The sequence below is a fragment of the Stigmatopora argus genome, chromosome 2, assembly GCF_051989625.1.
Source record: "Stigmatopora argus isolate UIUO_Sarg chromosome 2, RoL_Sarg_1.0, whole genome shotgun sequence".
NCBI lineage: Eukaryota > Metazoa > Chordata > Actinopteri > Syngnathiformes > Syngnathidae > Stigmatopora > Stigmatopora argus.
This window is the reverse complement of record NC_135388.1, coordinates 19,001,850-19,290,207: the sequence shown is the minus strand read 5'-3', so window position 1 is coordinate 19,290,207 and position 288,358 is coordinate 19,001,850. Positions and strand designations below refer to the sequence as shown.

Sequence of the window (288,358 nt, the reverse complement as noted above, 5' to 3'; positions counted from 1 at the left end):
ACCGTGAATTAGTTGTCAGTTAAATTAAAAAAAACAATTCAAAATTTAAATTGGAAAAATAAATAAATGAGCCACCAAGAGAGCAAAAAATGGAAATGTGTTCTTGTACCGCATTGCAGCATGACTTTCCTGCTCATTGGCATTCAGTAGAGTGAGCAACTCCCCACGCACATCTGTGGGCATCCCTCAAATGTCTTCCCTCTCCCCCTACTGACCCCCACCCCCACCCCACACTCACACATTTACTTCCTCACTTTCTTTTTCTATGGAATCCCAAAATTTTCTTCTATTTGCATAATTAAAATACAATCGATCAAGACAAATAAATGCTATTTAATGTGGAACATTTTGTAATATTTCTTTGATTTAAAAAAAATAAAGAAAGAAGGAAGGAAAGAAAGAAAACGCTTGCTATCTATTACAGTGTATTAAATAAAAGGAAAGCAAGATGGGAAAAATTCTCAATCCGAAAGCCAAGCAGATGAAAAGATGCGTTCACATGCCTAAATATAGCCGAACCCTTTTTTAATTATTATTTTTTTAATCAACGTGTCTTCATTTTTTAAACCCTGGCTATGTAGTAATTTAATTTAACACAGTGGCCTTTTGTCAATGAACTGACCCCTGACCATGATATGGAAAGTACGCGCACGCGCGCACACACACACACTCGCACTGGGTTGCATAATTCTTCTGACTATAGAGGCGTGCCTCCAGATCTCTTAGTTTGAAATGACTTGTCAGTGGCCTCCAGGTGTGTAAATCTCTCAATACAGATAAAAATATGACATCAGGGAATGCCCAGCTCTCCTATCCATCAGGCTGAATTGAAGCCATCATGTTCTTCTTACCTGTGCATGTGGCCCAGGGTCTTCCCCGCCATCTCCTTCATCCCCACCGTGGCCCTGGTCTTCATCGACTCCATATCCAGCGTCTATATGCAGGCCTGTGTTGTAGTCGTTGTTCTAGTTTGCCCGTTACTGCTTGCACGTCATGTTCCTGAGCGGGAGAGCCGACTCAGGCGGCTTACACGGTTAAAAAAAACAAGCCAAGTTCTGAGAGCAAGACAGACGACGATCCAAACGATGATTCTTCCTAGACGACGAATCCTCCCCCCCAAAAACGAAAATACTTTGGTCTACTGAAAGGTTTCAGGCGACATGAGCGCCTTCATTCATCATCCAGGACCAATCTCGCTCCCTTGGTGGCGAGCTGGAGAACGGGAGGCGCAACTGGCCAGCAGCGAGCACCAAATGAGCGGAGGACGCCTCGGAGTGAACGACGAGACTCCCTCAGCCGGAGAGAGGAACGAGAAAAGAAAACGCGATAAAGTTGATTTTGTAGCTTATGGGTTGCGTTTAAAAAAAGAGAAAAAATCAAAGAGGGAGCGAGCCACTGGTGTCTCGTGTGCTGAGCGCAGGTCGATCTGACGGCGTTTCAGCACCGAGGTCAGCGACAGCCTCAACATCTGGACAAACGTGGAGCAAGACGCTCGTTCGTAATCAGCGTTTATCATCAAAACATATTGGGCACGTCTTCCCTCTATACCTTTATGTGTTAATAACAAAACAAGATGAATGATACTTTCTCAATAATTTGTCCCGTTTTTGCACTCCTTCCAGGTCACTGGATGGTTTATTGTCGTGACTTTAATTGATTTGTTTTTTATAAACGCAAAAAAATTACTAGAAACTAGCAAACGTACAAGGGTAGAAATCCCTTATTTTGATACCTGCACCCCCCAAGGGCGGTGCTATGGAAACCAAATGAGCAGGAGTGGATTTTCCCTCCAACAACCTCCTCTTCTCCGCGTAGGAATCCATCAATAATGTATGCGTCTTTCCACATGTTCCTCCCCCAGACAACGAGCACTTCCCATGGATACATGGATATCATTAGAGATCATTATGATGATTACTAGGGCATATATATGTAATATCTTATATTATGACCTGTGAATAAAGCAGCTATATAATAAGACTAATGTTTATATTTATTATAATAATCATAATATAGGTAGTAATCACACATTTGATCAATAACAATTATAGAAATTTCGTTTTACGATCCTTTTTTGTTTAAGAAGCCACACATGGCGTTGAAAATGGTCGGCTTTCATTTATGGGCAAAGACTGCCACCTGGTGTCTTTTTAAAAGTACAACCCAAGGTCTTCTGGGCTCCAAACTCCCAAAATGAAAATATTTTGGTCACTGTAATAGTGGATCTTTAGGTTAATTCATCAATTCTATAGTTGCCAAAACACCAAGAACCTACAAATAAATACATCAGATAATAAGTGCATTATATAGGTCACTTGCAAAATATTTTAACTATCAAAAATGTGTTGTATAAGAGGACTGAAAATGTATATTTTTGTATGTATCTTTTGCAAAGGGTCAGCAGAGGGTCAAGCACCATGTGACCCTGACAAGGATAATGACTGAAAGTGTTTAGGAATTACTGTGCTGACGTGGCACCCTGCACTTTGTATTTAACGGGTTATTTTCTTGAATATGTTATGGTATGCCAATAGAAGTCTTCAAACAAGTCAAATATTATTTAGACTGCTTTAAGCAGGCACTGTGAGTACATACAATTTCTTTTAGAAAACTTTTTTTTCAGTTTTATGAGGCCCGAACAGAGGTAGCTGTTGAGATGATTTTCAAATATCAAAGCTTGAGGCTTTGAGATAATTTTGATAAAATGGACTATTGGAAGACTCTTGTCTCATGAGGAAATTAACTACTATATCGGCCGTTAGATGTAAAATAATTAATGACCAAAAATGGATAAAAACGGGAAAACAGTAGACTTTTATTATATGCGCCAATAAAATAACAAATAATCTTTCATCTCTTTGCATTGTAAGAAAAAATGCATCCCATCTTATTCTCATCTATAGTCTGCAATGACAGATGATACAATTGGTCCCAAAGAGGATGAAAATACAGTTGGAGGTTTCCCCAACCTTCATCACGTTTGAATGCTGTTTGCAGGCTTTAACCCTACTGGGACAAAGATTTAAACAAAACAAAAACAAAAAGTTGATTGTTACATTACCATTAATTATTAAGGGATATTTTTACAAAATGAAGATAACAACAGCACAGAACCTTCTTTATGCCAATTCGTAATCAGTGGAACCTTTACTATCACATTTTTATTTTTCCCATACTTAACCAGTGTGTTTCTTTTCTACTGTAGTACCATGGTTAAAAGACAACAGGCAAAAATGTAACACATAATTTTACTCTGATAACACTTATTGTTTAACCACTGCTATACAAACAATGCAACATACAGCTTTTCTGACCAATTCAGTGAATGATATAGTACCTTCTTTACAAGCATCACATGCTAGCATAAATATATTATAATTAAAATTATTTAAAGGGTAATTACAATGGCATTCATTTGCACATACATAAATACATGTAGCATTCATTTTCTTAGCTGCAAGCTATGGAAAACAATAAGGCATTGCATGGAGAATTCCACAATAATTTTGCTCATTGCTTTTCTTTTTTCCACATCAACCCCTTCCTTCATTATTTGAACAGCACAAATACACAACAAGCGGCACGGTGAAAGAGTGGTTAGCACGTCTGCCTCACAGTTCTGAGATCAAGGGTTCCGTGTGGAGTTTTCATGTTTTACCCGGGCCAGCTTGGATTTTCCTCCAGGTACTCCAACTTCCTCCCACAACCCAAAAATATGCATGGTAGCCTGATTGAACTGTAGTGATCATGAACGGTATTTTCCCTCGTTGTGCCCTGCGATTGGCTGGCAACCAATTCAGGGTGTCCCCTGTCTACTGCCCATAGTTGGCTGGGATGACTAACCTCCAGCACCCCTGCGACTCTTGTGATGATAAGCAGTACAAATCCTGAATGAATGAAAAGTACATATTTGCAAAGCAGATGCAAAATATTGATTGCAAGGATGTTTTTCCTCTATTAAGTCTGCTTGGATCCTAATATAGGAATCCCTTATAGCAGGGTGTATATGCCCATTAAAAAGAATCAAGGCCAGCATTGTGTGTGCCTAAACACAGAAGCCCTTGCATATGGTAGTCATCAGCAGGTAAACACAGAAGCTTAAATCTCCATCAAATGTCCATTCTTGGCCACTAAAGGCACTCAGACAGCACTTCGTGCTTGTCCGGCACAGAGGACACTTCTGACAGGGCTTCGTTGGTGTAACTAGCACTCAGCTGGAGTTTGAGTCTCTCTACCTCGTAGTTATGCAAGTACTCTTGAATCAGGTAGCGTTCCCGTTTAAATCGCGCCTTCACATCTGAGGGCACATCCGGAATCATCCACGCCACAAAGAACTTGACCGCGAAGACCACATGCTGCAGAGTCAATGTGAACAAAAGGCAGTTCATTGAAGCTCAATCACAACTTTTTATACACTTATTTGAATGCAGGAAAAAGTCAATGGCTTACTTCCATGATGATTATGAAGGCCATTTTGGCAGCCAGGATATGCCAGAACTGCATGGTGTGAGTGTACTGCCTGTAGTGGCCTGGGGGGTAACGGTAGTCTCTGTATCTGGAAAACCAACAAGGGGAGTCCCATGATGCACATGTGGAGAAGTCATAAGTCATTACTGGCTTTTTTGATTGAAAGAGAAGTGGATAAAATACACATTTCTGATATAAAGCGCATTCAAGTGTGCACTCCACCTTACAAACAGAATGTGGCCCTGTTCAGAATAAATCAGCCACATTCAAACTTCTGTAAAGGCATCACTTAAAGTGCTTCTGGAAATTTGGGTATAAGCTTTTCCTGATATTAATTTTGGTCTTTAACAGAAACCTGACAGTTTTGTGTTACCGCTGACTTGTAAATGGTTCTTTACAGCAGTGTTTCCCAATCACTGATGTGCCATGGGAAATTATCTGCCAAGAAGTCATACATTGTAATATTCTTTAATGTGATGTAATTTTTTTAGTACATAACAGCGGAGCTTTGTTGGTGGCCTGGGAAAAAGAAGTAGATCGCAGGAGGTTTGCTCCTTGAAAAGTAGATCTTTCAGCAAAAAAGTCTGAGCATCCCTGATTTAATGATTCCAAAGGGAACCTTTTGGTGCAAATTCTGAAGGGTATGTCTAACAAAAATACAACACTGGTCATGTTAGCAAGCAGCCAATCACCCTTTCGTAATTGTGTTTTTGGCAGTAATCTGATTATACAAAGTCACATAAACCCGCTCAGACACCCAAATATGCTCACATTCCAGTTTTAAAAACTCACTCTGTGTTAATCATTTTCTAAACTGATTATATGACCTTGTAAAACTTCTAAGACTATAAGGATAGTTCATTTGAAAGGAGCCTTGTGCGCATAGTTAATTTGCAATGTGGTTGAATGCCTTTTAGAACACAATATTGATTGCTATATATTATAGGGTGGCAAAACAATACAAAACTTTTAGAGTGATAAAGAACCCCGAGGTTTCAATAGTGGAGTTAAGAATTTGCACTCAACAAGCTTGTGTTCAGCTAATTGTAACTGATTGAAAGCTCACCAATGAAAAGCAGAAATTGGTTTTGAAATCATTTCATTAAAAAAATGTATATAAACAAACAAGCTCATGAAATAAAGCCTCGACTAAAAATGTCACACAACTTTTCAGGGATGCTTTGTATTTCAGTTGTCTTGAAGATTGCTGAAAGGCTAAAGTTTCCATCACACATAAACCAAAACTCTCTTATACAGTCTCAATTTCTGTGATGACGTGACTGAGTCTTCACATTATTTTCTTAGGTTGCGTCCTTTGTCTCATGTTTCAGTTAGATAGCATTTTGATTAGGGCTCACAGTGGGCCACATCAGAATAGTTAAATGTTGTTGTTTTTTTTAGTTATGCTTGGATGTTTATACCTCTTTTATAGGTCAATATCATGGTGCATGACCTGTAATGGAGAACGGGCTTTCTGACACAGGGCATGACATTTCTTTCTAGATTAAGTTGATAGTCTCAAGGTTTCATTGTACGCAACGTAGACTCAAAACACCAAATGCGTGATGTAGCAAAGCAGCTCAGGAACACAGTAGAATCTCCCCCAGGTTTAACAACAGTTTACATTTCCATGACCACTGTACATTTTACTGGATAACTTTTCATGAACTCATTATTTCTGTATGTCTAATTAGTCTTAGGGGAAATTCAATTCATTTTCCAGGAGAACTCCATCAGCCATGAGCTTTGAATTTGTTAAATATGTATTACCTGCAAGTGGATGTTGAATTATCGAACCAGATGTCCTTTTCTTCTGGCATATTTCGGTATGGAATCTGTGAGATGTTGTATATTGACAAACTGTTGTTCACATAACCCCTCATGGAGGCCCCTCCACCATATGCATAGAGGTAGACCATGCGCGGAATCATGTCTGAGGTGAAGGCCATGATAAATGCCTGAAATCCACATGAGCACAAGAAGCTGTCGAGTAAGCTTAGTAAAAGACAATGAAAAAAAATGGTCACACACAATAATTGGATATTGTATTGATTGCACACTTGAAGAAGCACTGAGAAGTAGCACATTCTTTTTTTGGACACAAACTCACATTGGTAACGACAGACATTATAGCAACGGCGTTAAGAATCTCTTGCCAAGCTCCAATGTTTCTGGCCTTGGATGCTACAGGTCGTCTAAACTGGGTGGTGAACTTCCAGGCATCCACCCGAATTTCCAGAATGTTGTTAAATAAAGCCAAAAGAGGAGCCAAGGGAAAGGAAGCTACAAATAGAGTGATGAAACCAAACTGGACCACTGTAAGGAGTCAGAGAGGATTAGATTAGATTAAATTTAAAAAAAAAGACAACAGACAAGATATGGATGAAACAAGATCATTAATCCCCCCCAAAAATAAAATATAAATAAAACAAAACACCTGTATCACATTTATTCTGAAACGGAGTATGGCACCCCTGATATAAACAGATAAAGAAATAAGCCTAATGATCTTACCCATCTCTAGGTATTCATAGAACAATCCGAGCTGGCTGAAATTCTGCAGGACATGGTCCTGCTCCCAGCGGCTATAATGGTTCTCAGGATTGTGTCTCCCTTTTCTGCTACTCCACCAGTTACGCATCACTCTGCCAAGAAGCCAATAAAACTTTTGAGAAATTTCAAAATCAGGGGCATCCACATCTTCACAACCCTCAAACAAACACTGTCCTAGCAGACTAAATTTGACCTCAGTCCTTATTTGGGCTTTCCATTTGTTTACAACTGCACATTTGAATATTATTTATGAAAACTTAACATAAAGCCCAGTGCCCAATTTATTTGTCAATAAAGAACATTTTTGAAGATGAGATCCAGTGCGTTTCCCCCAAATACTCGGTGTGTTGTACTTGTGGGTGAACATTGAGCATCAAAGCAATTGTGTCATTTTACCCATTTCAACTCATCAATCCTAAATAACAGTGACCCCCCAAAAAATAAATTATTCATTATTTTTATTATTATTGTGTGAGTGGTGCAGGAAAAACTTGCTCCAAAGCTCTATCATGTGCATCGACTGTTTCGCTGTGACGATGCCAAAGGGGCGAAGCTGTAAGTCAGTCAATATTGACTATTTAATAGGGGCTATCAATGATACCTGGTTTGGATGACAAAAATCAGAACAGAAGGGTTCAACTAAAAAGTGCAGCATCAAACAAGCTCATCTGGTGCCCCTGAAAGTTATGGCCGAGGGATTGACTACTTTTGAAAAACAAAATATTCAGGAGTTTGATACAAAATGAACAATTAATGATTATAATCATATGCAGGGCGCAATGTGTAAAAGCGTAATGAAGAATGAAAGTTAACTTATTATTGATACAATATTAATGGTTCCACAGGTACAATCAATCTTCAGAGAGCCCCCATAACTCTGGTGGGGCACGCTCACCCTCAAGCGTAACAATCAGTCTCGACACTAAGGTGTATTCTTTTGCTTAATTAAGATTGATCAATTTTTCATGGTTTGGTTCACAATGGCTTGGGTTTTTAATATTTTATTAACCTGATAGTGGAATGAGATGGGATTTTAATCTCTGTATGTTGGGCAGCTGTCCATCAGGAAATGGCCATGAATCTAATGTTTCTTCATATTGACAAATAAACTTAAAAGTATGACAAATCTGACAAAATTGTGCTGTTTTGGTTAACAATCATAATTTTGCTGTGAAACATTTTTTCTCATGATGATGACTTGCCTGTCAATGTTATTTTAAACTGTTGGAGACTTCAATTTTTTGTCGGCTAAAGCGTTTTTACTGTGGAAGTTCTTTTAGCATTTGTTGACTAAAAGTAGAAGAGAATGTATGGAGGGTTCGTCAATGAAAACCTGATGAAGACTAAAATATTCTGAAATGACTAAGACTGATATACTAGTATTTTCATCCAGAAGATTAAGATGAAAATGAAAAGGGCTACCAACAACAAGACTGGACAACAACAGTGTACATTGAAATCTATGAATTACAATAAAATAATCATGTTAATGGCGGCTGGGCAACCGAGTGGATAGCGTGTTGGCCTTATAGTTCTGGGGTCGAGGGTTCGATCCCAGGTCATTTCTCACTGTGTGGACTTTGCATGTTCTCCCCAGACTTGGGTTTTTGTGGGGCCTCCGGTCTCCTCCCACATTCCAAAAACATGCTTGGTAGGCTGCTTGGACACGATAAATTGAATGAAGATATGAATGTGAGCGAGAATGTTTGTTCGTCTCCTGCGATTGGCTGGCCACCGATTCAGCTTATCATCCGCCTGGTGCCCGTAGTTAACTGAACACCCCCCACGACTTGATAAGCGGTTCAGAAAATGAATGAATGAATAATCATGTTAATCTTCAGTTTCTCTGCTGTCAGATAGAGGACGAGCTACAATAAATACTGTAATGCTTATAAATAATTAATTTTGTGCATTCCCTCTCATATTCAGCTTATCTCGCTTTCTGGTCAAATTGCAGGCTTGAAGCCTATTCACAAAAATAGTAAAACCTTGTCTTAAATGTGTCATGTGTGTGGACGTGTCAAGATTTATATGGCGTTGGAAAATAGGGCTAAAAAAAATTAAATGTAAAAGGCTTACGGTAGCAGGGCTTCCTGGATGTTCCCCCACAGTTGTTTTCCAGCCATGACAATCACTAGCTGTGTAGTCAGCTCTATAAGACAGCCTCCAGGGTCACACTAGACCAGTAAATGAGTGAAGAGGCATTAAAACAAAACCTTGAAGCACTTACAGTAGATAAAACCTTAAGATGCATACCTCTTCGTTCCTCAATTTGTTCCACCTCCCGAACATGTATGAATATTTACCAGGAAAACCTACAAATTTGCCCTTGAAGAAAGCCACATAGAAGCAAGAGGAGTAATAGTTGACAAATTGGAAGAGAAACATCTTCATGGTGAGCCTGTTCTCGTACTCCAGGTGGGTCTTTGGGATCTCTGTTGGAGAACATATTTTGAGTATTCCATCATGTATTGTGTTATTTATTTTGTCCATGAAGAAAGGTATAAGTTAAATGTACCCATATCAGTAATCCATATTGCCACCCGCTCGTAGAAGAAGTTTAAAATCATGATGATGACAAAATTGATGCAAGAGGCAGTAGCAGAGGTGGCCAGTTGAGGTGTAATGAACCTGCCCACTACCTGGATTTTCCTCATTGGATCCTTAATAATGCTTGCAAAGGCAGCATACACAGCCAGCCTGTATGCTATGACCCCAATAATACAGGCCAGGATGAGAGAAATCTGGAAGGAATACAAAAACAGTCTGCGATTAGCTGTGTTATGAGGCGTGGCTCATTGTTAAAAAAAATCTGTGACATAGAACATCTCCATACCCAGAAAATGACAGTAGCTCCAGAAAGGCAGTAGCGAGCACACTTGCTGCTGATAGGGAGATAGGGTTCCATTTCCTGATTGAAGGTTATTTTTTTAAAAATCTCATTACCACACAGCAAGTTTTCATAACAATTTTAAAACATTTACCATATTTTCACGACTATATCCTTTATCGTATTTTGATGAGCTTTTGCTAGTGATGAAATGATTTGACTTTCATTTGGTCATGTTTTTGAAAAAGTCTCCCCGGACTCACAATGGAATTTTCGTAAAGGCTTCCAGCGACCAGAATAATATCATAATAATATCTTTTCAATCATAAAATAACCAAAGGTTGTTTTCTCTTTAATAACCCAGGAACAAATGAAATATTTGTTAAGATAACATTGCTTACTTTGATTGCTCATTCACTTCATTGGTTACTGCACGGAATACCAGTTGTTCTGAGCCAACTAATCACTATGTAACAGCTTTAACAACACAAACCTCACCAATTTGACATGGTAGTGCATGGTTGAAAGTGGGGACAGAGGCTGAATCTCCAGAACGTGGGGAAAACTAGGATATAATATATATATTTGCCCAAATTTGCATGGCTATAAAGCAAGAATAGAAAGTGAAACTCCAGTATATTATGAAGTCAGTACAACTTATTATTGATGCATTTTCAGTCAAATTAACTTGGCTTTTGCATTGTATGTCATTGGTTGTTTCGTGTGGGCCTTTTTAAAAGCTTGTCGAAGAAGAAATTTGTTTTTTGAATTATGCCAAAACCTTCATCCAATCATGATGAAAGTCTTTGATTTTGGAATTAAAGTTCAACAAGTTATAACGCTAGGATGAACTTAGTAACACATTTTTTGGACTATAAGTCCCACTAGCCAATAAATGCACAATGAAAGGGAAAAACATGCATAATATGCATTTTGGGGTGGAATTTTACTTGATAAAAACAGAGAACAGACGTACGTATGCACGTACGCACGTCCGCCCGCCCGCGCGCGCGCGCACACGCACGCACGCACGCACGCACGCACGCACACACACATATATATATACTTTTTTTTTAAACTTTGATTTGTAGTCTGGAAAACACGGTAATTGTTTTCCAGTTTGAAATAAACAAAACAAAACGTAATAATGCACCTGAGTGATCCTGTTGAGTCTTCTATTTGTACACCTTATTTCAAACTCAGGCCGAATTTGAAGCTGTTGCTGTTCCTCTTCAAAGTCTACCAAGTCCCACTCATACTCCAATCGGGCTTGCCGCCGTTTCCAAAACTCCAAAAATAGAGTTACTGAAAGTACATTTGCAGAAAAGAAAGGCTAAATATATGTAGTAGATTTGTACAATGTGGTAGTTTATAGCCACATTGTTCCAAAAAATATCCTTAACAAGCCTTTGACCTTGACCAAAAGCTACATTGTGCTGAATTTGACCACCAATCCTTCAGTGTAACATAATCATGTTGGCAACTTAATCTGGGTGTTAGTATCATGTGGTTAGTCTGATTCTTAAGTGTGAAAGACTTGAGTGAAAATCTGCCTTCCAGGAGGCAACGGTTGTGAGAGACCTATACACAATTAGAGCAGGATTGTGCATTACTCACCCCAAATCCCCATGAATATGGCAAAGAAAACTGTTCCCTCATTGTCAAACAGATGGGATTGCTAGAAGAGAAGAAAGGGATACAATCACAATCACAACTGACATGGAGGATTGTTGCTGACTCAGTAAACTGTGTTTAAACCCTTGCAGACTGTAAATGATCACAAAAAAGTAACTGTCAGAAGAGGATTAAGTTACCCAGGATGAGAGGCAGGTAGAGTTGAGCTTCCAGAAAGAGCACTTTTTATCACACAATGGACACATCACAATTCTGCCCCCGATATCAGGATCGCAAATTTCTTTGCTAACAAAGAAGAAGACAAAAGGTTGCATAAAATCCAACAGTATCGTAATAGAATAATATCATTTAAATAGTGTTTAAACTACAGGAGCAAGGGAAGGGAAGCATTATAGTGTACTTTCTTTTTTTCTACCAACCTGGAAATGTTGTCGTCGTAACTTAGCACGCCGTAGGTGAAACATATAAAGCCCATGACAGCGGCAAAGAATAACATCTCTGTGTAGAATCCCAGCCATGCAAAATATATCCCAATCTTTTCCCCGTAGTATTTTCTGGGGGCACAGTTTCATTTCAACAACATATGTGACTTCAGGAGGAAATGCGTCATTTTGGAGGAGCTGCAAACTAAAAACATGTTTCCATTTCTCATACCTGATGAGGTTGAGTGGCTGCTCTTTGTAAAAGCAGAGAAACCGGGCCCAGTGCGAGTATAAATTATAGCGCTCACTCTCACATTCCGCATTTCTTGCTCTTTTCCAGTAACGACACTGAAATAAAAAGATATAAAGATATAAGGAAGGTTTCAAAAGGAAAATGAATCGACTTTAAGTTCAAAAGCTAAGTAGTTGTACTTTTTTTAATGAGTTTTTTTCTTAAAGTCTTTGATGTCAATTTATATATTCAAACATACATCATGAAGTGGGAAAGCAGTTGTGTATGTCCCGTTGCTGAGTAATCGCTTGATTCCTGTCTTATCTTTGTCTTCTTGTCCATTTTTGTAATACGGACATCTGGCTAAAATGTAGTAAACCTGAAAAAAGGGGGATCGATTCCAATTGTGATTTCCTAAAGTTCATCATCACTTTTATGCACAAAGAACCTTCAAAACGAACATCAAAGAGAGATACACTCACAATTCTGTTTCTTGTGGATGGTGGGAAGAAAGTATCCTTGTCGTTGATGAGGAAGAACTCAGTCTTGCCTTTATCAAAGGGATACGTAAAATAATCCGGTTGAGGGTGCATAATGTGCTCTGGCAAGCGGAAAGGATTTGACAGCCACTCCAAGGGAACATCTTGGGCATGAGGGATATCACTGGCTTTGAAGGGAACCTTTATTTTCAGGACATCTGCGTAGGTGGCCAGAATGTCCCATGGAGCGTGGATTTTCAAGAAGTATGTCTTCTTGTCTTTGGAGTCCTGATAGGAGAAACGACCAAGGAGGTAAAGTTTGCCTTTTAAACTGAAAACAATTTAGTGGCTAATCCATTAGATAGATTGTCTTGTTGTGTGTATTGTGTGGCAAGCCTCCCTTTCAAAGCTTCCTATTAATAATTGCGCCTATTCATATTGTCCTCTAGATGGTGGAAGTGCTCTGTCTTACTGCAGCTTACCGATTTGTCTTCAGTCTCCAGCTCCAAACCAACTTTCCTCAGGTTGGCCTCGAACACCCCCCTCCTCTTCTCCTAATGACAAAGGCAGTAGGAAAAAAATAATAATAACATAACAAGAATAGGGGGATGAGTGGTTAGTGCGTCGGTCTATCAGTGGGGGAACGGGGCTCAAATCCAGGTCGGTCCACCGGTGTGGAGTTTGCAAGTTCTCCCTGGGCCTGCGTGGGTTTTCTCTGGGTACTCCAATTTCCTCCCACATTACGAAGACAAATTGGACACTCTGAAATTGCCCCTAGGTATGAGTGTGGGCGTGAATGGTTGCTTGTCTCCTTGTGCCCTGGGATTGGCTGGCCGCCAATTCAGGGTGTCCCCCGCCTCTGGCCCGAAGTCAGCTGGGATAGGCTCCAGCATCCCCCGCGAACCTAGTGAGGATAAAGCGGTTCAGAAAATGAGATGAGATAACAAGACAAAAAGCAAAGAAAGCAATTTAACAAAACACATTTCCTTTCTTCTTTGTCACTCATCTACTATATTTTCCCCTTCAAGATCAGTTCCTACCAGGATTATGACTTGTGCACTTTATTTATTAACGAAATGTCAACATATCAGCCAGCCATAGTGGCTGTTATGATATAGAATGCTTCGTTATTTCTATAATTAATATTATATTCCTAATGTTGGCGTGTGTGTGTATGTATGTAAATATATATATATATATATATATATATATATATATATATATATATATATATATATATATATATATATATATGTATATATATATATATGTATATATATATATATATAAAATATAAATATATATATATATATATGTATATATACATATATATAAATATATATGTATATATGTATATATATATATATATATATATATATATATATATATATATATATATATATATATATATATATATAAAAATAAATATAAAATATATAAAAAATATCTAATCATTTCTCAAGAACAAAAGACATAAAGCCTTGGTTACGTCACCGCTAGTGATAAAAATTCACTCCACCAGGAGGCAGTACAAAGAAGTTGCGAAGTAACGTGACTAATCTTGATGACCATGCAAGCTTGCAACTTGCTTACTTTCACTTCCGGCAGTTCTAGACCAACATTATTATTCATTTGGGGTTTCGTCCACCTGGTAACGTAAAAAGAAAACTGCACGTTCACCATGATCACCCGTTTGTTAAACAGCTGCCTCTTTCTCAGTGACCACAAAAAATCATGAGGGGGACATGAAGGAGAATTGCTACGGACAAAACCGTAGCCCTTTATAGTCCAAGAATGACATTTGTTATTATATACGTTATTTACAGCTCTTACATGCTTTTAAATAACCAGACGAGGTTCGGAATGATAGAGTGCCAAAGCCTACTCCTGTAATCTACACATGACAGCACTCTGACCACAAGGTTGGGGGTGGTGCAAGTGCAAACAAAACATTTGCTGGGCACAGGCCCCGAGCAGTGACTAGTAAAGTAGAAAAGTTGCTACAATTAGTAACCCTGGCTATTCAATAGAGCCAATTCCCACTGCAATCTAAATTAGACCATGGAATAAGTCTGTCTACTAAATCTCTGCAAAAAAAATCTAAGCAAAGTTTTTTGGGGAAAACATTGTCTCCAACTTAATGTCTTGAAAAAGGTGTGAAGATAAGCCATTCATTTGTGTGTTTTATGTAAAGTGCCTACTTTTTTATTTTTTTATAATCGCTGCTTGCTGCGTTTTCATGTGACTGACTTATTCGCATGACCTTTAATATTTTTAGATGAGTACCATTTGTATCATTCACAACTGAAAGTAAAGCATTTTAGATTAATGTTTTGTGTTCATAAAAATGAGGGTACTATGATCACTTCCTATATGTGGTGTCAAACGTTCCTCCACTGGATTTTGTAATAAGGCTAAAAGTACCACACTGTCACAACAAAATGATGAGTAATCAAATACAGGCAGCTTGTCACTTTTCTATTCTTTTTTTACACACAGTAGAAAGGGGTGCAATAGAGCCCGATTGTGCAGTTTAATACACAAAATCTCTGCAAAAGCCCTTTTGCACTGAAACCTGTTGTCCACTTTACACAGATGTGGTCAAGTCTCTATTTTCAATATATCAATAGGAAAAGCAGTATAATCTGTGTGAAAATGCACATCTCATTATATCTCCAAAGTCCATAAATTCTGTGGGAAAAGCACAGGGCAAAATAGGCTCTACTGCTGTGTATTTTACGGGTTAATTTACTAGGACAGTGAAAGTGACCTCTGTTACCTGTTTCTTCTCTCCATCTTTGTCATCCACATAAGACAACACAAAGTCAATCCTTCGCACTCCATCCCTGAAGAATACTGTGTCTTTGTTTGGTTGCAGTTTCTGTGTCTATGAGATAATTAATAGGAAAAGGAAATGTTGGTCAGGGTTTCCTCTGTATGGCAAGCATTTTCCTTGACCATGTAATTAAATTTAGAAACATCAGCCATTTAGATAGCACAGTTGTCTTATTATTGCAGTCTAATATTATTGGTGGACCAACAAGGCCATCTGTCATGTGATATTAACAAAGAGTCAAATTGCTTCCATATTATCATATACAATAACACCTAGAACTCATAGGGAGCAAATTTGCACACAATTTATAAGCAGAAATATACTAACTAGAATAAAACATCAATTTGGCATTTCTCCATTTATAATTATTTTAATTCCGGCAAAATCTTAAGTACCCAAAAACTGTAATTTAATTCAAAAAATGTTTTTAAAAAAAACTTAAAGTACACTAGGGCAGCCCGGTGGGCGAGTGGTTTGCGCGTCGGCCTCATATTTGTGAGAACGAAGATTTGATCCCAGGTAGGTCTGGACCTGTGTGGAGTCTGCATGTTCTCTCATGGGATTTCTCTGGGTTCTCCTCCCACATCCCAAAATAGTGCATGATAGGCTGGTTGAAAAGTCTAAATTGCCCCTCGGTATGAGTGTGAGTGTGAATGGTTGTTCGTTTCCTCATGCCCTGCGATTGGCTAGGTACCAATCCAGGGTGTCTTCCACCTAGTGCCGATCGTAGGCTGGGATATGCTTCAGCACCCTCAGTTTTCTACATTCATTATTCATTCATTATCGCAGGGGTGCTGGAGCTCATCCCAGTCAGGTCATTCATTCATTCATTCATTCATTCATTCATTCATTCATTTTCGGAACCGCTTTATCCTCACTAGGGATAAAGCGGGGGGTGCTGGAGCCTGTCCCAGCTGACTTCAGGCCACAGGCGGGGGATACCCTGAATCGGTGGCCAGCCAATCGCAGGGCATGAGCACACGGACAACCATTCACGCCCACACTCATACCTAGGGGCAATTTTAGAAAGTCCAATCAGCCTACCATGTTTTTGGAATGTGAGAAGAAACCGGAGTACTCAGAGAACACCCATGCAGGCCTGGGGAGAACATGCCAACTCCATACAGTTGGACAGACCTGGATTTGAACCCAGGACTCCAGAGCTGTGAGACCGACGTGCTAACCATTCAAGCCGCCTCCCAGCCAGCTGTTGGAAGTAATCATGTGACAACCTGAATTGGTTGCCAGCCAATCGCAGAACAAGAAAAACTACTATTTGGATTTTAGTGTAGTGCTTAACAAATTATTGCAGCAAATGTGATATAAAATATTAAAGTGGAATGAAAATCCAGTGAGACCACATCCGCCTACACACCTTGTTGTTAAGCTACAACTAGAAGTTTCAATTTACGTAATATAGTGCCTATGCTATAGAGTATTAGAAGTGGTGACAGAATTGCACTGATTAAATCATCGATTAGTGGATAGTCGTAAAGATGAATATATACACAGTTCGCTCCCACCAGATCATAAATAGTTCCTGTGTCCTCTTGTAAGGGAATAACAAAGACTCTTTGAACAAGTGGGGTCTTGTGACTCAGCAACGAGGGCAAATAGTCAGTAAAAGGTCATCCAAGCATATGCTGCACAAGCACATTAATAGTCTGTGTATTCTCGCAATACAGTGGCACCAAATAAACTAGAACATTTGCTGTCAAAATTATGTGATAAATGATGTCACCATGTCACAATGCCTAATACTGCTCGTCAACACATTTTGGCACTTTTGACAACATTGGTTTGTGTCTGAGTTGATTCCAGATCAAGACCATGTTGGTTCAATCTGTAGATTCCTTGAAAAGCTGTAAGCAGAATGTCCTAAGAACAATCTAATCTTAAATGCTTTTCTTCTTATGCCTTATTGTGTTCAGATGCTGCCATGAAACCTAAGCAGCTAGCATTCTCCATCATCTTTAACTTATTCCCAAAAGGTAGGAATAAAATGGAGCCAATAGAAAGTAAATGTGATGTATCATACCTCAGTGTGTCCGGGGAGGGTGGCTCTCTCTGATAGTGAATTAACATCATTTCCACCATTTTCATCTGCAAGATAAATGGGTAGAGCCTTTGTAACACAAGCCAAAATGATGAATTTTACACCTTTTCTCATGACTCTAAAATCAAAACTCATGCTCTTGCTGTGGCAGAATTATGAAATTTAAAAAATGGATGCCCATTTTTACGATGCATTGTAACCACTGTAATCTATACCATCAACATGAATACTACCTTGCAAGATGTTTGTTCAGTGGAAAAACAGACAACCTTAACAAAGAGCAAGGCCCGGCGGCTGAGTGATTAGCGCGTCGGCCTCACAGTTCTGGGATCCTGGGTTCAAATCCAGGACGGTCCACCTGTGTGGATTTTGCATGTTATCCCCTGCGTGGGTTTCCTCCGGGTACTCTGGTTTCCTCCCACATTCCAAAAACATGCATGGTAGGCTGATTGGACACTCCAAATTGCCCCTAGGTAAGTATGAGTGTGAATGGTTGTCCGTCTCCTCGTGCCCTGCAATCGGTTGGCCACCGTTTCAGGGTGTGTACCCCACCAAGTATCCGAAAGTCAGCTAGGATAGGCTCCAGCATCCCCCGCAACCCTTGTGAGGATAAAGCGGTTCAAAAAAGGAATGAACACAGAGTAAAGCATATTATTATTTATATTTACTAGTTGAAATGTAAAATGAATAGCGTAATTAATATCATGATGACCTCATTATTCATTATGGCACTCCAGTCTTTTGACACATTTGTGTTTCAGCCTTCTGCCGAACAGATAGTTATTCAAAACAACACGTTTTGCAAAAATATCAATCAATATTGCAGCAATATTTATCAATATTACAATTATAAATTGTGTACATTTCCATAGATCCTAGCTACTTTTTAAATTAGGAATATAATCACCCCAAACCCTTAACTCTTCTGTCCGAAGTCTTACAAAATCTTATCAGACATTTAATCAATTCTATTTATTTTTTCAAGAACCAGCATTGGCTGGGAATTGTTGCACTGCAATTATCACTAATAATCCTAGAGCACTGCACTTTTTTTTATACAGTATCTGTCTATTTTACAAGAATACACCATGTAACTTGATTCCTTTTGAAAAACATCCATTTAAATTTGGTATGTTACATTGTCTTAGGCAATTTGAGCATTGTGGTTTTCACTGCAATTCGAATATCGTAAGTCCTGTGATCTTTGATTGCCTTTTCAGTCTATTTGAATCAACGGTTGTGTTCAATTGAGGTCAAATCTCCTTTAAGAATGACTAATATGGTTGCATGCACATTTCTGACACAAAAATATGGTCAAATAAACCTTGGACTTTCTTTGGGGAAGAAGGATTGATATAAACAAAAGCTGTGATCTATACCGCCCACATGCTCATGTCTGTCTGTAATACATCGACACTGCATTCCAGCAGGGCAGCGTGGCAGACGCTGCCTGATTCTCTTTTATCCCAGAATGGTGGGAACGTAGCACTTCCTGTGGGGGAGCTCGGAACGTGCATGAGGACAGAGAGGGGGAGGAGCTGAGCGTAGTGTGTGCATCACAGCAGTGCCAGAAGTCCCACGTGAACTCAGCCCATGAGGACAATTCTCTGCTTTCTTCAGGGAGCACCCTCTAATTGGGCGCAAAGATGTTAGACAGCATTGGGAGCCAATTAAAAAAGGCCTACAAGATCATCCTACGAGGGATCGTATGTATTATTCTATACACGTCATCAACAACAGAAGAATCCCTGAGGACAACCATTAACAAGAAAAAAAAAGAAAAAATAATTGACTGGATGTTTTTTCATCTTTCTGTTTTTTTTGTTTTTGTTCCGTTTTTTTTTAACCCACACGTGATACGTAAACAGTTACTCAAGTTGAGTAAATAGAAGCAAAGGGCCAACAGTGGGTCATAGCTACTTGCACAGACAGCTTGTGATGTCTCATGATGAAAGACCAACGTGGAGAAAAAGAGTCAATGAACCCACATTGATTCAATATGTCCAGCTACTTTTTAATCTCAATTTGAACTATGCGGCTTCTACTTTTGAATTTTGATGGGCAAACAAGCATCATGCTTCTTGACAAAATTTATATTCATCCCATTTGGTTTAGCGGCCCATAGTGTCACCACTTTTGGTGTATTCAGTGTCTACCTACAAAGAGCTGCTTCATTATACAACACTTTGAGTTAAGTGTAAGAGCGCACACTAGAGATAATGCTAGTAACAGAGCATCATGCAATATTTCTAAACAAAGTATCTCTTGAGGATGTAGTAGCCCACTATAATACAAAAACATGATTTATCATCTACTGGTTACATTAGGTTTTTCTTTTTTTTCTTGAGTAAAATAGGGATATCGGACTAGGCCATACATATCTTGAAAAGGTCGATTTAAAAAAATCTAATTTCAAAGTGTAATTTTGTGAGAATCAATGATTCCCACAGGTAGCCTGGTGGGCGAGTGGTTAGGTTGTCGGCCTCACAGTTCTGAGATCGAGACTTCAATCCCAGGTTCGAAACCTTCTGTGTGGAGTTTCCATGTATTTCGCAGGGGTACTGGAGCTTATCCAACACATGTAGTGTGATTGGAAACACTAAATTGCCCCATGGTATTGGACCCACAAATTAAGGGTGTCCCTGCCTAGTGCCTATTAGTTGGGATAGGCTTGAACAACCTCCACAACCCTTGTGAGTATAATGGGTATGGATAATGAATGAATGAATGTTGTCAAGTGAAGCCCCTTGGTGCCTCGATTGATAAGCGATTTAAGGCTAAGCAGGGTTGGTTAGGTGCATTTTACAAGAAACTATATTAACAGTTGCTACGATATAGCTCTCAATTGCGGGAACAAAACTAGACAGCTGATTTGTTGGACTTTAACAAATATATCAACGAATAAGGCTTTTTCCGGTGCTTGGTTTTACTGCGAAAAAACAATTTGAGGCTAACCGTGTGTTGAGAAAAGATGGATATCTTGCTCTGAGTTGAAGAGAATTAAAAAATGTGGATCTTTTCATCATGTTTTCTTTTCTTTTACTATGTAGTTATTTTTGCTTCAGTACAACTGGGATTAAACCATCATTAAAATGATGTTATGTTTGCTACAGTGTCTTAATGTTGAAAGCCTCACCTTGCATTAAAAGATCACTTCAAATTGACCAGGGAGCTCTGCACAGTTAAAATTAGCACTAGGCGACTGCTTTTCCCCCAATCACACATTTCTTTTTCTGACTACAGCACCCCTCCTATCAAGTGTTTTATGGCCAGTAAGATTATTTTAAAACTATTTTGAAGATGCTAATATCAATTATTCATTAGTACATGCTGATCACACAAAGTTCAAATGAAATGATCTCCCAGGCACATGATACACCCTCACACAGGTCACACGGTGTATTGCATAGTTTCTCTCTATCCGCATCTCATTCAGAAGACTAGGAGTCTACCATACACCTAAAAATAGATCTCCTCTTTGGCCTCGTAGTAAAAACGCACCATTCGTCCACAAAATTGTCACATGCACCAGCCGTGTGAGCAAGGAGTACACTGGTCGTATTTTAGGCTGAAACGCTCAGGCGCAGTGGTTTAGAATGTGGCCTGAAATACTTACTAATCATTTTTTCCTGACATGCTACCAATGTATATGTAACAGATACTGTAGAAACATGTATAATTTTACTTGTTTAATAAAAAAAATGTACTCTTTAAACTTCTGAAATATACCATTCGTCTATTATTCAATTTATTGATTTTTTAAAATATATAATTACTTTCCAGTGTACTCAGATTTTGACTGCAGAACATCTTGCATTATGGAAAATGAAACTAAATAAACTATTTCAACAGTACATGCTTCCTCTCTGAACGAATTTTGTGAAATAACATCATTAGTACATGCTCCTTAATGAATGAATTATTGCAAAAAACATCAGACATTTATAAAGACTACCTAGCTGGCGTATGACAATTTAGTTTTGTCTTTAACACACATTACGTTTTCATGTCTGTTTGAACTTTGTACTTTTGCATACCTGTCAACCTCTGCCGATAACTGCCCTTATAAATGATTATTGATTCCCCTTACAAACCCCCAAAAAACCTTACAAACACGTACGAGTCGTACGGTGTTTGTAAGGTTTTTTGGGGGTTTGTAAGGGGAATCAATAATCATTTATAAGGGCAGTTATCGGCAGATGTTGACAGGTATGCTTTTGTATTATCTGTAATTTTTGGACAATAAAGGATTCACTTTCACTGATAAATCACCACAAACTATAAATAAGCACACCCACCATTTTTACAAGAATCCATTATTTATTCAGATACACTGTAGAGTTCAGAATGGAGGGGAAAAGTACCAATTTGTAGTCCAAAAAATACAATATTTTGAGTTACAATTGTTTGACCTATAAAAGCATTTCACAGTCAAATTAAATATTATTAGTGCCCTCAAAGGTCGGCCCGGTGGCTGAGTGGTTAGGGCTTCAGCCTCACAGTGGAAGACCTGGGTTCAGATCCAGGTTGGTCCACCTATGTAGAGTTTGCATGTTCCTGAGCCTGTGTGGGTTTTCTCCGGGTACTCCGGTTTCCTCCCACGTTCCAAAGACATCCATGGTAGGCTGATTGGACACTCTAAATTGCCCTGCGGTATGAGTGTGAGCGTGAATGATTGTTTGTCTTCTTGTGCCCTGCGATTGGTTGGCCACCAATTCAGGATGTCCCCTACCTCTGGCTCAAAGTCAGCTGGGATAGGTTCCAGCGCTGCAATACAATTTATTTATTTATTATTTTTCTTCTAAAGCTCTTCTCAGAAAAAAAAAAACTTTTTTTACAGCCTGAGTGCTTACTCTCCTTCTGACTTCAAAATAAAGAATGATGTGGAGAAATAATGGAATTCCCTCAAGGTAAAACATTTATAAAGGCTGTTAGCTAGTCTGAAGTAAATTTTAAACAGAGGCAAACACACCACATATATTACTCTCCCTTAGGTGTAGTTAAAAATGCAGCACATACTTTAGCTACTGGCAACAAAACAACCTTGATTTGTCGTAAGCAAAACTAAATACCGTATTTACTCGCAAATAAGCTGCTTTTGTCGGACAAAAAAATAATGACTGAATCGAGGGTATGGCTTATATGCGCATAAAAAGTTGACATGCACGAAACTGCAAGGAAGTTATTTCTGGCGGGGGTGAAAAGAAGAAGCAGGCTCTGTTTCAAAGTATTCATAAGTCGTGCTATCGCCCAGTTTGATGGCATCCATCCTGCTCATTTTTGGAAAATTATGAAAAGTCATCAAAGGTTGGCTCGATATTTCACAAAATGTTACAAGTTTAAGTGGTTACGTTTTATGTTAACGTGGGTGAGAGTATTTATTTTCAAAGCTGCCAAACATCTACCTCCTCCTTCCTCACCAACTTTTGTCTTTGCATGTCTCATTAATTTTAATTGGTTTAATTGCTCAATAAATAATGTTTTTGTTTTCGGTTTTTCTTTGTCTGTCATACTTATTTCATACAAAATTGGTATACTTTTATCATTTGTAAAGGTTATAAGGGGTAGTATTGAGGCTCTTGGAATGGATTAGGGCATTTCTATATAAAATGAAACTCTACTTACTAAAAACCAAAATGGTTTTGTATGCTTGGTTCTGTACAGTAGGCTCTGCCTATTTGAGCGTGAAGGAGTAATATTATTTAGTGTATATATTACTTTATGGTAATAAAGATGCAACTCCTCACAATCATTGGCTTGTATCCAGATCAAGTTATCCCCCTTTCTGTGAATATGGAAAAAAATATGTTGTCCTGGACAAAAAAATGTCAATAAATGTTGGAAATGGATTAAAACAAAAACAAAAAAACATCAATGTGCATGTAACCACATTTGTTACTGTAAACACTAAGAAATCTTTTTATGTTTGAAAAACTTAGATCAGCTCATTGTTCATGTTAGCATGCCTGACTACGGTGCATGCATCAGTGCAGATCAGCCACTTTACCCATGAACACAACACACTGTACAACCTGCACTTGAGGGTCAACATGAAGGCTGAAACAGCAAACAGGCAAAGACACTCCTGGGTGCGATAGGCACACATACCAGTGGAGAATCAACAGCCAAACAGAAGCCAAGCTATGCTACACTACTTAGCGTTATGGGAGCAAGAATATGAAATGAGAAAAGAGAAGGAACTTAATGAAAGGACGGACAGACAGGCATCACATTTAGCCTCGGATCTGCCCGTACCTTTGTGCAGGTTGATCGTGAATGCAGTCAGCACGGCAGGATCATCTTCAAGGAGCAGATATAAACATTAGAATGTCTTTTTTATGTCATCAGAAAAAAGGAAACAAGATGGTTTTAAATTGCTGGTGGACATCAGTATAGCGATCTGACTTGCAATAGTGCCTCAGATACTAAATTTGGACAATTAAAAGAAACAAATTAACAATTTTAACTTCTATTGTAATTGCATCAAGACGTTTGTAGAGTTTATTTTTTCAGTAATTCATCTTCAAGAGTGCTAGCGCCCATCCCAGCGGACTAGGGGCAGCAGGCTGGGTTTTAGTTGGCCTTAACTAGTTAGAGACCAATAACATGGTATGTCCTTTGTAGACAAAGAACCTTCACAATTACACAGTTTGTAGTGTTCAATCAACCTACCATGCATGTATATGTTTTGTATGTGTAGAAGAAAAACTGTACACGGGCACAAGTAAAATGCTAATTTCACAAAATAGGGCCACAGACCAGAATATAATCCCAAATACCAAAATTATGAGGAAACATACTAACCAAGATAAACTTCATCACATAAGATTTAAATAACATTGTATGTTCTTAATTGAAAGACTGCAGTACTGTGACAGTCTTATGTTAAGCACTTTGGCCATAAAATAAAAAAATCCATAATCTTAAATTTGGCCTCCTACACCAGCCTGCAGAGAAAACATGGATGCCTTTGAACACACATTTACCAGTGCCAGGAATGTGAGTTAATACAGAATCTTAGTATCAATTCTATAGCATCTGTAAAGATAAGTACATTGTCATCAGGCCTGCAACCATATATTCCTCTATGAATTGTGTTTAACACACCAATTAATTATTTAAGGACTTTATTTTTAGACAAGAATAATGTTTGAATTTCCACAACCACTACTGGGCAGTGCGTCATAACAAAACAGAAGTAATACTGATTTGCAACAGATTTAACTTCCTCCTAAGTCAAAAGTAGAGATGACGATGTGCAGAAATTTCAAATGTTACTTTATAGAACATGTGAGAAGGTTAGTATGGAAGTTTATATGAATCAATTGTAACAGGGTAGGAGGCATATAAATCATAACATTGATCCAAATGATTAGGTTTAAAATTAAAGTGTTCAGGTCTGTGGAACCTGTTTTCAGTAATGAAAAAAGTGGCTCCCATAGATGCCAACACTATAGAAAGATTACCAAACCATTTTCATTGAAGCCTTTGACATAAAATATGGCAAAAAATATGGTTTAACCCTAAATGACCAAACGTATCATATTTGACACATACAGTTTGAGCATGGTGATATTGTTTTCTCGAGAAAAAAACCTGATGTATAATATAGATATGACAGAATTTTATGAACAATTATATTTAAAATTGTGCCTTTTCTTTTAATTTGCTGTCCATTATTTAGTGGTTTGGGATTTTAGGGGTTAATATGTTTTATCAAGCAGAGCTCCAGTAAATTACAACTTTGTTCACAGTGTTCGCATACAAGTACAACTTCCTTCATCATTCAGGTTTCCTTGACATGTGCATAAATCCCTCATCCAAGTTGTCATTTTCAAGAAAGAGAAGAAACTCCCTTATCTTTGAAAGACACAACATCCAAGAATTGAAAAGCACGTCATTAATGGTTGAGGACATGGTGTGTGAGCCCTACAACTGTTTCCAAGGAGGCCTGTCTGGTGCAGATTAGACTGTATTATAATCATATTAGAGTGTTTTTACCCAATGAAGCTGCATTCAGATAAATTTAACCCAGTTATCCATTAAACATCATCACCAAGCAGCTAAGTATTTGTTTGCTATCTCACACAAAATGTGGAATAGAAAGACCAAGGTTTCACCATGGACCAGATGACTTTTTGAGTGAGTATTTTCTTCATCACACAAAAAAATTATTCTGTTCGGATAGAGGGACTGACAAGTAAGAGATGGTATTTTCAGAGTTATTTAGTGCCGTGCCTCTACCACAGGGGTAATAAAATTACAGGCTTAGTTTCCATAGCAACTCTGTCTCTGTTTCTAAAAGGGTATTACTTCATCTGGATGTACATAGAACAGTGAGATCAGATTTGAAGCACCCGACCCCACACATATATACACACAAAATCAATACAAGGTATTGTGAACAATAAAAGGAATAACATTTCATGAGACCCAGGAATTTAGACCTATTAAAGGAAAACATTTCCCAAGAGATGCTGGGTTTTCCATTGATGAGGGTGTTTAGGCCAGCAGACAAAAAATATTAGGGCACTGCTTCAGTCTCAGTGTGTGTAAAAAAAAATCAGACAGAAATTCACCTTAAAAAGGGCCTTAAGTCGTTTTCCAATATGTTGAACTTTTTCATGCACAAGATAAGTCGAAATACCCGTTACCTTGTTGAAGTGTGTTATCTGTGTAATTTTTTATAATTGCAATTTTGTTCACGAGGTAAACTGTTTTCCAGATGGTGGGTTTTTAAGGTGTCTTAAAAAAATTGATTCTGTGATATGTCGCGATATTATGACAATGCACGATTCTCTTATCAATTTAAAATCCATCCAAATCGATCTTTACCCCGCCATCTGGTAATTATGCTTGGACTCTGTTTCCTAACTTGAGTATCATATCAAATTCCGTGGTACCTCTAATTATAAAAGATTCTGCATACAAAATTTTGAGGCTATAAAACCTTATGATGGGCAAATTACTATTCAAATATGTGAAAATAAAATCCAAGTTATGAAATCCCCAAATACATGGTAAATACATTTTCTTTATCCGTTAATTTATTTTGAAATTGTCGTGGTAGCGTTATGTTCTGCTTGACCATCCCCCTATACCAGACATGGGCAAACTACGGCTCGCGGGCCATATACGGCCCGTTAGGCTTTTTAATCCGGCCGGTCGACGTTTCCAAATTATAGTAAAAATCAATGACCTCATTCATTTCCCTTTCCCCTGCAATACCCTCGTTCCCCGATAGATGACAGACTAGTCTATACCTTTGTTGGAGTGTAGATTTAGTCAGCGAGTTAAACAAAAAGGCGGAGTCCTTTAATTTATATTCACTAGCACTGGATGAAAGCAACAACATTAAAGACACTGCTCAGCTCCTAATTTTTATCCGAGGGATAAATGACAGTTTTGAGATAACGGAGGAACTTTTGAGCATGGAATCGCTGAAGGGGAAAACGCGAGGAGAGGACTTATATGAAAAGGTGTCTGCGGTCATTGAGAGGACAGCACAGAAGATGCTGGCATTGTTTGGCTCGACTTACATGTGTGAGCAGACTTTCAGCGTCATGAACTTTAATAAAGCCAGTCACAGATCCCGTTTAACTGACCAACACCTCAGATCTATTTTGAGAATTGTCACCACGAAACTAACTCCAGATTTTGATGCACTGGCAAAAAAGGGAGAACAACAACACAGTTCCCACTGAAATGTGAGTTTCTCTACTGTGTTTAAAATAGCAATTTACACATGTAAGCACAGCAGCAGTACAGTATCTTAATTAACATGCTGGTCATCACTCTCAATTTAAAGACTGCTTTCTTTCATTGAATAATAATATGTTTTTAATGTTGAAAGTAAATTTGAAAATAAATTTTCACCTTCAATTGTGTCTTTTTTCTTACATTTCAATCCCCAGGTTTGAAAAATTCCATTGCGTGTCCAAATGCTCCTGGCCCGGCCCCTCTGTCAAATTTTAGTATCCATTCTGGCCCGCAAGTCAAAAAGTTTGCCCACCCCTGCCCTATACTCTGCTGGCCTCCCATTAACAAAACACTTACAAAAAACAACAATATTCAATTGCCGTTTGAGGACGACGACAACTCCTTATCATGGTCTCTCTGTGATTTCTAAAAAGAAGTCGTCACTGAATGACGAAATGGAGAGGCTGTTACTCTTTTAGATAGAAGAGAAAGAAATTGTAGGAGATACAGCGACAGTCGATTTTTTCAAAAAGCAGAGGAAGGGAAAGGAAGGGGAACCTAAACCCAAACAGGTAAAAAGCAGTGGCGATTAATAAAATGGGGGGAAAATTAAATGCAAAAAAAAAGTGGAGTCTGTTTGGGCAGCTGTGACCAAGGTACCATAGCCACAACAGAGACAGAAGAAAGCGACGACAGACTTCTTCCTCCCCTTTCTCACATGACAGTAGGTTTATGCTGATAAGAACCTCAGCAGTCAATGCACAACAACTTCAGTCTATCAAGGCCCAGCAGACACACTGTAGACAGACAGTTCTTTATTAAACTCTCATCAGTATATGTAATTTAGAACAGGATAACAACTAAAAGCCTATGTTTGTTGCAGTTTGATCTGAAAATTTTGCATGAGTCTGCTATTCTGGATACGTTCACTAAAAATATGAAACATATTTGCTCACGGGGTTAAAACGTTACAACTAAAATAACCTTTTGTGTTGAATAAAAGATAACAATAACAGCAAAGGCTTGCCTTGGGCAGCTCAAGTTTTTGGGTGTAAAAAAAAAATACAATTTGAATATAACAAGGTTAACATATAAGTTTCTTTTGACTTTTATTTGATGTGGTATTTATTCATTTTATATATCTAACATGCAGTAGTCTAATGCTTTGAGGTTGGGGGCTGACCTATTCTCACCAAGTGATCTGACAAAACAATTCTAAATGGACATTTGGAATAGTTTAATTGAGACATCTATCACACCAAAAAAAGACCCCATCAGCATGTAATTGTTGTAACCAGTAATTTTTTTTTTTTACTCATGTTAATGAAGTTTCATCATAAGGCAAAAAAACTTTTCTAATCATCACACACATTATCTTACATGTACTGTGGATACAATAATTTAAAATGCTGGTGAGAAGATAAACCATTCATGATCGAACAACATTTTATTTGTGCCTAATGGGTGGAGTCATTTGTTGTAAAAATATTTTAGACTTTATAAACAATATATGTTTCAGCTCTTATGGCCATACCGGTTTAATGTGTATTAGCTTAATGTATTATTTTATTTTTTTATTTGTAAATGCTGAGGCATAATGGCAGTGGTAAGACCTACAAGAAAACAACAAACTTTAAAAGTGCTGTTGGGTCACAAATAATGGCAAAGCAATTCATTTTCAGCAATGAAACATCTGACCGTGAAGATGAAATCTCTCTAATGGACTCTACTGTTTACAACCACTGAAGGTTTGAGGTTTGGTCAAGATATACTGATTCCTGGGTGGCCCTGCGGCGTGAGTGGTTAGCGCGTCACCCTCACAGTGGGGAACCTGGGCTCAAATCCAGGTTGGTCCGTCTTTGTGGATTTTCTCCGGGTACTCTAGTTTCCTCCCACATTCCAAAAACATGCATGGTGGGCTGATTGGACACGGAGCATGAATGGTCGTTTGTCTCTGTTAGGATTATTAGTTTTACATTATTATATATTTGCTTGCAATGAAGAATGCTTTGCTTTACTATTAAACTTAGTTTCATATTATTATTATATGGTTGCTTGCAACGAGGTAAATGCTTTGCTCCTGAGAACTTTAGGTAGACTAAACACCAAAATGTCTTAGACCTTGGACTACTTGGAGTGAACTAAACAAAGAGGATTCAGAACACCTTGAGCTGCAGATGACTTTCAAACCTTCATTTGTTTTGACTATACTGACGTCCCACTTCTGTTTCCCACCCCTCCCTTGAGTTGAGAGTTGAGAGGTCCATTGTAACTCGGATCCTTGAAGTTAATAAACAAGAAAAGAAGCGTGTGACGCCAGAACGAACGTCTTTTCTCTTTATTTGTGCGGGCATTTGGGAATGCCTTTTGGTGAACCTATCAGTCTCCTTGTGCCCAGCGATTGGCTGGCCACCAATTCAGGGTGTCCCCCGCCTCTGGCCCATAGTCAGCTGGGATAGGCTCAAGCACCCCCAGCAACCCGAGGATAAAGCAGTTCAGAAAATGAGATGCTGATTCCTGACATAAAATGAAGATATCGCATTAAAGATAGAATTTAATAATGCGATAATGAGCTTTTCTCTGCTTTTACCTACTTTATGATCTACAAATTTGAACTGTAATACATTGTTTTAGTTTTTTTCCCCCTTTTATTTGATTACCTCCCAGGGTGACCCCACTGCTTGTTTTGAAATGACACACACACACACACAAACAGACACACACACACACACACAAACAGACACACACACACACACACAAACAGACACACACACACACACACACAAACAGACACACACACACACACACAAACAGACACACACACACACACAAACAGACACACACACACACACAAACAGACACACACACACACACAAACAGACACACAAACAGACACACACACACACACAAACAGACACACAAACAGACACACACACACACACACACAAACAGACACACACACACACACACACACAAACAGACACACACACACACACACACACAAACAGACACACACACACACACACACACACAAACAGACACACACACACACACACACAAACACAAACAGACACACACACACACAAACACAAACAGACACACACACACACAAACACAAACAGACACACACACACACAAACACAAACAGACACACACACAAACACAAACAGACACACACACAAACACAAACAGACACACACACAAACACAAACAGACACACACACACAAATACACAAACAGACACACACACACAAATACACAAACAGACACACACACACAAATACACAAACAGACACACACACACAAATACACAAACAGACACACACAAATACACAAACAGACACACACAAATACACAAACAGACACACACACACAAACAGACACACACACACAAACAGACACACACACACACACAAACAGACACACACACACACACAAACAGACACACACACACACACACACACACACATTGAGCCAGCAATAAAAATAGAAACAGAACTAATCCAACACATTTTTTTCCGACTTAGGATAATGTAATCAAGAGTCCCCTCTGTTCAAAGAAAGCCCAAAGTACACGTGGTAAACGACACGTCTGCACAGAAACGACTACAAAATAATTGCAAGTTTAAAATCACCACGAAATGTTTTTGGACGATGGTTTTTCAAAAAGCTTACGTCGTCGACGCTGCTTTACGGTATATATAATTACTTCCATGTTAAGCAGGCAGTGACATACATCAGTAAAATACATAAATAAATAAACCCAGACGATTGAAATAAAAATCATTGATTCCCAAACAATTAGGCCTACCTTCGGTGTGCGCGTCTCCGGCGTTTTGCAGCTCTATCAAAGTTTCATCCTTGCCCTTTCCCGTTATTCTCCTCATTGCGGCCAGCCGTGTGCTCAGTCAGAAGGTCTGTGACGAGGAAAAGGCACCGACCCCTGATGCCACTGTGGCACTGTCGGCTAGACCAAACCTCCACCATGTACGCAAGTCGTCAATAAATGAAAGAAGGAAGCGTTTTCTTGGCGACTGGAAAGCAGTACAACGTGGTGTCGAGGGTTCCCTCTTCGCTCCCAGACGCTGCCTCAGTAATGCAGGTAGTCATAAAAAATGGGAGTGGCTACAGCCTTTCCATCGGCTCATGGTCGGTACCTTTATGGAAGCGCGTCTGGGCGATAGATTGGATCTGACTGTAAATCACCGATCGGAATCAGATCTTAAATATAAAATGACTGTGGTACATAATTAAATACGTGAGCAACGTCTCCTTTTTGAAAGAAACCATTTAAAGCACGAGGCGCCGTCTAAAGAACGGTGATTTGAAGACAACAGTGACATCTTGTGGTTTTCTTAGATAGTGCGTTATATTATCTTGCAGGAATGATACTCGTCCACATTATGACGTGCACTTGCCTTATAGACAACATTGACACCTTGTGGTTTTCTCAGGTAGTGCGTCATATGATTTTGCGGGAATCACTCGTCCATTTTATGACGCGCTTGCCCTTTTCATCCATTTATTTTCTGAACCACTTAATCCTCACAAGGGTGGCGGGCGGTGGAGCCTATCCCAGCTCCACACACTCGTACCTAAGGGCAATTTAGAGTGTCCAATCAGCCTACCATGCATGTCTTTGGAATGTGGGAGGAAACCAGAGTACCCGGGGAAAACCCACGCAGGCCCGGGGAGAACATGCAAACGCCACACAGGTGGACAGACCTGGATTAGACCAAAAGCTCTAACCACTCCCTCCACCGGGCCGTCCAATTTGTTTTTAAACTCAATTAAAAATAAAGAGAGTGGGAGAGAAACAGACACATAGACGGAGAGACAGAAAAACAAACCCTCACAGGATAAACAATGATGATGCACGGTTGTAGGCCAGCACGTGTAGGAAGTGTATTACATTGTGCGGCTCTGTTTTGTTACCAGCCGCTAGAGGGAGATATAGTACTGTTTCACAGGTACCGCTTTGTTCCAGCGATGGAAGAAAGCCTTGTTTTTCTGAGGTTTGCTCATGCCAAACCAACCCACTGCTATAGTCAATATTTTGTCTTTTGTTGTAGTTTCCAAATTATTTCATCTCCATCTCGGTCTAGTACTATGAGTCATCTCATACTTTAAGCTCTTATTATGAGAAACTGATTTGTTTTTATAGATTTACACGCACACAAACACACAATGTTTTTTTAATTATTCAAATTGGCCAATAATGACCGGTCCATGCGAGCCCAATGCCCAAAATACCTGCAGATATTGCGCCAAAATAGGCTTTAAATGACATCGAATCATTTGGTTTATATTAAGTTATCCAGTCTGTTTTCCATGTCTTCCTCCACCAACACACCTGAATCAAATAATCCTGATCGGTACGAAGCTTCTGGACAGCTTGCTGATGAGTTGATCATTAGATTCAGGTATGGTAGAGGAGGGGATATTGAAAATATACTGGATAGGCCACCCCTGTATTATGGTATGTTTGCGAACGAACTCAGCTCTATTGTTCCACGCGTCCACGTGCATTGGATGGGGTGTGTGTGGTGAAAGGGTTAGAGAGAGAGAGGGGGGGCATAGAGGGCGAGTGGGGGGGACAGAGACAGAGGGGGGGGGGGGGGGTAGAGTGGGGGGGACAGAGACAGAGAGGGGGGGGACAGAGAGAGCGAGAGAGAGAGGGGGTGTGCGAGAGAGAAAGAGGGTGTGTGTGTGTGTATGTGTGAGAGAGAGAGAGAGAGAGAGAGAGAGAGAGAAAGAGAGAGAGAGAGAGAGAGAGAGAGAGAGAGAGAGAGAGAGAGAGAGAGAGAGATGTAAAAAATGAAGACGAGGAGAGGGATGCTGACAGATTACGGATAGATGGTTGCAATGGCGAAAGCATGTTCGACCCCAGAGAGCCACCAAGCAGTTTGCCCCGTAGGTTGGATCATGTAGCCGTATTTTCCTGAACCTCATCTATTACTTCGCGTTGTGCAGTGCTGGATTAATTGAGCTTTTTTTTAAATGGCATCCAAAAGGCGCCGCCACCTTCTTCCATGCTTTTTGGGTGTCTTGCTAAAAGCGTGCATAGGTAAGTGGCATCATTCTCTACATGGTTGCATTGTGAGGGTTCTGGAGCGAGGTTTCATCTCCACCCAAGCAAGCCTAGAAACTGCAATGAGCGCGATTATGACCAAAAATTGCTAAACCTGAACTTGAATGCTGTCCGCTGACAGTCTTTGCAGACAAATGGATGTTTTTTTTCCCCAATGGTTTCTTCACGGTCACACCCAACCAGTGCAAAAGTTTTAATAAAAATTCATCCGTGCAGAGTTCCTTCTGTTGTTTGCTGGCGTGTAGTGCGTCTAGCTGCACTTTAACCACGTGCAGCTTGTGAAGAGAAGTTGTCTGGTTGTTTTGATGGGAGCACGTTGCAATGAGCACAATGTTTCTTCTGTATACAGGAACATACTCCACATATTTTTACCTCTCCCTGTCACAATTGCAAAATGTGCTCTCAAAGGAGAAGCTGCAGCAAACTCATTACAACATGTTATGATAATGATGATAAAGTCAATGAGTCATTATTGGCCTGCTCCATATGGAAATGAAGGTCGGGTTACAGTCATCACTATATACTTTCTTTGAGTTTTTAATTTAAAAAATGCATTCTATTATCCTGAAAGTGACAGAGGAGATTCTTTTCATGTCATGGGGTGTTTTTGAAGGGATTTATTGGCATCGCCACTGTGCTTCCATATGTGAACATGCTCGATTCATTTGGATTGGAATATACCAGTTGTATCCTGCTGGGGAGATTATTTGTACATATTAGGACGGTCTCGCTCCTCCTTATCAAATTCTCGTTTTGTATGCCTTTTGTTCACTGTTGACAGTTTCTGGGCCCCCCAAATTCAAAGGCACCAAAGGGTAGTGAATATTTGCCACACAAGGAAGGAACCATGGGTTCATAACATACAGGTACTTTGTCAGGGAAACCTCAGAGACATCGTTTAGATTTTATTTTCATACAAATTTAAGCAATATATTTCTAAAGTAAGAAAATAAATGTTAATATATTTTGGTTAAAATGTAATGTAACTTCAGTAGTTAAGTAACTGATGGAAAGTAGTTGCGAAGAAAATGTGTTGATTGTTTCACAAACAGTATATCGACGGAAGAGTTAAAACACCTGCCTGCAGAACTGAAAATTCGGATAACAATAGAGGGTGTGATTTCTCTCGCCGCTTTTGCTCTTATGAAATGCTTTCAAAAGGATTTTGCAATGGGCCTTTTATTCTGTTTATTCAGAAGAAGATTTATAAGGTCACTAATTTCCATAGCTTCACGTGGACGGACTGTTGCCTTTTATTTCCAAATGTGATGTACCTGAGTTTGACCATTTCTGTACACCTAAAATTGTTCTCTGGGACATTTAACAAAACAGTCTCAATTCTGCCTCTAACACAAAGAAAGCATTCCCAAGAAGGTTAGGAAGACGGTGTTTATCTCAAATAGAAAAACGGAGATATTCAGTATTTGATTCTGACTTTGGATACCAGAATTTGTATTAACGATACATATTCAGAAAATTAGATTCATTTTTCATATTACTTGTACTCATTAGGGTCAAAAAGTCATTCCCAACTAAATTCTTATATCTATAGTGATATTTAAGTCCATAACATTTTACAGTATCATATAGTAAAATATATATTATACCGTGCTACTTATTTGGTTATGTATTTTATCAATGTTCATTATGAATTGGAAGCATTAAAGATGCTGAAATAGAACTAAAGAAATATGCCAAAAATAATAAATCCTCTTAACTTGCATTATCGTATTATTTTACTCTTAATTGGCTTCCTTGACAGCCTATTGGCCGGTTTTGTGTCCTGATATGACTTGTTGCTGTCAGTGGTGTTCTTGACCGATATTGCATGTTCAGTCAGATTGTATAAATATTGGTAGTTGTATAATTGGTTGCAGTGAATCTTTTTGCCAGCCTGTCACATGAATCTGGTAAAGCTAAAAGTAATCCACCTCTTTATGGTGGTTACAGGTAAGTGTAATCAAGTCTGCTTAATCACATGACAATGACAATTAAGTGGGATGTTATTCCTGAATAAAATTGGAAACAAATTCATGTTCAAATACATCAATATGCAAACATTCAGTTCCATAGCCATCTTTGTGAATCATTTATCCATAATTTCGGTTGCTGTTCTGACTAGACCAGGGGTGCTCAATACATCGATCATGATCTACCAGTCGACCATCAAGGTACTTTCGGTATCACATCAGAGGAAGATTCGATCCAGTCTTTTCGTTTGTTCTAAGCCAGAACGATGTCCCATTTGGACTGCAAAATCGTGATGTGTGCATGCGCAATATTTACATTAGAAGTTCACTACTTTACTATTTATCTATGTTTAGCCCAAATTTCTGGCTCTTTAATTGAGTTTATCAGGCTCTATTTCCAACTTCTGTGTGGAGCCGACAGCCTAGCCTAACATTAAGGAGCTGTTACAGCTGCTCTCTAAGTGGTACATTGATATTGGACACTTCAGACATGCCACAATTACTATACATGTATGCGTCAATTTGGCGCCCCTTGGTGGCAATGGAACCACAATTCTCTTAGCAGGGGTGTCAAAATCATTTTGGTTCTTCGGCTGCATTTACGCTAATCATATGTTTGATAAGCTTGTGTATAATATATTTTTGACCAAATAAGTTATGTTTAATAATTCATTTCTCACACCCATTTTGCAAATAAACACACATTCAATATTCAATTTTAACAATGCATTAGTGTTTTCATTGACATATTTAATGTATTTTTGGCAACCGTACTTTTGCACAGCATCTAAATATGCTGAATTTTTCTGATGGTGTACAGACGCTCCCCTACTTACGAACATTCGCGTTACGAACAACGGTACATACGAACATGTCTGCAAATTGCGTTTATGTCGAAAATGTTCGTAAATTCGATTTTGTATTGCGCCCCTTTTTCCGAGTAGTGCTTCTTTCCGCCGCTAATACCGACACCTGGCGCTGTGATTGCTCAGCTCACCCAGCATCTACCTTCTTCTGCCCACTTCGTTGCAGAGCGGAAGTGCGTGAACGTATCTCCAGTGCGCAAAGAACCTTTTTCGTTTTTATCATTAAATATCTCGTGCATCCATTATTCAATATGGTTGGTGAAAAGCGAAAGGCTTCTATTGAGGGAGGTGCAAGGAAGAGGCAAGCCATTTCATTTGAAATGAGTGGCAATAATAACGAAGCTTGATGCGCGTGAGAAAGTGGTGAGCGTCGCACGGCAATACAACTTGAATCGTTCGACCGTCAGTACCATTTATAAACATAAAGATCAAGCAGCAGGACCCAAATATTGAACGTTGCACAAAGTTTGCAAATCAACTGAATGATGCCATACAGTGCTACCGCATCATTTATGATGAAAAAAAGAAAACTGCAATCGTCATTAGATAGCTTCTTTCGGCCAGTTTCTAGTAAATCTCTCTCGCTAATGTATGTATACAGTACTGTATGTATTATCTCCATTTTATTAAATGTTTTTTTTATTACAAACCAATGTGTGTTACTTATACAAGCCTTAAACATACAAATGCACTTATATAAACCTTCAATATACTTATATAGGCCTTAAACATAAATTATAATACAAAATATAGCACTGAGCAACTTACGAACAAATTCAACTTATGAACAATCGCTCGGAACCTAACTCGTTCGTAAGTAGGGGAGCGTCTGTACCTGCTTTTTTGGGTGAACATCTCCACACAGAGGATCACCTACTTGTAGCAGTTTTGTAGCTTGCAGTTTTTGTACTCTCAGAACAACGCCCACATTGACAAACCATACCCAAGCATTTAAACAGCGTTCATTGTTAAGCTCATATCAATTTTGGTTTTATAACAATTGTGTCAAAATAAAAGCATGTGTGATTCTGTACGTACTGTACGAATGAACTAAACTTTGCATCACAGGCAGAAAATCCCCGAGGGCCGGAATAGACCCTCTACCACAGCGGTCTCAAACCGGTCCTGAAAGGGATGCAGGGGGTGGAGGTTTTCATTTAAACTGAGCAAGCGGACACCTTTTGCAAGTGTAATCAGTTGATTGCAGCCAGGTGCTACTTATGTTAGAAGACCCCTCATTGGTTTAACTGTCGACACTAGATTGGTTGAAACAAAGACCAGGATGCAATGGGCCCTTTGCGGAATCGGTTTGAGACCCCTGCTCTAGCAGAATGGTTCTAGCCCATGGGCCATAGGTTTAACATCCTGCTATAGATAAAATAATTGACATTTAATTGTTTTACGTATTAATAATTTTCTGATACCCTGATATTGGCTAGCCACCGTGGCTCCTGCGTGGTGCCTGTAGTTAGCTGGGATAGGCCCAAGCATCCCCCGCTAACCTTGTGAGGCTAAACGGTTCAGAAAACGAATTAATGAATTTTCAGATATGAAAGGATTTCTACCATGTTAATGCCTTCTAATTAATTATTAGCAAACCCTTAACATGGTATAAATATTTTTCAAACTTCAACACTTCTAGAAAGATTTGCAAGTGTTTACATTTCAAAATTGCTCCTACAGCATTTCTTAGAAATCCTGATTACCCACTGAGTGGTAAGATATTTTTAGAATTGAATCACTGGATGCCACTGGCGACTCTTTGTTTCCATGATGGGTCACTTCATGCTGGGTGAGCTACAGGATGTTAACATTTAAGTTAGGTTGGTAGGTTTGTTCATGTCTGAAACCATTCAAGTAGAGAAGTGTAAAGCAGAATCAGCACCTGGCACCTAAGGGTTAAATATTTTTACTACGACCCCTTGTTCTTCACAAGTGGCAGCACCACTGTCTCTTTGGTCCCCAGGCACTTTTTCTGACAGTGCTCATTGAGAGGAGAAAGCGGGGGCTACTTGGATTAAAGAGAAAACGAAATGATTATTTGGTCTGCATTCAGGTCTTTATGTGTTCATCCTGCTCACCAAAGTTTGCTCTGAAATGAATACTGAAAAATCCTTTAATGGATGAACTTTCTCTATTTTGACCTTTAGCCCTCAACTTCACCCTCTCTGCTAGCCTCCCCCCACCGCCAGATTCTTGGGCCCTTGGATTGGTAGTGCTTAGGCCATCAGCAACTGAAACATGATACCTAGTGTGTCAACTAAACTCTTTTAGAGGACCAACTCAGAATATGCTGTTCATCTCATCTCATTTTCTGAACCGCTTCATCCTCATTAGGGTCGTGGGGGGTGCTGGAGCCTATCACAGCCAGAGGCGTGGGACACCCTGAATTGGTGGTCAACCGATCACGGGGCACAAGGAGACGGACAACCATGCCCACTCACACCCATACCTAGGTGGAATGTCCAATCAGCCTAGCATCCACACAGTTGGACCGACCTGGATTTGAATCCATGACCCCAGAGCTGTAAGGCCGACACGCTAACCACAAATATGCTGTTTACATCCTTTATTTATTGCCGTATCAGATAAACTGATACCACAGCCTCAGAACAAAATCCTTACTTCAATGGTGATTCATTCATTCATTTTCTGAACCGCCTCATCCTCACTAGGATTGCGGGGCCTGTTGGCGCCTATCCCAGCTGACTTCGCGCGAAAGGAAGACTACACCCTAGACTGGTCGCCAGTCACCCATAGGGCACACAGAGAGACAGATGAATACATCCTATATATCTATATATACCGTTCAATTAGAGGGTGCTGCTCAATTTTTCGACTAGCTGGTCAGAATTTTGAGAAGATGCGGTAAATTTTATGGATGAAAAGAGAAACCAGGTAACATATTCATGTTTATTTAACAAAAGGCACAAATACAAGGCATTTACTAGTAAGTAATTACAAATTCACTGATATAAATCACGTGACACGTCACTGTTGTAGCTGTCCTCGTCATTCACATCACTTTCCGCATCAGCGTCGAGTTTCTGAGGGAGTTCACGTTAATTGTCGTTGGCATTGGCTCGCGCTTGCTGGAGAAGTTGCAAACCAGTCTGAATCGGGCCGTCTGTCCTGAAACAATGGATCTGGCAGTACTCCAAGCCGTCGAGAGCGTTGGTCAGTCCGCATCCCTTGAACAACTGGATGATTAGATCCTTCGGGAGCTGATCCCAAGCATCGACAATCCATTTCAAATAAACTTTCATTGATGGTGCTCACATGTTGCCAGATTTGGTGTAGCTCTGCTGGCTGTGCAACATCCAGTTCTCGTAGAACTGTCTGACTTTGGCCATGAATGGGTCATTCCAGTAGACGTCTGGGGACTGTATGAATTTGGTGCAGCCTCCTGGAATCACGGCCACATCAATCTGGAGCTTCTACAATTGCTTCTTGGTGGCATCGCTAATGTGACAACGGTATGAATCCCAGGCAAGAAGGTGCTTGCCAAACATAGAAGAACCGATGATCCGTAAAACCTCTTTCACCGGCATGCCGCTCTATTTTTCAAACTTTCCCCCATGGTGACGTTCAATTAGAGGGTGCCATTCTATTTTTCAATTCTTCCCCCAAAGTGCCGTTTTATTAGAGGTGCTGCTTAAATAGTGTATATATATTTATGACAAAGTTAAAACAATCCATACAATCCCTATATTTATCAAGAAATATATTGAGGATTCTTACGACTTACGTTGATGTATATTATTGAATGTACAGTTCAACTTTATTTGTATGCAAGGCAACACAGTGTTACGGGGTTAAATTTGCTGGTGTGTCCGTGTGTGTATGTTTATTACCAATAAAGGGTGCCTCGAATTGAAGCATAGCAGTCGCAACAACATCAAAATTCCATTGACTTAACGAGCAGCTGGTCATTTTTGTTAGAGAGCGATTGCAGGCAGGAGAGAGACAGGAGAAGCATGGCTGCATCTGAGCCAACCTAACCCAGTTTTAAATTGATTCGTTCATATCGGCCGGTCGTATTAAAAAAATATCGATGGATGTCAAATGTCCAACTATGAGACCGATTACACGTCTATCACTACCTAGGATGCATGTTTTTGGGGGATTTAGCAAGAAACATTATCTGGAGTAATCAAACCTTAATGTACTTAATGTACGTAATGTCAAAAGATTTTACATCTCAGCCAAATAAAATATTTGGCTCTACAAATTCAATAATTTTGAACAACAGTTATATATATATATATATATATATATATATATATATATATATATATAAATATATATATATATATATATATATATATATATATATATATGTGTGTATATATATATACATGTGTTTACTAGTTCCAAATATTCATTGCATTAATGAATAATTTAAAATTCCTGAGTGAGCTGGTGATAGCCACAAGCCATCTGTTTTGGAACACAATGAAATCATGTAAACTACAATAGTATACATGCAATGTTTACATCTATTGCATGTGATATGCTCCAGGCATTTCATTTATGAGGTTCATGGTGAGCTGTCATGAGTGATCTGCCAAATGCGAATACCTTTTGTTTGTTTGCAATACAACATTGAAAACAATTACTGCAGAAACCACTGAAATTGTTGTCAACGAGGTTGAATCAATGTGCTTATCATCAGAACTCCAACATGTATGCACACCTCCACAGTTTAAAAGGATTTCTGTCACTTTCAAAGTTGAGTCTGCTGTTCATGGGTTGTGAAAGAAACCAGGAAATCCAAAAATGAAGTATAATTCAAAATGTATCAGCGTCCACTTACATTACCTTGAACCACTGTGCTGTGATTTGTGTCTCTTCCTGCTCTGAACTGACAAGGCTACACTGTGACCTTTTGCTTGTGTTCTTTCAGGTGTGTTGTGTGATGCTGAGCTCTCCTTCACCCTGGAGCCAAGTGACATCATCGCAGTGCAGGAGCAGCCCCTCATGCTTCATTGCCAGGTGGATGGTACCCCTCCTATCACTACAAAATGGAGGCACAACAGCATACTTTTAACTCAGGACCAGTATCACACCACTTTCATCAATGGCTCTCTCCTCATCGGACATTTCCTCAAGACCAAATCTGATAACACGTCAGATGAAGGGGACTATGATTGTATAGCCCAGAACTCCTTTGGATTGGCGGTGAGCCGTAAGGCACGCATCCAAGCAGCCAGTAAGCCTTTTGCTTTATTTCACATTTTTCGTGGCCCATAGGTTCCATACGTGGAGGTTTTTTCAGCGTTTCCCCCAATTAATGAAATAAAACAATGAGGGAAGATTATTTTACAACCTTTTAATGCTGCTTTGTCCCCCTAAAGTATTATTCATTCTCTTCTTAGTAGAAAATAGATCAAATGATGTTTTGTTTTCCTCAATTCAAATCTTAGGAAACCTGATAGACAATCGCATGCATCTACAGTCAATTTTTTTAAATGACACAAGTTTTAAAATTAGTATCTCACTCCTAAGTCAGCCAATTAAAAGAAATAGTAGTTGGTGGTTGAAAAGTCGACTACTCCCTAATTGCTTCCTTAAATAGTGATGATTATTATAATAAATGTTTTGCAACTACGGTACGGCTAGTTTATGTTTTATTGGGAGCTCATCTAACAAGTTAATACAATAAAATGATGACATTGCCTTGCTTAGGTCCAGGTTTGGGGGAGACTATGGAATCATTTGCATATTTTGATATGAGTATAACGAGCTAGCCGATCCAGCTACTTCGGGTCTTTATTACTATTAACAAGCTATCATGCTGAGTACTGCCATGTTCCTTTGTAGGTGCAATGAGCCTCGAGCAGCCCTGTACAGACCACTCACTGACACATAGGATCTTTCCAAAAGAAAGAAAAGAAGATTTTATTTCTGAAATATTGTATTTTATAAGGAACCGAAAATGTTTATACAACATGCTTCACTTTGGCACCTTGGTTCAGGTTTTGTTTCAGTAGCCCAGTATAGTATTACACATTCTTGTGCATTCATGCTGAGAATGTTCAGACTGAGTTAGTGGGGCTGAATTGCTGAACGGAACTCTCTGAACTCACTTGTTTTATATGTTACATCCTAGACAAGCGCGAAGAACAAAGGTTGAGAGAGGCTTTGTGCAGACAGCACACTGTTGTGACCAAACAGGCTTTTAGAATAATGAGACAGGGGGTTAGAGTGGACATTTCACTGGTCAAGGCTCCCCCTCCAAGTAGGAAAACACGTGCAATCTCTAAAGGCCAGTTGAATTTTTTGGCACAGGATTGGGCCAGATGCCCTTACTGTTGTAACCCACTCGTTTATTTTATCTAGGGTTAGATGAGTATTGGGGAACTGATCATAAATCCAACCTGCATCATCCACGTGAAAGGGAGCACAATTCTACTTTATTACCAGTGCGTTGGTCTCTAAAACTGAAAAAAAAAAAATTACAAATTTGGCTATGGATTCAAAGTGTACACTAAATTAGTACAAGCTACAGATGTAAATAATAAGCGCAATGGATAACCGACCTCTTCAGTTGAGAATATTTGCTATTTTTCATCTCATCTCATTTTCTGAACCGCTTTATCCTCACTAGGTTTGCAGGGGGTGCTGGAGCCTTTCCCAGCTGAATTCGGGCCAGAGGCGGGGGACACCTTGAATTGGTGGCCAGCCAATCGCAGGGCACAAGGAGACACACAACCATTCACACTCACACTCATACCTAGGGGCAATTTATAGTGTCCAATCAGACTACCATGCATGTCTTTGGAATGTGGGAGGAAACCGGAGTACCCGGAGAAAACCCACGCAGGGCCGGGGAGAACAAGCAAACTCCACTCAGGTGGGCCGACCTGGATTTGCAGTTTAAAAAGTATAAATTAGGTTTAAAGACTAGAAAAATCTTCTTGAGCATTAGTACTGGTCATGGGTTTATTATCATATTTTGGGTCGCATTAGACCAGGGGTCACCAACTCCGGTCTTCAATGTCATGTCTTCCTCCTCCAACACTCCAGAATCAAATAATCAAGCTCCTTATTAGGCTTCTTGACAAGATGGAATACTATACTGTGTATTTTCATAGCATGTTTATTCAATTCCTAAAGATACCTGACTGCAATAAGGTTGGGAGATTTTTTTAATTAAAATTATATTACTAAAAAAAAAAAACGTTTGATTTTCAACTCTGAAAAAATGTATGCATTGTTTTCATAATGTGATTATGGACAACTGCAATTTTATTTCTGCTTTTTAGTGACCTCAGTTGCTCCATTGCTTAAGTACATTAGAGACATTCATTCATTCATAAGTGAGAAAATATATTTCAAATATGCGTGACTCAACTAAAGAATTAGGTGCATATTTTGATGCACATGTTCTTTTTTATGGGCCTATATTCTCTCCTTGGTGTATAAATTAATGTACACGCTTTTTCCATGTATTCTACCATCCAAGCCCACTGCTTTAAACTTCAAAAGGGTTTATGCAGTGGGTGCAGTTTAGTCAGTAGTAGGAACATGAGGACTTCCTTGGCTACATTTACACTATTCCATATGAAACAAGTCCAATAAAGCTAATTTCATCAGAACACCGTTCTTATGGCTGAATGCATATTTGGAGGTCAATCAATAAGAAAGTTGTGTGTCCCCAGTGTGCTTGGTTGTTATTGGGATTGACACGTGCAAGTCATTAATAAGGCATAAGGTGTGGGGTGATTGCTCTGGCTAGAGCTAATCCTCCAAAAGGAAGCACAGTTGAATGATAGACTCTTGGTCCCAAAAAAAATGTTGAATACAATTAACAGCTGTGAGCCCCCGGGTCTCCAAATGCGACCAATTTATGCGCAGTCGTCTTCCGTTGCGCTGTTGTAACACTCTTTTTTTTTCCACCGCTCCCATGCCTTCTTGATAAACAGCCTGAAAATCAATGTAGGTGTTCAGTACACCATCTGAATGGGATTGCGGTAAAAAAGACAAAAGGAAAGAAAACAAAAGAAACAGTACTAATGGCATTTTAAATACAGTACAAATTATAGCTTTCCTCAAGGCTACTTTACATTACACTGTGTGTTGCATAGACAATAGAGGCCAAAACTTTGGACACAGCTCATTCAATGAAACACAAGTAATGGTTGATCAACCAAGAAATTCCACTTATTACCCTAAGTATATGGCAGGGGTGGCAGACAAAGTAGACACAAAGAGCCAAAATTTTAAACTGTGAGAGTCAATGAACCGCACCTTAGGTCAGAGGCAGCATAAAAAAAATTCAATCTGCCAAATTATTTTTTAAGTATAATTTCTTATTTGTTTTAATGGGCCCTGATGAATTTGAGTGTGTTTTAAGAGAGAATAAAATAAGAGAAACATGAAACGAGGCAAAGAGCCAGAGTATATACAAAATATGATAAGCAAAGAGTCGCATTCATTTTGGCCGGGAGCCGTGTGCGACTCGAGAGCCGCATGTTCGGCATCCCTGGTAGATGGCATGGCCGACTTCAGATGATAGAAGAGGGTACTTTGAAAAAACTGGAATACAAAAGATATGTAACTTTTTTATTGCAAGTACAAAATTCCATGTGTTATTCATAGGTTTATTATACACATTCAGTGAGAATCTACAATGTCACGGTATGACTAGAACATCTGCCTCCCAGTAAACACAGAGAACAAGGTTTCCATTCAACATCCCAAAAACATGCATTTTAGACACCAAATTGCCTGTACTTTGTCTGTGTGAATACTTGTCCATCTCATTGTCCCCTGCAATTGGCTGGCAACCAATTCAAGGTGTCTCCAGCCTATTGCCAGTAGTTGTATGGGATACCCTCCAGCACCCCCGCGACACTTGTGAGGATAAGCAGTACAGGAAATGGGGCGTTTGAGTTACTACAGCCTCTGAGGAAAAGAAAAAAATTCCAAACCTATTTAGATAAAATCAACCTAATGTTGCTTTTATTCCACTCGTACACAATGACAATATGGCCTGTAGTGAGTGGTACACCTGCACGGAGATTTAAATCCAGTCTTCGGCGACACAATATGTTGTATTTTTCAGCATTTTTGTACCAAAGCTGTTACTTGTGTAAGGTCACATTCTCGTCTCACAGTTCATCTATATTGGCCGATCAATGAAATTCCAAAACACCTGTAGCGTGGCCTGGGTTGGCTTCAGCTCGGACAGCTTCGTTGGGTTAAAGGCGTAGTCTACAAAAATAGGGCGTTAGATACCATCCCAAAACTAGAAGTAATGCGAAATCAAATGTGACCTAGAGAAATGGATAACCTAAAGAAACATTAAATTATTATGTATCCGCATTCTCACCCTCTTGCTACTGTCACAATGAAATTTCCCGAATACGGGATGAATAAAGTTATCCAATCCAATCCAATTTAGTTTGAAAACAGCCAATCAGGCCAGTCAAATTTAGCCACATGAATTCTGTTTTTGTTTCCATTTGTTGGAGAATTGAGGCAATTATTTGCCTTCCTTTTGTCACAAACTACTATGTTGTTAATATATTATTGACATAGTAGTCAATTTTGACTATTTTGTGTTTTTATTTAGATCTTTAGCATTGAGGATCTTTTCGACTCAAGAGTTTGAGTAAGTGTTTCTTAGACAAAGATTGCTAACTAGTGTTTGTTTCTTTTTCTCGCCCAAGTGTTTGTTAATACTGATGTTTTCTTTGTAGTTCGGAGGTAATTTGCTGTGTTACACTCTCCTTCTACAACAGAGCTCTGACTTGTACCACTGCGATGCAATGGGTTGTGTGAATCCTCTTTATAGCCCTCCCGGTGGATAAAACGTCTGTCTTACTCTCTACACTACCCCCCTCCATAAATTTTACTTTTTATTAGCTTGACAGCCATTTGTGTGAGCTCACAGTTAGGGGCTTGTGTAGGACGGACGCCCCGTTGCCCTTCTAAATCTCCATACAGCTCAGGAAACATTTTTCCCCCTAAGTGTTATCTCTTTGATGGTCAAGCTCTGTTGCCAGGCTCTTTTTAAATTCAATCCCAAATTTTAGCTCCTTTCATATTGGTTAAGACTCTGGAAGCTTTTCATTATTTCAATGAATGACAAGTTCGGTACAGTGGACTTAGTCAGGGCCTCTGCCCCCTCCCCCAAAGCACACCAGTGTCACCAGGCAACATACTACAAAAGCCCCCCGTTACAAAATAGCTTTTAGGATCAGTTGAGATGACTTTATTTTGTATATTTGCATGAAATTAATTGCAAAAATATTCACGCCATTAATTCCCCTCCACACAGTCTTTTTTATGTAGTTCACAGATTTAAATAACAATATAAAGTGTTGGGAACAATAAATAAATCCTAAACAGGACAATGAGTGCATCAAAATATTATATACTACGATATTCTTCAAGAGCCCATAGACAATAGCGTTACAATTTTATTCATGACGACGACATCTGCCCTTAAATTCCTAAATGTGTGTTTTACTACAGCTGTAAGTGCACATTTCTGAGATGAAAAAGAGACGGTAATAAAGGATGAAATAGGAGAAGTAAGAGGCTGCCCGTAAAATTGTCTCTGTTTGTACTCCTGGCGCTGCTTGGAGAAAATAAAACTTCTCACTCATTTTAATAAATTTTAGTCGGGCCAAATGTCTACAGGAAAGATGTGAGCAGCTTTTTTGAAAGCTGAAATCTTTATACTACCCAGCTTCCAGCACGCTGCAGGTAGTGGGAGTGATTTATGGGCTGTTCATGCATGCATGTGTATGTGTACATGCATTTAGGGTGTCAATTGGTAGCTGGCCATTACCCTTCGACCTTCCTGTTCCAGCCCCTTTCATGGCTTCCTGCTGGGGTGGACGGCCAAGCGCCGTGCCTAGCTCTCCTCGCAGCTCCCTTTGTTCTTCGAGCTAAGCCCCGCCCTGACCGCACCCCCATAACTGCCAATGGTCCTTTCTGATAACTCGCCATGAAGCAACGCATAGCTCTGTCGTATAGATTAGCCCAGAAAATGCCGCATGAGCATGTTTTGACATTTAAACATCAAATGGCTGAGATTGTTCTGTTAGTCCTGGGAAAACATTTCAATTTGGAGGTTTGAAATGTGGGTAAAATATCGCTCTCATCCACAGACAAGCATCTGGTTGTTATATAAATGGATGAGGGAATTTCATGCTCATTGAAGTTGAACGTACAGTGACTGAATTAATGGATTATTTTGATTGGACTTGGCATATGCCCAATGAGAGTATTTCTCTCATTCACATTTTGTGAGAAGAGCTGTGCTACGACAGTCTTTAGTCATTTGAGATGATGTTGAAGTAATATTTCATCCATCTTTGTGGTCAGTGCCTCCCATTGGGTCAAGTGTTTGAAAACACAGGATTTTCAACAGTACCCAAGAGCTTTGACCTTGCCAGTGTAATTACACACATTTCCAGGTAATTACTGAATAGCTAGGAGGAAGATGTATGATTTGAAGATAGCAGGGAAACGGATGTGTGGGATGGACATAATTGTTATATGATGGTACAAGTACTTATTAATCGGTGTGGGTGTGGCAACTGCGTAGAAGCGTTTAAATTTTTTGAAGAAAAAAAATGTCTTGTGTTGCATCCCCTGTCCCCGCACCCTAGAAAACAATCTTGTTCCTTTAAAAAAAACTAATCTTTTTAATATTGTGAACTATGGATGTTATGGGACGTCGTTCTGGAACAGAGCTGTCTTAAACATCGTGAGCAATGTATCTGAGCTGCTTTGCCATATTGCACATCCTATTTACAATGGCAATGTCATTTGTACTACCTTGAAATGTAAGAAAATCATTTTGTTTTTGTTTTCAATCTGTGTTCTTTGTTTGTTCAGTTAGACAAGTGAGGTGCAATAGAAACATAACATTCCCAGCATTCCGTGTCCATTTTCTACCTACTTACCAACAGCTCTTATAAACAATTGAATTCTTATCTACAATATGTAGCAGCTTTTCTACCTCTTTGAAAGACTGTGACATTCATTAACGTACTCATATTTACCTCATATTTTAACCCATTTGTGCATGGATTAATTTGGGTTATTTCTGTTTTAATTTTTTGTTATAATCACATAGGACAGAGGTCTCTAGGATGCAGCCCAGGGGCCAATAATGATCCACAGAACTATATTTTGCGAACCGCATTTGACATCCAATTGTAGTGTTAGTGTTGGCCCAATGCAATTTGCAATGGACAATAAATGTGTTGAACTTTGCCGGCATGGTGCAGTTAGTTGATTTGTCCTGGGAACAAAGGGTCAGCGGTTTGATTCCATGCTACAGCTCCCCACTGTTAAGGTGCCCTTGGGCAAGGCATCGAACCCTATATTTTATACATACTCGTTGACTTAGGCTTGCAATAATGAAGTTAAGATAATGACAACTGTTGGCAAATGTTCGCAGTTGTGACCACTATCCTTGCAAGGATTAAACTTTTAAATTGCCAATAACATTTAGGGGGCTTTCATTTTGACTTCTGCAAAGAGTTTTTTGTGGAGATCCACAACAATGCTCGGTTAATACAGTGCTAATATTAGAGTTTAGCTACCGTGTGTGGTACAGAATGGGAACCTTGATACTCTAAAAATATGGGCTATTACACACAATCTCTTGGCAAATGAAGCTACTAAATGTGGAATGCATACATTTGCGCTAAAATGGTTTTATGTCAGTGAAGAGGGATTTGTTTATACAACGTGACATGCTGGTAAGCGATATAAAACAAATGTGTTAACTAAGTCAATTAATCAATCATGATGTAAAACAAATACACGTAGAATGAAATGAAGACATCAACCTCCAAGCCAGGTCAGGCTTTTGCACTGAATTGACATGTTTTAAAAAAAAAAAGGATGAAGTCAACGAAATCCAATCAATAATTGAGGCAATTTAGCTTTTCAGAGTCTTGTTTTGAAATTCAATTTCAGTGTTGACATTGGACAATTGTCTGAATGGCAAAGAGGGACTTCGTTAATAAAATGTGTATTGGTCTACTCGTGCCTCTGGACCACCCTTGCTATTCTCAAACAAACAAATGAAAAGGGGGCCTAAAATTCCTTTGGTCTACTTTCAAGTCTCGTGAGAGGTGCTCTTCATTAATAGCGCTCAAAGGTGAAAGGAGGCCGAGCAGAGGCCAAGTCATTGGCTGCAAAGAATTGACCAAATGTGTGTCACTTTACAATCTGCAAAAGCAGTCTTAGGCAGCTGGGTGTAAGTTTGTTTGTCTGTTGCAATGTCTTAATTCAGGTTGTGGTAGTTCTGAAATTCCAGTCTCTTTTCTTTTTAACCTCATTGTTGTTTAGTAAATGTATTTGGCGATCGGCTGGCCACCGATACAGGGTGGCCCCCGCCTTTGGCCCAGAGTCAGCTGGGATAGTCTCAAGCACCCCCTGCGACCCTAATGAGGATAAAGCGGTTCCAAAAATGAGATGAGAGATTTATTGTGTGCATTATAATCATCTCCATCATAATCCACAATGATAATAATAAGACACTGCAATTATTTGTGAAAAATTACCAAGACTAAGATTCCTGACTGACTAAAGTAAAACTGGAATTAATGCATACCAAAAAATCACTCAAAGTTTATTCATCACGGGGGGTACTGGAGTCTATCCCAGCCATCTATGGCACCCAATCGCAGGTCACAAGGAGACCAACAACCATTCACGGTGACACTCATGTCTACGGGCAATTTAGAGTGTTCAAGCAGCCTAGACTGCATGTTTTTGGGATGTTGGAGGAAACTGCAGTAGTCGGAGAAAACCCACAGAAGCCCGAGGAGAACATGCAAACTCCACATATTAGGGACCCACCGCGGCTTGAAACCTCAATCCCAGAACTGTGAGCCCAACACGCTAACCACTCGGACACCAGGCCGCTACCCAAACTGTAGTTCCAGTAAAATTGGTTGATAAATGTGTAAACCCAAGCGTGGTTCTCACTTGGGAAATTGTTGATTCGACTCAATTTGACTCTGTATTGCTGTTGTAGTAAAAAATACTATTGGCTGAGACTTAATGTGGTTTTACTACAGAACCAAAAAGGAGAAACGTAAATGGGGTCGAAGTCAATAAACAGTGGTTACACGTTATTAAACATACTAGTCGTAAGAATATTCTGTTTTTCTATCTGTGGATTCACGGGAAGCCTGATTAGTTTTTTCACTACTTCTGTAAAGTACATTAAACAAACTGTTTCAAGTCCAATAATGTAGTTAAAAGGTTTTACAGAGTTGGGACTAATAAAACAACAAAATTAATTTTGTAATGAGCTTTTTCCTGCGTGTATTAGGACTTCTTGAAGCAAAGAAGGCTTTAAGGTTGGAGTTATGGTCCAATGCCTTATAGAATATTAAGTATAGTGATTCACATCTAATCTAATTTATTATTAAAACATACTGCAACCACAGACCATCCTCAGGAACAATATTTATGAGATATAAAATCCTAATGACATGCACTCCTAGCAGTAATGCAATATCAGCATATTTATTCTTTTGTTTACATTTATACTCTTCTAAGATTAATTGGCATAATGTACAGTACTGTATTACTTTTGTTTTCATAGTTATTTTTCAGTGCAGATTATTTTGCAAAACCACTTAACGTAAGATATAAATTGAAAAAACTGTCACTCATGTTCACATGAGAAATGATTAGTGCACCCCCCTTTTGACATGCCCGATATCTTAATTGTACTTTGTCACATTTATGGGCGTGCTAACTGCTACACAACATATTTATTTACATATTAACGTTAACACATTTCCTGCCAATACTACAACGGTATTATTCCTGGTCGAGTGAAAAATTCCAAAACTTGTCTGACTTCCAGCCTGTATGCGAGACCCGTCATTTACTTTTGATACCCTTCGTTACCCTGATTTACTAATCTATTCATTCATTTTCTGAACCGATTATCCTCACAAGGGTTGCAGGGGGTGCCTGAGCCTATCCCACCTAACTACGGGCACCAGGCAGGGAACACCTTGAATCGTTTGCCAGCCAATCACAGGGGACAAGCAGACGTACAACCATTCACGCTAACACTCACTCCTAGGTACAATTTAGATTGTTCAAGCAGCCTGGCATGCATGGTTTTGGGATGTGGGAGGAAACCGGAGTACCCGGAGAAAACCCATGCAAGCCCAGGGAAAACATGCCACACAGTGAGGACTGACCTGGGTTTGAATCCTCAATGCCAGAATCGTGAGGCCAGCGCACGAACCACTTGTCCACATTTTCTATTCCGTGCATCCTCGTAAGAGTTGCGGGGTTGCTGGAGCTTATCCCGGCCAATGTCGGGCAAAAGGCAGACTATACCCTAGACTGGTCGCCAGTCAGCCGTAGGGCACAGAGAGAGACAAATGACCATCCACACTCACAATCATACCGCCACCAGCAAGAAACGACCCCGCGCCTGCCCAAAACAGGCAAGTGAACCCCTATACTAGGTGCCTCTCTCCTGATTCTATCTAAAACGCCAAATTGTTTCCATTTGTTGGTAAATTTATCTCATTAAACTTGTTGACAAATCATGTAATTCATTGTAAAGCAGCCACAAACACTTTAAAAACATAGAAGGCGTAAAAAACACCTCTGACAACAACTCATAGAATGTCATTTGTCTTTGGCATGAATCATTTTGCATGTTCTATTGTGATCATTTCTTCAAGGAGGGATGATAATTATATTGTAGGAAGGCAGATAGATTGCAAACTCTACAATACTTGATGTATTACCAACAAAGAAGGAATCTTAGTCCATTTCGTGGAACCCGCTAGTTTTTTGCCCCGTTAATCAGTGTTGCCTCAGAAGTCGATTAGACACTACCGGCGGGTGTTTTGATGAAGTGTGAGATTGTGAATCCAGTTGTGGGTTTTGTTAAAGGGGGAATGATTTAAGCAGCCACCCCTCTCAGTGCGCCTCAGCTGCCGCTCTTCCCAGTGCTTGTTTTGTGTGTGTTGTTACCTCTGGGAGCAGAGCAGCACCTATTGTTGCTGGTGAACTGCAGGGCAGCTGAGTGGCTGGGAACGGGCAGAGGCTGTGGGGATGTGCCGTCTGTGGTGGTTCTGCTGTGTGAAGGTGGCCTGACCGTTTGTTCTCTAAACCAAATCGACTCGCTGAGGCTGAGGCCCCCTTTTGTTGTTGCTGACTCTGGGTGGGTGTGTTTCCCCTTTCACCCTTGCTCTCTTTCTCCTTCTGTTTCTTCATTGACTTAGAAACGGAAGGGGTCAGAGGTGTTGGGGGTTGGTTGATGGAGAGGTGGAGTTTAGCTGGGAAATGGTGACCCTTGTGCGTGCATTAAGGCAACCCCCTATTTATCCATTAGGTCTCCCCTCCTCCACCGAAGCCTACTTCTCACACCCCATTGAAGGCCCACTCTTTCACCTCATGGCCCTCGGGCAGTTTCAGTGACCTTGATGTAAAGATAGCCCAAATCTGCCACAATTGTGAAACTTCAATCCCAACTTATCAGGGTTCAGGAGAAAAACACAAACAGATGCAATGCTTTTGGAGAAACGTTTATCCAACCACCAGTGTGTCTCTTTGTTCCCTATCTTACCCTATCTATAAATGCATCATGAAATATTGCAGTTTATGCTCTTTTGAAAAGAGAATCCCCATGACCCTTGTGCGGGCGGATATGCGATTCAGAAAATGAATGAATGAATAAACACAGAATATGTTTTATAATCTGTCTTCATGTTTCATTTGTCGAAAAGATAGATGATTTGACTTCTAGCCGCTCATATATGCAGTGTAAAACAAAACAAAAGCAAATTACAGTATAGTTGTTCAAGATGAACCACCCATTTAATGCCGGCTAGAAGGTTTACAAAAAATGTGTACGTTAATCTTAAATTAGCTGTAGGAGTAAAAGAAAAGCCTGTTATTGCACAAATGCCAAGTGCAACGTAGTAGGTGTAATTTTGCATATCTAACACCTGTTTATTACCCCTCACAATGAAAATATTGTGTCGGTACAGAAAACAATTATTTGACATGTTCCACCTCGACTCACTTGGTTTACTACACACTGTACGCCCAGAACTTGTTTTTACTGGATAGCTAATTGAAGTTCATACAACAGCCATGATGTTCTGGTGAATCAGCACCAGTCATTTGATGATCAGACTTGTGATGAGATGAAAGTGAAGCGTGGTGGGGAGTAAAATAGATGGGGCATGTGTGGATGGTCTCAAATGATCTTTGGGCCCCTCTGGCTCTGGAGGCTGGACCTTGAACCAGGAAGGAACATTCCATTCCAGCGCTTTGCGCTGACCTCCTGACCCCGGCAGCTTTGTTTCGAGGGCAGCTTTCGACATGCTGCCGGATGCAAAGCAACGGCGGTGGGCTTGCTTGAGGAAGCACGCTTCGGCTATTAGAGCATGTTGAAAAAGTGCTCCCCTGACCCAACACTTGAAAATTGTCCCTTTAGGACAAGCTGCACATATTTCCATTTAAAGTCATTCACGTCTATAGTGTTTAGATGGAATAGCGAAAATGGCTTATGGTCACTGGCAGTTCATAAACAATGATGAAACGTTAGTTCTATTTATGAACATGCAGTCAAACCATTGAAATCCCTGTACTAGTGATGAAATAGCACATTTGGGGAAACTTAGTGCAGCTACTCAATAGGATGAAAAATGTTTCTTTAATAATCTAATGTAGGATTCGTGTCATACATCAAGGTGGAGCCTTCAATCATTTTTATGAACGGGACTTCTTGTCATGCATTAGTAAGCCATATATTGTCGGAACACTTCATTGCCTGCCCCCCGTGAAAAGAAAAAACATCATGCTTCATTTGCCAAACAGAGGTGTTATTTGTGAGAGCAAAGATAGTTTGAGAGCGTGAGCCATCTGAAGACTGATCGAAAGAGTCAATGATGTGTTAATGTAAAACTGCTCACAGAAGAGCTCCTCTCATCCAATGTCCAGTGTGTGGAGTGGCTGTCACTGGCCATGACATTGGGAACACCCCACCAATCAAATTACATATGAAAGCTAGCTTTTCGTGCATATTTTTGTTGTTATTATATCTGACAGCACTGCTACACACAGTGCTCAATTTTGTTGGCAGGGTTTCACGCATTCATTGATGTTTTTGAGTTATTTAGAAGATACAATACATTTCTGTTATTATACAAGCTCTATAGTGACTACTTTACGATGTAGCAAAAGGTGTTGTTCCATAAAATGATATAATAAAAAAATGCTCTTACGAGAGTGGTATACTCACTTGTGTGTGATTCTATCCATATATGATTACATTTGCCAATATCATTTTTAATTGGAAAACATAGAATCAGCTATGAGTTTGATGATGTAGCACAATATACTATGCCACATAAATATCACTACCTTCAACAGTCATGTTAAACTACAGAAAAAATGACATATTTAAAACCGTGCAAGTGTTTGAAGTAATATTTTTGAAAGCATTTACTGTAATTGTCCATCCACATTAAAAAATATAATCTTTTTTTTTCTTTTTGCTCTTGAATTACTGTCACTTTGTTAAAAAAAATACAAATGCAAAATAAGATTTGACCAAAAGCAGCTGTGTAGTCCAAATGAAACAACAACCCAAAGCTATTCCACTATCTCTTGGGAATACTTCTTACTGCACCAGCAAAAAACTGCAGTTTCATTTTCCTTTCAGATTCTTCTCATGGGGAAAACCAATCTTTTTTTCAATTTATTAGCAGCTAACCTTAATAGCAAAACGTTTCTTAATCACAATAACATGGATTAATGTGAATTACCATTTGAATGATACACTGTATCACATACACACATGTACTACATATATACTAGTAATTTGGTATTCTGACGCTGAGATGGTTTTGTTATGCAATATAAAAAAATGTGTCTTTCAATGTATGTAAATCCACAGCATCTCTTTGTATATGATTATCTGATTGAACGGCTATACCTTCAATGCATCGTCTTTTTTTGCACATAGACACTATAGGTAGGGGAAGACAAAGGGCTTTCATTTATCACTCGCTGTCATGTTACTCTAAGTGGTTATGACAGCGACTACGTTTGCTTCTCCTTTCCTTTGCTCCTTTCCTAGCTGCTTATTTTCCTTTGTGCACTGCTGTGACCTAGAGTGTGTGTGGTGGGCGTGGCAGAGACTCGCACGTGCACACAAAGAGTTGGGGGGTTACTGACTGCATATTAACATGAAATCATCGGGATTAGGCAGTTTTGCGACGAGTAGGGTGCACGGGCAATGGGATCACTGAGGGGCAGTTATATCCCCGGTGACTGCAGTCTGCCAAATGGGAGGAGATAGATAAACAGAAAGCAGAGATAAGAAAATATATTAAACGCTGACATATAGCATATAAGCAGTAAACCGGTAACACTAAGGACTGGGCCCATTTCCATTGGCTACAAACCTCCGAAATCCAGATATTATTCTTGTTACTGTGACCATGTTACTAGAATGTGCGAATTTAATTGAGTTTATTTCACTCTGCGTTTACTCACCATTCATCTATTATATGCTGTTTTATTTTGGTCTCTAAACAGTTTGTATCCAAAGTATTATACACTATCTAAAGGTAATGTGTGGATTTAAAGTTTATGATTATATTCCTGATGATTCTGTTGGATTTAACTCTTCTGTATTCTGGAATTGTGTCATTTAAAAGAACATTGAGTCTTACCACAATCTGCACACACTCATCTTTACAAACAGAAGGCTATATCTTAATATTTACAGATGGCTGACAAATTCCTCTGTGGACAGTGATTACAATATATGCTTAAGCGGAAGAATAGCCTTTATTGTCAACGATAACATAAGCGATACAATAGCAATGATAATCTCAATTTTTCTCTTTATAACTAGAACAAAACATTTAGAAATGATGATTACTGTGAGTCCCATTAAAATGAGAAATCAAGAAATGAAAATATTTTTGCGCATGCAGTAAAATTAGTTTCAATGTATGGGTCAGTATTTAAAACAGCATTTGGGTTCTTTGTTTTTATACTCCCTCTCTGTCCTCCACATATTCACTAGATTCTCCTTTTTACTATGGGGTAAGCCCCCACCCTCATCTCTACCAATGAACGCATCTCTGTTTGCCCCACACGTGATGTCACAGCGTTGCCTGGGATTGTGATTAATGGGTGCTATTCAGCTCTAAAAATTCCCTTGAGTGGTTGCCAGTTGGCTTACTCAGAGAAGAAACTCATTACTGCTGTCGGTTGTGTTGATGGAGCAGGGTGGGGTATGAATGATTGAAAATGTGCGAATGCATCCAAGAGAGAAACTTTTTTGGGGGGAGCGTTTGACCACCTTTGCCATCAGGTGTTAATAAGTGTGCCCACGTATTCTGCCTTGAGGGAAAGATAGACAAGTGTTTGCCAATTATTTTACTAAATGCACTCTTAAATGAACATTTTAAATTGATCATCTGTATTACCCTGAAAGCCACCTTCACACACGTACTATATCTGAAACATAATTTAAAGGTTTGTGCATTACTAGAGCGAATTCTTCAATAATCTTTTCTCATCTGTTTTTTATTTGTTTGTTTATATGGAGGTGGATATTGTGCTATTAATTCAAGTAAACATCCCAAAGGTCAAAGTAACATCTGCGCCCACAATAAATATCACAGACCATGTCAGTCTTCTCTATCTGAATTAGTTGTTGATTCTTAACTATGGAGCTTCTTACAAGTCAAATTGGAGAGATTTAGTAGAGATGGATGATATTTTTACAGATATTTTTACTAAAGTACATACAGTCAGTTAATGCTAAGAGTTGTCAAAAGGGACTTTTGTTCTATCATTTTTCTCGTTTGGGGAAATCACAGGCTTTTTTTAATGACGCTAAATAGTGAGGAAAATTGATGGATGCATGTTTAGTGGTGGCACGTTGGAGAGTGGTCAGCGTGTCGACCTCACAGTTCAGGGATTGAGGGTTCGAGCCCAGGTCTGGACCTTCCTTTGTGGAGTCTGCATCTGGGCTTGCGTGGGTTTTCTCCAGGTACTCCAGTTTCCTCCCACATCCTGTAAACATGCAAGTTAGGCTAATTGAACACTCTAAATTGCTCTTAGGTGTGAGTGTGAGCGTGACTGGTTGAGTGAATCTAATGTAGGATTCTTATTGGTGGCTTTGGAATTTTCTTTTGTCCGAACCAAAGGGTCCAGTTGAAACGGTCTTTGTTTTTGTGTAATACTTGCTAAATGGCAAACTATCGACTTTTTACAACAGTTAATTTATTTACGTTCAACTCAGATTGAAAAAAAATGTAAGGAAGAAATAAAAATAATTACTAAAATTTGCACATTTTAAACCTAGTATTTAATTTTAGGCCTATTCTTCATCAAATACAATCTTGAATCAGTTTCTTATTGACCAAAAAACATATCTTACAATTCTGAATAACATAAATTATCTTTAAAACATTTTTTAAGAGAACACAAAGATGCATATTGTTAATTGTTAATGTACATAAAGGAGATTTATGGTCATTAGGAAAATAACTGACTTTGTCCAACATGTTAAATTCTGCGCATTTTGTTCTCTTAATTCCTCCATTACACATGCTCTATCTGATTTACATATAAAGTGTGTTCAAAAATGACCATTTTTATTTGCCTTGAGATATATTTATTCATATGGATACAGAATCTCATTGACATGTGAGAATATACCCATTATTTTTGCCAGTCAGTCTATGTAAATTTGATTAATTTTAAATGCATGATATGATTTGCATTTCAGAGTCTTCAGCTGCTGTGATTGGCAGGGTGTAGGTGTAGGATGCAGAATGTCACAGTGTTGTATTTGTGTGTGACTCTTTTGGAGCCTTTCCATTTCCAATTGTGACACTCGGTCGATGTCGGAGGCACCAGCTGCTCCTCTGTCCTCAGTTGGCACTCTTGCTTCTTATAATCCACATAGCTGAGCTTCATCACCTCATCCGAGTCAGCTCATACTTGTAGCCTGTGTACATAAGATTAATTCGGTTGTCATCAATCATACTGCGGATTCAGCAACAATCTTATAGATGTCTTATGTAGGTCCCTCTTTGTTTTTGGCTCAATTGCATTTAAAAAAAAATGTGATAGGAGAATTGAAGGGGGTGGTGGGGTGGTTGTTGTCAAGGACCCTGAGACACATATCATTTCCCAAAGGGAACCACACAGCTGAGGACAGTGGACCTCCTTCCTTTGACAATTACTGGGGGCAGATGGAGGGTCTTTCAGAATGGGTGAGATTTACACAGCCGTTTCAAGCATTTGTGGAGGCCCGTTTTCACCGTTCTATGAGATGCAGTGGAGCGCACTGGTCTGTCCCGCCCTGGCTCCTTTACATATCCCGTGGGAGTACCAGATGTGGGGTCACACCTAGCTTTAGTCAAATCCCTGTCAAAACCTGAAAAAAAACTTTGGATAATTTTGATCATTGAAAATAAAATGCATTTTTATACTTAATATGTCTTATACTAATAAAAATGGATTCTTCCTGTCCAAAATAACATAGACATTGTAATAAAAAAGGGAAAAGACCATTCAAGAAGGATATACGCTGCCCTCTCCAGAACTGCCTTACAACTTAACAGTTGTCCTCTAATTAGGGGGAAGTAAAGAGTGCCACACCAATGAGAATTATGATGCCAAATGAGTGTACAGGTTGTTATTCACAACTGCGGCAGTCTGCGGACCTCACTTATTCCTAGTTTTACGGAGCAAGAGGCAGTGACAAAGCAAGGAAGAATGTTAAGGCATCTCCATTTAAATATAAGCAATATTTTACTACAAGAGTCTCTGAGGTGATCAAATATTTCATGTTCCACCAGTCATGACAAGAGTGAGATAATGTATTGTTTTGTTTTTTTTCAGTAGAGAAAATACCAAAGAGAAGCAGCATGTACTGTACAGTAAGTTATGTGGAGAAGGTCTTATCTAGTATGCGAGGAGGAGGATGAAAGTACCGTCTCATTTAGATTCTAAAACAGGCACTTGCAATACTGAGGTACTCACTATTAATTAGTTATGTTGCGTATGGGCATTGTTGTTAATGAAGTTGTGAATATGTCATATCTTCCAGCAGCAATCATAAGAGAAAGGCAGTATTTTTTTCTTATTGAGGAACATGATTCTTGAAATTGAACATTTCAGTTTATTATGAGCCACCCACACAAACACACAATTTATACCACTAACTAATTTATAGCAGTTTGAGTCTCGATGCGGTAGGTACATATTCTCGCCTTAAATGTTTACCATATTTTTTGCAAATACATGCAGAGCCGATAGTAAGCTAATACAGCTATAAAAGAGGTGTATCAATCAATGGCAGCTATCTCACATGCAGCACCCTAAGATGGCAATTTGGCAGAGGGACAAACTAAGTAGGGGGTGAGTTAAGATGAGATCAAGCTCTTTCATGTAGAGGATTCCGGGCTTCAGTTATAGGAGTGTATGCACAGAGCTGTCTTTATCTCCAAATCCTCTTGTTTCACGCTCTCTCTCATCCCAAACAGAGGGAACACTGAGTCCCAAGAGTAAAAGTAGATACCAGAAATGGAAAACTATATGTGAAAAAAACCTTTTCTCACGATCTAATGATAAAAGCGCTATTCCCCAAACGCATTCCAAATGTGTCCTAGCCACCAAGTAGTAGAGCTCCTTTCCATTGTTAAGGGTAGAGAACATTGATAAGGACCGACTCAAATGTGTTTGTTCTTGTTGCAGCGCTTGTGGGTGTGTCCAGCGAAGTCATTCTACAAAAGCACAAAAGATACTCAATGATTGTAAGCACAGAAAAAGTATTCATAAACCACCTGTCCCTGTTCGACAGTAAGACATTTAACAGCATTTTCAGCACAGGTGTGTTGTAGGTACAGGATGTCTCTGGAGGCTAGATGGATGTGTCTCTTTGTGTCCCTTTGAGTCTATTTTGCCATTTTCTGACTGTAAATGGAGAATCTTTAAAGTAGTATAATGAATATGCTGTTTTTAAATCCGGATATTCCTTTAGGGATACAAAAGATCCTCTCTTAATTGTTCTCACCCATCAAATCAAATCCCCTCTTTGTTTACTGTGGGATTTTTTTTCCCCTTTTTTGCTTTTCTCTTTTCTTTCGAAATACTCAGAGCATAAACTACAATGGTTACAAGTGTAATCATTCAAACAGAAAAAATATATTTGTTATGTCAGTGGTTCATGTTAAGGCCAACACATACACATCCATACATCCACACACCCCATTTTGCTTTGGGTCTAATCTTATCTGAGTTGTGAATGGGAAGCATTTTAATAATCTCCCCATTTTGAGCATCTGTTGTGTTTTTATGCTTCTCTCTTTAATTAGGCCTGCAATATCCAGTAAGTGCAGGAGGCTTAGTATGGAGATTGGGGGGCTACCAGGGCAGGGCAGAGTGGATGGGTTTGGGGGTACTGCAGTGGGAACGCAGCAGGCAGATGGACAATAGGGTGTGGTGTGTAGTAAAGGGGATAGATAGATATGGTTCAGGAGGAATGGGTGTGAAGGGTAGCCCGTTCTTTGTCCCTGTGATGGAGACGTCACAGGGGTGTGAGCTGGGTTACTAAACAGTACATTTCCCATCACCGCGTAAACATAATGGCTTTCATATCCTCCCTTTAATTACTTTGATACTAATTAATGCGGTCCTGCTTAATCTGTAAACATACATTATCTGTGCTGTGTAATTATACTGTTTGGTGTTTTTCCACTTCAGCCTTCGTGAAAGGCGACACCTTGTTGTTTTCCAATGACTTATCACCCACGCCCTAAAAATGATTTAATAGTGGCAGATGTGTTGATATTGAACTTGAATTAAAAAAAAAGAAGAAGAAAAAAAAAACAGGCTGCCATTTCAAAAGGTCAAAGCACCTTTGCAGGAGGCTTGGGGCAGAGATGAGGAGGCCATTTATCACCTGGAATGACTGTAAACTGGACAGTTATACGATGAAAACCAATCAATACATGTAGAATGTGTTAGCCATCTGCAGTGAAGACCATGCTGAGCCCAACAAGACTAAAGGCTCGTTTATAAAGTAAGGCTCCACTCGGAACAACAGATAACGACATTTGCATGCACACGACAACGCTGTTTCTTCGCATGACGCCTCATATTCGCATCAACATGATGTAGTATTCATGCCAAGCAGTAGGGGGCCACTGCAGTTTTACAACGCCACATCGGATACACACAGTTTCTTAAAGAAATCTTCCTCAGTTGAGGTGGCTTGTTCATACAATTCGTCTCATCTCTCATCTCATTTTCTGAACCGCTTTATCCTCATTAGGGTCACGGGGGGTGCTGGAGCCAATCCCAGCTGTCTACGGGCCAGAGGCGGGGGACACCCTGAATCGGTGGCCAGCCGATCGCAGGGTACAAGGAAACGGACAACCATACACACACACCCATACCTAGGGGCAATTTGGAGTGTCCAATCAGCATACCGTGCATGTTTTTGGAATCTGGGAGGATACGGGAGTACCCGGAGAAAACCCACGCAGGCCCGGGGAAAACATGAAAACTCCACACAGGTGGACGTGACCTGGATTTAAACCCAGGACCCCAGAGCTGTGAGGCCGACGCGCTAATCACTCGCGCCACCGGTCGCCCTGTTCATACAATTGACATTGACAAATGGTAAATGCAGCCTGGTGGGTTTCTGTTCGGATGGAGGAAATGCTAGAATTACTACTTTTCTTTACCCTGGACCATAAAACATGGAAAAACTAACCTGGCATTACCTCGGAGCCACGTCAATTGAACTGGAAAAATATCCAAGAAACACGTTCGAGTTGATTTTAATCATTGCACGAGTTGTAAATACAGTGCTACCTTTCCTTTGACATGGTGGTCAAGAGTTTTTTTTGTGCGTGTATAAAAAGGACATTCATTCATTCATTGATTTTATGAAACATTTTATCCTCACTAAGTTCGCGGAGGGTGCTGGAGCCTATCCCAGCTGACTTTTTAGGCCAGAGGCGGCAGACATCCTGAATCGGTGGCCAGCCCATCACAGGGCATTAGACGGACAACCATTCACGCTCACACTCATACCTTGGGTCAATTTAGAGTGTCCAATCAGCCTACAATGCATGTTTTTGGAATGTGGGAGGAAACCATAGTACAGTGGTACCTCGTCATACGACCGCTCATCATACAAAATGCTCGTCTTACGGGGGAAATTTCGATCGAATAATTCGCCCGTGATGCGGTCAAAATTTCGTTATGCGACCAAGCCAGGTGGCCATGGCATTTTTTTCGCATATCTTTCGTGTACGTATAACAATATTTACGAGCACCGGATGAGCTATTCAGACCAGGAAACGCACAACGCCCATGTGCGGGGAAAAGAGGGCTTTCTGGGTAATGAAGTATACTCGTGCTCGCAACAGCATCCCCGGTAGCAACTCTATCATAGGCGCCGTTCGAGGGGATGCGAACACAGATGCTACAAGCTAAAAGGAGCCGCTAGCCAGCGCCCCTGAAGCTCCCATGAGCAGCGGGGCGATCGCTGATAAAAGACTCTGCTCGTTGGTTGCTCATAAGAACATCGGGGGCACTGGCTCGCAACAGCATCCCCGGTAGCAACTCTATCATAGTCGCCGTTCGAGGGGATGCGAACACAGATGCTACAAGCTAAAATGAGCCGCTAGCCAGCGCCCCCGAAGCTCCCATGAGCAGCGGTGCGATCGCTGATAAGACTGCTGCTCGTTGGCAAGTGGTCGTGCGTTCTCCGATTGTGAGGACATTTGTGTGCATCATTTTCGGAATATTTTGAAGGGAATAGTACGACAGCAAACAACCCATCGATAGCGAACGTGAGGGTGGAGTGTTTGTTCTGTTTACGAGTGCGTTGTGTGGAAGAAAAAAAAAACCGAAGCCCCTCTCCCCTCGGCGAAATCCGCCCAATTTTAGTTAGATTAAACACTTTATTTCTATTAAACCACTCGTTATTTATTACTTTGTCAATATATGGCGAATTATAAGAAATAAAACATTTTTTTCAATCCAATATCCTGTTTTTGGTGTTTTTTTCAGAGAGTTGGAACGAATTAATTTGTTTCCCATTCATTTCAATGGGAAACTTTACCTTGAGTTACGAGAATCTTGTCATACGAGCTCAATCCCGGAACGGATTAAGCTCGTATGTCGAGGTACCACTGTACTCAAAAGAAACCCACGCACGTCGACCGTCCTGGATTTGAACCCAGGATGCCAGAACTGTGAGGCCGACGCGCTAACTACTCAGCCGCCGGGCCTTGCTCTTTGTTCAGGTTGTCTATTTTTCCACTGAATGAACACCTCACAAGTTAGTATTCATGTTGATGGTATGGATTACAGTGGTTACAATGCATAGTAAAAATGGGCATCCTAACAGAGACAAACAAACGTTCATGCTCACACTCATACCTAGGGGCAATTTAGAGTGTCCAATCAGCCTACAATGCATTTTTTTGGAATGTGGGAGGAAACCAGAGTACCCGGAGAAAACCCACACATGCCCAGGGAGAAAATGCAAACTCCACACAGATGGACATGACCTGGATTTGAACCCAGGACCCCAGAACTGTGAGACCGGCACGCTAGCCACTCAAGCACAAAGAACAATAAAAAGAAGTAAATTATTACTCATCCACATACCACACAATTGGATGGCACCGAAAGGATAACATGAAGAATGTTCTGTATTTTTCTTGAGGTTACTGAAAAAGCCACGAAATATCCTCGACACATTCGAAACTTTTCTCCCCTCATCATTTTTATTAATTCATCATTGTCCCACCATGGCTTTTAAAAGTGGACATTTTACATTTTCAAGTGGATTTTAAAAGTGGTTGTGGACATTCAGTAAAGGAAAACCCCAATGGAGAAAAAATAGAGAAAGCATAACACTCAGAAGATGCCACGCCATGACCGAGGTGTGCCAGCGAATCCGAGCGGATGTGCTCCTCAATGCCAGTAGTGCGTCACCAAAACGCCTTAAAGCAGGGGTGACCAAGTCCGGTCCTCTAGAGCCCCTATCCAGTCTGTTTTCCATGTCTCCCTCCACCAACACACCTGAATCAAATAACCGGGATTGGTATGAAGCTTCTGTACAGTTTGCTGATGAGTTGATCATTTGATACAGGTGTGGTAGAGGAGGGAGATATGTAAAACAGACTGGATAGGGGCTCTCGAGGACCGGACTTTGCCACCCCTGCCTTAAAGGGTTGTGCAACCAAAACTACTATCATGTGTTCATGCCTTAAAGGTTTGAATATTTTAGTATATATTCAATATTTATCCACTGATGACTTATCTTGGAAAATACCAAACAATGTGACCAAATGTTCCAGAACAGAGGGAGGGGGCCAGTTAATGATGTCCAGCATGTGACGATGTCATCGGAGTAAGAGTGTTCGTTTTTCCCTCTGTGTAGTTTGTCCTTGTGATAACCCATTGTTTTCACCACTTGTGATCTGCCCTCTTGTGCCTCAGCCAATCCCTACCCCTGGTGTCATCCACCTGTTCCTCGTTGTCTCTAATTTCCCTGCACGTGAGTCCATTCTCCACGCTTGCACCCTTTAACACCACATGTCCATGCAAAGTGTTTGCACTTATTTGGTAGTTGATAAATACCACATACCTGTCAACCTCTGCCGATAACTGCCCTTATAAACAAAATGACAAAGCAGAGCGTGCCAAATTACAAGAAAGCTAGCCTTTAGTTGAAATTAAATGGGTGGCTGCAATACTCGCTGATGCCTCATTTATCATCCACCCTTCATTTTCCATACTGATTATCCTCATAAGGGTGGAGGGTTGTTGGATCTGAGCATGTGACTGGTTGCCAATCAAATTCATTCATTTAATTAATATTAAGTTATCAAATCAGTTATAAAGTCAATATATTAAATTTTTGACAGTATTGGCCTCGTTTTCCATTCATTTATTATGTATTCAATGTTCAACTCCAATATATTAGCAATTCATAACTTGCAGATTCACCAAATCATTGATTTAAAAATATAAACTTTTTAAAAATGTCTCAAAGGGCTTTAGCTTTTTGGAAAATATATGTAATGCATTTTCATTACATCAATTTTACACTGATTTCCTTTATTTATGGTCAGACCTGGTCCTCATCACATAGCAGTGGTGTGCCGTCAGGGCCTTCAAGGCCTTCTCTGCTGGCCTAAGAAATATCTGAATCACAGACTGATGTTAATTATATTTTGTCCATGAATACTTATTAAATAATTCCAAATTGTCTGTTAGCTTCCTTTCATTGCTTTCCCCCCTGATTGCACTGCTTCCAGATGTGTGTTTTCATATTGAAGCATTTAACAATCACATTTCAGCCATATTTGTTGCCATGGTCAGAAATCTGCCTCAAGGCCTTCACAATCAGTTCTGCAGGCTCTGCTGCATTAAACAAGCATCGATATGACTGTTGCTTTAACCAATCAGAATTCGATTTGGTGACACCAAGGACTTCTCGCAGGCGTAGGGATACGTCATTGCTTTCACCAACTATGATTGGCTAGGGATAGAGTGGACGAGCCAGAGCTAGAGATACCAGAGCTGTATCTGGAGCGAGCTGCACAAGCAAATATATTGTTGTGTTGATTTAATAGCGGTTTTTTTCAACCCGCAATGGCTGAAGGAGGAGAAGAAATGGATTTGTTTGCAGATTTACTGTCAAAGCCATTTTCAAGATGGACTTTTCAAGAAAAAAAGCTGGACATCATTAAGAAAGGTCGGACAACTCCAAATCAAGCAAGCCTGTCACAACCGGGAACGAACATTTTCAGCACTAAATCGAATAAAAACGTATGCCAGAAATACTACAGGACAGGCTCGACTTTCAGCATTAGCTTCGATGGCGATAAAAAAGAAGGAGGAAAGAAAGGAGGATGGATATTGTGTACAGTTAAAAAGGATTTTTGGTGAGTAAAATATGGCTATATTCCTAAATAATATTTCAATTGTATGAGGTTATTATTGATTGGATTGGATAACTTTATTCATCCCGTATTCGGGAAATTTCATTGTGACAGTAGCAAGAGGGTGAGAATGCAGATACAGGAAAGGCATAGTTACACATAGTTACAAGTTAGACAGTACACTCTCAAAGGCCGCAGAACAACAAAGCAAAAGCACAAAGTACAAAGCAAAGCAAAGTAAATAAGATCATTAAGAATGACCAAATCAAATCATTAAGACAGAAAAGCAGCAAAAACACAAAACAAGCAAGAGTGGACGGAGCTACCGACACCGGCTGTCACTTGAACGGCGCCATCTTGGTTGCGGTAGCAAAAACGGATGCAGACTCAAGAAAAAGATGTTGTAAAGATGATTTTTTAATGTGTCGCAGCTATAGCTGCAATAGAGGTTTTACAGCCATAAAATAGTTTTTGAGGGTTGGATTGATTCCGACAGCTGAAGGCGTCACTAGGAAATTCACGGACCACCACTGTCACATGGTATGGATTCCACTTTACAGCTTCTAACAAAGCTGAAGCAATTTTACTATTCTACATCTGCCATCCCGACAAATGCCTGTATGATGTCCCTATGATGTAAACCCGTTTAGTTTGCAGATGCAATTTACTGTGTTCAAAGGGGCACTGCAAAGGTGAGTAAAAGGTATAACAGTTGATAAACACACTCAGATTTTAGCATCCGCATCAAATAGAAAAAGCAATCTTCTACAGAAAATGATATTGCTTTCTGAAGGTATGGCATATGGGAAATTGAATGGGACTCTGTTCATCTGCTGTCAACATCAGATAGTTTGGGATTTTCAAGCAAGTGTGCTGCAATTAATGTGATTCGATGATGCCTGCCCAATAATGCATTTCAAGAATGAATGTTATCTCTGCTAAAATGACACTCTGTTTATCTTTCACATAAACATGCAGAACTCAATGGTATGCTGCAGCTATTTGCAGTAATCTTGTACCAGCAGGTTATAATTTGCATATGTATCCATTAAGGTAAACTCCGAGAGCGACAATTTGCTGGGGCACTTGTCACATCAAATGTTTGCAAATTTATCAATAATTTTTTCCAGCTTCCATCACATGGCTAAAGAGGCTTTTTAAGCCTCAAATATTGTAAGATTCATACATAATTCATTTTCAGAATGGTTTCTATTTTTTTCTTATTTTTATTACACAAGCAGTAGTAATCATAATTAACATTTTTGACTACAGTACTTACATTTGCCACTGGCCTCACGTCTGCAGTCACTTTTCATGATAATATTTGTCCAGCCATTATATTTGCATTGCCAAAGCAATTCCTTTACAACATTATCTTCATTAAAAAAAGTAAAACATCAACGTGCCACCTCATGGTGTAGGCGTACACTCGCCTGACTTCAGTGTGTGCAAGCATGGGATTGATTCCCGCTTGATGATTGTATGATTGTGTGAGCGAATAGTTGTCTGTCTCTCTATGGTTCCTACGGCTGACTGGCGACGACTCTAGGGTGTAGTAAGCCTTTCACCCGCAGCTCGCTGGGAAAGCAACCTCCACAACCCTTGGGATAAATGGTATGGAAGATGAATTAATTAATATAACATCAACTTTATCCTTTCAATTATTACAAACATAGAAAAGCAGCCATTTACACTTAGAAGTTTGAAGTTTTGAATTAACCAATTTGCATGTTTATAGAACGGCTGGGTACAAAAAAAGAAAACACAAGCACAGGGAGAGTACATGCTACTTTAAGGAAGGGAGCTTAGAATTAAACCCCAACTTCAGCTGTTGGCAAATCACATTAATTCACAAATGGGTTAAGGAAGCCTGCAGTTCACGAAAATAATGCCCAGCCTTTCATTCATTTGTTTGGTGAAATACTAAAATATTGGAAACATTGCACTATTTTTTTACTGATAACACCACTCCTGCCTCATTCACCTTTTGAAAAGAACCTTAATAGCTACCATCAATTTTACTATATTTAACTTAATTGTGCACATGTGCCATCGTATTGATTGTCATATCAGAAAATAGATACTCATACCATTGAGAGGCCAAATGCAAACAAACGAGCGACACATCCAGAAAAGGCAACTTTGGTCATTTGGAAGTAAAATTCCGTGAAGTAAGAATTTCTTTGCCTGTAAATGGAGTCAGTCGAATGGTGGCGAGTTGAAGGGCAACAGGTGGTGTGGCGACCCGCAATTGTGACCAAATCTGATCCTAATGATGATGAATGTTCTCAAAATACAGATGAAATTAGTGTTATTGAATCGCGATAATTAAAATGATTTGCATGATTACAGTCTTCCCTCAATTATCGCGACTTCACTAATCGGGAAATTCCTCCTTCACGATTTTTTTCTGCTATTAATTATATTTATTTTTTTAAGTTCATAAAAATTCGAAAATCCACACTGAAACTCGTAAGCGGAAGCCACTCCTGCTACTAGGACTCAGCACTGAAAAAAAGTAGTTATAATAGGGGTGACCCTACTTCGCGATTGTCATGTCTAGTCTACATGGACCGCGATATTCGAGGGATTACTGTACATTGACTCATTTTCCCAGGGCTGTCTCTGCATTGTCTTCTCATGACCCTTGGCTGAATCAAATATGCCATGTAATTATGTTGCAGTGAAATTTATCTTTAGTTTTCATTGACAGTGTGTTCAACACCCATCTACAACAAGCAATGAAACAGATAATGTTTTATAGAGTGCTGGTCGACCTTTTACATCCTTTTATTAAAGTTTTTGTTAGGCTTTTGTAAGGAAATCAGCAATCCTTAACTTGTTAAATTCAAATGTAGAATTGGCTTCCATTTTATTGAATTATTTTTAACACACCATTGTTTTCATATACATAAATATTATGTGCCGTTGGAGTCAACGTGGCAGCTCTGCATATCACATGGTCCCTATTGCTATATAGATAATATCGACACGGTGTATCAATAAAAGCGGGACCGTGTGTGTATCGCACAAAGGCAAATCCCACACATAGTGCTTTCCCTGTCAGAGGTGATAAGCATCATGCACCACGAAGCTGCAGATTGATCAGCCCGGCTCAAATCCTGCATGAAGACAGGGTAAGGGCGGAGGGCCGGGTGGGATGCCGAGACAAAGCAAAATATCGCATCTACATTAAAAAGCCGTCTCCCTCTACCACAAATCCTGTTATTTCCGAGATGCCCATTCAAAAGGAGTTGAAGTGTAAGCTTTCGCAAAAAAATCTCCATTATTTACTGGCTTCATGTCTATTTTACTGTCTTACCGAAGCAGGGTCAGGGAGGATGGAGGAGTCCTATAGAAACAACACACACTTAATGATATCACAGGCTTGAGCGCTTTCGTGGGGGTGGGGCATTCAAATGGGTGAAATTATGGTGATGGTCTTGACGTGGTGGATGAATGGCAATGTTAGGTAGAGTGATGACACTATAGCATTCGATAATTGGCTAAAGATTTATGCTGCAGGTTCAGGTTCAGATTATGGCTGTATTAGCCATCAGCTGGTCTCTTCTCAAACTCTCCTCGCCATTTGTATTGTTTTTTGTTGTTGTTTTTGTTTTATTTAGAAAGTCATAATTAGGGTTGGGTATTGTTTGGGTTTCATCTGATATCACTTTCTAGTTTGTTACTTATAAAATGCTTCCGGTTCCGCACATCCGCGTAAGGGTTGCGGGGGCCGCCGGAGCCATCCCATCTGATTTCGAGTGTAACAACCAAAAAACAAAATTGATACCAGGTTTTGGTACGCAACCTTAGCTGTAATCTCTGTCAGAATGCATGACATTCAGAGCCACACCCCTCTTCTGCTGCCAACGTTTTCATTTGACGCTGTTCAAAATTTATTGGCACCAATAGCAATTGAAAAACAAGCCATTACATTTCATTGAATTATGAGGTAGTGATGAAGTGACTTGGCTAAATGCAAGGAAAACATGGCTACTGTTCATAGCTTTGCACTTAATGGTGAAAAGTGTCGGGAAAATGCAGGCTTGCTAAGTGAATTTCCCGAGTGCGGGATGAATCTAAATTTAAATATAATAGTTTGCCCAGTTCTCTTTTACAATGCATGGTGAACTCCAGTGATGTAGACCATAAGTGGATAAGAGGTGTTTTAATTGTTATTTTCTCATACTATGGCTAAATTTTCACCGCTCAGTATGATGCGCAAATTAAAGTACAGTATTTTTAAACATACATTTATGCTGTATCCCAACGATTGCAGTTACAGATGCTTTTCCTCTCCCTTCAATTAGAGCTTGGTTGCATGGGTGTAAATCGTGGCAGGGGCGTGGCTCGTGTTTTTTGGATCACAGCTGAGATCTAATAATGACGGCAAGCTCACCGAGCTAAATCAGTACACATGATTTTCTTCTCATTCATTCATTTTCTGCACTGCTTATCTTCACAAGGGATGCAGGGGGTGCTGGAGACTATCCCAACTGCTTCGGGCACGAGGCGGGGGACACCCTGAATTGGTGGCCAGCCAACTGCAGGGCACGCAGTGACAAACAACCATTCGTGCTCACACTCATAACTAGGGGCAATTTAGAGTGTTCAAACAGCCTGCCATGCATGTTTTTGAAATGTGGGAGGAAACCGGAGAGAACATGCAAACTCCACACAGGAGGGCAGCCCTGGGATCGAACCCAGAACTGTGAGGCCAACACCCTAACCACTCATCTGCCAGGCCGCCTTGAATGAAACTATGAATATGAAAATTAAGCGTAATGAGTTGCTTAACTGATGATCCATTTAAGGATCCAAGTTAAATCACGCTGAGGAATTCCACACTCATTATACACTTATTACCACTCAATGTGAAGGATCTAGTTGCATGGCTCTCTCAGTCGTTGGTCTAGTAGCAAATATGTTGGTGTATAGTGCTCTGCTTTTATTAATATCTAACTATTTAAATAGACTGATCATGACTTCTGTGATCGTCCACTGTGGGTATGGAGTAAAACAACTGACATAGTTAAAAGTATGTTTTGAGATCCTTTATTGTACTTAAAATTCACTTTTAAAAAAACTTGCCTATTGAATTATTAACACTGAGTTATAAATGGCTCACAAAAGAAACAGTGAAAACATTCATGTATTCCATGCCTAAAGAATGTTGCCTTTCTAAAGAAAGCTTTATGTTGAGTACTGACTGCTCTCCCATTGTCCATCCTCTGAATAACAAAATAATACATTCTACAGTTTTGAAGACCATCAGGTCTTTAAAAAACGGAGATCTGCCTTTGTTACACATTATCTGTGTTCAGCTAACTCCACCCTGCTTCTAGTTTATCCATCTTGACATTAAATGAATATACGTGAATTGGCCATGGATGGCGCCTTTGTTCTGCCGGGGAAGCATATGTGATGTGCAGCTCAAGGAAGCTCTGGACGTGGATATCAATGCCCGTGTCTGTGTTGTAGCGTGTTAGCATCATTTTTAAAAATCTGCGTGACCTACCTACATACTGTACAGTAAAACATGTAAAGAAATCCATGTCGTTCATAATTGTAAGCTGAGATCACCTTCAGCAACCATTCCAGCATTCCATGCAGCTCCTCTACAATAAGAGTGAATTGTTAATATACATGTGTATATACGCCTCACTTTTCCAAGCCTTTAGGATCCTGTATGGGGCTGCACCTCATGCTTATAGTTGTCATGTTTTCGTCTCGCTAAAGGTCATGCTGCTTTGAAGCAGCGGTAAAGAATAATTGGACTTTTGTTTTGCTCCTAGCCCTAGAAGTGTTTTGTCAATCGGTGTAGTAAATATATTATAGAACATTTACAAGTCATATTGCACATATCCCTGAAGAACATCTAAAATAGATGTCTTTATGATTCTTTTCTTGTTTGCTTATCGTACGGTCCGCGTTTATGGTAAATATTAGCTCCCATTCTTCAATAATTCTCTCAGAAGTGAATATTTGGTGAATATTAAATACCTAACGGACTTCAAACTGAAAGAAAAGGAACCATTGTAAACAGTAGGATGTGAAAGGATGTGCATGCCAATCACTTTGTTTGAAAAGAATGAAATTAAAACATCTAATTGCATTTCCGAATGCAGGAATATACTCAGGAAGGTGTTTGAAAGGATCCTGGTGAGCATATTCCACAGACTTGTCAAACTCATTGTAGTTCATGGGCCACATGCAGCCTAATTTGTTGTCTAGTGAGCCAGACCAGTAACGTCATTGCATAATGAATATGAGTAATAAGAGAGTGTTCTCATCTTCCTTATTATGCAAATCAATACACGGATAATATGAAAATCTTAATATTTAGTGGCCCTTTGAATTAAACATTAAGAGCAACATCAGATTCCTTAAGAGAGGGGTAGGCAAACCAGTCCTCGCGTGCTACTGTGAGTGCAGGTTTTTGTTCCAACCAATCCTGCTGAAAGAAGAAGCATCTGACTGCAATCCACTGATTGCACTTCTAAGATACCAGATTGGTGGAAAGATTTCCACTAATAGGTTGGAACGAAAACCCGCACCCACTACGGCCCTTTCTGGAATAGTTTGCCCACCCTGCCTGAAGAGAAAATTTATTCAATTTGCATTCTGCGTGTGTTTTCTAATTGATCGCAGAAGAGTTACCAGATGATAACAAGAAAATGGTTCATAAACCTTGCACTCCTCAACCTATATATATTAGTTTTTGTCTTGTTTTCCTCTTAAATGAAGCAACCAGGAGTTGCTGATGTTACACCCTGCATTCGATCTTGAGACACAGGGGGAAATAATCAGAACAGCGAGATGTTGTTGTTACTTCAATCCAAACTTTTACTGTAATCAATTAACACAAAAACCCATAACATACAATTAAACCCATATATATACATTATCAACACGTTAGAACCCAAAACATAATGTACAATTACACCTATATATATAAATATATATATATTCAACACTTTAGAACCCAAAACCCAATGCACACACACACTCGTTCAACACACGGTCATAACTTGTTATATCTTTTACTTTTACAACTTCTAGTAGTCCTACTATTATTCAACAGGGCAAACAATGCAATATCAATAATATAACATCATTTCTATGACCGTTATAGACACTGTCAACGATAATGGTGGCCGAAGGTAGCGTGCTAAATACTATTCCATGTGCGTGACCCGAGACTCTCACATTCACGCCCGTATTTCAAAAGTAAATAAACATTAATAACCATTATCTCTTTTCTCACACACTAAACAGTGCATATTACAAACCCCAAACTCAAACAGCCTTTACAACAAACAGCATACCTTGACACACAGGGGGAAATAATCAGAACAGCGAGATGTTGTTGTTACTTCAATCCAAACTTTTACTGTAATGATTCAACACACCTCCCGTGCCTCAAGCTATTTGCTAAGACATCAATAATCGAATACCGATCTACTTTAACATGCCCCACACTTGCCATGTGGATCCAAGGATCACCAATCGAACACCGATACACACATTCAATCCAAACTCGTCATAGCTTCTTTACATGCAATCGTTAATAAATCAAACACTCTAGCATGTCACACTAATAAATCAAACACTCTAGTATGTCACACTCTCCCCCACAAAAACAAATGTCGTCCCGACATCAGTATATTCCAAATATCTTCCCCTTGTTGGTTGTAATGCTGAACAGTCTAGCGAACTTGTCATTTCACATCCTCTTCTGTAAACTGATACTCATGAAAACTCCAGGCGGCAAGGGCCACAGTTCAAATATAATCCACAACTCGTACGGTCCACGTTCACTGGATGGAAACTGTAATCACAGTCGTAACAGTCCATGTTCGCATAATACATGCCACCCTTGTAGGCTCAAGCCCGTTGGAGTCCATACATAAAGGGTGGTTGAATGTAATATGGCTGCAGGTGTCCTAACCAAGGAACCACTCCTGGTGCAGGGTAAGAAGGTAGCAGCTGATGTGGTGACTGAGTACTATAACAGGAGGGGACACCAAGCTGATCATAGGTCGTTCGTCGTGGTGGATGTCTCTCCCTTCTTGGCCGTTCATAAGTCAACGCCTCAGGTTCATTCACACCGGTTGGCGGAGAGGTCTCTGATAAATGATCATCACGAGGATCTTCAACAGCCAGATTTGTTCCCTCACCAGGCAGGTCCTCCCGCTGATAGTCATCTTCTCGTTGTACTGGTCCGGAAGCAGGGCCCTTCACTCCGAGTCTCTGATTCGCTGGCAGTGGCCTGTGCTCAGACTCCATCCCTTGGGCATCTCTCTCATTTAGCACCTGGAGGGGCTCGTAGTGAAAGTCATCTTCGTAACCACTGTCTTGGTCTGTCTCTTGAAGATGAGATACCGGCTGCTGTTTATTTCTCTCCATACTCTTGTCAATTTTTCCTCCTTCTGGTGTCAGGTTTTTTATCAGGATGCGCTCTCCTGGTTGTAGCACGGAGCTCCTCACTTTGGTGTCATAGTGCTTTTTACCTCGTTCTGCAGCTTTTCGTACACTCACGGTGGCAATGGTGTACGCCTCCTCCATCCCTTGTCTCCCTTTCTCCACTTTGGCCTTGTATAACTCCAGCTTGTCAGCTTTGATTGCGCGTTCTCTCAGCGCATCCAGTTCATCGCGATAGGCGCGGGCTGCACGGGCGTCTACGAGCAGCCTCAAATTCTCCTGCTGGAGCCTCTTTATTTCTTCCTCCATGTTTTCCTGCTTGTGTCTGTTGTCCAGCAGTTGTTCATTCCTCTCTTCTAGCTCTTGTCTAAGTCGTCTGATCTTTGCCTTTGAATCGGCAGGTTCCACCATCAGGTGTTGCTGAGTTCCCACCTGCTGCTGTTGCATGCTGGGAGGATTGACGATGGCCAGTGGACTGGGTGTGCCACAAAGCACACGAACCACACCTTCCCTTTCCCGAGTTAGCTCTGCTATAGTCTCTTCTTTTAGTGGTCTGCCTCCTCGGATTTTACATCCCGCTTGGAAATGTTCTCCACTCCCACACCGATAACAATGTGTGCACTTCACATCTCGCCCTCCCTGCTGACAAGCACAACACCTTCTTGGGACATAAGCAGGGCGGCTAGTGTTCCAGGGGGGTGCTGGGGGCTTGCTGTAGTAATTTTGTTTTGCAAAAGGTGGTTGGGGCTCCCTAACTGGTCTTCTAACTGAAGGTGGGAGGTAGGACTGAGGCTGAAACATAGCCTGCTGTAGTGTCTCTCTGATCTGAGCTATCTCTGCACTGAGATCTTTAAGAGAAGCAACACTTGCCTTAAGTTCAGTCAACTCCGCTCGTACCTCACGGGACACTTTTGGTTTTTCTTCTCCAGGGCAATTGGTAGGTCGTAGTTCTTCTGAGTGCACCTTGCTAATATGTGTCGCTGCCTGTGGGGTACTAAACTTCTTTTTATTTCTCCTTTCTGTTTCATTAGCACAGGCTACATTTAACCGCTCTAGCAAAAGCTCATCTGAAGTCTTACAGTTCAGCAAGAGAGGCTGCATATCTACTCTAACACTGTCACTCTGGAGACCAGTGAGTATCGTGTGCAAGCACATACGCTGGACTAAACTTTGGTTGTACTGGATTCCTGATTCTGATTCTCGAGATGCAAACAGTACCTTCTGCCTAAGAACTAAGACTCGCATTAAGAAACTTTGAGGAGTCTCTTTGATATGCTGCACTTCTGAAGCTAACTGCACATAGAGGTCGGTAGCACTCCTTTCCTGAAAATGAGCGCGTAGGATGCGTTTGAGTGTGGGAAGAGTGAGGTTAGGTTTCTCTTCCAAATAATTACGTAGCTGCAAACTGGGGGAGATAGCTCTGATAACTGCATCAATAATTTCCACATCTAGGTAACCCCTATTCAGTCCATTTTCAATTTGATGAATAAGGCTGGAGAATGTCAGCTTGTCCCTTTGGCCTGGTTCACCTATCTGGCCAGCAATTTTGAAGTCCTTGCGCCAGTATGAGCTTGGCTGGGGCAAAGTTATTGGAGTCTCTTCCAATCTTGATCCTTGCTTTTCGTTTTCATCTCTTTTGACTTCATGCTTCATATCTGATATTTTCTCTTTCAGTTTCAACAATTCAGACATGCCTTCATCCTCTACTTCCTCTAGTTCTTCTCTTTCTAGGTACTTTACAATGTGAGCCACTAATGATAGACGCGATTTCCGTTTAACACTTCTTAATATGTTAAGAAAATCACATATTTCCAGTAGGTTATTTTCCGTCAGGTTGTTCAATGTTCCTACCACCTCTTCGAGTAACTGTTCCATTTTGTTGACGATCTAGGAGCTCTGTTGACTGTACAGGAGTGAACTCTGAACTGGCACGTCTTTACTGTCCATCTGATGATCTCGTAGGCCTCAGATGACAAGTACTCAACCGCCAACTTCCAGTTCTTCTTAAACAGCAACACCTCCTCTCACTGCCATCTGCCTGGTTTGTAGTGTTTGGGGGGATTTAGCTGGCTCAGAATTCAGTGAGCAGGTCTTGGACACTGGACATCTGAACAGCAATCCCAGCGGTGCCTCCAAAATGTTACACCCTGCATTCGATCTTGACACACAGGGGGAAATAATCAGAACAGTGAGATGTTGTTGTTAGTTCAATCCAACTTTTACTGTAATGATTCAACACACCTCCCGTGCCTCAAGCTATTTGCTAAGACATCAATAATCGAATACCGATCTACTTTAACATGCCCCACACTTGCCATGTGGATCCAAGGATCACCAATCGAACACCGATACACACATTCAATCCAAACTCGTCATAGCTTCTTTACATGCAATCGTTAATAAATCAAACACTCTAGCATGTCACACTAATAAATCAAACACTCTAGTATGTCACACTGACAATAAGCCCTAAACTAAGGCAGGCTGCCACTACTAGCTAATAATTCTGCAGTTAATTATTAGGCTCTCCTAAAAAAAAAAAAAATCAGGCTTCAAGGATTGATAGATACTGGGTACTAATTTATGTCTACCAAGTTTCAAAATGATTGGCTTCCAAATTACAGAGGAGTAGTACTTCAAATAGTGTCCATAAAAACAACAACAACAACCTGAGTGGTGACTTGTTTTTGGCCTGAAAAAAAGTGCTTTGTGTGCATAATGATCACTACATACATAGGAAAAACTGAACAAACCACTTAACTAAATTTAAATCATGTTGGTGCACTTGTTTTTTTAATTGATATTTAGATCCTATTGTTCCTTAGTTACTAAACATGATTAAATATCCTGTAATCTACCCTTCCCTTGTTCCCTTCCCACAGCCATGGCCAACTTCCATGTCCAACCAGAGCCAGTGCACGCTGAGGAGTCTGGTGTGGCCAGATTCCAGTGCCAAATCCGTGGTTTGCCAGAGCCTGTTATCAGCTGGGAAAAAGACGGACGAGCTGTGGACACAAAGAACAAGAGGTACGAGGCTCCCTCTGGGTTGGACAAATCAAATCTTATAGTATCTGTGGAGTATAATGTTCACTGCTTATATCTGTACTTAACCCTCACCATACAGAATAGTAACATACTAGGAGTGAACTTGATCAATTGACAATTTGTGGTTTGTATGAACTTCCCTCTTTACCAGTCCTCCTGCCAATCTCCATCCCAATGCATTTGTTAACGGGACACTAAAAACTATAATCGTGTCAAAAATTCAAGCCACCATCTGTAGGATACACTCTAGGTCAGGGGTGCTCAATACGTCGATCGTGAGCTATCAGTCGCTAAGGTAGTATTGGTAGATTGCCTGACAGTAAGATTTGATCCAACGATTGAATTTGTAGTAATATTTTATATGGAATTTGAGCTGGGAAACATCACCATCGCGAGTCTAAGCACGATTGCTACCTGCCTACATTATTTTATTTTATCTGCTGGCATCACGCACAACATCAGCATACTTAATTGCTGAGCTTTGTCAGGGGTCCGGAAAAAATGGGTAGATCCCGCAAAGTTGGCTCCTTGAAAAGTAGATCTTTGAGTAAAAAGGTTTGAGCACCCCTCCTCTAGGCCACTGATTTGGAGGAATCAAAAGAGGGGCTGGGGATTCTTTCTCATTACCACAACAGTAACTCGATTAGAATTTCAAAAATTTACAGATAAAACTCAAGATCTAAGTTTTCTTTTTCCGGTAAATGGGATTTCCTTTCTGCCATTCCTTCTGCTTTTTAGACTTAAGCATTTTCCTATTTCTCCAACTGAGCTTTACAAAATCTATTGTAAAGCGTCGGAACACAAGCCTAAAAAATTACGATACAGGTGTTTGTATTTGTTGATTTCTTTGGTTTTGGCAGGCGTTCTGCATGCATATATTTAGTTCTAGAACTATAAATCAATGTTAGTTGCCATTTCAGAAAAGATGGGATGTGCATTACCTAGAAGTGTGGTACTTAAAATCTAAGCCTATTACGACAAAACAATTGATGTCTCATTTTCTCTTTTAGGTACACTCTTCTCCCTAGGGGTGTCTTGCAGATTACAGGGTTGCGTGAGGAGGACAGTGGAAAGTTCTGCTGTGTGGCTCATAACAGTGCAGGAGTGAAACACAGTACAGAGGCCATCCTTTCTGTTTCAGGTTGTTACATTTCACGACTTTAACATCCATCATCAGCGGTCTGGCTTTCTTATTGTGGAACACATTGTTGACAATCTTAACGGGATATTAGGCCATCTGAGTTCTGTCGAGGCTTCCGTTTATTACACCATGATTTCCCAAATCTATGGTTTATCTAAATCATATTATCAAATACAGGGTATTGATCGAAGGCACTCTCAAGAAATCATATTAAAACATGTCATCCATCAATCTTATTTCTCTCTTAAATGCCCTTTCTTTTTCCCAGGCTCTCAGTCATCTGTTTACAAGGAACCAATGATCCTAGTCGGTCCAGAAAATCTCACCCTCACTGTTCACCAGACTGCCATTTTGGAGTGCGTTGCCACAGGATACCCTCGCCCCATTGTTTCATGGAGTAGGCTAGGTAATGTAAAAACTTGCTTGTGATCATGTCATTTTTTTGGTTAATTTGTTTGTTTTTTTGTTTTCGCAAGAAGAAAACCCATTAATGTGCTGTCATACATTAGATACAATGAGAGATTTTCATAAACCCATTTGTATTTTTACCCCCAAAGCTTTCATTTGTTATGTTGTCTGATCCATTTGCATACATGAACTGTGTATATGCCGTGTTGATGTGATACAATAGAACCGCAGAAGACCTGCAGGATAAACATAAACATGGTTTGATAACTACATGCCTTCATGAAGCTCAGTGGAAATGGACATCCTGCAGAATAATTACTTTATAGGCCTGAGACAGACGCAATTAGGTTCCTTCTCCCTTGATGCACATTTTAATTCTTGACGATTATTCAAATCTGCCTTAATTCATTTATCAATGTAGCATCCGTTTTCCCTCTCAATTATCAAAACTGATTTGCTGCTCCAAATAAAAACTGGTTGCCTTCCTCTCAAGGGTTGAAACATAATCAAATATGACAGTTCAATTTTACACAATGTTTCTTGAATGAAAATGATAGCATGATAGGATTTGTACATATTACAGGAAATTAGGAAGGTGAGGTAGGATGCATAATGAATCTCATAGTTTCACATTGCCCATTGGTTAATTTTTGGAGTTTGGTTGGCGCCATTCATCAAGCTGTACCACACCCTGTGAGCTGCAGTTCTTTTTTTTCTGACACTAACTTAATTAGTTCCTGGCTAAGGGAATGCGAGAGAAAGACAAATCGCAGTAAAGGGGCAAAAAGAACAAAAGTGCTCCTGTTTAAATAAACCTAGATTGGTACTTTTCAGTCCAGCAGGAGGTTAATGATGATGGAAACAGAATAAACAAACTACAATACAAGGCATTGAGCCCTGAAGTACGGACTGTTCCCCCAGCAGAGCTAATGTCACTATTTAAGTGAGCTCGTTCTTTTTTTCTCCTATTAGCACAATTCAACCCATCCCTAAGTCATTGATAACTCCCTCACACACTTAAATGCTGTGATTTAATTATTTTAAAAAAATCTACTTTATTTCTGGGCACATTTAAAATTCTTGTTTGTCCGGTTGTTTTGTATGGTAGTCACTTATTTTGCTATCTATTGTATCCTTGTTTGAAATCTATTACGTGCCAATGTCATTACATATGGGGAATGGGTGTATAAGGACTAAAGATAGTATGGCGTGCAAAGTTAAAGTTGGTAACTGGTGCCAATGCTGTAGGTAAAATCCATACATTTTCATTACTACTCAAAGTACTTTCATAATGCTGTAATTGTTTTTGTAATTGTTTCCTTAAGGAAGCAGGTGAACTGTGAACTCTTTGATGATTTAAGAGATACAATTAAATGGATAAGTCACATGATGGTGTAGTTGTTCACTCGCCTGACTTCGGTACGGGCATGCACGGGCTCAATTCCCGCTGGTGGCGGTAAGAATGTGATTGCGGATGTTTTTTTGTCTCTCTATGTGCCCTACGGCTGCCTGACGACCAGTCTTGGGTGTAGTCTGCCTTTTGTCCAAAGTCAGCTGGGTTAGGCTCCAGGAACCCCCACAACCCTTTCAAGGATGTGCTTTATGGAAGATGGATGAATGAATAACTTGAACGTTCGATTATCGCAGCAGCCTACCTGTACATTTAAACATTACCTGAATGTTCTCAAGTACAGTACAGTTCAAGAAAGGAGCATTGCAGTTACTGGCAGTTGCATCCTTGAACGTGATCATATATATTAACCGAAACACACATGGCTAAAGCTGCAGCATGTGTAATATGTACAGCATACTCTGTGGTGTCCTAAAAGTGCAAAACAAAACCGCAAATCAAAAAACACAGTGTCAAATAATGAAAAAAAATTCAGATTATAGAATACAGTGGCAAAAAAAAACCTTATAGGCAATTTTAAAAATGAAAAAAAGTCACAAAATATCAAAAACAGCTGCTGTAGATGAAAAATTTTAACGCAGAAACAACGGCAAATCAATAAAATGCAAATCATAAGACACTGACAAAAAACAACGGGAAATCAAAAACAGAACAATAACTGCAAATGACAACAACAAATGTCAAATGGAAATGACCCACACAACTAAGTCGCATTTTACTGAGCTTCTAAAGTGTGTCTTGTATTGTATTGATTTGTGGAAAACCTCATCTTTATCTTTCATTACGTTCAACCAATTCTTTATTACACATTCTCATTTTAGATGGACGCCCAATCGGAGTGGAGGGAATCCAAGTACTCGGCACAGGAAACTTGATGATTTCTGATGTTGGCGTGCAGCACTCAGGAGTTTATGTGTGTGCTGCCAACAAGCCAGGGACCCGTGTACGAAGGACTGCTCAGGGACTTCTAGTGGTCCAAGGTGAGAATGGAGAGACCATACTCTAAATAACCAGGTTTCTCTAAAACAACATTATTTGACAACAATATTATCTTGCCTCAGAATAACAGCCAACAAATATTTGACTGAGTCAGTCAGGGCTAAAGCCATGTTTTTCATGTAAGGCACATTGTCTATTTTTCACATTTTTCTCTGTCCATTCCTGCTACTTTTACACAAAATGGTAAAGCTCAAGTTCTTTATAGGCTGGAGAACTTTCAATGTTCCACACGGAAGTTTAGAGTATTTCTATTGTGTTTTTTTTTACATCAGCGTTTCCTGACCGTTTTTTTGTTGTTGTTGCTGCGGGTCACTTTTTGCATTGTAAAAATCACAAGGCACACTACCATCTGAAAACCACCTAATAAAACTATGTCGCCAATATTTACAATACAAATTAATTCTCATCAAACAGGAATGAAAGAAACACGGAAAAAGTATTTCAATATCTAATTTTTCCACACCAACCTTACATCCACATGATGGAAAAATCAGCAATTTACCGTAATTTTAGTGCTCTATTTTCGGACAAGGCAGATGGCGTCAGGCCGTAATGTCACCTGGAGCTTGCACGTTTGCACATTTCTGAGACATTCCACCTCCGGGCTCTTTTTTCGCCTTAGCGTCTTTATGGCTTCCGCCATTACGTCGCCCGGGGGTCGCATTTCTGACAAAAATCCCCCTTCACCGATGGTCTCCGCTGTCCAATTTGCCGAGCAAGTTCTATTTTCAAATAAGCGCCACGGTGAAAGGTTGCACGGGGCTCGCATTTCTGATAAAAATCCACCCTCACAGAGGCTCAGAAAGCTCGATTCTTGGATAAAAATGACAGCCACCGCCCGCCATGTTTTCCCTGGGTACTGAGTTGGGAGGGACAGACCCCCTCTTCCGCCATTTTCTTAGTGGCAAGCGGAAGACAGGGGAGTAGCTTCCGCTTGGGAGTTTCAGTGTGGATTTTCACATTTTTATGAACTTTTTTTCTGAAAAAAATCCAGTGTAGTGAACCCGCGAAGTGAAGAAGGATCACAGTACTTTATTTAACTGGGTTTCAATATTAAAATTCGCACACCAGCATATAGATTATTAAGAGATTTTAACATCATTTTTCCAATTCTACATACCATTTAAATAAAATTGCAAACGTATTTTAAAGGATGTTCATGGCATCGTCAAGTGCAAGGGAAACAAAACTATTGTTTGTATCAGAGAAGTGCGACTCAAATAGGCATGCAACTTCGTAGACTCTTACAGAAATGTTGTTGTGTAATCCGGAAAACGTGATGCACTTCAGTGTTTTTTTTTGATCAACTTGTGGTTCTCATTTTATCCACCAAGTTAATTGTGACAAGGTTAAAGATAAGTGTAGATTTGACCTTGACAATGAGAACAAATGTGTGCATCCTTGTGTATAACATGTCCCCAAGCGAGAAACATCTTTCATTCTCTGTTCTTGCATTGATTAAAGTAGACCACACTTTGCTTTAGCAGTATTGATCATAGTCAATACTTCATTTTATCTTCCTGTCACGTCAAAGATGATCATCTTATCCTTACAGGGGAAAAAACAAATGTTAATTATTTGCCATGTCTGTGTTTTTGTTATTGATTTTTGTCAAGCAAAATGGACTGATAAGTCCAAATCTATCATGATTATGGATCCTGCTCGAGAATATTTTTTGTTTTTGCTATGTTTCATTTGCTGGATAGTTGTGAAACATTGGGTATTCTTTCATATTACAGTATCAATGCCTTATTCTCTCATGTGTGTAAGGATAAAGTATTTCTTATGGATATTTTCCTACTAACTTTTCTCAGTCAGGGGTCCGTCCCTTCAGAGAAACACGACCATGAGGCATTATTCCAACAATACACTGCAGCTTCTTCTTAGATATCTTCAGCACGCGCTTTATTAATAAGCTCAGGCATAAATTATTCAGTGCAATACTTAAAATCACCAGTGTGGAATAAACTTAAACTAAAGCGGCAGCCTAAATAAAATGTAAGCAGATGTTACTCTAATTACTTACTATGATTTAAACTACCCATAAAGTTGCCTTGCTTGATATGAATAAGTTATCACCTCTGATCGACCATTGGTGTTCGCCTGTAATATAGAACGAGAGGTAATATTACTAAACTGTTGTTTATTTCTGTGTTTAATTGTTTTAAAGAACATTACGACTAACAAATGATCTCTTCAGTATCTGTTATTTCCCTGCTTACACATTATTAGGACACCTTTTAATTAAGCCGACTAACACCACTGTAAAATAGGATTCAGACCAAAATATAGTGCTTCTTTAGCTTGCTATATTTACACTCTGTCATAGTGTTCTGTTTTTGGTTCCTTGAGTATTTTCCTCTTGGGTGACATTTTTGACATTTATTTTTTGTTTACAGCTCCTGCCGAGTTTATTCAACCTCCTCAGTCTATTTCTCGGCCTGTGGGGACTACTGCTATCTTCACTTGCCAGGCCCAAGGTGAGCCCGAGCCCCAGCTGACCTGGCTGAAAAATGGCCAGATCCTGGAGCCTGGTGGAAACGTCAAACTCAGAAACAACAACAGGTAAAGTCAAAAATAAACAATAGATTTTTTTATTATGCCCACATGACTAAATAATAATGATAATATCTCCGGTGCGGGCGGCGCGGTGGAACGAGTGGTTAGCGTGTCGGCCTCACAGCTCTGAGGTCCTGGGTTCAAATCCAGGTCATGTCCATCTGTGTGGAGTTTGCATGTTCTCCCCGGGCCTGCGTGGGTTTCCTCCGGGTACTCTGGTTTCCTCCCACATTCTGAAAAAAACAACAACTATAAAACCTCTACTGCAGCTACAGCTGCGACACATAAAAAAACATCTTTACAACGTCTTTTTCTTGAGTCTGTATCTGTTTTTGCTACCGCAGATACCAAGATGGCGCCGTTCAAGCGGCAGCCGGTGGTGGTAGCTCCGTCCACTCTTGCTTGTTTTGTGTTTTTGCTGCTTTTCTGTCTTAATAATTTGATTTGGTGATTCTTAATGATCCCATTTACTTTGCTTTGCTTTGTACTTTGTGCTTTTGCTTTGTTGTTCTGCGGCCTTTGCGACTCTACTGTCTAACTTGTAACTATGTGTAACTATGCCTTTCCTGTACAGTGGTACCTCAATGTACGAGCACCCCTACATACGAGCATTTCGAGACACGAGTAAAATTTCGAGGAAATAATTATCTCTAGATACGAGAAAAATTTCGAGATGCAAGAAAGCCAGGTGGCCAAGACATGAGAGGCTGTTTATCATTGTAGCGCACTGTCTTTTTTGCCACATCTCTTTCGTGTATAACAGATATCTACGAGCACTGGGCGGAGCGTTGCATTTTTTTCAGTGTTTTTTTCCGTCACTGCCGGAGTGATCGCTAATACGAGGTATATTTTACTTCTCGTTGGCTGCTCATAAGAACATCAGGGGCACTGGCTCCGCAACTCCTCGTGTAATATTTCTGGTCGCAACTCCCTCTTTGTCTCTGCGAGCACTGGGCGGAGCGTTGCATTTTTTTTTCAGTGATTTTTCCCCCCTTAGCCTGTTAGCTCCTGTTGGTGGAGCGATCGCTAATTCAAGACTACTTCTCGTTGGCAAGTGGTCGTGCGTTATCCTATTGTGAGGACATTTGTGTGCATCATTTTCGGAATATTTTGAAGGGAATATAACACCAAACAGCCCATCGATACTAAAAGTCAGGTTGGAGGCGGGGCAAACAGAGCCAACCCGGCCGGAAGAATGGTATAAAAATGTAAAACAAAATTTGAACTAAGTTTAGTGTAAGGTTAGATTAAATTTATTTTTGAGTGTGTCTGCATCGTAATCCAAGTTCATTTAAATTTGTTTATGCTATATTACGATTCACCGGTGCAAAAAGTCTCCCCCACCCTTTTATAATGGTTGCAGGTCTCATTGAAGCAATTAATCAACATTTGGGACATTAAAAATTGCAGTTTGTTAATGCCTAGTTGTGTTAAATCCCTGGCGGTAGAATTTCTGTAATAACTTGTTTGTTGTTATACCACATAATTTAATATGGGTCTTTGTCTTATTGGCTAAATGTTGGATGTTTTCCATGGTGGCCCCCCTGAGTGCAATGAGTGTTGTATAGAACCATGTTTTCACTATATAAAGTCCACATGCTGCAGTCACTGTTTTATTGGCTTACGGGATGGAATAGCAACTGTATCTCCGAGATCATTTAGATGATTAATGGCACATTGAGCCAGACCGTACCCACCTATCTTTTACTACCATGTATTTGCATGAACTATGGGCAGGCCATGTAGTATGTGGTTCGCAGTTAGCAGAGGATAGATCCTGGTTATTATCTCTGTTTGGTGAGTTCGTATGAAACGAAATACAAAAGTACCAGTTATTTGTCTGTATGTGCTTGGATAGGCTTGGATTCACCCGTAACCTTGAATTGGACATGAAGTAAAAAATGAATGAAATGGCTTTCTGTATGTAATATTACTGCATCAGGGGGGCATTTTGAAATTCTTTAACTTTAATTCTTTCAACAAATCAACTAGCTTTTATTCCTGTTAATAGTATTTACTACTATATGTCTAAGGTCTAATGTCTTATTTCTATCATTACTTCCAACTTATTTCGCAAAAGTACAGGTTACAATTCTCAACATTTCACAGACAGCATTTTCTAAATCTGCCATTGAAAAATATTACCCAAAAGGTGTTATATCAATATGATATACATTGGAGCCTTGGATTTAGGACTTCCCAGATTTCGAACAAATCGGCGTTCGACTGAAAATTTTGAGATTTTTTTTGCTTCTGATTGCAAGCAAAAATCCAGAACTTGAAAGGCCTTACAAAAGGTGGAAAAAAACACAACGCTCGCGGCCAGGCCAGGTTACAATTCTCAACAGGCCATAAATTGCTAGGAGGCTGGATTTTGGACATGGACATTAAGTGGTACTGAGTGCATGCAGCATTAACAACACATAAGTAAATTAGTAGGTGTAGAATTGATAAATATAGTAAATAAATAAATATTAGTTTTTGTGTATTATATGAACACATAACTATTGTTCACATGGAGCTATACTTCATAGACCCAGCACATGTGCGTTTTCATCCAGTCTGTAACACACGGCTCAATCCTGAATTCAATTTATTCTGTAGGTGGAAGCGAGGGACCAACCACTATTCATCTCTTTTTTATTCATAAGTAAAAAAGTAGGAAGAAAGTCTATTGCATATGCATGAAAAAGATCAATAGCTACAGTGTAGTGGAGCAAGTACATTGGACCGGCACCACTATCACTCACACGCACGCATGTTGATTCACTCCCACTTGCCTTCTCCGGCCTACACTTTATTATTCAGGGAGGTGAAAAAGACGTGTGAGAGAAAACAAAGGAAGAAATTGTTTTGTTGTAGAGAAAAACAAACAAAAGCAAATGCAAGAAGTGGAGAAAATGAGAAGATGAAGCAGGTGTAGCCAGACCACCAAAATAGTTCCACTTGACACTATTATTATATAATGGGATCATCACACTTCTAACTAGTCTTTGATTACTGAGTGACTGAAGGTTCATTTTATTAATCTACCATAAGCTAAATTCCTCATAACAAGGGTAACCATGCTCTTTTTCATCATTAAAATCTGTTAGCTGTGGCATTTTTTTCTCGACTTTTGATGCACATCTGAATAACAACATACATTAAGCTAGATTCACAGTTTTTTTTTTTTTTGTTGAATACGACAAAAAGGCTGATAAGGCTAAAGGCTCATATATACCGATTCCGGTTTGTTTGCATTCATGACGTTGTAGGATTTTTCAAGCATTCCAATCTATCTGACAAATTGATCTACGAGGTGACGGATTTAATCGTAGTCATGACGCACAAGTCAATCTTTTCCAGACGTCGGGGGCCGACCGCATGAGAGTGACACAATTTCCCCGTGCTGGAAAGGAAGTTTAGCACTGATACAAAATAAAACTTCCACTTTCCTTAAAGCAAATAAAGCACTGTTGTCAACACGGATCATGGAATCTGTTCATACTTTCCATTTACATGAACACATAAGATATTTAATTAATTATTTCCTGAGCTTGTAATGTCCTCATGCATAAAAAAGACTAACTCATGACAATTTCAATGTAATTATTTGTTGATAGAACAACAAAAAATAAAGGTTGCACTTATCCATAGTTTATTCACAAATGGCAGTCACGGTGGCACATGCCACCTTCATGTTTCTGTGGAATTCACGTTATCGTGAGATCGCGGCTGAATTCTCGCATTCTCATCAGAGCCTTTGTGATTGCATCTGTCTCATCGCAGAAAACTGGCAAACTGGTAAACATTGGTTTGAGACGTTTTTGTAGTCGTGATGCAGATGCAACACAGTCGCTTCAGTGTACTACTTATTTCCTGAGTAAGCCTTCTCATTCAAAGTGAACAGTTGCCTGCAATTTAATGGATATTTTGCCTTCTACATTGGACATTTCTGAATAAATTTGTTCGGAGGACTAATGAGAGACACATTGAGCGTGCTGTAAATGAGAGTTGGTCAGTGTAAAAGGCAACATGACAGTCCAGATGGATGAAAACTGTTTGCTTGCCACCTATAAGATTTCGACGATCCATATATGATAGGTGAAGACAAATTGCATGTTGATTGAATGCATGGCATGATTAAACATAAAAGACACGAGACACAAAAAATAAACAATCAAATTCGGAAGAAGACAGCTTGTGCAATTTGGACTATATTTTGCCGCAAAATACTGCAAAGACTTTTTGGATGACATTTCCAAATGTCCTGATGTCTGTCTATTAAATGCTTTATTACGGTTTTTAACAACGATCTAAAAATATATAAACTTGAATTCTTCAGTTCTTGCTTGTAGTTGCTATTGTTGATTTTTCTAGGCATTCAATACAAAATAAAAAACATGTAAATTGTATTCATTATTGTTATTCATTATTATTATTCATTTAATGAATAAAGTTATCCAATAAAGTTACCCAATCCAACTGCTTCCGTTCCCATATCCAGTACAATGTATATTTGCGTCACAGCAGGGGGGCCTCAATTACTGGAGTGCAACAAGCCCATTTTAATGAATGTTTGGTAATGAGTGTGTGTGTTTATACAACACTGCACATACAACCGTTCCCTTAAACTGTTCATATTTCGTGATCTTCAAGAGGAAATCTGACAAGGGTAGAAAGAGAATCGATTGTTTATATCGTTCAAGCACACACAAATGCATGGCCACAAATTGATCAAAGATCAGACAGCACAGCAATGCAACTCATTTAGTGTGCATGCAACTGAACATAACATTTTCCAAATGTGTTGCCCTTTGCACCTTACATCACTTGTGTGTCAGAACATATTGGCTGCCTACGTAAATGGCCACTTCGGGGAAGCTTTTCTTATTGCTAACATCTTGGCAGATGGTTTAAAAAAAATACATACGCACACTCATGCATACATATGTACACATCTATGTTCTTGACATATTAAGACACGAGGGCGTTTGGACGCTTGATTTTTTTATATCCATTTAGGCTCTTTTACAGTTAGAATGCTGCACTCTCAGGCGGCATTAACAGCTTCACTAATGAAATTCTATTCATTCTTGGCCATTGTGTGTGAATAGTTTATAATACAAGAGAAAGGTACACAGTTAAAGTGTTTTTTAATGGAAAGCTATCATTTGAACTAGCGGGCTTCTTTGCAAATGGCATTTCTCCTCCCACAAGATTTTCTTTATTGGTCCTTCCTTTCTTCTCTATTCCTTTTTTCTCACTTTCTTTCACCAAGAGAATTCCATTCTTTTTTGCTGCCGCTCTCCACACCCCTCAGCCTACATCACATGAATCATAGAAGGCTAGGTCCTGGGCATTGGCCTTGACCTCTGACCCTACTTGTAATCAGTCCTACCACCGGGCCCTTCCCTCCTCTTAAGCCACAGACGGCTCATTGACCATCGCCCCTCTACTCTCCCCCACCTTTTCCTTATGTTCTACTCTTTGTTCCATTGCCTTACGATGGATTCAGAATGGGCAGACTGTTTCTTATATTTATGAAGGGGTGCCGCTCAAAAACAATGGTGAGCTAACACGCCCCCAGAGGTCGAACAACAGACCCAAGGCCCCACTGTCAGGCCCACTGGTCTTATGCATCAATCCGTGAAACGACCTTGAACTGATGGTTAAATGATGGTGTCATCCTGTCAGGAGAGGACAGGCTGGCTTTAGAGCTCATACAAGACAAGCAAACAACTTACCCACCCCCTCTCCCCAAAATCCCCAAACACTTTGTCCTTTACTCTTACCATCTGTTTCTCTGAATCTTGGGATATTTTGCAGTTGCATACTTACCCCCAAGAACCAACTATCACCTTTTTAAAAAAGAGAATTGCTGTTTCATGTGATATTTGTGACACAAAAGGGATTAAGCCATCAATTTGTCTGATCCTATTTATACCTCCGGTGTATTTTTCCTAGTAGGAAGGAATGTCGGTTGCCTTCACAGCTGTGGCCTAACACTTACCTTAAACAGAAACATTTTATGGGGAAACAACCACGCTCATCAGATATGACAAAAATACAGTTAGCCCAAAGAAGATTCTAATGTTAGAAGAGTCTATGTGAATTACCGTCAAACAATGGTGAGCTCAAAATTTTAACACATGACACAACAATAACAACAGCAAAAATACTTACAGAAAAGATGCAGGCTAGACAAGAAAACATTAAACGCCATGCTGAATGTTGGACAGATTTTTTTTCCAGTGAATATGCAAGTTTGTGATTGACACGTCGGCAGTAACATTGTGTTTATTGCTGAACTACACTGGATTGGCAGTGACCTCAAGTCAGGTTTCACTGGTGACCCTCTCTCACCAATTGTCACTGGTCACAATGATTGTACGCAAACACATCATTTGTTGCTGATACGAAAGGCTGTCAGAAGTATTCTGTTTGTGTAGTGAGTGGAGGATGGCAACCCAGAAAATGTTACACATACATTTCAGTACTAAAGGGTTGCTACTCCTCTAGTGTTACGAGTGTAATAATGTCCATAATAAATCCAATATATTCATCAACAGCAGGACTATAAAGCATTAATTTTGATGTATTATTTACAGTGAACATTACAGTTCAAAAATTTGGAAAAGTTTTCTTGCGGCCTGATTGAATTATAAATGGATTAGATTGGATTGGATAACTTTATTCATCCCGTATTCGGGAAATTTCATTGTGACAGTAGCAAGAGGGTGAGAATGCAGATACAGGAAAGGCATAGTAATAAGTTAGACAGTACAGTCGCAAAGACCACAGAACAACAAAGCAAAAGCACAAATTACAAAGCAAATCAAAGTAAATGGGATCATTAAGAATCACCAAATCAAATCATTAAGACAGAAAAGCAGCAAAAACACAAAACGAGCAAGAGTGGACGGAGCTACCGCCACCGGCTGCCACTTGAACGGCGCCATCTTGGTTGCGGTAGCAAAACGGACAGCATAGCACAGTTCGAAATACCATAAATGCACATGTTAAATGTTGGATACAACTATAATGTGCATACGAAGTGTTTGAACATTTAATTAAGGGATTCTTTAGTGTCCAACTTGCCTGCTTGCCACCTTGGGTTCAGCAGCACTTTTTCCATGTTACTAACAGAAAAACTCTTTCCGTCTTCCACAGTACGCTGACGATATACAGCATCAGTCAAGATGACGAAGCCATCTATCAGTGCATTGCTGAGAACAGCGCCGGCTCCACGCAAGCTAGCGCTCGTCTCACTGTGCTCTGGGCTGACGGACTTCCTGGTGTGCCTACCAATGTACAGGCCAAGGCCCTCTCACCCACCACCATCCAGGTGTCCTGGAGCGAACCTGATCGAAACACACAGGACATCATCGGCTACGTGCTCCACATCCGTAGAACACCGGGTGAGCATGCAAATGCAAATGAGTTGCATAGGTGTTTTTTTCTGACTAATGTCAGGTTTAAAGCTTGAACTCCTGCCTTGTGAAATTCAAGATATACTCTTAAAAGCCAAACAACAATGGAAGATTGACCTAATATGTTGACACGATATGCATTTTGATCAGGATATAAATTAATATAAGCTAGTAGGTTCATATGAACTATTGGAAGATTAGTTTTATATGCTTTACTGTGCTCTGTGAGTGAATTTAGTATAATCCACCTTTATACATATTTATATATATATATATATATATATATATATATATATATATATATATATATATATATATATATATATATATATATATATATATATATATATATATATATATATATACCTGCCTGGTGTCGTAACCGCAAGCTCGGCGCTCGCGGCCTCACCAGGCCACGCTGGGCCATGCACGGGTTCACAGTGGGTCTCTGCCTGGTGCGACCACAGCCCGGGTGTACCCGGGTCACCCTTGGATGGACTTTCCCGGTCACTGGCTCTCAGCACATGAGTTTCTCTTAATTTTAACAGCAGCACTTTTACTCCAGAACTCAACACGAATAAGCCACAACCAATTAATGAAAGTGTTATCCATTAGTGATGTGTTTACAGCATGGATGAACACTATTGTGTTCTGCCACGTGGATTATCACTACTGACGATGTATTTATTAAAAACTAACAGGCCGGCGCCATTTCAGACATGGATGTATAAACAAGAGAAGAAGCGCTGATCTTGTAATTTTGCGAAAAAAATAATACAATTCCGTTGTGGGATTGGGGTTCATTAAACCCTATCCTACCAATTTAAAACAAGCAACAATAATGAAATATTATTGCTTGTTTTAATAAGAGTAATGCCTTACGATACTAGTTACTGGAACTAGTAATATTAAAGAAACCCATTATGCCCAACACCTTTTCTATCATATTTTACTAGATGAGTTAGACTTTGCTGCTCTTCTCATTAGTATGTTTACCTCGTACATAATTAAAGGCCCCAGGCTAGGGTCAATATGGTTGTTGCAATTGCACTTCCAGGATAGAATGGCCTGATCTGGCGGTAAATTACAGCTACGTTGAGTAATCTCTGGATTAAAAGCAATCAAATGCAATACCCCTCCCAGTTATCGCCCACCTCTGAATTTAATTCCCAGGACCATTAAACCAAATCTAGATTATTAATTAAGATACGGCAAAACAGAAAATCACCTACCTGATGGTGTAGTGGTTCACTCGCCTGACTTCGGTGCGGGGAAGAGTGGGATCGACTCCCGCTCGGTGGCCGTATGATTATGCGTGTAAATGGTTGTTTGTCTCTCTGTCTGCCCTACGGCTGACTGACCAGTCTAGGGCGTGGTAAGCCTTTCACCCGAAGCCTGCTGGGAAAGCAACCTCTGCAACCCTTGCTGAGTGACGACCCATCTAGGGTGTAGTCTGTCTTTCGCCCGAAGTTCAATGAGTCCAATCCAGCAATCTCCACAACCTTTGCGAGGATGCGCGGTACAGATGAATGAATGAATATACAAAATGGTGAATCTGTCATCGTCATTAAACAGAGGGGAAACAGATGAATATACAGTGGTACCTCTATTTACAAATGTCTCTACATACAAAATATTCAGATTACAAGTCTTAATAGAACATTTTGTCTCTAGATTTGAAAGAAATTACAGGTTTGCAAACGTGAAATTGGGCAGCCCGTCGGCTGAGTGTCTAGCACGGCAGCCTCACAGTGGGGGACCTTGGTTCAAATCCAAGTCGGTCCACCTGTGTGGAGTTTGCATGTTCTTCCCGGGCCTGCATGGCTTTTCTACGAGTACTTCGGTTTCCTCCTACATTCCAAAAACATGAATGGTAGGCTGATTGGACACTCTAAATTGCCCCTAGGTATGAGTGTGAGCGTGAATGGTTGTTTGTCTCCTTGTGCCCTGCGATTGCCTGGCCACCAATTCAGGGTCTCCGCTGGGATAGGCTCCATCACCCCCCGTGACACTAGTGAGGATAAAGCGGTTCAGAAAATGAGATGAGATACATTACAAACACGAAATTTTAAAAATTCAGTTGGTGTTGCTCCCATTGGCTATATCTGTGGTATGCCTTAGACCAGGGGTCCCCAAACTTTTTCCTGTGAGGGCCACATAACTATTCCCTTCTCTGATGGAGGGCCGGTGTCAGTTTGTAACAGAAAAAGTGTGATGATCGTAGGGGAGCTTAATTTATTGTTTTCCAGAAAGCCACACATAACCAAATAACCATTTCCAGGTTCTTTACAGAAAAAAGTCAGGAAACAAATAATAACACTATTAATGAAATAAATAATAACTTAATAACCCTCTCTGAGTTCTTCACAGAAAAAACAGGAAATAAATAACACTATTTATGAAATAAATAATACCTAAATAACTCCCTCTCAAAGTTTGCGCTAACTCCACGAATAAAAATGAGCAGTTGCGCTGTGTCTTGCACAGCCATGCTTTCATCCAGTGCTAATGAAAAAAAGTCAAATTCTTTCGTCTTCTGCTGCAGCTGGGCATATACATTACTCCCAATTTCTTCAACGCGTCTGGTGATTGTACTCGCCGACAGACTAAGGGCATTAAATGCATCTTTCTTCTCGGGGCACACTTCCTCCGCGACAGCATCCATACATTTCTTAACAAACTCTCCGTCAGTGAAAGGCTTACCGCTGCTTGCTATCAGTTTAGCAACCCGAAAGCTGGCCCGAACGGATGCCTGGTTCAGCTGAGCTTGGCGTACAAATGTATTCTGCTGAGACAGTAGTCCAATTTTTAGATTTGAGAGTTTGTCTGCTCGTATTTGGCCTTGCAAGCTATCGTACTTGTCTTTGTGACGGGATTCATAGTGTCGGCGAAGATTGTATTCTTTGAATACCGCCACCGTCTCTTGACAGATAAGACAAACAGCCTTTTCTTTGCATTGAACAAAAAAATAATCGTTTGTCCACTGCAGGTTAAATACCCTGCATTCTGAATCAATTTTTCTCTTACCTAACTTTTTCGCCATTATTCTGTTCTCTCTTTGACAGTGCCGGGCCTAGGATTTTTTTTCTGGAGGCCAAATAGGAAAAAAATCCGATAGCGTCTCTGGTATTGTTCAGAGGGCCGGGCCAAATGTGCTGACGGGCCGTATCCGGCCCGCGGGCCGTAGTTTGGTGACCGCTGCCTTAGACCTTCGTTCGTCACGGAGTTGTATCATGTTGTTTCTTGAGTTTTTGTTTGTGCGGTTAATCCATCATTATTCTTTGATTGTCAATGTTGGCCCCTGGACAATTATGGTTCGAGTCCTATTAAATTTAAAGGCTTAATAAATATTTTTTTATCTTTTATCCTCGTGTTTCTGTTTTGCACATATTTCATATAAGAGTGGTATACTTTTATCATTTTTAAAGGGTTTCCGGGGTAATATTTGGGATCTTAGAACGGGTTGGAATGAATTAAAGCCTTTTCATGTAAAATGCGTCTCTACTTATGAAAAATCCAAATTCCGAAAACCATTTTGGAACGATAATCACAGGCACCATATATTGTTTCTTCTCTTTATGTTTTTATAACTTCACTTGAATGTAAAAGCAAAATCAAATTCTACTCTGATTTCCCCAAGACTTCTCTTCTTTGACCTTATTTCCTTCCATCCGCCACAATCAGACTCCATGGAGATGGAGTATGAAGAGGCGGTCAGTAAGGTGACGCTCCAGCAGATCATCCGAGATCTTGAGCCTTCCACCAGTTACACCTTTTATGTCAAAGCCTATACGTCATATGGTGCCAGCAAACCATCAGATCGCGCCACAGTAAACACTCATGGGGAAGGTGAGAACACACACGCACTCAACACATCTGTCCCAACAGTAGTTAACACAATGTAGTACACTTTTTGTACATGAATTGTGAACTTTATCTTTAGGGAAGATAAATGATAGTCTGGCAATCCAGGCTGAGCTTTGCCATGTACATGATACATGACCAGTCAGGCTAGATAATTAAGAACTCAAATTTGTCTCTAGGTGTGAAATTGAGTGTGGATAGTTATTGGCTCAGGATGTGGTAGAGAACTGATCCTTCTTTCAAGTGGTTTGGTGTTTTGGTATGAGTTCCTTAGTTGTACATAACTTTGCCTAAAAACTAGAAAGTCGAAATTTTCATTTTTTAATTTAATTAAACCTTCTCAACAAAAAAGGTGTTGATTGATTTACCTATTTAAAAGAATTTGGCTATCAAACGTCCGTACATTTGAAATGTATGATATAAATTAAAATACAATAAAAACTCAAACATATCTGCAATTTGTCATGATTTGCTTTGGTTGTGTTTGTTGCAGTTCCAGCGCCACCCTCTCTTTTTGCCAAAGTTGTGAATAGTAGTGTTGTCCAAGCAATATGGGAAGCTTCCACCAAGATGGGTGACCATCAAGGCTTCCGACTGTATTACAGAAGAGCCCACGCATCAGTGTTCACTGGTCCCATTTTTTTACCCCGCAATGCTACCCGATATAACATCACTCAGCTGGGTAAGATGTCGCAAGGCTTTCAGAACCTAATAGAAAGTTAACATTCATTGACATGTGCTTTTCATGTAAGATTTTCACTACGAGAACATATTCTTCACTGGACTAAAAGTCTTTAATTTATTGAGATTTTATATTAATTTTATCAATTGTTGATCACATTTGGCATTACTGTGTTTTGCCCATCATCTCCCACTAACCAAGAGTTCCACAAGTTGTGTGATCTTTCCTTCTTACAGTCAACTGACATATTAGATGTGGTGAGTTTCAATCTGTACCTTTATATGCAGATCCTTCACTGGTTTATGAGATAAATCTACTGGCATACAACCAACACGGGGATGGCAATGCCACCATGCGGTTTGTTTCACTTCAAGAGGCGTTGGAGAAATCTGGTGATTGCTTGGCCCAAACAGCCTTACACTCCCTAGACTTACTTTTAGTATAATTCAATACAGATTATTTCTGCTCTTCTTTGTACTGACAGTGCTTTGTCCTATCACACCAGTTCTAGATGCTTCCTGTGACTGCGTGCAAGATGAACAGAGCAAAACATCCACGACAGGCATCATAATTGGCATTCACATTGGAGTCACCTGCATCATCTTCTGCGTTCTCTTCCTGGTTTTTAGCTACCGTGGAAGGTGTGTCCGCGATAACAGCCTGGAGATATCCCATGTTAGGGATTAATGTCTGTCATATTATGTGCATCTGGCTAGTCTAGCGTTTTAAATTGTGTGTTCTCCTATTCCTCAGGTTGATGATGTGTAAGGCAGTTCAGGCCACCCCCCAGGCAGCACACAGTGCAGCACTGGAATCTGCTTCATCCCAAGAGAGCTCTGGGCTGAACACTGCCACTATAAGAGAAATAGAGGTCAATTGTAGCACAGAAGGGAACAAAGCAGTTGACAGCAATGAGCTGGAAAGACTTTTCCCTCAACCCAACACACTAGACCCACGAATGGTGAGTCCTCACAGAGCTGTTTCTGCTGCCGATGTGTTGTTACGATTAACAAAAGTCTAACATTTGCAGTGGGAGCCTACAATAAAGTATTTGTTGCACCAAAGATTAATGTTTTAAAATTGAGCTCTGAAATATATCCCCTTTTTTCTGTATATGTGCCGTTAGGCCGAGAGAACTCTCTTAACCAACTCACCAAATGTCACCCAACTGTCCTCAATACCGATGGACGAATTCACCATCGTGCGGGACACCACGCACTTCCAGGAGTCCCCTGCAACAAGAGCGGCTAAACAGAACCAAGGCTAATCAATGAATGAGGTGTCCACTCAGATTCTCTCTCACTCAGGTTTTCCTTTTAAAGTACGTAGTTTGCATTTCATGCAAAGATTTTTATCGGTAAGTTAAGTTCTAGAGACTCTAGGACTGGTTTTGGGGGAGTTTTTTTGCTAGATTTACCAGTTAAGTGTCAATTACGCTCACTGTCTGGTTGTCTATTTTCTGGTGTTCTGCAACACACAGAAGAGAGGCCCCAAATGTCCTTGTTATACAAAGATGATCATTTTTAAGTTTATAAAGATACATACAGTGTACTGTATTTACATACAAAAACTGTATCTGGATCATCTCTTTGTCAGAGTGGTTATAAGTTTTTGGTCTTATTGCTACTTTTCTGTGGATGTCAAAGATGCCTGCTCAGACATACCAACGATTCCATCTTATTGCTCTCAGAAGACCTGAGCCTTCTTCCAGGGTGTCAGTCAGTTCTGTCTCAGGACTTTTTTTTCCTTTTTTTCGGTGGTGAATTCTGGGCCCTCATACAGCCAGCCTGTTGTTTAGGCTCGTGTGAACCTTTTATTCAACAAAAACCTACCTCAGCCGGAATGAATGTGTTGTGGGAAGCATTTTCAGACTTTATCTTCCCCTGTGTTCACACTAACTTAACATGCAGAGGAAATGATGGGTCAAAATTACAAGATCAGGTGCCGCACTACCTCAGATGTCAAGAATTCTCTCCACTTGTGCTTGTTAAAGCAGAATAAAAAACGAATTTCCAACATAAAGCACTTCCAAATGCTGAAGTTGATGTTCTACCTCAAATTAACATGTTAACATTGTCACTGTTGTAGTTTATCTTTGTATGATAATTGCATCATGAAAATTCCTTATTTCCTTTGAAGAATTTTTTGTCTGTATTTACAGTCAGTCGGTACCACATTTAATATAATATAATGTGATTTGAATTTCATTGTTTTAGCTTTGTTGTTCCATTTTTTAAAAATAGTTTCGGGGATTTTTTTATTTTCTATTGTATTTTTTCCTTTTGAATTCCTTTTCTTTCTTTAATTCCTTCTGTAGAACAAACACTCCTTAAAATATGTTGCAGCAAACAACAGTTTTCACAACGTTTAATGCTAAATGAAGTGTTTCATGCTCGATCAAATGCAAGTTGATGCAAATTAGTGATATGGCTGTGCGCGTGAGAATGTGTGTGTCAATGTAGTATAATGTTCATCTGTAAGTTTGGTTTGTGTTTTGTTTCATTATTTAAAAAAACAAGCACAAACTGATTAAAACTGGGAAGACATACTTTAAACCTTTGTGAGTAGACTTCAATGATTGGATCATTGACTCAGTCACTTTTGAGCGCAATCTGAGAGGGTTAATGCCACTACATATTCTAGAATCTAGATTGTGAAGAAGAGTAGGTGCAAGTTACAGTGCTTCAGCTCTGCTGCTTGCATTACCATAACCCTTTTCAGATCTCAAAAAAAAGGAAAACTCTAGAACGTAAGAACTAGAGGATGCTGAAATACACATGGGCAAAATAAATCAGGTTCTTTTTACATGTTAGGTTGTCTGTCACCCATAGAATATGACATCCATCCATTTTTTTCTCCCTCACTGTTCCTCACTATGGTCACAAGTGCGGTAGAGCTTATCGCAGCTGACCTTGGGCAAGAGGCAAGCTACACCTAAGATAAATGGCAGTATCTTACATTGCACAAAGACAAACACGATTTCTCACCACATTCACAACAATAGATAATTTTCCTCACATGTAAATGTATACCTCATACATGACAAACGTGTCCAAAAACACTGTGTGCATTGCAAGAGCTTACCTCAAAGATCCCTTCATCAGCATTTCTTAGCTCCATTATTTGCCTGTGATTCTTATTTTGAAGGCTGAAAAAGTGTAATTTTGAAAAAAAATCTATCCTTTACTTAGGTTCTTTACACTCAAAAGAAGGCCAAACTCACCAGCCTTGTCCTCTGATTTTAACAACAATGACAGTGTTTGTCCCAAGTGCTGAACTATTCAGGGTCAATACACTATGAATCTTAATAAAATATTTGAACTTCTTCGGAAAAAAAAATCACACTGAAATGAAGCATGGGAGAGGCACTAGAATTGTTGATTATTATCATTCTCCCTTAAAGCACCATTATACTTCTCTATCTTTTATAATCACTTCACATCTGAGCTTCAGAAGCACAGTCATACGGGACATCAATGGCCACAGCCAAAGAGCTGAAGGTTGGAGATGGATTGTCATAATTTTAGAATCTTAATCTTTCCATAGTTTTTTTTAGCTGTGCAGCATTATAGGGACTTGCTTTTACCTCACTTTTGGCTGTGCTTTTGTTCAGGTCTTAAGGAAACAAGCAGAGTAAAAAAGTACTACTAAATCAGTTGAACCTTAAATGTAAATATAGCCAGCATTCACTGGATGGCGAACAAGTCAGGCTGACACACAGAATTCAGAATACACACACAACACATTTAATCCTCATGTTGTGCACCAATGATTAAATAGCTTTCATGGTCTTTCTTAGTTCTTAGTTGATGTGAATGTGTCATTTTATTAAAATATTTTCTTCCATTAAACAAACCGCTGAACGGCTTATAATCTCACAAGGGTCGTGGGGGGTGCTGGATATTATCCCAGCTAAATTCAGGCCAGAGACGGGGGACACCCTGAATCGGTGGCCAGACGATTGCAGGGCACAAGGACACGGACAACCATTCACACTCACATTTATACCTAGGGGCAATTTAGAGTGTCCAATTAGCCTACCATGCATGTCTCTTGAATGTGGGATTAAACTGGAGTACCTGGAAGAAACCCACACATGACCCAGAACATGCAAACTTCACAGAGTTGGACTGACCTGGATTTGAACCCAGGATCCCAGAACTGTAGGGCGACGCGCTAACCACTCAGCATTATAGTGCAAATCAAATATGGCAATATTTCATCAGTATGAAAGCTCTTAACAATATTTCTGTAAATTTAAAAACACACAAATAACTGAAAATTTTATCAGGTTATACAGTATGTTAGGAATATTCTTATCATCCCAAATAAGAGTTGTAGATCATGTCCGTGTTCACAAAGCAACCTCAGTTACTATAATTCTTAGTTTTTTTATGGTTTAAATATTTTGGTGTTAATCCATTTTAAGTGTCAAGAAAGCATTTGCAATAACAGTAATTCGTACTCTACTTGTACAGCTGACAATTGCTTCGTGATGTTTCATCTGAGATCTCTTATAGCCTTAATGAGTCTTTTTTTATTTCATAGAACCCAATTTTCATTGGATTCAAGTGCTGTACATTAATTTCCCTTCATATTGCTGGGATAGTCAGTCATTCAGCAGTATTTCAGATTCATCTTCTACCACACAACATTGCCTACGGTATGTAACTCTTGTGGATGTGTCAGTTTTGAGGATGTCACGCGTGTTAAACCTGAATTACTAAAGAGTATACTGTTGTGAGGATCATTTTGACCTCATTAAACTTTGATAGATATGGCCCTCTGAGGCTGTTGGTTTCCAGTGCTGTGGCGGTTAAGGCAACAGAAACACGAGTTATACCTATATACTCCAATATGTGCATTAAGCATATTCCACTTCTCCTGTTAGCCTGTACTACAGACCCTGTAGTATACTTTTACCATTCTTCAGGGGGTTCAAGTTTCAAGAGGATATTCAGAGAGTATGTGGTCTGCATGTATTACCATGCAAATGTAACCACAACCACTTGACTGTACGTCACTGAATTTAGTTTCATCCTAGTCCTGACGAAATTATCATATAAAATTCAATAATTACAAAAAAAGTTAATCTATTTCCATGAAAAGCATTGCTAAGCTCACTGGTAAAAACAAGCACCTCTTGATTTTCATACCAATGCCAACCTTCTCAAGGTAAACGTGGACATACTTTAGTCATTAGGGGTACATTTATTGAGTGGGCCCACTCCACTACATTGTTTCCAGTCTGGCCAAACACAGTGACAATGTTCCTAATCTCGGCATAATTCCATGTGAAATGTGAGTGCCACCTTTTTCAGGGGAAAATAGGGGCTGCTGTCATTAATTGTGAACGTTTCATTCACAACGGCCTCTGTAAAATGCAACAGCCAGCTCATCCATCCATCTATTTTCACCTGCTTATCTGTGCTTGAGTTGTGGGGGGCAGACTGTCCTCTCCTAGCCACATCATTTGGCACTTCCAGGTGGATCCCAAGGTGTTCCCAGGCCAGCAGGAAGGAATAGTATCCTCAGCCTGTCCTTGGTGGTGACTGTGGTCTCCTCTCCTAGACCTGCTCGGAACACAATAGCAGCGAAGCGTCCAGGTGGCATCCGAATCAGATGCTCGAGCCATCTCATCTCGCTCCTCTTTATGCATCTGAGCAGTAGCGCTAACCTGAACCCTTTTTGAATGAGTGAGCTTCTCTCCCTATCTCAAAGACAGATGCCAGATACTTTGCAGGGGAAATTTATGTTGCCCCCTTGTATCTGGAATCTTGTTCTTTCAGTCTTGACACACAGCTCGTGACCATAGGTACGAGTAGGAACGTAGATATAGAGCGCAAGGAGAGCTTTGCCTTTCACCATAACAAACTAGTGCAGAGTCCACATCACTGCAGATGCCGCACTATCTGCCCATCGATCTCCCGCTTCATCCATCCCTCACTCTCGAACAAAACACTGAGGTACTTAAACTCATGTACTTGGCGAAGGACCTCTTCCCTGACCGGGAGAGTGCATGCCACCTTTTCCCCATTGAGGACCATGGTCTCAGATTTAGACGTGCTTATTCTTCCGACCATCTCACACTCGGTTGCAAACTGCTTATTGTACCAATTTACTCAAATATTTGAAATGGCCATTTTATCTCTGGGTATGCACTAAATCTGTGTTAAAAAAACAAATTATGTTCGAACTCAAAAGAAAAGCAGAGCTACATTTTCGTTGACCAACCAACGTGTCGTTTTAGCAGGAAACTGTTTGTACTTTGATACTGAACTTGATACTGTGTATAGCCAAATAACAGCAAGCAAATGAGACACGGTGCCATGGATGTTGCTGCCACCCACTGCTGGTCAATCCATTTTGATCTCGTATGTTGATGAAAAGAGACAAAACAAAATAACCTTTTCTTTGTTACATTAAATCTGTCTTGCCCTCACCAAAGCCCAGTGATGAGCGTCACATCGTCATCCTTCTCCCACTAGTTATCTTCACTTGAATGCTTTGTGGTAAGTTCCTGTTACCTCGAAAGTGACAAGCTATCTTCATTCCCTGTAATAAAACATGCTTGCTTGAGCAGATTGTATCTTCTGTATTGATGTTGTCAAAACGATTTAAGGCTGTTTCGATATTAAATAAAAGTGGAGCGCTCCAGGTGTGATTGACTCCAACACCTGTCCTGTGAGTTTAGTACCAAATCTTCCGACGAATGGACCTTTCTCTGTTAAATATAATTGATTCACATCAGATTGGGCTTGCTCCTAGATTTGTGATGATACAGCCTTGGTCAGGTTCGATGAGATTCAGTCATAAAAGGTCAACACTGGTTTTAAAATATCCTGCCTGAAAAGATATGGATTCTATAGAATGTATTCCATTTGGAGTGTTTCAAGAGAAATCCAAGTGTATCGACAATAAACAAACAAAAGCATTTCTGATTTCGCTCTTGACATATCACAAAAGGGGCTTCTTTTCTAAAGTGGCCAGCATTAGATCACACGTGTGAGTGTGTTGTCTGTGTGTTTTTATCTTTGTTTATTTGAATTCCGGTGTCACTGCTTTTTACTGTCCAGTTCAGGTTAAATATGTGGTAAATTAATCATTATTGTCAGGGATCATCACTGAAATGTCGCGGCACATTTATTCACTGGAATTGCTCTTTATACATTTGTATAAATATCCACATACTGTATATTGTATGTGTCAAAATAAGACCAGTTTAGTGGTTTGTATCGTTTTAGAGTTTCACTGTGCAACATCGATTGAATAAAATAAACAATAAATTAGCTCTAGAAATAACAACTGAATCTGTCTCTATTTAGTGTATGTGTGTGAAAGATTCATATCTTGGTGGATAATAAAATGTAATTCAAATGAGCCCAGACCACCACATGTGGGCCCCTGCTCCTCCTGACCTCTGATCATTAAAAAGCAAGTTGGGAAAGGGGACCTTCATTACCCAGAAACAACTTATAGGTAGAAAAAAGGACACAGTTCTCGCCAGGCTTTTTACTCCTTGAGTCTCTTAGCAGCTCAAAAGAAGCGACATAGAGGGGGGCAGAGGTCAAAGCCGCCCATTTACGTCCTGACTAGCTTTGATGTTCCCACTTTTTTTTAAACTTCTTTTTATTGTCTTCCCAGGTGACACCTCGTGTCTGTTTTCAAAGTATGACTTAATGGGGACAGTTGGTCCATAAAATTTGACACAATGTTAGTAAGGTTCTCATGTTCAAACATTAAATATGCAGTTTTGATGTTTTTATTCGCATATATGCTTATTTTGCTCAGGCACAACATATGACACGATATATGAAAAGAATGTTGTGTATTTTGGCAGCCCAGCAGCGGAGTGATTAGCGCGTGTGGGAGACCTGGGTTGCATGTTCTCCCCGGGCCTGCGTGGGTTTTCTCCGGGTACTTCCTCCCACATTCCAAAGACATGCATGGTAGGCTGATTAGACACTCTAAATTGCCCCTGTAAATTGTGTGAGCGTGAATGGTTGTTTGTCTCCTTGTGCCCGGCGATTGGCTGGCCACCAATTCAAGATGTCCCGCGCCTCTGGCCCGAAGTCAACTGGGATAGGCTCCAGCACCCCCGCGACCCTAATGAGGATAAAGCGGTTAACCCCAAAACCCACTGAGTCCACTCAACTCCGCTCCGACCGACAAAGAAAATATGTTGCCATTATGTTCGATACAAGTTGTTCCATACACTCAGTTCAAGTCTGCTCAGCGTCAATCTGTCCTCGTCTCAAAAATACGGACTAGGTCTATTTTCTGCTCCGTCAAGATCCAGCATTATGAAGCACCAAACAAGAATAGAATGGCTTCAATATCCGTTTTTTTTTTTTCAAAGTAAATGTTAATTTAAAAATGTGATACAGTATTTACGCAATTGATTCATCTTCCATACCATGCATACTCGTAAGGGTTGTGGGGGTTGGAGCGTATCCCAACTGACTTCAGGCGAAAGGCAGACTACACCCTAGACTGGTCGCCAGTCAACCAACCGTATGTGCCCCATTAGCCAATTGCGCCCACTCCTGGATGACACTAACAGCAGATAATCAGCGTTGTCCAGACCACAAGGACGCACAAACACCCTTTGCCTAATCTTAGACTGATGCCAACCCTTGACGCCAGCCAATCAAATCCGCTGCGCCCTTCGACCATCTTCAAAAGGACTGAGTGATTTCATAAGACATCATCTCTTCGCTGTATTGTTTTTTGACTGATTTCGGCTTGGAATAAATTGACAGCATTTTGGTAAATCGTTGTTTTTTCTTCAGATTATTGTTAAACATGGTCACTTCTCTGGATGCTTATCAGTGTTCCCTCTAAGCTGCGCGCGTGCGCAATTGCGCACTACTTTCGTCTTCTCTGCGCAGCAGCAATCATATGGCGCGCAGTAAAAAAAATTTTATTTTATTTTTTATTTTTATTTATTTTTTTATTTTTTATTTTTTTATTTTTTTATTTTTTTATTTATTTTTTTACCCCTTTCCCCATGATGGCGCCGTTTAAGCGGCGGCCAGTGGCAGTAGCTCTGTCCACTTATGTTTTTCGTGTTTTACAGCATGTTTTACATGAAAAATTAGAGGGAACATTGACATGCACCTGCTTGTGGCAGGTGTGATACTGGTGTGCCCATAGCGAGCAATGATGATGTCGTGACCGGATGATTCGCCTAAAGACGTTTCGCCGACGGACGTTTGACAGACGGACAGGTCGCCGAACGTTCATTCGGCGACCTGCCCGTCTGTCAAACGTCCGTCGGCGAAACGTCTTTAGGCGAATCATCCGAGTACCGATGATGTCGCTCACACTGGTACTCGGTGCGCTCAGGGAGGTTGACTTTCTGCTCAGACCAACGAAAAATTAGAGGGAACATTGATGCTTATTGCATGCTATGATGATGTATGCCGTTTTGTCGCGCGTTGGGTTGTTATTTTTTAACTTGGAATATAATTGTCAAAATTTTGGTAAAACGGTGTTAGAGCTTTTCTTCATATTATCAAAGTTAGTATTCTTGGAGTCAGATAGTAGTTAAACAGACAGTTTGGCTAAGAGGTAATTTCTCAACAATTTAATCTTCCATTTTTTCTATTCAAAGAAAATAAATTACAAAATGTTTTGCGCTTATTTCCTTTTTAACATACTAATATTCTAAATTCAACGTTATAATTAAAATAGTACTATATAGTTTGCCGTGTGCCCTGTCCATCATTTTTTTCCTCTTGTTGAAGTGCACAATATGCATATGATGGTGGCTGACTGAATGTGCACATTACCATGCTAAGGCCACAAGAGACGTGGCACTAGAAGCATTAATGGAGTGATTGTTTCTGAGAAAAGTAGTCCTTATGTGATCGTAATGTGTGCTGGATAAATTGTTCTACTAAAGCTGACCGTGCAGACTTTGTTGAAAACCTTCTGACACATTTGTACGTATTTGGGAGATAAATCGGTTGGCCTTTACAATGAAACTGAGTATTAGGCTCACATTCTGAGATATGCAGTCATCATCTATGATAACCACCCATCACCACCTCCCTTCTCCAGTAGTCAGATTTCTCATCATTTATCACTCATGCGTACACTGCATCGACTCAGTGGTTAATATATAGTGTGTAGAGCATATACCCACGTGCCCTGAAGGAAGACAAAGGGCGGAGGAAGGAGCAGTGTTTGCGATGAAGGGGAGTGCACTATCACGTCTCCTATACATGTCCAAAGGACAAAGAAAGGGCGGGACAAAGGCAGCTAGGGGAAAAAGATATGCAGACAACTGCCGTGAGACAACAATATGGAACGATGTTGGAGGTGGCAACAGATGGCATGAAGTAAAAGCATGAAGTGACCATGGAAGGGGTTTGTCATGTGGTATGTCCTGTTTTGAAGGTTTTGTGAAACTATGCAAGTAATGAGATGAAGATGACCTGCTTGGTTTACGGCTCATTTTCACTCCAACAATGACACCATTCAAATTGAAGATAGCAGAAGGAAAAAGAATGAAATGAAACTACTCCAATGCAGTATTTATCCCTACTCATGGTCCACTCCAGAAATCATCTTTTGTTGTGTGTGTGTGTGTGTGTGTGTGTGTGTGTATCCCCAATTCCGTTTTTCCCCAAGAGCAATGAACCAACCATAACTCTCACACCCCACAGCAATTACTGTAGTACCAATCATCGTACACATAGTCTATCACTATTGCTGCTATTTCAAACTCTGAGCAATATTTCCATATTATTATTATTTTATTTTAAGTTCATTTTTTTATAAATATTGGAAGATTTTTGAATTTTTCTTATTTAGATCTTTACTATTTGCACTGTGAAGGTCTCCTAAAAATTTTTTTGCAGAATTGTACAATTACATTAAAGGCTTTTATTCATTCATTGTGTATTTCTAACTCAATATAAAAGAATTACAATTATTTTGCAATTTATTTTTCCTTGTATGATAATAGTTTGGTTAATTCATTCAAGATTTGGGGTTTTGTAATTATAAAAAATATTTTATTTGCTCACATTGATTGATACTCTCCCATTTTTCAATGTAGTAATATAAAAAATCAAAATCAAAAATATATATAACAACTTTTCTGGGGGAGGAGCTCTGGAAATCTCACTTTGCTCGTTGTTATTTGGCTTCATGATATCTGGCCTTATGCTAAATCAGGGGTAGGGAACCTATGGCTCGGGAGCCATATGTGGGTGTTTTGATGGGTGCATATGGGTCTCCGCTAACCTGTGAGCTAAAAACATGGAAACCGTTAGTGAGAGTTGATAAACGCACCAATAAGAGACTTTTTCGACTTTAAAAGTGGTGAAATGAATTTTAACAAATGCACACATTTTCATGTACGTGTTACACCCTGCATTCGATCTTGACACACAGGGGGAAATAATCAGAACAGTGAGATGTTGTTGTTACTTCAATCCAACTTTTACTATAATGATTCAACACACCTCCCGTGCCTCAAGCTATTTGCTAAGACATCAATAATCGAGTACCGATCTTCTTTAACATGCCCCACACTTGCCATGTGGATCCAAGGATCAACAATCGAACACCGATACACACATTCAATCCAAACTCGTTGTGCATTCTCAACATTCAATCATTAATAAATCAAACACTAGTATGTCACACTAATAGATCAAACACTCTAGTATGTCACACTCTCCCCCACAAAAACAAATGTCGTCCCGACATCAGTATATTCCAAATATCTTCCCCTTGTTGGTTGTAATGCTGAACAGTCTAGCGAACTTGTCATTTCACATCCTCTTCTGTAAGCTGATACTCATGAAAACTCCAGGCGGCAAGGGCCACAGTTCAAATATAATCCACAACTCGTACGGTCCACGTTCACTGGATGGAAACTGTAATCACAGTCCGTAACAGTCCATGTTCGCATAATACATGTCACCCTTGTAGGCTCAAGCCTGTTGGAGTCCATACATAAAGGGTGGTTGAATGTAATATGGCTGCAGGTGTACTAACCAAGGAACCACTCCTGGTGCAGGGTAAGCAGGTAGCAGCTGATGTGGTGACTGAGTACTACAACAGGAGGGGACACCAAGCTGATCATAGGTCGTTCGTCGTGGTGGATGTCTCTCCCTTCTTGGCCGTTCATAAGTCAACGCCTCAGGTTCATTCACACCGGTTGGCGGAGAGGTCTCTGATAAATGATCATCACGAGGATCTTCAACAGCCAGATTTGTTCCCTCACCAGGCAGGTCCTCCCGCTGATAGTCATCTTCTCGTTGTACTGGTCCGGAAGCAGGGCCCTTCACTCCGAGTCTCTGATTCGCTGGCAGTGGCCTGTGCTTAGACTCCATCCCTTGGGCATCTCTCTCATTTAGCACCTGGAGGGGCTCGTAGTGAAAGTCATCTTCGTAACCACTGTCTTGGTCTGTCTCTTGAAGATGAGATACCGGCTGCTGTTTATTTCTCTCCATACTCTTGTCAATTTTTCCTCCTTCTGGTGTCAGGTTTTTTATCAGGATGCGCTCTCCTGGTTGTAGCACGGAGCTCCTCACTTTGGTGTCATAGTGCTTTTTACCTCGTTCTGCAGCTTTTCGTACACTCACGGTGGCAATGGTGTACGCCTCCTCCATCCCTTGTCTCCCTTTCTCCACTTTGGCCTTGTATAACTCCAGCTTGTCAGCTTTAATTGCGCGTTCTCTCAGCGCATCCAGTTCATCGCGAGAGGCGCGGGCTGCACGGGCGTCTACGAGCAGCTTCAAATTCTCCTGCTGGAGCCTCTTTATTTCTTCCTCCGTGTTTTCCTGCTGGTGTCTGTTGTCCAGCAGTTGTTCATTCCTCTCTTCTTGCTCTTGTCTAAGTCGTCTGATCTTTGCCTTTGAATCGGCAGGTTCCACCATCAGGTGTTGCTGAGTTCCCACCTGCTGCCGTTGCATGCTGGGAGGATTGACGATGGCCAGTGGACTGGGTGTGCCACAAAGCACACGAACCACACCTTCCCTTTCCTGAGTTAGCTCTGCTATAGTCTCTTCTTTTAGTGGTCTGCCTCCTCGGATTTTACATCCAGCTTGGAAATGTTCTCCACTCCCACACCGATAACAATGTGTGCACTTCACATCTCGCCCTCCCTGCTGACAAGCAAAACACCTTCTTGGGACATAAGCAGGGCGGCTAGTGTTCCAGGGGGGTGCTGGGGGCTTGCTGTAGTAATTTTGTTTTGCAAAAGGTGGCTGGGGCTCCCTAACTGGTCTTCTAACTGAAGGTGGGAGGTAGGACTGAGGCTGAAACATAGCCTGCTGTAGTGTCTCTCTGATCTGAGCTATCTCTGCACAGAGATCTTTAAGAGAAGCAACACTTGCCTTAAGTTCAGTCAACTCCGCTCGTACCTCACGGGACACTTTTGGTTTTTCTTCTCCAGGGCAATTGGTAGGTCGTAGTTCTTCTAAGTGCACCTTGCTAATATGTGTCGCTGCCTGTGGGGTACTAAACTTCTTTTTATTTCTCCTTTCTGTTTCATTAGCACAGGCTACATTTAACCGCTCTAGCAAAAGCTCATCTGAAGTCTTACAGTTCAGCAAGAGAGGCTGCATATCTACTCTAACACTGTCACTCTGGAGACCAGTGAGTATCGTGTGCAAGCACATACGCTGGACTAAACTTGGGTTGTACTGGATTCCTGATTCTGATTCTCGAGATGCAAACAGTACCTTCTGCCTAAGAACTAAGACTCGCATTAAGAAACTTTGAGGAGTCTCTTTGATATGCTGCACTTCTGAAGCTAACTGCACATAGAGTTCGGTAGCACTCCTTTCCTGAAAAAGCGCGTAGGATGCGTTTGAGTGTGGGAAGAGTGAGGTTAGGTTTCTCTTCCAAATAATTACATAGCTGCAAACTGGGGGAGATAGCTCTGATAACTGCATCAATAATTTCCACATCTAAGTAACCCCTATTCAGTCCATTTTCAATTTGATGAACAAGGCTGGAGAATGTCAGCTTGTCCCTCTGGCCTGGTTCACCTATTTGGCCGGCAATTTTGAAGTCCTTGCGCCAGTATGAGCTTGGCTGGGGCTGGGGAGACACACCCCCTTGAGGGTCCGCAGCATCTGGTAGCTGGGGCAAAGTTATTGGAGTCTCTTCCAATCTTGATCCTTGCTTTTCGTTTTCATCTCTTTTGACTTCATGCTTCATATCTGATATTTTATCTTTCAGTTTCAACAATTCAGACATGCCTTCATCCTGCAGTTCCTCTAGTTCTTCTCTTTCTAGGTACTTTACAATGTGAACCACTAATGATAGACGCGATTTCCGTTTAACACTTCTTAATATGTTAAGAAAATCACATATTTCCAGTAGGTTATTTTCCGTCAGGTTGTTCAATGTTCCTACCACCTCTTCGAGTAACTGTTCCATTTTGTTGACGATCTAGGAGCTCTGTTGACTGTACAGGAGTGAACTCTGAACTGGCACGTCTTTACTGTCCCTCTGATGATCTCGTAGGGCTCAGATGACAAGTACTCAACCGCCAACTTCCAGTTCTTCTTAAACAGCAACACCTCCTCTCACTGCCATCTGCCTGGTTTGTAGTGTTTGGGGGGATTTAGCTGGCTCAGAATTCAGTGAGCAGGTCTTGGACACTGGACATCTGAACAGCAATCCCAGCGGTGCCTCCAAAATGTTACACCCTGCATTCGATCTTGACACACAGGGGGAAATAATCAGAACAGTGAGATGTTGTTGTTACTTCAATCCAACTTTTACTGTAATGATTCAACACACCTCCCGTGCCTCAAGCTATTTGCTAAGACATCAATAATCGAGTACCGATCTTCTTTAACATGCCCCACACTTGCCATGTGGATCCAAGGATCAACAATCGAACACCGATACACACATTCAATCCAAACTCGTTGTGCATTCTCAACATTCAATCATTAATAAATCAAACACTAGTATGTCACACTAATAGATCAAACACTCTAGTATGTCACATACGTTTACTTTTAAATTCTGTGTATGGCTCTCAAGGAATAATATTTGAAAGTATGAATTGTTTATGGCTCTCTCTGTCAAAAAGGTTCCCGTCCCCTGTGCTAAACCTTGTTTAGAGTCAAAATGAGCACTGTGTGCCCACATTTTATCCAGAATATGGCCACGTATTTTTTGGATTACCCATTTCATTTCCTAGGCTGCGGTGGCCCTTTGAGGCGAGTGGTTAGCACGTCGGCCTCACAGCTCTGGGGTCCTGGGTTCAAGTCCAGGTCGGTCCACCTGTGTGGCGTTTGCATGTGATCCCGGGCCTGCGTGAGTTTTCTCCGGGTACTCCGATTTCCTCCCACATTCCAAAAACATGCATGATAGGCTGATTGGACGCTCTAAATTACCCCTAGGTATGAGTGTGAGTGTGCATGGTTGTTCGTCTCCTTGTGCCCTGCGATCGGCTGGCCACCGATTTAGGGTGTCACTCGCCTCTGGCCCGGAGAAAGCTGGGATTGGCTCCAGCACCCCCGCAACCCTAATGAGGAAAAAGCGGTTCAGAAAATGAGATGAGAGGAGATTTCCTAGGCTCTGTAAGAATTCTGCTCCTTTTCCTATGTACACATTTATAGACATCATTTTAGTTGTATTAAGTTTTATAGGAAATTGCTGTTTTAATTTGTCAGGTGCATTTTAAGCATTAGGACATGCCCCTCCAAAGGTCCCTTTTATCGATTGTATGTTTGGCTGAGCTGAACATTTAATGTTTCCATTTTTCAGGGTCTTGTCATGCTGCTGTGAGCCAAGGTTGGATTCCAATTTTATTGCCCAGGACATTCAGAGAGTATCAGCCCATGGAGCCCATACTGTAAAATTCTTCATCAATTTAAAAATAATAATAAAAAGAAAAGTCCAATGCATACTCATGGTATGTCAAACAAGCCATTACAAAGGGTTTTTTGTTCTTTAATTCCCTTTAATACTTTTTAATGGCCGAGGGACATGCATTCACATTGTGGTGTGATTAATACTACCCTTAGTGCAGAGTACAGGGTTTGACTCTCTAACTTTCTATTTATCACTTTTAAATCTTATTAATTGCTGTAACAATATAGTTTGTATGGAGTATGTCCATTTCAGGAGGGCGAGTATTTAGTCCGTCAACCTCACAGTTCTGGGGTTGAGGAAGATGAATCAAAACAAATAATTTGTCAACCTTAAAGTAAGGTGTGAGCTGTTGAGCATCCTTGCGTGAGTCCGAAGCAGAAATAACAAAGCAAGATGGGAAATGTATCAGACAACAACAAAAACAAGACGATAGGAGCTGATTCCCCAGTGAGTCACAGCTGAGCAGGATAAACTACTGTATAACAAAGAAGTGACAGTTTTTTTTTTAAAATGCAAATAAATTGATGTTGTTGGAATAGAAATAAACATTCCTGTGTCAGTTTAGATGTACCTACCTCTACAGAGTGACACTTGCCTGGTGCAAACGTCTCTATTTGCTCTTGTTCTTAAGTGTTTGGAATCCCTAAATCTCCCACTTGGTTACCCCTAGGGAACGAAGACCTGGGTGGGCATCAGGACTAGTGATGAAGTAGGCTGTTTGAACTGAGGGGCCAACGGATGGAGCGCAGGGGGGGCAATACAGGGGGGTGATGAGGGTGAGGTCAGCTTAGAGGGTCATGGGGATAGGAGCAGATAAGGGTCAATGTTTGCCCAGCTGTCTCCTGGGGAGTTGGAAATGGAGCAAATGGACCGAGCTGGCCATGGATGGCTTTTAACGGAGCCTTTATAGTTTTGTCTTCTCAGAAATCACAAAGCTTCTTTGTCAATTTTATGCAAACAAAAATTACTGTGTTCAGAGATCAGCATGAAAATATACCCTTGAAATTATGGCAGCCTGAACATTTGTGGCAAGCTATCCAAAATGTTGGCGAGTATCTGAGCTTTTTTTGACAATCCATTCAGATCAACATTTTTAACAGATGTCGGACATGGGAGAACACCTGATGGTTTGTTTGAATTGGTCTTTGTTCGAATTCATTCAATTGGCTTTGTACTTGGGATTTCGTCCAACGGGAGACGTCGAGGCGAGGTACGAGGAATTAGGACCCAATCGCGGGGAAGCAGGCGAGAACGAGGCAAATCCTGCTCATAACCAAAACTTTAATAACTTAGGAGGGACCTTACAAAATAACACGGACTTAGGAAACAGTTGTGGGGGGAGGGGGGTATTCTCAGCATCGAGATGCGGATTTGTTTGTATTGACATACTATAGGAAACTGCACCCTCGTCAGCAATACTGGGACAGTCAATTACTCCAGTATGACCTGATGTCCATCAGGGTATGGTACACAGTGGCGGGCCGTCAGGGCCTTCAAGGCCTTCTCTGCTGGCCTAAGAAATATCTGAATCATATTATATTTTGTCCATCAATACTTATTATTCCAAATGGTCTGATTTCGAATTGGCAACCCCACAATGATTTTTCATAGGCGTTGGCATTTTGCTGGCTGGGATACGTCATTGCTTTCACCAACTATGATTGGCTAGTAGGCGGGCCAAAGCAGCCAGAGATCGCAAACTCCACCCACAATGGCCGACAGAAGCAAAAACAAAGGGATACTGTTGCAGATTCGCTCACAAAGCTATTTTCCAGATGGACTTTTCCAGAAAAAATGGACATCATTAAGAAAGGGCGGTCAACTCCAAAGCTAGCAAGCCTGTTACAGCCGGGAAAATGGTGTGTGCGGGGCACTTTCAGTGCGCTGACTTAGCTCCACAAGCAAATAGTATACGTATTGTTGTGTTGATTTAAAGCCATTTTCAAAACGGACTATGCCAGAAATATGACAGGACAGGCTCGACTTTCATCATTAGCTTCGATGGCGATAGGAAAGAAGGAAGAAAGAAAGGAGGATGGATATTGTGTACAGTTAAAAAGGATTTTTGGTGAGTAAAATATGGCTATATTCCTAAATAATATATCTGGAAAGCTCCAGTGTTTGTATTTAATCACTAAATGCTGCTAGGATGTGGATTTTATCCCAGTTTAATTTTTGCCATTTCGCCATTGACGTCCATCGCTGTCTTTTCCCGAGAAAATCACCCCCCTGGCCTGGTTGTAATGTCTCAAAAGCTCCAGTATTTTTATTCAGTCAATAAATGCTGCTAGGAAGTGGATTTGACCTAATTTTAGTGCATTTTTTGTCATTTCACGTATGGACGTATTGACGTCCATCGCTGTCTTTTTACCGGGGAAATGATACTCCGGGCCCGGTTCTGATGTCTAAAAAGCTCCAGTATTTGTATTTAATCAATAAATGCTGTTTTCGGATGGATTTTACACCATTTTCGGGCAATGTTCGCCCGTACGCCATTGACGTTCATTGCTGTCTTTTCCCGGGAAAATCGCCCCCCTGGCCTGGTTTTAATGTCTGAAAAGCTCCAGTATTTGTATTTAATCATGAAAGGCTGCTAGGAAGTGGATTTTACTCCATTTTTGTGCATTGATTTATTGATTATTTTTTATGTGTCGCAGCTCTAGCTACAGTAGAGGTTTTATAGCCATAAAATAGTTTTTGAGGGTTGGATTGATACGTTGAAGGCGCTACGAGAAAATGCACCGACCGCCACTGATGAAACCAAACCGAACTAGGGAAAACACGTGGAAACGAGGAACAAGGTAACGTGAATGCATGGTAAGGGAATTTAGGCAGACAATCCGACAATGACATTAAACTCAGTGGCGTTTAAATAGACACACCAGGGACTAATTTCGAATCATGCGCAGCTGCGCGAACACAACGGCAAGGCAAGAGGGACAAACGAGAGTCAGGAGAAACAATAGCAGGCTACTCCTAACAAGCTGTTATGCTAAAACATGTTTCATGATTGGATAACTTTATTCATCCCGTATTCGGGAAATTTCATTGTCACAGTAGCAAGAGGGTGAGGAAGTAAGTTAATGAATAAATATATAAATAAATAAGTGTGTTGCTTAGCACATGTATACATGCATAATTAATACCAGCTCTTGCAGTCCTTGCTGAAAAATAAACCTTATGACGATGTCAAAGCCAAACTCCTGAAGGTTATGACAATTATGTTAAACCTCTAGCAACAACAAAATGCAAAGAAAATGTACCCAAAGAGGAGCTTGTTTCTCTCTTATTTCTTCTGCATTGATAATTTTGATACTCTGGAACGATCTAATTTGAAGGTCAGCCAGCATTTTTGCTTTACTCAATTTCATATAATATTCAAAATATTCAAGCAGACTTAGCTGCCAGTCATACGTTTGTGATTATTGTAGTATACTTTCAATTATATGTTCCATTTTACTGTATTGTACTAGTGTATTAGTGGTTAGCACCTGCAATTCAAACTAATATTGGGGGTTCAACCCCAGGTGAGTTCCGACCTCGACCCTGTTTGCGTGTTTTCAATGAAGCTACGTTGGTTTTCTTTTGGGTACTCTGGTTTCATCCAGCATCTCAAAAACATGCACGGTATGCTGGTTGAACACTCTATATTCATTTTTAGTTTGAGCATGAATGGATGTTTGTCTCATTGTGCCCTGCAATTTGCTGGCAACCGATTCAGGGTACACCCTGCCTACTCCCAAAAGTTGGCTGGGATAGATTCTAGTACCCCCACGATCCATGTGAGGATAAACGGTACAGAAAATGAGTGAATTAATACATTTTACTGCACGCCTTTTAGATCGAAATACCATCAACCTTGTCTGAAAGTCCTGGAACTGATTAAGATCGCTGATTTGTTTCCTACTAAGTCAAACTCTTGAAGCTTTGCTTGCTGGCAACCGATTCAGGGTACACCCTGCCTACTCCCAAAAGTTGGCTGGGATAGATTCTAGTACCCCCACGATCCATGTGAGGATAAACGGTACAGAAAATGAGTGAATTAATACATTTTACTGCACGCCTTTTAGATCGAAATACCATCAACCTTGTCTGAAAGTCCTGGAACTGATTAAGATCGCTGATTTGTTTCCTACTAACTCAAACTCTTGAAGCTTTTTAGACAATACTACATTAATTGGTGGCCTCCATGAAAAAGAAATAGTGCATTTGCGATAAGTCATGTGTTATGTGTCATGGAAATATGAACAGTGATTTTTAGATGAAAATGCAATGTGTATCCATCTATTTTCGAGAGTATATCACCTGTCCTCATTCAGGTCGTGGGTGGCTGGTAGTGACACGGAGTACATTTTTGACGCATTGCCCATCAATTGGAGGCCAAAAAGTAACCGATCACCCTCACATTCACACCGGGACACTTTAGAATTCTTAATTCAGCTACCATTACTCTTTTTGGAATATGGTTCTTTTTTCCCCTCAATTTAGGGAGTGTTCACTTAATTCTTATTTCATTGGATGCATTTACAGTGGTACCCGGATGTACGAATTCAATTCTTTCCAGGAGTGGTTTGGAAACTTGGATTTCTAGAAGGCACACGAATCAGGAAATCTCCATCGGAGGTGCTCCGCCATGCTCCCCAAAAAAAGATGAAAAAGTGGCCGTAATGGGGGCTTTTGATCAGACGGTCATGGTTAAACTTTGCCGCTGGCCACTACCCTGCTAATAGCCAAAGGGAGACCTACTTTATTACAGCAATTTCAAAACAAAATGAAGGATGCAAAACGTGGTTGAAATTATTTTAGATTTTGTGTTTCGTAATTTGGAATGTCTTTCATATCCTGAGACAAAATTTTCCCATTGAGGCTTTGTGTAACCTGAATAATTCGTATGTAGAAACATTCGTAAGTAGCGGTACAACTTTACGTACATGGGGGTTGTGTTTGGTCGGTGCTTGCTGGAAAGATGAATTTATAGTATTTGTGATTTTCTCCCCAAGCCATGTTAAGTCTGCTTGCAGTTCAATCAAAACATATTTTGTGTTCTTCTATCTCGTCTTATGTGGTCGTGTCAAGATTGACAAATGCGTAGATTTTAAGGGGATGAGAAAATTTAGTCAACAAATATAGCAGCACATCCCATCCTCTCTCCAAGATGCATGGCTGCACACGTTCAGCAAATAACTACCACATGGTGTAAAAGAGAACTCCATTTTCTTAGCACACCTTTAATCTTGCTCCAGAGATGAAAATGTGCCCATTAGGGTTTTAAAGAGGTTCCGATTTCAAAAGAAGCTAAACTAATCATTTTATATGAACTTTATCACGTTAAAATATTCAATTAACCACGATAACCTGAGACTGGTCTTGTTTGTTTATCTGACATGGCAGAAATAATTTATATTACAAAAATTACTCAATTTTAGATGGAAGCATACATTTCCAAACTGTTCTCATTTTAATTTACTTCGTAGTCTGTACTTATTATAGTCACGGGTTACAACCATTACATTAAAGCGATCAAATATGAGGAACCTCACTAATAATGTGCCACAGATTGCCATGTATTTGATGATGTTAAGGTTTCCTCAGTGTAATGGTTTGAGGTCATGCTGAATAGCTGAATTTCTCCCCAATTTCATCATCGCACTTACAGGAGCCTCTACATCCAAGATGTATTGCAACACCTATTTCAAGTACAGATGCAAAGTGTCATTTTACATTTGAAATATGAGTGGTGCTTCGAACGGGAAACAAGGATGGCCACTACTGAGGGTTGTTGACTTCGAAAAAGCTGGTGGAGAGGGGAGGTGAAGGTCACGGTGGCCATCCCTTCCTCAATATCTTCCATCCCCCATACTATTGCTCTGGTCAGTGTGCTTCGTTACTATTGAAAGCTCACTCAATAACCATTACTCTCAACTGAACATGGGGTTGGCAGACCCTGCTGGGCTTCTAATCATTCAATCAATAGATGATCATATAAAATACCACTGAGATCACTGCAGGAAGGAGAGGATTAGTGATTACCACATTGCTACTTGACTGAATCGAGCTTAAAGTGCCGAAATACTTTTACGCGGCCGCTGATGTCAAACAAGACAGGTCTGTGTTATGTGGAAAACAAAATTAATTAAATTTTTTGTTGATGAAATTTTTGGGACCCTACTTGGTTTTGCCAACCTACAAGCAAGTCAGTGTGCTTTCGAACATCAAGAAAGCACATTTGTGTGTCGTGCAGTTGAAAGAAAGACATTGCCCCCAGTTGGTCAAATATGGTGACTGCAGCATGATTACAACAAAAATAGACAAATGAGGATCTGTGTGTGTGTGTGTGTGTGTGTACGTGAGTATCATGTTCAATGTACAATGTACAATTATTGATTCTTTATTTTGGTATTTCACAATTGTGTGTGGAAAGAATGGTTTAAGTGTTCACATGTTTATGTAATTAGTCCTTTATTGGTGTTTATATGTACCATCAGTGGCGGGCCGTGCATTTCACACCTTGGCCTTCAGTAGTGGTTTGTGAATCAATCCAACCCTCAATAAGTATTTTATTATAAACCCTTTAATGAAGCTACAGCTGCGACAAGAAAAAAGAATCAATCATAACCTAAAAAATTGAAATATTATTTAGGAAAATATACATTTTACTCACCAAAAATTATTTTTATTTATACACAAAAGCCATCCTCCCTTCTTTCCTCAAGAATATTTCAATTACACTGTCGTACAGATTACACGTGCGTTTAGGTCCATCAAGAAGTTCTTTTCTATCGCCATCAAAGCTAATGCTGACAGTCGAGTCTGCCCTGTTGTATTTCTGGCATAAGTTTTGATTGTGTTTCGGGCTGAAAATGTCCGTTCGACAGACGCAGTGGGATGGTCAGTGTCAAACCCACTAATGTGTGCAGCCGCCCCATGCTCTCACTCAGATTTTTCTGCTGAAGGAAGTCAAGGAGATCAGTGGGAGATTTTCCTGTAAAATCATCCGTGGCATACATTACAATCAGTTCTGTTCTTAGCCGAGGCCTGATCGAAAAGTGTACCGTGGCTCTGCGTTAAGATGGGGACAGCTCGTGACTGGACGTTTGGTCGCCGGACGTTTGGCCGACCGGACGTTTGGTTGCCCGGACGTTTGGTCGCCCAGGTGAATATAATTTTGAGAGCTGGTTTCAACAGTAGATATTTAGATATTAAACTCTCTCTCCAATGAATATAATTTTGTGAGCTGGTTTCAACAGTAAACTCTCTGTCATGTAGTCAAACGTCCGGCGACCAAACGTCCAAGTACCGGGACAGCTGCATGTGGCAAAGTTTTCTGGTATTCCCGAAACTTCTGCGGGTCGAGGAGGGAGAGAAACATCAGTCTTTCGTGGTCTTGAAATCTGGTCGGCGTCTGGCAAATAATATTGTCCAGAATCCTGTCGTGGAGTTGGTGGTAGTGCGCATGAGAATCTTGCGCTTGACCTCTTTTGTGCGCTTGGAGCACCCGCACTGCGTTCAGTGGCCTCGTAGATTTCCTCATATCGCCTCCTTTCGCGCGCAACTGTGTCACAAAACTCCTTTGCTCTTGCAAGACAAAACTGTACATCCGGTTTGTTGTTCAGTATTATTGAAAAAAGCACGTCTGAATGCTCAAAAATGCCATTAAATGTGTGAAGCAAAAAAACTAAATTCAAAATAATCCAGATGTGCTTTAAATCCATCAGCACACTGCACAGACTCATTCACCATTACAGAGACAAACAGTACTTTTTTCACCTTCTGATCTCTTCATCAATCACTTCAGCAATAGCAGTGATCAGGTATTTTTGTATTTTGCCCGACGTGTCACTAAACACTTTATCAGTGGACAGGTGGTAATGTAAATCCGTGTTTCTCTCAGCAATGAGAGAAAGAAGTTCCACATACTTTCCTTTGTTTGGGGATGCTGCGCTTTCATAGTGTCCCCGAAATGAAAGTTTACACAGTCTATCAAACGTTTTAAGATTTCCCTATTTTTCTTTACCTTTTCGTTGTTGCGCTCCGTTTCCCTGCGCACTTGCTCGCTGAACTGTAACACCACTCGGGTTTCCCCAAAAGTTTTGAAGCGCACCGTTGCTTGTAAGTGTCCGTCAGTGCGTTCGTGTCTCGTTGCTGCTTTGGTAAAACAAGTCAAATTTGCAAATCCAGTGTTGCTCCAAACACCATGTCGATCGGTGGCAAATAAGAAGCACTCCCAGCAATAGAATTTGCAGTGTTCCTTGGAGTCCGTGAGCCAAGGGTAGCGCTCGTAGTTAGCGAACTGAAAGTGGCGGACAAACCCTTTTCTTGCTTGTAACAGGCTTGCTAGCTTCGGAGTTGGCCACCCTTTCTTAATGATTTCCATTCTTTTTCTGGAAAAGTCAGTCTGGAAAATGGCTTCATCAGCAAATCTGCAACCAAATCTGTTTGTTTTCCTCCGTAGGCCATTGTGGGTGGAGTTGGCAAGCTCTGGCTGGCTCACTGGCTTTGGCTCGCCTACTCTATCACTAGCCAATCATAGTTGGTGAAAGCGATGACATATCCCTACACCTGCGAGAAGGCCTTGGTGTCATCAAATCGAATTCTGATTGGTTAAAGCAACAGTCTTGTCAAAGCTTGTTTAATGCAGCAGAGCCTGCAAAACTGATTGTGAAGGCCTTGAGGCAACAAATAATGGCTGAAATGAGATTGGTTAAATGCTTCAATATGAAAACACACATCTGGAAGCAGTGCAACCAGGCGGAAAGCAATGAAAGGAAGTTAACAGACAATTTGGAATTATTATTAAGTATTCATGGACAAAATATAATATATGATTCAGATATTTCTTAGGCCAGCAGAGAAGGCCATGAAGGCCCTGACGGCACACCACTGTGTACCATACCCTGATGGACATCAGGTCATGCTGGAGTAATTGACTGTCCCAGTATTGCTGACGAGGGTGCAGTTTCCTATAGTATGTCAATAAAAACAAATCCGCATCTCGATGCTGAGAATACCCCCCTCCCCCACAACACACACACAAACACAGAAAATGGGAAATTAGTCATCATCCATTGCTGCACATTGTAAACCAACGCAATAAGGCTGTCAGAAAGACATGTACTCTTTGTTTCCGCAACATACGTCTATGCCATGATTGATATGCTGCAGCTCCTTTTGATTGCAGCATCTCTCGAAGCTTTGAAAGGATCAGTTTGGACACATATGTCCAGAAACTCCTGCATCCAATCAATATTGAAGGATTTGTCATCATTCCCCTGAGATGCTACCGGGCTATGTCTGTTGACTTAACCCTTCCTGTAAGTATTAAATCCGTCCACAGAACTGCACAATGAATCAATCATGTGCTGGCATTGATTTTTAGATTTGGTTTGTAATTTGGTTAAGACCAACAATAGAACAAGAATCCTTGAAGCCTATTCCAGGAGGAAGATGACATTTCGAATTCATGAGGGCCAGCAATCTATAAATTTAAAGAATGATTTCCGATGAAAGCTTCAAAGTATTTTCATGGTATTTTGGGTCTAAATCAGGTGTGCTCAACTCTGGTCCTTGACGGCCCCTATCCAGTCTGTTTTCCATGTCTCCCTCCACCAAACCAACTGAATCAAATAATCAGGATCGTTATCAAGCTTCTGGGAAGCTGCTGATGAGTTGATCATATTTGTGGTCTGGTAGAAGAGGGTGTTAATGGAAAACAGACTGGCTAGGGGCCCTTGAGGACCGGAGTTGGTCACCCCTGGTCTAAATCATCAGCTACTTAGCAGTAGGGTAATACCATACCCACTATTTGGCCACTTTATTTGCTCTTGGAGACACATTTCCAATCAGCTAATCACATGACACAAACTCAATGTGTGTAGTAGGCATGTAGACATGGTCAAGACTGTCTTCTGTATTTGATTGGGGAAGAAATATGATATAAGTGACTTTGAACATGACATTGTTGTTGGTGCCAGATAGCTAGTCTTAGTCTATCAGAAACTGCTGAGCTACTGGGATTCTCACTCATAGTTATCTTTGGGGTTTATAGAGAATGACCCTCCCACCCCCCACCCCAAAAGGAAAAAAAACATCCAGTATGCATCACTTTGGTGGGTGAAATGCCTCGCTGATGCCAGCAGTCAGAGAAGAATGGTCAGACTGGTTCCAACTGGCCATCAAGAGGTTCAGGAAATTTTCCCTACCCCTGAATTAGACTGACATTTTAGAGTTAAGTACGGATTGTTTTCATTGCATCCAGCGAAAACCTGACATTTCCACGTCTTAGTTCATGTTTTTTATTTTTTTTTATTTTTTATTCATTGGAATTTTGCAGGACTTTTAATAACATTGTGCTCTGTGCTGTGTCACATGTGCCAACAATATTTTCACTACAGGGTCTTTAATGTAAGCATCTTCCTTGGAGACATATTTTCAAACGATTTTATAACTTTGTATGCTTGTTAGCAAGTAAGGAAGAAGGAGTCTTCAGAAATCAAAAGCTCTATTGGGCCTATCTTTGTAACACAAAAATAAAAAAAGATGGCTGAATTACATGGGCGGCCCGGTGGGGGGAGTGGTTAGCGCGACAGCCTCACAGCTCTGGGGTCCTGGGTTGATATTCAGGTCACGTCCACCTGTGTGGAGTTTGCATGTTCGCCCGGGCCTGCGTGTGTTTCCTCCGGGTGCTCCAGTTTCCTCCCACATTCCAAAAACATGCATGGTAGGCTGATTGGACACTCTAAATTGCCCCTAGGTATGAGTGTGAATGTGCATTGTTGTCCGTCTCCTTGTGCCCTGAGATCGGCTGGCCACCGATTCAGGGTGTCCCCCGCCTCTAGCCTGGAGACAGCTGGGATTGGCTCCAGCACCCCCTGCGACCCTAACGAGGATAAAGCGTTTCAGAAATGAGATGGCTGAATTACATTTCTTTATTAATCATTTTTGTCTGCTTCTCTGTTTTAGAGCAAGGATCGTGCAAACATTGTCACTCTATTTCCAGAAGAGACCTACAGTCCTGGAAGATGGTGCTTCTATGTGGAGAAGATAGAAAGTGGCCAGGTGGGTCTACTTTGCAGAGCAGATCGAGTGGCACAATTCCTGTAAGAATAATACCTGTTGGGATTTTTAAAACAATGGGGTTTGGGAACGTTAGCTAAAAATAGAGCAATTTTTATTTTTCCAAATATTGATGAAGGGGAATAATGGGCTTCAGCAGAAACTAGGACAAAGGGGCAGAGGATAGAGCACCAATACATGCCTGTTTTTTCCCTTGGAAAAACTGTTTATTTGAGTCTATTTATATTTTATGGAGAGTGCTATGTCTGGAGTCTGATTTATGTGTATGAGACAGTGAATGTGAATATCGCTAATGGCCATTTTATGCCAATGCCATTTATTCATTTATGTGAGCTGCTTAAAAAAGGTATTTGTTCCTCCCCTCATATCAGATAGGATCTCCTGGAAGGTCCGTCACCTTTATTCAATTATCATAACTACCCCTTATAATTCACATACAGTAGTATATCTCTTGAATAATTCATCATGCATAATCTTGGAAACCATGTTCAAATAGTGATGGGGTATAAAAATTCAAAACCTCTTCTCATCATCTATCAATTTATTTCAATATGCTATAAACACTATAAAACCAAATAACTTGACACAGAAATATCTGAAACCATTCCTTAAACCACTAATGAGTTAACTGTATTTTGGAAAGGATAGTAAATATTTTGTCTATATGTAGCTGTCTGCCGACAGGGGCAACAGGCTTGTTTTATTTTATTTTATTTTTTATTTTTTTTGTTCTCAAAACTGTATTGTACTTTATTTTTTGAGCTTTGGTGGTGGTTTTGTTTAACATGAATCCATTAAAAATGGATTCCGGTTACTGAGTCGTAGGGAAATAAAATAAAGTATTCACAGTGGTTTATCACTAAATTGTCAGAAGATATTAATGGTGTTAATGAACTTAAATTAAAACATACACATTCAGTGGCTTTTTTGATAGTTTTAAAGAAAAAAACGACACCATAAAATGGAGATGACAGAAATGCATACAATTTTGAAGGATATTGGCGGAACAAGGCAAAAGGATATTGGCGGAACAAGGCAATAAGAATGTTATTGTCTCCTGAAGGTCAAAGCATGGCTGAGCAACAGATCCTCCTTCCTTTCCCCCCTTTGAATGTTCATGCATTCATTTTCTGAGCCGTTTTATCCTCACAAGCATCGCGGGGGGTGCTGAAGCCTAACCCAGCTGACTACGGGCACCAGGCGGGGTACACGCTGAACTGGTGGCCAGCCAATCGCAGGGCATGAGGAGACAGACCACCATTCATGCTCACACTCATACCCAGGGGCCATTTTGAGTGTTCAATCATCCTACCCTGCATGTTTTTGGAATGTGGGAGGAAACGGGAGTACCCGCAGAAAACCCATGCAATACAGGTGGACTGACCTGGAGAGCTAATATTTATGAAAATAAATACATTATTAAACCTGATCTTTTTTCATCCCATTCCACTCCTCTGTTTTAACAAATGAAAGTGAAAGGATTTCAAGTTGGTCCTTGAGACCTTTGATTTTACGGAAAGTGGCCCTTGAACAAAAATTATGGACAACCCTGACTCAGATGGTCAATGTCATAGCAAATCATTTACTTCTCATGTTTCACGAGCATCTAACATTAATCACTGAAAACAATAATGTATTTTTAGCTTTTACCAAAAATGTTGTTCTTAACGTTCCTTTAAATGCATTTGAAAATGGACAAAACGTAGCATAATGATGTCCTTTCACAATGACCGCCATCATTTTCTAAAGCAGTAGAAATGGGTCTTACATGTAACAATATAGTCACAGAAGAACCTAGGATCCATCATGATAAAAAGATCACTCAATTCCAGAAAATACAACCTTGTCATTGAATTAATTGGCCCAGAACTTAAAGCCGTGGTTTCTAAATTTTATTTTCGCCAGCAATACCCTTTCGGGAATGTAGTAATTCTTTTCACCCCGCTCTTTAAAAAATGTAGTTTTTCAATGAACATGCTCGGTAACATCGTTCATTTCGAATATTTTTTTTTAAAAACACCCACACTCCGATAATCACTGCGGTGCTCACTTTAATAGTTGAGAAAATTACACAGTTGACTTTCAGCAAGTTTTTCTTCTGCCTTTGTAGATGTTTTCAGGCCTTATTCTCAAGCACAAGCGATGCATTTAGATGCCAATAAAAATATATATATTTTTGGGCAAATACAATTGGACTTTGAATGAAGAGACATACCTACGGCCTCCGATGTTGACTTTTTTCACTCCATCTCTACAGTTTTAATGCAAGTAAATCTTACAAAGGATGCTGGTCTTTTATTAAAAGGGATCTGATTGAGGAGGTGGACAAGGGAGTGGCAATGTGAAAAGGTGAACTAGCTGCTAGAAAGGAGAAGCAATGACAAGAAAATGGGGTCAGAGCCTCTTTAAAGATGGATGTTCATGCTGTGTTCAGGTCGAACTCATGTCTGCACAGCAGCAAGAGGATGGTATCCTGAAAGATGAAATGAAAAGCCTTGAAAGTAATCCCTAAAATAATAGACTCCTGTCCGCATCCACTGCTGGATCAATGATGTGCGGGGATGAACAAACCAGAAAGGAGACATCTACTGGAATAGGGTCACTTGCTTATTAATGATTTTTACTAGGTATTGTCCAGAATGTCCATCAGCTTCAATTGCTGTCTATGGCAAAGATCCAACACAAATGGAAAACATATGAAGGCGAGTTGTCTGTCCACTTGGGAAAGTTAATTATCTTCCACTTAGAGGGAAGGAGAAAGGATGTCTGGGACTGTAAGGGGGTCTCGCCCTTAATGAAGTATTCCCAGTAGCTCTGAGTAGGGGCAACAGGGAAGTTCACCAGCAAAGACGCAAGTTGAAAGCATGAGGGACAAAACATAACAAGGTATTCAAGTGGGACAGATACCTCCACAATGCTAGAGGGAAAAGTGAAGAGGATTTTATCCCAGTGGAAACTGTTCCAGTGTTATGGAAATGTACTTTTCAAATGGTGAATTGAAGGTTCATTGTATCCTGTGGTGGGGCCCTTTTCCTTCCCGCCTTGACACATTGAAAGTAAGAAAGAGAAGCTATGTGACAAGCAAAGTGTACAGTCGTCGATCTGTCTGTCTGTCTGTTTTTATTACCGCGAATATTCAACTGGAAGCTGCCCTTTCAAAATGGCAGCAAGACTTTTCCTACATGTGCACTTGAACAATACGATGTTTTCTCTTTGAATGGATCCAAACCTTTTTGCACAGACAAAGTCTGAATTAATAGTTAAAGACTAAAAGGAACTTCTTTAATTTGTGATATACACAGATGTCAGTATAATGGACCAAAAAAAGTCACAATTAGAGAGGGTAAATGTTCTTATGGGTTCACTCTTGGTTATTTTCTCCCAAACGTATACTATTGTTTGAAGAAGAGGAATTCCTTCTCTGTTCGGTTTTGTGAGAGTGCCGCAAGATTTCGACCTGGTCCTAATGGTGTTTTCAATAGAGTGCAGAAAGACACATCTTTTCATCTTTTTGTAGACATCTAAAGTCCATATGTGCTATGTCACACTCCCCTTCGCCATTCCTTCGGCTAAGGAGAAGAGAAGACTGCTTTTGCCAGTTGATCCTAATGTGAAACTAGGTTGTACATTTATTTTAGAATATTGGATTGGATTGGATTGGATTGGATAACTTTATTCATCCCGTATTTGGGAAATTTCATTGTGACAGTAGCAAGAAAAGGCATAGTCATAAGTTAGACACTACAGTCGCAAAGGCCGCAGAACAACAAAGCAAAAGCACAAAGTACAAAGCAAATCAAAGTAAATGGGATCATTAAGAATCACCAAATCAAATCATTAAGACAGAAAAGCAGCAGAAACAAAACGAGCAGGAGTGGACGGAGCTACCGCCACCAGCTGCCACTTGAACGGCGCCATTTTGGTTGCGGTAGCAAAAACGGATACAGACTCAAAAGACGTAAAGTTGGACAAAAACTGGAACCACACACAGCAAGTCTTCCACAAGATGGGTAACTTCTGCAGACTGTGAACGAGGTAGAGAATATGCAGTCACTCTTTCAAGCTTATCCGCATACAGTTTATACATTTGTTTTAGAGTATACAGTTTATACAGTGGTACCTCGAGATACGAGCTTAATCCGTTCTGGGACTGAGCTCGTATGACAAGATTCTCGTAACTCGAGCGGAAGTTTCCCATTGAAATGAATGGGAAACAAATTAATTCGTTCCAACTCTCTGAAAAAAACACCAAAAACAGGATATTGGATTGAAAAAAATGTTTTATTTCTTATAATTCGCCATATATTGACAAAGTAATAAATAACGAGTGGTTTGATAGTAATAATGTGTTTAATAGGAGTAAAATTAGACACATTTCGCGGAGGGTAGACAGCAGCATACACGGAGGCGGGGGGGCTTTATCCACGGCAACAATGCACTCGTAAACGAACAAACAAATTTAAATTAACTTGGATAACTATATACAGACACTCAATGTTTAATGTAACTTCAAACAAAACTAAATTCTAAATTTGTTGTAATCTTTTTTACCTTACGTAGTTCTACGGGTTGACACCACCTGGCCGCTCCGCCGAAGTCTTCAAAACGAACGCATCAAGAGTTGTTTGTTTTTGTCTACCCTTCAAAATATTTCGATAATGTCGCATACAAATGTCATCACAATAGGATAACGCACGAACACTTGCCAACGAGAAATAGTCTTTAAAGAACGATCGCGGGAGCGTCTTGCCTTAGAAAGAATAACAGGAAATACAATAGTTAAGCTTACCCACGTATTGATTGTGGGTAATGAAGTTTTATTCTGAGAAAGGTTCCCATTGCCTTTGGGTGTTGTGTGCACGAGTATACTTCATTACCCAGAAAGCCCTCTTTTTGCCCGCGCGTTGTGCGTTTCCTGGTCGTATGAGAAACTCGTCTGAATTAATCGTTCCGTGCTCGTAGATATTGTTATACACGAAAGATATGCAAAAAAGACCTGGCTTGGTCGCATCACGAAATTTTGATCGCATGACGGGCGAATTATTCGATCGAAATTTCCCTCGTAAGACGAGAATTTTGTATGACGAGCGGTCGTATGACGAGGTACCACTGTACTTTGATCTCAATTTCGGTGGATATAAACAAAATGAATCAAAGCCGTGCGTGTCCTAATTTAGTTTTACTGTTAACCTGTCTAAAGAATTTTTGCCTTGTCTTACCTGATAATCATCAAATAATCAACACGTTTCTTTGTTTTGTTGTCGCCACAATAATATCTTCAAGTTTTTTCTTGGAGGCCAAACCTTAATTAACTTGTTAGAGGCGCCTGCTAGAGCTAGAAAGTGATCTTGTAATGAATGACCCACTGTTGGCACTCAGCCATATTGAATGTAAATTGAGGACTAAAAACTAATGATTACACCAGTGAAATGTCTTTGAAAGTTGGGACGCTTGACCTTGGCATTCAGGTGCCATGTAGTCAATGTGACACCATGATGTACTTGTCATAAAAAGCTCTTGTAGTCTGAGCAATTATTTTATGATCTTGTGAAAATGTTATCAACAGTTCGTTCGATAATGCCACAACTAATTGCTTCAAAGTAAGCACATTTGCCATGAACTGTAATTAGATCATTAGGATTCTGAAGGAGAAATTTAGCGACCCTGCCAGGACCATGTGACATTCACAAGAATGACTTGCTACAGTGACCACTTGTAATGGCATTCATTATCCAAATGTAGGTGGCAAGGTCACAATTGGAGATTTGTATGTGCATTTGCACTAGGCAAATGTGGAAGCCTTTAGACAGTAGTACTGCAGAAAGAAAACAATGTTAGAAACCATAATGTTTAGTATAATACATATAATATAATTGAGGAAATATTTGATGTAAAAGGTGATTCGGTTTTGCCCTTTTTCTTTACAGTTACCATTGTTGACCTTTAAAGACCATCATGATTTAATGATAACCAAGTCACTCCACAGAATAGCTGTAACCTTTTTCCAGAGCTCTTTTTACTGATAAATGACAATGAAGACATTATTTCTTATAGAATTGACTTTTCCATGCCATTGCTCAGACAAACTGCCAGATAGAGACATCTACTGGCAGAGTATGATCACATCTACCAGCCACCATATTTTTCTTTATCTGCCAGTATGTCAAGGATTTTTCATTTTCTCACTTTTAATTCATTTATATCATTGATTTATTCCACCAAACGGTACTACTACTACTAATATTGTCTTTTCAGAATAGAAGCAGCCATAATTCAAGATTAGTATTAGTCAATTTGGTTACAATCATTAACTTTGGGACGTACACAATCATTTGATTTATTTAATAAAGGGACAGAACATATTAATGAAGATTTAGATGGAAATATGTAGGATTAAAACCAAAGGCTAATTTCCATCTTTAGTACCTTGTGCAGGTTGATGTGAAAAACACAAGATAAAATCAATAAGGAAATAATAGGGAGGAGTGGAAAAAAGGACAAAAGACTAGAAAGCAGCATAGAAAAGTATTTCAACTAAACGTTTTAATGTTACAATATATAGTATGTGCCTTCCCAGTAAGGTTTGGTTTTGTTCTTTAGTTTTGGATATGATTTGTTTTTAACACAACAACCCATCACTTTTGATTCAGGTATCACAATAATACTACTAATGAACTTTTTTCTCATTATTTTAAGGGAACTTTCCAATTGATGTATCTGTTACATACTGATTTGGTCAGGTTTTGTGTTTTTTTTTCTCCAAGTGTGACCTGTCCTTGTGATTGTCCATTGAGTTCACCTGTCGTTTCCCCGTGTGTGTGTGTGTGTGTGTGTGTGTGTGTGTGTGTGTGTGTGTGTGTGTGTGTGTGTGTGTGTGTGTGTGTGTGTGTGTGTGTGTGTGTGTGTGTGTGTGTGTGTGTGTGTGTGTGTGTGTGTGTGTGTGTGTGTATCTTCTGCCTCTCATGTGACCCAGGTGTTTCTGATTGTCTCGTCAACCCATGATTGTCTATTTAAAGCCAGTGTATTTGTCAGTAGGTGCAGAATCGTCTGGTGTTCACGCGTGTGCGCCTCATGTCAAGGGCTCGTCCTTTCCTGGCAAGGTTTGGGTTTTTAAGTCATTGTTAATTTTGAGAACCTTTTCAGTCATTAAAACTAAAACTCCTGGTGAGTGAGTTGATGACCATGTTAAAAGTCTGTGCAATTGAAGTCTCATCTCATCTTCTGAACCGCTTTATCCTCATTAGGGTTGCGGGGGTTGCTGGAGCCACTCCCAGCTGTCTCCGGCCCAGAGGCGGGGGACACCCTGAATCGGTGGTCAGCTGATCGCAGGGCACGAGGAGACTGACAACCATTCACGGTCACACTCATATCTAGGGGCAATTTAGAGTGTCCAACCATGCATGTCTTTGGAATGTGGGAGGAAACTGGAGTACCTGGAGGAAACCCACCCAGGCCCGGGGAGAACATGCAAACTCCACACAGATGGACGTGATCTGGATTTGAACCCAGCACCCCATAGGCCAACGTGCTAACCACGTGTCACCGGGCCGTCCCTGCAATTGAAGTCAACATTAGTGAATTATTTGATTGGGCCAAAAGTATTGGCCCGAATATAAGACGACCCCTCTTTTTCGAGACTCAAGTTTGAAAAGACTTTTTGAGCACCAAATTCAATTTTTGAACACAAAATAATGATAGTACATCTGAAACAAATGATTACAACAATGTATTCGAGAGAAAAAGCATGTTATTTTGCCTCATTCAAATCATGCAAAAACTGTAACAAATCTTAATGTCTGAACATTTAAATGAAAACTAAACTGCAATCACATTTGTAAATGAATGGCTTGTTTTTGAAATATAACTTAACCAATGATTACTTAATTTACATTTCAAATTTTGTGTTATCACAATAGATTGGCAATGTATTGTGATAAAACAACAAAATTGCAACAACTGCATCAACTCGAGTCCTGCACCTAGGAGAACCTAATCTAGCCTAATCTTGTACTTGCACTAAAACTACATAGGCTGCTAACCACAGTCACTTTTTATACCTGACTAATTTACCTGATTACTTATGTTGACTGCTTAGTAGTTATTTATTCCCTATTTATTGATTATTTGTGTGCACTTCATGGTGAAGCTTTAAATCTAATGAAACTTGTAAAATTACAAAGGCATTATATTCAATTAACCATTTAGTGTTCAGCAATTAGTTTAGTTCAGCATTAGTGCAAGCAGTATATTGCTCACATCAAGCATTGCAAAGGAGAATCTGGATGATTTTCATTTCCAAATAACAAAATAACTCGCCATGTAGTAATGGCTGGCTAAGGCTAAAATCAAGGTGGGAAAACAAACTTTTTTTCTATTTAGATAGCTTCCAGATGTGGGATAGGCAGCTGTTAAAGTTTCCATGCTGCAACAAAATCTTTGTGCATACTATTGTGACTGTGGTATAATTGAAAATCAGTAAATTAAACAAGTAAAATATTTCAAGTAGCTCCCTCAGTGATTGTTTCATCCTACTTAAACCCAGAGTGCTTTCACACCTTTTTTTTTTTTAGAGGGCACTGTTAGGTTTGGCATTCACCTTTTCAAATCCATGAGGAAAGCAACTATACAATGAAAGGTAATTTCAAAAATTATTGCATCTGTCACTCATGTTATCAATCATAATGCACTGTACTGTGGTGCAGCAGGTATGATTGTGGAAACCGTAAAAGGACATTCTTTCATGCAATAAGAGAATTTACCTCACCTTTCTGGTCATGGATAGTTTTATTGTATGTGTAATGTGGCTAGTTTGACGCCCTTTTTTTAAATAATGGTGTTGTTCAATTAAATTGCCCTAGCTGAGTTGTCTTGGCATCAATTTACAGTCCTACCAAAGACTATGCAAGGTTTTGTCATGAGTTTGCCAAACTTCTACTATTGTCTGGATTGATTTTTAACAGCATGTGACTGTTCCAAAACATGAGTACACACATTGGAATTAACTATTACATCCAAAAGTCTAAATATATCTGAGGTTAGGTTACCATTCTTGTCAATTTGAAAAAAGGGGGAGTAGAGCTTATCAAATTGAATTGAATGCTTTTATTGTCATTGTACAAGTATAATGAGATTTAAAGCTTTCACCACATAGTGCACAAATAACAACAGACAAATAAATAATAAATAAGTAGTCCAAGTGAGGTCAGTAGAGTGAAGCGGGCCTGTTCCGCCTGAAGTTCAAGATGAGTTTTATGGTTTTTGTAGACGTTCAGCGTCAAGTCGCACCACCCACTGAGTCTATGGACGCAACACCAAACAAGCAGACACATAGAAAATCAATATATAGTAGAGATAAAAAAATAAATAATAAATAATAAACATATGAGTAGTCCAAGTGAGGTCAGCAGAGTGGAGTGGGTTAGTTCCGTATGAAGTCCAGGAGTTCCACGGTTGTGGAGATGTTCAGCGCCTAGTTGCACCACTCGCTGAGTCTATGGACGCAACAACAAACAAGCAAACGCAAAAAATCAATACAGTGGTACCTCGACCATACGAGAATATCAAAATACGAGCTCAGTCCCGGAACGAATTAAGCTCGTATCTCGAGGTACCACTGTATACAGTAATGATAAATGAATAATCACTACATAGTAATGATAAATAAATAATCACGAAATCGTAATAGATAAATAAATGGTCAACTTTTGACATAAGTAGTAGTAATAAGTCTTGATTAGGTCCTAGGTGCAGAACTCGAGTTGAGTATGGTGACAGCTCTTGGGAAGAAACTGTCCTTGAGTCTGTTTGTCTAGGCAGTTGTAGCTCTGTAGTACCTTCCAGAATCATTATTAAAAATTATCAGGAACTTCATTCATTTTCCATACCGCTTATCCTCATAAGGGTTGCAGGGGATGCTGGAGCCCATCTAGGTTAACTATGGGCACCAGGCAAGGAACACTAAATTGCTGACAACCATTTCCTTACACTCATACCTAGAGGCAATTTGGAGTGTCTAACTAGCCTACCATGCATGTCTTTGGGATGTGGGAGGAAACTGGAATACCTGGAGAAAACTCACATAAGCCTTGGGAGAACATGCAAAGCCTGGACAGAAAGGTCTGGATCTGGAATCAAACCCTCGATCCCAGAACTATGAGGTCGACCCGCTGACAACTCGGGCAACAGGCCGCCTGTTATTAGAATGTGCTAAATGAATTAAAAACTGTGTGTGAATGTCAGTCTGTTTATATGTGTATTGATTGGCTGGCAATTCATTTAGAGCAAGGGTGTCAAACTCGCCTTGGTTCGTGGGCCGCATTAATATCAACTCGAGTTCATGTGAGCCGGACTATTTTAGATATAATAATTTTTTTAATTGAATTAAAAGAACTGGATCAAAAGCTATAAATATTCAGGTTTTTTATAGATCTAAAACAATGTTTGTTAGAGTTTTTTTCTCAGTAAGGGAAAATGTATTTTAATCATTTGTTTTTCATTTCAAAAGGAAACAACATATTTTTTAATTATGTTCAATAATAAAGTGGGAAACTGAAAATATTTATTTTTACAAAATGCTTTTTGAACTAAAAACACAAATAGAAAAAATGGAATAAAAAAATGCAATTATTGATTTTAAAATGGTAAAATCAGGAAATATATTGAACATCTATAATCTTCTAATTTAATCCTAATACAGAAAGTCGGCATTTATGATTTACTTTCTTGGCCGCACAAAATGATGCGGCAGGCCGGATTTGGCCCCTGGGCTGCTGCTTTGACACCTGTGATTTAGAGTGTACCTTGCCTCCAGCCTGTAGAGACCGGGGATAGGCTCTAGCACCCCTGCAGCACTAATAAGGACAAAGAGTCTGAAAAAGTAAGATGAAAGAAAATGAAAATGAATACTTTCTTGTTATTGCCAAATTAAATGAGAGAAGTCAATTGTACAGAGGAACTTGAATCTTTTCTTCTTAAAACTATACACACAAGCAAAATACGCCCAAAGTTCTCAAAATGCAGCAAGATTAGCAACATTTTCCTTGAATTTTCACATGGGGGTGATTAGGATTTCTTCTTTTCCTGCATCTCAAAAGAGCTTCCTGTCTTTGAGTGACTCAACTGAAATGGGAAAAGATTCCTCCATTGAGGAATATATCTTTCTCACAATAAAATTGCAATGGAAAATGGCCAATGTCAAAGTGCCTTAGAGTAGTGAAAACTTATTTTCCTCTCTCGCTGACCAAAAAAATTGAAAATAAATCATCTGTTCACTAGGACATGGAAACATGCTTCAAATGTTTTATTGCTTTTAGTTTTTTTACACCCCTAAATTCTTGCAACTTCTGATTATAGTCTAAAAGACTATAGTTGTTATTGAATCTTAACAAATTATTTCTCTTCACATATACGTAACATAAATTTGTTTACCAAAAATAAGATCAAAAGCCTAAGATGTCCAGCTTGCCCTACAGTTTGTTTAGACTAAAAATAGTCTTTTTAGCTTTATGTCTGGATCATGTGAAATGAACAAACTGGTCCACCAGTTAGGGATGACACGATATATCCGTTAGGATTGATAAATCGATTGTTTAAGCACATTTGCATTAAAATCAATCAAATCACAAAATTGACGATTACGGTATACCCATATATCTGAAAGATGATCATATATGTCTATACGTGATTATCTTTCACCAGCTAAATTGTCAAAAACATCAAAATTGCCTTGTACGTTTCACCAGATTATGCTAAATGTGTCAAAATATATTGGTTTTTAAAGCAATTGAAGACCCTTGGATCACATTGAATTGTGGCAGATGGTATTTTCAGCAAAAAAATATTGTTGAACAATTGATATATCATCATGATATTGATTATTTACACTGTTTAAAGGTATATAGATTTCATATGTTTTGCATTCTTTTTCTTTCAATTTTTATTGCGATGATAACTTAGTAACATCAATATTGCAATGGGTTAGTGGCAGAGATTTGGTACATGTGCTCCACCTTCCAGTACGCTATATAGACGTGTATATATGTATGTACAGTCATACCTCCACTTACGAATGCCTCTAGGTACAACATTTTCAGGTTACAAATTTATATGCAAATGCATGACTCAAGATACAAAAAAGATGCAAGTTACGAAATCCTCCCAAAAAGTAAATGCATTTCCTTATCCGTTATTTTGTTCCGGGTGCATTGATTCTCACTTTAGAGCAGGGGTCTCAAACCGGTCCTCAAAGGGCCGCAGTGGGTGCAGGTTTTCATTCCAACTCAACAAGAGGATACCTTTTGCAAGTGTAATCAGTTAATCAGTTGATTGCAGCCAGGTGCTACTTATTTTAGAAGACACCTGATTGGTTAAAATGTCAGCACTGGATCGGTTGGAACAAAAACCAGGACCCACTGCGGCCCTCGGTGGAATCGGTTTGAGACACCTGCTTTAGAGCATCACTACCCTCTACTGCGCTCTCATTTCATCGCTCTCGTTTTATCTACCACTATCCATGTTTCAAGATTCTCTCTTACATACCTGTCCACCTCGGCTTATTAATGATTGCAATTCACCTCATTAAGCGATTAAAAACTGTACAAATGCAATGCAGGACATTTTTAGACACACACACAGGGCACACGTAAAAGTCTAATGTTGTACAAAGTGGACAGCTTTCGACCCTGGTAGAACGGGCTCTTGCTGCCATCTGGCGGACAAACACAGGTATTACCTCTTCCATTATAACGGCCGAGAGGGAACTATTTTAGCGGCGCTGGGCACATTTTCATATGGTTTATTTATTTTTAGACATTAATAAATAATTTCCTTATAATTTTCTCTCATTTTTGTGTTTCCTCACATCTCAAAATTGGGACACTTTGACCAATTTTTAAGGGTTTAGTTGGTAGTTGTGTGAGGACTGTGGAACCAATTAGATAATTTACATAAACTACACCTACTTACAAAATTTTCAACCTACAAAGAAAGTTCTGGAACCAATTAATTTCGTAAGTAGAGGTACGACCGTATATGCATATATTGTATTCTGACCAAAGGCCCAGAGAATACAGTTATCTTTTCTAATGAAGAGATTTTCTTCATCGCCATATAAAACACTTTCATGCACATATTAACTAATAGGGTCTTTAGAGCTCTTTAATTCCCAGTTCAAGAATAAAATTGGTGACCTCTTGGATAATATATCATCTTGGATGATTCATACATCTCCCAGGTCCGACCCACATGTTTCTCATCTAGTACTTAATTGTCCATGTCTTCATGCTTTACTGAGTTGCGGGAGTCAGCGAGGAAACGGAAAGGAAATGTTTTTAACCTTTTCATGGGATGTGTATACTAAAAATCAAAATTTCCACACTTACAATAGTTTTGTATAGAAGGTATCTCAAGGAATTTCTCACGCCGGGTGTTAACAATATGGCTTAATATCCTGTTCACCAAAATAATAATTGCAAGCCTGAGTTTGCGCTGGCAGCAGTACAAAACAGGTTTTATCTTCCATTTTCCCATGGCTATTTTAGATTTTCAAACAAATGTGACCAAACATTCTTTGTGTTCATTTCATCTGTCGTTCCACATAGTTGTTGAATTGCCTTTACATGCCAAACTGAGTTTAAAGGTGCTACGGCAGGTAATTTTCAAATGATAACTGCTCATATTTTGGACACAAATGCATCCGAAAAAGTATCAGAAAAGGTTTCATGCTGAAATCAGATCCTAACTAGCTTTTCTTTCTCTGCTATCTTGGCCCTGCCCATCCCAAAACCAAAACCTTTTCATACTTTTCATAGGCTTTCTTTTTTCTTGTTGGAGACAGCTGGGATTGGCTCCAGCACCCCTCGCAACCCTAATGAGGACAAAGCGGTTCAGAAAATGAGACGAGAGATTAGATGTGACCATTCTGTCAATTATGTCAACATGTACTATGTAGCTAGGGCAGCAATAGAAAGCTAGAAATGATCAATTCTGGCAGTGATGTCACAACCAGAATTCCTGAAAACATTGGCTGTTCCCTGTTGCATTTTTTTGGGTGGAATATCAATGAAATGGTAAAAGACTGAGATTTGAGAGCAAAATTTGTTTTCTACTTGTAAAATTACATTAGTGCAGTCCTTTTTGACAATCTGAGATGTGGATCTCATTGGTTCATATATTAAAAGCAGGATTGGAAATTCCTTACCACTAACTTGCCATTTGATTTTTTCTGTTGTGATATCTTTAATGAATCATTGAAAAAAATTAAAAACCTGAAAATGACACTATTTATTAATAATGCCTAGTTACAAAAGAAAAATGTGATTGAATCCTTATGCTAAAACATTCATTTCCTAGTAAGAGTCTTAATTAATCCAAGTTTTAGTTAAAACAGTATCATATGATGCCAACTGCAAATTTTGTCTGCCTTACTCTGTGGTTTACCAACTCAAAGTGCTACATCAATTCCCCACCGTACACGTGTCCTGGCACGTCTTTATTCTTTAACATGTCCTCCATTTACTAGGTATGAACACACACACCAGGATTTGCAGTTTATTCCCAGATGTCTGTGAGCAATGCAGAATGTTCTAACATTAAGCTGCATCACAAAAAGGATTTCTAAACAAAAATAATTCAAAAAAATACAGTAATCCCTCGATTATCGCGGTTAATGTAGACCAGACATGGCCGCGATAAACGGAAAAACCGCGAAGTAGGGTCACCCCAATTAAAAATATTTTTTTTACTTCATTGCTGAGTCCTAGTAGCAAGCGGAGGACAGGGGAGTGGCTTCCGCTTGCGAGTTTCAGTGTGGACATTCACATTTTTTATGAACTTACAAAAAAAATTTAATTAACATTTCCCCCAGACGAAAAAAAACGTGATGTAGTAAAGCCGCGATAGTTGAAGCTGCGATATTGGAGGGATTACTGTAGTCTGGCTTTGGCAGCTATTGTTTCTGAACTCAAAGGTCTTCAATTCAATTCCCCATGTGTACTGGGACATATTTTTTCCGTAATATGTCCTCCATTTACTAGGTACACACAAACACACACCATGTTTTTCACTTTATTCCCAGCTGTCTGTGAACAATGCAGAATGTTCTAACATTAAGATGCATCACAACAAGGATTCCTAAACAAGAATTTAAAAAAAATGGTCTGGCTTTGTCATCTAATGTTTCTGAACAGAATAAACAGTGGGAACAATGAGACCAACCTGAGCTTTCGGAGTTGGTTCTTCAGAGTGGTGAGAAGGAAAAAGATTAGACAGAGAGCACTTGTGGTTGATGTTGGCTATTTTAATGACTCTACCAGTGAAAGTATGCATAGCGGCCTCTGCTTCTGTCATTAGGGGCCTGCCAAGCGTGGTAAAAGGGAGAAAGCTAACATTACATCCGCTAGGTCTTTTTAGGAAAATTAAGAAAAGAATTGGGGAACTACATACCAATTTTATTACAACTCTGACAGAAAATCATTTACTCAGTACATTTGAAATAGTATTGATTCAATTGATGAGATTGTTCCTAATACTTATCATTATGTAATGGCATGTATGTATTTGTGTCTGTAGTGTACATACATACATACATACATACATTATATACCACACTATATGCAACAATAGATATTACTGTATATTATTCATTCATCTTCTAAACTGCTTATGACTAATTAAAATACCGTATTTTGTTCTTGTAATTTTGTTCTTTTGCTTTAAAAAAAAGAAGTTAGCTTGAACTTTTCTATAAAATATAGTAGAAAGCAGGTACATTTCTAAAGTATTTGACTTTGAAAGCCGATACATGTTCAATTTATTACATGGTTTCAATCATTTGGTGAGATGAGAGAAAAAAAATAATTGCCTATATTAATTTTGGAAAGTTTCTGTCCAACTTTTAAATAGTATTTGAGCATATTTAGGAGTACTATTTAATCAGGATTTTAGTGGCTATATTATGGTAATTTAGATTTTCAGTATTTTTGTCTCAATTATATTTGAGTACGTTAAGAAGTAGTTAGATTAGTACTTTTAAGGAGTTGATTTATGGTTTTCTTAACAAGTATTTGTGTATATAGAGCAGTATTTACATAAATTTCTGTGTTACAGCAAAATTAAGAGTACTTTGGTCACATTTGAGTACTAATCGTATTCAAGTCATATTGTATAGGCTCTATGCCAATGTGCAGTATTAATTTTGGTAGTATTTGCCAAGTGTTTTTAAGGTAGTGCATAATGTAAAACGTTAGTGAAACAAATGCCTTGATACGTTTTGCTGTTTTGTATTATGAGGTGAACAAATTGAATCAATCTCAAATGGACTGACTTTTGGCTTATCCTAAATGCTATCATTGTTCGTCTGGTCATCAGTTTTCACTGAATAATTGTGTTCAAATATTCTCCCTGGTCTTGCATGGTTTTTTTTCCGTGCACTCCAGTTTCCTCCCATGTCCCAAAAACATGCATAGTAGACTGATTGGACTGAATAAATGAATTAATTTAATTACCTAATCATGATTGATCCTGTATTTCAATACCACTTTCGTGTGTTTAAATATCTTATTTAGAAAAATTTGACCAGGAGAATAGTTGCCAGTTTCATAATATCTAAGAAAAATGTTATTTACTGTAGGTCCACCGGGGTCTTGCATAAGTACTACCAATATTAGACATGTAAATACTGCAAGTGATCATTAATGCAGATGTAATGAAGGGACATTGTGGCACAATGCCAAGAGAGGAAGGAGCACTGCTACAGGCAGCGCAGTATAAAAGACAGACTGGAAGAGTGTGTTCAAGCACACTGAAGAGGATAAGAGACATGAGAAGAGGAACTCGACAAGGAAATACCAGCCACAAGAAGGTAAGGTCTATTTCCATGTATGTTCTATATATGCCTGTGTCAACATTACCCAATGGCTGTTCATGTTAAATGAAAATTAAGGCATCTAGGGGAAAAATCAGAAATTTCCAGATGAGGGGAAATAAACTGTCTAAAGTGTCCAGTTGTTGTAATATTATATATTTTAGTCACCTTTTAAAATGAATTAATTCATGAATTTTTGCTGCATGTGAGGAGCATTTTAAACGTGGTTGCTGGGAATAGTTGCAAATATGCATTGTAACATCTAAATAATTTGATGAATTGGACAAACTACTTGTATTTGTGCAGCTTAAAGAAATATACAAACTTTAGTGTGGGAATTGCTCATTGGTGGATTGAAAATTGTTTGTGAGGCACCTCTGAAAAATGGTGATAGCTAACACAGATGTGAAATCTGAGTGGGGGCTTCAAAAATGTCTTTGTGTTGTGTTTTTTCATTTCTTTTTTCCACTCCTCCCCTTACAAATAAGTCTGAGTCCATGTTCTTGTTCTAAAGTTCAGCATGTATTCCTGAATCTTAACAAACAACGATGTGATCATCTCTGTCAAACATCATAGCACTTCAGTTTAAAATGTATCTTTTTGTGTAGTCGTTCACAAAAATTGACATTATACATTTAAGAACCCTTTCTCAATTATTTATTTTTTGACTCCCACCACAGGTGAAATTGTGCTGCAGGTTTCTAACCTCTTCTTAGTTACTGGTGTCAAACATACACTACAAGACTTAAAAATTCGAAGATCACATACAAAAGCAGATGGTCGAAATGCCACTGAAGCTACTCCTTTTCTTCGTTGGACTCAGCCAAGCAACAGTTGTTTCAAGTCAAGGTGAATCTCTCACAAAGCTCAAAACTGTGTGTACTGTGTACATTTAAAGCCTTTTTGTAGTAATTACTGATAAATTACAATTCAATGGAATTTCAACCTTAAAGTTAGCATATTGAGCATTATCACAATTTAAAACTGTTGCCATGTTAATACGTTTTTTATAGATTTTTAGTCAAAACAAACATACTTTTAAGTGTGGAGAGGGGCAGAATAGCAGGCGTGAAAATGGGGATGGACCCAAGTGTAGAGAAACACAACAGGGCAACTAGTGCAAATTTGAAAAACATTTAATATTACCATGTTCGCATTCACAAAGTACAAGCAACACAAGAGACAACATAACACATCAAAACTCCGGTCAAAAGAAACTTACATAAAGACAGCCGATTGGTTGACACACAAGGCAACAACAGGTGAAATCAACGGGCGATCACAAAAACTAAACACTAAGGCAAAAACCAAATGAAACAAACCTTAAACAAAAAATCATAACCATAGGCGTAACTTACAGAGAGAAGAGCGAGCATGTCTCGCACACTTTCATTGAGCAGTTTTTGTCCAATACAATTTTATCATCTATTAAAGGTAGAGTAACATGCTTGGAACAAATACAGAGGTTATAGAAGCTTAGCAAAATTTGGACTTTATTTTAAAAGGTTCCACATCTGACATCAGATTTTCCCAAACTGAATTGTTGATAGTTTCATAATAAATTGAATTAAATTGAATCAAATCAATGGTTTTTGCAGGTCTATGGAAAAGCAAAGATTCTAATGCAAAGACTTTAACCCGCTCTCATGGTGAGTTTTGTTCTCAAATTTTCCATCCTAGAATTTAAACTCTGTTTTGTCAATGGGAATTTTCACCTTTGTGTTTGAACTACCTAGACAACTACGAATGGACCACATGGTTCAATGTGGACCACCCAGGGGGCCGTGGAGACTACGAGCAACTGGACGCCATTCGCTATTACTATCGGGCTCGAGTGTGTGAGACTCCTCGGGCGATAGAAGCCAGAACTGCGGATTGGGTCCCAGCCCGAGAAACTGGAGAGAAGGTCCATGCAGACCCAACTGTTGGGTTCTGGTGCCTCAATGAGGAGCAAGGTTCAGAACGAAACTGCTCCAACTATGCGGTCCGATTTCTATGTCCAAAAGGTATGTTTCTAGATTTCCATATGTATTCAAGATCTATTCAAAATGCTGCGATCGGTACATTATTGTGTAATATAACCAAAGCTCCATTTCTTAGCAGGTAACAGCCTAGAATTTCAGAATGTCTGGAGTCAGTGGTCAGACTGGGGCCCGTGTTCTGCTCTCTGTGGTCAAGTTGGAATTCAAATTCGTTCCAGAAGCTGCAGTTCTCACTCAATGCTTTGCAATGGATCAAGGGAAGAAAAGAAAACATGTCATGGGCCAGAGTGTGATGCAGGTAAGATAACATTGTTTTTTTTTCCCCAAACACTATCAAATAGTTGTTGGTTTTTCAGATTGATAACCAGTCTTTTAATGGTACTCGGCCGTTTGGTCGCCGGACTTTTGGTCGCCGGACGTTTGGTCGGAGGACGTTTGGTCGCCGGACGTTTGGTCGGAGGACGTTTGGTCGCCGGAAGGTTATTGATAATTACCATTTAAAATTGTTGCTGAAATTCGCTAAATACAAACCGCGAATTATTATTTAGTCATACTTAATGCCCTATTAATTATTAGGCTAAAGAAAAGCTCCAAATTTCCCATACTTTTATTGTGTTTTGTTGGAGAACTTGTTAAGACCCTGACTGACGTCCCTTTCTAAGGGGGACAACTCATGTACATACAAACTCTTATACACTCACACGTCCGCTCAGTGAAACTGCTCAGGGCCATTGTTGGCTTTTATTGATGCGTACACCGTGTTGTTTTACCTTGTTTGGTCGCCGGTCTTTTGGTCGCCGGACGTTTGGTCCCTTGTTGTTTTTGTTTGAGTCCGGGCGACCAAACGTTCGGCGACCAAAAGTCCGGCGACCAAACGTCCGGTCACGCTTTTAATTGGTCTGGGGAGTATTTAACTACTTATGATGTAAATATTCGGTACCCTGGATGTTATTGGTGAATCACTTCGGATATACTGTGACATGTTGACCACAAACACCTTCATATAGACTTTAAATCAATTAATCCCAATGACTGTTGGGTTTAAATGAATGAAAACGTCCATCATTTATATTTTTCCGATTCCACCTGTTTGTGCAAAATGTGATTATCATGGCTTGTGAAAATTGTATCAACATTGCCTACCGTGATTTTTTTTCCACCCATCTTTTAGAGTGCTCCTTACATTGCACGACGGGAAAGGTAAATGCTGAGTGTGATACATGCATGTGTGAAGACCATATCCTGCTGGGCTCTGTCCGAGGTTCTGGTGGCCTCATTGGCGAAGGGGCTGCAATCCTCGTCTCCCAAAAACTCCTTACCCTCACAGACCAAAATGGACATTTCCGTATCCCCGGGCTGTGTCCTGATGGCAACACCACAGTGACGATCAAACTGCATGGCCACGCAACTCTTAGGGTTATTATACCCAAGAGCTCTGAACATACCACAGTACTCAGTATACACCTTAAAAGAGCTGGTACAGTAAAAATGATTTTCATTAAAGAGCAAGGTAGTTCAAGATTAATATGGTTGTGGTTTTCCCATTTCAGAGAAGCTTCATGTGTTGAACAGTCCTGAGAGCAAGGCAAGAAGGGAGGGACAAACTGTTGCATTCTGCTGCAATGTGGATGGAACACCCAAGCCAGAGAACTATCGATGGTAGGACTTTATATCTCAAAATACTGACCATGTCATCAATGTTGTACAAATGAGATAAATTTTGTTTTCGGTAACAGAAATCTCTCTACTATTGTTTGGCCCCTACAAGTGTCTTTTATTTTAACATATGATTGATCATTGTAAAATAATTGAAGTGATTTGTTCTTTCTGACAATGCAATGCCCAAAAAAGACATGTTTGTCAAAAGAATAAAAAAGTATTTGTGTGTATATATTTGTGTGTGTGTATATGTATGTGTATATATATGTGTATATGTATGTGTATATATATACATATATACATATATATATATATATATATATATATATATATATGTATATATGTGTACATGTGTACATGTGTACATGTGTGCGCGTGTGCGCGTGTGCGCGTGTGCGCGTGTGCGCGTGTGCGCGTGCATGTATATATGTACAGTTGTGGTCAAAAGTTTACATACACTTGTGAAGAACATAATGTCATGGCTCTCTTGAGTTTCCAGTTATTTGTACAACTCAGATTTTTCTGATAGAGTGATTGGAACAGATACTTCTTTGTCACAAAAAAAGTTCATGAAGTTTGGTTCTTTTATGACTTTATTATGGGTGAACAGAAAAAAGTAATCAAATCTACTGGGTCAAAAATATACATACATACATATTTGGTAACATGTCCCTTGGCCATTTTCACTTCAATTAGGCACTTTTGGTAGCCATCCACAAGCTTCTGGCAAGCTTCTGGTTGAATCTTGGACCACTCCTCTTGACAGAATTGGTGCAGTTCAGTTAAATTTGATGGCTTTCTGACATGAATGTTTTTGTGACAAAGAAGTATCTGTTCCAATCACTCTATCAGTGAAAAATCAGAGTTGTAGAAATAACTGGAAACTCAAGCCATGACATTATGTTCTTCACAAGTGTATGTAAACTTTTGACCACAACTGTGTATATGTGTGTGTATATGTATATGGATGTGGATGTGTATGGCTATGTATGTGTATTTATTTACATAAATATATATTTTAATACATTTATTTGTTTCCCAAAAATCTATTTGGGAGCTTCTGCTTGTTCTGATCTGTATGTGTTTTGTTCAACATAGGTTCCATAACAATAGCCTTATTGAGAAGAAATTTGACAGCATCTTGGTTCTTAAAGATCTGCAACCTGAACAAGCTGGAGAGTACTATTGCAGGGCAAGTGGCCAATCTGGGGCCATTAAGACCAAATCAGCCACACTCAAAATCATTGGTATGTATTAGTTAAAACAACAACAATAAACGTACAGGGGAAGTATATATATCAAGTCGTAATTTACGGAGCGACTGTGGGGACTTGCACTTTTTCACGGTATAGTGATTCATGACACTGAAATACGGAGTCTAAAAAAATGAATTGTGAGAAATTCGAGATCGTGATTATACGGTCCAAAAATCATGATCTGATCTTTATGCCATATCACCCACCCCTAGCTAATAGATATAAATTTGTTCATGTTTACCTCAGCTATATTAGCTTCTCAAGCTTTTTAGCTCAATACCACCATAATAATTGACCTATAACCACAACTAAAATGACCATATTTAAACAATATGTATATGATTTTTAATGTTTTCCTTTTGATCATGTGTTGCACAATGTGTATGGAAGACAGTAGATAGGGCTGCTAATATATAATAGTAATATATAATTGTAGTTAAAAATACGGTAAAGAAAAATAACTTGTCTGCAACCACAGGCTGACTGTTGTGGTGATGAGCGTATATCCCGTCTACTGGCTAATTATGATCCTACAGGCAATACTATAAGTCCGCTATTGATGAGTCAGCCCTAATTCGAAAAGAAATCCAAATTCAGGCTTGATAAAATCCTTAGCTCCCAAACAAATTTCATTATGATCTGTCAATGAATAACAATGGAATAGATTTTTAAAAATGATAGTGTTCACATCCCCAACAACAAAAACATGAGCAACAATTTAACATGCCTTCAGCCGGTAAAAATGAGTAAATAAAATCCAGTCAAGCTATGTCATCAACCTTTATGCTCTGAAGCGGGACATTACCGGCTGCATTCATATATACAGACGCTCCCCTACTTACGAACATTCAACTTACGAACAACGGTACATACGAACATGTCTGCAAATTGCGTTTAAGTCCAAAAATGTTCGCAATTCCAATTTTGTATTTCACACCTTTTTCGGAGTAGTACTTCTTTCCGCCGCTAATACCGACGCCTGGCGCTGTGAGAGCTCAGCTCACCCAGCATCTACCTTCTTCTTCGTTGCAATGCGGAAGTGCGTGAATGTATCTCCAGTGTGCAAAGAACCTTATTCATTTGTATCATTAAATATCTCATGCATCCAATATTGAATATGGTTGGTAAAAAGCTAAAGGCTTCTATTGAGGGAGTTGCAAGGAAGAGGCAAGCCATTTCTTCTGAAACGAGTGGCAATAATAACGAAGCTTGATGCGCGTGAGAGTGGTAAGCGTTTCACGGGCATTGAATCATTCGACCGTCAGTACCATTTATAAACAGAAAGATCGAGCAGCAGGACCCAAATATTGAACGTTGCACAAAGTTTGCAAATCAATTGAATGATGCCATACAGTGCTACCGCATCATTTATGATGAAAAAAAGAAGAAAACTGTGCAATCGTCATTAGGTCGCTTCTTTTGGCCAGTTTCTAATACATAAATCTCTCTCTCTCTCTCTCTCTCTCTCTCTCTCGCTCTCTCGCTCTCGCGCTCGCTCTCGCGCTCTCTCGCTCTGTACATATTCTCTCCATTTTATTAAATGTTTTTTTTTTTCAGTACAAATCAATGCGTGTCACTTATACAAGCCTTAAACATACAAATGCACTTATATAAACCTTCAATATACTTATATCGGCCTTAAACATAAATTATAATACAAAATATAGCACTGAATCAACTTACAAACAAATTCAACTTATGAACCAGCTCGGAACCAATTGCGTTCGTAAGTAGGGGAGCGTCTGTATATGTTTTGACGAAAGTTTGGCGACACTCTTTTTCCTTGTCGACGATAATGTCAAATATTTATTCATCTTATTAGATGTGCTTCATAACTGAGCAAAGAATACCCCGAGATTTGGTACAAACGTAAAGCTGGCATGCAAAATGACTTGAATGGCTGGACATCGTAAGGCTTTTTCTTTAAAAAAAAGTGGTCTATGTAAAGTAAAGCTTTTATTTGTTTAAAAATTAAATACTATGTATATATAGTCAGGCTTTTTTCTTTTAAAATGACCATGTATATTAAGGGTTTTTATTAAAAAATGACCAGGTATAGTAAGGCTTTTTTATTTTTAAAAAAACGACCATGTACAGTAAAGCGTTTTTCTTAAAAGACGACATAGTATAGTAAGGCTTTTTTTTCTTAAAAAATGACATAGTATTGTAAGGCTTTTTTCTTTAAAAAAACGACATAGTATTGTAAGGCTTTTTTTCGTAAAAAACGACATAGTATAGTAAGGCTTTTTTCTTAAAAAACAACATAGTATAGGCTTTTTTCTTTAAAGACGACATAGTATAGTAAGGCTTATTTTCTTTAAAAACAACACAGTATAGTAAGGCTTTTTTGTCTTTAAAAACGACATAGTATAGTAAGGCTTTTTATTTACAAAAAAGACCATGTATAGTAAGGCTTTTTTCTTAAAAAATGACCATGTATAGTAAGGCTTTTTTGTTTAAAAAAGACCATGTATAGTAAGGCTTTTTTTCTTAAAAAACGACATAGTATAGTAAGGCTTTTTTTCCTAAAAAAACGACATAGTATAGTATGGCTTGTTCCCCCTAAAAAAACGACATAGTATAGCATGGCTTTTTTACTTGAAAAACGACATAGTAGAGGAAGGCTTTTTCCCTGAAAACCGACATAGTATAGTATGGCTTTTCCCCCTAAAAAACGACATAGTATAGTATGGCTTTTTTCCTTTAAAAAACGACATAGTAGAGGAAGGCTTTTTTTCTTAAAAAACGATATTGTATAGTAAGGCTTCTTTTCTTAAAAAAAAAACGACATAGTATTGTAAGGCTTTTTTTCGTAAAAAACGACATAGTATAGTAAGGCTTTTTTCTTAAAAAACAACATAGTATAGGCTTTTTTCTTTAAAGACGACATAGTATAGTAAGGCTTATTTTCTTTAAAAACGACACATTATAGTAAGGCTTTTTTGTCTTTAAAAACGACATAAAGGCTTTTTTGTCTTTAAAAACGACTTAAAGTGGTCTATGTAAAGTAAAGCTTTTATTTGTTTAAAAAATAAATACTATGTATATATAGTCAGGCTTTTTTCTTTAAAAATGACCATGTATATTAAGGGTTTTTATTAAAAAATGACCATGTATAGTAAGGCTTTTTTATTTAAAAAAAAACGACCATGTACAGTAAAACGTTTTTCTTAAAAGACGACATAGTATAGTAAGGCTTTTTTTCTTAAAAAATGACATAGTATTGTAAGGCTTTTTTCTTAAAAAAAACGACATAGTATTGTAAGGCTTTTTTTCGTAAAAAACGACATAGTATAGTAAGGCTTTTTTCTTAAAAAACAACATAGTATAGGCTTTTTTCTTTAAAGACGACACAGTATAGTAAGGCTTTTTTGTCTTTAAAAACGACATAGTATAGTAAGGCTTTTTATTTACAAAAAAGACCATGTATAGTAAGGCTTTTTTCTTAAAAAATGACCATGTATAGTAAGGCTTTTTTGTTTTAAAAAGACCATGTATAGTAAGGCTTTTTTTCTTAAAAAACGAGATAGTATAGTAAGGCTTTTTTTCCTAAAAAAACGACATAGTATAGTATGGCTTTTTTCCCCTAAAAAAACGACATAGTATAGCATGGCTTTTTTTCTTGAAAAACGACATAGTAGAGGAAGGCTTTTTCCCTAAAAAACGACATAGTATAGTATGGCTTTTCCCCCTAAAAAACGACATAGTATAGTATGGCTTTTTTCCTTTAAAAAACGACATAGTATAGTATGGCTTTTTTCCTTTAAAAAACGACATAGTATAGTATGGCTTTTTTTCTTAAAAAACGACATAGTATAGTAAGGCTTTTTTTCTTAAAAAACGACATAGTATAGTATGGCTTTTCCCCCCTAAAAAACGACATAGTATAGCATGGCTTTTTTTTTCTTGAAAAACGACATAGTCGAGGAAGGCTTTTTCCCTAAAAAACGACATAGTATAGTATGGCTTTCCCCCCTAAAAAACGACATAGTATAGTATGGCTTTTTTCCTTTAAAAAACGACATAGTATAGTAAGGCTTTTTTTCCTAAACAACGACATAGTATAGCATGGCTTTTTTTCTTGAAAAACGACATAGTAGAGGAAGCCTTTTTTTCTTAAAAAACGATATTGTATAGTAAGGCTTCTTTTCTTAAAAAATGACATAGTATAGTAAGGCTTTTTTTCTTTAAAAAATGACAGCAAGTAAGGCTAAGAGAGTCGGAGAATAAATCTGACTTCTGATTCTTCACCTTCTAGTTGTTGCTGTGGTCCACTGGCAAAATCATTGGGTCAGAACATGAGGTGGGAATCAGGAGTGAGTTCAATTCCACTTGTTGCAATTCTCAAATTGTTTATTGAGGTAATGAAAAGGATAAATACAACTTCCAACTTTACAATGGTGCAGTGGCAAAGACAATGGGTCAGAACTTCAGGTGGACTCAAGTTCAAATCAGAAGTGAGTTTGATTCCACTCTTTGCAATTCTCAAATTGTTTATTGAGGTAATTAAAAGGATAAATATAACTTCCAATCACAACATTTCAGAAGACACTGTGGTCCAGTGGCAAGAACAATGGGTTGAAATTGAAGTTGGACACAAGTTCAAATCTGGAGTGAGTTCAAGTCCACTCTTTGCAAATCTCAAATTGTTTATTGAGGTGATGAAAATGATAAATATAACTTCCAATCATCTCATTTCAGAAGTCACTGTGGTCCAGTGGCAAAGACAATGGGTCAGACAGACCTCAAGTTAGTGGATTTGACTGCCATGTGGGAGATGGGGTTCGAATCCCGCTCTCGTTTGACTAATCACTACACTAGTAGTTCAGTAAATGGGTAATCCTTTTTTCATTCAAATAAAGACTTAGTCATTTTTTTCAGCAAAACAATATTTCGGGTCAGCCTTCGGCTGGGGGGGGGTTCCTGGTGGTGTTCGACAGTCGGCCTTCGGCCGACTGCCGACACCATACAGTCGTTGACTGGCGACACCGGGACGTGAACCCTCGACACCCACGTCGCAGGCAGGTGACTTACCCACTACACCACGAGGCGGCCCGCCTATACATGATTGGAAGTTATATTTATCCTTTTCATTACCTAAATAAACAATTTGAGAATTGCAAAGAGTGGAATTGAACTCATTCCTGATTTGAACTTGAGTCCACCTGAAGTTCTGACCCATTGTCTTTGCCAGTGGACCACAGTGACTTCTGAAATGATGTGATTGGAAGTTATATCTATCCTTTTCATTACCTCAATAAACAATTTGAGAATTGCAAAGAGTGGAATTGAACTCATTCCTGATTTGAACTTGAGTCCACCTGAAGTTCTGACCCATTGTCTTTGCCACTGGACCACAGTGACTTCTGAAATGATGTGAATGGAAGTTATATCTATCCTTTTCATTACCTCAATAAACAATTTGAGAATTGCAAAGAGTGGAATTGAACTCATTCCTGATTTGAACTTGAGTCCACCTGAAGTTCTGACCCATTGTCTTTGCCACTGGACCACAGTGACTTCTGAAATGATGTGATTGGAAGTTATATCTATCCTTTTCATTACCTCAATAAACAATTTGAGAATTGCAAAGAGTGGAATTGAACTCATTCCTGATTTGAACTTGAGTCCACCTGAAGTTCTGACCCATTGTCTTTGCCACTGGACCACAGTGACTTCTGAAATGATGTGATTGGAAGTTATATCTATCCTTTTCATTACCTCAATGAACAATTTGAGAATTGCAAAGAGTGGAATTGAACTCATTCCTGATTTGAACTTGAGTCCACCTGAAGTTCTGACCCATTGTCTTTGCCACTGGACCACAGTGACTCCTGAAATGATGTGATTGGAAGTTATATCTATCCTTTTCATTACCTCAATAAACAATTTGAGAATTGCAAAGAGTGGAATTGAACTCACTCCTGATTTGAACTTGAGTCCACCAGAAGTTCTGACCGTTTGTCTTTGCAACTGGACCACAGTGACTTCTGAAATGAAGTGATTGGAAGTTATATTTATCCTTTTCATTACCTCAATAAACAATTTGTGAATTGCAAAGAGTGGAATTGAACTCACTCCTGATTCCCACCTCAAGTTTTGAACCAATATTTTTGCCACTGGACCACAGCAATAACTAGGAGAACAATCAGAAGTCAGATTTATTCTCCGACTTTCTTAGCCTTACTATACTATGTCGATTTTTTAAAGAAAAAAGCCTTACTATATACAGACGCTCCACTACTTACGAACATTCAACTTACGAACAACGGTACATACGAACATGTCTGCAAATTGCGTTTAAGTCCAAAAATGTTCGCAAGTCCAATTTTGTATTTCGCGCCTTTTTCGGAGTAGTACTTCTTTCCGCCGCTAATACCGACGCCTGGCGCTGTGAGAGCTTAGCTCACCCAGCATCTACCTTCTTCTTCGTTGCAGTGCGGAAGTGCGTGAATGTATCTCCAGTGTGCAAAGAACCTTTTTCATTTGTATCATTAAATATCTCATGCATCCAATATTGAATATGCTTGGTAAAAAGCTAAAGGCTTCTATTGAGGGAGTTGCAAGGAAGAGGCAAGCCATTTCATTTGAAACGAGTGGCAATAATAACGAAGCTTGATGCGCGTGAGAGTGGTGAGCGTTTCACGGGCATTGAATCGTTCGACCGTCAGTACCATTTATAAACAGAAAGATCGAGCAGCAGGACCCAAATATTGAACGTTGCACAAAGTTTGCAAATCAATTGAATGATGCCATACAGTGCTACCGCATCATTTATGATGAAAAAAAGAAGAAAACTGTGCAATCGTCATTAGGTCGCTTCTTTTGGCCAGTTTCTAATACATAAATCTCTCTCTCTCTCTACAGTACTGTACATATTCTCTCCATTTTATTAATTTTTTTTTTTTTCAGTACAAACCAATGCGTGTTACTTATACAAGCCTTAAACATACAAATGCACTTATATAAACCTTCAATATACTTATATCGGCCTTAAACATAAATTATAATACAAAATATAGCACTGAATCAACTTACAAACAAATTCAACTTATGAACAATCGCTCGGAACCAATTGCGTTCGTAAGTAGGGGAGCGTCTGTATAGAACGACCTAGAAATGTTCCAATTGTATTTTCGTATAGGCAAAATTGCACAACACGCACAGAATTATATATCCCCTCTGACCTCTAACACTAAAAAGGAACAAAATAAAAACTGTATATTCGAGAATGTGAACAAAACCAAGCTTTTTTAATTTAAAATTGATATTTTATTTCCCCCCTAGGCAAAAAAAGCCCCTCATGCAATCATAGGCCTGAATCTCATCTCATACGTCTTCCACATGACTGCCACCAAAACAGCACAGACTCTTTTTACTATGATGTTGGCAAATGCCCCTCCAGCACATGTGTTGGACAATTGGACAATGGTATTAGATGCAAAGACAAGGTGTCTTACTGCTGCGGTGTGGCGAAAATGGAGGAAAGGCACTTGACATGCAAAGGCTACCAATTACCCGTAATGGTAGTCAGTGAATGCGGCTGTCAGAAATGTGTCAACACCAAGTCAATTGTTCATGGAAGAGCCGTGGCCAAGGACAATGGGGAACCAATGAGGTTTGGCCACATCTTTATGAATGGTGTGAGGGTTGGTCGTACAGGCTACAAAGGTACCTTCACCATCCATGTTCCTCCTGAAACAGAGAGGCTAGTGCTGACTTTAGTGGACAACATGGATAAATTCATTAACACAACAAAAGTGCTTCCATTCAATACCAAAGGAGGTGCCGTTTATCATGAAATTAAACTTCTAAGAAAGAAGGAACCTGTCACGATTAGTTCTTTACAAAGAAACATTCTTGACCTGGGAGAAGTTGACGGCCAGGAGCCAATGGCTCACATTCAGATTCCCCCCAATTCCTTCTATAAGGAGAATGGAGAAGTTTTTGTGGGTGATGTCAATGCTAGTATAACATTTCTGGATCCTCGAGACATTTCCACAGCAGCTGCAGCCCAGAGCGATCTCAACTTTGTCGGGAATGAAGGCGATACCCTGCCACTAAGAACTTATGGGATGTTTTCAGTTGACTTCAGAGGTGGAGAGACCAACGAACCCTTGAATGCAGGAGAAGTGAAGGTCTTCCTGGATACTGCTCAGGTGACGATGCCTGAACACCTGGGAACGATGAAACTGTGGTCGCTCAACCCCGATACAGGCCTGTGGGAGGAAGAGGGAAGTCTGAAGGTAGAAAAGAAAACAAGAAGGAAAAGGGAAGAAAGAACATTCCTCATTGGTAACATGGAGATCAGAGAACGGCGACTCTTCAACCTGGACGTCCCAGAGAACCGCAGATGTTACGTGAAAGTGAGGGCCTTCCGAAGTGAACGTTTCATGCCAAGTGAACAGGTCGAGGGGGTTGTAGTGAGTCTCATAAACATGGAGCCCACAGCTGGCTACTCCACCAACCCCCGGGCTTGGGGACGTTTCGATAGTGTCATCACAGGCACTAATGGCGCTTGTCTTCCTGCCTTCTGCGATGAGCAAAAGGCAGACGCTTACTCAGCCTATGTCATGGCCAACCTTGGAGGTGAGGAACTAGAGGCCGTCCCATCTACTCCCAAACTCATCCCGAATGTTATTGGGGTGCCTCAGCCCTATCTGGGCAGGCTAAACTACAGGCGCACTGACCATGAAAACCCCCGACTCAAAAAGACAGCATTCAGCATCAATGTGGCAAAGCCGAATCCTAATACAGCAGAAGAGGCCAATGGACCAGTGTATGCATTTGAAAGTTTAAAAGATTGTGAGGAGGCACCATTCAGTGCTGCACATTTCCGATTCTCACGAGTGGAAGGAGATCGTTACGACTACAACACGGTGCCATTCAATGAAGACGACCCAATGAGCTGGACAGAGGATTATCTCAGTTGGTGGCCTAAACCAATGGAATACCGTGCCTGCTTCATCAAAGTGAAAATCAACAGCCCACACGAGATTAATGTGCGGTCGCATAACATGGGCGGCACTCACCCAAAGACAGTGGGCCAACTGTACGGTCTCCGAGACGTCCGGAGTATCCGGGACATGGACCAGACGGCGGTGTCGGCAGTGTGCCTGGAGTACAAGTGCAGTGGGATGCTATATGACCAGGAGCGCGTCGATCGTACGTTGGTGAAAGTGATCCCACAGGGTAGCTGTAAAAGAGAGCAAGTCAACTCACTGCTACAGGAATACCTCGTTAACCACCTGCCGTTGGCAGTCAACAATGACACAAATGAGTTCAGGATGCTCGCACCACTCGACCCGCTCGGTCATAACTACGGCATCTACACAGTAACTGATCAGGATCCACGCACGGCCAAAGAAATTGCTCTCAGCCGCTGCTTTGATGGCACCTCTGACGGCACTTCTCGTGTCATGAAGAGCAACGACGGCGTCGCACTGACATTCAGTTGTGGCGATCGCGAGGCGAGCCGTCAAAGTGTCTTCCAGGCACTGCAAAATGCACAAAGTCAGACAGTCACGAGCGTTGGAAGAAGTGAAGGCAGACAGAACCGGCGTCGGCAAAGGGCCAACACTTCCCGCAACAGTCAAAGACGCAGCACCAGAGATCCCAAAGGAAGAGGCGTGAGGGCCAGAAGCTAAGCATAATCACTGATGGTCAATACCAGACGAGAATCACCATCGGGAGTCTCAATTAACCTTGATTTGGGGCAAATATTTTATAGTAAAGTTCAAAACTATTACATGACTAAAACCTTAATGACAAATACATATATATTTTCAGTGTATTTCTTGTATATTCGTACTGTATTTACTTGAAAGTGTAAATAGTATATTTATTACTATTAAAATTTATGGCAAGTTTTGTTGGACCAACTTCTATTGATTCAAACAAGACTTTATTTTGACCAGCAATTTATTAAATTAGATGTTTATAAAACACTGCAGCGATCTTTGTCAACGCCCAAGCCCATTTCCCATACAAGATTGAAACTGGTCAACTTCTAGAAAAAGGAGAAATTGCTTTCAAATGACTATAGCCCATATGAAGACATGACAGGAAGAAGCCCATAAAGCCCCCATTTCTCTTCACACTTGATACAAGCTTGTAGAAATGACCATTTAACAAGCTACTCCAATCTCTGCCCATTTCCAAGCACTATAATAAATGAACTCAGCAAATTTGATTTGTAATGCATGAATAAGTCCTAATATTCTTGCCTCAAATTTTCCACAATGCCAGCCACACGAACACTCTCCTTGATGTTTTTCCACAATATGTTTTGTCTTAGCCTTCCCTTTATCCTTTCAACTGTGCTTTCTGAAAATATACTACATGCTCCCTCCACTTGTCAGTTTTAGTTCCCTGGAATAAAACCTCTAGTTAAAAATTTTAATGAGTTGAATAATTTGTATTTGGCAACCAGTTATAGATACTATATACTCATCTGTATGAGAACCATCCTCAAGTGAGACCTAAAATATATACATGACATTCTGGTTTAAGAATTTGCATAGAACCTTCATTTGTTTCTATGTCACAACATGTATAATTGCAATACTGGGTCTACTGTTTGGCCAGTAGCAACATTTCATTGAAGATGAGCTCTGAAAACAAACAGCCATTGAAGTAAACTCTGGTGGAGTGAGGTTACCCAACAGAAGAACAGCCAGTACAAAGTATATATTCTTTTGAAGTGGGGTTGCCCAACAGATAAAAGTTGATCATTTTCCAAATGTGTGAGTCCAGGCTGTGTGAAGAGAGAGAGAAAAGGCAATTCCATATGTATGAACATAAAAGAAGGTGAGACTGGATGCTTCCAGTTTAGTCCCTGAAGTCACTGAAGCAAGATGAAGGGGGCAACACATAGTTCTGATCTTCCAGTATGGCACTGGACCAAATAAGGTAGAGCTGCAAAACTCAGATTTGGAAAGGGAACCGGACCATTGCCATGGGGCCTGGGTCACATGAAGTCCTCGTAGTCTTGGGCGTAGCCCCCGTCAAAGCCGCCATAGTCCAGGTCGTCTCGCATCTGTGCTTTCAAACCACCACCAGGTACGACACCTTTCTTCTTTTTCTTCCCTTTGTTTTGCTGAAAGGTTGAGATCAGATTACACCCATATACGATAGCATTATTAATACATTTCCTGTTAGAAACTGTTTCCAAATTTCAAATGGCATAACAGACTAGTTCACTCCTACCAAAAGATACAAGACGGGGATGGCTCCCCCTCATAAGCGTGCACAAGTTATTATAATGTTTTTAGACGAAAAAATACATCCTAAAAAAAATCCCTATATTAGCCGCAAATTAAGATTTTTGATTTTGGCAGGCGATTTTATCAAGTCATTTATTGGGTGAAGTACAATTAAATTTTGAATTGTTTCATCTTCATGAATGAACCACAATCCCATCGAAGCTGAACAATATTCTACGTAGCTTTTAGCATGGTATACTTAAAGATGGTGCCACAAAAAGTTATCCAACATCAGTTGTGATATTAAATGTAATGACTACTCAAATTCCTAAAAAAAAAAAAAAAACAAGTTACTGGGTAAATAGTGCCCCCTAGCATCCACAATTAATCTGGAAATGAATCAAGCAGTTAAGTTTCTTACCTTTTCCTGTTTCTGTTTTTCACTAAGTAGAACTGAAAGCGAATTGCTGACTTTTTTCAAATCTTCAACTTCCACTGAAAGAGAGATCAGAGTTACCTGAAGAGGAAATTAAACAACGATGACTTCCACCTGAGACAAGCAAGCACTTACATGAAATAGAGAGTTCCCGAAACAATGAATCCAAGAAATTTGAATAATGCACCGATTTCTCAAACTGGGATATTTTTTCTTTCAGCAATTTTTCAAACTCTGTGAATTCTTCTTTAGAAGACGGACACATGGCATCAATTCCAACTAGTGAAGTACTGCCAACTCCTAGAAACAGAATATAACAGGTTACAGTATACTCAGATAGTTAAGGTAAAAATGATTCCTATTCTGGCTAAAAACAGTACATGCTTTAGGGCAGGAGTGTCGAAACAATTGTCTCCTAAGGAGGACTTGGGGGGTTGATCAAAGAATAAATGGGGCCAACTTCCACTATTATTTGTTAAACAGAACAGAAATTGGTAAAAGAAAATAAATGATAGGTATTTCAAAAGTATTTTTACAGGTATATCAGTATTTATTAGTAAATATTAAGTATTAGCTCCTGGGGGGAAGGCAGGATCGAATAGGATGTCTCTTGCCGTCAATGGCAGTAAAAATTCTAGCCGTGTCAGTTGAAATGGATTTGATGTGTATGACTATCAATCAGTCAAGGCAGGGGTGGCGAACATGTGACTCTTGAGCCACATGCAGGCAGCTCTTTGCTTCTTATCACATTTTGTATAATGTTGCTTTTTGCCTCACTTCATGTTTCTTATTTTTATTCTCTCTTAAAACACACAAATGTGCCAGGGCTTATTAAACACAAATAAATTATATTTAAAAAATAATAATTTGGCAGATTGGAATTTTTAATGCTGCTTCTGACATAAGGTGTGGCTCTTTGACTCTTACAGTTTAAAAATTTGGCTCTTTGTGTCTAACTTGTTTGCCACCATGGAGTGAAGGGCTAAACAAAAGAAATATTTTAGAAAATATAATAAATAAAATTGCAAAAGATACACGGATGGAAGATGAATCAATGAATAAATTTGACTTGGTTGGTAGAGTGGACGAGGCCGTAGGAATTGAGTTTTACAATCATTGAAGGATGAGTAGAAAAGCAACGGTGAAGGTACAGCTAAAACATTGTAGCTCACATCTTACCGAAGGCATCCTTTGCCAATTCTAAATCTGCATCTTCTTGAAGCTTCTGCACGTTTAACTTCTGGGCGAGTTGTTCTTCGGGGCTAAGTTCTTCCTAGGAAGACAAATGACAAGGATCCCAGAAGAGTCCTTTACTCATGTGTATTGGAAAGTACAACAAATACAAAACAATGAAAAGGCATACTTGCAATTCTTCTTCTTCAAGCTCCTGTTTTTTCTTTAAACGGTTTTCCCTCTCTTTAATCTTCTCACTCAACTTTTTCTTTTCGGGAACTTTTGTCACTGAAACTGAAAGTAGAGGTTTTTCAATATTTAAGTTCTTCGTGCCAAAAAAAAGCAGTTGTACAATTGCTCAAATACCTGCTGTGTTCACGTCTTTTTTCTCCTCATCTTCCTCATCATCCCAGTTGTCCTGCAAAGAGGATGAAATGGGTAAAAGTTTTCTTGTTGAGGATTCATAGGATATAATTCATGTACAAAGTCTTAAGAATAAGAATGTGACAAGAAGTCGTGACAAAAAGGATGGACCGGAAATATTTCTGGTAATGCCACCGTTTGACCGCGATAATACTGCTCTTGAGTGCTTATTTTGCAAATAAAGCGGCATGATTTTTCTTTTATCACTATAGCTGTGAGGAGTCTAACTGTCAAGAGCTTTGTTCTTCAACATGAACCCAACTGCTGAAACAACTAAATGGGACAGATTTTTTTTTTTACCTTATGTTTCTGTTTATTTGGTGCCAAGAGTAAAAGTATTGTCATTTTGGTGGCAGCAATTGCTTGTCTACTTATGGTTTCTACATGTATCCTGTTTTGTGCCACTTGTGAGGCCATTGCCAAACTGTTAAACAAATTCATTCTCTGAATTCTACGCAAAGACGAAAAACTCGACCGATCGGTTTGTAAGTCAAATTACTCTGACGCCAGTCCCAAAGGATTTAACGATTGTTGACATTGCAAATGAATTAATAAAGATATTTTTAGAGCAGCAGATAAGATCTCCTTTCAGATCAAATTACATGCATTTTTTATGTCTTCATTGTACAATATACCCATAAAACAATATGTAACATTAGTCACAGGTTTAAAAATGTTGGTGTTCATTATTGACAGTGGCAGGCATCCAACGATTTTAACTCATTGGCTGTGCAAGACATTAAATCTGTTAAGACTGGAATAGGCTGGCTAAATGGATTTGACATCTAGCTAGCACCTTCAATTGCACAGAAACATGTCCTCCCAGTTAAAATGAATAGGACATTTATCATTTTCAATGGCACGTCGCGAGTAAATTGGGGGCTTGGCAAGTGAATAGGAGTCTGATGAACATACTACAAAAAGCTTGACATAACCGAGCATCGGCCCCAAAGATTTTCCTCTATATGGGGAACAATTCCAGTGTTTGGACCTTTACGTGAACTCATCAGTTTCTTTCTTCGGGCAAACATATGCTACAGAAGGATGGACAATTCAGGACCCCCACCTGTCAACAAACTAGTAACTTCCCTGCCAACATAACATCATTCAGTTATTCTGGAACTAACATAAGATGTTGGATGAGTCATCAAGCCACATGACTGACGTGGGCAAAATAGCACGGCCTCAAACAGATGGACTCAATCTGGCACTTTTGACCGTCGTGGGTTCATGACAATCCGGTCAAAGAATTTCTACGTTCTCGGCCTCAATGGCGTCGACGTTCCTTGGTATCGTTTCACAGCAAAGTAAAGGGAGGCTAGCCGGTGCGTTAGCACGCCTGATAGCCGACCGGGTGGCCCAAAAGCAGATTAGCCCGAAAATACTAACATTACATAGACGGGAGATGCTCCAAATAGTGAGATAATATAACTCCAAACACTTTGAGAGACTGACATTCTTTACGGCTGAAATTAGGACGGAAAATCGACTAGAAAAGCACGCCGCGAGCCGATGTCGGCGTCCAACACATGAGGTAGCAGGCGGCGGCTAACTTTAGCCCGACTGCGTGGGCTGGTGTGCTGACCCGTCGGCAAAGAGCCCTCGAATTTCAGTCACGTTTAAAAGCACAATCCGTAATTTTGAACGTCAACACGCAAAAAAACACGTCTTCAAAGGCAAACTGTCTCATTCACCCACTTTAACATCGTCGTCTTCGTCTTCGCCTTCCCATTTGTCCTGTGGCGCCTTTTGATTCGGCTCCTCCGGCTCGAAGTTGTCAGCGTCTGTAAAAACGACAGCATAAAATGTGTAAGCGCTAGCCACATACGACTCGTGAGTTCGAAAACAAAGGAGCAATGGACTCGCGTATCAAAGCCGGTGACGAGGGGGAAATGGGGAAGGTTGCGCTTCGCTCCAAGTTAGTTTCTTACCCCAGTCCGCCATGTTGGCTGTGATGCTGAATGTTTGACAGACGGGCTGCTCGTTGCTGCAGCCTGCCTGTGACGTTGGCTCTGGTCCCGCCCACCACACGTCACCGCTCCGGGTTCGCTTATTTATAAGCCCACCTCACAAAATGAGCGTTTTTTTCGTTACTTGAATTGCCGTCGCTGCTTCCCTGTCCTCTTTTCGCGAAAACGAAACCAGGTGACTGTTTCATATTATCCCAAAACAGACAAAATAGACATTCGTCCTACATATTTTGGGCCACAAGCCATCGTGCTTCCTTACTTTTATTTATTTTTCTTAATATATTTGAAGTGCCTTATGTGACCCGCCACTTTTTCCTGTAATGTGTATTACAGCGTCTCCTTTATTTTAAAAATTTCTTGTGAATATTTCTTGGATTGTGACGCACCTTATTTTTGTTTTGCATTGTATGTTTGTGATTGTTCAAATAAAATAAAGCATCTTTGAACAAGTTGTCCTTTGATCTTCTTCTATGATATATCAAAAGACCAATATTTATTTGGTCTTTTTAGTGTAAATAAAAATACAGTATCGCTTAAAGTCACGAGGAATATTCTAAAGTTGATTAATTTGTACTTTTTTAGCTGTAGTATTTGAGCACGATAGTACTTTCCCATAAAGGGTTGATGAAATCATTTTGCTATTTATATGACGCAGCCTACTACTTTTAATTTGCTTACTGATTTACTGCTCTCTAGACTTCCAATTTAGAGACAGCAGATATAACTAGAGAATCGAATTAACAGGTATTTAATTTTATTCATTCATTTTCAACACTGCTTATCCTTGTCAGGATCACGGGGTGCTGGAGCCTATCCTAGCTAATGTCGGGCCAAACGCGGACAAAACGACAGTACACCAGTCAATTGTAGTTCACTTTTAGTAATTTATTTTAAATATTTTTTGATCATCTTTTTAATAAATTTTAGAGGTGGTTCTTTTTTACATGAAATATGTTTCAAAGTGGAATAAGTGAAACTACTTAATACTTGCCTCACAACTTTTATCTCCTTAGTATACATTAATTATGAACATATACTCAATTTCCAAATACATAGACAAATCTTACAAGTACCAATGTTGATGGACTTCTTCAAACTTACTAGTGTTATATCAGTAGTAGTTATAAAGTAGTATTGTTATAAATATTTATAACATTTGAAAAGGTACAGTGACAACTTCAGTGATTATTATATAATGCAATGTGGAACACTTTAAATAATCAGCATTAAACAATCATACATGAGAAGATATTTGTAAGACATTTTAGTACGGGAGGAAACAGAATGAATACACAAAAAGTAGCAGCCTTACATTTAAGCAATTAGGAATAAACATAATTGAAAATGGACTGAATTTAAACTTAAAATTGCATAAACTGTAACAACATAGACTGAATGAGTCAATAACTGGTTTAGTCCATAATATATCAGAGACTTTATATATGCGCATTTGTATTGTAAGGAAAATATTGTTGCATGTCTTATTTTGGTAGTACACATATACAAAGTCTGCTTTCAGAGAACAACCGCTCACTCACACAAAAACACATGCACACACCCTTAATGATGAAACTGAAAAGAAATTAAGAAAAAAAGTTTACAGGACTTGAGCAAACTAACTAACAAATATACATAGTATTTTCTATCAACAGTTCAGAGAAGGCCAACTCTTACATCCATGGATATCAAATTAGAGTCAGTATTCTTCTATAAGTTCTAGTTAGACTACTTATTATAGTTCATCAAATTTTTATTTAAAAAAAAAGAAAAAAAACACAACAACACAGGGTTAGAATGTGTGTGTGGTATTTTAAAAATGTACCCTGGACATTTCCACCTATTTAAGTAGAAAAGATCTAGGCATACGTTGACAATTTGTGTTTGGCCTTCGTATCAAAGTCAGACATACATGGGAAATGAACAGGCTAGTTAAACATTGGTGGGACATCTGTGGTTGTGTAACACCACTAAGTATAAAAACACCATTAAAAAGTACTTATCAATAGTGTATGATATTATACTGAGAGAAGAGATATCGTTAGCTATATAGGTGACTACATGCCCGAGTCCTTAACCAGGAGGGTTCGGAATGTTATGAAGCCAGACCAGCCTGGACAATCAGCATCATCAGCAGGCTTAGGATCAGGTACAAGCAATTGGGACTCAGAACATCTCCCTCTGACCTCCCTAAAAGCACATTCAAATAATTGTGATCATATATGTAACTCTCAAACGTCTTGTCATGATGAAATTATTTTTGCGTTATTTTACTATTTTTAATTATAATTTTTTCACTCCCATTTGAAACCTGCAGCTTAAAGAAAAAGACAAAACCTTGTAACAAGTAAGCAAGGTAATCTGAGAAACTTGGACTGGAGTGGCTAAAATATTAGTACTATTTAAACATGTGTGACAATGGGCTATTTCATATACTTCCAGAAAATGTTTACTGTTGCTCACTCAGCACGGAATTCGGAGGGAGGGTCGCCGAATTCAAGCATAGTCGTGACAAGACTCTTGATGTGTTCAAGATAAAAGTTCATTAATGAGCAGCTGTGACAGGTGGTTCATGGTAGGTGTAACTGTATTGAGCATGATACAGCTGGCAGGAGAGAGAAGAGAACCATGGCTGCATCTGAGCCGAAATAACCCATCTTAAATCAGTGTCTTCATATCGGCCGCTTGGATTAAAGGAAGTCGATATTGGTACACCAAATTGCCAAATATCGGCGCCAATAATCTTCCCCAAACGATATTCTGTCGATCTCTAAAGTAGAACATAGACAAATAATGATGGGTGTGTCTTTACCTCTAAAGTCGACATGCCTGTCCTCCCAGGGCGATAACACCATAAAGAGAGCCGTCCTCTGAACCTCCGACAAAGCTGAAATTTGCTCTTCTGTTACTGCAGCAGCCTGCTCGTAAGAAAACATGCTAATCTTCCGCTGATCAAACACAACCTTCACGTGAAAGAACAGTAAAATAAGAAAGCAGAAGATTAGCTGAATGCAATAGTAAAACAGATTCAATCCTTTAAGTCAATGAAGTAATTTTGTAAAAATATTTCAACTTACAGCAAGTTTATCAGGTGAGATAAGGGAAATAGCTATTGGTGTGATTCCTTGTATTTGTTCTTGCACCAAGGATGACAAGACCCAATCTGAGAAACCGGCTGTAAATTGTAGTTAATGTACAGAGGGTGAGGATTGAATTGAATATGTATGGAATGTTCTTGAGTTTACAAATGCAATGCATAGATCTGATTCTAAGGTAGGAAAAGTATGGGATGTGTTGTGAAATTATTTTCAACATTGGTGAATAATGTCTTAATTACAAAACAGATATGCTTTCCACTCATTGTAAAGACCCTAAAGTACACATCTAATATCTATATCTAATTCTAACTAGTATTCATCTTTGTAGACCATAGTTATTTAAAGGTCAATGCAGTAAATATTATGATTTAAAATATTTGATTGTTTTTCAAGTTACAACTTCTAATGAAAATAAGAAACTTTATTAAAAAACAGTTTTACGCTTCTTATTTTTTTTGCTCATATAGGTTGGGTTTATGCCAAAACAGCCAAAACAACCATAAACTATAATTTGGTTTTGGTTGTAAATTTACTAAACAGTTATACACACACCTACACACACACACACACACCTAGACACACACACCTACACACTCACACCTACACACACACACACCTACACACACACACCTACACACAAACCTACACACACACCTACACACACACCTACACACACACACACCTACACACACACACCTACACACATACACCTACACACACACCTACACACACACACCTACACACACACACACACACCTACACACACACACACACACACCTATACACACACACACACACACATACACACACCTATACACACCCACACACACACACACCTACACACACACACACACTTCCACTTTTTACATATGCACGTGCACACACAATTATATAAGAGCTGTAACTGTGCATGCCTCACTAAACTAAATTTGGTTGGGCTAGGATCTACCTCACACATATTCGAGTGAACATTATTTAATGATGTCATAATCAAATTTTGCCTTGCGTGACCTTGTGAGGATAAGCGGTACGGAAAATGAATGAATAAATAATTGACTCTTTTAATAAAATGTAGAATTTCGGTTTATTCTAATGACAAAACGTGTTAATAAAAGACAGAAGGATTTTGCGTCAAATGTGAATGTGCTGTACCTGCCAAAATTCCAATCTCGATGAAGACCTCCATTCCCCATGAACTGATTGGTCCAAACGCCAGACTGTGGGTCAGAAGACGCACAAGTGCTGACATCTGTTCTTCTGAGCATGACAGCTTGAGCTGACCCAGCCACAGCACTGCCTTGCTGTAACCACCAGAGAGAGAGACAGTAAAAGGGTCTTTCCGTGAGATAGAATTTAAATATAGGTCAAATATTTAGTAAAAGAGTTTTTTTCCCGCAGAGAGCTCACCAACAGTCAATCAGAGAAAAACATTTTGACACATTTGAATATGAAGCAGCAGGCAAATATTAATAAATATTGTTGTGTTTTTTTTGCAGAGGGAGAGGCAAACTAGAATAGTAGTTATTTTTTTAAATACATATTTTGGTCATTCACAACTGAAACTCTTGATATGATAATAGGACATCATTGATTCAAAAAAAATGAAAAATGCGGGGAACAAAACATAAAAGGAGCCCTTTAAGGCCAGGCACTTATTCATGAAAGTTTGCTTGACAAGTAAAAATATGTATATAGCTCACCTAAACTCAACAGCATTGAAGGAGCTCATTTCTGTTGCTTTTGCTCCACACACAATGTATCCAATTGCAACCAGTGTGCTAGAGTCAAGTTGGCTCGGGTTCATCTTCGTGGAGTTCATTATTGATGTGAACAGTGCAGATAGCTAGGAATAAAGCAAGAGTTGTCACCTAACACTTTAAAATACAAATGTATGCATTTAATGGAATAAATGGGAGTTTGACAATTGTCTCACAACTCTTGATCATTTGGGAGTCATTATTTTTCTCATAGCTTTTGGTAACCTGTATATGGAAGCGTATTGCATTCACTTTAAAAATAGTGAATGTTTTTCAAATTGATTTATTTTTGTTTTTTCCCCCCAACTCTATTTGTCTGATTACAAATTTATTTTGATGGTTGTTTTTTTAAATTATTGTTTTTAAACTTGTTTTTCTCAGTAGTGATATATTTTCAGGGTTGCTTTTGAAATTTTATTTTTATTTTTTTACATTTTTCTGATTAATTTATTTTGATGTTTTTTTAATTAATTCTTTTTTCCTATTCATTTTTCATATTATTTTATTTTTTATCTGTGCCTGACCATCCCCCAAAAATATTAAAAAAACAAGCAGGCAGCAGTTATCAAGATTCTTGGAAGGTTTTTTACTATCAGGAAGGTTATATTGAAAATACTAAATGTGACAATATCAAGCCTTTCCGTGGCGAGAAAATTGAACTTGCATACAATAAACAACAGTTTAGCAATGTTTTAACATTTCAAAAACTGCATTTTGTGTTTATCAATGATGTCTTCAACTAATATTGAAATGTGTTTGATGCATATGCATCTAACAACCTACCTACGTGCAGTGAGTAGGACGTGCCCTAGCAGTTACCTGTTTTTTACTCCACTCACTGATGTCACCCATAGCCGCAATGCTACTGCTCTCAGTTAGCCGCAGCCTGCTGATCTCCTCTGGTGACATTTCCAGTGCCAGTTGGCCCATCTGACTGATGACAGACTGGGAGAAGGTAGAAACTGGGCCGAACATCTTCATTACACCATAATTGACAAACAGAAATAACGTTACGCAGAACGTTGGTGTCATGTTAGCCGTGTGCGGTCGTTTGGTCGCCGGTCTTTTGGTCGCCGGTCTTTTGGTCGCCGTCTTTTAGTCGCCGGTCTTTTGGTCGCCGGTCTTTTGGTCGCCGGTCTTTTGGTCGCCGGTCTTTTGGTTGCCCGGACCCAAACAACGGGCGACCAAAAGACCAGCGACAAAACAAAGTAAAACAACACGGTCTACGCATCAATAAAAGCCAACAATGGCCCTGAGCAGTTTCACTGAGCGGACGTGTGACTGTATAAGAGTTTGTATGTACATGAGTTGTCCCCTTAGGAAGGGACGTCAGTCAGGGTCTTAACAAGTTCTCCAACAAAACACAATAAAACTACGGGAAATTTTGAGCTTTTCTCTAGCCTAATAATTAATAGGGCATTAAGTATGACAAAATAATAATTAGCAGTTTGTATTTAGGGAATTTGAGCAACGATTTAAATGGTAATTATCAATAACCTTCCGGGCGACCAAAAGACCGAGTACCCATGTTAGCAAATAATTGAGTTCAGATGATGAGTAAACCTTACTTCTTTAACTCTTTCAAAGACTTGACTGCGTTGGTAAGATGCAAGACGGGGATCCTGACCAATCAGCTCCAGACAGTTTCTGAAGGCTGATGGTGACATGCTTGTCAAGCTGTCGGAGGTCCAAGCAAATGGACCTGTTGTATGCAGAATCTCACAAGTAGGAACCATAGGAGTCGCTGGTCAGTGAATAGAAAATACCATAATCATTTAAATGGGCGATGTAAAGTACATCATAAATAGAATAAAGATTAGCTACATTTAAATAAGTGCAACTTTGGATCCAATAAGACAAGTCAGGGTGACAAACAGATCCTTACGTGAGAGAAGATTTATCTTCAGAAACCCTAAAAAGAACTGAAGAAGAAACTGCTGCTTTTCAGCAAACCACAATTTCTCAGTCTCATCTAAGCAATGTAAACCCACAATTCCTTGTTCCCACTGGCGCTGGCTCATAAACAGCTTCTCAATACGGCCAACAGTCATCAAACCCTGTTGGGAAAAATATCAACATGGTGACACACCAATGGTTTACACGAGATAGCACCTGATCCTGACACCTTCTGGGCGCTAAGGATGTTATTACAGTTGCTCTTGGCCTAATGGGTCATATCGGGTAACAATCTAAACTCCCCACTGTGGATTTTGTACTTGACACATCTTTTTTTTAGCTTTTATACAAATGCATTTAACTTTGAAGGACAACTTTACAGATGACAGAAAATGACACTATTTTGCATATATTTGTAACATTCTAATTCCCGGCACATTTACAGCACAGAACTCACCAAGGAAATCTCTTGCAATCGGTCTTGGGGGAGGAAAAATAAAAAACGATTTATCTGACTGATTGTAGTTTGGTTCCAGTCCTGAATCGCAGAGCTGTGAGAAAAAAATACACAACAGCTACTCTGTTAACAGTTAATTCTTTCAGATCTTGAAATTTTACATTATTATATATACCCAAAGACAGCCTGTTCCAGGAGCATATGAGCTATAATGTCAATCTTGCTGCTGCTGTAGCAGAGGGTCTGGAGAAAATCCAGATTGTCCATGAAAAATGTACGGTCCAGCTGGACCAGAATCTCATCAGCAACAAACGTGGCCATAATTCCCAGAGATCGGAACTCATCCTCACTGTACACTCCAGTGTACATGCCCTGTAGCACGGTATAAAACAAACACATCAACATCTCATAGGTATTCGAGTACCCACTACTTTGAGAAAATTTGCATCGGAAACTTCTGACCAGTCTCTGCATCATCTTGTCCACAAGCAGAAGCTGTTCTGTTTTAGACATCATGAAAAAGGGAACAGGGTCCTTAATGATCATTTTACGCAACGTGTCCATCATATGAAAAGGGAACTTTTTAATGGTGCTCACCCTGCACAGAAAAAAAACCCTGAATTGCCTTGGATGATGTAGTTCTTTTGACTTATCATGAACCATCAGTGAATCCATATAACTTTTGTTTGAAAGGCTGAGTACATATTGGTCTGTTCGCCATCCAATTACATGGCACACACAAAAACAAACGACCATTCCCACTCAAATTAAACCTACAGACCATTAAGAGTCTTCAAGGAACCCAATATCAATATACTTGGAATATAGTAAGATGCCAAACTATGTATCTCCCAGAAGCAGGGCGAGAAACTGGTAGAGTGCAGACTGGTATGGCGCAGTCGAGTTGAACCGCCGAAGGTAGTTATAATAGGGGTGACCGTATGTTTTTCGATTATCGCGGCCATGTCTGTTCGACATTAACCGCAATATTTGAGGGATTTTTAATATTGTATCAGGTTCACACTTACGGCATAGAAAGAGCGATCTCCACTCCTAAATCTTCAAGTAGTTCGGAGAAGAATTCAAATTGATAGAGCTCCTGGATTATGCACTTTTTCTGCGTTCAGAAACGAGTGGTCATAAATTGTGTTGTCTTTCACGTAACTGAACAATTCAGCCCATTTTCTTGTCAACACGTTTTACCAGAGAGGAGTGCAGAGGATTTGGCTGCTGCCTAAAGAGCGCCAAGATTTTCCTAATTGCTTCAGGTGAGCTATCAGTCTTGATGTGCTGCTGCAAGACATCACAGCTCAAACCTTGTGCCAGCATGCCGAGATTCCTGATGATGTTAAGGTAAAAGACACAGCAATATATTCTGTGAATCTATGAATACTCACTGGTTATCAAATCATGGAAATTAGCAATTCTAGTCTAGTTCAGACAATGCAGACTAGAACAAATGTTATATAAAATATGTATTCATTCATTCTTTTTCTGAACCACTTATCCTCACAAGGGTCACTGGAGCCTATCCCAGCTGACTTCGGGCATGAGGCGGGGGATACCCTGAATTGGTGGCCAGCCAATCACAGGGGACGAGGAAACGGACAACCATTCACCCTCACACTCATGCCTAGGGTCAATTTAGAGTGTTCAACCAGCCTAACATGCATGTTTTTGGAATGTGGGAGTAAACCGGAGTACCTGGGAAAAACCCACGCAAGCCCAGAGAGAACATGCAAACTCTACACAGGAGGATCAAACTCAGGACCCCTGAACTGTGAGGGTGCCACCCTAATCACTCACTGCACAGGCCGCCCCACAATATGTATTGGATTATATTTATATAACGTACTTACAGGACATTAAAGGTGCTTGATCTTGCATTCACCACTGCTTTTAATAGTGCTTTAGCCTAGGGTACAATATGAGAAATAGTTTGTTGTTATAGAACTATGGGATGCAGATTTATACAGCTTGCAGAAGGTTGCCATCGTCATTCATTGTGCTGGAGACAATAGAAATCTGATAAAGACATTTACAAACAGGTCTATTTACAGAGGCAGTGACGGGTTATCACCTCTTTGCAGTTTAATAATTTAGTAACTACTGGAGCCTCACACAATGTCATTTTGACAAATCCAGTAAGGCTACATTTGAGTCTAGCAATTCTGAAAGAAAATGAACCAGGTGAAACCTGCTGTGCGTTCCACGGTTTTGTTGCTGCATTGGAGATGTTGTCCATTAGTAGGTGAGCTCTGGGTAAGATACTAAGAAGTGGAGTGCAACAGAGCAGTGGCTTGACTTCATCCAACCAGTAAATCACCTTTGGAAAGCCCTGGTTGGAATTAAAAGTAAAATACATTACTTGTCATAATTAATTAAAAAAACAACTTAGTCATGTGAATTTTTAACATTCCTTGTCATTATGAATATTTTAAAAAAACTTACTAAAAATAATTTAATTCTTGTAACTCTCTCTTATGAAATTGTACACAGCAATTTCCATCAAATCACTTAAGTGTGGCATGAGTACTATATGTTTGTTGTTTTTTTAATATGCATTAGCTGTACCCATAGTTTGGTGGCAATGGCATTTGCTTGTGGTGGAAGGAGGCCCATTGAGTGTTGCGCCATATCAGGTAGGGATGACAGTAGCCTATCAGATGGCATCAATGATAACGTCTCCGTCTTTACTCCTATAGTGATAAAGCCTAGCTCCTTCAGGCGACCTGGAGCACTCAGCTGGATGGGGTGAAGACGGCATGAAGGTCAGGAGAAACAAAACCACTACTAAACAAACTACTGTTATTCGTTTTGTAAAAAATATTCAAAACTTACTGGAGTAACAGATGACAGCTTATCAACAATTATGGAGGCCTGCCAAGCATATGAAAAACAATCTTTCTATTTGCAATTTTTATGATGATAAACATTAAACTGGGGGAAAAACATAAGAAACATGAAAAACACTGAATAGCATTTGGCTATATATAAGTGCAACACCTTGCAATACTGAACATTTTACAGTATAGCCACTTTTGAAGTCCTGTGAAATCTATACATTGTGTACACTCCTTTACCTGTGCATGGCTAAAAGACACGTCTTTTAGGGCAGGGAGAGTAGCAAGAAGCTGCGAGGAGGAGAGACCCAGCAGGAGAGTAATACCCAGGGAGGGAAGAAGTGGGGCCATGTCTGCCAGTCTATCTGGACTGAGTGAAGATGGAATCTTTAACTCAGTGCTGTTCAGTAACAGACTGGAGGTCTGGAAGGAGGCAAGTAAAAAAAAAAATCAAAATCATTGGAAAGTGTATAAAAACCCTTAACAAATACTAATGGAGGTTAACTCAATGGCATTTTTAAATATGAAACTGAAAGCAAAACACACATAGCTTTTTCTTACCAGTTGACTGGGTAGATTGAGTCCATTGTGGGTGCAGTTAATGATGACATCCCAGATTACACTGAAAGCTTCACTGCCTTTGTATGCCAGAAGGTCACTTGGCTCTGTCAGACATGAGAGGCTCCCTAGTCTAAAATCACAGAAAGTCAGGAGCCCAAATGAGATTTTTTTGGATAATCTAAGATTGGAATAAACAAACAAGCTCCCTCACCACAGTATGTCACAAACTCTCAATAACAGAACATTGGGCACACTTATACAAATTGATGACAACTAAAGCAAACGCTTTATCATTTTTTTTTTATCTCACAATGGCAATTTTAATGTTGCATCCCTTGTATTGAGATGTGATAAATTTATTAGCACTTCCAATTATAGTTTTACACCAGAAACATGAAAAACGAATTAATGTGTTTCCAATATAAACTGATAGAAACATTGCACGCTCTTAATTGATGGGGGTTGGATGAAGCTGTCGTGTTGACATGTATATTTTACCCGAATATGCTGAACTTACAGTTATATCAAATGCAATATTTGAATGTTAAGATTCACACAAAAGCAATGTTTAGAAGTTATTGTTTCTCAGAAAGCGTTTGATTATTATCTGCAGGATTGCCTGACCTGATGAAGTCTTGAGCAGTCAGGTTTTTGTAGGTGCCAATGATACTCTGTGCCACGAATTCTTGCTTCAATAAAGTCAGGTTGTTTCTTTGCAACACATCCAGGCCATCTAAAAGCTTTGGACAAAAATAATAAAATAATCATTAGAAACTGTATTGGCTCTCAACAGAGAACAAGCCTTTTCTATGGTTTCATAAATTGTGTACCTATCACAGTGCATCATTTTGTCACAATGTTTCATATATTTTTTTCATGAAAACAATGTAGATATTTTTTGTTATGGTAATCAGGGTGATTTAAAATCAACATTAGCCCGTGCCCACTCAAAACCTTTAAGAATGTTTAGCTTGGTTTACCGTTTACGGTATGTCTGTATCCTACTAACCAGACCAACAAAACAAATTAACAATAATGAAAAAATAATTGTCATAGGGTAAAACTGAAAACTGAATCTTTATTTAATGAACGTGTGTTTGTATTGTGTTTGGACCCTGTGGTTAGTACAGGTAACCTGAAATTACAATTATTCAAATTTGAAATATATTCCAGGTGAAACAGTGGAAGAATGGGTAGCATGTCCACCTCACAGTTCTGAAATCAAGGTTCAAGGTTTCCATGTTCTCCCCGTGCCTCCATGGGTACTACGATTTCATTCCCGTCACGCGTAAGCCAGTGGCAGTAGCTCTGTCCACTCTTATTTGTTTTTCGTCTTTTACAGCCCTTCTATCTTTTTTTTAAATTACATTTTAATATTACTTAATACATTCTTTTTTACTTTACTTTGTACTTTATACTTTTTACTTTAATGTTTTTACAACTTTCTTTGTTCTGTTAGCCTGGCTTCTTTCTGCTACTTCTTTTTTGGAACCATTCAGCCATGCCTACGGTGTCATACACATGGGACGAGCTGTTACAATATCCAGCAGAAGGAGCAACACCTCAATTACCGCTGGTAATTGGAGCTGGACGAAAGTGCCGGGAGAAGAAGCAACTCTTCTGACCAACCATTCCATCACGGGATAAGATGGAAGAGCTGTCGGCGCTTACCATGCCGGGAGCGGAGTCGAGGAGTTCTGCTCTGCTGCTGTTTTCTTCAGCTCCAGACTACTGAGGAACTGTGTGGATAAGCTTGGAAGAGTGACTCTGCATATTCTCTACCTCGGCCCCAGCCTGCAGAAGTTCCCCATCTTGTGGAAGACTTCCTGTGTGTGGTTCCAGTTTTTGTCCAACTCTACAACGTCTTTTTGAGTCTGTATCTGTTTTAGCGACCGCAACCAAGATGGCGCCGTTCAAGTGGCAGCCGGCGGCGGTAGCTCCGTCCACTCTTGCTCGTATTGTGTTTTTACTGCTTTTCTGTCTTAATGATTTGATTTGGTGATTCTCAATGATCCAATTTACTTTGATTTGCTTTGTACTTTGTGCTTGCTTTGTTGTTCTGTCTAATCACCCTGTTGCTACTGCCACAATGAAATTTCCCGAATACTGGATGAATAAAGTTATCCAATCCAATCCAATCCAATCCAAATCCCCAAACCTATTTTGGTAGGCTGATTGAACAGTATGTTGTCCCCAAGTGAGACTGTTTGTTGTTGTTGAATGTTTTAATGTTTGTTCGTCTCAGTGTGCCCTGCGATTGGATAGCAACCAATTCAGTGTCATACTACCCACAGGTGGCTGGGATAGGCACCCTATGCAACCCTTGTGAGGGGGAGCTGTACGGACGGACAATGAATGAATGAAATATATTCCGTGTCTTACACAATAAGATGCCAGCTCAATCATGGGGAAAACAAGGGTTGGCACGCTTGTGAAAGGTCGCTCTCATGCGGCCATAAACAAATCGAAGTGACAGCATCATATTACCCAATATAGTATCACTGATCAAAGGACTGTTACCTGAGCCGGTGAGAGGAGTTGGAAGTTGTGGAAGGGCAGGTAAGTGATCACATTTCCAGTGTCTCTGATGAAGGACTGACGAGCATCAGTGATTTTGGAGGGGGGCAAAATTTTGCTGTACCATAATCCAAAGGCTCTCTGCTGATCCATAGATAAATGGCCCAAGTTGTTGTTTATAGTTTCTTTCCTGAAATATAAAATGTGCAATTTATCGAACATTAAACAGTTATACAAAAGACAGTTTTAGTTCCTCCATTTAAATTCTTCACACATGCAATTATATTAAGCGAATATATGTGAGCAGGCATTGTAGTTTAAGATTACACAAGTAGCACAGTTCTAGGTAACATTGTGATTACAATGTTGTTCATCCAACAGGCAGTCTTTAAGATAATTGGCAGAGAGGTTCAGAGATGGGAGTTCACGTATGGTAATTGGTAGTGGCGGCCCGTCAGGGCCTTCAAGGCCTTCTCTGCTGGCCTAAGAAATATCTGAATCATATATTATATTTTGTCCATCAATACTTATTAAATAATTCCAAATTGTCTGTTAGCTTCCTGTCATTGCTTTTCCCCCTGGTTACACTGCTTCCAGATGTAATCTTCTCAGTATAGTATTTTTTTTGCCAGTAAGTTCACATATGCCTGCTCCAAAATTTTATGCTGATCTGAAAAGTTGTATGTCTTGTTCCTTGCTCTGTTTTGATTGAATTGGAATAGTAGTATTAGATCTTAAATGTTCTGAAAAACAGTGTTTCACTGTGCATCTTAATATTAAATAAACCTGCCGTCTCGTACACTTGGAGGTTGTTTTGTAGGGAAGGCAACTTATGGATGTCAACAGGGCTTGCCGCTTTGAACAGGGGCGCAAGCTCTGAAAAGAAACTTGTATCTTTTGCCAGATGGCTCTGGAACAGCACAGATGTCAGGGTGGACAGGTACTCATCTGTCAGCTAGAACAACACAACCAACACCAGGTGTGAGCCAATAGAACAAGGATAATTACATTATCATTGTATGCAAAAACAACCACGAGTGTGCTTTTATAGGCTGAAGACTGCTCTGTACTGAGTAACTCGTAACCTACAGGCAACAATACGTTCGCACAACCCTCTACTGGCTAACTCATATCATACAGGCAAAAAGTCTGCAGTTAATTAATCCGCCATGGTTAATTAATGATGGGGGAATAGGTCTTTAAAGTTAGTCTCAGCAAGGAGAACAACAACTGGAGTGGTAACTTGATAGGCATATATCCTGTAATAGAAATGGATACCATACAAGAAGAGATTTGAACACTCAACCTCAAAACTATGATGACGAATTGTACACTCCACTAAAAAAATGTTTCCAACTATGCTAAAAAAAATAAAATGATGATAAATTATCTGGGTGGGGTGTACAATTCGTCAGCATAGAGACAAGTAGTTCACTTGTCTGCCTCATAGTTTTGAGGTTGAGTGTTCAATATATATTTGTCAGGTCTTATCCAATTAAAATTCAATCCATTAATTTCACCTGCACAAGTTCCGCGGACACACCTCTTCATTGCAACCACTAACCCTTGAAACCAGAGGGCCATGCGCTGTATTCAACCTAAAGCCTCAGAAAACGGAAGCAGTATTCTAGGGCGTTATTTTCTTTAGCTATATGGTCAGAAGTAACACTATAGGAGTATATTCTGATCCACTGCGTTTTATTTAGTAGTTTTGTGTCCCATTCTGTTTTTAAACAGACATAAATCATGGCCTTAAAACAACTTGTAACCTACTGGCAACAACAGATTCGCACTGTCCTCGCTCTTGCTGTGACCCAGAGTCAATGCAGTCAACAATAAGTTCGCAATTAGTTAATCAATCTAACTCATACAAAAAAAATGGACTTTGAGGACCCATGCATATACTACACAGCTATAGAACATGCCAAACAAGTGTCATCATGAATAACCGAGGAATAGCTCAAATTGATAATGTACATACTAAAAACTATAACATGAGTATCGACATGACAACCCTTCAGCCTGTAAAAATAATACCAACACCCCAAGTAAAAAGTAGGGAAAGAATACCGACAGTAGGTTTATATTTCATATTATAATCACCTTCAGTGTGTGCTGATTTATTGCATAGTATTGGAGAATCAGTCGGACAGTTGTGATGTGAGCAGCACTAAGCACTGATTTCAAGTTGACCAAAGGTATGTTGAAGTATTCCTAAAACGATCATTAAAAGAATGAATAAATAAAAATTGTGTCAAAACCTGAGAGAAATATTCACATAAAAGAAGCAGACATCATTCTACTTTCAGCCATCTACCTTAATAATTAGAGATTCATTAATAGTAGTTCTATTCCGTGCTGTCTGCATCAAGTTGGTTAGCACAGTCTGCAAAACAGAAACCCACAGCTGCACCAAAGTGTCACATTTTGTGTAGCAACATCAATAATCAAAGTAGAGACTTAATAAATCTAAAATGCAAGGTATTTTGCCACAATTACTTAGCCCCAATTGACCGAATGCTTAGAGTATTTGCACAATTGTCAATATGGTCTAACAATATTTTCAAAGATTTAAAAAAAAATGGGCAGCCCGGCAGTTCGAGTGGTTAGCGCGTCAACTTCACAGCTCTGTTTCCTGGGTTCAAATCCAGCTCGGTCCACCTGTGTGGAATTTGCATGTTCTCCCCGGACATGTGTGGGTTTCCTCCGGGTACTCCGGTTTCCTCCCACATTCCATAGATATGCATAGTAAGCTGATTGGAGACTCTAAATAAGTATGAGTGTGAGTGTGAACGGCTGTCTGTCTCCTCGTACCCTGGGATTAGGTGGCCACCGATTAAGGGTGTCCCTTGCCGCCGCCCCGGCCCTAAGATTGCTGGGATAGGCTCCAGCACCCCTGCCACCCTAGTGAGGATAAAGTGGTTCAGAAAATGAATGAATTAATGGATAAAAAAATGTTCACAGGATGTCAGGCAGCATTAAGAGAGTGTTCCTAGTGTAGAGTTGCTTCCAGGTAACTTACGTATTTGAGTAAAATGGAATGCAGGCTCTGAATTTTCAACAGCAAAATGATGACAGTCACAGACTTACCCCAAAACACTGCAACAAGACCCTCTTGTTGTCAAAGTTGTTTTGCCTCTCTATATACCGGACCACAGAGTCTAAGACTCTAATCCTTATGTTTTCAGTGACAGGCAGTGAAGTGTTCTGAATCTCCTCCATTGCAAGAAAGACTACAACAGAAGTGCTGACGACTTGTTCCAACACTGAAGCAACAGATGGAGACACCAGATGTGCCACCCTGGACCTCAGACTCTGTGCCCAGCATTTTATAATCAAGTACATGGCCATGTCCTGACTCGCTCCAGGCTGGCAGGCTGTGGTGAAGTCAAGAGGACAGGTCCAGTTGAAGTACTTTACCATTTGTTTGGCCAAGCAAAGTTCCTCTGACGTTTTGTTAGCTGTGGTCGTGTGGTTAACATAACTGGCACACATGGTGCTCAACCACATGTTCGATGGCTCATGTGTCAGCAAGTAGAGAAGGGCAGGATTTGAGCAGATGGCTGAGACAAAGTTGAATTGATCATGCTGCCAACAGAGAGTCAAAAGCACTGCATCTGGAAGGGATACACTCCAGGTAGAATACTGGCAATGCTCTGCAGGGATGAATCCTGTCCCATCTCCTCCATCCTCTTCACCTTTATTTGTATGATTGGCACAGTACTTAATTAACCAAATGTTGTCTTGATTAAGCATCAGGTACTGCAGGACTGTTTCATTGGAGCAGACTTTGGATGTGAAGTTCTCTGCGTCCCTTTCAGTACAGAAAGCCAACTCAGTCATGTCAACAATGATGGGTTGAGTCCACTCCGAATATTTGCACACCTAAAAAATAAAAAATGGGATGAAATAAATTGTAGTCATACCAATCAAATCAAATTATAGCGAGCAAATATCACCTGTGGTATAACCTCTATTTCCTCCTTTTCCTTGTCTGTGCATGTGGTTGTTAGCCATTTGTTCTGGGGGTTCTCTAAGAGCTGGTTAAACAAAGATGGCTCGCAGCAAACATTCGTTTGAAAAGCAAGTTGATCATGCTGCCAGCACAGTCCCACTACTGAATCATCTACCTGGACATTCTTCCATGAGTTGTAGTTGCACCAGTCCAAGATTCTAAAGGGTCCTGGAGCCACAGTAGTTGGAAAAACTAAAGCAGTGTTGCAGTGATCCTTAAGCCACGCATTGTCCTGATTACCTAACAGTTTGTCTAGAATTGTTTTGTTAGTGCAAATCTTCTCTGCAAAATCTGTGGGATCAATGCGAATACACTGTGCCAAAATATCGGTCGTAATTTCCATTACATCTTTCCAGTCTGCGTAGTGACATGATTGCGGCAAAAGGGGATTTGGGGCAGGAAATGGTTGAGGAAGTGGCGTAATTGAGCAGTTTGGCATAAACCTTGAATTTTCTGGGTTGGAGAATAACAACATAAAGAAACCAATGTGTTCACAGATCAGTTTTGTAAGTCTTGGACCATCCAGGCTCTTACAGAACTCCAGCAGGTGTGGCTTTATCACAATTGTAGGTTGAACAATCCACTGTTGGTAGACGCAGAACTCACTCACGAGGTAGTTGTGGTCTGCTGTGGAATTTGCACAATAACCATACAACCAACTGTTCAACTGGTCCGAAAGCAACTTTCTCATGAGGGAAGCATTGTTACACACATGGCTCACAAACTCCTCCCGTTCATTGTCGCTGCATAGAGAAACGAGGATGACATCCGCCGGCGGGTTTTCTAACCAGGTGCTGTAGTTGCAGATTAGCAGTTGAAGGTTGGGGGCGTCTCTGGCTTTTCGGTGAGGCGTTAGGACGGCATGTGGGTTATGTGTGTCTCCAGCACTGCAGTCCGACGACTTGTGGAGGAGTGGGGACACCAGTGCCTGAATACCATAGCACGCATTGCTCCATACCCGCTCAATCTGCCGACTACTGAGCAAGCTGAGTGCCTGACATAAGACGAGAACCGATGTGGTTGTTTGTTCTCTCGAGCTATAGAGAACTTCAGCACAAAGTGTATCATTGAGCTGGGACAAATTATTGCGATCACATCGGAAGAGTATGTCATGGGCATTATCACTGTCTGCTCCTACATGACTTTGTTTCAGGGAGGGAGGATTGTGGCATTCTGGACCTGGATATGTGCACATGGAGTGCGCTGGAGTCATGAGTATCTCCAAAATGATATCAATGAATGAATTGGTGAAGGACCAGTTTACATTGTGATTCATTCCCCTGAACAAGAAAAAAAAATCAACATATTCATATTCTCTAATATAATATAAAATAATAATAATAAATAATGATAACAACAACAATAAAAATTAAAAATAATAATAATAATAGTAGACGGGATTTCAGTGGGCTGTGTAGATCAGGTGTCTGGTGGATTTAATTTTCAGGGAAAAGTACTCATCACTCACCACATTATTAGTTGCTTGAGATCTCCTGAAGTGATAGAAAACAAATCAAAATAAGAGAACAAAATCAAGTTATATCAGCGTTGACATATTACTGAAATCCCACTGCAAGACATTACCTTGCTCACAGCTCTCTTTGCCATTTAGAGATGGAATTCTTATTCCAAACTGCAATGCAATTTTGACATAGTCCATTGGTACTTTAAGTAATGTCGCCACGATGTTGGAGATGTAAGAAATAGCTGCATCCAATACACTACCTAGTGCATTCACGAAAGTCACAAATAGAGGCAATCTTTCAAAAATGTTTAAAAGGGTCTGCTGAAAGTTGGTCATTATTGAAGCAGCTGATTCTCCAACCCTGAGGTGGGCATTCACAAAACTACTATGATCCCCATCATTTGGGGGCACGCATGTCTGGGATCTCATGGATATTAACATCAGTAGTGGTTTGACCAACTCCTGAGAAACAGTTTTTGTGAGCTCTGCATCCTCTCCACAATCGTGCTTCTCAGATAGAATGCAAATTAAAGTCTTTGGAAGATCTCCAATAAAGCCTTCTCTTAGGAGTGGTTGGAATACAGAGTAGACATCAGTCAAAACACCAGATGATGTTTTCACATTGGTGGGGGAAATGTCACCACTACGACTGGTTTTAGTGTCACCATACAAATGATTAACCTGATCAAAAACTCTTTGGATTTCTGATTCTAAAGTGGTGGTCTGGCTCATTTTTCGTTGGAGAACTCTGGGTTTTAGACTTTCTTGATTGGCGTCACTTGTAATCCCTGCGAGTAGAAAAAATGAAACATTCATTTTTATTAAATAATTACCCTATTTTTGAGAAAATTGAAGCCTTTTAGTTGTGACTTATAGTGAAGAAAATACTGTACAAAAAAAACTGATGGAAGTTAAGAAAAATTATTGGGTGATGCAGTTTTAGTAATAGTTGATTCAACAACATCTGTTCTTTTAGCATTTCTCCTCATCTTGTTTAGTTTGCTAGACTATTTTCTTATTTTCTGGCCATCATTTTGTCTGGAGTGTTCCTCACTCCAGCGTCCAAAAAAAGTATGCAGGAACACTTTTTTGTTAGGTTTGTGAGGGCATTTAATCCCCAAAAGCTTGTTTAACCCTGTTGTTAAACCTATATTTAAATTTTAGAGTTTGTCTTAATTATTTTAACACTTGCATGACAAGGTAAAAACATCCTCATAAGGTTGTGTGCAGTACATCTGAATATACCCAAGGGTTAAGAGTTCAACTCATTAACACACCTGTCACTGAGTCATGAAAAAAATGATCAATAACACACCAAAAACTTGCCCATATATATACTTACCAATTACGATGATGACCACAAAAGAAGCCCACATTGTTGGCATTTAAAAAGAATGTGTGTATCCTCTTCACTAATTCAAATAGCAACGAGTATTAAAAAAAAGTTAAATAAGCAGCAAGGCCGCACCAGGTGGTTTGACTTCCATGATTCTGGGGTGCATCTCCTCTCAACTTGCAATTCTACTCCCACAGCTACGTAATCAAGGAGGAGGACACAACGCAAACAACGTGGATAGGAAAAACGTGGGTGCGGACTGAGGGCCATGAAACACACAAACTGGATTTGGGCGGTAAGACATGAAAAATTAACGAGTAATGTTGATTGAAAGCGTGTCGTTGGAAACTCGAGTCACACCAGTCGAGAGCAAATGAGCTGCGCGACTGACATGACATCAGCCTCAAATAGTTCATGAGGAAGACGTGACGCATTGTCATTCGAAGACACAACGTAAGGGTGACATTTGAGGCTTATAGCTCTGGTCTTTGATAGATTACGGCGAGATCTTGGGTTACGATGTCCTCAACCCAAGACATTTTGACTCTAAGACGCCCACGTCTTGTCTGTAAATAAACCCCAGCACCATAGTTCCCGCTTATCTGCGTGGCAGGAATATCTATTGTTAACATCATAAGAACGGAGTAAGGAGGGAGACGACGATGCACACCATAAAGAAATGTTGCATCTGGACAAAAAGTTTAACAGTCATGTGAAAAAATCTTGCTCATCACCAAATGCAGTTGTGTTCCACAGACATTACGTCACTGACAGTCAAAGTCAAACAACCGGTTCGTGTGACATAAAAACAGGAATGAAACAAATTCTCTTCTGGCCTTTCCCTAAATGTACCGCGCGTCTGAGTGAAGGGAGAGAAAACTGGGTGGACAACTTGGCTGTTTTAGTTTAATTTCAATAGTAGTGTGCTGAGTTTTTGCTTGCAAATAAACCACAGAAAATCCTTTCCCCCCTTGAGAACAAGGGTGTTGAACACACTTCTTTGCTTCTTATATTTTGTAATTATTGTGGCTCTTTTCGTTTCATGTTTGTCTTATTTGTATTCTGTAATAACACTCAAATTCATCAGGGTCAATTAAAAACAAATAACCCATATTTAAAAAAATAAAGATAAATTGGCAGATTAGATTTTTTGATGCTGATTTTGACACAAGGGATCGGTATATATGGTTTTAATTTAATTTTAGTAATATAAAAGTGTGACAGTCTGTTTTGCCAGGTCACTCGGTGGTGTGGCTCTTTGGCTCTCACAGTTTAAAGTTTTTGCTCTGTGTCCAAGTTGTTCGCCACCCCTGCTCTAGAATCTAGTTAAGTGATTATAGTCTTTTTTTGCGTAAGGGGTTAAATAGAAAGGAAAGGGAAAAAAAAATATAGATAAAAAATGTTACTAGATAGTTTGACTTTTCTTCCGTGTCTTCTCATTATCTCTGTCAGTCTTTGTATTTCTCTTTTATGTCCATGTGATGTTGATACTGACAAAAATTACAAACGCCAATAAAAATAGTTATAAATACTGAAAACCCAAAACTCTCCATCCAGACCTCAGCAATAATTGTATTTATGTCAACTTATTTTTCAAAAAAAATCTTCATTTTCTTATATTTTTAGTGTATTTTAGAAGTGGGTAGCAACTCCACACCATATATAGTAAATTGTGCACACATGTGAAACTCTGAATAGGTAGAGGTGCATTTAAAAGTTCACTGTTTAAAGATAGTTCGGTAGTTAACATCTTAAGTTCTCCCTGAAATTTCAATGGAAAGCACAATAAATATCCATAACTGTTTTTTAAAGTCTATCTTGACAGCCAACTTTTTAAACTACTGAAATGTGAAATTGTATAACCTAAGCATCTCTCACACAGTCAAGAGAAACAAAAATAAAAGCAAGGAAGAGGATTTTAACTTTAAAACTTTGTTTCAGAAATTGTTTGTAACTGTATATACACTTTACAATAGTACATAGCCTAGTGGCTAATAACAAAGATGTCTTAAAACATTTTAAATACATCTTTTGGACATATAATTCTTGCAAGTAAAATAGCATAACAGATATTGAAGGGTGCAGGGTTTAAAAAACTCAAAACATAGGAAAAAAAACAGCACACAATTACATAAAGACTGTGCCAAATAAAACATTCAAGTGACTGGCTGTGGCGACTCTAGACAGGGAAAAGCCTAAAGTCACTCTAATACACTTGAAAAAGACTTAAGTCTTTGTAGAAAAAGTGCCTTGATCAAACATTAACTCAGGACTTTTCCCACAAAGTAAACCGTATCCTCTACATGCTAAGTTTAACAGTTCACGGACATTGTGCTAAAATAAAAATATTTTTAAAAGGAAAAAAAAAACACTCCATCTGAAGTTAATCTTCATTAATACATTTGAAAAGTAGATATGACATGCCTTTTTAAAATGAAAGATACAAAATACGTTTCCTTATTTTAAGGATTTTTTTTCTGAACACAACACGGCATTTATTGTATCACAAGTGTACAATAAACCGGCAATGCACATCTAACGCCTCTCCCAGGATCTTCAGAAATAGCTGCGACAGAACCACTCAAACTTACAACAATCACGCACTCCCAATGAGGTTTGCGTACTGAAAATTGGCAAAGAATTGGTAGAGAAATGTGCGCAGCAATGCGGGATTTCAAAATTTATCATTTTTTTGTGAAAAAAATTCCATCTCCACATCTATTTCCGAAGGCTGCAGCTACTCTTTGTTCTAGATTCCGAGGAAGTTACGCCATCAACAATTTACATTCATCATGTGGGCACAACGCACTTGACGGTACTTATGTAATTATGCCCTCCAATAGTTTTACAAGGAACAAAGGCTCAATCTATTTTCTGGAGCACAACCAAGTTTTGATGCAGAAGGCAAAAATACGGACAGGTCCCTATGATAGATGGCAACTAACGCTGATAATTCAAAATTCTCAACAGTAGGGATTATTCATTTAGACAGAGGTGGGCAAACCAGTCCTCGAGGGCCGCTGTGGGTGCAACCGATTCAACGCAAACAGTTTAACCAATGAGCTTTCGGCTGAAACATGAAACACGTGGCTGTAATCCACTGATTGCACTTCTAAGATACCAGATTGATGGAAAGGTTTCCTCTTATAGGTCGGAACAAATACCCGCACTCACTGCGGCCCTTTCTGGAATAGTTTGCCCACCCCTGAGTTAGAACAATGAGAGCTCAGCTCACCTGATAAATCTAGCACACGGGACACAAGTAGGAGTACTCAAATGATCTGCATGTCAATGTGCAGTAATGAGAGGTACTCTGCAGAACTCGGGGGCCTGATTGTCTTTATCTAACCTTTAAAAGGACTGCTACAAGCTGTGAAATGAATCATATGGCACAATGAGTAACATAGAGCAATGCTGACATTTGGGTCAGCAAAATTATGTGCTTTGATCAAAACGAAATGAAAACATTACCCAGTAATAAGCGGACCGTGAGAAGCAGATGGGCCGAGCCAGCATAGAGTAACTTGCAGAGTGCATCAATTACATCTACCATGTGTGATGGTCCTCTGTGTCACTGCTGAAATTGTTCTGGAGAAAAAGGGTCCTGGTACTGGCATAAAGGGTGTTCAGTGAAGCTGACTGGGAACAGAGTATGTTGCTGGTGCCATACGTGGCTGGCTGAGGTTGTGACCAAAGGTCAGGAGACCCCGGCCATGCTACATTGTCATTCGTCTATTGATAATCATCACTGCATTAACACATCTGAAAGTCCCAGGGCCGTGATTAAAACAGAATACTGAATTAAGAGTTAAAAACAATACTGACTGATAAGTCAAATGCGGCAGCATTGACACACATCGATTCAAATGTGAAGGCCCTCAAAGATCTACAAAGAATGTGTTTTAGAAGAGTTGTGCTATGTCCCATGAGTCAAAATGATTTACGCTTCTGAAAATAGATTTGACCTGTTTAGTGTTAACATTTCCACGACTCCTTCCAAAACACTTGAAAGGTAAAACACTCGCTTAAAAACAACAAACATTGGTTTACTAAAACAAAAGGAACATTATAACCTCATCCACCTAAAGCAGAATGCATACGATTAACAGGCTACAAAGTTTGCTCAACAACTAACTGGGTTGAGTGTGGCAAAGAGTAAACACAAATAAAGATTGATTTTACAGGCCAGTCTGTCCTGTGGAGACAGGAGTGTCAACAGCTTCAGCACCAGGGGTGTGTTTAGATTCCATGCCTCAGATTTTTGAGTTCCTCTTATTGGTTGGTGTACTGTATAGAAGCCACAAAGCAAGCACCAAAACATTGCTTTAGTGGTGGAGACAACAGCCTGCTCCATAGCCGGAGTCCAACAAAAGAGGGGAGAGAAAAAGAAAAAAAAAAAAAAGAGGACTGGCCAGTCTTCCAAGTGTGTTTCTTTACATGTGTACATTTTAAAAAATTTCAAACATTTCTTTAAAACTTGTCTTTCTGAACAGATAGTGTTTTTTTAAGCAACAGTGAGTTATAAAAGGAAAATAAAATGCAATGATAATGATTGAAGCGGCTTTTTACAAACACGTTTTTTAGTCCTTCCTTGTAAAACCCATTTGAAGGACTGGAGTTCAATCAGGAGGTAACATGTCATGAAGACGAAATCTCTCCCGAACATGTGGCCGCACATCCTCATCCTGTGAAAGAAGTATCATTATGAGTCAAGGCAGAAATGGGCAGGCCTCCAATTTCAGTAGAAAACTGAAAACAAAACCAAATATACCTAGAGAAAAAGGCTAGTGCTTGTCCTTTCTTCCATAATGTTTAAGCATATTTTTTTAAATCAGTCAATCAAAAACCTTTATATCAACGAAAATTCCGTGGCCCAAATATTTTGTCCGAAACGTGACTCAAATTGTTATTTGGATCTGAAAGACTTTTTTTTAACCCCTTTCTAGACAGAAATAACAGTGCCAAAAAGGAATTTTATGAAATATGCATTACTGCAAACATTATCCAGCCACCTCACTTCTTTTTTGGGGGGTCAAGGTCACCTTGCATAGAACCCCCTACTGGTTTGTGCAGGAAATGTATCAATATGGGCAAGAGCACATCTGCAACCAACACGTGCCAGAGTAATTGATTAAAAAAAAAAAATATATATATATATATATATATATATATATATATATATATATATATATATATATATATATATATATATATATATATATATATATATATATATATATATATATATATATATATATATATATATATATATATATAAATATATATATAAATATATATATAAATATATATATAAATATATATATAAATATATATATATATAAATATAAATATAAATATATATATATATATTTAAAGACATCAGAATGTCCTGATTTGGGTGTATTAGTTATAGAATGGGTCTTTTGGACAGAACGCAAAAACCCACTTTCAGCGACAAATTTTCAGCAACTGAATGCCTCAAACAAATTAATAAATAAACAGTTATGATGGCTGACAGATTGATAACAAAGACATCTTACCATCTCAACCAGCTTCTCAAGGAAGGGTACTAACTTTAGCAGCTCATTGTCATTCCTGTCCATGAACCAACTTTCGATGGGAATTCCATTGGACAACTATGGGGGAAAAATAGATTAAAATGAAAAACACCATTAAGGTTTCAAATGTAATGCCCCAAAATAATGTTATTATTTATTTTATAAACATTTTTTAATCTTCTTAATCTGTGAACTGACAACCAAGAAATTATACCTTCCAAGTAGTACTGGAATTTTGATTTTTTTTTTTTAACATGAGTACAATGATAATTTACTATCATGTCGATTTTGTTTGTGTTAAATTATTAAAGGAATAATTTAATACAAAAATGCTCATAATCTGATTAAAATGTCAGAATTTCCAATCCTGAACCATCTTATCAAGGTCGCAAATGACAAATAAAAGCCATCAAACATGTTATAGCAAAAAATAATGTTCACTTTAAAAAATAAATAAAAATACAGACATAAGATGATAATTTTACAGCAGTGGTCCCCAACCACCGGTCCGCGAGCTACCTAGTGCCAGTCCGTCAGAGTAAAAAATATTAACGTTTTCAATCTCGCCCTCCTACAATGAGAAAAGTTGTTATAAGTATAATAATAAATAATTGCTATTATGCTTGGGATTTGTTTTTGTTTTTTTGCCGTCGTGGGTGTCGTTTGTGCACCGGCCCCACCCCCACACAATTTTGTCTTAAGTTGTCGCCATGAGCCGGTCCGCGAGAAGATAGAAAGAGCTTTACCGGTCCGCGTTGAGAAAAAGGTTGGGACCGCTGGTTTACAGAACAACTACGACACCAAGTGTCCTAATTGAGAACAACAGCAGAGGCAAATTGTGTTGTGTAATACAACAATACTTCTTTCAATATATCTAGACCTAGAAAAATATCAAAACACAAGACTGAGAAGAAGCAGGTTGGAACAAAGAAGTGCTGTGAGTGGGAGTAAAAGTTAATGTTCGAATATGCTAAGAGCTGACCTCACCCCCATTCCCTTGACTATTTCGGTGTGTGACATACAGTGTATATTGGTTATGACGTTTGGCAAGAGCATGCCAGCGTTCCTGTATTATGATACATTGATCTGGATCCATATTGAGTGGTGAAGCAATTACCAATCAAATTGATAGAAACATCAATCAACATGCTTATAAATGTGCAGTTGTTTTAATCAAATGCCTGAGTTGTTTTGACAACAAAATTGTCAATAAGGTTAAAGGTGCTATATATTTTTCATCATTTAGGGTTAAATGAAACAGCTTCTATCAAATTTGTGCATTAGCATTAAAAAGGCCTTGAATACTTTTGGTAAAGATGTTAAACACAAAGCAATATTTAACAAAGTAAAATGTTTAAGGGAAAGCTGGATTTAGACCCGTTTTAACAAATGACAATTACAGTGTCATCTTATTAAGCAACCACATTGTTAAATTCCAATTGTCTTTAATGAACGACAATGAATATTTGAGTTTCTCTCCACTCACCTGGTATGCAAAGGCTTGCGGTGAATTGTCAATGATGATGGTCTTTGACAGATCTCTGCCAAGAATGTTGAGATCCTTGATATAGTTTCCCTGGACACAGACGCAATGCTCCCGAAACAACCTGTGTCTACGGTTTACAATGAGGAACGACAGGAAAGAGGGTTACATTTACAAGGAGAGAAAAGAAAACAATCAAGAAATTGCAACCACAATGCCACACAAATTATTTAAGACAAAGAAACAGCATACCGCACTAACTGCTTCTTAGGGTCCAAAATGTTGAGGAGTTTGTCCGCATACACCTTTTTAGATGCTGTGAAAAGGATGATCTGGAAAGGGAAAATGCAATATTGTATCAAATGGATGTATCAGGGATAAAATATTAACAATCGGGCTATAATTACCTCATAGATTTGAGACATCCGTTCCAAAAACTCTCTAAAAAATGGTCTCAAGCGCACGTACACCTGCAAATGAAATGAGAAACACTACAATAAACATACAAAGTCTTTGTGCAGCATTGTGACAATTAACAACCAGTTTGGATTATGAACCAGAAAACATCAGTCTTATTTATCGAAGACATTTCCAAATTTGGATTGAGAACACTCTAAACGTGTGTATACGCCATCAGTTACCTGGTATATGACATCCTGAAAGAGAACAGGGAAGGTAAGGGCTGCATCCTCTAGCTCGTTTAAACTGCAGTGAACCAGTGTTTCATCCTTGAAAAAAATTAGGGGAAAATACAAGTACATAAACAGATTGAAATAAATAAATAAATGAAGCCCAAAATTAAAATTGTGTATTTTGTAACTGACCAGATCTAGGACCAGAGAGAATTCCGGCGTGCTACGAGTTTTCAATGGAAGGGCTGGTTTCCGAGTAAGCTGCTCTTCTGTTAATGGAGGGACATGCTTGATGAAGAAATACCTGAAGAGAATCACATGACACACGGTTAGTGATCATAAAAATTAGTTCAACCAAAAGAAAAACATATTTGAATGGCATGACAAGAGGAGAATCAGGCACTCTGTATTTAGTAATAATTAAGAATATGAATGACCACAGGAGTAAATTCTGCAGGAAAAAAAAACTACCCTGGTCACACTTAGCCAGTCCTAACTAATGCTAGGCCAATTGGCTTTTAACAATGGAGGTTATATCAAAACTACTTAATTATTAATTCTGATTAGATCTGAACTGTTTATGAAAAAATAATCAAATTGTTTTTTAATAAATACATTGATAGTCAAGTTATCTTTGGAGCATAAATTGCTTCTCTTCAGTATTATTTAAAGGAGACATTGTTCTTTCTTAAAACCCAAATTAAAATGTTATCATGTAAAGCTACCGTGTGCTATCAAAACTTCAAAGATTAAATACACACACTCCCTCCAACGGTGTCCCTTCTGCTCACCTATATAACGTCAATTATTCTCAACATTACTTATACCGTGCTTACACCTTTAAAGAAAGGAAGAAACCAACCCCCTTTCAAAGGAGTGTGTTTGGTCTGGTTTGCAAGATAAAATGGATAGCATACGGTGAACCAAATTTCTCTTGTGGGACTAGAAGTCTTAAAAGAAAACGCACTAAAATCTTTCCTGCATCACCGCATCCTTTTTTTCTGAAACGTTAAACCAGATGATTTGTACTGACAGTCATTTCAGAGAGCGAGAGCTCTGTCACCGAATATTGAGGCCCATAATTTCCACTTACGGGTCAAAGACTTCCCAGTCTTCTTCATAAGTTGGTTCTGGATGTACTACAGTGTGAGGAGGGTTCATGTATACCATATCTGGACTGGATCCTGGAGCTGTGAAAATAATAAACATGGTGAAACTTTGTTTTGAACTCAAAAGAGGTATCGGCATACAAAAACAGTTACTTCATAGATCTCTCTTTAAGGCTATGAGACGCACCAGTGAGCGGTGGAAGATCAGCATCACTCTCTCGATGTTCTACTGTAGTGTACCCATCAGGAACGTGAGGGGGATGCAAAGATGGTAGCTGGGATACGCTTGAGTAGAAGTTAGTGGTGGTACATAGTTCCTGCGTAGATGTGGCTTTGCTGGCAGGCGTTTCGACCGCTTGTTCAATTTCCAGCTGCTTGACAATTTCCTCAGCCTCCAAAGCTTGGTCTGGAGAGTCCGATCCGGATGAAGCTGTTCAGATCAAAGTCATTTTAATGACTGCTAATAATGCTAAACTATGGATGACAAAATGTTAACACTTAAAAGTAAAGGCATTCCAGGACAAAGAAAATTATGTTTGTTGGGGCTTGATTGAGCAAGAGTTGTGAACTCTATTCATCCATGAATTTATTTTTATTTCAACAACACCCTGAATATCTAAATGCACAAGCCTACCATTTTTAGCTGGTGAGAAGAAGTTAAAAACAGGAGAGAAGATGGTCCCAAGAAGGGTTGTCCTGGGGGGGCTTGTGACCACCTCTGCAGCAGTTGTCTCCTCCAGACTGCCATTGGGCTTTTCCTTACTCCTGTCATGATTGGTTGCCACTGCAAAGCATCCAAGGTGATTGAGATAACACTTAAGAAAGTACTGTACAAGTACTAGGAGTTGTTATTGAAATAAATGAAATTGCATCAATTTCTTTTGTGTCACTCACATCCATTGACGGAGCCTTTTCTGCCAACGCTATGTGCAGTGTTGGTGTCCGGAGTGGAGGTGATCAGATTGTTGTCCACATCACAGTGCAGACGAGCCTTCTTGGCTGGGGTCACCTAAAAAGCATCAGGAAAGTCACACAGATTGCACATTTTTACATTATGAGGAAATAGAAAATATATCAAATGTATCAGTATTTAATAAGTGTATCTGAAATAAATGTTTTCTCGTACCACTTAAGATTTTTTCTTTCATTTGGTTTGCATTTCTGATTAATAATTGGACAACCTAACATTACAGAATAAATTGCTAAATAAACTGCACGGCGTGAAGCTGTCCAGAATCTAGCGGCAAGAAAAACTCACAATTTAGGAATTATGTAAAGAACTCGTTGTGGATGCATTAAAAATGTGGGGAAACTCTGAAAAAGCATTGTCATCTTGTAAAATAACCATTGGCAGACGAGCTTAAAAGACCTTGAAAGTTCACTAAACTTTGACGCTTATTTTATAATGTTGGATATGTCAAAAAAGGTATATCCCAAACTGCTTTTGGGCAGAAGACAATGCTTAATACAGTTTTACAAAATGAATCTAATTATGCAACACAAAACAAACACTGACACTGGTTGCAAAGAATGCAGGTACATTCTTTTTACCTTAACAGTATTTCCTCTGATGAACTTTTTGATCGTTGAGAACAAGCCCCTCCCACCACTGGTAGGTGTGTCCTCCTCTACATCGGAATGCCTTCTCTTGGTTCGAGATGGGCGAGTCGGCAGACTGGGGATCGGCTGCTGAGACGCCTTACGCATTCTCAGCCTCATCGTTATAGCAGTCACATGTAAGTCTTTTTGAAAAGGGGGAAAAAAAACTAAATTAAACAGTAAACTGGAAAATGTAAACATCTAATAAGATTATTAGCGAAACTGCATGATTCTGATAAAAATACAAATACTTCTGGTGTTCCCTCTGTAATGGTAAGGTGCTCTTTGTTGGCCAATTATCTCCCAAATAGGCCATCAAAATGATTTTCAGTATTCGTTCATCTTCAGTACCACGCATCATCGCAAGTGTAGCGGGGTTGCTGGAGCCTATCCCAGCGAACTTCGGTTGAAAGGCTTACTACACCCTGGATTGGTTGCCAGTCAGGCGTAGGGCACACAAAGAGACAGGCAACCATTCACACGCCCAATCATACCACAACAAAGCAGGAATCGATCCAATGTACCGAAGTCAGCCGAGTGACCGCCTACACCACATGTGTCAAAGTGGCGGCCCGGGGGCCAAATCTGGCCCGCCACATCATTTTGTGTGGCCCAGGAAAGTAAATCATGAGTGCCGACTTTCTGTTTTAGGATCAAATTAAAATGAAGAGTATAGATGTATATTATATTTCCTGATTTTCCCCCTTTTAAATCAATAATTGTAATTTTTTAATCATTTTTTTCTGTGTTTTTAGTTCAAAAATCATTTTGTAAAATCTAAAAATATATTTTAAAAAAAGCTAAAATAAACATTGTTTTAGATCTATAAAAAACGGAATATTCAGGGCTTTTAATCCAGTTCTTTTAATACATTTATAAAAAAAATCTAAATATTATATCTAAAACGGTCCGGCCCACATGAAATCGAGTTGATGTTAACGCGGCCCGCGAACCAACCCGAGTCTGACACCCCTGCACTACACCATCAGGAGGCCATTTTAGTTTTACTAATACTTATATAACACAAGACAACCCAACGATATCTTGAAATTTAAACAACCACTTTTGTGACTTTAAAATAACCAAGCATAAGCGGGTGTAGCTTTGTATATTTTAGTCGGACTAGATCGGTTGGCTACAAACATCTGGATGTATTCAACATCCCATTTCACTTACATCACGGCAGCCACAGCTGGCTTGACTTTCATTAGTACAGTCAAAACACACCACAATAGATCTTTCACTGTACACATGCCTTAGGACTTACATTGAAAAGTTATTCTAATATAATTAGAGCAGGGGGCTTTACGTTGAATTTCCGATATAAACAATGCCTAGAAAGCAGAAACTTCTTGCTCACTGCAATCGTGCACGTGGCAAATTTAAGGTGGACAACAAAAATTGTAGCTTCTTGCGCTTGCATAACAGCAGCTGACTGACTCATAATGTGTCTGGGCATATCCTAGGATAACCCACTTTCATAGAGAACATGACAGTATATTCAATGTTTTTCAGCTTTTATTTATGGAAATCCAAAAAGCTGACAACAAATGGTGTCTCCGAGTGATGCCAAGTCATTATGTATACAGACGCTCCCCTACTTACGAACATTCGAGTTACGAACAACGGTACATACGAACATGTCTGCGCATAGGTTTTTTTCCCCCTTTTTTTTTCTCCAAGATGGTGCCGTCACGCGGAAGCCAGTGACAGTAGCTCTGTATATTCTTATGTTTTTCGTGGTTTACAGCCCTTCTATCTTTTTTGAAATTACAGTTTAACATTTCTTAATACATTCCTCTTTACTTTACTTTGTACTTTATACTTTTTACTTTAATGTTTTAACAACTTTCTTTGTTCTGTGAGCCTGGCTTCTTTCGGCTACTTCTTGTAGTGCTTCTTTCCGCCGCTAATACCGACGCCTGGCGCTGTGAGAGCTCAGCTCACCCAGCATCCACCTTCCTCTGCCCAGTTCGTTGCAGTGCGCAAGTGCGTGAACGCATCTCCAGTGTGCAAAGAACATATTTATCATTAAATATCTCGTGCATCCATTATTCAATATGGTTGGTGAAAAGCGAAAGGCTTCTAGTGAGGGAGGTAGTGCAAGGAAGAGGCAAGCCATTTCATTTGAAACGAAAGTGGCAATAATAAAGAAGCTTGATGCGGGTGAGAAAATGGTGAGCGTTGCACGGGCATACAACTTGAATCGTTCGACGATCGTTTGTTAAATGTTTTTTTCAGTACAAACCAATGCAGGTTACTTATACAAGCCTTAAACATACAAATGCACTTATATAAACCTTCAATATACTTATATAGGCCTTAAACATATATTATAATACAAAATATAGCACTGAAACAACTTACGAACAAATTCAACTTATGAACAATCGCTCGGAACCTAACTCGTTCGTAAGTAGGGGAGCATCTGTATATAAAAAAGAAAAAAAATCCTCCACATTACGACCAATGCGTAAACAAGACCTTAACTCATTGGCTGGCATTGATGGCACTCGACATCCAATGCATTTTGATCTGAATGGTCGCTGTCAGCCCTCCGAATTAAAATGGATTGCACCTCCCAATTTAACCATTTATCGACCAATTTCTTTTACTTTTTTTATAACATTCATATCGGACAGGAATCTCGGGGGATCGAGGGATCTAATATCTTTTCATGTATTTTTGCGAATGGCAGGCAGCAAGTTAATAGAGTTAAATGCGACTTGTACCGACCGGCATGTGTCAATCTATAGTGTTTTGGAATTTTTACATCAAATGAGCTGTAACAGGGGCGGGCCGGTGGATGAGTGGTTAGCGCGTCAGCCTCACAGTGGGGGTCCTGTGTTCAGATCCAGGTCGGTCCACCTGTGTGGAGTTTGCATGGTCTCTCCGGTCCTGCGTGGGTTTTCTCCAGGAACTCCAGTTTCCTCCCACATTCCAAAGAGATCCACGGTAGGCTGATTGGACACTTTAAATTGCCTCTATGTATGAATGTGAGTGTGAATGGTTGTCTGTCTCCTTGTGCCCTGCGATCGGCTGGCCACCAATTCAGGGTGTCCCTTGCCTCTGGCCCGAAGTCAGCTGGGATAGGCTCCAGTACCCCCCACGACACTAATGAGGATAAAGCGGTTCCGAAAATGAGATGAGCAGTAACAGGTTTTTTTTTTTTAATAATGAGTAAACATCTGTAGAACGACTGCATCTGCATGTGTCATCAATATGGGATTATTGTAACGCGCAACAGTTATGCACATAGTGGAAGCTGGGGGGAGGCAAGCGAGCGGGAAATAGGAAAACGCTTCAAACAAACTGGCTAACTAACATTAGCCACGGCAAAATCGAGCTTTGAAGCAGTTAGGTCGTCTAAAAAGCGATTCGAGTCGCGAATAACGTTGTAACGCACAAACTACATCACATCTCCGACCATTGGTCCTTTTTCCACTAATTCCGATTGCAAGCAAACCTCGGTTACCAGGCAAAACACGGCGAATCGTGTCAAGTCTATTTTGCGTCGAAAGGACTGTGATTGACGACTTTGCGCGGTTGCGCGTGTTTATTACTCACACGTAAACTTATGTCCTAATGTTAATACGCGTATTGAATAAGGTCATTTATTGAGGGATGCCCAAGCAAACTATAATGGCCAATATTAAGCAAATATTAGCGCGAGCAAGCCGATGCGGCATTCCGGGTTAAACGACCTAACTACTGATTTAAGTGACAAAACATTAAACGATCAGTGACAACCAGTTTATAGACATTGTTAGGCTTCCACTCCCTAAAATTTGCATGTGTGAAAATGGTGGCTGAGGCTGTCAAACATCGAAAGTCGGGCTTCCTAACAACTCCATGTGAATTTTATCATTGAACAGTATTTTTGTATGAAATGGCATAGCAAAAAATGGAAAATAGCTGGCCCTTGTTAAAATCGGAGACTGGGGAAGACATTTATCGTTATGCAGAAGTAAGTTGACCCAATGAATAGTGAAAAGATCTCCGTAAAGCAGCGAAGTTCAGTCGTGGAATGCATCTGCTCGCGTTCCCTACGGCAAGTTACAAGAACAGATCGCGAAAACTAACAACCTTTTGTACAACAGCGCATTTACGTGATGCAAATGGCATTTTATGCACTAGAGACTGAAGCCAATGACGTTCAAATGTGGCCACGCTAGTTAAAAAATAGCTGTATCCACCGAAAGGCCGTAGTTAGCTTTCCGAAGCTACGTTACTTAGCTTAGCACATTTAGCATAGAGCCAGCTTGGCTTCCTCGAAAAAAAATGCTTCAGGCTAGCAGATGTGCACAGGCAGGAAAGGAAAATATTTAGCTTGTCGTTGGCCAACATTACGTAAAACGCGAGGCAAATGTGAATATTGTGGCTTGCTACTTACTTAACGTTGTCCCTCTGTTGTTCGAAATGACCGCTCGCGATCAAAGAGCCATCCTAGTAGAGACGGTTGTTTTTTCGTGTTGTGGGGCTAGAATTCTAATCTACTCAATGGCTGTCTCTGAAATGACACACCGCTGTTAACAGGCGCCATTTCCCGCCTCTGCTCAGGCTCGGCGAGGTAAATACCCGTATGGACACAGACACGCCCCCTTACCTCTCAAACGCCAGGCAAAGTCTGCAGTGCAGCCAGGAGTACTTCACTTGCACAACAAGCGTACCCATTCAACACAATATACATGACTTGTCACGGGAAACTTAGCTCATATAGCGCAACGATTTGGAGATTAAAGTATTAAAGATGTTTTCCAAATCAACGCAGGCGAGTAAGTTATGACCCGGAAAAAAAACAACAACACGACAGTTAAAGGTCACCTGTTTTTTCCCCTTTCATTTGGTTTTAATGGTTTTTGTTTTTTCATTTTCTAAACTGTTTTATCCTCACTAGGGTCGCAGGGGGTGCTGGAGCCTATCCCAGCTCTGACTTCAGGCCAAAGGCAGGGGACACCCTGAATTGGTGGCGAGCCAATCACAGGGCACAAGGAGACAAACAACAAGTCACGCTCATTCATACCTAGGGGCAATTTAGTGTCCAATCAGCCTACCATAAATGTCTTTGGAATGTGGAAACGAGAGTACCTGCAGAAAAACCACACAGGCCCAGGGAGAACATGCAAACTCCACACAGGTGGACCGACCTGGATTTGAACCCAGGACCCCCACTGTGAGGCCGACCGCTAACCACTCAATCGCCAGGCCACCCAATTCAGGTTGCGCAGGATCATTATTGTTCAATAGCCTCAGAATATAATTTTTTTTAAAGCAATTTCAACAGTGGCTATTGCAGAATTCTTTCAGAGGGGTGGTAAAGGATTGGTAAACTTATTTATTTGTTGATTATTTGTTATTATTATTTATTGATTTTTTATTTGTTGTTGTCATTTGCGCACTTTGTGGTGAAGTTTTAAATCTCATTATACTTGTATAATGACAAAATTCAAATCAATAGTTGGTGAAACCTAACCCTCTCAGAGACAGTGGACACAGTGGACCGCTATTCAAAAGTTGTCACTTAAGACTAGTAATAAAAATATATATTTTTAAAGGCCCTTAACCCTTTGTAAGGCAAATGACTTTTAGGTCATGGGAAAAAAAACTAATTATTAATCACGATTATATTTTTTAAACATGTAAAAAGAATACAATATTATTTCATGACATAATTTTAAAAAATAATACATCCATGAAATTAATATGAATAAAAAGAGAAATATGCTGTGGTTATGGCCTCATGTTTCAGTGCAATTGATGGCGATGGACGTCCGTCTTGACTGATAGGGGCGCACACGATTGTTAGTGTCCATTTGCAATGTGATTTGCCGGCAACCAAGTTGCCTACGAATACGTTGCTAGATTGGACAGGCTCCAGCACCCCCACAAGATTGGTGAGGGTAGGCGGCATGGAATGAATGACTGAAACTGAATTGTAATTCGCTCACAAATGTGTTGGGATTTCTGTGTTGGGGTTAAGACATTTATAAAATTGTGGCTTTACATGTCACCGATCTCCTAAATGGAGTGGGTGTATGGGAAACAAAGTGCATAGATACTTAACAGTAAGGCTGTATGGCGCAAAAGCCCCTAATTTTAAATTTGTTCAATTACAGAGCAGTTTACAAAAGTGATTGCAAACCTTATAAATGTCAAACTTGAACAAAGACATATACATTTTTTGACCATGATCTGCTTGAAACAAGGTGGACAAATCTAATTCCAAGGAAGGTCGCCTTTAACAAATCACACAAACTGAACTGATCCTATGCACATGTGTCAAAGTGGCGGCCCGGGGGCCAAATCTGGTCCGCCGCATCATTTTGTGTGGCCCAGGAAAGTAAATCATGAGTGCCGACTTTCTGTTTTAGGATCAAATTAAAATAAAGAGTATAGATGTGTATATTACATTTCCTGATTTCCCCCCTTTTAAATCAATAATTGTAATTTTTTAACCATTTTTTTCTGTTTTTAGTTCAAAAATCATTTTGCAAAATCTAAAAATATATTTAAAAAAAGCTAAAATAAACATTGTTTTAGATCTATAAAAACTGAATATTCAGGACTTTTAATCCAGTTCTTTTAATCCATTTATTTAAAAAAATCTAAATATATCTAAAATGGTCCGGCCCACATGAAATCGAGTTGACGTTAACGCGGCCCGCAAACCAACCAGAGTCTGACACCCTTGCTATAGAGAAAAATATGGTCTTGGTTGAAATCCACAGTACTACTAATTTGGATGTAAAACTGACTTTACTAATAGATGGGTAAACATCAGTGTATTGTGCAGCACACACCAAAAAACTCTCAGCAGCACATTGGCATTGACAATAACATAATTGCGGACAGTTTTTCATGAGCGTCAGCGCTAGAATTAATTTATCTTTATGAGTCTAATATCCATTAGCAGTATCATTTAAAAAAAGAAGCTGAGCAACTTGTATGTTCACAAAAAATGATTTAATAGACGGTAAGCAAAGTCCTTGGCATTTTAAATGCTTTCCCACTGCCTAAACCTAAACCAGTAATGTCATCCTTGCAAGTGTCCAAAAATGTTGGTAAAGACTCCAAATGCCCGATTAATCTCTTTGAAAAACAGCTCAGCACAGCATCCAGAGAGGGAAAAAAACTAAGAACAAAACATTCCAATGTTGATGTGTCAACTCAGCAATTTTAGACTACTCAGCTATTAACTGAGGCAGTTCTACAGTAAAATAGTCGTCAATGTACAGCCGCCTTACTGACACTGAATAATGTTCTAGTCCAACTTAAATGTACTAAATCACATATCAATTAATTGTAGTTTTTGTTTTCCTTTGTATTGTTAGATTACATTATTCAAATGCATCAGTAGTAATCTGTTTGAAGAGGTGGTCAATGACTCTAAGGATGTAAACTGTGTTCCGAATTATACTGATGTCCAACAAAGTCAGGATGAGATCTAACTGTACAAAGTTCACATTCAGAGAATGTCGATGGCTTGATGTCGCTTTCCATAATCCACAGCCCGATCTCCTTGCATTTCTCGATCCTCGTCATCTGGAACAAAAGAGCAAAAAGAAAAAAAAGAAATTAGTTTTTTTTTGTCTCCACATTCCTGAAAATGAACACAAGGTAAAAATTATCAAATCATTCAGCATGTAAAGTAAACAGTAAATTAATTACAGCCCAAGACAGATGATGACATTTGTTTGTGTCCAAACAAAGCGATTAAACACAAATTAAAGACAGACATGGCCTCTAAAATGAGAATGAGAGTGAATTTTGGTATTTCGAAAGAGAACACTTTTTGTCAAACAGAAGAGAGCCATATTTATCTACATGTGGGTCAGCATTGACAGGTGCGATAGCGAAAAATGAAACAGAGGCAGGAGATGGCTAGTAAATCAGATTCACAAAACCCTGTATTCCTTGGTCTGGTTCCATGAGATGAAGAGAAAATTTCTTTAGCTCATTACTATAACTTCCTGGTTAATAATTCTGGACTGTGATGGGCTACAGTTTTTCTTTCAGCCCAGAAATACACTGTTATAATACGTCTGTTTGATGATGGATTCAAGGACCAAACTCATGGCAATGTTAGCTACTCTAATCACAAACTGCTGGGAAAAATGCTGGTGGGAGAAGAGGAGTGGAGTGAGGGGGTACATGAGGAATGGTGAATACACATCTGGACAAGCAGTCCTGTCCAGTTCCCCAGCCTGGCTCACCTTGAACGTCTTCCTCCCCACCATCACCATCCTCTTCCTCATTGTAGGCCAGCTCAGCCTGCTTGTCAGCTTCATACTCACCCACATTGCCATCGTCCCCATTGTAGTCCGCTAGCTTAGAGCCATGTTGCGGATCTACTGGGGACTCGATCTCATCAAAGAACCGGCCTGCAGGAGGCAGAGAAGGGGGGGCCCCATCAGGAAGGGAGAGAAATGAAGGCATCCAAAGGGATAGCAAGTAGGAGTAGTGGAAATATTGTTTAGTTGTTGTTAAGGGTTGAAGGATAAAGCGAAAAAGGGATGAGAATAGGCTGATTGAAGTGATACATCCACCTCTAAAGCTGATTATTTACTAAAAGAAATACTATACGTTTAAATTACTTATGGTTTGAAACTACAGTGAAGAATAGTGTCTATCTAATGAAAGTAGGCTCTTAAATGTAGTGCCATTCTGATGACAGAATGAAAAAATATGGAAAGTCTACAGGTCCAGATTGTTAGTGTATTATGTTTACAAGGTGCTAAGATCATAAGAAATCCTTTTTATGACGGTGCATAGGCATGTAAGTGGAACACATCTTGTTCTACGCAGACACATTCTGATTACTGAAGCGTTAGATGTTTTGAATGGGGCCTTTTCCTCATGAAGGGTAGTTTCCACATCGCATTTACACAGACCCCACCTCTTAATTCTTAATTTTTAACCCAAATGACCGTGGGAAGGCATAAAATAAATAAATACATGGACTAACGCAGACACGGAGAGCCAGAATCCATAAATAGGCATAGTGCTTGAAAAACTACAATATATATATAATTATAGACTAACGATCTTTCTGGGGGGATAATTTAAAAATAGGTTTGTAAGCATACTTTTCTATGACATAATGACATGAGGTAGGGAGAATAATATAGAATGACGAAACAGGAAGAGGAAGGGAACTGGTTTCAGAGCAGGAGGCAAGCGGGAGGAAAAGTTCTTCTGGGAAGTGCCATGTGTCTTTAAAAATCTGTACTCCAAGTACTCAGTGCCCCATTATACAGAAGGTCATAGCAGCAGACCTAATGATTCTTACAAAGACTTTGAATCCAAGAATCCATCATGATGATGGAAAATGTATCCTACTAAGCAATAACCAACAGGTTTATGAAATGTACCAACATAGATGTTATGATTAAACTAGTATTTTTTTAACGGAACCAGGATGGAGTAGACAACCAGAGTGCCTACTCTGAATAGCGAGAGACCCCAAAAAGTGTCAAGAAAAGTCAATTGATGTATTCTTGTACACACGTCACATATTGTACTATGAACGTGGAGTACAGTATAATCCGATGGGAATGGCAGTCCAATTTGCATTTGCACGCTGACAAAATATAAAGGTGGCCTTACAATACAAGATAATAAACCCACATTACAACAAAATATTTGTTCATAAATGGGCCACGCTGAACTATAAACCACAGGGTTTTAAAATTGGTGTGTGTGTCCGTGTATTCTGGTATATTATTGTTATTATTATTATTGTTGCTATTTATTTGGTTTGGGACCTCAATCCTATTTTTTAAAACCGGGTAGTTTGTGCTTGTCTGCAATGACTATCCTGCAGTGTGTCATGATACCAGATTATCTTGTAGTGAAAGGCCTCCACTTTACGTGTTCTTTAAGTTTATTTATATCCCATATATAACAAACCCATATACAAATAACGCTGTCAAAATAATATCTTTGCCACCATCCAATAATCATGCCGGACTTGGAAGGTTATTCTCCAACCTCTATTCAGAACCACAAATTTTGTAAAGTTGAAACATTTAATATACTTACTTTGGGGGTGGTGGAGTGCCGCTGCTGGGACTTGGTCTTTGCGGTGTGGTTGGATTGGGTTGGGTACCTGGACAGGGTTGCCGGGCAAAGGAATCCCCTTCAACCGTTCACCTCCAACTTTGACATCTGGGGCTACCAAGAAAAAGGAAAACAATCATTCTTCCTCTTTGCACATTGACATCGGGAGAACTGAGGAGGCGGGTGACCTTGTCGCTACTCCCTGGTTTTAAACTGAGCCAAGTCAGGTAACAGTTTATAAATAATTAAATATATAAATACATACCACGCAATGAGTTACTACTGTCTTTGTCTGTCTCCTCATTTGTGACACTAAAGCACTTCCATCAGTTGCCATTTACTGGTTGGTGGGAGCCACTTCACTTGCTATATTGGCAAAATTCAGCCTCCTTAACTGGTTCTCGATCTACTTTTTATTTTTATTTTTTACTTCTGTGTGTCGCCTCTGGACAGAAATAAGGAATATCTTACCATTTTGAAACCAGGAAGTCCTAGCGAAAATTCTTCGCCTGACTGTAATATACTGCCTAAGTGCATACATGCAGAACAACCCTGCAGCTGGAGTTTCAATTGAGCGTATATATTATAGTTCGTATGGTATAGTGAAATAGCAAAGCTTAGGGTCAGTGGAAAATGATTACAGTCTTGTTTCTTTGCAAAATGTCAAGTCCCTGCACGCATTACCAACCCCAACGAGTTTGCTGTCATTTCACCTTCACCACTGACGGCCAATCAAACATTTTTAAAAGATTTAACATTCAAATGTGATAGTCAGCCACATTTTAAGATAAGAATTGGGATTTTGCAGAAGGGCAGAAAAAAGACCAACTAAAAAAGTTTGAACAATCACATTCTGGGCACTTTCAATGCAACCCTTATAAAATAGCATCCAAGGTCATACATCTATTGTAAACAAAACACTCCAGTGTTGCTCTAAAGGGCAAATTTACCTCGTAGCTGCCTTTGTTGTTCACCCAGCTCATCTGCTTTGATATCTGACTTGTTGTCTTCTTCAAACACAATTGGCTTGTCTGCCATTTTAATTACTCCTGGGGCGGCAATCACAGCTACCTGGCCTTCCCCTCTATCCTGCTGGAGCAGTGGCTGGTCTAGAGATAAGCCCTGTGCCCCTGGGCCATCACCTGCCCCAACACCAGGTCCAGCACCAGCACCCACTACCACATCATTGGGTTCCTCACGCTTCTGAGTGATGGCTGGCTTCTTCAATTCTGTCAAAAAAGAATAATGAGAAACAACATGTGCAGTTATAAAAATTTAAGTGGACACTGTCCAGGAAGAGGAGCAATGGTCATTATAACCCAAATTCCAATAAAGTTGGGATAATGTCCTAATGTTCAAACAGATATACTATTGTTTTTGGCATATAATTATTAACAACACATTCCAAATATGCTGGAAGAGGTGGCAAAAAAGACTGAGAAAGTTGGGAAATGCTCATCAAACACCTGGTTGGAACATCCCACTGGTGAACAGGATAATAGGGAAAAGTTACAACAAAAAATATCTCTTCTTTGTAGTGTCTTCTATTATATATGATAGATGATATGATATACAAATCATTGAATTATGTTTAAATACAACATGGCAACTTTATTGGATTTAAGGTTGTGCATTGAAAGATCCTTTATATTTCTATGAATATGTTCCGTTCTATTTACAATGCACGTGGTGGGCAAACGATTGCACAAAGGGTCTGGGTTTTTGTTTCAACCCTATTAGAGGATACCTTTATTGCAATCTGGTGTCTTACAAGTGTATTAAGTTGATTGCAGTTAGGTGCCCCCTGATTCTGCAGAAATCTCATCAGTTAAATAAAATATGTGCTGAATCAGTTAGAACAAAGAATATCACCCAAACCGACCCTTGACAACCATTTTGCCCACCACTGCTATTTTCCGTATTATGGAAACACGTGTAATTAGTAAGTGTTCCCACATAACAACCAACTTGCGTGTTACTTACCGAATTGAATTTCATCAAGTTTTCCCACCTCACTCTCTTCAATACCGGGCATCCCAGCATCACTGCCTGGCTTACCCATCATATCTATCAGAAACAAGGCAGCAATATATGGTTCAGTTGTAATGAAGCCAGTGAGAATTTAATATTTGAGACAACACATACAAGCCAGTTACAGGACATGACACAATGTTAAACCACATTCTAAGCCTTTCAAACAAATAGGTATGGTGGAGACAATTGATGATCTGGTATAAAAGTGTGGTTGCTGTGGAAATAATTCGATGTGCAGCACACAAAACAATAATATACTGTAAATGATCAGAAAAATGTTTGGACACCTGCTCCAACTATAATGACTGAGAAGGTAATATAAAGTCAAATCGTCAACTAGTTATGTATGTGCAGTTGAACTGAATATCTTGTTATAATAGTGTATGGGAGATTAGAGTTTATCACAGGCTATGTTTGTTGCAAAGGTTTCAACTATCATTTGACTGCGTAAAGTACTGTAAAAGAATTACTAGAAAAATCCATGTCCTTTGAGCAAAAAGAGTCAGAAGCTTCGTTGTAGAATTTGCAATAAATGAGATGCGACAGGCGGCCAGGCGTTTGAGTGGTTAGGGCGTCAGCCACACACTTCCTGTGTGGAGTTTGTATGTTCTCCCCGGGCTTGTGTGGGTTTTCTCCAGGTACTCCGGTTTCCTCCCACATTCCAAAAACATGCATGGTAGGCTGGTTGAACATTCTAAATTGTATGGTGTGAGCGTGAATGGTTGTCCGTCTCTGCGATTGGCTTGCCACTAATTGTGCCCGATGTCAGCTGGGATTGGCTCCAGCAGCCCGTGCGACCCTTGTGAGGATAAGCGGTTCAGAAAATAAATGAATGAACAAATGAGAAGCGACCAAATGTTTGTTAATAATGAAATGGCAGCCCCATTAAGATTAGAACAGTGATAGAGCCTTGTAATTTTGTTGGAACTTGATAGAAAAAAAAGAATTAAAAGAAGAATTTTTCATAATATCATTCAACTAGACGTCAGAGCAAATGCAAGTCACTCTGGTCAGTACCTTTTAAATCGGGACTGTCACGACGGTGTGTTGCTGCTGTATGTCGCTCTTCATTTAGACCAACAGCTCCTTCCGCATGCCTTCCGGCCAATACAGTCTTTTGGCCATCGGCTGCATTCTAAGTTTTAAGGAGGCAACAAAAGTGAAGACTGATTGAAAACACAAGTTAAAAAACAAAAAAAGATCATGTTACATTGTGCGAGAAACAGTAAATGCTGATGTCAGACAGATTACTTAATTCACTATTACAGGTTATAATGTAATTATCAACAAATACTAACCCGTCTTAGCTTTATGACTTCATCTTCAAGAGTCTTCTTTGATTCTTCATACTCCATTTTTAATTGTGCAATCTGACGTCCACACTGTAAACTGGTGAATACAAATCATAACATTAAGTACTCATCGGAGATCATAGATTAGTAAAAAATTAAAGGCATAACGGTTCACATGAATTTATCGTTGCTTCGGATTACTTGCGTACCGTTTCTGTTGTTTTTTGTACAGAATTAATTACTATAATTTTGCAATCTAAACACTGTGCAGAATCAAAGTCTTGGGGGAGTTTCTCCACGAACCATTCAGTGTCGGACCTTTTGGACAAATTGGGCTGTTTGAGTCGCTTGCAGCTGTGACAAGTGATATCATTATAAATGCAGAAAAGAACCCTTAACTTCTGTGGGAGGGTTTCTACTTCACTACGGTGAGAACTTTGTGGTCATGCAAGGGAAACGCTAACCAAATAAAAGTTTCCAAAGCTGGAAAGACAACCTGCTAACCCCATTTTTAGCTGCTTACAGGGGGCAAGAAGAGCGATCTATGGGTGAAAAATGAATGTTGCGGGTGCACTTTCACTCTAAGTGCCAATTTACAACTGCAATGAGCCAACACATCCTCATTCACTGCTCGAGTGCACTCGGGAAATGCACGCTACCAAGCATTTTGCTTGCGCCAAACCAAATTTATTCTTTTCATACAGTTTTCATTGCTTTTTTCTTAGTAATTTATTTCCCTCCTTTTTATTGAAAAAAAAAATACAACCGATTACTTCAAGAAATACTTTAGTGTACCGTTACACGCCTACTAAAAATAACAGCAATTAATAAAATATTACATAGAGTAATGAATTGTTAATCTGGGACTGCAAATTAAATCCTTAATAAGTGAGCATTATGCACTGCGTTCATGATAACTACACAAATTTAACAACTGCAGGAAAAGAAAAAATGGATTACAAAAAATAACTAATATATATATAAAAATAATCGGAAGGATGGATGGCTCACTGAACCTTTATGCCAACGGCGGTCAATGACGCAAAGACTGAGGTATTTTCAGCATGAGATTGTTCCTTGATGAATGCCTTGAAAAACTAAGCGGTCCAGATAGATGAAGTATTAGATGTTTGCTGGATGACCACTATTCCCTTATAAGGCCGCAACATAATAAGGATGTAGTCTTATTTCGGCCAAGAGTCAGGGGGTAGAGTGAAAGGGCCAACCACCGGTGTGAGAAAAACTTCGCACAACCACTGAGTTCCACTGGAGACTGGCAAAGCATAGTAGCGTATTTTTTGGACTACAAGTGGCACTAACCAAAAAATGATATAAATGAAAGGGGGGGAGACATACAATTTGTACAGGAGTATAAGTAAAATTTTTGAGGAATTTTATTTGATAAAATTAAAAAATAATAGACATGCATTGATTCATTTTCTGAGGCGTTTTATCCTCACTAGGGTTTTGTAAATTTCAAACAGTGCAAAAATGACAAGAACGCTGAAAAGAATCCAAATGGAACACTTCCCCGTACCTTTCATATTCCAGCTTTCTCTCCAAGGTGGTTCTATTCTTTTTAACCTCTCTTATCTGATCTTCCAGTTTCAAAAACTCTTGCTTCAGATCACTCAGTTGCTCTATGGGCACACACAATACATATTTTAAACCCATTATAGTATTAGTTACCAAGCTTACACAGGTTATTCGGGTGTTGTTGTTTTTTGGGGGGGGGGGGGCAATGTTGTAGTGCCATTTGCTGGTCTATTGGATCTTACCCTTTAGCCTCTGAACTTCCGTCATTTGGGCTGTAAGGTCACCCTGAAGCTTGACCTAGAAAAAACATAGGGGAAGAAAAGTTAAAGAAAGGCAAATAGGGTCAATAGAGTATTATTTTGGTTTCATTCCCCCCAAAAAAAAATCACAAAATTTTTTTTTATTCGTCTTGTGTCCCTATAGAAAGTTCAAATATCGCAATTTAGTATAAATAATTGTCTCAAGCCTTGATTAATTTACTAGCCGATTCATCTTATTTTATTGCTAGCTCAAGCTATGACACTATGGAATAGCTGCTATTTATTCATTTTTCTTTGTGTATTTTGGACTCTGGCTTTTCAAGAAATAATCTATTATCATAAGTGGTAGTTATCATGACTAATGTAATGACAGCACATTAATGGCTGTGAGAAATTGTCCAGTTTTGCTTGTTTTTTCCTGAAATTTTCAATTTACCAATTAGAGTGGTACTTCGTATGAAATGCACTACATACCAAATATTCAGCGAAATTGTTCTGAAATAAATTCCAATTTATCAAACACAAAATCTCAAAATTTTAAAATGATCGTAATAGAGTTGCTCTCCCATCAAAACAAGAAGTACTATTGTTTAATTTAGTCTTAATTAAATCCTTTGAACTTCAATAACAAAAACCTCAGTAAAGTTTTGGAATGTGGGAACTATAAAACTAGCAGTGTTTAAATTGCATTACAGGACCTTGATAGCACTTAGCTTCAGTTGTTATAAGCAAAGTTCTTCATTTGAAATCCAAATCTCACAGGAATGAGTTTGCTGGTAGCCTATTTGATTTTTGATCTTTGTTTTCCCAAAATAGTGGGATTTCTTGCGTATATTCGGGGGGACGATTGTTTTGGAATGCAAACATTTTTTCAACCTGTGGATGCTCGTAAACAGACAGATGTAATGGTATTAGAACTCAAGGAAATAATCATTTGTTCTTTATATTTGTTTAAATGCAGCAATAATTAAAAAAATTCAAAAACATTTAAATGTATTATTTTTTTCTCCCAACACTACGTTGGCTTCTGCTTGGGGAGAATGAAGCTGCTTGTCCATGACGTTGGAACCGAGGAGAGTGAACTCTAGGGCATAGACTTCACTCTCCTCGGTTTCACCCCTGAGTCTAGAGCCTAGAGTCTAGGGGCGGACCCACTTGTTAGCAGCCACTAGGTCCGACAGGCGATTATTCTTTGTTTTTCATCATTTTTATCCAAGAAAGTTATGGGTGAGAGCGAAGAGAAAAAGTGTACTGTTATTAAATCGTTCACGAGTCTTGCTATTGCCCAGCTTGACGACAAATGCTTGCGTATGTTTACTCAACAGCCAAACATTTGCCTCCTCCTCAGTCTTCACCTAAGCATCTCAATGGAAAATATCTTTGCATGTCTTGTAAATTTTAATGGCTTAATAAATAATGTTCCCATGTTTTTTCGCATATATATATCCTACAAAATTGGTATACTTTTATAATTTTTAAAAGGTTTCATTTGTAGTATTGAGGACCTTGGGACAGTGGTAATGAATAAAAGCTTTACATGTAAAATCTGTCTGTACTTACGAAACTACCTCAGGAACAAATTAATTTCGTACGTAGAGGTAGTACTGGACAAATATTGCTCCTCCCTCATATTTCCAGTTTTAACAAATGATTTACCAGTTGAGGGCTAAAGGTAATATAAACCGGTGTATCCACCTGTTGCTATTCATAACACTGAATAGTCATGGATTCCTGTTTTCCCTACAACTGGCAGGCGACCAATCTAGGGTGTAGGCTGCCTTTCACCCTGAGTCAGTTGAGTTAGGCTTCAATAACCTACGCAGCCCTTACGAGGATGCACGGTATGGAACATGAATGAATGAATAAATGAGTTTGAATTATTCATCTAAAGATCAATGTATTTGTCTACAGTAGGGCTGGGCAAGCATTAAGTAGCAGCGGCTGTGGATCAGCCAGTGCCCAGCCACTAACATGTTGTCTGATTATCTCTTATGGGAGATGCCATGTTCAGAGGCTACTAGAAGCATGAGACAGCAAAGGACTGGCTAGGCCAAACTGGCGGCACAAGATTTGAGAATGGTAAGAAGGCCATGCAGAAGGGGACAAATGAAAAATAAACATTGAATTAAAAACAAAAATGTTTGGTCTCTGGAGGGCCTGCCATCCCATGAAGTGTGAAATTACACAGTCCAGCCAAGTAATTTCCCCCAGAAAATGGTATCTGCGGGCTTATAACTGACACTCACGCAATTGTCCTTATGTGTGTTTGCCTAAATCAGTAGCTATTATCACCCCCCTAGCTCTTTCATCAGTTGTGCAGCACAAAATAATAAATAAAAAATCGTCCAATGTCATAAATGAATCTCTCGATTGTAATTTTCTTGACTTTTCTGCTGTTTGTTCTGCAAATTTCGTTTCACGAGTCTAAATACATAACAATAAAATGTATTTTTATTTTTTTACAGTCTACCTCAAAATTTATATATGAAATAATGCAACCTGATACATTGAACTCTCTTGAATTTTATATTGTTGGACTTTTTTTTTCTTTGTTCTGCAAAGTTTGTTTCACTAGTGTAAATATAAATACATAGTATATTACTTTAAGTATTTGTTGCACTATACCTCTGGATTTTGTTGTTTGTAGCCCTTTCTCTTTCACTGTCATTGAGTTCTATGCTTCAAATCAATTTCCGGTGTAAAGGCTGACATTGAGTGATCAAGTTTTACTACCGTTGATGGTGATAGATTTCCAATCCAGTTTGACTGATCAAAAGATTGCTGCCAACCCTCCCAGATGGGAGGATTGGATGCCGTATGCTGTCAAAGCTAGGCAATCAGTTAATACTTTAAAAAAAAACTTTCAAAAACTCGATATTTTTTTTACCCTATTCCGATCCTTTGAAAATGATTCTACAGGGTCGGATTTACAATTACATGACTGGATCTGGGACATCTCTAGCGAATAATATATTTTAATTGTTAATACGTACTTGTCTAATTTTGAAAAGGCCATGTTATGCACATTGATATTTATATTAGGGTCCATCTTTGTTTTATCGAAAATGGATTGCTGAATGTTGTCTTATAGACACAAGGCACAGGTCCATTATAATATACCCGGACGAATATTATTAAACAGCACAAGTGTGACTTTAGTTTAGATTGATACAGTGGGTTGGACATTCTTAACCAAATATCCAGGAAAAATAAGTCAGTTGGACTTTTATGTGAGCAGACTTATCACAACTGAGCTCAGTGAAAGGTACCACAACCTTTAACAAACTTATTACCACACTTACAAGGAAGTCCATGTCTTTGTCCATCCGCCTTAGGTCAGTGTATTAGTAGGTAAACAAATGTATACATGGGCTTGGAATATATGTAGAGGTGGACCTTGTGATTACTTTAAAGTACAAATACATTTCAAGTAGTTAACTAAATGAATACTTTTTAAAAGTTTGGAAACTGCGGAGAGTGAATAGTCTTTGCAAAAGTGGTCTTAAACAAGGAGCCAAGGATGTAAGCAGTGTCTTTGATACATACCATTTTAGTCCTAATGGAATTACAACTGAGCCACCTGATGGTGTAGGGCAGGGGTGGCGAACAAATGGCTCTCAAGCTACATGCGGCTCTCGGCCAAAATGAATGGCGGCTCTTTGCTTCTTATCATATTTTGGATATACTGTGGCTCTTTGCCTCGTTTCATGTTTCTCTTATTTTTATTATCTTAAAACACACTCAAATTCATTCATGGCCCATTAAAGACAAATAAATTATATTTAAAAAAAGAATTTGGCAGATTGGATTTTTTTTATGCAGCTTCTGATGTAAGGTGTGACTCTGACCCTCATGTTAAGATTTTGCGAATGTTCATTTGTCTCTTGGTGTGCCCAACGTCTGACAGGTGACCTAAGTTCTCTCTCTGAGTTCATTCAAGTTAAATTTAAATCTGTCAAGTCTCTCTCCATGCACTCTGTGTTGTACTGAATAATGTCTCATTTTAGTATTAAACATCATAAACACTAGCTATTTGTTACTCTGTTAGTAGATGGTGAATTACAACCAATAAAATGTTTTTCCATTAAAAATCCAGGTTTTTGTGTTTTTTTCAGAGGGTGGGAACAAATTAATTTGTATTTAGTTCATTTCTATGGGAAACGTTGATTTGAGATACAAGTAAATCGACATACGAGCTCGGTCCTGGAACATATTAAGCTCATATCTCAAGGAATGACTATACTTTGGATAAAAAGGACTGGAAGGAGCCCTACCTTTTCATCCGTGCACTTTTTGACGAGTGCATCTCGGGCCTGCAACTTGCCCTCCATGACGCTGTAGTCTCCATCCTTCTTGTCCAGCTGCTTCCTGTGCGTGTCCACCTGCGCCATCAGCTCCGAGTTGCGCTTCTCCAGCCGACTCCTGGCCGCGTCCGTGCGCTTCACCCGCGACTGCACCTCCACCAACTCATCCAGTAAGCGGCCGTGCTTGTTGGAGACGTTCCAGTAGTTAAACGCCAGTATGGCGATGATCGCCATGAGGAAGATGAGGATGAAAGACGGGAGGCGGCCTCCTCGTCGGTTTGCACCGAAACCGATCATGTCCGATAGACAATTTCCAAGTGTCACTTGAGCTTGTTAACCTTCTCTGCTCAGAGCAAGGAGTTCCCTGGCATGCGACACATCCGTGTACGTGACATGCCGTGGATATGCGGCAATCGCTCAGAAAGAAAAAGCCCCAACGCAACTCATTAATGGTCAAGACTTCTCACATCTCTCGCATCGTCTCCCTTCCGCATAATGGGCATCCACTACCCCGCCCCCCCAGCCCAGTACTCCGCTCCTGCCCACCCACCCAATGTCAGCCCGAGGAGGACGTGGCCTAGCCCAGCTGGCAAGTGTAACACTACAACACAGCAGTCGAGACTCGGAAGTGGATTTCCGCACGGCTCCGTGGCAGCAGAGAGAGGACGCGCAAACGATATAGCTAACTCAGGCTATTTAGCATTAGCGGTGCGTCTTTTCACACAAATACACCAAAAATCCCAGTTTGACTGATACTTGTAATTGCTTAGAAGGTTAAATGCAACAATTCAACGCAAATATATTTGATTATGAATTAAGATTACGTTACTTCCACAAACACTGCAGTCCGACTCCGGTCCCTTTATTAGCTAGAAAACAATGAATGCAAATGCGAACGCAGTCGGCGTCTGTTCTCTTGTACCGGAACGTCGAGTTAATTCCAACACGCGATAATACAAACAGAATAAACCTTAGCAAACCTTAAGAATGCGAGATTTATTTCACATCGCTGTCTTTCAGCGTCTGTTTTCTATGTTGAGTCGAGTTAGCAGAGATGACCACAACGCTCCTTCGAGCTGAAGCCGATGTGACTTTCAAAATAAAAGCAATCGTTTTTGATCGATGTCGCGTGGCACTCTGAACGCGACAACCGGAAACTACATGGCTATAACTTAACCGTTTAGGGAAAGTGACAATTTTTGGTCATTTATTAAACTTGGCAATTAACAATTACTAAAAATGGTGACAATTCTTGGTCATGTATTAAACTTGACAAGTGACAATTGCCAAAAAATGGTGACAATTCTTGGTCATTTATTAAACTTGACAAGTGACAATTACCGAAAATGGGGACAATTCTTGGTCATTTATTAAACTCGACAAGTGACAATTCTTGGTCATTTATTAAACTTGACAAGTGACAATTACCAAAAATGGTGACAATTCTTGGTCATTTATTAAACTTGACATGTGACAATTACAGCGACCCAGTGGCTGAGTTGTTAGCGTGTCGGCCTCACACTGGGTGACTTGGGTTCAAGTCCAGGTCGGTCCACCTGTATGGAGTTTGCATGTTCTCCCGGGCCTGCGTGGGTTTTCTCCGGGTCCTCTGGTTTCCTCCCACATTCCAAAATCATGCATGGTAGGCTGATTGGACACTCTAAATTGCCCCTAGGTATGAGTGTGAGCGTGAATGGTTGTTTGTCCCCCTGTGCCCTGTGATTGGTTGGCCACCAATTCAGGGTGTTGTCCACCGCCTCTGGCCCGAACTCAGCAGGGATAGGCTCCAGCACCCCCAGTGACCCTAGTGACGATAAAGCGGTTCAGAAAATGGAAGAGATAAGAATCCTACGAGAAAAAACCCACGATCACACATGTAAACAACTCACTAGAAGGCCGTAGCCTAGGTTTGAACCAACGACTGTGAAATAGATGTTTATTGTTCTATTCCTATTGCAAGTAGACTGGGGGCATGTGCCAATGTCTCTTAAATGAGTATTCAGCCTGTGTTGTCAAACTTTGCCATCAGAGGGCAATAGTTCCCTACAGAAGACGTGAGGATGCAATACTTTGACCTGTGAAGTCAGAGCTGAATTGTTTCCCAACTGACTATAATCTTATAAACAAGATGACTTCTATAACAGTTATGCCCATGGGTGACTTTTCTGAATATGAACAACTTTAGCACAAATGCAGAAAACCTTGGAAAAGGCTCTGACTGTAGATATGAGGATGGCAGCCATGGTAGGCATTAATGTTCCCATCTAATGTAGGGCATGAATTTTGAAAAGCTATACACTAACCTGTCCAGTTCCCAATTAATTTATGTAAATTAAGTTTACTTTCTTTCAATGCCAAATAATTTCACAATTGATGTATAGTATATAACTTTCGGAATAATGTTTGGTTTCACAGTGCTTTCTACGGAAGCGTACTGCAGTCATCTTAAAAATGGAAAAAAAAGGCCTGACCATTTTTCAAATTAATTTATATTTGGGGTTGTGTTTTGAATTATTTTTGAAAACTCTGTGTTTAGAAATAATGTATTTTCTGGGGTTATTTTTTTTAATTTTTTCCCCAACTCTGTTTTTCTGATTAATTTATTTTGAGGGTTGTCTTTTGAATTTTTTAAATAGTTCTTTTCTGAGTTTATTTTCAAGGCTGTTACTTTTAAATGACTTTTTCTCTTCTATTTTTTTTGAATTATTTAGATTTTATTCTTAGTTTTTTTAATTAATAAAAAAAAAAAAAATGGCCGCCAGGAAAAAAATAAAATAAAAAAACAAACTTGGCCACCACCGGAAAAAAATAAATTAAATAAAAACAAGCAAGCTGTAGTTATCAAACCAAAGTTAAAAAAATAATTTAAAAAAACCTCAAAATAAGAAAAGAAAAATGTAGTCGGGGGAAAAAAATGCAAAAGTCAATTAAGAAGAAACCAATGAGGTTTTTTTTCCCCTGAAACCAGCAGTATCTGATGGCAATCGACTGATTACACTTAAGACACCAGATTGGTGAAAATGTATCCCCTTCTTCTGGACACCCCTAATCGAGCATGATTAGTTGACAAGTCTTTCAACTTTTACTAGAATAAAAACAAATCAATATATACAAACTCATCCTTTATTGGAACACTGATAAGAAAACTAACACAATGAGGTAAGTCAAAAATGTCAGTAATGTTCTTGAACCTGTGGCACCACAAAATATTCACCCCCCTATTTGTAATCGTTTCAGAAAACCTCCTAACATTGCGTCGAACAGCCCATTCTCTCCAGTTCACGGATGATACTTTTATATTTAAATATTTCCTCTTGTTTTACACACAGACAAGAAAAATACCAATACTGTAACACAATATCACTTGTCTTTGAATGACAGATCCCCAGCTTTGCGCCAATGTGTTTCATTTTGATGAAACTCAGTGTAAAAAAAAAATCCCCTGAGGGAGAAACATTCAGTTTTATTTTTCTGATGAGAAAAAAAGCCACTACAGACAAGCAGGCTCATTCAGAGTTTGCTACTTACTATTTCTGCTGATGACTGCTGATAGTTTGAGCTTCTTCCCCTTTGTTCGTACCACTGTCATACTTACTTTGCAAACATGACCTCACGATGACCGAACGCTTATGTATTACTCCACAGCATAGTGTGGGTGGAACATGAGCACTTTGGAATATCCTCATAGTTTAAGCAGAGTTCCTTAAAATGGTGGTGGTCAGAGAATTGTTTCCCTGCACTCATAGCTTTGTTCAAAGGAAGGCGAGTCCAGGGTATCTGCACAAGTGCTGGTAGTTTGAGGGCGTTTTTTGGGACGTCGCAAGGAAGGGGAAGAACTCAAAGCTCCGCAGCTTTGGAGGTGAAGGTCCTCTTGCCCACGTTTCCTGGGACTGCCACTAATCTGCTGGGTCATAACCTGTGCACAGCACAGAAACAAGAAAATGTTTGGTTTATTAGGTCTTGAAACAGGTGAGACAAAACAGAGTGCAGTGTGTTGATTTAACTCAATTTTGCTCAGAAAATGTCTTAGAAACCTTAGAAAGCTTAACTGCTACAAAAACATAAAATCTGCTTTGGAATGAGTCACACGCATTTACATCATTAAAACATGATGAAACTGTAAAACAGGTATAATTTCTCTAAATTGTTTAATCGCATTTATTTTCGGACTATAATTCGCACGAGTATAAGTCACACTAACCAAAAAATGCTATAAATGAAAGGGGGGGAACATACAATTCGCACAGGAATACTACAAGTCACATTTTTTAGGAATTTTATTTGATAACATTAAAAAAAGAACACATTCATTTTCTGAACCGCTTTATCCTCACTACGGTCGCGGGGGGAGCTGGAGCCTATCCCAGCTGACTTCAGGCCAGAGGCGGGGGACACCCTGAATTGGTGGCCAGCCAATCGCAGGGCACAAGGAGACAAACAACCATTCACACTCACAATCATACCTAGGGGCAATTTAGATTGTCCAACCAGCCTACCAGGCATGATTTTTTGGAATGTGGGAGGAAACCGGAGCACCCGGAGAAAACCCACGCAGGTCCAGGAAGAACATGCTAACTACACACAGGTGGACCAACCTGGATTTGAACCCATGTCCCCCACTGTGAGGCCGACGCGCTAACCACTAAGGGGCTGCCCTACAGGAATACTGTGAACTCGTCATTCATCCATGACTATGTTCAAAGGTATTTCCAAAGATACCTTTTTAGTATGATACGGTGCTTGAACGTTGAAACAAATACTAGAAACATTGCCAATTAAGTCCTACCTGAAACTCTTCAGATCTGAATAGGACTAAAATTGCTCCTGTTCAACAATAATTTGTTGCATAATTATTTGATGAGCAGACCCATGAGTTTGTTGAGAGCGCTGAAGTTCTCACTGCCAATTTCTTTCACACCAATGTCCACCAACCTGTACCCCAAACAAAATAATTTTTCAAATAAATGCTCTCATTTGAGGGTGGCCCGGTGGTCGATTGGTTGGTTTGAGGGCTCAATCCCAGGTTCAGACTTTCCTGTGTGGAGTTTGCATGTTCTTCCCGGGCTTTCGTGGGTTTTCTCCGGATACTCTGCTTTCCTCCCCCTTCCTCAAAACATGCAGGGTAGGCTGGTTGATCACTTCAAATTGCCCCTAAGTACAAGTGTGCGGGTGAATGGTTGTCTGTCTCCTTGTGCCCCACAATTGGCTGGTCAGCAATTCATGGTGTTCCCCGGCTGGTGCCTGTAGTTGGCTGGGATAGGCTCCAGACCCCCGGCGACCCATGTGAGGATAAGTGGTATAGAAAATGAGTGAATGAATGAATGCAAAGCTCTCATTTGCCATTGGTACTGTAGCGATGTTGGAAAATGCTGACGTAGTCATCAGTACGATGCCTTGAAATACCAGCTGGACAGCCACTACATAATCAACTTACCTGATCTATGACGTTGGCACTAAATATGGCCTCTTCCATATGTTTCTCGTCTGACTTGATGACACACTTTATGTTGTTGACAACCTGCTGGACCTCAGGCGGTAAATTGCAGCTTGAATGCTCCAGGAACTTGGCCACCAGTATTTTAGTGTCTTTATACATTTTAAGGTCAGCCAGCGACTGTGGTCGCTCATGAGGGGAGTGTGTTTGCAGAGCTCTGGTTCTAAGATGGAGGTCTATTTTTCTGCTCTCTTTTTGCTGCTTCTTGCCGCACGTGTGACTGGCTTTGCCTCCATTGCCTTCCACTGATGTGCCCGATAGCTCTGAAGATGAGATAGAGGATGAAGAATGAGCACTGGTAATGAAAACGAATGGGTCCATTCACTGAAACTATCTTATTTAGACATTAAATGTTTTACACAGTAATATTGCAGCCTCTTGCTTAAATCATTTAAGTACTGACTAAGTAAAATTACTACTCCTTTTTTATTTGTCGAGGGATCAGAAGGAAATTTGGTAGGTATATTTTAAAGATGTATACGCATTAATTCTCAAAGCCATTAATATTTTTTTCCTTCCAGGGCTGATTACTTAACTGTGGGCTTAAATTGCAACTTTTCTGTAAAATGTGGACCGATCACAATGAATTTTTATAGCCATATTCTTGAACGTACCTGCATTATTTAAAAAATAAAATGTAGTCTGAAGGCTGATTAATTACACAAATTAATAGCTTCCTTATTGTTGTCTAAAGGTTTCAAGTCAGCCAGTAGAAGTCATCCACGCTGTTAGATTGCGCTTTTAATGTCTCTTGGGTGACGAGACTTTTAGGGCGCATGCCTGGCGGTCGTAGTTCTTTTTGATCTTGTTATAGAGATACTGAATATGAATTACTAAGTTACATCACTTGTTCTGAATTTAGTGGCATGCTCATCTTTCCTCTAGTCATTTCCTCACAGCTGACCCCAAAGCATGGTGCTGCATCACACAAAATAAAATGTAGTCGTAATCCTGATTAATTACATGAATTAATTGCTGCCTTATTGCTGCCAATAGGTTTCAAGTCAGCCAGTAGAAGTCATCCACGCTGTTAGATTGTGCTTTAAATGTCTTTTGGGTGACAAGACTTTTAGGGTGCATGCCTGGCAGTCGTAGTTCATTTTGATCTTGTTATAGAGATACTGAAGCGGAATTACTAAATTACATCACTTGTTCTGAAGGTACTCCTTTGTTATTTTTAGTGCCATGCTCATCTTTCCCCCAGTCATTTTCTCACAGCTGACCCCAAAGCATGGTGCTCCCATCACACAATGTTGGAATTGTATTGGGTATATAATAAGTAATGCCTGCTTTCCCTCACATTTACTGCCTAGAATGTTGGTCAAACAGTCATATTATAATTTCCTCAGAAGAGAACCTTATGTTTGTGTTTGTGAAAAGCACTCGTGTCTTGCACTGAGGATCAATGTCATAAGGCCCTGAGTCCAATGCTTAGCTGGAGCTCGGCCACAGTAATCATGAGCTTCTTCAACTAGCACCAAGACTATTTTACCTCGATTGCTCTTTTTGGGAAGATGGCCAGCTCAAGTCCCAGTCATCCCAAATTTCAAGAGTAAAAAGGGGGTTGTTCTCTTAGGTATTTTAGTGCATCAAAATTATTTTATCACCTTGGGTAGACTTGTGCCTTGCCACCTTTCTTTCTCTGAGCACTTTGCACAGATGTTTTGACTTTGATTAGGCGCAAAAAAACATGCAAACTCAAAAACACACTGTAAATAAATACAAAACATTTTGTACTAGTTTGTATAAATTAACTACTACTCTGTATCAAATATAAATTACATGTCAGGAAAAAGGAGATGATAGGCTTAAAGCAAGAGAGAAAGAAATAAAGAAATGAAATGACATCTCATGCCCTTATTGTCACTATTACTTAACACCAATTAAAATCTTACCTTGCTCTGGTGACGTATGAGATGAATCACCAGCTGATGCATTAATTGCAGAGGAGGAGACACAAGTTTCTCCTGTAGAAGAAGCATAAAACCTGAAACTAAGGCTCCGTTAACACAGCAAGATGCCATGCACGGATTTAGATTTTTTGTTAATCCGAATTTCTTTGTGCAGCCGCTCACATTGGGAAAATATGTAAGCCGCAGTGTAAAGAGAATGCCTCCGTGACTGGGACACCTGACAACCTATAACAAGCATTTACAGAAATCAATGTGCTGCATTTTAAGTCGTCTCAGCCGTCACACATTTGTGGCAATTTTGAGGATTTTATGCTACCAGAGCCAATATTTTTTAAATTCTGTATGCTTTCCGTTCAGTAACAAAATAGAAAATCTATTTTCTGCAGTTTCGCCTGTCATTACTCATTTATCTCTGTGACTGCGTCGGTGATGTACTGTGCAAGGTGATTGAAAAGTAACTCCCTTTTTAATATTTATGTTTGATGTATGGGAATTAATACTTTTTTTTCGGATTGGTTATTTTGTTTAAAATTTACAAGCCCTACAAACCTACCCTAAAAAAACATGCATGTTACGACGTTTGGAGATGTGTTTTTCAAGTGCAAAGATGGTGGCGGACCATGAAAGGAAGGCATGCTCAAGTCGACGCAAAGACAATCAAAAATTGTCAGGCAAAACTCATCACTATAAGAACTCGCAAAGGGGACAGTTTTGTAATAGTAATTGGATTTATATAACATTCCCACCTTCATGTTGGTCAAAGTCCTTTGACACCAACTAATAACACACCATCAGGAGCAATTTGGGGTTTAATATATTGTTCAACGATACCAGGGCAGGAAATCGAACCCACAACCTCTGAGTTGGGGAATGATGCCTCTGGCATTGAACCATGCCACCCCACAAGGTTGCATTGTAATGTGTCCAGCCATTTTTGCAGGGGTTTCAAATTTAAAAAAATCATTTGACCTGAAAGGAAAACAAGATTATAAATATAAATCCCATACGTCATGGAACGTACAACAAAAATTTTGAAAAACATTTGGACATATGAATAATTTATAAGTGTTTTAAAAGAGGGAGTTACTTTTGAATAACACTGTAAGTGTGCGTGCGTGCGTGTGTGTGTGTGTGTGTGTGTGTGTGTGTGTGTGTGTGTGTATATACTGCAGACATTTGATCCCTATCCACGTACAAATGGTCCAAGGTCATATTTGGAAGTTCACACTGCATGAAAATTCATACGTGTCACAAATGGGAAAATAAAATGGAACTGACCCGCAGTGAAAACGAAGTAATCAAAATTACAGATCTCATCTCATCTCATTTTGTGAACCGCTTTATCCTCATTATGGTCGTGGGGTGTGCTGGAGCTAATCCCAGCTGTCTCCGGGCCAGAGGCGGGGGACACCCTGAATCGGGCGCCAGCAAATCACTGGGCGTGCACAAGGAGACAGACAACCATTCACACTCACACCCATACCTAGAGGCAATTTGGAGTGTCCAATCAGCCTACTATTCATGATTTTGGAATGTGAGAGGAAACTGGAGTACCCAGAGGAAACCCACGCAGGCCCGGGGAGAACATGCAAACGCCACACAGAGGGACATGACCTGGATTTGAACCCAGGACCCCAGAGCTGTGAGGCCAACGCGGTAACCACTCGCGCCACCGGGCTGCCCAAATTACAGATGATAATTGAAAAAAAACCATCTTACTTCTAGTAGTTGAGGAGCAGGAAATGGGGTCGCTGGTGGAGCGGACAATACGCGCCAGTTTGCGGTACCTTCTGGCGGCACGGAGCACTCGAGGCCCCTCTGCGGGTGAACGTCCACTTTGAGATGAGGTAGATGGGGGCTGTGGAGTAGAAGAGGGTGACCAAACACTAAAGCACAACCGGGGGCCTCGTATCCGGCTGGGAGGGGAAGGAGAAGGAGAGGGAGCTGGGGGGCTAATGGGAAAGGTCCCACCAGAGGAGGTCACTGAGGTGGGGGAGCAAGGCTGAGGAGGTGGGGGGAGAGCAACAGCAAGCGGGAGTTTCCGGCTCATCATTCGTGCTTTAATGAGAGAATGTGGTGACAATTTTGGGGGCTCTTCTGGCAAATGTTTGGCTGAGGCAAGCTCATCGCAAAGGTGCATGGAAGGCCTCAGTTCCTCACATAAACGCAAATTGTCTGCGGAATCTTCTTGGTCCAAATTGGTATAGTTCTCGGAGGACCAGTCTGGAGAGCGTTCAAGGGACTCCTGGGTCTGTGAAGACTCACTGAATCCAGTGTCACTAGGACGGGCGTTGGCGTTAGATAAGCCATGGCAACGTGTCCGTGTACAAAGTTCAAGGCTAGTGCAACTTCCGTCGGTCAATGCAGTTTGAGGTGTGCTATAGGGAGAGGAATCAGACCCTTGGACCTCCAGGGAGCACAAATCCTCCGAAGAGCAAGTGTGGTCTTGATCAGCAACCTCGGACACCATTAAGGATGCACTGTCTACAGAAGCTGGAAATTGGAAACATATGGTCAGTTGTAAAAGCCTTGAAACATTGTCCTTCGAACAAAGTGTTACCCTGAGTGCTGAGTCCTGCCGTTGTGTTTCTATCACATAAACTGGATTCGGTGGCCTGTTGTTCATTACTGGTGGTGACCTGTCAGGAAAACATTTAGAACAAAATCATTCTTTAACTCAGGTCAATTTCGAAGGGGATATTTTCCATTTGCCATTTTGTATACTAGTAATATGACATTTGTTAGGAATTCGTTTTTCGATATCAAATAATAACTGCAGGGGGCACTGTAAGACCACATGACATAACAATGAATTTCATTACAATGTTGAAAAATGGTGCAGAGAATGGATGTATGGATGGATGAACGAATGATTAAAAAAATGCAACTTGAGTTACAACATACAATCATGCAATATGGCAACAATTTCTAGCTTGATCAATTGATCCATTTTTATTTTTTCATTCATCAGTTTCTGAATTGGAATCACATTGTAGTTTTAGTGATGAGCAGAATATCAAAAAAACAAATTTTCTGCCCTATTAAAACACTAAATCAACATTTAGGCAGTTCACGTAAAATTTGGGGAATTGAATTGGCTCACAAAAACTATACTGAAACATACAATGCAGCAATTTTCACGCTTTTATTTTTAGCTGTGAAAAATGAATTTCAGGGAAAGCTCCTCACACATGAGAGTAAAATATGGCCCTCCTGGGAGAGTTCCTGAAAATGTTCCAAATCAGCAGCACAGCAATTGTGACAAAAGAAAAAAATGGAATAGAGTTCCAAATGGTTTAGTTTAAAATATTTTTTAATCAATTTTCATACTTGGAGAAAGACAATCTTGTGGTGCTCACTTCAACGCAAAAGAGTGCTATTGTGGTGGTCAGCACAAATGATTTTTAGAGGATTAGTGAAGATTCAGTAAAACTGCCTTCCTTAAAAATTCAGGAAACAAACACCTGATTGGCACACCATTTAACAGGCCATTCAGAGAGCCTATGGGATGGATTGTCCGCACCTGGCTTGCAGGGGTCTGTCCGACCACAGCCTCGTATGGTGGGGGCAGGTCCGTTGGATACAGTGTCCCAGGGCTGTTGATTGGCACCCCATAAATGGCACTGAAAGGAGAATGAGGGAAGTCCAAGTGGAGGCCTCTGTAAAGAACAGAATTTCAATATTTCCGACGGAGTAATTAATTAATCATGTTAAAGAGGGAATGGCAGGATGAAAAGGGCAAGTGGCATCAGGCCAGCCATTTCAGTTTGACAGAAAGACGGTTGGCATTTAACTGTGAGGATGATTCTAAAAGGTCTACTAATTTCAGCGTTTCCCTGGCCACAAAGACGCACAAACTCTTTTGCCCACTCCAAGACTAATACCACGCTGGACAATGCCCCGACAGCCTACCCGATTCGACTTCCCGCCTCTCAGTTCCCTTCAAAAAGATTGAACAATTCCGTCAAAAATTGTGACTTCTTATTTGGATGCTTATTGCATGCGACAATGGGCCTAGGTTTGGTCTCCTTGTCTGTCGTTTTATTGCTCGTTGTCTTATTTTTTTGACTGTTCTCAGTTTGGAATAAATTGTCAACATTTTGGTAAGTCATTGTTAGAGCTTCTCTTGAGATTCTCAAAGTTTGAGTTCTTGAAGTCAGATACTTTTAAGAACAAAATGAATGTGCAGCATTTAGCTCAGAGGTCAGTCGCCAACAGTGCTCAGCACTTCCACTGTACCACTGGCATTTTATACTAATTATTTCCAAAGATAAAACGGCCACAGCAGACAGATCAAAAAGCCATGTCTGGCTCTGGAGCCATCGGTCTCTAACTCCTGCTTTAGCTTGTGTTTCTGTCTATAAAATAATTTCCATTTTAACATTTTGGGGTAATGATAGATGGTTAGTTGAGGTTGCCACATTATTTGAAAATCATAATGTATAAAAAAATATGCTCATCATTATTGCTTTTTGGGGAATTTTGTATTTACCAAAATATATAATCAATAAGAAGTCCTTTTTTTCTTACCTTTGTCCATCTATTGATGGTGTGCAGGTGTACTCAGGGGGGTAGTAAGGTGGCGGAGGAATGGGAGGAATAAATTCATCAAAGTCCAGTGTTTGGTGGAGGATAGTCCCATGGGGGGTCATACAATCTGCATTTAGCTCTCTTGTTCGGTGTGGCATGAACTGAAAAACACCAAAATGTACACACTGCCATTATGGAAGTCCATGCCTGTTATGTCAATCTATAAAGTACTTCACTTAAGTTTCAATCTGGTGCACCACAGAGAGAGTACAGAATTTCAACTGTGAGTAAATGATTCCCACACCTTTTCAAGTAAGATTTTTTCCCCCAGAGTAGTTAAGAGTAGGTAGTTTAAGTAATTTCCATCCATGAATTTCTCAACAAAATCTTTAAAAATACTAACAGTTGTGTTATTTTCATAAAATATAGTACTCTCATGATCAGAATGTATATACAGTATTTTAATGGTCATTGTTCCGGCATGGCGACCTGATGGTGTGGTGGTTCCCTCACTTGACTTTGGTGTGGGCAGGTGTTGGATCGATTCCCGCTGGTGGCAGTATGATTGTGAGTGCGAATAGTCGTCTCTTTCTCTGTGTGCGCTACGGCTGACTGGCAACCAGTCTAGGGTGTAATCTGCCTTTCGCCCGAAGTCTGCTAGGATAGGCTTCAGCAACGTTTAAGGTTGTGCGGTACGGAAGATGAATGAATGGATATTCAAGCATCTCTACAATAATAATATAGTTAATAAAAGACATGTTTTATACAACACATTGTTTCACCTTTTGGCTCTAGCAAAGTCCCTGCTTTTGAGCTGTGCAGTCAAATTAAATCCCTATTTTTGGTGTGGAAAACAAATGGAGCTTATTCATGTTAATTTCCCTCATGGCAAGAGAAATTAAGGAGTTGTTAATAGTCTTATTGCCCCACATTGATGACAGCAAAGGTTCATTCCTAGAATAATACACCTCTATGGAAGAAAAGAGGTGAGTTTAGATTTTCTATAAACATTTTATCCTTCTGCAGGAGAGCAGGACACGGGTCCTGCAGCAGCTTTCCTCAGCAGTCTTTTGCAAAAACTCTGCTCTCTTTACAGGCTTTCGAGAGAATGGGAATCAAATCATATAATTCAATTCAGAGGTGATAATGATCATTTCCTCACTGACAGCAAAAAGCCTTCCTTTAAAAATTGTCCACTTACCATTTGGAGCACATCAGTGGAGACAATTTGCATGCAGCACATGGCTGTCGCTAGGGCACAAACAATGGTGGAGATGACGTTAAGGGCACATACGCTGAACAGCAGTTCCTATGGGAGAGGAGACAATAAGAGAATCGGAATGCGAAAGGTATAAAAGTAAGGAAGTTGAAAAGGATAGTATATTTGCTCGGTGTTGTCCCGATGACAGATTCTTGCATGCGCATTTGGAGAATTTGCTGACACAGAATCCCGAAATGTATTAAGAAGGGAAAAACGGTATATCCGAATGTCTAAATTTGAACAGCGCTATCGCAACATTGCAGTCATATAAAATGGGGGTTTCAATGGAGCAACAACAACAAAAACAATGAACCATCCCTTTTTGTCAGATCACTTTTGCAACACTAAAATGAGGTTACACACTTTTTTTTGCATCTTTTGCATAAATAAACTTACAAAAAACTTGGACACCCAATGTGATGAATTGAGCTATTTTAGTTTTGATTTCACTTTTTTTTGCTATTGCTGGACATTTTCTCTCTTTCTGCAAGGATGGTTTTAAATAGTCTAAATAAAAATATAGAAAAATATGTTATCTATAATTATTTTGTGCTATACTTATGGATTATTGTATTACTTATCTTAACACAGTAACTGCAATAAAAAAGTGTCATGTTTTGTTGGGGTTTTGTAGTTTGGGTGTTTCCCTTGGGTGTCCCACCCATGTGAGTATACTCATTAGTTTCACCTGCTGTGTCTTTCCTGCTCATCCTCCCTCTTCTCACCCAGGTCTTGTCAGCTCTATTTAAACCCTATGTCTCTGTCAACCTAAGTATTGCTTGGCGTTTCGCTTTGCTATGTTGGTGTGACTCGTTTTCCTTTTGTCTTCCCCAGTAAATTTGGTTCCATTGTTGTGTTGCTACCTTTTTCCCTGATTTTTTGTATGGAAGACTTTAGTTTTGCGAACTTTTTGTTATTAAAAGTTTTTCCACCTGCACGCCCCTTTGTCTCTCTGATTCCCTGCACATGGGTCCAACTCTGTTCACCATTCCGTCAAACATAACAAAAAGTGACCATGTTTCACAGCCATTGACAGGGAGAGACCTTCAAATCCAATTTGACTGTGGGGCTGAAAGGTCTGTCAGACCTCCCAGTCAAAATGGATTGGGTGTCTCTATCCATCAATGGCAACTAACGAGTTAAAAGGTAAAAATTTACATACATTTTAAAAAACAATCTTTTTTTTACACGATTCACATCCTCTCAAAAAAATGACATGATTGGGCCCGATTTCCGATCACATCAGCGGACCGAGGACATCCTTAGAATTTGAACAGATAGTTAAATATTAGCTAAGTCACTCGTGTTAAATAAAAACAACACATGGAGTGAGAAGTTAGGATGTAGCATGAGTAGTTGAGCATTAGCAATTGACTTTGGATCCAAGTTTGGCTAAGATTTCCTAATGTTCTCTGCTGACCTCTCTTGGGCAGCAAACATCATAGCACTCATCACAAACGTGCAGCAGAGGCTACATTTCCTGAGTTCTCAGGAAGAAGCAAGTAAACCTGCTGGTGACTGGTCAGCCATCGAGAGAGTGCGGACCTACGCGCTATCAATGTGGCACTCAAGCAGATAGGGAAAGACCGCAAATGGTGATCAACACAGTCCAAAAGATCATCAACTGCCCCCTACCTACCCTGTCCAGCATCTACAAATCCCAGCGCATGGAAGTGCAAAGAGCGTCACAAAAGACAATACACATCCCAGCTTCTACCTCTTCAACAAGCTGCTCCCTGGCATGGGCTACATGACCATAGTAGCCAAAACAAACAGACTTAGACTCAGCCGTCATCAACTCAAGTTTTGCAACGAGGACCTAATCTAGACTCAATTCCTTACAGTCACTGCACTATATGAAAAATGCCATGACACTGCCAGATGCATATCAATAAGGAATGTTCTCATACTTTTACTATAGTCTTAGCACTGCACATTTTTATCTAGCATTTTAGTCACTTTTTTTACCACACTATTTTTATTGTATATAATAAATATTTTTAGGACTACTTATTTGTGCACTTTACGATGAAGCTTTGAATCTCATTGTACTTATTTAATGACAATAAAGGCATTGAATTCAATTCAATGAAGAATTAAAATCCCAATCATAGCCGAAATCTTTTGGGGGAAAAATTGATTAGTAAACTCTATACTATGGGCGCCAACAGTTGTCTAAGTACAGTTGAAGCCAGCTTTCTAGATATCATTAGGAGCAGAACAGAACAGAAATATGGACTGGCCAAGACTCAGGGGAACAGGGTTTGACAGCTTCTGGTTTGACATAACTCAACACCTCTGACTACTTTGGCTCTTAATACAGGTTTATTGCCCAATTCACATATCTCTTTTAATGAGGAATGATCACTATGATGAATGCTCTTGATCATTCCTCTTTCCATGGGCATGCTGATGAGTCTTTTATTTGGTTATCAATGTTTTATAATCAATCAGGCACATAAATTCAAATGATATGATTGCCGTTATCCAATAAAGGCACAGTGTCACATATAGTACATCATTCCTGCAGACTCTCCAGTCAAGATAATTTTCCAGGTTCATGCACTTGCACACAAGCCAGGCAAGTTATGTCTTATATATTAAGAGCTTTGTCTCTTGGGGATAGAAAAATGTTGGCGCCATTCTTCACTTTCTCCCCAATTAATTTGAGACTGGAAATGCTGGAAAGATTACACACATTCCAGCGTGTAAAGTGTTACTCAACGACAGTTCCCACATGAACTGATTCTTTACCTTTTGAAAGAAAATTTGTTTTGTCGGACTTAAGGCCCATTGAGTATTTAACATACTGGCCAGCAATCTCTAATTCCATACGGTGAACAGTGGGCATTTATCAAGGACTACCTTGTCTCAGTTTCTTCTGAATGTAAATCACATTTTGTAGAATATGGTCATATTTTCCTTTTGAAATAAACAATTTTTTTTCATGCCCTAAGTAAGGATCGCTCCAAACCGATAAGGCCTTGTGCAAAGATTGATTGAGCTATTCGACCCCTTGAAAGTCAACAATGAATCAATCCATTAAAGAAAAATGTACATAACAAGAACAACCACGCAAACCAAGGATGCAGTGTTTCCTGCTTGACTTATTTGTCAGAAGGTTTAATAAAATTTTCAGAGCTTGGTGTTTTCATTTAGTGGGAGATAATAAAAATGGCCAATTGTGTATCTAAGGTTAGATTGTCATCCCTTGATTTCGAGGACTTATCTACTGAATATTGAAATCAATTATTTTGATAACCATGCAATGTACCGAATGTGCGGCTACTCGTAGGAAAATGTCTGCTAAAATAAACATTCAACAGGCTTTTATCGGTCAACTCCTTTATAGTGCTGCTGTTTAAAGCATGAAGATTTATCATTTATTTTAGTACACAGCTTTAAAGAAGGTCAACGATACATCACCGGTCTGTAAACACACCTTGAGACGTAAACGGATGGTATTGCAGTCCCTCAGTGGGTTAAGTTTCAGCGTCTCTCCAAGGTTGTTGCAGCTTGAGCTCTGTTGCTGTAACTCACAGCAAACGCACACTCCATCACTGTCGAACTTGAGCTGGAGTAGAAGAAGAAAGGATAAATTAAATGTCACTGATATAATCAGACAACATTGGTAGGTTTTGTGTTAAATGTTACGAGTAAATATACTGTTCCAAACAGAATGGTGCCATTTTACAACAAAACAGCAGCTGCAAAAGAACACAACAATGTAACAAATGAGATGGTGTGAAATAGGAGAAGCTACCCAGGGAGGGATTGTGGTGAAGTAAACCCTTGCAATGTGTCACAGATTGAGAGAAAGCAGCATATGAACTCAACGGGTAGGGGTTAATTAATTTGGGGAGAGGTCGATGAGATGCATTAATATTTCAGTCGGGACTTGGGGACGAACTCTGGGGATCTACATAAAGAAGTAAACTCAAGTTCACACACATACAAAAAAAGACGCCTTGAATGTGGAAGCTATCGGCATAGTGGTTTGGTGCCGTGTACAAAATGTAGTTCCTATTCTCAATATGTTTTGAAGGCCATTTCTTGACATCCTGTTTAAGGTCTACAAAAGACAGGTGGACAGTTTGAAGGATTGTTATGAAATTGCCAAAGTGTGAATGGAAAGAAACCAAAATATTGGTTTCTTAATTCTAAAAAGAGAAAAAAAACACTGTCATTTGATTCTTAATTGGGCGGCAGTTTGATTGAGTGATTTGCGCATCTGCTTCACAATTCTGCGGTGGAGGGTTTGATCCTCGGTGGGTCCTCACTGTCTACTGTGCTCACTCCAGTTTACTCCCATATCCCAAAAAGTGTAGGGTAGGCTGGTTGAACACTAAATTAAGTCTATGTTGTCAAGAAGTACAAGTACAGTATACAGTGTATGTAACTTCTAAATAATACTTTACCAGAATCAAAATGGCTTTAAAAAAATGTGATTCATCCATCCAGTTAAAATAGAACATTAAGAAAATTTGCGTTGGTATTACTGTTACTGTGCCTTTCAGAATATGCTGTGCAAGGAGGGGTCAGTACTTATCGTATTAGTTGATGTGTCTTTTCTGGAAGGAATTTGTGATAGATAGGCACAGTGTGATTTCTGCTGAATTCCAAAAGGTATAAATCATGTATCTTGGTCTTATTTTTGGATCACATCAGCCAAACAATGCACAATGAAGAGGAAAAAAATAAGTCGCACTGGAGTATAAGTCACAGTTTTGGGGTCGCATTCTTTTTCTAATTTGATCAGAAAGTCACACTGGAGTATAAGTCACAGTTTTGGGGTTGTATTCTTTTTTTAATTTGATCAGAAACCCAGAAGAAACATACGTCATAGTAACAATGGTAAAACGGAGAAGAACAGGCTAACTTGGAATCTGTTAACATAACAGTTTTTCAGATAACCACAGCGCAAGTCAAAGAGAAGAAAAAAAAACACAAGCCACACCCCCAACCAAACTATGAAAAAAAGTGTGAATTATAGTCTGGAAAATGCAGTCTTTTCTTTATATAAACCAATTTCAATAAAGTCGAGATATTATTTACATAAAATGTCAATTAAACAGTAAAATAATTTCCAAATTGTTTTCAACAAAAAAATCAATTAAATACAATCTAAAGACAACATACTGTATTTGATGCTAAAAATGATGATCAGGATGATGATTCTATTTTTGTGGTTGCAAAAACTCTTTGAATTTAATACCTGAAACATGTTCCAAAGAAGCTCAGTGAGCGTCAAAAATAGACAGCGAAAGTTTGGGAATAATTAAACAAAAACAACCAGTTCTGCAGCTACATAGGTTATTTGGAAATATTTCATGATTTCATATAAAAATAGCATTCCTAAAATGTATACATGATCTACACATCAGAGTTTCAATGGAATTTGAATTTGTATTACTTTGGAAATAACCATTTTCAACTCATCTTTGAGGTGGTAACAGTTTGAAAATCACAAAGAAGTGGATACTTTCTTATAATCTCATTCAGAAAACTTCAAAATTGAATGACTAAAAGGATTTGTTTTGGCAATTTCGAGAAGAGGATGGGAGAGAGAGAAGACATGAGATTGAAAAGTGGTCTTTGGAGTTTGCAAGCTGTTCTTACCAGCTGACATTCTTCCATTGAATTGACCAGCTGAGCATTCTGGCAGGAGAGAATTGAGCCTGCCAGGTTGAGCATCACACAAACCGCTGACAATAACATGAAGAATGTGATCTGTAATAGAAAGAAGAAGAAAAAACTGAGAAAGGAAGGCGTCACTTATGTCATATGCTAATTATCAGAGACACACTCAGACAATATGTCCGTCACCTGCCATTGAAACATTTCACATTTGAGAAGTTGAGCCTGCATGCAACAAAAGAAAATGGCACTGATCTGAAGTGAAATCAATAGTCTTTTTGCTGTAATCTTGTGAATGCTTGGAACCTAACAATATACTTTTTAGAATAATGATTGCTCCTACTGATTCCAATAATGGAAAAAAATCCACCTTTCTAAAGCCTTAATATTTACTGTATGTTCCCCAATCCTGACATGCATTTCATACATTTAGAAGTATGGTAGTTAATTAATTTATTTGACTCAGGCAATTAACTGTCATCACTTTCCCCATTATATGTCTAGGAAAACACACTTGACATTTTTTTTACTCTAAGAGAAACTTTTCATATGTCCTTGAAGAGAAGCATCTGCCAATATCAAGCACAAAGCTATTATTTCTTCCTCTGATAGTATGTTGTTGCAATTTTTTTTATTCGATCATTGACTTAGCCTCTCTTTCCAAATGCCATTTTTCCTTCTTTCTTTCATTTGTATTTCCTACCAGAAAGACCCATCATTATAAATTGCTTTGACAGAAATATTGGCAATATGCAAGTATTTCAAATGATAGGGATTATACAAAAAACTCAGTTTATAATACTTAGGAATGAGGGTATAAAGCAACATTTATTTTTATTTTTCTTTATTATTTATATGATTTTTTTTTAAACGCCATTGACAGTTGTACAGCAACGGACAATTTACCTCATAACATACCTGTCCAACTAAAAGGGTTACAAATAAGAAGAAGTCAGAAGGTGATTTATTGACTCAACTAGAATGTACATATTGTAAAAGGTTGTTGATTCCACACAAGCACAGAAGATTAAAGGGATGCGCATGGAGCATTTAATAGACAAAGTGCTTTGCACTGTGGCACAAAACTGAAAGGCTGAGAAACAGATTAGTGGAAGTGAAGGGCAAATGAAAAGAAATTTACAACAAAACAACAAACAATAAATCAACTATAAAGCACTGTTTGTTGGTTATTAAGCTCAGTTATCTAGCCTGTACCTTAATGTGTGGCGTCAGCATGTTCTCCCCATGCAACATGTTTCTTTGATACATGAACACTTGAAATTTTACATATAGGTGTAAATGTAGCTTGCAATGCACAAACTCAGCTGGGATACTGAAGCTGTGAACCAAAAAATAATGAGGGATCAAAATTAATCTGATTTTATTTTCCCTTATTTTCATATTCTTAGATATTTCAATTCAGACGTGAGGAGAAATTTCATTAGTCGGTCTATTTAAAAAAAAACAAAAAACTGTATGTAGATTGTCAATAAATGGAGCCCATGAGGGATAAAAGTAATAAAATATTTGCATCCTTCTCAGATGAGTTTTTTGAAAATGAGTAGAAACGTCTTCAAGTGTGAAGTGTGACTGCACGGGAAAAATAAGCTTCTCCTGAATGCTTACGTTCTACTGAGTGAAAATGAATGGTTTTATAAGTGAATTTGAAATAAAATGAAAAGCTATTCAGCTTCTGAACTATTCAACACACCCAGGCTGAGGTAGCCTTGCTTCTTCTAAACTAAAACACTAAACATCCAAAGACACATTGTAAAGGTACTTCCATTGAATATTTGCCACATCTTAGAAATCCAATTTATCAATTCTTTAACAAATTTGTATGTTGCAGTAATCGCAAACATGCATACCTCAAACAAAGCCAAATTTTAGGGTTGTCCGTTGTTTAAGTCCTTATTCTATTATACAGTGCTACCTCTACATACGAGCAGCTCGAGATACGAGGAAAATTTCGAGCAAATAATTATCTCTAGGTACGAGAAAAATTCTCTATATCCCTCTCTGTACCCTCCGCAAAATCCGTCTTTTGTTGGTTTATCCTTTTTTGAGTGGAGACTGTACTGCCGCGGGTTTTCTCCGGGTATTCCGGTTTCCTCCCTCATCCCAAAAACAGGCACATTGAACACTCCAAATTCCCCATAGGTGTGGCTGGGAGTGTGAAAGGTTGTTTGTCTATGAGCACGACGATCTGCAGACAACCAGTTTAAAGTGTAGCCCACTTCCTGCCCACAGGTATTAATGTTGAAAATAAATATTCTTGCTGTTGTCAACAAATTGTTACCATGTAAAAGGCTATGGTAAGAAGAGCAACTTATTTTTTTTTTAAACATTAAAACTCGGATTCTTTGAAAATAATCTGAACTTAGTACTAGAAGAGATCCCCCAAAAATTGGAAAATCAAATAAAAGTTGGTTAATTTTTGCAATCTAATAAAGGATAAACCAACAAATGTTATTGATCCAGAAATACATTGATTTGCATTTACTTTACTCTTTGTTTGGCATGTTCACCTTTTAAGTTCAATTGCAGAAATACAACAACATTTTCAGGGTATTCATATTTTCTGAGTAGTATATATTCATGAGTAATCAGCAAATTCTGAAGTTAACAGTACAACCACTGCAAATCTCTCTCTCTCTCTATATATATATATACATACATACATGTGTATGTGTATATATATATATACATATATATATATATATACATACATATATACACATATATACACATATATATATACATACATATATACACATATATATATACATACATATATACACATATATACATATATACATACATATATACATACATATATACATACATATATACATACATATATACATACATATATACATACATATATACATACATATATATATATATATATATATATATATATATATATATATATATATACATATATATATACATATATACATACATATATACATACATATATACATATATATATACAGTGGTACCTCGTCATACGACCGTTCGTCATACGGAATGCTCGTCTTACGGGGGAAATTTCGATCGAATAATTCGCCCGTGATGCGGTCAAAGTTTCGTGATGCGACCAAGCCAGGTTGCCATGGCTTTTTTTTGGCATATCTTTCGTGTATAACAATATTTACGAGCACCGGATGAGCTATTCAGACCAGGAAACGCACAACGCGCATGCGCGGTGAAAAGAGGGCTTTCTGGGTAATGAAGTATACTCGTGCTCGCAAAAGTATCCCCCGTAGCAACTCTATCATAGGCGCCGTTCGATGGGACGCGAACACAGATGCTACAAGCTAAAAGGAGCCGCTAGCCAGCGCCCTGAAGCTCCCATGAGCAGCGGGGCGATCGCTGATAAAAGACTCTGCTCGTTGGCTGCTCATAAGAACATCGGGGGCACTGGCTCGCAACAGCATCCCCGGTAGCAACTCTATCATAGTCGCCGTTCGAGGGGATGCAAACACAGATGCTACAAGCTAAAAGGAGCCGCTAGCTAGCGCCCCTGTAGCTCCCATGAGCAGCGGGGCGATCGCTGATAAGACTGCTTGCTGCTCGTTGGCAAGTGGTCGTGCGTTCTCCGATTGTGAGGACATTTGTGTGCATCATTTTCGGAATATTTTGAAGGGAATAGTACGACAGCAAACAGCCCATCGATAGCGAACGTGAGGGTGGAGTGTTTGTTCTGTTTACGAGTGCGTTGTGTGGAGGAAAAAAAAAAACGAAGCCCCTCTCCCCTCGGCAAAATCCGGCCAATTTTAGTTAGATTAAACACTTTATTTCTATTAAACCACTCGTTATTTATTACTTTGTCAATATATGGCGAATTATAAGAAATAAAACATTTTTTTTCAATCCAATATCCTGTTTCTGGTGTTTTTTTCAGAGAGTTGGAACGAATTAAATTGTTTCCCATTCATTTCAATGGGAAACTTTACCTCGAGTTACGAGTAACTTGTCATACGAGCTCAGTCCCGGAACGGATTAAGCTCGTATCTCGAGGTACCACTGTATATATACACAGTGGTACCTCGTCATACAACCGCTCGTCATACAAAATGCTCGTCTTACGGGGGAAATTTCGATCGAATAATTCGCCCGTGATGCGGTCCAAATTTCGTCATGCGACCAAGCCAGGTGGCCATGGCATTTTTTTTTGCATATCTTTCGTGTATAACAATAGCTACGAGCACGGAACTAATTAATTCAGACGAGTTTCTCATACGACCAGGAAACGCACAACGCGCGGGCAAAAAGAGGGCTTTCTGGGTAATGAAGTATACTCGTGCACACAACACCCATAGGCAATGGCAACCTTTCTCAGAATAAAACTTCATTACCCACAATCAATACGTGGGTAAGATCAACTATTGTATTTCCTGTTATTCTTTCTAAGGAAAGAAGGTCCCGCGATCGTTCTTTAAAGACTATTTCTCGTTGGCAAGTGGTCGTGCGTTATCCTATTGTGATGACATTTGTATGCGACATTATCGAAATATTTTGAAGGGTGGACAAAAACAAACAACTCTTGATGCGTTCGTTTTGAAGACTTCGGCGGAGCAGCCAGGTGGTGTCAACCCGTAGAACTACGCAAGGTAAAAAAGATTACAACAAATTTAGAATTTAGTTTTGTTTGAAGTTACATTAAACGTTGAGTGTCTGTATATAGTTATCCAAGTTAATTTAAATTTGTTTGTCCGTTTACGAGTGCCATGGATAAAGCCCCCCCGAGCAGCCCCCCCCCCCTCGCCTCCGTGTATGCCGCTGTCTATACCCTCCGCGAAATGTGTCTAATTTTACTCCTATTAAACACATTATTACTATCAAACCACTCGTTATTTATTACTTTGTCAATATATGGCGAATTATAAGAAATAAAACATTTTTTTCAATCCAATATCCTGTTTTTGGTGTTTTTTTCAGAGAGTTGGAAGGAATTAATTTGTTTCCCATTCATTTCAATGGGAAACTTCCGCTCGAGTTACGAGAATCTTGTCATACGACCTCAGTCCCGGAACGGATTAAGCTCGTATCTCGAGGTACCACTGTATGTGTGTATATATATATATATATATATATATATATATATATATATATATATATATATATATATATATATATATATATATATATATATATATATATATATATATATATATATATATATATATATATATATATATATATATATATATATATATATATATATATATATATATATATATATATATATATATATATATATATATATATATATATGTGTATATGTATATATGTATATATGTATATATGTATATATGTATATGTATATATATATGTATATATATATATGTATGTATATGTATATGTATATGTGTATGTGTATATGTGTATATGTGTATATGTGTATATGTGTATATGTATATGTATATGTATATGTATATGTATATGTATGTATATGTATATGTATATATATGTATATATATATATATATATATATATATATATATATATATATATATATATGTGTGTGTGTGTGTGTGTGTATGTATGTGTGTGTGTGTGTGTGACAATGGTATAAATAATTAACCAAAAATCATTGAAAATCACTTCACACATTTAGGCACTTGTCATTATTACTCTGGCGCTGCACACTGCATGCCAAACAGGAAACCCCTCGTGAGAAGCTCATGGTAGATTGATGCGACTTTGAGGTTCAAAACTGGGCTACGGCCTTCTTGAGTGGAGACTGTACTGCCGCGGGTTTTCTCCGGGTATTCCGGTTTCCTCCCTCATCCCAAAAACAGGCACATTGAACACTCCAAATTCTCCATAGGTGTGGCTGGGAGTGTGAAAGGTTGTTTGTCTATGAGCACGGCGATCTGCAGACAACCAGTTTAAAGTGTAGCCCACTTCCTGCCCACAGGTATTAATGTTGAAAAGAATTAATCTTGCTGTTGTCAACAAATTGTTACAGATCTGTGATAGCCTAAGACAATTGCATTCCTACAAAGACACATTTTTGTTTTCCTTGCTGAAAACAAATTTGTCTGTGAAGCCAACTCATCGATTATCATGTTAATTTAAAAAAGTGGTTAAATCGTGAGAGGCTTCCATACGACTTTAATGAAAATCTAAAGTAATATAGAAAGTACGTTGCATCTCTTTAAAATGATCTTTTTTTTTCTCAAGTTAAATAGAAGTTTATCTCAGGAAAGTTGTTTAAAATTCCCATTACATATTTGTAATCAAAAGCAAGAGTACATTAGTGTCCTCATGAAGTGCCACAAATCAGTATTTAGCCTGCAACAGCACTGCGACAGTCCACATTTCTTTCCAATTATCTTCTGTTCTCCAGAGACACTACTACAACTCACCAAATCCCACTACTCCGATTTGCTTCTCCTCCCATAACAGCACGCACTGTATCAAACCTCTGGCTCCTGCAGGTTTCAAAACATCTCTTACCATGATACTTGTAAGCCAGCTCATGATACTTGAACACAGTGGCAACTCTTGATTAAAAAAAAATTGTATATTTCGAACGCTTAGCAAAAGACAAAAAAGGCCTAATTAAATATGTCAAATCAAGACCCATTGTAAGTGCAAAACAGATATTTTAATTGTTTTTGTCACCTAATTCATATCTACTTTTCCCCTGAAATTCTGATGAGCGGTGCCCTCTTTTGGCAAGCCGTCACTGTTTGAACACAAACCAACATATATAGTACATAGAATAACAATCGAATTAATGGGAAGTTTAATTTGGGAAAATACACAGCTTAAAGGTTGCCTTAATCGAAGCTGGTTGTCATTTTTATTCTGCTAACTGGTGACTTCCAGCATTATTCTCTCTCCCAGCAGAGAGCTGTGCTGTATATTTATATGTATCTGGCATCGTGACTGTCTGTATCCAGACATCATCATCGTGATCAGAGTCCGGTGACCAAAGGATCAAATAAACTGAGTTTCTGTTGATACATATGTACTTCCAGCGGCGGAACCCAAGAGATAGCTCTTACCAAGACAGGTCAACCACCAGAAGGCTTTTCCTTCTAGGGAACAGCTTCAACCCCTGAACACAGCAAAATTGCAATCCTGATATATTGTCTGAGCTGTACACTATAATGATAAATATATAGAAGCAGGGCGAGAGTACTCTGTGTTTTTGCTGTTTAGTGACATAAAGAGGGAAGGAAACATCTAGTTTTATGGATTGGGTGTACAGGCTTTGAGGTGTAGCTATGTTCACATCATATCAGACTGCATCTTCACATGGTATGATGGATTAGTTTGTGTGGTCCAAGGCATCATGTTAAAGTAACAGTCCACCTTTTTTTTTAATTAACAAATGAGAAATACCAGCCACTAAAATCACTAATAGATTTTTAATCTAAAGCCATATGAATAATAAAATATTCATTTGTAAAGCAAATTTGAAGATTTCATTTCTGTGCCGTTGTGCATGGAAGATAATATCACCCTTAACCAGCAACACTAATGGGGTTAACCATAGACCATTAACTCACAATTTCTTCTAATTTCACATTCTCTCCTGTTGCAGTAGTCGCCTTCACTTGGTGCCAGCAAATGAATCTGTCTTCATGAGACTGGAATCGACAAATCTGTTGACTGTTATTTCTTTGACTGCTCTTACTGAGTCTAAGTGGGGTCCCTTGAGGTTCTGAAAGAGACATTGCTCATTCCTTTTCACACCAAATTCTCTACATGGTTGCCCTCATCATTTGCGCACCCATGACAGCCAACTCCCACTCCATAGTACCTTTTGAGACAAGAGACAACTCCAAACTAGGTATCTTCCTGACTTATCACGGATTTAGTCTATATGCAAATATGGTGTACCGAATTATTCGCGTATAACGCGCAACATTTGTGCCAAAAAACTGAAGCAAGGTGCGCACTATACACGAATCCCGGTGAAACACTGCTCTCCGCCAGTGAAAAACTCCCCTCGGCAGCCGTTATAATGGGAGACGTACAACTTGCCATTGTCCGCCAGATGGTGCACGAGAGCCCGTTCTATTGGCCGCTGCTCACACTTAAAAAAATAACTCAAGAAGAATGGAATCAATTTTTCTGTGAATCTGATGATGATGAATCAGACTTTGAAAAATGTTAAATATTATAATGATGAATTAGACTTTAAGGATTTAAAATTGTAAATTCCATTTGAGAATTTGTGTTCATACTAGTAGTTTGTTTTACCAGATTTCCGTACCATATGTTGTGAATAAATGTTTTGTCATGGTGATATCTGTTCAGCATTTTCCAGTTACCAGTACCCAATCCTTGGTGTGAGCTGAGTGAAAAAAAATTATACCAATTTTTAGTCACAAATTATGGGTGTGCATTATACTCGAATAAATACGGTATTTAGACCAGATTTCGCCTGATGGTGTAGTGGTTCACTCATCAAATGACTTCGGTGCGGGCAGGCACGGGCTCAATTCCTGCTGGGGGCGGTATTATTGAGTGTGAATGGTTGTTTGTCTCTCTGTGTGCACTTCTACGGCTGTCTGGCGACCAGTCTAGAGTGTAGTCTGCCTTTTGCCCAAAGTCAGCTGGGGTAGCTTATGGCAAACCCCCGCAACCCTTACGAGGATGTGCGGTACGAAAGATGAATGAATATACTAACTAGACCAGATGTGTGCAACTCAATTTAGTTTGCGCCCCACATTTATAGAAAAATAGATCTCAAGTTGACCGGATCAGTTTTTTTGGCTCAATAAGTTATACAGAACGACAGTCCATTTTACCCCACCCGTGTTTCCAAATAAATACAGACGCTCCCCTACTTACGAACATTCAACTTACGAACAACGGTACATACGAACATGTCTGCAAATTGCGTTTAAGTCCAAAAATGTTCGCAAGTCCAATTTTGTATTTCCCCCCTTTTTCGGAGTAGTACTTCTTTCCGCCGCTAATACCGACGCCTGGCGCCGTGAGAGCTCAGCTCACCCAGCATCTACCTTCTTCTTCGTTGCAATGCGGAAGTGCGTGAATGTATCTCCAGTGTGCAAAGAACCTTTTTCATTTGTATCATTAAATATCTCATGCATCCAATATTGAATATGGTTGGTAAAAAGCTAAAGGCTTCTATTGAGGGAGTTGCAAGGAAGAGGCAAGCCATTTCATTTGAAACGAGTGGCAATAATAACGAAGCTTGATGCGCGTGAGAGTGGTGAGCGTTGCACATTCAGTACCATTTATAAACAGAAAGATCGAGCAGCAGGACCCAAATATTGAACGTTGCACAAAGTTTGCAAATCAATTGAATGATGCCATACAGTGCTACCGCATCATTTATGATGAAAAAAAGAAGAAAACTGTGCAATCGTCATTAGGTCGCTTCTTTTGGCCAGTTTCTAATACATAAATCTCTCTCTCTCTACAGTACTGTACATATTCTCTCCATTTTATTAAATGTTTTTTTTAGTACAAACCAATGCGTGTTACTTATACAAGCCTTAAACATACAAATGCACTTGTATAAACCTTCAATATACTTATATCGGCCTTAAACATAAATTATAATACAAAATATAGCACTGAATCAACTTACAAACAAATTCAACTTATGAACAATCGCTCGGAACCAATTGCGTTCGTAAGTAGGGGAGCGTCTGTATATACACATGTATTATGTACAAAGTTACTTCATTTAGTCATTCATTCATGTTCCATACCACTTCTCCTCAAAAGGGTCGTGGAAGTGCTGGAGTCTATCCCATCTAACAAGGGGCACCAGGCAGGGGACAGCCTGAATTGGTAGCCAGCAATCATGTACACTGTTCACATGAGTAAATTTACATCTACTAATGAATTTTTTGTGAATCCTTTTTTTTAATTCAACAAAGCAACTTAGCAAAAATGAGTGTAATCTTACCAATATTCCGAATACGTTTTTACACTACTTTTTCCTCACAATTTAAACTCTGCGGCTTTCATAATGAAATGGCCAATTCATGGATTTGGGGGGGGGGAGGACAAACAATATTTGATTTCATATTATTTCACGACCCGGCCCTGCACATCATAATGAAGTTGTTGCAGTGCTCGAGTCATGTTCACCAACGCAAACGTATGAACTTTGTTTTAGACGAGATGAGTTTGTGAGAGGAGCTATTTTTATGTAAATACCAACATACATATTGTCCAGAAAAATAATTTGGTCCAATTATAGAAGAACCATTTGGGTGAAACTAAAGATGGTTCCTAACAAATCTTTTCAGCCGCTTCATCAGACTTCTTAAAAAACTTGATGACTCAGATTTTCAGCTTTCAACTAATCTAAATTTTGAATTATAACCTTAAATATAATTGACCATTAACATACTTTTTCCTTAATTTGGCAACAGCCTAATGTAAGATTTTTAGAATATGTTTACTTCAAACAGACTGTTTCCCCTCTTTACAAAAGATCTCCACATAGCTGAATATTAACAGATAATTACATGTAATGTAAGTAAGGCTATTTCAGAAATGTGTCAAACTACTGGTCCTTCCATTTAATCTGTACCCAAACAGTAGCTTTCAGTTTTTCCCCCCAGCTTTGGGACCCCTGCTGTAAAGTACTCATAACATTTTGGAGTGGAAGAACTCTTAAACCCCCTGATACATCTAATTTCCTGCCTGTATTACACATTCCCATAATCACAAAATGAGTCAAGCGCTCACTGCTCTAACTATGATAAAATAAACATTCCTATTTTAAACCAACAAACAAGGGTTTCAGACTATATTTAGTATACTTTGTCTTTTTCCAGGGTTAAAGGGAATGTAATGCAACAGTTGTATTTGCTTAGTCTTCTTCGCCAGTGCTCCTCTTCCTTTTTTGGAGCCATTATATATGGAGGTCAAGCTAATTCATATTCTAATTAATACGGGACCACATTTCCTGCCTCTTGTGCCTCAGGGGAGGACGTTCTTCATGTGGCATTATCTAGAGCCAGAAGGTTTTAGCATTCACTTAGCATTACTCTGGCACTCTGGTGCCCTAGGTTTCACTAAAACACCTCCCACCCCTTTGTCCAAATCCTTACCTCTCATTTTGTGCCATTTGAAACCACATGTGCACGTGATAGATAACATTAAGGAATCACTGATGATTCGGTGTGTGTCATGTGAAGGGGACATTCCAGAGGGGATACAGTGGGATTCATCCCTTTCAATATAAATTCTCACAATTGTGCCATTCACTGTCATTTCAGTATTCGAGTACCTTCAGAAAAATTGTGGTGATTATTTGATGAGCCATAATGAGAAAGTACGGTAATAGATGACATTCTACCACTGTGATAAGAACAAGAAATTGGATTATTATAAATTTCCTCTCTATGTAATGTACTAAAGCCTGAACTCAAATTTTCAATCAATCCAATCACAAATATGGAAGTAAAAGCAAGGCATTTCAATTGATAGCATTTATAATGTTTAATAATGAATTTAGCAACCCAATTTTTGCAGGCATCAATTAGACTGTTTGCTCGTAATATAATAAGGCAAAGTAATACACAGTAAACTTTTGAGACAGAAATGCTTGCCTTAACAAGTGCTCTTTGAATCCTGAGTATAGCCAATTTGAAATGATGAGTTATAAATTTTAAAGATGGTCAGTTAAAAATCATACTGAGTTCTTGGACGTCACTACATTTAATGCGCAGTTGGGGGGGATTAAAAAAGAAGAAACTGCAATTGAAAGTCATAGTTGTGAAATAATCTTGAAAAGTAATCAAATAATGTTTCAATCTATGACATCACCTTCAATCCGTGTCATGCCCATGTCATAGAGACCTTCCATCCACATCACAACCAGCGGTTTCAAAACCATGCATCTTTGTAATAGGGTATGTCCTTTGTTTATATGTTTATATGTAGCCTTTAAGATCATCAGTATCACCACCATCATCGGTGTCACTGTCCCGGTGCATCTTTGTAATAGGGAATTTGTATGTCCCTTGTCATAGAGAATTTGTATGTCCCTTGTCATAGAGAATTTGTATGTCATGAAATCTTGCCCTAAGTAAAATATCGGCTGTGGAAGTAGAGTCGTCGGACCCACCACCTCCGTACTCTCCTTCTGCAGAAGCTGCAAAATCTCACTCATCTGTGTCGGCGTGCTTTACTTGTGTTCGACCTTGTGAATGTTCATAGTGGACCGGACAATAGTCATAAGAAACATCTAACTGTAAACTCTTATGGAAGCAGTGCTTTTCACTACCGCTGCAATATCAATGTCTTATCAACATAACTCAACGGTGTGTAGTTACCAACTTGTGTATTCTAGCTTCACCTGGCCATTAATTTCTATTAAAAAAAAATCATCTATATATCGCTCTACCTCTCTATCAAAAGGGCCTTGCAAGCCCTGATGGGCCACAACTTAGGTTAAGTTTTTTTTTTACATTGTATCTGTCAGATAAGCTTCTCGTGTCTTTTACAGAAAGCTGATAACCCCCACCCCTCATGCCATGGCTTACTTTATACTCCTTTACACACTCTAAACCAGTCGTCAAGGGCCGGTATGGGTCCTGTTTTGTTATTCCAACCGATACAGCGCAGACAGTTTAACCAATTAGGTTTCTGCTGCAACCACCAGTATGTGACTGCAATCAACTGATTTCACTTGTTAGATGCCAGATTGGTGAAAAGGTGCTGTTGTGTTTGGTTGGAATTACATCTCTCACCCACTGCGGCCCTATATGGAACAAAATGAAGACCCCAGATCTTAACAATTGTTATTCTGGCTGCTGCCAATTAATTAAAATTTGAATATCCCTTTCCTTGTGGAGCAAATGGAAAAATGTAACTTTATAAATTCAATCAAGGACTTGATCACAAAGCCATCATGACTACTGTGACCTGATTTGGTTGCCCTGATACCAGCAAGCATGTACATAATCTGCAGTATGCAGACTTGTTAAAGGATGCATGCCTGAAAAGATGGCCTTAAAGGTTTGGCATACTGTCTACTATAATCCTGACACACACAGCCCAAGAAGAGTGGTGAGCAGGCAAGCTTGCTGGCCGTCTTAATGTTAATTCATTAGACTGTGAAATATGTCTGCTATAGTAACTGTGCAAACCCTGCTTTATGACAAGTGACCGCAGAGTGCTCATTCAGTTAATAAAAGAATACAAAGTGCTGAAACGTGTCTGGAGAGCCTCAATTTCCCGGAAACATTTGTCTCAATAACATGTCAGTCAACAGACAAGAATGGAACCAAATGGGGGCAAAAAACAGCCATACTTGTACTATTGAGTATGACTGCTAGATTTGAATTCCCTGTTATTTCCCACAAATATTCACAGCCACATTGGTCACACCACCTGTACTTGAAATGCTCTTTTGTTTCTTCACTAAACTAGACAATAAACCACCAATTAATAAGTCACATTAGCAAAATTATATTGTAAACCTAAATAAAAGAGTGGGAACAAATAGTAAGACACAAAGGACACTACTTTCTCCAATCTGGATGCTCAAAGCAAATACTAGCAGCATGATCTTTGCCAGGCAACCAACACACATTATCCTTTGAAAAATGTTTTATCTGCTGACCACAAATCCTTTGCAATATCAACATTACATTGGAAGAGAGAGCATCTTTGTTTATGTAAGGTAGTGCCTCTTGGTTTAGGAGGTTTTACCATGAGGAAAAAAAAGGATTACATTTTTAGGATGCATTGGGGAAGTCATCAGCATCATACGGCTAGAGCCTAAAACAATGGTCCACTTTTAGCTGAGTATGGATCAGCTGCAGTGTGGGATGGATAAATGCACAGAGGCTAATGTGAGTCATTGACAGACCAGGTTGCCAAACCATCCTAAAATGCTCTAGTAACACTTTAAATGCTTTACTAGCAAGCATGTAAACCAAATCATACCACTGTTGGTTATCACTTTGTTAGAAAACGCAATCAAAAGACAACTGGTAAACAATTCTAACTAAATTCACAATGTAATTATTCAATTGCACTACGTATGTAATGGTGGTTAAATATCTAGAAATAAAGGTCAACGAGGATAAGAATATTATATATTTTTTCATTGAAAAGAAAAGAGTGTTCTAGCCATCTTCAATCACGTGTCTTATCAAACAAGATGAGCCCCATTTGTAGACCTCAAAATCTTCATACTTTGAGTCATAGCTGCTTGGCACATCATGTGTCCTTAGGGATTTCGTTGTTAGCCCTTCTATAATCGGATGGCTAAACATTTAGGGGAAACCTATTGTTCTATGCAGTTGGTGTTTTTGTTAAGTGCAATATTTTGGGCCACAAAAAGAAAATCACTGTGAAATGTCAGTGTCCTATATTCTACATCAGGGGCGCTCCTACTTTTTTACTCCAAGATCTACTTTTCAATGAGCCAACATCCCGCAAACTACTTTGTTGTTAGGGTTAGAATTCAGGGGTGGGCAAATTGGTCCTGGAGGGCCGCTGCGGGTGCAGATTTTTGTTCCACAGACACTTTAATCAATGAGGGTTGTGCTGAAACGAGAACCTAACTGCAATCCACTGATTGCACTTCTAAAATACCACATTTGTGGAACGGTATCACACATGACTTACTGCAGGGGTGTTCAAACTTTTTTGCTCCAAGATCTACTTTTCAACCAGTTAACCTTCCACGATCTATCTTTTTTACAGGCCACTGACAAAGCTCAGCAATTATGTAATGATATACCTCGCATTAGATTATCAGCGTGTATGGGAACGGCAGGGAACAGGGGTGAAAATCCACTCTCGATTCAACCTAAAGCTTACTGCGGATATGCCAAATTCACAAGAGCCTAGCAAAGGAAATCGACAGAAACAAAAATGTTATTGTCGCGCAATCTATCAATAGTACCTTGGCGATCTACGTAATGGGCACCCCTGTTCTACATATCCACTAACACACTGTGGGTGGCCAGAAAATGAAATAAGACTTATAAAATAAAAGTACTGAAAATTTGGATGCAGAAAGAGCTGAGGATGGCTTAGGGAAGACCCATGTCCACAATGTTTGCTTCGCTAGCGACATGCTTTGTTTCTTAATTTGTCCTGTTTCAAGTTCAGTCCATTGTTTGCAGGTCAATCAATGCATTAAATAGCAACATGTCAAGAAGCTAAGAGCAAACACATTACAGCGTACATAAATATTTTTCGGTATTTCTTTTTTTTAAATGCAATGACAGAAACATTGACTCGTATCTCATTTCCTGTGAGGGGAGCTAGGAATCAAACAGACTTACCCTGCAGAGATGTTGTAGCCCCAGCAATCATTTAGTCATTTGGATGGCTTTGAGATACATTTTGTCGCTTGAATAAAGTAGTCTGGAGAAGGCAAGCACAGCCATGACTACAATTCACTTACTCTTTATTGGATAGCCACTGGCCGAGCTTCTACGTAGGCAGGACTCAATAAAAGCGGATAAAAGTAACAATGTCCTACTTTGCTTGTGTTATATACTCCAGATAAAAGTTAGACTGAAATGATGCTCACGCCAACATGAACTTCATGATTTGGGACTCATTTACCATACGGAATGTGCACAAAACAGGGGTTGAAATAAGGGTGCACAACTTTCTGTGCATGGTATATCGCCTATGAAACAAACAAACAAACAAACAAACAAACAAACAAACAAAAAACTTCCAGGAAAAAGGGTAAATGGGGCCGAGAGCTGTTCATAATGCTGTGTACGCACAAAACAGCATACCTGTAAACCTCTGCCGATAACTGCCCTTATAAATGATTATTGATTCCCCTTACAAACCCCCAAAAAACCTTACAAACACCGTACGAGTCGTACGGTGTTTGTAAGGTTTTTTTGGGGTTTGTAAGGGGAATCAATAATCATTTATAAGGGCAGTTATCGGCAGAGGTTGACAGGTATGAAAAAGGCCTGTAAAATGCATGTGCCATCTGCAGTAGACCTGTCCTCCAAAAATATGACAGGAAAACACAAGCCCATGAAAACAAAATAATGCCACATTTTAGATGGAACAAGTCTAAAACAAAACACAAGTTTTTTTGTTGTTGTTGTTGTTACTTTTTGTGTGAATAGATCGATGTGAACCGAGTGACGCAAAAGTACATGAAACTTTGTCTTTCGTAGTATACATGCCATTGTGCAGGTAGCAGCACCAAAAAAGTTAATTAGTGTGTGTAACCATTCAGTTCTTGTTACATTTCCCACCTAATTGGGTTATTTGGGTTAGACTCGGGACGGGTTAGGGTTAGCATTGGGTGAGTTAATAAAATTTGAACAACTATGACAAAATCTTATTCTAAGAATGTTTTAATTTGGCCTGGTTCGTATCGAGTTTGCGGTGATTGTACAAGAGGCAGTCTTTCCGATCTGGCAACCCTGGAGACAGATGCCACCTCAACTAATTTTTCTGTTCTCAACCCCTTAGAATCGGATGACAGGGAGTCTTCAAGATTTCCACTCTGGATGGAAATGTCAAATTTCTGTGTTTTCAGCTTCCAAAGTGCTGTCTAAACAATATGGACGTCTGGGAAAGTTTTACAGAGCATGTCAACCAGCCCACAGTCTTGAGGTGAATTGGAACAAGACCTTTCTTGAGAGACTTTCATTTAATGCACCTTGACATATTACCTGATCGACACTTGGAAGGACAGGTTTGACACTGCTTCTTACAATGACGCAGCGACTGTTACGGGAAATTGGTCATGCTTTTTAAGGAATGACCAGACAAAGGATTTAGCTGCAATACATAACAGTATATTGATGGCAATTTTCTACTTGACTACCTAAATGGTATTTTTTTTTCCCTCTGATCCTGGAGAGCTGCTATGAATGAAATCTCTTCTCCAGTCTAACATTGCACAAAGACAAAGAAATAGTGGGGGAAGGGAGACAGAAATGTGAGACAGGATCTCAGCTTGGTGATAAAACTAAAGGAAGCAAGACAGGCAATCTGCAGGGAGAGCGAGAAAAAACGTTCCTGTGAGAGAGGGTGAGAGATAAAGAGAAAGTGAGACCAAGAGATACAGAGATGAAGGGCTTGAAGATAATGTGCTAAAGCCGCAAAAAGGAGATTATTTATGGCATTAAGAGAGCAAGAAAAGGGGTTGGATGTGAGAAGCCTTACTGCACTTGTATTCAGAATTTTTTACTAACAGAAAATACCTGTATTGCATTTAGCTACAAATAGACATCTATTTAAGTCAAGGTATGAGAGTAGGGGAATGTGGCATCACTTAAAGACAAAATGATTTTGAATCAAAAGTTGTCAGCTAATTGAGTCAGTTTTTCTGCTACAGTGCAAGATCAGCTGATGGGAAAAACGCTTTCATGGCATTACAAATATATTCCACTGGACAATTATTTATGACCTTGTTAAGTTTGGTTGGTGTCAAAGAAATAGTGGTGTCATGAGTGATCTTGAGTTTGCCACTTGTACTCTACTGGGTTTAAGTCTGGCAATTGACTTGGCCAGTCTAAAACCGATCACCTTGATAAACGTTTTAGTTGTTTTTGGAATGTGTTTTGAGGGCGCATTTATTGGTAATTCACTTTGCTTGTACCAATTAGAATTGAATTGAATGCTTTTATTGTCATTATACATATAACAACAACAAATATACAAGTATAATGAGTTTTAAGGTCAACATGTTTTGCAGGCTTCAGAGTGAATTTTGCTGCTGCCATTTTATTTTTCATATACGATAATTTATTAGCCCGTCCTAGAATGAGCAACCTAAACTCAAGCCATTACGTGACTCAAATTCACAGATGAGCAGACATGTCTTGGATGGGCACATCCTTTCCCCCTTGAAGCTACAGACTTTCCATCACTTTGATTAAGGCCCATCATTTTCTCATTGGTCTTTTAAAGTCTTCCTCACTATTTCCGACGCTTTGCCTGCATTCCCATCCGTGTTGCTAATTGGAGTTTTGCATCTTCTGGTGCAGCATTTGTACCATTAGTAAAGTCTTCTATGCTTGTGACCACTTCAGTTTGGTCATCTGGGGTTGTTGCTGACGTCACCAGCAGTTTGATTAAAATATACCTCGCAAAATGACTTTTAGGGTCCCTCTTTTTTTCTGTTGCTACAGCAATTTACCATGAATACTTTTCACTTGCACTTATTTTCAACCTTGCAATATAAGACTCCCTCTTGTGAATTAGCCTGGCCAGATTAACAGTGCAGCATGGAGGCGTTAGATAATACTCACCACCAGTGAAAGTGGCCTCTTCCATGACACCACACCGATAAGCCCAGAAAGAAGAACCTGGACAAAAGAGTACATAAACAATGTTGAAAGAGCAAATTGAAACAGGTAAAAAGGAAAACACATGAAAACAGATGTGTAGAGACGGAAAAATACAGTCATGAGTACTTTAATAAAATTACATTTCACAATCATTGACACAATCATTTAAGAAGAAAAATGAAACCAAAATCAAATATTTAAAGAATTACTTGATTTTGATGGATTGACAATGTCTCCTGATCCATGAAATACAAAAACTACTATGTTCCCTATTGCTTGATGTCTCAGAAGCAGCTCAGTTGCTATTTTTTTTAGACATTTTTAGTCAGGATATTGAACATCCACTCAAACAGCTGAGGGAAATTCTTCACATTAAATATCATATGAGGAAAAAAAAATACAGCATAATTGACGAGATGGACTTAGATAGAGGTAATTGATAAACTTGGTAGATTTTATTTGTCATTTTATGACTGGGTTCTGTTTTTGTCCTTTCTTTTCATGTGTAAGCATCTAGTTTTGTTCAGCTGCCGTCGATTTAGCCTTGATATTATTTGGCCAGCCAAGTTGGTCAGCAGCGATCATGCTCATAGTCCACAGTCTGGTCTAGATATGCACTGCCTCATAATATTTGTACCCTATATTCATAATGCGCTTGACATCTCTTCAATCGCAAGTTTGACTCTTTTTATATTGCCTCATTTAGTGTGGGAGCCTTGCTTGGATCACTCATGGGGTTTCTATATTCAGTCACCAATGAGTATAAATTTAATTTGATTGACAGAGTGCGCGCTACAATATTTAAGAATCATATTTCTGTAATTTACAGCACATCTGTTACATAAACTCCCAACGATCAAAATGTTTATTATTTCAGAGAAGTGAAACCAATTTCCCATCCATCTTCATCTGCCATTTGGGTCTATTACTTTTGCTCACTTCGCACTCAATTTCTTTTGCTTGCATTTCTCTTGCACCATGTCAGTGACAGTATATTGACGCATTGAAAAAATATAAGCAGTTTAAGCCTGCCGTCTATTTATTTATACTCATATTGAGGCACACAAGGACTGTAAATAAGATGCAAATGCTGCTTGCAAGTCATTCACACATATGCATACTAAAACTGTGGTGGAATGGCTTTGTGTCTCAAATAGATGTAAACATATTCATCACTGCAAATGTCCAAATTACCATAGCTCTACAGAGACCACAAACTATGAGCATGAATTAAAATGCATCCTGGAAGTAATTATTATTTTGTCCCCTTATTCCACATTATATTAACGGAGTCATTTTCTAGTTCTGTGATATGTCTAGGCAAACACAAACAATCTCCATGGCAAAATGTCCTGAAAATATGTAAAATGCAATGTACTTGCATGGAACCTTAAAAACTGCAAAACTCTTCTTTGGCTTTATCTACTGTAAAGTAACAGTTAAGGGCCAGTGAATATGTAATAAAGACCCAGTAAGTACACAGGGGAATACAGTATGCATTTTGGATTGTTTTCTGTTTAAAGAAGGAATGATGCATTAAAAACATTTATATGATGAACTTTCTCTCACAAGTCTACAAGAACAAGATTAGCATGATTTCCAAAGATGTTCTGCATACATATCATTCATTTAGTTTCTGCTATTTCATTCGTGGGATTATGAGCATTGAAAAGGATAGAAGGGGAACAAGACATGGTTAAATATAAAAATAACAGCCATGCAAATTTGCAGTGAAATTAAGAATCAGTAAGATTTACAAATTGATTTGTGCTTGGACCACAGAAAAGCTTTTAGTCTCCAAGGAGTACCACCGTTAAGACCATAATGAATTAAAAGGATCTTAAATAGAATTTTGCAAGGTGGGAGTGGCAAATTAGCCACAAATCTACATTAATAACTAGTTAGTGAACTTGGCTATAGATAGGAGGACCATATTTTATATATATTGTGTGGGCTGGGGCACATCAATGCATTCAAAAGATCCCTGAGGCGCAGACTGTGATCCTGGGGACAACATTTCAGTCTTGTATCTGCAAATTAGGCAGCAGAATTGGCTGGCAATTAAGCATACGTAAAAAGTACACAAACAAGACGGATAATTTTAATTTATTCAACAGGGAACCTGCAGGCAAGTATAGTACAGTGGTACCTCGACATACGAGCACCCCGACATACGAGCATTTCGAGATACGAGTAAAATTTCAAGCAAATAATTATTTATAAATAAATAATTATAATTGTGTGCATCATTTTCGGAATATTTTGAAGGGAATACAAACTCAAACAACCATCGATATTGACTGAAAGTCAGTGTGGAGGCGGGGCGAACAGAGCCAACCCGGCCGGGAGAATTGTATAAAAATGTAAGACAAAATTAGAATTAAGTTTAGCGTAAGGTTAGATTAAACTTGTTTTTGAGTGTGTCTGTATCGTAATCCAAGTTCATTTAAATTTGTTTATGTTATGTTACGATTCACTGGTGCAAAAAGTCTCCCCTGCTCGCCCACCCCCCTCTATGTCCCTCTCTCTCTACCCTCCGTGAAATCCGTCTAATTTTAGTTCTATTAAACACATTCTAGTAATATTAAACCACTAGTTATGTGTTACTTTGTTAATAGATGGCGAATTAGATGAAATAAAACATTTTTTTCCAATCCAATGTCCGTTTTTTGGTGTTTTTTCAGAGGGTTGGAACAAATTAATTTGTTTTTAGTTCATTTCAAAGGGGAAACGTTCGTTTGAGTTACGAGAATATCGACATACGAGCTCAGTCCCGGAACGAATTAAGCTCGTATCTCGAGGTACCACTGTATGTCTTTTTGTTTCTCTTCCATTTCAAGTGAAGCAAATGAAAACAAAGTGAATCGTTTTACCCCTTTTTATAATTCATGTTTACAGTAAAATAAGGATGTCATTTTTTACTACATTTATATGCAAAGTAAGAGCTCTCTCAGATTGATGAATGATTTTATTTGACAGGAGTATAATGCTCATGTAGAGTATTGATATTAAAGATTGAGATTCAAAATAGTATACTGACATTTATAAATACAGTAAAAACTCTGTACATATGTGTTTGTCTATTATAATAATAATAATACTAATAAACACATTACTGATCATATAGGTACTATTTATGACATCAAAGTTAAACATTGTCTTTGTAAAGGCAATGTGATCAATACAGTTCTTGTACATTAGTTCCACCTGATGCTGCCTGGGAAAATGTATGAATATTATTAAAGAGTACCGCAATGAAGACAGAACAGTACATTCAGTCCACAAACATGAAAACCGCAAAACGGAAAATGGTTAGGCAGAAGTGTAATCAGGATTTAAATGTATCCTAATGCACTCATCTAGGCAGCACATGATCCACAATACTTGAGTGATAATTTATCTTTAGATAGACTAGTGGCCTTATTTGGGGCACCCATTTGATGTGTAAAATGGCATAACGCTTCAACCCAATTGCAGTTAATATGCTCAGAAAGTGATTGCATTGTGAATGTTTAGTGCACTGAGAACAGCAGGAGCAAATCGTGACTCACAAGCTACTTGGCAAGATCTCGCAAAACCGGCACTCAATGTCGGGGAAACTCTGTGCCAGCTCCAAACAATCTGAATTTGGATCAGCACCAAATCGGACACCTTAGATTCCAATCTCCTGAATTTTGTTATTAGCGTACGTGCCAAAGAGAAAATTAACTTCAAAATTGTTTCAAAAGACATCTTGACAAGAGCAAAGAATGCTATTGCCAATCCAAATACAAGCACATTTATTTCTAATCATAGAAAAGCCTGAGAAAATTTGATCTATGGTTGTTCGTTTGCCTAGTGCCAATACAAGGAGCCATTACAGCGAGAGAGGCTTTTGAAAGCAGGCAAGACACCACTGCCAAGATGGATGAAGCAGTGTGGTTGCCTTGGTTACCACATACTGGCCATTTGCCAGGATCTGGAATGATTTTCTATCAGTTGCTGCATTGACAGGAGCAAGCAGGTAGCATGTATGGTTCAGACACACGCTTTGAAGTCACCACATTTAGACAACATACCCTCTTACACACCCTAAGGATATAAATGGAATCAAATCAGGCTGGTATTTTTTTAAATCTTGTATTCTTGTGGAACCTTAACATCAGCCTGGGAGACAATACACAATTGCGCACAGCTTTACAATGTTGACGTGTATAATTGCACTTTGTACATAGTATGCAAAGTCTATCTCAGCTCTTGCCTTCTGTTGGTTCTGCCTCATCGCCGTCGAGGACACTTTTGATGTATGTTGTATATGATGATGGTTTTGGAGCCCCCCCTCCTGTAGTGTTCTTTTTGATGATTACAAATGTTGGAGAGGCTTCCTGCTGTGATAAATATTCCTCATACTAATGGTCATAGGTGTATCCTGAGGCTGGTGATTTGCCATGTTGATTAGGATTAATTGCACAAAAAGGCATAACACTTTTAACCACACTCTTATTCTCCACGCCCCAGGCGACACAAAACTATTACAAATGTCCCAACTCATGGTCCCGCAACAATACCAAGGCTTCAGGATTTTGGAACTTACAGCAATGTGAAAGAAGCAAGGTTAGAAAATTAGTTTTTCAAAACCACAGCTTACTTTATCATTGAAGTATGTCAGGCCTACTGCATCGCCAAGATGCAAAACACCCAAAAAGGTTGACAAAGTGAAAACTTACAGCCATGAGAATGTTTTAAAAATTAAAATGCAACCGTCTTCTAAAGCAATAGTAGTAATCTTTTTGTATAAATGGCCTTCATGTGAAAGGCAGTTCTTCAAAGAATCTAAAAGATACAAATCAGGATTTACGTAGGAATATCATAACGAAGAAAATAAAACACACGCCTAGAGGCTGACATTTTTTGAATGATTGTGGTGTGAAATTCTCCCAAGCTCTTTTGTATCGCAAGTAAATTGCGGCCTGTAGAGAGGACATCAGAAACCCCAGAGAAGGCTGCAGGCTTATCAGTTATCAAGGCTAAATAAAATGGCGAATGAAGTTCCTGAATTCTCATGATAAGTCTTTTCTCAATTTATGTATAGGGATGCCATAACAGCTGCAGGCTACAGCCTAACAGTTGAGCGATTCAGCATCTTCATTGGAAGAAGAGTCAACGTAAGCAACAAAGCAATCAAGGTGAAAATTGGTTATGTTGCTTACAGTCAGTTCAATAATTATGTGAACACCCTGCTATATTGTAAGTTCTCCCACTTAGAAATGAAGGTGGGATCTGAACTGCGTGTTTCTCAGTGAAACCCCAGAAACCTGACTGATCTAGTGTCTAGCTGGAAGAGTGGGCCAAAATGTTTGAATTCTGTAATTGTAAACAAATGCTACTTTACCAAATATAAATATTGATTTTCTCAGGTGTCAAACTTTTTACTTTTTTTCAGCTGTAAAAAAAACCTTACAAACACCGTACGAGTCGTACGGTGTTTGTAAGGTTTTTTGGGGGTTTGTAAGGGGAATCATAATCATTTATAAGGGCAGTTATCGGCAGAGGTTGACAGGTATGGCTGTATCACACAAACAAATTGTTTAAAGAAATCTTATATTGCGATTTTTGGATTTTTAAAATGTTTATACCCTGCCATGATTTCTAAGTGAAAGAACTTGCAATATAACAGGGTGTTCCAATACTTTTTGAAATGGGTGTATATCACACCTAAAAATCAATGACAAATATTGTAATGTTTGTCCACAACGTTAGCGTACAACACAAAAGAGCTGGAAGATTCAAACAGAAATAAAGAAGCAAAAGCAAAATAAGTGTAGCACACACTTTTACTATAGCCCTTCAAATGTTGTATTCTCTCTCCAATTTGGTCGCAGACGAAGCCTTTGATCAGGTGAAATCGAACGTCATATACCAGTGCCTTTTTTCCCTTCTTGCTATTTGGCTTTCTTTGCTCCTAATATTGTATTTTCCTTCCATCCACTTCGTACAGAAGCATCAGTAGGACAAAATACACCAAATTCTCTCTGAAAAATCTGTATATACGCAACTATTTAAGTGAGGACTTGTAGGTAAACAAAATTGCCAATGGAGGAAGAAATCCGTGTACTATTTGATTGTCTAAAATACTTCTAGCATTTGTGAATGGGTGTTTAAGACAATGTTGCCCACTTCTTGAAAATATTGACCTTTATTGACTTTTTTTTCCACTATTACACAGCAAAAACATTGCACTCTGTTGTCATTTTCTTTCCGAAACCCAAAATAACAGCTATGTGATGTCTAAATATGCTCTAATGAAAGACAAATGTGGTGCGCAGTGGGCTTTATAGCAGCTGAAGCCATTTTAGCTGCAACCTTGAAGTAACCTTTTTCTGCTGATGAGGAGAATAGTGAGCAAAATGTGTATGTTCAAATGCATTACAATATTTGTGTAAAATGTTGTGAGCATGTGGATAAACATGAAGCATATGCACAGTGAATGAAGTATGAAACAACTCAACACTGCTTATTTCCTCAGATTGACAGTGAACAGACGAGAGCTTTTGGTATCCTTGTGTTCCTGCTCTTTAAACACGAGTCCCACACCACCACCACCAACATCCCCCTCCAACTCTACTGCCATTTTCCTCCGCCCACCACCTGCTTCTCCTTGCGAAACCCTCCCCCACTTCGTACCATCACTCCGCAGCACCTCGGCGATGTTGCCATGGAAACAGCGGGACAACAGCATATTGGCGTCTGCTCCATGGGGGTGTGGCATGTCAGCCACCTATTGCTCCTCTCCTTGGACTCATGGCAATCTCTGGCAGCTTTGTATCCAAAATCCTCCAGTGGTGTCTTATGTATAAACACAAACTTTCTTCATTAACCTCCTAGGACCAGGCGTCCACGTGTGGACATCACATTTTTGGTTGTCACATGACTACAATGTTAAATTTTGGACTACAATGGCCTGGCATGCACTCATGTGGACATCATTTTTCTTAGAAACTACATCATGTAAAAATATACTTATTTTTACACTCATCAGGTCCCAATTAGCCTAAATATCAAAGAGAAAATAAAAATGCATGTTTTGCAAGAGTCAGGGTCTTAGGAGTGACTTCAAAATGAGGTAAATTTGACTATAAAACACTGTTCTTATACAATACTCTTACAAAATATTTGTAAGTACAGACGCTCCCCTACTTACGAACGCAATTGGTTCCGAGCGATTGTTCATAAGTTGAATTTGTTTGTAAGTTGATTTAGTGCTATATTTTGTATTATAATTTATGTTTAAGGCCGATATAAGTATATTGAAGGTTTGTGCATTTGTATGTTTAAGGCTTGTATAAGTAACACGCATTGGTTTATACTGAAAAAAAAACATTTGATAAAATGGAGAGAATATGTACAGTACTGTAGAGAGAGAGATATTTATGTATTAGAAACTGGCCAAAAGAAGCGACCTAATGACGATTGCAGTTTTCTTCTTTTTTTCATCATAAATGATGCGGTAGCACTGTATGGCATCATTCAATTGATTTGCAAACTTTGTGCAACGTTCAATATTTGGGTCCTGCTGCTCGATCGTTCTGTTTATAAATGGTACTGACGCTCGAACGATTCAATGCCCGTGAAACGCTCACCACTCTCACGCGCATCAAGCTTCGTTATTGCCACTCGTTTCAAATGAAATGGCTTGCCTCTTCCTTGCAACTCCCTCAATAGAAGCCTTTAGCTTTTTACCAACCATATTCAATATTGGATGCATGAGATATTTAATGATACAAATGAAAAAGGTTCTTTGCACACTGGAGATACATTCACGCACTTCCGCATTGCAACGAAGAAGAAGGTAGATGCTGGGTGAGCTGAGCTCTCACAGCGCCAGGCGTCGGTATTAGCGGCGGAAAGAAGTACTACTCCGAAAAAGGCGCAAAATACAAAATTGGACTTGCGAACATTTTTGGACTTAAACGCAATTTGCAGACATGTTCGTATGTACCGTTGTTCGTAAGTTGAATGTTCGTAAGTAGGGGAGCGTCTGTATAAGCACTATCAGTAGCTGCACTAAAGAGCAGTAATTTTTTCAGCCCTAAGGAAATTTCACGCAAAGTTTACTGAATATTTACTAGAAACGTACCTATGTTCATCCATGACAACTATATACACGACAGTGGTACACCTACTAACGAAATTAATTAATTCAATCCAGAAGTGGTTTCGTAACTTTTCGTATGTAGAGCCGCATTTCACGTTGAAACGCGGAAATTCATTCCAACCATTCTAAGGTCCCAAATACTACCCGAAACCCTTTAAAATTATGATACAAATTTACCAATGGTGTAGAAATATGCGCAAAACAGACAAAAAAGAGAAAAAGGGTCAGAAAATTATTCATGAAGCCATTACATTCACTAAAAGACATTTCCCATTGGGGTGGATCGGCGAGGCAAATGTATGGCAGCTGAGTAATCATACGTACACATTACGTAAACACACCACTTAAAATTATGTAATATTTGGTGAAATTTCGATCCAACGACAATTGCCTTTGACGAGTTTTCATCTTTTTCCTCAAATGTGCAAGGCACTCTTGAACACTCGGATAACTGCACACAATTTTTTCCCACTCCAACGTTACTTTCTTGAGCCCATAACGAAAATAAAAGAATAAAGCTGCATAATGCACTTAGAAATCCAAGACAAACAAGGGTAGAAGGCACATGAATCAGAAACTCACCATCCGCTGCAGCGGCTTCGCCATGGTCCTTTGAAAAACTGCCCAGATCGGGCGGTCACAGTCATACATCGGCAATGGCGATGCAGGCCCGGCAGGGCAATGCGAGGCCAGCGGAGACAGCCAATGGGAAAGTAACTATCACGACAATTTCAAAATAAAATATAGGATGCTACAAGAGGATGTTTGAGTTCTTCAGATATCACGTTTCCTAACTTGTAATTTCTTTTGTATCCAGATACAAAATTTCCCTGTTGAGGCCTTTTGTAACCTGAATATTTTGGACGTAAAGATATTCATATGTAGAGGTGCCGCTGTAGTTGCATTGCATGTGACGGCCTTACGTGAAATTTGTTCACAAACATTGCTCAGAGCTCTCATACTTGCCGGCATTGGGTCAATTAGTGCCGTCAAAACAATAATTTGTGGCCTTCTACCTGACACGAAAGTTGAGCTGTAGTACATACAGCACATGCAGTTTTTGGGCCGTTTTGATCTGAGCAATGGATTAGCTGTACTTTTTCTGAAGAAGCGTTTTTTTTGTGGAGCATTTGATGTGGCCCAGACTGTATTTCCAAAAATCATGCCCTGAGAATCTTTTCTACAAAGTATAAAAATTAATATTTTGAAAACTCTGTCCAATGTAGGTCAGTGTTTTGTTTTATTCTGTCTTTTATTTTCCGCTACTTTGATTTGTTTGAGACCACTAATGGCTGTCCCCTGCCTCTAGCTCACAGTCAAAGGGAGCATCCAGCTCACACTAACGAGGGCAGTAGAGGGGTGGATAAATCTTTATCTGAACAGGAGGAGAGTTAAGATTACTGCCCGCATTTAATCTTTGACATGGTGTTCATGTTGGCGGTGAGAATAGAGGAGCTGGCAACAGTAAACAACTTTTGCACAAACAGGTTGAGAAGAGAAATGATCGGAACAGAGGAGAAGCTGCTTGTCAGGACTCCAGCTTCTTTCACTTTCCAATCCTAGTTTTGCACAGTTTTACTCAGACACGCACCCACTGTTCTAGAGCGACGATCACTTCTGTCACAAGAGCACTTTTTGCACTGCTGTGTTTTTCTTGCAAAGATCAAAGTGTTTTTCCACAACAGAATTGTAATAACTGAATCAGTAGGAAAACATGTCACAACTAAATTTGAATCCAAGTATGAAGATTGTAAAGCCGGAAGCATTTTCTTAACTTCTCTAGTAAGAGGAAAAAAGAACATGAACCTTCATTATTTGCTCAAGGAACAAAGTCAGATATTGTCAAAGCATGACAACATCTGACTTTGTTGACTGTTGAATTGCTACATCCAGAGGCGGCCTGGTGGGAGTGGTTAGTGTGTCACAGTTCTGGGATCAAGGGTTTGATCCCAAGGGGGTCTTCTCTGTGTGCATCTTCTCCCCAGGCTTGCTAGGGTTTTCTCCAGGTACTCCCGTTTCCTCCCGCATCCCAAAAACAAGCACGGTAGGCTGGTTGAACAATATAAATTGCCCCTAGGTATGAGTGTGAGCATTAATGGCTGTGCCCCCTTGTGCCTTGCCATTGGCTGGAAACAAATCAATTGTGTCTCCTGGTGCCCATAGTTGTGCAATAGGCTTCAGCACCCCCTGCAACCCTCGTGAGAATAAGTGGTCTGCAAAATGAATGAATGATATGTGCATTTCCAGTTTTGGCAATAGAGACGACATTCACAGAGGCACATTATAACTGAACATCCTAAATATTCTGGACTCTGCTCCAATTTATGATTTTTTTCTTATGCTACCAGTTTTCCTCATTTACACAAAAGCTTGTTTGAGCTTCATAACAATCATTGCAATTTTATATGGGTCAACACTTATTCTAGTTTTCAGAAACTCCAAAACATAAAAAAGGAAATAGAAGTTATATCTTCGTAGAGATTTAAAACTGCAACACGCCTTATTTAATAGTTTCAACCTCCTGAGACCAACAGGGATAAATGTTGATCAAAGTGCATCTCTAACACACCACGGGGTGTACAACCAAAAACCCAGACTCTCGGAGTCCAGTAAGTTTTCTGGCACATTTCCATAACACGAACTAACCCTAATCCTAATTCCAATATCAATGACTGAAATTGTGTGTGTGTGTGTGTGTGTGTGTGTGTGTTTGTTTGTTTGTTTGTTTGTGTGTGTGTGTGTGTGTGTGTGTGTGTGTGCGTGTGTGCGTGCGTATGTGCACGTGAGTGTTGTACTGCATTCTGTATAATTAAGTCCAAAAAGGTTGAAGGTTGATCGATTACCCACCCACTAAGTAAACTCAACAAACTTTAAGTAGCTTTCAGAAAGGACCTGGGCCAGGGTATCAGAACCATTCCCCATTTTCCACAGGGAAATATTTCAGATTACTACAGCAGTAAACCAATATGCAGAGACAAAACCAGTGAAATGATAACCACTCAGTATGTAGAACGTCAAAACGGAGTGTTTTTGAGAGAGTGAGAGTGAATTTGTTGAAAAGTACAAAGAAAGTGAAAATAATGACGGTATAAAGTTTATTGATTTGTGACAAAGCCTAATCTACACTTAAGTGAGGAGAAGGCTAGAGGGCTAGTTATGGCCTTACTGATCTACAATAATGTGTCACAAAATGAGCAAAGAAACAAATTGACAATTAAAAAAATGCAACAAAACTGACTGACTATATACATATACACATGTACACGCACCCACACGCGCACATATACACATATATATACACACATATATATATATATACATATATATATATATATATATATATATATATGTATATATATATATATATATGTCTATATATATATGTATATATATATATATATATGTCTATATATATATATATATATGTATATATATATATATGTCTATATATATATATATGTCTATATATATATGTATATATATATATATATATATATATATATATATATATATATATATAGTCAGTCAGTTTTATATATTGCATTTTTGCAAATTCCCTGGTAAACAAATGGGCGATGACAGAAAGTCAGTGATTATTTTTTTCTTTATACGTATGTGGACATCAAGCTTTTTTCTGTTAAAAGGGAACTTGTGAGGGATACTTGTGAGCACAAAGAATTGGAATTGGAGAGAAAAAGGGTCACACTTCATCGGTGCTCTGCTGCAATACAGCCTCCAATTCATCCTGAAAACGACTGCAGTGGCACCAACAGCTGAATCAGGCATTCAGTCCGCTGCTGACAGGACAATCCTGCCCTGCAGCCACTCTGTTCTGACGGCAACGCGTGGCAAGTGGACAGAGTGTTTGTGTGTGAGGGCGAGGAGGTGAATCATTGCTTTGCTGGGTGTGTAAATGATATTCACTCATCGGGAACGACCTGGCTTCAAATCAGACCAGAGTACCAAAGTATTTTAGACAGAAGCGGTTCTGGATTTAAAGTCAAGTCAATTCACATTGAACATTATAGAAAAAAATATTGATCATTTGAATTTCGGTAAGTGATTGACTTTTATGAACTCTTGATTAAACTAAGTTTCAAACAAAATATCACAAGGATGAAGCATATTCCCTGTGTTCTAAGGCCAGAAAGACAATAAGTTCTGTTATAAGACTGTCTCTCAGTCAATGTTCTTAACTCATTAGAGGCTCCTTTGCACACTAACCACAATTTCTGGAACCCGTAAGAACAAAAAGACCAAAGAGTCTCTCACAATTTACGTCATGAACTAATTCATTCGAAGGCTTCCATGAAAGGTGTCGGCCTCAAGCTTCCCTTTAAACCCTCTAATTTATTAACTGCACACACTGCACGATATATCACAAGAAGAAAATGTTCCCCATGTTGTTTTTCTAGCTTTGTTGGACCATATTTTGTGTGGCGTCGACCAATGATTTAACGAAAGTGGGAAAAAGAGCAGCTTTTTGGATAGCACTTTCCCACTACAAAGCAAAGGCAACAAATAGTGACGAGGGAAAGCAGCTGGTTAGTACTATAACTGTGATTAAAATGGCAAGCATTGCTTCTACTGGGATTCCGCTTTAATCAGTTAACTGGGCTTTTATGAGCACAAATGTGCCTGTTTTACACTTCATTATCCCAAATTTGCTTTAAACAGAGCAATTCCTGATGCGGTTTCCTAGTGCCCCACTCAAGCTTTTTATTTTGAATAAATAAGTGGGAAACATGCAGACTAAATGCTGAAGTTACTTACATGATAAAGCTGATTTCCTGCAAACAATCAAATAGATGTTAAACAAGAATGAAACTCTACTCAGGCAATCACAAAAAAACATGCGCACAGACATAGCTGTTGATTAACAAACATGCTTTCAAATATGGTAATAGAAAAGTGTCTCCCACGCTAGTTATTATAGTAAGAAATTCCGGGGCCCTTGTAAAGCTCTACTTTAATAGAATGCTGAGATTGTTAAAGAATGAATCTAGAAAATCTTAGCACTTAAATGTACAGTAGTTCTGTTTAAAAAAAAAATGTCTGTGTAGTCAAATAGCATTCTACTGGCAACAATTCAACTATTACTGGGGCGAGACACAAACATCTCAATTTCCCAAAATAGGTGCACAAATCAATGTGAATTACTTTGGGAGAAATCACCGATTCTATGGCACAGAGTTTCCATCACCGGACAACAATATTGGTCTCCTGGGAGGCTGCAGTCATTTCGGTTATTGATTAAGTAATAAGAAAAGATCACATCAATGTGTCTAAGTTTAAATAATAACTCAAGGCAAAAGTAAAAGGGTGAAATGGTGTTCGTATACTCACAATTTGGCAACAATGGGTTCACTAGCACAAACAGCTGGATCTTTGTTGCCAAAGAGAAGTAAAATGTCACTGCTTTGGGTTGAGGAAACTGTTAAATAAGGTATCCACAATATTAGAAACAGTCGGATGGCATGAATACCTCACTGATAGGCAAGCCTCATTGTCTTTGTAATTCCTAGAGTGTTTTAAATCATCTTATGCTGATAGCCCTTGAGCATAAATGATCACGTATACAATCAAGGATCCCTACAGGCCTACAAGATCAACATAAATGTTAGACCTACTACATTCAACATTTGACTTTTACCAATAACCAGATTATTTTCATAATCCAAGTGGTTAACGGCTCCCTGTTATATGTATGTGAGCCCAAATCCACTGGAGGAAAGATTAAACCAGTACTAACCTTCAAATATCACCTGGGATAATTTTCGATGTTGTAAATTTGTGATGGAAAGAATGAATTCTGCCACGTGTTAGACCCATTAGCCAGGCACACAAATGTGGAGTAGGAAAAAAAACAGTGTTGCTACTCGAGAAAAGAAGGGCAACATGCCGCCGGGCAGTGTGAGGACATGTTAGACTGTGAACGCCATCATCGGATGACCTTGGCGAGTGTCACGGCAGGGTGCATTAGCAGGCTATAAAAAAAAGGGTGCGAATGAGACAGTCTGTCAACACTCCCTTTATTTCTATCACACACATTTTGCTGCCTAAGATGTTGTCTCAATTTAAAGAAGAGAATCACTCATCAGCAGTCACTAATGTGGTAATTTGGATGGATGTTAGTTGAAAATATGAAAATATTGACAATAGTAGTTTAGTCTTCAATTAGTGGGTCGGTGGGCCATTGTGCCAACGACTGCATTCGCAAATTGGAGCATTTAAGACAATAATAATCCATCATAGGCAATAATAATAGCAAGAAAATGAATATTTATTGGTGTGTGTGGTCCATGTCTTCATGTTAGTCGAACATGGGAAAATACTTAGAATAGCATTCTTATTTTCAATTACGGGCTTGGTGCCAACTACTGCACACGCAAATTGGAGTATTTACAAAAATAATAATACAGAATCTGCGATAACAATAGAAAGAAAACTATTTATGGATGCTATTCCAGGGTAATCATGTATCTTTTTTGCCCATCATCCTTGTTAATGATACTTCATATGATATGCTCATTCTTCAAATTGAATGAGGAACTGCATTTTTTTAGTCTTACCAATTGAAAAAAATATTAAACCATGACCCGCTGAAGGTGAAATGGATCCATTTTGAATTGCTCCAGGAGCTGCTCCAAGCCGGATGTACTGCTCACTCAAAATACAAGGAAATATATTTAAAGCAGCCACCCGATAGTGCAGGGGTTCTTTCGCCATTGGTGTGCGCAGTGTGGGTTCAAATTCCACTCGGTGGGGGTGTGATTGTAAGCGCGAACGGTTGTCTATGTGTGCTCTACGACAAATTGGCGACCAGTCTAGGATGTAGTCTGACTTTGGCCCGTATTCAACTGACATAAGCTCCAGTACCCCGCGGCCCCGACAAGGATAAGCGGTGTTGACGATGAATGAACATATATTCAAAGCATTTCAAATATAAAAATTCGCACAGAGTTGTACAGTATGACAAAGTGCTACCTCGTCACTCAATCTCTGATGATTTGATAAAAACTTTATAAAACAATGCAATTTCAATAAAGAATGTATGGACATTTTGTCAAATAAAACATGCCACTGATACCTAATTGTCTGTTGCAATTAGCAGATGACTCTTTACAAAACAACAGACAAAACAACATTGCTAAACTGCAAAAGAAAATATCTGTTTATCACCGTCAAATGAAGGGAAAAGGGAGAAAAACAAAAAAATGACACATCTCTTGAGTCACGCTGCCTGTCGATCAGTGTCACTTGCCATTCTTTCTTTCTTTGTTCCCATTCTAAACAAGCCTCTATTGGAAGCTGGTGAGATGCATAAAGCGGACGTGAGTTGTTAGTGTCACAAACAATTGCAAACGCAGCAAAGCAGGAGACAAGCTCACACAAAGCTGCCAGCTCCTTCGAGGATCCTGCGGCCAACATGAAAAACATGCTTTATTTTATATTATGGTCTCTTAGCATACTTAACGTTGATACTGAGAAGGTACAGATATATTAGATATATCTATATCTATCAGATATATATATATATATATTCCGTAACTATCACTTATTTTGGTCTTTTGCCGAGTAAACGCAGCTTATGGAGAAGCACCACCAATTTTGTCACACGCAGTTTCTGGGTGTGATGACAAGTAGGCTTTTTGTGTTGTTGATAATGACGACAGGGCCTATGTCCGATTATATTATATATATATATATATATAGGTAAAAAGACCATATGGACCATATGGATAGCGTTTTTACCCTCCTCCCCTATCTGGAATAAACTGCCAGAAAACTGGAGTGGTTGAAAAAAAGAGATTCTCACAATTTGCATTTATATTTAGTTTTTGTTTCTCTATGCAAATTGCTTTTATTGTTATCTCCTCTCTCTCTCACCATATCACCATTAAATTGTTTGAGTTTGATTTATTTAATAAAGGAACAATACATATTAAGGAACATATACATATTCATGTTAATGAATATGTAAATATGTAAGGTTATGGCTAATTTCCATCTTTAGTTCCTTGTGCAGGTTGAGGATAAAATCAATAAGACAATACCTGACAAAAGACTAGAAAGCAGCATAGAAACAACGAGACCTGGGACATACACAAGTAGCACAGGTCTAGGCTGTATTGTGATCACAAAGTTGTTCATCCAGAAGCCAGGCTTTGAGATGATTGGAGAGACGGGACTTCACGTATGGTAATTGGATCTCCATGTGTGCATTAACACCACCAATTCAATATTACTTTTAACTAGATTTGGTTTTAACATTAAAGGCACTGTATGCTAAATCATTCAAGCCTTTTATTTTTACAACTGTTCTAATAAGTAAAAGATGGATTTTGATAGATTTGTAAGTTGCATCTTCAATTTTCTTCTTCTATTTCTTGTTTAGATCTTTCTCCAAGGCACTCTAAGCCACCTTGTTGTTGAATTGTGCTAAACAAATAATTTTTCCTTGCCTTGCTCTTATCTTGGCAGCTTTCCTGCTCGGGCCGGGTCGACATTTTCATCAGGTTGTGCTGCCGTTGTTTGAGGCTTGCACATTCTTTGTTGTCTTAGTACACAGTTGTGATGCCTGGTCAAAGTCAATCTGATGAACAGTCTCAAACATACTCTTTGTCTTCTTCATGTGCTTTCATCCCACGGCTATTCTCGATACATTGTAATACGTGTTGCATTTCATTGCATTTTATCTCCAAACGATCATTCTGAGTAATTATTGTGTATAGAATTTGATTTGCCTTTCTATCTACTAAGAAAGGCAGAATTATTTGCAGAAGTGTGTCTGTATCAGGATTTGAACACAGTATAATGGGTTGTAATCTTAGAGTCGGCACTGGTATCAAAGTTCCAGGGTTAGTCTAGCATTGACTAGTACAACAATATGCCCCCAAGGGCAACCATCAACAGCAATACTACGTGGTGACAAAGCAAATTATATGTGCAGTATTCAGTCATATAAATAAAAGCTTTTCAGATTATGGGTAAGAAGAAAGCCAGCCAGGCCTCACTGTCATGAATCCCGTCCAGTCTAATTTCCTCCAGGAAAGGACCTGTTTGTGTGACTACAGACCCGAGTTGTCAAAACACTGTCCGTTTTTGTCTTGTATGAGTGACTAATGAGTCAGTGTTCGGAGAGGCTTATCTGAACATGTCGCCTTCTGGAATTAGTAGGTATTTTATGATCTTTTTCTTCTTGCTCTAATACGTAGTGTTCTGTGATTTTGACCCTTAAACATTTCTCACGAGTTCTTGGCTTTACAATTGCTTCTTCATCTGGAAGATGAAAAAGCTGACAGGCCATTTAGACTGTCTAAATTATCACAGCAAAAGTCTGTGATTGACATCCCAAAACAAGTCACTTAAATGTCACTTCTGTTGCATCAACATTACTCCACTTACATTTGGGCTTTTAAAGACTCACGCGAATGAGTTGTGGCTACTGTATGTTGCAGGAAACATTTTTCTCAACAGGGTCCAGTAAAGCTTGAGATTTAAGCAGGATTTATTTGATGACACTAACAAATCATCGCCAAGTACCAGCAGGGCAACAAAGTCATACCCTTTTTTTTTCTTTTTCTTTCAAGCCAAGTTGATATGCAAGCTAGAGCCCCGTATGCGTAGACAGGGTCCAGTCCTTCAAATTCCTGGGGGTTCACGTCACGGACAAGCTCTCCTGGTCTACCAACGCCACGGCAGTGGTGAAGAAGGCCCAGATGCGACTCCATTTCCTGAGGGTACTCAGGAGGAACAACTTGGACACTAAGCTTCTGGTAACCTTCTATAGAGCCACTGTGGAGAGCATCCTGGAATACTGCATTACAGTGTGGTACGCTGGAAGCACGGCAGCAGACAGAAAGGCCATGCAGAGGGTGATCAACACTGCCCAGAAGATCATCGGCTGCTCTCTGCCCTCACTGGATGACATTGCCAGCTCTCGCTACCTCAGAAGAGCCAGGAACATTGTCAGGGACCAATACCACCCTGGTCACAACCTGTTCCAGCTGCTGCTCTCTGGCAGACGCTACAGGTCTCACAAAGCACGGACAAAGACATTTTTTTCTCACAGCCATCAGGACTCTGAACTTGAGTTAGCACGACACACAATCCCTTCTGTGCAATAACTTCGGGGTGTGCAATAACAATGTGCAATGTCTTAGAAATCTGTGCAATATTTTAGAATCTGTGCAATATTTTAGAATTCTGTGCAATGTTTTAGAATTCACCTAGCCGGGATGTGACTGTTTATACTTTTATACTACTCTATATGTTTTTTTTACTGGGAAAACACACATTGAAAAGCTTGGAGTAGCACCACCAATTTCATTATACGCAGCTGTGTATGATGACAATAAAGGCTTTTGAATTGAATTGAATTTGAATTGAATTGAGTACCTTGTACAGGGAGAGTCAGCGTCGGGATTCAAATGACTGTAGAATAAAGACTCAAACCATAAAACGCCGATACAATAATGTTTTTCAGATGGATGTGCAGCGGACTTAAACATTTTCACCCATCAAATGATGACTAAATCTACAATAGAAGTCCTTCACTATGCGTAGTCACTCAAATTAAAACCCACTTTACAGATGAGTGTCTACTGTTGACCTGAACTGAAACCACCACAGAAACAAGCTAAACACAAATGCATTAAAGCTTGTGACCAAGAACAATTTCCCCGACCCGATTAAAGCAAATCAAGTTAATTCGCCGGGCTCAGGTCAGGCCGGGCCCTAATACCGATCTTACCTCTATTACAGTATATAGAATTTTGTATTGTTGGTTTAAGGAATTTGGAATGATCCTGTTTCTGATCCAACATGGCAATACAAATTGAAAGTTTTTTCCAAACGAAGACAATAAAATGGCCAGTATATTTTAACAAACAAACTTCCCTTCAGAAGACGCAGTATCTGAGGATGCAGCAGCCAAAGACTTCTCAGTGCGCTTCTAATGAAACATTTACTCAAAATCACATAATATCGCAATAATTGCTGCACCGCTGGAATTTGCATAAGTGCACATGCACACACTTTGATGTGGAAGGTTCCTGGCTGTGATAATAAGCACTGTTGGGGGAATATTGATTGGTACAACGAAGTGTAAAGGCAGCATATTTGTTGCTTGTGCCATGTGTTTGGAGTAGTAACTTGTTTTAAATACAAAACTGTACAGTTTGTAAAGCGGAAACAATTTGACGCAACCCCCATTCCACAGCAAAACTGAATATGAATTAAATATGAGGAACATAATTTCGGGACCAGCAGATGAAAAGAACATGGTTTCAACTACGATGTAACCTCTATTACATTATACAGCTATCGCTTTTATCACAGATATTGCTCTGCTTCTTGAACTATGGCATTTGACATTGGAACATGTTTTGGAGCACAGCCCGAAAAGGAAACTTAGGTCAACTTCCAGTTATTATGCTTCTCTTATCGCCAGTAATTGAACAACAATGGCAAACATACAGGAACATGCATTAGTTGAAATGAAATCAATGAAAAAAATAACTTCAAAGGGATTCTGCAAGAGTGGAGGGGGCCAGTGCTGACTGACAACATTAGAGGTGACAAATAAGATCACGGCCAGAGCACCCCGTGGCTCTGGCGACCTTTGAGGCACAATTACCAGCAGGTAAAGGCGAGACCTTCTGACCCAGATAATTTACTAAGTCCGTAATGATACGGGCATCCTGTTCTCGTTTCTGTCTCGTGGTGTGGGACAATAGTATCGTGAGACACGTTCAAGTTAAAACCAAACATTTGCATGTTGTTACACGCAACAAGATGGGCTGAAATATGGACAATGGCCATTGAGCTTGCAAAAAAATGTCTTGTTGCACAAAAGCAGGGAAAAAATAGCTTGTGGAGCAAGGGTGAGACAAGTGAGCTTCTCTGTGAAAAGCTTGTGGGTATTCGGAATGTGTGAGGTGACTTTGACTCATTGCCATGACGGGGACTACAATTGTAACAAAAATTAAATATTCACTCACTTGACACTGCCGCGCATGCATACAAAGAGGTGCAGTTGAGTCAGAGGCAAGCTTTAGCTCGGACGTCCTAGTTTTAAGTTGCTTGGTTATTCCTTAACTTCTACCTAAATAAAGCAATCACTTGAAACCAATTCCCGACCAACCAAGAAACGAATTAAATACTGTGAACTAAAAATAAAAAAATACATAAATCAACTTTAGTGCATTTTCCATTTATTTTCCATACCATTTATCCAAATTATTTTTATGTTGTTAATCTAGTGCTTTTTAATAATTTGTTAATTTTAATTATTTATAAATTTACATTTGTCCACCTGATGGTGTAGGGGTTCACCCGCCTGACTTTGGTGCAGGTAAGTGTGGGATCAATTCCCGCTTGTTGGTGGTATGATTGGATGTTTGAATAATTGTCTGTCTCTCTCTGTGTGCCCTATGGCTGACCACTCTGGGGTCTAATAAGGCTTTTGACTGAAGTTTGCTGGGATAGGCTCCAGCGACCGCCGCAATGAATAAATGATTTATATTTTGATTTTGACATAAAAATATACATAAATGATTGCTAATTTAAAAAAATTTTTTTTTATTTGGAATCAACACATTTTGCCCTAAATAGTATTTTATTGGCATTAGTTTGGTCAGTAAGAAATAATTTTATTAGTGTCAATAAGTAGTCAGCCAGACGGTGAGAGAAAATGTGCCATCAATAATTACTATACCTATCAAGGCCACATTACTGCGATCCCTAAACTAAAGATCCCCAAAACATCTATTTAACATTTTGAATATTCATGGTCTTGAGTCTTTACAAATGATTTAACCCTTGTGAGTGTTTGCATGTATGTGCGCATGTACTTTTGCGTGAACAAATAGCATGATTGATTTATAAAGTGGAGCACTTTTGAGCTACATTTCTATAATTGATTACATGGCTTGTTGATTAATTGAATGAAACATTTAGAATATTGGACATGTTTACATAATTGTCTCTATGTATTTTTACTTCTTGACAGAGGAGCTAGATTTACATAGCATGTCTAAAAGACCACTTTAATCACGACCAAATCTTTTTTTCAGCTGTACGTTTTAGGTGAAACATCAATATCACTACGCTTACATTTAGTTAACCCACAAATAAATGAAATAAATTTGCGAGTATAATTTTTCATCCTAACATTGGAGATGATCTGCACAATTACTACACTGAGAATATTTAAATGCTGCCAATAAGAGCGGAGACCACCATCAAAGCTACACAGGTCATTAGAAAGCTTGACTCGTTTAATGGACATTTTAAATAGATTTTAATCTCGGATCTGCCTTCATGTGTGGAGTTTGTTTCTGTGGATTTTCTTCCACTGCTGCTTTCCAAAATGTGCAAAAGTCCATATGTGAGTGTGACTAGTTGCCTATATGTGCTGTGTTTGATCAATTTCAAAGCAAACACCTCCACTGCATCCATTTACTCGCCAAGATGTTTACTCCACGCGTAGGCAGGCATAAAAATGCAATCAAACAACACTGCAGCTAATCATGGAACAAAGAGCCGGGGGTGCAGACTTTGTTCCACCAAGAGGAAGTTAAAACCATACGCAAAAACAGTCGGAAGTCAAACGCCTCAACAAAAGTGTCTGTGAATGCTGATACCGGAGCTGGAAACACGTTGAAGCATGCCACTAAAAAGTTGTTTTTGGAAATCCTGACTTGGTTTTCAAGTAGAACGAAGTGCATGCTTTTGTTTTTTCCTCTTGGATGCCAGACATGTTCGCATCAGGAACAGTCTTCTTTCCCATTTGCTTTGTTGTGCAAAGGGGAGCAGATTAGATGTAAACAATACACAGTGTGTATTCAAGAACAGGAAGACTTTCTTTGACTAAGAAACTAACTAAAATTCTCACTATTGCCACTGCTTTTCTTCTTTCTCACATGCGTTCTCCGAAGTCTGGCCTTTCTATCGGTTACGCATGCAGGAGTTGCGCTTGACCTCAGAAGCCTTTTCTATTCAACTATCTGCGTGCAGACCTGCAAGGCCGGCGGGCCGAGGCTGTTTATAAAGAAGTGCAGCATCAAGCATTCTGACCGACACATCCTGAACCGCAGCTGGGTCAGACTATCACATGAGCACACAACCAAACAAAAGCATGCTTAGGAAAGAAAGAGGAGGGTTTACGGGGAGGACAGCCGTGATGGATGCGTTCACAAATATTTGCAGCATTTGAAACATAAAAAGATTATCCCTCTGCAAAACGGGCTGTATCTCGGGCTTTTCCTGTGGCTGCACTGGAGGATGTCGATATGGAGGTGCAGATGTGTGGGTGTAAACATAGTTTTGATGACTTGACACAGTCTATATCACAGAACCCTAGTTTAATTCATCCAATTTGTCTGTTCTCTTTTCTTTTGATCCATTGGCTGTAATTTTGCCAAAGTGAAACGATAATCACGTTTCAAATATTTGCTATGTGGGTTTGAATTTATAATCTGCTGTTTTTGTTAGGCACAACGCCCCAATTAACAGTTAATTTGGTTTTTATGCACATTTCTTTTTAGGTAGAATAGTGTTGCTTCCCTGGATACAATATGTGGCTTCAGTATTTGGGAGTGTCTTATTTATGGCATTAAATTATTTATGCCATTCATTGTGGCAAACTAAGATGCATATCATTACTGTCTGCAGTAATCTGGTCCATCATTTTCAAACCGGCACTCAAACTGGGTGTACACACGTTTGCCTAATATACAATTCAATTTGATAAGACAGTGATTATGTCCACAGGGGAAAAAACGTTATTTGGCCCATATGGACGCAATTATTTTTATGCACATTTGCATTGCGCTACGATAACTGCCAACTCAAACCTGAGCAGAAAGGCATGACAGCTAATAAACTGTCTAAATGGTGCCAAATTGTTTTTTAATGTTAAATGTTGAGTTAAGACTAAAAATAAGAATGTGTTTGTTTGTACTCTACCTAATTGTAATGTATACTGTATAACATACAGTATATATGTATATTCTGGTCTCACAGGATAGAACCAAACTACCTAACTTACCCATTATGCAAGGATTTTTCTTTCAGATTGAAAGGCATGCAAAGTGTGCTATGCTTGGGGATAAGAATGGAATGCATAACCGTTCAAAAATTTCAAAAAAAATGATGGATGTTATTGCGGTAAAAGCAAGTACGGCGTACAAGCCGCAACCTTAAAATTGCCTTAAAATGGTTGAATTTTACAATTTCTCACGTATAAGCAACCTGCCTGACTCACAATTTTCACCTCCGTCTTCATGGTTTTAATAGGGAGTACAAATGTGTTACTTTGAAGGGAAAAATCTTAAGAAAAATCATTGCACTTGGTATTTCTGAGATACTGTATGAATCAAAAGCACATTATTAAGGTCAATATCAAAGGAAGTTAGTAATTCATCTAGTAATGGTTGTTTAATTACTGCAAAACAGAAAATAAACACAAAGAGCAAATGTTACTTTGCTGATATCTACTGGTGAAAAAAAAGAGTCTAGCAACGCTGTAAATTCTGTGCACATATAAGCCGTACCCTTGATTCAGTCATCATTTTTTTTTTTTTGTTACAAATGCGGCTTATATGCGAGAAAATAAGGTAACACTTTTCGGGACAGTGGCCATTACAGTGGCCATTTATTCAAAAGCTATTTTAAGCTTTACTTGTTGACTGCCAGCCCAAATCACAAATTGTGTGTTGATCTTGTTAGTAAAAGGTCATCGATATTGATATAATCACAAAACAAACAAACATTTTACATTTTCAGTACCGCACTTCCTCGCGAGGGTTGCCGGAGCCTATCTCAGCTGACATCGGGCAAAAGGCAGACTACATCTGAGGCCAGTTGCCCGGCAGCCGTAGAGCACACAGAGAGACAGAGGACCATTTGCACTCACGATCATAGCACCACCAGCGGGAATTGAGCATCTACATCATCAGGTGGCTCACATAAATTTATAATCAATAAAATTATTTGTTCTTTGTTACTTATTTAAAATGATTAATACCCATTCGTCTCTGTAAAATAGGATTCCATTTGTCTAGTTCTTGATGAAGTGTTTTCTCAATCTCCTAATGTTTCTGTAGTTGAAATAACATCACCATGTTGTCTACTACATTGTGGGATCCATGAAATGTGCATGTTAAAGAGATTGTGGTATTGGTCCTTGCTAAAATGGAAAATTGACTGACTTGTATAGTGGTAGAATGGGCCAAAAAGAAGTGACGACATTGGGTTTGGGCTCGTGACGACAACAATTCACGTTTTAATCCCACGTATAAGAAATCAGACCAAGAGTCTTGCCCATTACTTAAGAGTTTTAGCACTCACTTGTTCTTAGCTTGTGCTCATGTAAACAGCGCTTATCTTCATACAAATTTCATATATTTAAAAGAAAATCATCCAAATGACTTCACGGTAGCTTTAAGGGTAAAATATTTTTCTTATTGTTAATGAAAAGGTTAAGTGAAAACACCGACACAAGGCTATTTGTAAAATACAAGTCAACTACTACACAGAGAACTGCTCTGCCAGCTGCGCATCAAAAAATGTCAGCTTGTTGGTTCATTAGACAAATATGTTGTGGAGATAAGAGTGGAAAAACACATTTTGGAAGAAAGGAAATGTCCCTTTTTTTTAACATGACACATTTACATGAGCTCATATCAATCTTAGCATCCCAGAACAAAAAGCTGTCAGCCCAAAAGTGGTTAGCCAACTAAAATAGGGAATAATGACTTGCTGAGACTCCAACAAGCTCCACACATGCACATGAATTTGGGGGAATGCAGGATGGCTGGTCTTTTACTAAATGATATTGTTTTAAGAAATACTTGTGTGTGCGGGTTAAGAGCAAAATATTTTCCATCATATATGCAAGTGCTCACTGATTTCACTAGAGTAAATGCAGGGTGCACTCTAGGGTCCTCAGAAATAAAAGTGGAAGCATGTGGCATCACAAGTTACTTATAATGAAAAGGTGCTGCCGGAAAGTGAATTATTGCTACCAAGTGACACCTCAAGCACTGTTTCTGTACTTTTCTTTAAATACACAGTGAGGTCCTTAGGGGAAAAATGCTGAGCATCACCACAGGGTCGGGGAAAAAAAATGATTGAAAGCATATGGAAACCCGGTGACTGATGGGATTGCAACTAATTCAGTTGATCAATATTCAGATGTGAGTGAGATGCTTTGTATCTGAGGAGCCTCAGCCTCTGTTGACAGATGAGAATTAATGACTGCATTAACACAACACTATTCATTGTGGGAAATGCTTCTCTCTCGACAGTGTCAATCGCAAATGAGCATTATTATGAATGCAATTATCAAAATAACTTTACTGGGCAAAATTAGGGGGAGGCGGACCTTTGCGCTAGCCATGGGAGGTACCTTGACAGTTAATTCTCCTTTCTAATCAATATTTCTTTATATAATGTTCTTTGATTGCCCGGTATTATATAGCACAATATTATAATCAATAGATTAATTTCTATTTCAACAAAAGCGATCTAAAAAAAATATTGCACACGATATGAAATGCTTTAAGATTATTACTCATATTTTATAAGGGTATACATCAATATTTGTTAGATTACAGCCCCAGGTTGACAGTTATGCTGTACAGTCCTTTCAGGAACTCGAATATAAAGGTCTACGCCAATATTTATTGCCAGATTACAAAATAGTTTGTCTTTGAATAGTCCTTGTTTGAGGCTAAATCACTCCTAGCACCTCAAATAAAGATTTAGTTTTGAGTGTTATCATTAGATTAGATTAAATTTTTATTCATCCCGTATTCGGCAAATTCACTTTGTTGCAGTTGGCATGAAGTTGTCGCAATGTTTACTAATGTGATGTAATATAATAATGATTTTAACCAAGTCTTGCATGTCAGCGTGAAATCTGTATAATTCTTATCTTCAGAGGAACTTCAACTTGGTTGTCATTGAAAATAATAAATCAGACTGAGGCAGAACAGAATAATATATACATTATAGCTTGCTGCCAGCAATACACAAATATGTCGTTTCGCAACACAATGACACACTGGCCTACACATCACACCATTTGGAACAGATATCAATTATTCTGTTTTATTCAGATTGTACAAAGTCAAAATTGGAATAACAATTACTTTTTGATTAACTGCCCCGCACTGGCAGCAGTTGGGGAAAATAAATCAAATGGCTAAATAATTTTTCAGAAAAAAAGAACACGACTACCCGCTAATGTAGTAGTCACATAAGAGACAGAATGGGAACTAAACCTCTGTCAACGATTACACGAACATCATTTTCAGAAGGCTATGTACGAGATCTTTGGCCCATTATTCCAGAATATCTCTTCACCAAGAAGAAATCACTTTTTCTTCTTTGATATTGTGACACCAAGCACGCTAATTTATAAGCATGTCTTATCGGCACATCTATGATCAAGAGGTTCATTTTCAACCTTTCATCAGACCTCTACAATGGCTCTGTGCACGATAAATTGGTGTCAGTGCAGGTGTGTGTTTCATACTTTATATCCTGAAGGGATTGAAGGTAATGAAGCGAATCATTAATGATGACTCATACGCCGAAAAAAGATGGCAGCACCAAGACACTTAAAAGTCAAACTACGAGAGAGACAATGTTACTTATTTCTTTTTTTGTTGTTGTTTTGAATGGGATGAGAACTTTTTCTTCGCCCTAACCCATATTTTTTCAATGAAAATGTAACACTTTGCAGTTCTTATACTTCACATTGCTAGACGAACATCTCTCAAGGAATGAATGCCAGCCTAACATCTTTACTGTCTCTTTCCACCCCCAACCCCCGGTTTGAGGGTCGCAATCAACCACAGACCCGCTCGGAGAGCCATCACTTCCTGTCTTATCAATGTGGTGAAACAGAAACCCGCAGATGGTACCAAGCTCATCTTACAGGCATGTTTCTGTGCTTCATCTGTCTGGCCGGCAGGTTTACCTGCGAGCTCTTGGCTGTGAAATCACGGTGCCCTGCTGGCTTTGGCCCATGAATGATACAGCGAGCCAAAGGACTTCTGCAGCTGTCAGCAGATGACATGCAGAACAAATCACCATCCGCATCTCCATAAATTAACTCAGAATGGATCCTAACATGTGCACCACCTCTTTTTTTCTAACTGAGCAAAAGAAAAAGGCCACCAAGAGAACAAAATGAGACCAAAAAAACCAGGCACAGGCAAATCTGGAATAAGTCCCTCTGTGTATGCCATGTTTTAGGAAAATCATCAATTGATTCTTCTCTAATCTTCCTGTGGATGTCTGTGTGTAACAAAGAACCGCAAAAGATTGCGACTTGTTTGATAGATCAGCAGCTCTTGGTCCATAAATACAGCCTTGGTCTTCATCTGGCTATTCATTTCACTGCTTAAACCACCAAGCATTTGTCTTTATAGGATAGACTACACAGACAAATGTCATAAACCCAAATTTACGATGCCATTTTCTTGCCATATTGACATTAAATTGGATGCATTTGTCTGCAAGTCTGATAGCAGTACTAATGATAATATACATAATACGATGGTCATTCAATAAGTAGATTTTTTTTTGGTATAAGGACTTCTAATGCATAGATTATTACTTTGTGTGCATGTTGTACTTTTACAAATTGAATTAATTTCTTTTGCGGATTAAAAAATAGCCTTGAGATTTGTGGCAGTTGTCAAAGCATGCTCGGGTATTGCACAGCAGTTAATAAAAAAAATTGGTTACTGATAAGGACAAGCCAGTTGAATGTCACCTGTGTACGATGCCACATTTTTAAGCCGAAAATATGTCTACAAGTGGGCTTAACTGTTTAAAGATGGACGGAGCCATGACCGGTCGTTTGGTCACCGGTCTTTTGGTCGCCGGACTTTTGGTCGCGGTCTTTTGGTCGCCGGACTTTTGGTCGCGGTCTTTTGATCGCGGTCTTTTGGTCGCGATCTTTTGGTCGCGGTCTTTTGGTCGCCCGGACCCAAACAATGGGCGACCAAAAGACCGGCGACAAAACAAGGTAAAACAACACGGTCTACGCATCAATAAAAGCCAACAATGGCGCTGAGCAGTTTCACTGAGCGGACGTGTGAGTGTATAAGAGTTTGTATGTACATGAGTTGTCCCCTTAAGAAGGGACATCAGTCTTAACAAGTTCTCCAACAAAACACAATAAAAGTACGGGGAATTTTGAGCTTTTCTTTAGCCTAATAATTAATAGGGCATTAAGTATGACTAAATAATAATTCACAGTTTGTATTTAGGGAATTTGAGCAACGATTTAAATGGTAATTATCAATAACCTTCCGGGCGACCAAACGACCGAGTACCGGACGGAGCACTGTTGAGGATGAAGACAGGCCTGCTCCCTCACCCCCTTACAGGCCAGACCCTGTCCCTTCAGACTTTCACCTGTTTGGTCCCTTGAAAACATTCACGAGAGTGTCGATGAAGTCAAGTGTTGCGAGCGCCTGGGTGAGACATCAGTCCAAAGTTTTTTTTAATGCTCAGCAAAGCTTGTGCACGGATGCGAAAAGCCTGTGACAGTGGAGGGAGACTATGGAAAAAAAGTCTTCATACCGAAAAATTCACCTAATTTATTGAGAGACCCTCATATACCAGGCTTGGATTCAAGCATTCTGACACTCTTGGTCGGCATGTAGGAGGAGGCAGTGATTTCTCTGCGCTTTGTAGTCAGTAAAGATAACACATACAACCACAGGCAAACTTGCTCATTAGCTCAGTTCGCCCACATGTCAAAACATATTACTGTGAGTTTAGAAGGGTAACTGTTAACTTGTGTTGAAGTGCAGGCATTGTGGAGGAGTGTGGCGTCGTCACTGCTACTGGACAACAGCAGCACAGTCTGCAGCTTGATACTAACAAAGAGCTCACATAGAAGCGTCAAACTCCATTGTCAAAGAGTGCCATTCTTTCCACACAAACATTATTGTCTGCATTTAGATTTTCTGAGATGGATTATCACATAGGAGAGAACAAAAATGGCTCATTTTCTTTAACTAATGCCTGGCTGTTAACATGGCTCGAATGTTTCCGCCTTCTTCTGCTTATGTGGATTTCAACTACATGACATTATTGGCCACACAAAATCCTTTTTTTACAGATGTATGTAACATTTCATATCAGGTGAACAATTGGCATAGAAATCTTCTCAAATTTAAGCTCAAGGCACCCATCATGAACGCATGTTGGCCTTTGCACTCTGACCCCTGTTGGTACTTACAATTCCCTTGTAACTGTACACTCTCGCACACATGCCGCTATGTGCACACCCTTGCACACAAACACAGATGGCCCTGATGGCACCGGAGAGACCCTTACTCGCTCCCCTCCTCATGCACTCTGCCCCATGCCTCTATAATTAATGCGGTGGCCCTGCACAGGGTCTCTGGTAGTAAATCATGGAAATGTGAGGTCCTAAATACAAAAACCCACATGAAAAATTAACAAGGTAAAAACTGAGATGTTGTATTCCAAAAAGAGATTCAACAAAGAAATTCAGAATCAAATAGCATTTATATCGTGTATTATGCCGAGTATTCCTCAATTATTCAAAGTCTTTTTTTGCGGGTTGCTATTTTGGATGAGTTTCGGATGGCAATTTCTTTAATTTATAGTTTGGGGGAAATATTGCGGTCAACAATAGGTCACAAAAACCTCAGAGTATCTCATAGAAGCTTGGTTTAGTGAGCATCAAAGTGTTATTTTTTTGTGACACAAAAATTAGGGGGTGCTAGAAGTCTTTAAAAGCATCATGCAGTCACCACACTTATTAAGTGTTCAATGAGATGATTCAGCCTGATGTCATTTGAAGGTACTGGAGGATTGCTATATGATGTCATTCCATCTGCTGTTCACGTGACATCTCCACCACTATTCTGGTCCTCAAATATTCTTTTTTTCCCTGTTTATTAACGCAAATCACAAACCCCACTCATTTCTTTTCCCACCGGAGGTGCTGTACTTTCCTAACAAGTAATGGTGAGATAGGTCATTCCATCTCTGGTATTTAAGCAAAAATAACCTGTATTTCATCAAGGAAATATAGAACATTTCTTTTGAAGGCCAGCAGAAAAGATGATGCAATTCCATTTTAGTGTAACTGCACACAGTAATTGTTCTACATGAATGCTTGGTTATTGTGCATAGTCCTAAATATATTATTTCAAAGAAATCTCCCATTATGGATGAGCACATGGCCTTTGTTGTAGTTTTAGCACTAGAACTTGCAAAAAAATCATTTTTATCTCTTTTCAGGGTACTTATTTAAACAATTGGCTGCCACTGACGGTGCTAGACGTTCAAGCCATTTTGACAGGGAGTCAAAATGGACTAGACGTCTGATTGTTCTGCCAGTCCTCCCAGTTTGAATCAATTGGACTGTTTTGTTGTTAGTGAGATGAGAAAGTAACAAAATCAAATCAAGATTTAGAATGTTATTGGGGGCCATCCCCTGAGTGTGTATATATATATTTTTATTCATACTAATTATATATTGGGTGCCCGGCGGATTAGTGGTTAGCACGTCGGCCTCAGAGCTCTGGGATTGTGGGTTAAAATCCAGGTTGGTCCACCTGTGTGGAGTTTGCATGTTCTCCCTGGGCTTGCGTGGGTTTTCTCTGGGTATTCCGGTTTCCTCCTATATCCCAAAAACATCCGGGGTAGGCTGGATGAACACTCTAAATTGCCCCTACGAATGATTGTGAGCGTGAATTGTTGTTTGTCTCCTTGTGCCCTGTGATTGGTAGGGCTCCAAATCAGGGTGTCCCCCGCCTGGTGTCCGAAGTCACCTGGGCTCCAGCACCCTCCGTGATCGTTGAGTATTAGTGGTTCAGAAAATGAATGAATGGATTAATGATAATAATGTTGCTTTGAATTAATATTATTATATAAAACAAGATTTTTATGTAAAATAAATATAATTAATAATATTTTTAAGTTTGTTTTATTCATAAAAACATGTTATTTAAAAAAAAGAAAAGAAAAAATACAATCATGATTACTGAGTATGCATATGTGAACGCCAGGTTTTGTCAAGGGGGGCCCATTGTGTATTTGTTTTCTTGTAATTTCCAACAAAAAAAGTCCCTAGACGAAGGGTTACCTCACACAAATCTCGTCTCATATTTCACCTTTGCATCCAACTTGGAATTCCTACTTTAACAATTTAGCCCCAAATACAATCAGAGTTCATCATGAGTAGCAGCAAAACAAAGACAAGAGAAGAAAGGGGATGTATGTATACTCACAGAGAAGCCAGCCCAGAAAGGGCAGGAGTGTCGCACCCTGGGGGACGTGGTGAGAGCCAAAGCCGCGAAGCTGACGGCCAGGATGAGACTCCCCAGGACCATCTGAGAGACTCCGAGCGCCAGCATGATCCGGGTCCGAGTCCGGTATTCCCTCAGCCGAGAGAGGCTGCGGGACAGCGACGCCGGGCTGAGGGAGCCCTGGCCGCTGATGCCCGCCCGGGGCAACGCGTTCACCGGCATTTGTCCGGCCGGAATCACGGCGCGACGCTAAGGTGGGACGAGGGCAAGCGAAAAAGACAAAACGATGCTCTGCGGGGGAAGAAATCCCCCAAAACAGAAAGCGCCTGAGTGGAGGTCAAAACGCGAGGCGGTTGTTCTCCACCAATTAAGATCTCCAATTAGCGTGCAGCTGGCCGCGACCGGTGTGCGACACCACCACACTCGATTTTTTTTAAAATCAAATACACACTCGAAAATCTATTTTTTTTTAAATCAAATAAATCTCTTAATTAGAGTCCGCGGGCGCCGAATTCCTTCTCAGCCACGTCGAACAAGCCATTCCCGTGTAGAAGGGTCACCGAAGGCGCACCGGAGGAGAGCCAACCTTGCACCATCGTCCTCCTCCTTGTCGCCGCGGCTGCCGTGCCAAAGCCCCGCAGCATGTGCGGATTCGGGACACGGCGTCCTGCGACTTCCCGTTATCCAGCGTGTCCGATTTTGTGGTCAAATTTCCGCATTCGGCTTTGTATGCGCAGTTCGTTGGAAATTTGCCACAGTGCGCCTGTGCGCATGCAGCAGCGGGAGCCAGGCGGACTTACTACTATGCTGATGGAGGAGGAGGGGGCGTTCGGAGGTGGTGATGGTGGTGGTGGTCGTGGTGGTGGTGCATGCGCTTCACTTGTCAAGAGGTGCAGCATGGGAGGTTGGATTCCCACAGGGGGGAGTTGATGCACCTCGATGTTAACAGTCACAAGGATGTCGTTGTCTGTGCTTTTTAACCCTTTCAGTGACACTGGTCACTACAGTGGGAGGGTTCAAAGTTGACACTCATGACCTTTAGCCCTTTAGGGGGCAACTGACTAGTATATTTTTTTCATTTTTAGGGGGCATTGAAGACCTTTAATATGCTAGGAAATACTAAAGCAGGGGTGGTGAACACGCGGCTCTTGAGCTGCATGCGGCTCCCAGCCAAAATGAATGTGGCTCTTTGCTTCTTGCAATGCCATCAAAATAGTCTAAAAAAATGGGTATATCTAATTTGTAAGCAATGAATGGAGAACTAACTATCTGGCATTTAAAAATGTCTGCTCAGAGAAAAGTTGCCTACTTCCTGGAAACATTGGCTCTAATGGACATTTTTCTACACTAGGGGTAGGGAACCTATGGCCCAGGAGCCACATATGGCTCTTTTGATGGGTGCATGTGGCTCACCGCTAACCTGTGAGGTAAACTATGGAAACTGCTGGTGAGAAAGCATAGGAATAGGAGCGTTACGTTGGTATTATGGCATTGACACTACCTCCAGTGCCTTATAATCATAATTTTGTTTTCATTACTCTTCTGCATGGATATTCTCATTGATACTCATTGATTAGGAACAACGTAACAATGTTGTCAAAAGAATTCAGAGACTTTTTTTTACTTTAAAAGTGGCAAAGTGACTAAAAAAGGCACACATTTTCATGTATGTTGGCTTTTAAATTCGGAGCATGTCTCTCAAGGATTAACATGTAAAAAATATGATTTGCTTATGGCTCTTTCCATCAAAAAGGTTCCCGACCCCTTTTCTACTCTATTATACATCTGATAAAGAAAAATGCAAAATAAATCAAATTATTTCTGCTGGAATGTACTTGATCAAAAGCTGGTCTTTCCCTTAAGTCAAATTTACACAAAGGAAGTCAGAATTATTCTTCTTGTAAATTCCTGTCCCCCAATTGACCTTCAGTGTACTGTGCCTGGAAATTATTTGAGTGGCATTAATATTAAAATGTATTCAAGTCTGTGTTGGGGGTGTGTGTTGATCGTTTGGCAGCCTTATTTTGGGGCAGTAATTTCTTTCTGGCCCAAAATGGCCAAAGACAAAGGTCTTTTTGCTTGCTTTAAATGACCTGGACTCAGTAGTATCAGAATTAATTTCATGAGTTTAGAGCTCACAAGCGCCACCTCACGGCCACACTTGCAAAGTGCATTAATGGAGAAAAATCCTGTGAGGGATTAAAAAACAACAAACAAGATGATAAGCAACAGCCGTGTATCAGTCAAATTTCAGAAAATGCCATGATGGGCTCTTTGAAATGTGCACGCTAACGTCATTTGAATCATTAACTTTGAGAAAATGTACTGCAGATGAATTTTGAACATGACTTCTTATTTTATATCAATAAAAGCACGTTTCACTTAGTAACAAAATACATATTTGACCAATGTTACTTTAAAATGATTTTATTTATTAATACAGTGGTATACTTAAAATTGTGTTGCAGAGGAGAAAAAAAAAATCAGCCACACGTGAAGAGCTAATATCCAATTAAAGCTGTGTTATGTCAAAAAAAAAAACAAGCTGGTACTGGTGTGCCATATATCATTAATGGTCTATTAGTACAAAAATACATTTAAGGGCACACATTACAGCATCCAGTATTGAAATTGGTGAGGGAAACATTTTGGGAGCACAACTTTGTTTAAAAAAAAACAATACTAAAAAACAAAATAATACATTTTAAATGTTTTCAATGCAAGCACGTTTATGATATCCTTAAGTAGCCAAAAAAAAGACAATTGCTGACAGTATTTGAGAGCGAATATCTTGGTAGAAAAGGTATAATGCATTATTGTCAGGTTCAACATTTCAAGGCTCGAGGGTATAATTGAGAAAACAAAGATAATCATGTTTCCATGTTTCTCTTCCACTAATTCCAAATGTGTTTTTGCTACATTTTATACAAAAAGAAAGACTTACAAAATAAAGTTCCATATTAAACAAAAGAACCAAGGCAATATGCTAGCATTATTTACAGCCACTCCCCCTTTTTCTGCTTCAAAGTTTAAGTAATGCATAGGAGATAAAAGACCAACATACTTATGTTATCCTCTCTCAACCCTTTTGCTTCTCCACTGGGTTAACAAAAACATCCCATTGCTCACCATAAATTATTGTTTCCTTCATGAAAAGAGGTGAATGATCTGCAGATAAGGCATCACTGCTTATTGTGTGTGAACGCAAGAGTGCAAAAAGAGAAGACGAGAATGAAACGTGAGGAAGCAACTGAGGAGGCCACCGGACCTGAGCAAAACGGCATGCATAGATCTCACTCAGGCTACGAGGAGCCAGAAGAATTCGAGCTACAACGTCTCGCTGGAAGAAAAGGCGCAACCGAGGAAGAAGAAAGGTTAAAAAAGTGTGCTGCTTGGCTTTTAGATCCAGCTGACCTTCCTTTAAGTGGCTCATCTGAGACTCACAACTTCATCAGGTTCCCCTTTAGGGGAAGACACATTCAGTCACCTGAACTGAAAAATTACAAGAGCTTGAATTCAGGAGTAAAATGCATGATACATTTCATCTAGACTACTATATATACTGTATGCATATATAGCATAAATACACCGACACTGGTTTGTAAAATATGTTCGCTGGTGGCGCATATTGGAAAACAATCCAACCATGTATACTCATGTAAAACTTCATTGTATGTAATAATATATATATATATATATATATATATATATATATATATATATATATATATATATATATATATATATATATATATATATATATATATATATATATATATATGTATATATGTATATCTATATATATCTATAGTAACAATCCTTACTAGGAGGGGCAGGTGCATGCATCAGTGATTTCATGTCACAACTTCATTTGGGGTAAAAGTTGTCCTCTTCAACGGCTGCTCGTAAACAGTATTGAGTGGATCATCACGCAGCTGTCAACGTGTGTGTGGGTTTGTGTGTGCGCGCGTGTAGGGCTTCTTGTTTATCCACCACGGATCCATATCCCGTAACATCACACCTGCTGGCACCCCTTTAAAAGTGGTCGATGAGCACAGAAACACAGTTGGCTCCCACCATATAGTTGGGATCTCCTGGGAGAGACTTGTTCTGCCAGTTTTTAGGGTCACCTGGGAGAAGAAGGAACAGATGGACCAGATGGTGAGTTATGACAGTCTTTTAGATTCAATTCAATTGCAATGGCTACATTGGTTCCCTTTTCACAGCCTGTAGCATAAATCCATCAACAGGGCATGATTTCATCTCAAGCCTGCCAGGCGCACTTGGATTTTATAAAATGGTGGCCTACGGCCAAACGCTGGACACAAGAGAATAGGCACGTCATTTAATCTTTGATAAATGTCTCCGGCTTCTCTATAAATCAAACCTTTAAGAGTACTGCAGTTAAAAAGTTCACCTGAAGAGAAACTAATACTAGGGGTGTCCCCCGATCACATATTTTTACATGTGCGTCCGAGTCACCTAAATTTCGACATATCCCAACATTATAATCATATAAAAGTGTTATTAGAACAGTGGTCAGCACAAAATATGATTGAAACAAATTGTTTAAATATTTAGTTTTACATAAACCAATAGGAATAAATGGTTTTTTTTCCGCAATATCCTCATACCTATTTCTACCTTTATTTATTATTATGTAACAGTTAAAGAATTCAAATCAATTTCGACTAGGAAGGTAGGCATTTGGGGCGGCCCGGTGGGGCGAGTGGTTAGCGCATCGGACTCACGGTGGAGGACCTGGGTTCAAACCCAGGTCTGTCCACCTGTGTGGAGTTTGCATGTTTGCCCCGAGCCGGTGTGGGTTTTCTCCGGGTACTCCGTTTTCCTCCCACATTCCAAAGACATGCATGGTAGGCTGATTGGATACTCTAAATTGCCCCTAGGTGTGGGTGTGAGAGTGAATGGTTGTTTGTCTCCTTGTGCCCTGCGATTGGCTGGCCACCAATTGAGGGTGTCACCCGCCTCTGCCCCGAAGTCAGCTGGCAGCACCCCCTGCGACCCTAGTGAGGATAAAGCGGTTCAGAATTTGAGAAAAATGAGAGAAGGTAGGCATTTGATTGATCATGTTTTCCTGCCATTGATGGCGATAGACATCAAATCCAATTTTGACTGGGGAGTTGGCTAGCAGCGAATGAACAACCCTTGCTTAGCTTTCAAGTCATATGGATTGTACATCTATCACTGTCAATTTAAGTCAATGACGATGACGTGATTAGCCCTGATTTTTCAGATCATGTGATTGATCGGGGACATCCCTATTCAAAACAGTGTCATGTCTGCCATTGGCGTTTATGGAAAAAAAGTTAATAGATAATTTCTTTAATATTCATACCTTTCCCATGGAATTCTATTCATATGTCACGCAACAGCTTGGAACTGCTTTAAATTGGCCCAAAACTATTGGTAGTAATAGTGAACCAGGGAGAAATTCTGTTCATGCAATTGGTACACTCTGCTAAAATTGCCTAACTTATAATATATATATGTATATATTTCAAAGTGTGATAAGAGAAACAGACCTAGTTTAGGAGAAACTTACATTCGACTCAGAGCATTGGAAAGAAGAAAAAGTGTAGTGAGGACAGTTTGGAACAAAAAAAGTCACCAAGGGGACAGGAGCAGGCCAGAGAGTGGCCTTGCCTCGCAATAAGAGGATTAACAAGCAGTCTGATAATCCTCCAACTATTCAGCGGAACAACGGAGCCAGCCAGCATCTCATTCAGGCCGCTACTTCTCATTCTTAAATTGACGCTAATTAACAGCTTATCCTAACAGTAGCCAAAATTACCACTCTTTTTGAAGGGATGAGAAAATGTGACTTTCTGATCTTTTCATTTCTTTGCAGGAGTTGAGCTTTTGAGAACTGCCAAAATGGTCTAGTACATTTAAGTCACCTAATGTCACATTTGAACATGCATGAATTATGACTTTTTTGGCTGTTTTTTTAATGCATGTATTACATTCAGGTGACAGGAGTCTTAAGCCTGCGACCCATGGCAGAATATTTTGCAGCTCCCATTTGCTTTCCGATTGTAGCATTAGTGTTGCCCATACATATTTTTGAGATGGGCGATAAAAAAAAAAAAACACAATCACTTTTTGTATATATATCCAAAATGGATCATTCAATATATATATATATATATATATATATATATATATATATATATATATATATATATATATATATATATATATATATATATATATATATTTTTTTTTTTTTTTAATTAAATGAATGATCCATTTTGGATATATATACAAAAAGTAATCAATTTGTACTAAATTTTAAAAAGTATATATTTTAAAAAGCCATAAGTAATTAAAAAACAATTCAAAAAGTCTGATTAAACTCAAATTAGATAATCAAAATAAAACTTCATAAAATAATTGGAATCTATTTTGAATAAACTGAGAACAAAACAAGGACATTTCAAATAACTGTGGCCCATGTGTATCCATTGACCACAGTTGACGTCCAATTCATATTAACAAGGAGGGGCTGGAAGCAATCGAATGATCTGTCCCTCAAATGGTAATGCATATCTTTAGAAAGGAGTTTAACAAAAAAATGTAAAGATATTCCAAAAAAAAAAACGATTGGAATAAAATCACAAATGTGAGATTTTTAAGACTGGTTCTTCTGGCCTGGATTTGGGTGGCTGTGTGAGGGGAAAGAAACAATAACATGCACTAAAAATGAAATGAAATTCAATGAATGATTGTAGAGCCAAGCAGCAGCTGCATGCATATATCATACGATCGGAGAAAATCTCTAAAATGAAATTAGAGTACATGTGAAGGCAGAATAAAAGCAACACTACTAATAAAGACTGCATCACAAATAAATGCAATAATAAAAGAATGACATACTTAAGTCAGCATTAACCCGTAATGGTTGCTGAAGCTCTTGTATTGCTTTTAATTAGTTTCACCATAATGTGTTTGGAAGTGAGTAGCAGTAATGAAAATGGCCTTTGATGTCAACACAACAAAAACAGCCAAGTGAGAAATAAATGTGAAAATAGTGAAATGGGGTGTGATTTGTAAATGATATTAAACAGGACAGCTCTATTTCCTTGCAGATGGATTCTTTGACCAAAATGCTGTTAAATGTTACAGAATTGGAACTAGGGAAAAATGATCAGGTGAGCCACAATAGTCAAATAATCACAGAGCCAGCCCAAACGACCCCAGAGGAACTGAGAGAGTACAGCATACCCGACGAGGAGTCGGAGGATTTTAGAGCAAAAGACCAACCATCAGGGGTCATTGACGCACAGTGAGGTAGGCGCAGCTCCACAGGCTTCAAAAACTTGAGGCCGTGAGGTCCACACATCACCAGAGGGCTTAGTAGAGTCTCCCCTGAATTAAAAAATAACAGCAGAACCAAGCACATAATGGCATCAGATGAACCCAAGACAACAAATGTAAATGTTAAGCATTGTAATATAGTTCAAACTTAGGGTGACCATAACTTGTTTTCCAATTTTTCGTTCTTTTTGCGCCTATATATTTGGTGTCCAGCTTTGATTTTTAAATGGCTTCAAAATCAGAGTATTATTAAAACTCACTCCACTCATAAAGTTTCACTAAAAGTAAATTTCTCAATTCAACTGGTATTAGCCTGAACAATCTACTTTGCTGTTACAATGTGCTTGGGTTGCCTTACGTTTAAGGGCGCCATACCAAAAAGGTGACATAAATGAATGCCGTTTGTGTCAGATGCTAATGTGCATACAGGGAGACCATTGGTTAAGATGTCCATCTATATTTAACTTTGGTACATCTGTACCTTCTCTGCCATTAGGCCCCACAGTTTCTGCTTTGTTGGGACATAATGCTTATTTGTGTGTGTTTGCCTTTTTCACCCCCCCTTTTTTATAATATAGCCCCTAAGAAGAGAGCTCAGAAATTCAGGTTACTACATCGCATGGAACAGGCTCCCAACTGTGCTACACGCTGTGTGTGTGTGTATATGTGTCTAGTGTGTCATCGTTTATCTTGTACCTACACAAGGGACTAAAGATGGAAATTAGCCCACGGCTACAATTTTACATATTTACATATATATATGTTCATTAACATGAAAATAAATATGTTCATTAATAAAAATATTTGGCCCTTAGCAAACAAATCAAACTCAAACTCAACTCAAGGTCTCCCTGTATTTTTTGCCCATATGTCAAAATATAACATATACCTGCTCATGTGAAGGGAGAAATGAAATCAATGTGATATGGCATCGCATGACCCTCAATGCTAAATGCATTGTGACAATACTTTTATGATCCACTACAGTTTAAGTGCTCCATCCTACAGTATTTTGTGGTAAACATAATTAATGACAAACTGTTGTAGGGCTCAGTGTCTTTGCAGCGTCAACTACGTTACCTTTCTCCTTGTCAAGAGGAGGCAGGATACTGTTATCCCTGCAGACTTTGAAGTAGATTTCCTGCTCCACCCCTTCAGGAATGGCACCCTGAGGGATGATAATGCTGACCCCCGTCTCGATGGAGCTCAGGACACCACCATTGCTGTTAAAGATACCGCGAGCAGTGGCGACTACCGTGTGGCCCTCATCTTCTTCCTCATCATCATCCAGGGCAGTGGGGCTGGAAGGCAGATATATTCAATATGTCAAAAGAATAGTACTTGATTTCAGCAGTGGATGATGGGTTTAGTTACCTCAGGGGGATGGCTTTGGGCACAGCATTGATATTGTTCTGCTGATACTTAGATCGATGGTCCATTGTACGAGTGAACGTATCCAGGCCACTGTCATGGTCTGCGTTGTGGGACTGGGAGGGCTTTATGGGGCTTGCACTCGAATTCTGCTCAAAACAATAAACAACGACAATAACAAGGGGTGTAAAATGGACCATTTTTAATATGCTGATTTGTAAAAGAATGCTTTTTATTAAATTGTCCAAACTGTTTGGGCAACAAAACTGTCAAAAACATCCTTTTTTTTTTATTGCTTTAGGTAAAATGAAACTGGCTGCGGTAAATATGTAGGCTGAGATGAGCTGTAGAAATGGAAGCTCCTTAAATCAAATTGAATCATGTTTTTCCAAGGAATCAATATTGTATCATATGCATCATGTCGTGAAATTGGTGATTTGAATCTCTACAGGCGTAAATCCCTCATAATTTTGGTTGGTTTTTCGGGGCCACAAAATTTTCCAGCTCGAAATGATGGTCTTTTCCTTCATATCCTTAATAGTGGTCTGGATGTTTGTCAGGAATGTGGCAATATTTTATGAGCGCCAATACTCTTTGATGCTACTGTTCTGGTTGTCATTGTCGATTGATGAGACGAGGCCCTGCATGTTGTGCGCAATGTGAAATCTAAACAAAACTGGTCGTCGTCATTGGCCTTTTATAAATTTGCCGCGAAAGTCTTCTACAACGGATTTTTTCTTATCGGCAGATTTTTTTTCCATCTTCAGCGTTATTTTGCTTTTTCGCTGACTTGAGTGGAGGTCCCCGGTCTTCCACTTGTGAGTTTCTGCGTAAATTTTGACATTTTTCATTTGGATAGTTAATCTAAAATACCGCAAAAGACTGAAGCCGCAAAGTAGAGAGGGATGACAGTATAACTCATTGCCTACTAATGATGAGAATGGCAGTCCAATTTATTGAAATTGGGAGGACTTGTTGTGAATACTCATGCCACTGTGTGCAGACATCCAATTCATTTTGACTGGGAGGCCTGGCAGCACTTATTTTATGTTTGCCTCTCCCAGTCAAAATGGATAGGACTTCTGGCAGCGTCACTCACAGCCAATGAGTTAAAAGAACACCCGTAAAGGGTGCTCTCTGCCCTCACTGGAAGACATTGCCAGCCCTCGATACCTCAGCAGAGCCAGGAACATCATCGGGGACCCATACCACCCTGGTCAAAATCTACTCCAGCTGCTGCCCTCTGGCAGAGGCTATAGGTCCCACAAAGTACGGACAAATAGGCTTAAGGACAGTTTTTTCCCACATCCATCAGGACTCTAAACTTG

General features: G+C 39.3%; 11 protein-coding genes across 34 annotated transcripts in view; 2 read left to right on the top strand and 9 right to left on the bottom strand.

Annotated features, from left to right (window-relative positions):
* slc17a6b (solute carrier family 17 member 6b) overlaps positions 1–1,693 on the bottom strand; it is a 14,696-nt gene extending 13,003 nt beyond the window's left edge. Inside the window, exon 1 of the mRNA XM_077620255.1 lies at positions 852–1,693. Coding sequence (XP_077476381.1) covers positions 852–925 — 74 coding nt within the window. The 5' untranslated portion in view covers positions 926–1,693. The remainder of the gene's footprint in view (positions 1–851) is intronic.
* Positions 1,694–2,791: 1,098 nt separating this feature from the next.
* On the bottom strand, positions 2,792–31,352 carry ano5b (anoctamin 5b). Of its 2 annotated transcripts, XM_077620237.1 has the most exons (21): positions 31,021–31,352; positions 23,766–23,810; positions 17,493–17,557; positions 15,398–15,505; positions 13,101–13,172; positions 12,622–12,906; positions 12,399–12,518; positions 12,140–12,255; positions 11,905–12,039; positions 11,665–11,770; positions 11,468–11,528; positions 11,004–11,155; positions 9,857–9,931; positions 9,539–9,764; positions 9,277–9,455; positions 9,100–9,197; positions 6,982–7,112; positions 6,578–6,783; positions 6,238–6,425; positions 4,450–4,555; positions 2,792–4,355 (listed from the first exon to the last, which is right to left on the bottom strand). In XM_077620237.1, the coding sequence occupies exons 1-21, from the start codon at positions 31,094–31,096 to the stop codon at positions 4,131–4,133; spliced, it is 2,775 nt and encodes a 924-aa protein (XP_077476363.1). In that variant the 5' UTR covers positions 31,097–31,352; the 3' UTR covers positions 2,792–4,130. The 2 variants fall into 2 exon arrangements, with proteins under 2 accessions (XP_077476363.1, XP_077476369.1); XM_077620243.1 differs by lacking the exon at positions 23,766–23,810.
* An 858-nt stretch (positions 31,353–32,210) lies between these two features.
* igdcc3 (immunoglobulin superfamily, DCC subclass, member 3) lies at positions 32,211–98,623 on the top strand. Of its 5 annotated transcripts, none has more exons than XM_077594875.1 (15): positions 32,647–32,688; positions 33,224–33,276; positions 41,043–41,348; positions 77,427–77,571; positions 78,600–78,730; positions 78,999–79,136; positions 81,371–81,529; positions 83,948–84,113; positions 91,263–91,510; positions 95,207–95,371; positions 95,880–96,068; positions 96,356–96,460; positions 96,574–96,709; positions 96,822–97,029; positions 97,195–98,623. In XM_077594875.1, exons 3-15 carry the CDS (start codon positions 41,117–41,119, stop codon positions 97,333–97,335), a joined length of 2,163 nt encoding a protein of 720 aa, XP_077451001.1. In that variant the 5' UTR covers positions 32,647–32,688; positions 33,224–33,276; positions 41,043–41,116; the 3' UTR covers positions 97,336–98,623. The 5 variants fall into 5 exon arrangements, with proteins under 5 accessions (XP_077451003.1, XP_077451004.1, XP_077451001.1 ...); XM_077594868.1 differs by lacking the exon at positions 32,647–32,688 and adding an exon at positions 32,917–33,122; XM_077594877.1 differs by lacking the exons at positions 32,647–32,688; positions 33,224–33,276 and adding an exon at positions 32,211–32,224.
* LOC144070684 (uncharacterized) lies at positions 72,884–76,020 on the bottom strand. Its single transcript, XM_077595104.1, has 2 exons — positions 73,449–76,020; positions 72,884–72,904 (listed from the first exon to the last, which is right to left on the bottom strand). The coding sequence occupies exon 1, from the start codon at positions 75,787–75,789 to the stop codon at positions 74,008–74,010; it is 1,782 nt and encodes a 593-aa protein (XP_077451230.1). The 5' UTR covers positions 75,790–76,020; the 3' UTR covers positions 72,884–72,904; positions 73,449–74,007.
* Positions 98,624–130,054: 31,431 nt separating the features above from the next.
* On the top strand, positions 130,055–155,239 carry cilp (cartilage intermediate layer protein, nucleotide pyrophosphohydrolase). Of its 4 annotated transcripts, XM_077586410.1 has the most exons (10): positions 130,055–130,102; positions 139,711–139,860; positions 140,544–140,712; positions 141,462–141,512; positions 141,600–141,869; positions 141,964–142,143; positions 143,017–143,322; positions 143,396–143,504; positions 144,603–144,751; positions 152,048–155,239. In XM_077586410.1, the coding sequence occupies exons 3-10, from the start codon at positions 140,640–140,642 to the stop codon at positions 154,405–154,407; spliced, it is 3,498 nt and encodes a 1,165-aa protein (XP_077442536.1). In that variant the 5' UTR covers positions 130,055–130,102; positions 139,711–139,860; positions 140,544–140,639; the 3' UTR covers positions 154,408–155,239. The 4 variants fall into 4 exon arrangements, with proteins under 4 accessions (XP_077442536.1, XP_077442544.1, XP_077442552.1 ...); XM_077586418.1 differs by lacking the exons at positions 130,055–130,102; positions 139,711–139,860 and adding an exon at positions 131,588–131,637; XM_077586426.1 differs by lacking the exon at positions 130,055–130,102 and having other exon boundaries at positions 138,975–139,860; positions 141,967–142,143.
* eif3jb (eukaryotic translation initiation factor 3, subunit Jb) lies at positions 154,664–160,088 on the bottom strand. Its single transcript, XM_077586439.1, has 8 exons — positions 159,928–160,088; positions 159,695–159,780; positions 157,940–157,991; positions 157,764–157,867; positions 157,580–157,673; positions 156,536–156,700; positions 156,386–156,459; positions 154,664–155,858 (listed from the first exon to the last, which is right to left on the bottom strand). The coding sequence occupies exons 1-8, from the start codon at positions 159,938–159,940 to the stop codon at positions 155,730–155,732; spliced, it is 717 nt and encodes a 238-aa protein (XP_077442565.1). The 5' UTR covers positions 159,941–160,088; the 3' UTR covers positions 154,664–155,729.
* An 801-nt stretch (positions 160,089–160,889) lies between these two features.
* strc1 (stereocilin 1) lies at positions 160,890–179,304 on the bottom strand. Its single transcript, XM_077586397.1, has 28 exons — positions 178,692–179,304; positions 178,576–178,600; positions 177,052–178,387; positions 176,183–176,977; positions 175,410–175,478; positions 175,196–175,306; positions 173,893–174,047; positions 173,096–173,282; positions 171,200–171,315; positions 170,576–170,705; positions 170,255–170,437; positions 170,013–170,051; positions 169,746–169,916; positions 169,369–169,509; positions 169,031–169,086; positions 168,375–168,510; positions 168,200–168,288; positions 167,634–167,769; positions 167,347–167,543; positions 167,172–167,265; positions 166,704–166,875; positions 166,387–166,562; positions 165,638–165,793; positions 164,762–164,904; positions 164,214–164,362; positions 163,041–163,138; positions 162,776–162,926; positions 160,890–162,153 (listed from the first exon to the last, which is right to left on the bottom strand). Exons 1-28 carry the CDS (start codon positions 179,302–179,304, stop codon positions 162,059–162,061), a joined length of 5,919 nt encoding a protein of 1,972 aa, XP_077442523.1. The 3' UTR covers positions 160,890–162,058.
* Positions 179,305–181,806: 2,502 nt separating this feature from the next.
* On the bottom strand, positions 181,807–194,845 carry ctdspl2b (CTD (carboxy-terminal domain, RNA polymerase II, polypeptide A) small phosphatase like 2b). 2 transcript variants are annotated; one of them, XR_013298067.1, is made up of 14 exons: positions 194,683–194,845; positions 190,242–190,432; positions 189,585–189,699; positions 189,325–189,474; positions 188,878–189,120; positions 188,675–188,771; positions 187,774–187,885; positions 187,591–187,677; positions 187,357–187,419; positions 187,202–187,281; positions 186,953–187,079; positions 185,449–185,544; positions 183,380–184,593; positions 181,807–183,278 (listed from the first exon to the last, which is right to left on the bottom strand). XR_013298067.1 is itself a non-coding variant. In XM_077591994.1 (13 exons), the coding sequence occupies exons 2-13, from the start codon at positions 190,407–190,409 to the stop codon at positions 184,528–184,530; spliced, it is 1,404 nt and encodes a 467-aa protein (XP_077448120.1). In that variant the 5' UTR covers positions 190,410–190,432; positions 194,683–194,845; the 3' UTR covers positions 181,807–184,527. The 2 variants fall into 2 exon arrangements, 1 of the variants encoding a protein (XP_077448120.1); XM_077591994.1 differs by having other exon boundaries at positions 181,807–184,593.
* Positions 194,846–197,230: 2,385 nt separating this feature from the next.
* On the bottom strand, positions 197,231–210,914 carry golm2 (golgi membrane protein 2). 2 transcript variants are annotated; one of them, XM_077593331.1, is made up of 10 exons: positions 209,745–210,914; positions 205,453–205,507; positions 205,212–205,314; positions 203,681–203,771; positions 203,400–203,517; positions 202,332–202,415; positions 201,299–201,577; positions 200,331–200,462; positions 198,503–198,670; positions 197,231–197,831 (listed from the first exon to the last, which is right to left on the bottom strand). In XM_077593331.1, exons 1-10 carry the CDS (start codon positions 210,069–210,071, stop codon positions 197,755–197,757), a joined length of 1,434 nt encoding a protein of 477 aa, XP_077449457.1. In that variant the 5' UTR covers positions 210,072–210,914; the 3' UTR covers positions 197,231–197,754. The 2 variants fall into 2 exon arrangements, with proteins under 2 accessions (XP_077449457.1, XP_077449467.1); XM_077593341.1 differs by lacking the exon at positions 198,503–198,670 and having other exon boundaries at positions 209,745–210,912.
* Positions 210,915–212,883: 1,969 nt separating this feature from the next.
* On the bottom strand, positions 212,884–279,263 carry fam189a1 (family with sequence similarity 189 member A1). The gene is made up of 12 exons (XM_077593963.1): positions 278,304–279,263; positions 246,831–246,887; positions 228,592–228,702; positions 226,415–226,546; positions 222,913–223,020; positions 221,712–221,872; positions 220,705–220,840; positions 219,742–219,820; positions 218,901–219,674; positions 217,164–217,235; positions 215,209–215,531; positions 212,884–213,690 (listed from the first exon to the last, which is right to left on the bottom strand). Exons 1-12 carry the CDS (start codon positions 278,541–278,543, stop codon positions 213,493–213,495), a joined length of 2,391 nt encoding a protein of 796 aa, XP_077450089.1. The 5' UTR covers positions 278,544–279,263; the 3' UTR covers positions 212,884–213,492.
* Positions 279,264–282,101: 2,838 nt separating this feature from the next.
* tjp1a (tight junction protein 1a) overlaps positions 282,102–288,358 on the bottom strand; it is a 103,536-nt gene continuing 97,279 nt past the window's right edge. For 8 of the 14 annotated variants that reach the window (XM_077620998.1, XM_077621015.1, XM_077621006.1 and 5 more), the window contains 4 exons: positions 287,034–287,179; positions 286,740–286,960; positions 285,567–285,710; positions 282,102–282,451 (listed from right to left, as the gene is read on the bottom strand). In XM_077620998.1, the coding sequence (XP_077477124.1) occupies positions 282,357–282,451; positions 285,567–285,710; positions 286,740–286,960; positions 287,034–287,179 (606 nt within the window). In that variant the 3' untranslated portion in view covers positions 282,102–282,356. The remainder of the gene's footprint in view (positions 282,452–285,566; positions 285,711–286,739; positions 286,961–287,033; positions 287,180–288,358) is intronic. The other 6 variants (XM_077621033.1, XM_077621080.1, XM_077621101.1 and 3 more) reach the window with 2 other exon arrangements.

What these genes read in the sequence shown, in the direction of transcription:
- ano5b (XM_077620237.1), bottom strand. Translation starts at nt 31,096, where the DNA reads ATGAGGAGAATAACGGGAAAGGGCAAGGATGAAACTTTGATAGAGCTG. An exon ending in CTGCTTTCCCACTTCATGAT is followed by an intron (nt 12,256 to 12,398) that starts GTATGTTTGAAT and finishes TTTTTATTTCAG; the next exon opens with TGTCGTTACTGGAAAAGAGC. An exon ending in CAGCCACTCAACCTCATCAG is followed by an intron (nt 12,040 to 12,139) that starts GTATGAGAAATG and finishes CTGTGCCCCCAG; the next exon opens with AAAATACTACGGGGAAAAGA.
- igdcc3 (XM_077594867.1), top strand. Translation starts at nt 33,210, where the DNA reads ATGGCATCCAAAAGGCGCCGCCACCTTCTTCCATGCTTTTTGGGTGTC. An exon ending in GGGACTTCTAGTGGTCCAAG is followed by an intron (nt 81,530 to 83,947) that starts GTGAGAATGGAG and finishes TTTTGTTTACAG; the next exon opens with CTCCTGCCGAGTTTATTCAA. An exon ending in AAACTCAGAAACAACAACAG is followed by an intron (nt 84,114 to 91,262) that starts GTAAAGTCAAAA and finishes CGTCTTCCACAG; the next exon opens with TACGCTGACGATATACAGCA.
- LOC144070684 (XM_077595104.1), bottom strand. Translation starts at nt 75,789, where the DNA reads ATGCGAGTCTTAGTTCTTAGGCAGAAGGTACTGTTTGCATCTCGAGAA.
- cilp (XM_077586410.1), top strand. Translation starts at nt 140,640, where the DNA reads ATGGTCGAAATGCCACTGAAGCTACTCCTTTTCTTCGTTGGACTCAGC. An exon ending in GACTTTAACCCGCTCTCATG is followed by an intron (nt 141,513 to 141,599) that starts GTGAGTTTTGTT and finishes TGAACTACCTAG; the next exon opens with ACAACTACGAATGGACCACA. An exon ending in AGCCACACTCAAAATCATTG is followed by an intron (nt 144,752 to 152,047) that starts GTATGTATTAGT and finishes TTTCCCCCCTAG; the next exon opens with GCAAAAAAAGCCCCTCATGC.
- eif3jb (XM_077586439.1), bottom strand. An exon ending in TTGAAGAAGAAGAATTGCAA is followed by an intron (nt 157,674 to 157,763) that starts GTATGCCTTTTC and finishes TTGTCTTCCTAG; the next exon opens with GAAGAACTTAGCCCCGAAGA. An exon ending in ATTGGCAAAGGATGCCTTCG is followed by an intron (nt 156,701 to 157,579) that starts GTAAGATGTGAG and finishes TTCTGTTTCTAG; the next exon opens with GAGTTGGCAGTACTTCACTA.
- strc1 (XM_077586397.1), bottom strand. Translation starts at nt 179,304, where the DNA reads ATGAGCCAGACCACCACTTTAGAATCAGAAATCCAAAGAGTTTTTGAT. An exon ending in AGCTGTCATCTGTTACTCCA is followed by an intron (nt 169,917 to 170,012) that starts GTAAGTTTTGAA and finishes CACCCCATCCAG; the next exon opens with CTGAGTGCTCCAGGTCGCCT. An exon ending in TCAAGCACCTTTAATGTCCT is followed by an intron (nt 168,511 to 169,030) that starts GTAAGTACGTTA and finishes TAACATCATCAG; the next exon opens with GAATCTCGGCATGCTGGCAC.
- ctdspl2b (XM_077591994.1), bottom strand. Translation starts at nt 190,409, where the DNA reads ATGAGGCTGAGAATGCGTAAGGCGTCTCAGCAGCCGATCCCCAGTCTG. An exon ending in TCAGAGGAAATACTGTTAAG is followed by an intron (nt 189,700 to 190,241) that starts GTAAAAAGAATG and finishes GATGCTTTTTAG; the next exon opens with GTGACCCCAGCCAAGAAGGC. An exon ending in CTTCTCACCAGCTAAAAATG is followed by an intron (nt 189,121 to 189,324) that starts GTAGGCTTGTGC and finishes TGATCTGAACAG; the next exon opens with CTTCATCCGGATCGGACTCT.
- golm2 (XM_077593331.1), bottom strand. Translation starts at nt 210,071, where the DNA reads ATGATCGGTTTCGGTGCAAACCGACGAGGAGGCCGCCTCCCGTCTTTC. An exon ending in AAAAGTGCACGGATGAAAAG is followed by an intron (nt 205,508 to 209,744) that starts GTAGGGCTCCTT and finishes TGTTTTTTCTAG; the next exon opens with GTCAAGCTTCAGGGTGACCT. An exon ending in ACAACAAAGGCAGCTACGAG is followed by an intron (nt 200,463 to 201,298) that starts GTAAATTTGCCC and finishes TTTTCTTGGTAG; the next exon opens with CCCCAGATGTCAAAGTTGGA.
- fam189a1 (XM_077593963.1), bottom strand. Translation starts at nt 278,543, where the DNA reads ATGCCGGTGAACGCGTTGCCCCGGGCGGGCATCAGCGGCCAGGGCTCC. An exon ending in CTTTCTGGGCTGGCTTCTCT is followed by an intron (nt 246,888 to 278,303) that starts GTGAGTATACAT and finishes TCTTTTGTCCAG; the next exon opens with GTTCTTCTTTCTGGGCTTAT. An exon ending in AGAGGCCACTTTCACTGGTG is followed by an intron (nt 228,703 to 246,830) that starts GTGAGTATTATC and finishes TTTCTATTACAG; the next exon opens with ATCACATTCTTCATGTTATT.